Source organism: Antennarius striatus, chromosome 16 (assembly GCF_040054535.1).
Source record: "Antennarius striatus isolate MH-2024 chromosome 16, ASM4005453v1, whole genome shotgun sequence".
Classification (NCBI taxonomy): Eukaryota; Metazoa; Chordata; class Actinopteri; order Lophiiformes; family Antennariidae; genus Antennarius; species Antennarius striatus.
In genome coordinates, this window is record NC_090791.1 from 12,714,766 (window position 1) to 12,999,972 (window position 285,207).

Below are 285,207 nucleotides of genomic sequence, written 5' to 3' on the forward strand. Positions count from 1 at the left end.
TGGACTTCACTATATTCTACAAACACAAACCGCCACAACAGAAGACCGGGTCGCAATCCCAGTGGATTCACTTTAAAACAAGAGTTTAAGAGCATGAGCTAAACCAACTAGTTCATGAGTCAATTAATGGATAAAATTATTCTCCAATGAATGCAAATTTTTAAAAAAAACGTTCTCCGGTTCAGCAGTTCATTTATGACACTTGATATCTTACTTTAACATATTTTGACAATAAAAACTGAATTTTGTGGTTGTTTGCAAAACAATTTAAAAAGGATCTTTTACCTTAATATATTATAACACTTAACAAATGTGAAGATAAAGCACTTCAATAACTTTCAGCTACTGACCATTTGCGTTAATTACAACAGTAACACGCCTAATATTACACTGATTTGTATGTTTGTCCAGTTATAAAGCGTACTTAGGTTTTTTTTGTCTTTTCTGCGTTGATTTTAACTGTAATAAACTGTCAGCGCCCCATCTCAGCTGATTTTATTTCTAATTGTATTTAGACTTAGACACGATGAATGAAAAGCCTACAGGCCTAATTAAAAGCAAAAAAAGAACTACATTTCCCAGACTGCCCGCGTCACGACCAGCAGGCACCAGCAAAACAGCACGATAGCATATCCCTCCGCGTCCCTCTTCAAACAGAGCTGCGGAGTTCTTTAAGGGCCTTCCGCGACACACACCCCCTTATTAAAAACCCCATTTTCAATTTTACAGACTGTTGCGCAAAACGTCCTTTTTTTCCGGACACGGTGGATTCAAAGTATTTAAAACGAGCCAAATGACCGCCGTCACAGCGCCCCACGCCACCTCCACGCTCCGAACAGACTTCTCGTGTCGTCCGCCATTATAACAATGCGGCAGGCAGCATGGCAGAGGTGTGGGGAGAAAAGACGCAGCGGACGCGGCTCCAAAAACGCGAACTTGACAACACGGGAACACTTTAAAACTAAAACTACGTCGAATTAGGGCCATTTTAACAACACTTCCACATTTTGCGTAACCAGTAATCGATAACAGTGCGCCACAGACAGGAAACAAACGCCAGATCCGCTCATCAGTCAGAGCACAAGCATGGCCGCAGCACCCACAATAACTTCAGCTCGTTCGGAGCGAGATCACAAACCCCCACGGCGTGTGCGGCAAAAGTAGACCCTTCCTGATTAAAATGGCAGTCACACGCGACACCTTTACCCTTCTTATGCAAATCACGACCGGGTGTAAGTGACATCGGGGTTAATTTGAGGATAAAGAGAGATGCGCCTTGGAGCGGGGTAGCAGCGTGGTGCGCGCCGAACCACGTGGTTTGTTTGTTAGCCATAAAATACAACAATTTCGAAGTAAAACGTGCAAAATAACGTCACGTGGATGAAGTATGGAGCGAGTCGGAGCTTTAAGTCATCCAAACGCAATTTAATCTCTACGTTTGGTCGTAATTAATGCTACCAGCTCCCCGTGAGTGGGTCGTGCACACAATAACAGATCAAGCATGGTGCCTCAGCTCCGTGGATAAGTGCGTGTTCCCCAAACTGATGCCTAACAATAATTCTGCATATAACATGCTGGATGAGGTGCACATACCTACAAAGACCTCCGATCACTTCCTTCTCCGTTTTCCTGAAATGTTGCAAGGAGGGCACCTTCTGAGCTGGTACCATGAAATACTCCATGCTCGCCTCTCGCCAGTTTGCTCCCCCCCTTCAAAGAACACCGGTGACCGTATAATGAAAATAAAAATGGTAACGTTATAGAATGGAAATCCAGCGGTCCTTCAGAAAAAGATCAGAATCCCCTGGTGTGTGTAATGTAGTAGTTTCAGGCTGTTAGGAGTTGTAATGTTACGCGGCTTCCAGCTGATGGGGTTCCCTCGTTGTGTGTGTGGCGCTCTGCCTCTCTCTCCCTCCCCTCAGCTCTCTCTGCATGACCGTGTGTGTGTGTGTGTGTGTGTGTGTGTGTGTGTGTGTGTGTGTGTGTGTGTGTGTGTGTGTGTGTGTGTGTGCGCAGCTGATCGGATAGCTTTCAAGGCGGGAAACAGCTGGTAGGAGTCACACTGCACTACCGAAGCCTCCTTCCGCAGAGACGTGGGACTACATGTAAACAAAGACTATTTAGCGCAGAAATACACCGACAGGATGAAGCGCCAACGGAGCTGAAAATAAAAATCTGCTTCTAAGAGACCACAAAAACCGACAAAGAGCCTACTAAATAATTAATCACGTTGTAGAATTTTAGTTTTTTCCCCCCCTCCTCAGTCGGTAATTATCACAATTTTGTATAGCAATCAACATCTATTTGTCCCTTTTTAGATGCAGCGCCTTTATTTTTTAACTCACAGACGCACAAAAAAAAAAGCCCTTGAATGTAATTGATGTCACTGACGTCATCTCTAATAACAATCAAATGAATTTTATATTTGGGACGGATGAACTGGACAGGACCGCCAGAGCAGGTTACAGGGCGGATTCTCCGCAGCTGAGATAAGCGGACGGGACGCATCAGCTGACGGCTTGGCAGCAGCCGCACAGCAACAGCACCGGGGTGGGGGGTGGGGGGTGGGGGGGGTACGCAGCTGGGCTTTCGTGTTGTTTACGTGGGGGGTGAATCCACGACAGGACACAGTACAGCAACGCGATTCGGTGGACGCGTCGGCGCGCACGAAAGCCGCAGCTCCTGTTTGGAGGCTCCTGTCGGCCGTGATGTGTTTGTGAAACGTCTCTACCGCTGGTTCTCGCACTGTGGCCCCCCACCACCCGCCCTCCATGCGTTTTTATTTTTATATTTTTGAGAAACTACAGAACACTCGTAAACTTTATAGATTTTTAAAAATAGATTTTTTTCCACTTAAATTCAAATTGTCAAACACATCGTCGCAATTAATGACATTTGTAACCACAATAAAATAGAGATAAGTAAAACTATAAAAAATTATCCATACAGTGAATCATCACATGTGCCTTCTGTGTTTAACTACAAAATATCAAATATCTGATGATGAAGAAATTGGTAATAATAATAATAATAATAATAATAATAATAATAATAATAATAATAATAATAATAATAATAATAATAAAAGAGTTACATTTATTTCATATTTATGTTTATCGGACTGATAATTAATAATTAGTAATAACTCATTAATTGCAACGATTGTCAAATTATAACTTGACTTCCTAATCAGTTACCCAATTAAAATAATCAAAGTTCAGAGCACAAAATAATTGAAAGCGTATTTTTACTGCGCCGAATAATAATTCATTAATGATATAGAACAAAAACAGTCATAAAACCCCTGGCAAATAAAATAAATTAAACTTTAAAAGAGCCACATTATTATAGTTCTAGTATTATGGAGGCACTTTCAGTGGCCCTGTCACCGCACGCCATTTTCTATTAAAATCCCCATTACCCTACCTTCCAAAACGAATTAACAAAATAAAATACGGAACTGTTGGAATCCGAATCTGTTGGAAACTAACCGATTTCTGGCACATTGATGAATCTGGAAAGCATTTTTATATCTAATGGTTAAAGAACGACTGCTTTCCCTTTGAATTTAAATGTGAGGTTTAAATTCTCACTGTCTAATAAATTCTGCGAGGTCTTCAGTTTTAAATCAGGTGCCGGTGACTTTACGCCCTCTAGCGGTACAATGACGTTAAGACAGAAAATAGTTGAGCCATATTTCATGATAACATCTTGTGTTGAATTCACTAGTTAACTACTAACCTGTTATGTGCAAAACTTCAATGTACTTTATGTTAGCTACTCAATTTTTTTCCAGGTTTATATCTACACTCTTATCATGTGATTATTGAACACATCAGGAGTTGGAGAAGTAATGAAAACATTAAATAGTTCAGTTTTATAATTAATGGGTATTGATAAGTGTATGGATAAATGTAAAACAAACTAAACTTTGTTCCTTTATCAAATATTTTATAGAGGTACAAAATGTTTATGAAGTAAAGCCATGGTAATGTGTTTCAATCTGTCAATAAAACACCAGAAAATAGTCTAACTAGTCTGTAAGAATATCAATTTAATTACAATAGCATTTGAAGTCCAGCAAATAGTTAAAAACTTAAACATGTATAACGTGTCCCATACGAAAAACAGCGGATATCACATCTGACAAGTCAAAATACATCTGAATTTATTCTGACTGACAAACAGTAAACTATTCAACTACTGGCTTCAGGTTGTAGTGTTTGCTGTAGTTTTTCATAGAGAGAACCATTTTAAACAACATCTAAGAATGGTGTCTTGTCTTTTTTCCTCTTAAACATTATCTCCTTAAACTTATCAATCCTCCAGTCTGCTGTAGCGCATCGTTTAAAGCAGGGGTGTCAATCTCATTTTCACTGAGGGCCCCATCTGCATAATGTCTGTCCTGATAGGGCCAGATGTAACTAATAAATGTAACTAAATACAACTCAATGTAATGTAAAATAAATGTAATTATGCCTTAATGTTATGTAACTCTGAATGTATTACTTATTCAAGCTACAAACATTACAGTTACATAGAAGAAATATTTTTGCTTGTTTCTCTGTTATAACAAATACTTTTAATTTTTCAGTTAATGAAACCCACAGAACTCCCATCAATCAAAGATCAAGTTATCCAATTAAAAACAAAACAAAACTATAACATCAAACACAAGTTAGGACATTAACTTTGTTCAAAATTTTTTTTGGTCAAAGTTAAGATGGGCTTAGTTACTGCACTGTCGGAAATGTAGTTTTGGTCAAAGTACACTTTTGACCTATTTATTTTTAGTCACTCTGACCCTTTATGCTCTCGCGGGCCTCATAAAATGATGTGGCGGGCCACGTTTGGCCCCCGGGCCTTGAGTTTGACACATGTGGTTTAAACTGTATTTTATGATTACTTTATTAAGGGTACATAAACATTCATGTCTTGATCCATTATATGTCAGTGAAGTCAGATCCTTACAGTTACGTAACACTATAATCACTTTTTAAGCCTGTTGCTGCAGAACTGGAGGCCAACAAACTCTGGAGGAGAGCAGTGACAGAGAGGAGCGCTTTGCTTCTTGAAGGGATGTTGATGATGATGATGATGATGATGATGATGATGATGAGGATAAGGATGAGGATGAGGATGATGATGAGGATGAGGATGAGGATGATGGAGGAGAGCTGAGGCGGAGAGGGCCATGAGGACGGGGAGAGGAGGAAGAGCCTGGGAGTCGAGCCGGGGGCTGCCAATGGTGGAGGGGCGGAGCAGTAAGCATGCGCTGAGCTGGCAGACTCCGAGCTGGTCCTGACGGGCTGGCTGGGTTCAGGCGGCTGTCTGTGCGCGTCAGACGGTCGTGGAGGAGGAGACGACCCATCAACACTCAGCGCGTCCACGGCCGCTCAGAGGGAACTAAGCAGACGAGTCGCGGCACAACGCCGCGTAAAAAGAAGGCGAGCAGCCCCACCTCGGCATCTGGAAGAAGAAAGAAAAAAAGCACCGAAGAAGAAGGAGACCATCCCCCGCCACTATACCCCACACCCCTTCGCCATCCCTGCCCAACACTTCGTGCCATCCCTCTGGGCTTGAACTGCCCTCCCACCCCCGCCAGGAGAACCACGACCACCCGGAGGGAAACCCCCCGCTTGACCAGCGTTGCCTCTAAGCGATGCGCATTGAATTTAGGACAAAATCACCTCCGCGGTTTTTGATGCTCAACCAGTTGTCTTTTTTTTCCCTCCTCAGCTGGAACACTTCATCCTGCGTATCTTGGGTGTTTGCACTTTTTTTAATGGGTGATAAAATGCAGACTATGTCATCCCACGGCAACGGACGAGGCTGTCAGACCAATAATCTTTATTGAAACAACCATCTGTCATACGCGCCGCGTTAAAGCTTATGATTGATTTTTCCATGTTTAGAATTAATCCTGACAATGGCCTGGGAGCGCACCGCCTCTCCAGACCCTTAATCATATTTTTCAAGCCCTATCAGCTCCATATTTCCTCCTGATCGAAGGGAAAAAGCGACGGATCGACTAGGAGTCATTTGACACCGACGCCGCCTGAAGGCGCAGGACTTTGCGTGAGAAGTTTGCACCGGGAAGAAGGGGGGCCAAGTCGGAGATATCGCCGCCATATCCACTGTATTTTCCCCTGTAAGGTAAGTCGGGAACAATGCCAGGCTGCGTGTCGTTTCTGTAATGTTGTGTCTGCTGTCATGCGCGACGACGCGTTCTGTGCGCTCCGAAACCGATCGACGTGAGGAATCGCAGGAGTTCAACCCGGGTTGTGACCTAATTTCAGAGACTTTCCAGTTGTTTGATTTTTTATTCTGCAATCCGGACTCAATGTAATGTCACATTCACAGCCGGTCACGACGGTTTTACGCGGACACTCTCCTGGCAGCGCCTCTTCTTCCCCAGCATGGGAGCGACGCACTCCGCGCGTCTTCCTCTGTCTCGTTTGACCAAGAGAGGCAACATTTATTAAACGGTGTCACCCATCCAGCTGTTGTGTAAGACTATACAGTCCTCTGATGTTCTGTCACAACATCAGATAAAGAGTTCAACGTCTACAGACTGATGGTCGCTCAAGTAACTGATTTATTGGTAAATAAAAAAGAAGACCCAACCACCCAAGAAAGAGCTCATTTTAGTGTTGTTAGTGGATTTACTGCTGCTGCCTCTTGACATACTTCTCATTTTCATCTCGATTGGTTCTAACGTGCATGTAGAGGAGGGAGGAGGAGGGTAAGGATGAGCAGGGGCAGGGAGGCCAGGGTAAAAAAAGGGCTATTTTTCCTCCAATTAAGCAATTCCCCCGTCCCACAGCCTAATTGTGTGCGCGCTGGGACCCGGTTTGGGATGGACTTCTCTCCATTGGCTGTCTCCCACGGGTCCATTGTTCCAGAAGATGCCGGGGTAAAGAGCAAAGCCCTGCCAAGGCAGACCTAACAAGCCCTGTGTTGGGAGTGGAATAAGGCCTGATCATTAAAAAGCTTTAGGCCACAATGGGGGCCCAGGCACAATTGAGGGGTCGCGCTTGTGTTTGGGATCAGAGTTTGGCTGCGTTTTGAAGGTGGCTGTGAGGTGCTGTGTGTTCTGCGTGTGAGTGCGAGGGGAAACTGTCACACAGATATCACAGGAGAAGAGCGGAGGTTTGGCCGTGGGCCCACTGGAACTCCCTCAAAGTATGTGTGTGTGGGTGGATGGGGGGGGGGGGGGGGGGGTTGGACGAGGAGCAGCGAAAGAGGTCGCCACGGCTTTGTGCAGACGGAGGACTCTGACTCCCTCCTCTCCCCAACGTCTTCCAGGCCTCTGCTATTTAATCCATCAACCCCTCTGTGAACTGTGAGCACAGGTGCTCCTCACTTCCACCGCTCGCTCCCTGCATTGTTTATCCAATCAGCTGATGATCGGTTCAGCTGCAGGTCAGCCGTAACGTCCGTCTGTTGGGAAAACCGGAGCCAGACGGCTTTCGTCTGATTGGACTTGATGGTGTTTCAGGCGATACTCCTTTCAGGCAAGACTAAGGGAAAATACCCACCTTAGAGCCGGATGTCTGCTGGGGTCCCCTGTGGTGGCGTTACCCACCCAAAGGATGTGTGTGTGTGTGTGTATTTGTATGTGTGTGTGTGTATCGGGGGAGGGCTCTATCGCTGCATTTTTTTGTCATTCAGTCTCCATGATATAGGCCAGATGTAGATCCTCACACAGCTGCTCGGAGCAACAGCTTGCACAAAGATTCATTCTGAGTTGGACACCAGCTTGTTGCATCTGTTGCTATCAGTACACAACACGACCATGAAGGCTTCCCATTGTGCCAGGCTCTCCAAATCACGAGTGTGGCGTTCACGTCTCCTACCCAAGTTGTCAGTGCCACATGATTTTGCCTGAAACCATGGCTGTGTGACATCACTATCCTGAGGTCCTGCGCTGGGGTTTAGGGCGAGGCAGCTGCTTTACTGTGGAAAAGGTGGACTTAAATGGTATATTCCTGCGTCAGAGAGCAACCATGAAGCATGTGCTAGAGGGATGTGGGGAACCCACAGTTCATTTGTACTTACTGCCTTAAACCAGGCTCGTAAAAGCGTACCACATCGGATTTAAAGAGAATTGATTTTTATATTGTCAGCATTGCACCACAAAGAAATCAGCAAGAGAACTAAGTTGGACCACAGGAAGTTTTATTTTGGAACCAGCGTTATCACCATGTTGTAAGTGGGACAGGACTGCTACTACAAGTATTGGGGGGGGGGGGGGCTTCAAACTACCCCGGACATACAGTCAGAGCATTTTAATTGATATCACAGTAGGGTTTCGTAGCTTCTGGGGATTACGGTCAAGCTGAAAGGCAACTGAGCAGCAGGGAAGGAGGATTATAGCGTTCAGTGAATGAAGCAGCACACAGTGAAAACAAGACACCCGGTACACACTTTGATTTATCTTCACAGGGATAAGAACAGCTTTATTTTGGATTCCCATGTTAGATCCTCTCTGTTGTTTCACTGGAAACAAGAGTGAAACAACAGAGAGGATTAATTCTCGTCAGAGTTTTAATCAGGCTGTTGTGACTCGTCCATTAGGTTTACTCAGCAGATGAAACAAGGCAGCAATTCGAGCTGAGTTCCACATCCCAGGTCTGGACTTTTGATAGAACTTAAAAAAAGCCAGAGGAAATAAATCCTGAACTCTTGTGTCCTGAATGCATGACTGATCTTCCTCTGATGGTCAACTCTTCTTCAAGAACGTAAAATCTCACAAAACTTCTATTATCCCATGTCTGATGAACATTAGCTCCAGTAGTAACTCAACTAACATGGAGGATATCAGGTGAAGATTCACAAAATATTTACTCAGTCACCACGGATGGAATGCTTGGACACGAAGTCCAACAACTTTTTTTTTTTTCAACATAAGTTTACCTCGTCCTCAATTATTTGATTCCAGCAGCAGAAAGTAGAACCATGGTTGGGCCAAACTGTTGGAAGTTCTCCATGAGCACAGAGTGTTCAGACAGGTGACAATGTACCTAGATGTTATCAATCACATCAAGTTTTCTGATGAATGTTAGAGACTGTTCTGACAACGTCACACCTTCACAAATACATTTCTGTCAGTCTAGATGTTAATGTTGATGTGACTCAGCCGGAATGACCGCGTTTAGTGCGGGAGTAACAAACAGCCTGTTCTAAACCACTAAGAGCGGTTTGTCGTAGAAAGTCACTGTACAATTTTGAGTCCATTTTCCTTTTTATAACTGCATCGAAAGCTGTCTCTGTCATTTTGGAGCTGATGCTTATTGTGATCATTGGAGCCATATAAGTAGAAACCAAGTCAAATGATTTGCATTACTAATAATTGCCATGTGTGCGGCGGTGGAGGTGACACACTGCTACTCAGGATTTGCTGCAGACTGATCCGGCTCCGAGGAGCGACAGTCAGACCTGGATATATTATATTTAGAAACGAAAAAGCGGATATAAAGAGCTTGACTCACACCGACTTGCTCCCTGGCTGGTTGAGCTCACAGACCGTGCATTTTTCCCCGGTTAAACTGTAACCACTAATCACCTAACGTCCTCTTCGTTTCCTCCTGGAGCAAATCATTCCTGGGTCCCCAGGCGGAGTTGAAACGTGCCTTTAGGGAAAGTCTTTATGATCAACCCTTATTTTACAATCACCTGCATGGGACATCCCAGATTAGTGTGTCGTCGTTACTCTTTCTGTAAGAGGCTGTGCCTTTTTGTGAAGTTTAGGGGTCAGTTCCTGTGCTGCAAGTCTGCAGGCCTGCATTTCCAAAATAAACACAGACAACTCTGTGCCTCGCTCCAGCTATACCCCACCCTGCCTCCTCTCGCCAGCACTCCGTCTCTACTCAGGGTTTCTATCGTGAGAGAAATGCAGCGTGCAGAGACCTGCAGACAATATGCAGACCATGTCTGGGGCAGGGCACGTTAAAAGATAAAAAAAATATAGGAGTAAAGAGTGAGAGCAAACTTGAAAGAATGAGCAGTGTGAAGGAAATGTTGGAGGAAGGTGGTAGGTGCTTAAAAATAAGTCTCTTAGATTGTAAACCCCCAGCTGGAGCTTTCAGCAGGGGCTGGGTGGAAGTAGCTGTATGTTACACGCTCACAGCCATGCAGTTTACATCCACACTCAGCTGGTTTGTATTATTATTTACTGGCTTGGCAAACACCCTGGATTGTAAAGTAGCCTCAATAGCACTGCAGCAGATCAGCATGTTTGTGGTATGTATGTGTGATGGTTTGAAGAGAAAGAGAAGGAGCAGTTGCACAAGAGGGTCTGAGGGTGAGCGAGCATCATGTGGGCTAACATGCTAGGAAAGGGGGGGAAAGATGGTGGGGGGACTGATGTTTTCTTAAAGAAGGGAAAGAAGGAGAGATTGGAGAAGTATTTCTGAGACTCAAATAAGGCTCTCAAGTCTGGGCCTGGGCCTGCCTCCCTGTCTGGGCACATCCAGTCCTGTTAGCTCGCTTCCAGACTTAACCCCCCTCACCCCCCACCTCCCTCGCTCTTCCACTCCATCCCTGACTCCCTGGGACTCCATCTCCTCCTGGCTTTCACTTCAGCTCCCGTTCCCCTTTTTCCCTTCGTCCCTCCCAGGCGCTTTCATCTCCCATTTTCCATGAGCAACCAGCTCCACGAGTGACGCTCACATTATATAAGACGTTCTCCGTCTTATACATGGAGGAAAAGAGAGAGGGAGAGAAAAAAAAAGTTTGGTCTGTAAGTGTTTACTTTCTCTGTGGTGTTGTGGAGATGTTGCCAGCACTAATTCAGTTCATATGTTGTGTGGTTGGGTTTTTTTTCTTATGAGGGAGCCTCATGTAATTTGGAAATGTTTTAAGGTTGAGGTTACATAAAAAATTAAGACTCGTTCTGACCTTAAGTACTTCTATAGAATAGAGTCACTGTTTTTATTTCATTGCTTTCAGTGGCCACATTGAGTATTGACCAGTCTCTAACCTTATGGCCTCTCTCTCTTTTACTGCATCTAATTGATTACAGTGGTCTTGCTCCCTCTTTACTTGGGTCTCCATATCTGATGCCGTCCATAACGGAGAATTTGACCATTTCCTAAATGCCAGTATCGATTTTGGACGGAGTGTAAAGGCAGGAGCATCGTCTTGACCTTCACTGCTAATTGAGATCCTCTTTTTGACCGTCTTTACACTGTGTACAGTACAGACGCACCGCCTGATTGTGTTTGCACAGCATATTGTTTTAGCTGGTGAGAGGTTTTTCCCAACAGATCACAAACATCAGACATACCAACAAATGTAAATGAAGAGTTTAACCGCACTCCATTTTACAGCATTATGCTGAACTGTCTGTTGCCATCTCAGTCGCCCTCCATCTGTCCCTTTGCATCTATCTTTCTGCTCTCTTTTTTTTTTTCCTGTTCCTCTCTTATGGATGGAGCCGTGAAAGATAAAAGCTGCAGGGCGGAGCCTGTCACGTAGCTGAGCTCGGATACAGGAGTACAGAGAGAAAAGGCATGGGAGGGAGATGAAGGAAGGAAAAAGGGACAAGAGAAAGGACCGTAATATTGACCTTGTGTTATTGCCAGCCATGGAGGGAGGGAGGGAGGGGGAATGGGAGGGGGGGGGGGCACAGGGCGAGGGGGGTAACTCGGGGAAAACAGGGGATCCATGTGAGGAGGGAGAAACACAGAGCTGCCGTTAAATTGGCACGACCTCATAAGGAGCAGACAACACCAGCTTTGTGTCAATGTGAGATCACTGCTGAGGGAGGCACTAGGGCTGCAATAGTGGTATAGCAGACATTGGGGGGGGGGGGCACACCCAAATTTAAAGAAGCAGGAGCTCCTTCATCATCCCACAGTGTGCAGCATACATACTTTAGTACAACCAAAAATACACAACACAACACTTCACCCGCTAATCGCTCTCTGCTGTTTTGTGTTTCTTCCTCTTCCTGTTTTCGTCCTTTCATATGTTTTGGATGCGGGGGCCCCTGCCCTGCTCCCCCTGTCTGCACATAAACACACTGACACACACACACAAACACACACACACACACACACACACACACACACACACACACACACACACACACACACACACACACACACACACACACACACACACACACACACACACACACACGTAGCATGAACAGAGACGACCCCTGTCGGCTCTCTCCTGCAGGAGATGGGTCGATACACAGGTGTTCCTCCCCACCTCCCCCCGGGGCCTCTCCCGGGACAGGGAGGGGGTCCTTCAGGAATTTGCTTCTTCCCCACCACAGACATGTCAGCAACCCCCCACAGCGATAATGAGTGAACCCACCCCATGCTTTACCCCCCCAGCCTTCCAAAGACCGTGTTGCATAAAGTAGTTGTTGCTATCGTGTTACCTCTGCTATTGAGTAATAAGACTGGGTTCCCAGAGACTTCACTCTGCGCCATTGGCTGAGCGAGTTGCAAATGAAAGTGTCTGGGGTCAGCATGCAAAGGCAAGTGGGGTTTGTTTCTCATGCATGTGGTGCTATAATATTCCTGTCCAGGAAATGACTGTGAGACAGACGCACCCCTCCCAAAGCTGGAGTGGTACCACGGAGCTCTGAATTGGTCCCAGCCCCACAACATGTAGCCAGCACAGTGTGTAGTTTGTGTGTGTGTGTGTGTGTGTGTGTGTGTGTGTGTGTGTGTGTGTGTGTGTGTGTGGACGCTATAGGGCCTACATAGAGGGCTGTACACTGTCTGTTTGTGAGTCCTGGCTGATGTCTACCTCCATAGCTCCTTCCCAATTCACTGAAGTTGCCAGCCGGGGTGGGGGGGACATACACCCCCTGTCCTCTGCTTATCGACCCACCGTTTCCATACTCATGTCAGTCATTTTAATCTGCCCTCAGTTTGCTGTTAGCAGTAGGAGAGAGAGGGAGAGAAAGAAAGAGGGACTTCTGGACCTCCTCCCGATCCCTCTTACCCGGTGGCTCAGAAGTGTTGCTGGATTTTCACCAGTGAGGGAATATAACAGACATGTCTTTTTTAATTTGACTGCAGCTGCTTTGTACATTCCGTCATGTTTTTCAAGTTGTGGGGGGGCGCAGACTATGTCCTTGGTCTTGGGCAGAAATGGTTTTCCCCAAAGCGGGAAACCCTGTCCAGAGTTTTAAGGAGTGGCCTTTTGTTTGTGTGTCTGTGTGTGTGTGTGTGTGTGTGTGCACTGAGAGAACCTGGTATTTTAAAGAATTAGGCAGGTGCCAGTGCTTTGCATTCCTAAGCTGACCTTGTGCTCAGTCTGCTGCCTTCAGGGGAGGTCTGTCTCTGCATACAGGCGTAATGGGTGTAACATGTTTGCAACAGTCTTAAGTACTTTTCAACTCATACCGTTAAAGCTATAACATCTCTTTTATGCATCCTTAGTGTACTGCATTCAATAAGACCTCTCTTCCAGTGGATACCCATTATGAACACAGTGCTGACACATCATCTGCACTTCCCCAGCAAGGAAAGGTGGGGAAATGGTGTTAATTTAGAGACTGTTCTGACAACGTCACACCTTCACAAATACATTTCTGTCAGTCTAGATGTTAATGTTGATGTGACTCAGCCGGAATGACCGCGTTTAGTGCGGGAGTAACAAACAGCCATCACTTCCAGAACGGAGACCCCATCCAGCCAACCTCACAGCTGGTTGGTGGGCTGATGAGAAGACGAGGGCCTGAGATGTGGTGTCGTTTGGATTCAAACTCTAAAGTTCCTTCAGTCCCTTTAAGAAAAATGTCAATGAGCCAAATTACCCACGCGTTCATCACCATATGAGCACCAAACAAAACATGTTTGTCCCAAGCTTTATTGCACAAAGCTGTCAACTTTTATCGCTGTCTTTTTTTTCTTCAACCACCACCACCAGGCTCTAACAGTTGGACTGTTTTTCCTCCCTCTCACTTTGGCTTCAGTTTGTCTTTTCTTTCTTCTCCCCACCTCTCTTCTTTCCTCTCTTGTTGCTTTCCTACTGCGCCTGGTGGTGGTGACGCCCCTGCTTGGCTCGCAAGTCGACTCCATACCCTGTGATTGCGCTCAGGAGTTGGAGGATTGCATCACTGCCTGTAGGGAGAGGCCACAGGAATGGAGTGGAAAGTGGGGAGAAAACTGGAGAGAGAGACGAGGGGGCCGGTTAAGGAGAAGAAGAAGAGTTAGAGATGGCAAATGATGGAGATGAAGTCAAGAGGGAATAGTACTGAGGCAAATTGTGCATATTTGTGTTTGTATGGAAGTATGGAGAGAGAGAGAGAGAGAGAGAGAGAGAGAGAGAGAGAGAGAAGAGAGAGAGAGAGAGAGAGAGAGAGAGAGAGAGAGAGAGAGAGAGAGAGAGAGAGAGAGAGAGAGAGAGAGAGAGAGGAGGGCTGAGAGTTTGGACGGGATTGAAGGAGATCCAGCAGAGTTAGTGGGAGGTCAGAGCGAGCTGGGGAGGGGAAGTCGATCCAGTCAACTGAGTACACATACTTTTGCTCCTCTCCTCTCCCAGATGGAGGTAGGCCTCCTACTGAGCTCTTGGGTTCCTGCTGCCCTTTGCTGCACCATGAAACTGCTATGTTGTGAAATGCCCCACGTTATTGTAAGATTACTCACCACTCTTCAAAGCCCACAGTACCGTCGTGTGAAGAGCCTCAAGCATTAGCGTCGGGTAGGTTTACTGCTTAAACACTGTGAGTCACTGTCCCTGGAGGAATTATGTGTTCAGCGCTGATCCAGACACTACAATATGGATTAAAACCATTGTAGCTGATTAGAATCTTATGGAGCCCTCTTGATTTGGGGTTAGAGTAGGTGGGAGATAAACTAACCAGTGACTCAAAACACATGCTTCTGCACGTGGGACTGTAATTGTCACAGACCAGCTACTAGGAAGTCTAATGTAGTTAATCTATTGGGAGAAGTTTCCTAGATTCATTCCAGCATTCAGCTACCCTCACTCCCTACACCAAGGGTCAGTAATCAGCAGAGAGTGCTCCAAGGGAGGGGTTTTGATCAGGCACAGCTCAGTAGACCCAGAGGGTCTTCTGACTGTTGGGTCCTTCGGTTGCTAGCGTGCTGTGATAGATTGCTAATGTACATTGTACGCTACGTGCAGCAAGGATGAAGGTTAAGGTCAATACAATGTGCACACACAATGGGATTATAACTATGAGAGAAGTTAAGATGACTGTACAGAAAAGCACAGATTTAATGTTTCAGGATTGGCTCTATGAGGCTGGTGTGTCTACTTTGATTAGTGTGTGTTTTGGATGTTATTAAACACTGTTATTCAGCCACACACAGACAATTTGGAGACATTTGTCCACAGAAGCCTGTTTAACTTATGTATCTATGGATGTAAGAAATAAATGAGTTAAATACAGGGTTCCTCCTTCATCCTTTACAGCACTGTGATGAGTAATGTTCCCTGGGGATTAAATGGATGGACAGATGTTACGTCTGAAGCACTTTAGATGGAAAAGAAAAGGAATAAGTCCCTCATTCAACCTGGAAAGCCACAAGAGTCCTGAGGTATTAGCACAAGATGCACAGTCACAGCCAGATACTGCTGTTCAAAATCCATTAGCTAATTCTCCATTTGCCTTAGCATTCAGCAGATCAGCTGATATCAATGTCCAAGCAGAAAGCGTTCTGTGAGGTACCACGCTTGAAACACAACAGTATACCCCAGAGACAAATTAGAACTGTGTTCCTCATCATCGATGGTGTTGCGTCCGTGATGGGAGAAGAGAAAGTAACAACAGCAAATTGGAAAAGACAAGCAGAATCGCTATCTGTTATCCATCAGGATGTTATGTCATCCAGTCTTGCAAAAGAGTTTACAAAGATTTAGATGACTTTCCTTTTTGCATAACATTGCTGTGCAAACTGACATTTTTCAATTTATTTTTATTCTGAAAGGTTGATGCCTGTATTTCATACTCAGATTTGGAAAGAGAGGTGATTTCTTTTGAACAGACATGCATGTGACATTTGGAAGCAGTAATCCGTATTGGTGACACATTTGGCATCTACCTGTTCAGCATTTATCTCATCAGGGGAGGATGGCTGACTCACTGGATGTGTGATATGCATCCTTGAAATAGTTTGGATGGTTGCTTGTAATGCTTGACATCGTATTTGCACCATGGGGTACACTCTGACCCATTCCTATGAGATAGGAGATGAGGTAATGGTTTGCAGTTTAAACAGTATTGTTTAGTGAACTGATGACGTCTGCTCCTTTTACAAAATTGTGGTCATCAGGTCGGGTCAGAGGCCACTGTGTGATTTTATAATGACTGGGCGGTGATGGAGGAGCATGAACGAACTTGATTGATGGAGAGAGACGTCTCGAAGAGGACGGCAGTAAAACGACAGGCTGACAGCAAATGTGTCTTTGCTGTTGGAAAGACATGACCAGCCGATGAGAAAAGCTCAACTCAATCAATGGCTTCACATCGCACTGGAAGGAAGATGAAATTAAGCACAAAGAGAGATGTGAATAACAACGGTGTGACGACTAAGAGACAGCCTGAGTGTCTAACGGTTGAGCTTCCTGACTGAACTCAAACCTTCTTTTTGATCATTTAAAATGATGGTGGATGAAAACTTCCATCTAATAAAGCGGGTACCAGAATTCCCAGCAAAAGAATGAAAGTACAAATGTTTTTTTAGGAAGCGAAGGAAAGCTAATGTGACAAGTTTGAGCGTTAATGTTCAACCACAGAGATACTGCGTGGAGCGCATGCTCTTCCTTTCTCATCTCACTCTCCTCTGTGACAACAAACCACAAGTGCTCCCCGCCCTTCTCGTTTCGTGCCTCCCTCCCTCCCTGCTGGCACCTTCCCTCCCTGCCTGTCCTCTGCCTGGAATTCTTCAGTGTCTCTTGGCTGGAGGCCATTGGTGGCTCACTGAGAGGCTTCCTGTTGCGCTCTCTCTCTCTCTCTCTCTCTCTCTCTCTCTCTCTCTCTCTCTCTCTCTCTCTCTCTCTCTCTCTCTCTCTCTCTCTCTCTCTCTCTCTCTCTCTCTCTCTCTCTCTCTCTCTCTCTCTCTCTCTCTCTCTCTCTCTCTCTCTCTCTCTCTCTCTCTCTCTCTCTCTCTCTCTCTCTCTCTCTCTCTCTCTCTCTCTCTCTCTCTCTCTCTCTCTCTCTCTCTCTCTCTCTCTCTCTCCCTTTCCTTCAATCTTCATCTCCCTCATTTTTATGTCCTTTTTCATTCATTCCTTCCTTCGCTCTGGTCTCCCCGTTCTCCTGTGCTCTCCTCTCTTCTGCATTATCATTTCATTTCTTATGACCGCACTTTGTTTGATTTGCTGATTGGCACCAATCCTTGTTCTGAAGCCCTAAGAGGAGGAACATGGATGCGTGCGTGTCTCTGTTTGTCTTACAGCTGTTGTGAATCTAGCGGTCCTGTCTTTCTCCTCACTAGCCCTTCCCTAATGGTTCCAAGCATCCTGCTATTACATAATACTGTGTACAAGCCTCTGTCCTTTTTTTCATCAGCTGATGGTGAGTTCAGAGAGTGAGCGACGACACGTTGACACTAATTTATCTCTAGTAAATGTTGTGAATAGAGGAAATCAATTGTAGTTAATGCAATATACCCAAGGTACAGGAATAGGTGAGAGAGGAGTGATATAAGGAAAAATGGACTGAAGGAATTGGCAGAATGAACGCAAGGGAAAAACAAATGCAAAGAATGGAGGGATGAAGAGAATGAGGAAGAGAGAATGAGAGGCCCAGATGAGGAGGAGTGGAAATTGAGGTTTCCTGTCTGAGGAGGCGGCTGGCCGAGGAGGACAGTGGCGAGGGAAAAAGGCTCGATGCTGTGTGTGTTTGTGTGTTGGGTGCTCCATCGGGGCTAGGGGGTGGAGGGTGTATGCAGCGGCTGTGGTTCGTGTGTGTGTGTGTGTGTGTGTGTGTGTCAGTGGAGGTGGGGTCGTTTACCTTAGGAAACATCAGCAGTGACAGAAGAGAGAGGAGAAGTGACCATTCTTGGGCATGTTGTCTTGTGTTTCCATTAGAGATCTAAAACTTAAATGTCACACACACTGATAAGAACACGCTAACATATCACAACATCATCACTGAGACTGCCTTGACCTTAATGTGTTATGTTTTCCTCTGAATAACCTCACCTGACTCTGACAAGCATCCATGGAAATCAGGCTAATAAGGAAATTGCAAAAAGTAATGGCTGTGTTTTAAAATGTGCAAACTGCTTTGGCGTTCTGCGTGTCTGCTCCTAACATCTGTAACCTGACCCAGTTACAGATCTAAAGCCCAAATGTCAGGGGGTCACTGGTCACACCACACCCACCCCCCAGTCCTGACTGTCTCACCTGCTGGAGAGAAAACACCAGCAAGTCACAACATCATCAGTGTTGCGGCATCACCATAAGTAATGATAATAAAGGGTTAAAAACAGAGCTGTTTGCCCTGAGGTAATGAAAATACGCTACAGGTTCAACATGGTGGAAGTTATGAAGCTATTTCTTTTTTACTTTGAACATTGTCAGCTACACACACACACACACACACACACACACACACACACACACACACACACACACACACACACACACACACACACACACACACACACACACACACACACACACACACACACACCACAAAACTTGGTGTTAAACTGCAGTAGTGTGGTGGTAGTTCGGCATCACTCTTCATCAGAGCTGTTTCATAACGCTACTTTAAAGTCCTTTAGCTGATGACTACTACAACAACAACAACGACCCATCAATACCGTCGTTTGCTCTGCTACCCGTTCATTCTCTCTCTTTCCATCTGTATGAGTGAACAGTCAGAGAAGGCCTTGGGGAGAGGGTTTACCTCCTACAGACCACCTCCCAGGGTCACAGCAGGAGGTAGATTAAATTACAGCCAGCCTCAGAGGGGGGCGCGCACACACAGACACGCACACACACACACACACACACACACACACACACACACACACACACACACACACACACACACACACACACACACACACACACACACACACACACACACACACACACACACACACACACACACACACACACACACTTGAACCCATGTGCAAACATTCTCTCATTCTCCAAAACCTTGAACAAGAAACAAAATATTACACAATCTACTGTTGTACCCTCTAACTTAATGTACTGAACCAGCTCACCTCAGACTGGGTCAGACTGAACAGACTGAATCAAACTTTTCAGATTGGTTTAGATTGACTAAACTGAACTGAGCGTCATCAGGTTGGATCATGTTGACCAGGTTTAGATGAGTTTCTCAGACTGGATCAGGTTGATAGACTCAACGGACCACTTTGGATCCAGGTAAACATGAGTTGGTTGCAGGTCAGTGCTGATCCCTCTGGGTGTGGTCTTAGAGCAGTGAGGAGTTGAAACACGTGACCTTCCTTTGACCTGATGCCTCCCCGCACCTCCTCACCCCGACCCCGGCCTGTTGGCCCCAAACACACACCCACACCTCATCAAAGGGACTTGGGAGGTGTCCTCATGCAGTCGGGTGGATGTGGGAAAGGTTTATGCCGGGGGATAGTTGAGCGGGTTTACCAAAGAGGACACACACAGCTCTTTCTTTCAGGGCCTCTTTTCCTCCTCCACTTCCTCCTCCCTTCATCCTCACCCTGTCCATCCTCGCTCCGGCCCCTATGGTCATCTCTAGGCTCCTCTCTCTCCCTCGCTCTTTGCCGTTCCGTTGCTGTAGCCTGTGTTTACTCTGTTGGGGAGAGAGGGCCCAGAGAAGGGACAATACCTTCTTTCATGGAGACTGTCGACCCCACGGCTGAGCAAGGAAGTCTGCATGGGGGCCGGCCAACACCCCTTCCACAAACTTCACAGCCATCCGCCACAGAGCTTTATGCACACATTCACGTCACACATTGGTGCACACACACCACGTATCACTCTTACTCTTATAGGAGAATTTTCTCTTTGTCTTCCCCATGAATCCCATTGGCAGGATGTAAGCAAGATCTTACAGCTACAGTCCAATATCCACACAATGTGAGTCATTTCTGAGCTAGTCTCCCCTTTTTCTCCGTGAAGAAACAATCACGAGGGTGGGCTGAGGTGAAGTCCAGTGGTGGGGACAGATTCACTGGTGGATTCCTCTGGGAACACATTAGTGTGGTGGCAACTGACTTTTATTGTGCATATTGTATGTTTCTTATGATCAGCTGTGTTTCTTAGCAATACAACTGTTTCAGTTGAGTTTTGTTTGTGTTTATTTACCCCAAGTTTTTTGAGAACGTGTCCACAGGGAGGTGCAGACCGCTGCGAGTTCATCAAAACACACACACACTCCTCCAGTGGACCCTGCCTTATTCATCAGACGTGTTGGCCGACTTACCTTCATTTGGGTGTAGTCCCCGGCTGTCTCCAGTTTCCTCATACACAATTTATAAATCAGTCATCCGACTAATAAATCAGCAGAAAAGGCTCATATCCAAAACAGCATTCCTTACAAAGTCAAAGTGCAGTACCTGCAAAAGAAAATTATAAAAACTTTATTTGTTTTTCTACTATTAAGTACGAGCATAGAAAAATTGGAGACCACATTTTGCACATAACTTGTAGTTACTAGAGAAATTGCAAGAGAAATATGAATCACCCCAACTATACAACATATGATTAAGGTCTTTGTTTATAATTTTTTATGAGTGAAAAGACAACATATTTGATTTCAGTTAAAATAAACTACCAGCTGGCGCATTGATCACAAATGGGGCACGAGTATCAGCGTTCTAGAAGCTGGACAGAGTAGTTTTATAACGAGACCATGTTTTAGTGTTTATTTAAGGATGGATTAAAGATTGAAATATACATTTCATGTGGCTCTGGGCACGGCTGTTGTGGTGTGGACCATGTCAAGCTTTTCTTCCGTTCCATTTTCATAAATACAGTACTTCAGGAACGCTTTGAGGAGGTTATGTTTGGCACAAATGTTCGCTCTCACTCAAGGATGAATCGATCACATTGTTTGTGGTCAAAAGTCAAAGGTCACCGTGGCTTTGGAAACAGTTTTTATAAGTTTTTAAAAAGTTTTTATAAGTCTGGAATTTAGCCTCTGTCACAAATTTACAAAATATGACAAAACACGCACACACACACGCACGCACGCACGCACGCACGCACACACACACACACGTTCAATATGACTTTGAAGCCAGGAATGTGTGTCCTGTCTGTATGTCCTGCATGAATATCTGGAGAACCGTTCCACTGAGGCAGCAGCTGCATTGCTGGGCCCCAAACACACACACTGCTGGATTTGGAAAAGTTGTACATACAGTGTTAATAAACATGAAGTACACACGGTACCCATGGTGAGGGCGGGGCATCTGTGAAGCAGCATCATTCTTGTCATGGATGCCTCGCCAGCGCATCACGGAGCAGTGTGTGACTATGATAAGCATAATAAATCAGGAGTAAGGAATGAAACGAGGTGTTCTGTTGGTATCGATTCCTTATCAATCAGTACCGACAGTGAGACAAGAAGTTTTACTGTTGTAACTGCTTGCATAACAATTTCTATGAATTAAAGTTAATTCTCCAATTATTGTAAGTTTTTAAATGTCCCAGTAATAAAATTAATGACAATTTTGTTCATCAACTAATCAGATGATTATCATATTAATCAATTGTTTGATTAAAGTGTTGTCCAACAAACCCCACTGAAACTTAAAGTAATCAACACAAAGGGGAAATGCTCACATTTTATTAGCAGGATTTGCATTTGAAATTTAAAAGCAATAATTTGATTATGAAAATTTAATTGACTAATCATTTGGAGTCAACTGAAGTATTTACACTCATTTACACTCATGCTCAACTCGATGAATGAAACCATTTGGTGAGCTCAATGTGGCTGACAACGTTCTTCATTTTAGAGCAGAAATAAACAATGACATGAGACTGGCTTTTGTTTGCGTGGGAGTGGGATGGTGATGGGGTCCCGTTAACTAAATTGGAGAAGATGAAGTTTAGGACCCATTAAGGAGGTCTAGTAATGTTTGGCACGTGGGGTCGCTGCCTGAGAAGAACTTTTGTCTCTGGAGACGTCTGTCTGCTGTTCTCACAGTTAGACATGGAGGATCACATGATATGTTGTGCCAACTTGATTTATATTCAGGAGTAATATGGATCCAAGTGTTCCGTATCTGTTTCACATTGTATTTTTTTAGTGTGGATTATGATGCTGATGTGAGGCCAGGTTTCTGGATGAAGTAGGATTTGCAGAAAGGTTTAGCCCATTCCTCGTCTGTGCCTCCAGCGAGGGTTTGTGTTCAGTGAGAGTGGATGACGGATGATTTTTTGCTGTTTTAACCAAACAATGAAGCCAGAACTTTTGGAAGATTGTGGGAGAATAAGATGCTTTATATGTCACACACAATCATACGTAGTGCAATTCAGCAAACCCTTCTGAATTTGAGCCCAAGTTGGAAGTTGAGTATGTGGTTTAGGATCTGACAACTCTTACTACCATATCCATATTTGCCCACTTCTGATGATGGAGCCATGTTCTGCCATGTTCTGATGATGGAGCCCACACACACACACACACACACATGGTCAAACGATCACAGTTTGCTTTGTTCAGACCTGCCAATCAAGAAGTAATGATTGATTCCTTTGGTCTAAACCTAATATTTGGAATCATGTTTTATAGTCAGCAGTTTATGAATATCCTTTTTGGTGAATGCAATTTTAAAGATAATTGACATATTAGAGATATTTCAGCTATAAGTTGGTGACACGTTTCTACGCTTTGCTCCCGTTCTGTAACTCCATATTTACTGCCCCTCCCCAAATATTTATTTCAATCTCCCGGATCCAGATAAGGAGAGGGATGTGGAAACGACAAAAGAAGGTCATTTGTGTTCTGGTTGTGTAGTTCCACTGTGATCTGACAGCTGAAGTGACGATGTGTTTTTAATTGTGTTTGGTTGTGTTAACCTGACTAGCAGCATGTGGGCGTAGTTCTGCTAAACAGTCGTCGTGACTGATGGAACCTGCTGCTGTGGGATTTTCTTGCTGTTTTTATAAATCGTCTCTGACATTTGGACGTTGCGTCATTCTGAACGGCTCGTCGAAACGCGATGTGGGTCATGTGCTCGTGGCCTCCGGTCATAATCAGATCAAACCTAAAGGTTATCCATCCTAAAATGTTTCTCTGCATGCATGTGAGAAGCATAAATGTGGATTTTCTTTCAGCTGATAACTGATGTGATTAATGATTAACGTGAGGATTATTTTCATTCTTCATTCTTCTTCTTTTCAGCTTATGTTCCTTAAGTCCAAAAACCCAAAATCATAATTGACAGAAAGAGCAGTAAAATTTCAAGTTGAGACTTTTAGCATGAAATTTGATTGAAATAAAGAAATGTTATTTTAATTGACTGATTGATTCATTTTTGCCGGTGATCAAAAAGCGACGGCCGACTCTCATGTGACCATGTAAGCAGAGACGGTTTCTGAAATAGATGATTTCCAGACTTTTCCCTCTCCTGTTGAACACGTGTACTGAGTAGTTACTGTGTTGTGTGAAATCATCCAAACCAGTGACAACATGTAGGACTCTGTGTAACACACGGCTCTACGTATGTGCAACAGTGTGATGTCTGCAGCAACACGCTACACGCTACACCTGTGTTTGCTGGGCGATCACAGCTCAGGATCACAGCAGTGTGTGTGTGTGTGTGTGTGTGTGTATTTATCATCTCCATATCTATGACTGACTATTTGTACACCCTTGTTTCTTTGTGTGTGCATAAGATAGAGAGGGAGATAGAGCCGGTAAACCCAGGTGACCTTTCTGCCCCCCCTCCCAGACACAAGGGCTTTCTCATGTGGCCCCTGGCTCGTCGTTCTCAAGCCGCCATTCACTACCAACCACCGCTCCTCTAAGTGTGTGTGTGTGTGTGTGTGTGTGTGTGTGTGTGTGTATGTGTGTGGCTAGATGGAAATGCTGTGTCATAGATGTGTGTTGTCCTGGTGGAAGGAGCAGTGAACCTGAACACGTCGTATTGGCAGAGAGCTTGAATATAAACCAGCGCCGACCTGTGTGTGAACGGTCTGTGTGTGAACGGTCTGTGTGTGAACCGTCCTGTGTGTGAACCGCCTGTGTGTGAACCGTCTGTGTGTGAACCGTCTGTGTGTGAACCGTCTGTGTGTGAACCGTCTGTGTGTGAACCGCCTGTGTGTGAACCGTCTGTGTGTGAACCGTCCTGTGTGTGAACCGCCTGTGTGTGAACCGCCTGTGTGTGAACCGTCTGTGTGTGAACCATCTGTGTGTGAACCGTCTGTGTGTGAACCGTCTGTGTGTGTGAACCGTCTGTAGTTCACGTTGCTCACTGGAGCTGGACGGATCTCTGATGGAGCTAGATGGAGCGTCCTGCCCCCCCACCACCACCACCACCACCACCCTCAGGCTAGGTCAGGAGGTCGATGGTCTTTAGAGGAGGGGAGGGGCCGGAAAGAGTAGATGCAGCCGGACTTGAAGACCTAGGGGGGTCGTCGCCACTGCAGCTCAAAGGTGCACGGGGGTCCGAAGGTGCACACGTTTGAGGTGGAGGGGGCTAGGGGTAGGGGGTGTGTTGATGTGACTAGGTGCAAGGGCCAATGACTGGTCAAAGGAGGGCGACCATCTGGATTGGATTGTAGACATTCCTCAGGCAGAGTGTGTGAGTAAAGTGTCAGTGGGGGAGAAGAGGAGCGGGTCAGTGGGATGTCTGCGTGTGTTTGTTTTTCTTCTGCTCGCTCGGTGCTTCGGTTTGTGGTCAGTTTACCTTTTCTTTTAAAGCGTTTCTTGCTCTGTGGGGTTGTGGAATTTGAGACTCTCACAACGTTCACGTGGGAAATGGTCGCAGGTGTTCACCGTTTTTACACAGGAATGCAGGATTTCATACACGTGTGGTTCAATGAGAACCCAACTGGACCCCACCCCCACCCCCTGTGGTTGTTTATGCAGGTGGGAGGTCAGCGGTTGTGGCCATGCTGTCCTGGATGAGCCCCTGGACCTGAAGCTCCCTCGGCGGGCCAATGGGAAGGACAGAGGGGTACGCTCACCCCCCCTCACCCTGCTGAACCCCAAGCGGGCTCGCCAGCTCCGCATGGCTGACGACGGGCACCGAGCGGTCATAGAGCCCACCTCCCCCGCATCCCCACACACAGGTAGGTGACGTAGAACCAGACACGCCCTCCAAAGCTTTGCCTTGGGTTTAAATTCTGTTTTCCAGAACGATTATCAATATTGTTGCACCTCTTCCTCCCCCAGCTCAGATCGCCTAGTTTTGGGCTTAAATGAGCAAAAGTTGTGGATCACACGCGGTGCTTTACAAACCTGGTGTGGTCTGTCTGTCCGTCTGTCTTCTCAGGAGTACAGGTGGTACCTCATGCAATGACCGAACGGAAACCCCACCCCCCCAGCGGTGGACCTGAGCATGTCTCCTTCCTCCCGCCACACCCCCAGCTCTCCAGAAATTGTCCAACGGCAACTACGTCCCTTCGGGGGTGAGTACACCTGAGTGCTCACACCTGCACACACACGCACACACACACACACACACACACACACAACACCACACACACACACACACACACACACACACACACACACACACACACACACACACACACACACACACACACACACACACACACACACGCACACACACACACACACACACACACACACAGGTGTTCCAGACTTTGTCTTTGTTCGTCTCTGAGGTACTAAAAGATGGCCGACACTTCTCCGTGTGCTGATGGTATCTCAGCCTGCTGGGGTCAGCCTGGTGTGTGTGTGTGTGTGTGTGTGTGTGTGTGTGTGTGTGTGTGTGTGTGTGTGTGTGTAGCTCTTATCAAACACCTCTTGTGTCTCCAACAAGTGGCCCTGACTGTGCGAGCTGCACTACGTGGCCCCTGTGGAATGACGTGTGTAATGTGTCTGTGGGCATAATCAGATTTAAGGCGAGGTACAGCCATGAGGACCTCACGCCGCATTAATTCAATTCCCCCACAATTGAATTGAGACACGCTGGTTCAGCTGTCCCATGTCCCGATGTGTGTGTGTGTGTGTGTGTGTGTCTGTGTCTGTGTGTGTGTGTGTGTGTCTGTGTGCTGTCGGAGAACCCAATCCCGTCATCGGACACAACGTGCACTTTACTTATCCAAGGTGTAGGAAGCCCCCACCACCACCACCCCACCACAGTCACATGCTCACACATAGAAATAAGAGAGGGACGAGCTGCATACCCTTAGACACACGTGCCCCTCTCTCCCCACACACACACAAACACACACACACACACACACAGCATCTCACGGAGCAGCTCACATAAGTTTGGCGTGCAGAGGCAGGGCACAGCGCATGAGACTTAGTTTAATTTTATAAAATTTGTCACATATATTTTTTCTGACATAGCTGAGGATGACGCAATGGCTCGGCCGAGGGAAGGGGGCTACAACTCTCACACTTTGCGTGTGTGTTTGAGTTTTGGCCATGGGTTTCAGATTTTAAGTTTTTTAGCTGGTATGAAGAGTCAAACTTTTGAAAAAGGGCTCCAGAGTCGCAATTTTTAGGAAACGCCATTCTGGCGTTGTTGTGTAAACATGCTAAAAATCCTTTCTTGCAAGTTCCTGCAAGCTATGTGCATGTGCTCGCCTAACATAAAAAAAAAAGAGATTGTTCTACCTTAGCATATATATTCCAGCATTTTCAGTCATTTGTGGGATGCTTTCTGGAAACAGAGCCGCGTGAACGTAGAAGGATTTGAAACGTCTTCATCAAACACAGTCGAGCAAACAAACGTCTTCATCAAACACAGTCGAGCAAACGTGGCCTTTGTCTCATTTTCTAAATTGTGCTGTTCTCGCAGACTCCTCTGTGTTTGCTGCTAGTGTGTGACGGAGAGACGGTGCCGCACATCTTTGATCTCCAGCAGCGTTTCAGTGAATTCTGCAGCTCTCCTACAGAGCTCAGCGATGTCAGGAGGTTTTGTTCGCAGCAGGCGGGTTACAAGAGAAGTGGAGTGTTGGTGTTTCAACAGGAAGATGAATATCAGCCTTTACTCCTCTGACAGGAAGCAGTACTGTAGTGTGTAGTGTAGCAGTAGTGTTTCCTCCAGTGAGCCCATCAGAAGCTGGTGGTCACACAGATGCTATCAAACATCACCTGCTTCTCTAGAACCAGTAACATTTAAATAACATCAGAGCAAACTAATCTGGGAAGACATTTGTGCTTCTTTTCCTGTGTGTGTTAACCAGAATTCTCACATCTCACAGCCATTCCAGTTTTTTGTTCCAATCGGGGCCGGGGCGGGACTTCACCTGCCATCCTCCATGTTCATCGGCCATGCGAACGACAAGAGGGCGTCTCCTGACCTCTCAGCAGACGAACAACTAGCCTGTCACTGGAAGAAGGTAGGACCAGGAACCAGAACTAAACTGGACCGGGATCCCGAGAGCAAAAAAAAAAAAAAAAAGACATGTTGAATGTTCCCTCCCCTCCAGTGCCATCTGCTCTTTGACTCCCTGCAAGACCTGGTGGATCATGTCAATGACTTCCACGTCAAACCCGAAAAGGATTCTGGGTACTGCTGCCACTGGGAGGGCTGCGCTCGCAAAGGGAGGGGTTTCAATGCTAGGTGAGGGAAGTAAAGTAAATTAACAGTCCTTGTAACACAGTACAGATATTTTGTGTGTGTGTGTGTGTTCAGGAGGAATCTGTGATCATTTTGCTCATTTCTTGCCACTGCAGGTACAAGATGCTGATCCACATCCGCACCCACACCAACGAGAAGCCCCACCGATGCCCCACCTGCAACAAGAGCTTCTCACGTCTAGAGAACCTGAAGATACACAACCGCTCACACACAGGTCAGAGGGATACATAAGGCACACTGTCGGTTTTTGAGAGCATTAAAGGCTTTTAGGTGCGCCTTATAGCACGGAAAATACTGTCCATGTTATTTTGTCAAAGCTAAAGCCGTCATGTCTCCATGCTGCAGGTGAGAAACCTTACATTTGTCCGTATGAAGGCTGCAACAAGCGTTACTCTAACTCCAGCGACCGCTTCAAGCACACGCGCACTCACTACGTGGACAAGCCCTACTACTGCAAGATGGTGGGCTGCCTGAAGCGCTACACGGACCCCAGCTCGCTCCGCAAACACATCAAAGCCCACGGCCACTTTGTTGCTCCGGAGCACGGCCCCCCCGGCGGGGTGGGTTCTGGTCTGAAGGGGAATCATAGCGGGAGGCTCGCCAGCGAGCTGGGGAAGGATTCTGAGCTGTCTTACGTGAGCGCCGCTCACATCATCCTCCCAGGGGCCACGGCGGCACTCCTGGGCGGTCACGCTCTGCAAGGTTTGGGCGGTGCCCTGCCCCTGTCCCCCCTCAGTCCGCGGCCCCTGGACCTCAGCACGCTGGGCTGCCCCGGCTCCCCCCCAGGCAGGATGGGCCCCCTCCTGTCATTCAACGGCTCCCCGCTGGGCCTGGCCAAGACGTCCATGTTCTCCTCCGGGTTCCCTTCCTCGACCCTCCGCCTGCCGATGGTTCCTATGCTGGGGGGGTCGTCTGAGTGCAGGGCCCAGAGTCAGCAGCTCAAGAAAGGCCGGGGGGAAGAGGCCAAGAATGAGGTGACTGGGGGGGTGTTGAACCTCTCCACAGGAGGGTCCCATGATCCCATGTCTTGGGTTGTCATCCCCCCAGGCACTGTGGTGCTCAAGCCAGCTGTGGTCAATTGATACACACACACACACACACACACACACACACACACACACACACACACACACACACACACACACACACACACACACACACACACACACACACACACACATTCCAGAAGAGCTCAGGGGGGCGGGATGGGAGGGTAAATGCCATAATGAGGGTAGGGGTGGTCAAAGGGGGGTCGGGACTGGCTTGCACAATCAGATTTAAGCGAAGCATTTCAAAGAGAGGCTGGAGAAGGAGAAAAATACATGAAAGTCATCAAAATCCCCCAATCAGAAAAAGAATAAACGTCACCATGCCTCACAGGAAGTAAGTACATAACGCAAGCCTCTGGTATTGATGGGACACTAAACCCGGGGCCCAAGAACTCTTTTCAGGATTGCTCTGTATTTCTACCCCGAGGCCTGACGATGGGCTCATCCTCACGCTCTTATTTTGTACTTTATTCATTCCTTTTTTTGCTGGTTCTGTGGACTGGAGCCACAAACGGATCAGTCTTACTGCTCTGCGTTCCCGATTCTTTGATTAGTATTTAAATGACTGTACTTCATTGACAGTGGGCCTCCAGCCTCGCAGTGAGACAGACACACCATGAAACTGAATGACGCACTCACAGTTCAGGCAGACGTGCAGGCAGTAGTTTGATCCTCAACAGCTGATGTTTAAAGTTAAGACCTATTTTTCACAGGCCGCTGTGATGAATACGATTCAGACAGGCTTGCCATACCAAAGCAAGTGAACTCAAGAAACTGTCTCGGATTTTGGCTGCGACAACAACTCCGAGACAGTTCAATGAAACACACACACTTGATTGTGTCAACTGGTTGTAGTGTTAAAACCTCAAAAAACTGCTGCTAACCTCTCAGCTCCACCAGTGTTACATAAACTGGGAGAGAGCATGTTTTGACAATCTATTCCCATTTTTAGGGAAGGTGACCAACAGGAATGTGTGCCAGGCGTGCAGACTATGAGCAGACAATTGGTGTGAAATCACCGGGCAATGACCAATCGTTTCTCTCACTCATACACTTGAGATTTAAGGCGCTGGCGTGTCTGACTCTCCCCCCTCTGGCAGGACGCGATACGCAACATCTCATCTGCTGTTTTCAGAACTCGCACTGTTTGACTTTACTAGATTGTTCAGCTGCGTTCCCGTGATTGAATCAATGCGGCTGGTTAGTGGATGAAAGAACCACTGTGGTGGTGCACAGTAGCATCTTTTATTCTCAAGGCCGTCCAACCATCTATAAAAAGGTAGTCTTTCGGTTAAAGCCCGACACAGGCTTGTTGGTTTTTGTCGGTAGTTACAAAAAAAATAATCCTGTGCCAAAAATACCTGGAGAGGTAAACAGGGATGCATGTATTATGTCTGGGAGTGGGGGAGGGGTGATGCACCCAGTGCCACATACAGCTGACTGGGAAACCACACTGTTACAAACTGCCTCATTTTTCTGTCTAAAGGGGCACAAAAAAAAAAAAAAAAAAGACTCATTTTATTTCTGGGAAAAGTTTTCTCACGGTTCCATTAAGCAGTCGACAACATGCACTTACCACACACACTCTATTCCTTACATGTTTTATGAGCTATTAACTGCCAAGTCATGGTTCTTTAAAACCTAGTTTGCTTTTATTCCATTTTTTCTACAAGGGTCGGTTTAGTCCTTCCAGCTAATGCTTGTATAAAGTTGACTGGTGTGTCCACAGAGGATGAGCCGTGTCACACTAGGAACATTCCCTCCAGAGACTCTCTCCTCTCACCCCGTTTGCTTATGTTGGTGGTCTTCTCTATCACCCAGTCTTAGAAATAATCAGTTATTGATGTTTTGTATTGTTGTTTTTTTGTTTTGCCGTTGTTCAGACGAGACATTTTTTCTGATGTTGAAGTTGCTTCTTTTGTTCTGCGGCGGCTGATCTGCTCTCAGCTTTCTGCTGTCGAGGATGAGTCGTCTCACAGGTTGAGAAATTGAGAGGGAGTAGTTCGGGTTCCCAACCCACTGGTTTGGGATGAATCTGGAGGGGCCAATTCATTATAGCAGCAATATAAGAAAGAAATTCTATCTTCTTCTTTTTCTTTTTTTTTCACATTTTTCCTTCACGTTAACGGCATGGATTCAGTCTGAAATATCTCAGCAAATTCATTTCCAGGAAGTTTTTCTGGACAAGGAACCCAGAAAAAGAGCTGCAGAATAACATTTGTCTTAGCTGCATTTTGTTTTTAGTGATATTTAGCAAATTTTACTATGTTTAAAAGCAAAGGCGAGTTGACAAATCATATAAGCATATTTTTAGCATCGGCATGTTAGCATTTTGTTCAAACCATACCTGTTCTTGTTGCTTAGGGACAGCGTTACAGAGCTGCTGAACATCCAAGATCAGAAAAGTAGGAATTAATTCCAAATAAAAAATTAAACAAAATCCATTCTAAAATGCAACAAGTTATTCTTTGCTAAATTTCCAATCTTTCCACCAAGTTTGATGAAAATCCGTAGAGAAGTTTTTGCGCGATGCTGCCAGTCGTCAAACAAACTAATGTTGGTGGAAACACGACCTCCTTGGCGGGCAGCGCTGGGGAGGTGTAGGAGCAAAGAGAGGGAGGTCTGGCTGGATGAATAAATGAATGGACAGGGGATAGAGAGACATGGGGGGCGGGGGGCTCTAAATGCCATCAGAGTAAATGAGGCAGAGGATCGCTGTGCTGGGCAGCCGCCCTCCATCTGTGCATCTGGCCACCGACCCTTCTGACGGCTCCGTCTGCTCTGAAGTGGTGAAGCTGCCAATGTGGCAGTCATTCACAGACATTCCAGCCTCCACAAAACCAGGCCGCTGAACTCTCTCCGGACTCTGGTATGGTTTGTTTTTTTTAACATATTAAACCTATAAAGATCAAATCTCCACTTCTTGGCCACAAAGGTTGTGTTTTTTTTAATCCTCCATGTTTGAGGGTATGCTGTGTGTTGTGCTGCCCACAGACCAGAAATGAAGATGGTTACCTGTGTTCCTGAATCAGTAATTCTTAGTCATCATCATCTCAGACACCCCCCCCCCCTCCCCAGTGGTCTGTCTCCGGGTTCAGGCTTGTTGCTGGATAGAATCTCTTGTCGTGAGTGGACAATCCTGGCATGTGATGTCACCAGAAACAGATGTTAAGTAGGCTAGAAACCGTTTCCGTGGCAACAGTGAGACCCACAGATGCAGTGGCTCTCCTCCTCCTCCTCCTCTTCTTCGTCGGTCTGTCTCTCCTCTGCAGGTCGAAGCCAGGGACAGAGACTCATCACAGCGGCAGAAAGCTGAATACGACACAGATCCTAACAGGATCCACAAGTCCTCAATATTAAATAAGCTCTGTGACCCATTAACCCTTTGAGCTCAGTCTGTAATAACCTGCACTTTGGTACTCCTTATGGCGTGTTTAGATGCGGGGATGCTGCCTTTTCCTTTCTCCGTGTACAGCATTACTCCTCAGTCCTGTTGGGAAACAAAAACTATCGTACACACCACAGTTATTAAATTGACTCTTTCAAAAGTCTTATTTGTATTATAAAAGCGGTACTTGCTCCTGGATATTTTTTTTAGTAACACTCATGTCACGCTATGAAAAGTGGAACTGAAATCCAGGGCACAAAATTTGTGTTAGCTAGCTAGGTTAGTATCATCGTCAAGCGGTGCCATTGAGTGAAGTGCCACAGTGTTGCACAAAGGGTTAATGACAAGACTAAGGTCCCACAAAGGCCTGTTTCAAGTTGTTTTTTTGCACATTTGTGAGATTATGTCAGTATTTTAATTTTTCCAAGTGCCTTTTTATTATAGGTAAATATAGAAGTTATACACTATATGAAAAAAAAATTATGAAAATATATTTTTCCCGGCATCATGTTCTGTGGTTGAACATGCAGAATTTTAGAGTTGTAAAAGTCTCCAATTGGTACAACATAGCGGTGTTCTCCTGTTTTAGAGGAATTTTATTACGATATTGATAAAAATGTCAATGAAAAGAAAAAATGTTTAATAAACTTGTATTTGATACAACTTGTGTCTTCATTTCTGCACACAACAAAATGACAATATGAGAAAATAAATATGCATAAAGAAGGAGGTAAATATAAGGCTGCAATTCATCCGGATAAAAGCATCGCTCTAATCACAACCACAGAAAGACATTTCTGAGTGGATTTCAATAACTGCAAAGAACATTTTAAACATGCCTTTAAAAATCACCCAGGGTTCTTATTTTTGTAATTCCAATCTCAAACTGACATCCACCACCAAAAAATGGCACAAAGTCAAGGTTAAAGAAAAGGATTTTATTTGGTTAAAATTTACAGAGGATGGGGAGAGGAAAGTCAAGGACATCTTCACTAGAAACTTCATGTTTCTTCAATCGGCTGCTTTTCTTTTTGGTTCTGAATGTTCAGTTCTTTATCTAAACGCTCTTTAGCCCGCACCACCTGGACACAAACATAAAATCAGTCACAGCAGCATAACCAGGTTGAAAGAGTGGGTCCTCCTATACACGTCAATCACTAGTCACAACCTGAGTTCTAAATACGACCGAAAAAAGGTTTTAACTCTTAAGTCATCATTTTATAAGATACCTCTTGAGTCTTAAATGTCTCAAGTCATAAAAACTGAAAAACCTCCAATTCTCTGACATTTCAGACACAGACGTACACAAACAAAACTGTTACTGATCTTTTTGTCCTCAAGGACTTTGAAAACTGCATTAAACAAAGATGGTGACGCACACTGATGTGAGAAAGCAGTGGGTGATGACCTAATTAAATTATAGTCTGCAATTAAATTTAGCAATCAGGAAATAATTGTGACAGTCATTAGAATGCCAACTATAGATGTATCTAAAACAGCGCGCATGTGTGTGTGTGTGTGTGTGTGTGTGTGTGTGTGTGAGAAAGAGAATAATGATGAGAGCAGATGTGGAACAAGCCTAATTCAGCTCTAAGATTCTGTAAAAATATTTCCTCCATTAGCTTTTGCGATAAATGTATTATTTATCTAATTATTACATTTACAGTCATTTCAGAAATGAGCGTAATATCCTAATGTATCCATGATGTCTATTTTTTCATGTACAGAACATTCTGAAATTCAGTGAAGTTTTTCAAAAGTCTGAGAATCTGAAACGTGCGATTTGTGGCATTGTGAAAAAATATTTAATAATGACAGAACATAACACAACTCTGCACCTTGAGCTTTGCAGGACAATGAAGGTCACAACTCCTTACAGAAATCAACACATCAGAGTGACTCACTCTCCCCTATGAATAGTTAAACTGTCACTCATTATGTGTGAGCACTGATTATGTACCGGTAAAATCACTGGATACTGTTCAGTCGAGTCAAGTAAAACACTCTCACATCCATAGACACAGAATACTTACTTTAGATTGTAGGTAAAAGGAACCGCCCACTGACTTGTCGTTGACTTTAAAAAGATGCTCGTAGTTCTGAAAGAAATAAAAACTGTAATCATGAACCAGCATTTAATCCTCATTTTATTCAAGAGCAGCAAAGACACGCTGGCACATTTTCTCAGACATTGGATGAAGAAAGTTGTTGGTGAGGCTGATGACTGGTCAAAACTAATCACCTCCAAAGTCTGGGGCTGAATGTTGCTGATGTTTACTTACAGAGCTGTAAATTCTTGGATGTAGTGTTATACAGGAGTTTAGCCATTAATTAGTAAATACACAAGTAACCCTGATAATATTTTGCATAACATTCCCCTTTCAAACAGAGCGGAGAGTGTTTCATCCCTGAGTCTGCGTTAGCAAATCCCTTTGAAGCAATCTGTTTCTGCTAGTAGGGACTAATGAGGGCTTGGCTTACGGAAGTTAGTTAATAATAAAACAAATGTATGCAGTCAGAGCAATCTGGGCTTTTGCTCACGGAAGCAAAGGTTTGCTCAGTTTTCACTATAATATAAATTGGTTTTTTTACCAAGTTTTATAGACAAATCATTTCTTTATAAAACTTTAATAGAGAGGATGATGGTAGACTGGCGAGCAGCCACTTAGCGCCCATTGAGTACTGTAACTAGTGTGGGTTGATGCCTTGCTCAGGAACTGGCACCCTTCCAACTACCAGTTCACACTTTTCAAAAATTCCTTTTTGGTCTTGAACCGGCCCCCCTCTGGTCCCCCAAGCCAAGACCTCGTGAACGGAGCTACGGCTGCCCTGTAAATCTAAATGCTGTGTGAATTCACATCAAGACAAAGACCTTCTGGACTTCCTCAGGAGTCAGTGTGGACACGTTGAGGATCTGTTGCGCCTCCTGTAGACTCAGCCCAGAGATACTGGAGGCTGCTGCCGACTCCTTCCCTGAGCGGCCTCTGGCCTGCGCCGCAGCTTGACTTGCTGTGAGAGAAAACACAAAAAAATAACACATCAAGGAAAGAGACAACCAAGAAGTTACTTGTTTATTCCATAAAGAGCTGCAACCTGGGGTGGATAATATTATATAATCCTAGCAAATACATTTCTTTGAACCTAAACAAACAATTCTGAAATTAATAATTTATAAGAGTGTATTTCTTTTAATATAGTTAAATTATATTCATATCCAGTATGTGCACCATTATTTGACATCATGGGATTTCAAAAGCTCCAAAATCATTTGTTGACTTATATATGGGAGGTGTTTTGATTATTCTCTATATTGGCTGTACTAATAAGTCAGACGTTATTTTTGAGTAACCTTGACTGAGAATACACCAGCTTTATCCAGTTAATCTAACCCAAACCAGTAAAGAGACAAGAAGATTGTGGAGAAAGCGACATCTCTCAGAAAACCACCACTGGGGCATTGGGACTGGCACCTTGTCACTAGTATGGTGGAAGTGGGGCCGTCTGTCGGGCCAGTCGATGTTGTGTTTATGTGTCCAGCTTGAAGAAAAGACAGACATCCCAGTGGTGGAATAGCTAACAATGACCCCTGAACTAAATCTACTGAAAACCAGTGTTTGGTTCAATAACTGTGGCATCATGAATATGATGCCACATGTATATGATGATTATTTATAAATGCTGCTGCCTGTTTTTATACATCTTTACCAGAATCACAGAGTACAGCATTACTCTGTCCCTGTTGTCTCTGGTGTGAATAACACTATTTCTGTGTGGTGAAACTGGTGAAGTTCGAAGGATCGAGTCCCACCTGCATATTCTAGCCGAACAGCTCGAGCAAAGGCCCGCCCCACCACCTGCGCCCCCACCACGATCACCTGGACCAGGTACTTAGCCTGCAGAGACCAACCACAACACAACAATGCATTTAATACCTGAAGAACGAGACGCGCCATCACAAGCATCAAAGCAACAAGACGGAGTGAAGTCACGTGGTTTGGACTGTGACGTCACCAGACGGGACATTCTGTTAGCAGAATATCTTCGTTCCAGATGTTAAAACCTCGAGTCTTTTCCACCTCATCAGTTTAGAGATTAACTAACACACATCCATCCGTTTATTCCTGGATCAAACTGTTCACATGAAAGAGTAAGCACATTAATTTTGGAACTGCGATGAAAAGCTCGTAATGCTAATGCTAACACTAGCATGACGCCGCTCTGCCGCGCTAACAGCGGTGTGGAAACATGAACACACTCATTGTGACGGTCTTCTCACCATGTTACAGCAGAAAACGGTCCCTTTCACAGAGGTGGACTTCTGTTTTCACACATGTACATTAATGAAGGTCACTGGGGGGTCAAAGTTCAGGAAAACAACGTCACAGATTCAAGACGAACCCTTGTGGCGAGAAGCCTCACAACACTGACATCCTGTGGCAGGGAGGTCAAACTGCAGCCGCACTGACTCAAAGTCAGCGTTAAATTACTACTAACAAGAGATCCTATTGACTCTGATGCTAATACGGCACTTTATCATAATAAAGTTTATTTGTTGGAGGTCATGCATATTGATTTATTTTAATAGTTTTTTCCCCCCCAAGTTAGATATAGAGAAGACAGTCTAGAACTGCTTGACTGTAATCAAGGAGACTTAGAATTTATTTGTAAATTTATTTCATCAAACATTAAAGTATTTAATTTACTATAAACATTTAAACATTTAATTTGATTGTATTTTCTGTGGTCCTAATGGACCCATGTTGTCCTCCCCTGTATTCCTATTTATGAGCCATTCCTATAAATTGTGAGTAACTGCTGCAATGTCATAAATAAAGGACACATTGAACTTGGTTCAAAAGGTGTTTATTGGAAGACAGTTTTGAAAAAAATCCACAAAGTATTACTCAAGCAAGACAGCGAGAAACAACGCTTATAAAATGGAAGTTGTTTTTTTAAACACAACGGAAGGCAAGTTAATCAAATCCAAACATTACAAAGTGTGTGACATTTGAAAATCACAAGCACATATTACTGACCTCATACAAATACTGACAACATCTACCGTTCATGTGTATAACGTGATCACACTGTCACACCAACGTGACTATTTCAGATCATCACATGCTGTGAAAAAACTGTGATGGTCTATGCCTGGATTGTTGTTATTGACACCACTGTATCCCTGATTAGTAAATGACAAGATGCAAAGTAAATTAATACTGTACTATTGTCTAACACCATTATTACTAAGAGAAAAGAACTAAAGGTCATGATTAATAGTTCAAATGCCCAGTAAATAAAGTACAGTACAGAAACAATCATCTTGGAGTAAACAAAGGCCCCTCTGGTTGGATTTTAATGCACAACATTGACCTTTAACACCTACTTTTAAAACCATTACATTACCCCCTGTATAGAAAGCATTCAAAGCAAACTTGCACACATAATGTTTTACTGGCATCTCATTTGATCAGCGGCTGACAAAGTGAAGCTAATATTGTTATCATTGGAAATTCCAGTTCATGGCCAAACATGAACACGGGTGACCCTGAAGTGACCTCAGCATGGGTTTCACTGCTGCAGGCTTGAACATGTTACATAGTTATGTGTGTGTTTTATCTGACCAAACATTAAGACGAAGGTTTCCTTTATCTGACGCATGATGATCCCTTATTTAACATGATCATTAATTCAGTTTCAGACTTTACATCACTTTCGAAAGACACATTGTGCTCACATTACAGGCCGGAAAAAGGCAAAATAAGAAAAACCCAAAGCTGTGGTCCACTGTGGAGATAAATGCACACCGATAGCAACATTATGTAATGGCATCTCAATCAGTAAATAACGGACTGGTCATAAGAAGAGGCCATTATAATTATTATGGTCCAAACATGAGCACATATGATAAACATCATGTTTAAAACAGTCACCAGTGATCAATGTGATGGCGAACGGAGCAAAAAGCAGAAAAATAACTGCTTTGATTACCTGCTTTTTATTCATGTTGCCCTGACTTTGTTCTTTTTGACATTTACTGGATTTTGTTTTTGAAAATTCCTTTCTAACTTTCTAGTCTATTTCAATACACAGAAGTGACTACATCAGATTTATCCCAGAATTCCTTCTGTAACATCTCTGAGTGACGTGATGAACACCAGCTCGACACCCTGGCATCTGATTTTCTAAAAGATAGAGGAACAAACTGATATGAGAAGTTATAGTTATTTAAGTTTTCATCCATACATTTTACAGTATTGTTTGCATTTGCAGCAGGTTGAGATGTTTTGCTGATGAAGCTCAGAGGTCAGGTGGTTGGTGCCATCGCATGCAAAAATGGCATTTTGTCAACTGATCTGCTCTCTGCTGTTGGCACCATGATGGAGACACAGGTCGACGTTCCTTCTAGTCATCCTGGAGGACACAGATTATAAATTTGTGTTAAATCATACATGAAATTTCAGGTAGTCAATAAAAAAATCAAGGACTAAAAAACCTTCAGCTGGCCAGTTATCATTTATGTGGTAGATAAATGGATCTATTTTTAAAAAATCTATCAAATGTACTCTATAAATTGTGGTTCATGGTATGATAGAAGAGTTGATTTCCCAGTGAGACTGAATGAGGACAATCCATCGCAGATTTTTTAGAGCAGAGTCTCATTTACATCACACCGACTCACCCACTCATCTTCGTCGACCCCCTCGAAAGAATCCTGTGGCAATGGGTCATCCATGTTCCCCAACTTAGCCACCATGGCACTGAGAAGCTGAGACACACACACACGCACACACAGTTCACAGTAAAACAATCACTAAAAAAGTACTACATGTATGTGTGTATTTAACGTTGATAATATTTACTGCTGACATCTGAACAGGTGACAGAGTGTGGACAGAGCTCTTATGGGACACGATGACGGTACAATGCTTCACTGTGTTCTCACCTCTTCTTTCTTCTGCTCGTCCGTCTTCTCCTCCAGGTAAACAGATGAGGGCAGGTATTTCCTGACTGCAGCCTCTTTGGGGGCCTCACTCACTACACAGGACACACACAGCATCAGCAGCGATACCGATCTCTCCTGTCTGCACGTAGCAGACAGAAGCATTTCCATCAAGATTAGACAGGGTCACATGATGCAAAACCACTCAACCCCCATCATATATTAGATTTACTGGTAGTGTGTTCATCAGCTGTTTGCAGGAAACAACCCTAAAAGTATAATCTAAAAAGCTCAAAGTAACACAACTTGCAGATTCAGTGTGCATCTCTTTTTAGTATTAAGTCTTTTATTGCAATGAGCTGCTGCAAATGTGGTGCATAGCCAGATATCAGCTTCTGCTAGTGGCTCTTAGTGCATTTCTTATGGACAAAAGCCTGCAATTATGTTTAATTCCTGGGTTTACAGGCTGCTATGCCATCTTAAAACCCCACAGGATATTTTCTCTAGAGTTCAATTGGTGTGGTTCACGATATTGAATTGACAGTGGTCGCTTTTTTTGTGGTTTAGGTTCAGTTGGGCTGAACCTAAACCGCAAGTTTAGGCTCAGCCCTAAAGCGCAAGTTTAGGTTCCGTTTTTGGACAGAGTCCTCATGTAAAAAGTGGTACTACAAAGTTAATAAACAGTAAGTGTTGAATAAACTGTTAAGCCCGAGGTTGGGTCTGCACCTGGAGTCATGTCTTTTGGCTTCAGGCTGATCTTCTTGTGCTGCCCGTTGGAGCCAGACAGCCAGGCAGAGGCGTTCAGGGCTGGTTCCCAACAGACGGCCGTGTCTGGGAACACATCATCCTGGAAGAACTCTTTCTGCAGTCACACACAGGAAGTTACAGTGAGTGAGTTAAGTTACATCAATTGATCTTTTTTTTTTTTTTTTAGTAAAAACCATCATGAAGAAATTTGTCCACCATGTGAAGACGTTAGCCCACCTTGACCCTCGGCACACTGAAGGCCACTGGTTCTATGGTCACCTTGGTGAGCATTAGTCCCACAATGACCTCTACGTCACGCACAGTACACTCCGTCTTAGGCAGAAAGGCCAAACCCTGCAGACAGGAAACAACCAGGAAGATGACAGACAGCATCACAAGCTGCATCACATTTGTCCGTGTGAGTTTGAAGACTAATGATTCCACCAAGAAATGAAATTAATGTCCGGAAGAGAGATTCACCTTATATGGCTCAGGAGAGTTAAAACTGCTGCACTCAATAAAGTAAGGATCATCAGGGACAACCTCATAAATGTGCACTTTAGTATCACCCTGGAAAACAAAAAAAAATGTGTATAATTCATATTTTATAATAAAAAAAATAAATTAAAAAAAATATAATAATGGATTATAGTCAATTTTGGTTTAAATGTCAGCTTTAGGTTTACTTTTCCAGTGAGGACGAGCAGACTGGTGTCAGGGTCGTAAAAAGGGATGAGAGTGGAAGGGGAGACGCCCATTTGGATGTTGATAACGACTCCGGAAGACAGGGATTCAGCAGAGTACAGGTAGAGTCCTCTGTCACTGCGACTGAGGGACGACAGGTAAGACTCAGATGTGACTCGCTGACTCCTGATCTGATCACAGTAAACATCTGTCCAGGAGGGACAGTCCTCTGAACGCTGACACGAACACTCTTAATTTTGCATGCTTTGTGTTCGAAAAGTCTTCTCCGTGTTGATTACCTGTCGAATCCTGACACCAACAGGTACTTGCCCTCACACACCCACACAACACGAGCTCCCCTGTGGCCCTCGGGGCCTGGGCCCTCCTGGATGAACACAAGAACAAGTGTTTCAGTCACATATGAATAGTGCTTGAAGGGTTTATCTGAAGTGATTGATTTGCAGCCTCAAAGATGTCTCAACTAAAATTCCAGCAGAGTTAAGTGTTCTTTAATGGAGAATGGATATGAAGTCAAATTCCATCAGTTCTATTGGATCAGAAATACCTGCACTGGTTCTGTGGACCTGCGTGGGTCATAGATGCGAACTTTCCCATCTTTGCACACTGTAGCCAGCAGCCTGCCATCTGGGCTCCATGCCATTCCGAAGATCTGAACATAGAAGAGGAAGAAGAACATAAATGCCAACATTTGATGCATTCACCTACGTGTCAGCACACCAATGCCTACACTAATCCATAACCAAATGTCCAAACTGTTGTGAAAAAAGTCTGTATTTCATATTTGATTGTGAATTTTGAAAAATATGATCCGAGGCCCGGGGCGAAGGCTCCCACCTGGTCCTGGTGTCCAGTCAGGACTTTGACTTCATCTCCGCTGTCCAGGTTCCACAGCCTGACAGTGAGATCATAGGACGAGGACGTCAGCAGCCCACTAGCCAGAGGGTGGAACTTGATGGAGTAAATCTTCTCTGTATGGCCTGGGGAAATGGGGGGGGGGCAGCTGTCAATCAGCTTAGCTTTTAGCTTGTCGTAGCTATAATTAGATTCTCCTTTCTGAGGTGAAATCAGTGAGGTCGGTTCTTGCTCCCACCTTGTAAGATGAGCTCAGGCTCAGTCAGGGTCTCCGTCAGCCCACCTTCTGGTACCTGCCACACTCGGATCTTTGCGTCCTCCCCAGCTAACATGGACACAGACAGGCACACGTGTTGAATCACGCATCCAAATGCTCACAACTATCCAGCAGCACGTGTTCACTCACCCACAGCCAGCCTGTGTGGGTCGAAAGGGTCCCAGCAGAAGTCAGCCACGTTGACGGAGTTCTGGATGGTGGGCAGGGACGTGTCTGGAAGTCGACCGGGCTGCGAGCGCTGAAGGGACACACACACATACAAACGCTCAGCATGGAGAGCAGGTGCAGTTTTTCTGAATCCACGTCATAAACCCAACTGTCCGTGTCTGACATACCTCAAAGATGGCGATCTGCCCCCCAGAGATGGCGAGGGGCACCGCCATACGTTGGTGGTTGGCATCGAAGCCATCGCTCTCGCCTGGTGTTGTCAAGTTGAGGCCACGCAGGTTAGTAATGTGTGTGTCCCTGTGCATCACTGAACCATGGATGTGACGGAACTTGGAGATTGGCCCTGAATCAGAGAATCAGAAACACATAAAACATTTTTTAAAACAGGTTGAAACCATAATAAAGACGTCTCCTACTTCGTTGCGGTGTCAGCTTTTGCAGCTGTGTACTTTGTTCTTACCCAGCATGCTCTGGATGGCCTTGACAGCCTGGCTAGGACTGGGGCTGGGGAGGAAGCCTGAGGAGAGGCCGGAGGTGGATGAGGGCGAGCGTGACGGAGCGGCGCTGCTGTTGGGGGTGCTCAGGGGGCTGCTCGAGGTGGAGCAGCCGCACAGCTCCTGTAGGACAGAAGGATGGATGTTCACTGGCCACAGTTTAAGAACACCAAACCTTTACACCCCGATGTTATCGAAAGAAAATCAACTGGTGTCATCATCATCACATGATGAAAACATTCTTGTGTTTGTGTGTGTGTATCACCTCCTTCCTCCCTCCACTGGCCGCCTCCTTCTTTGGAGGTGACTGAGCCTTTGGTTTGGGCTGTTTTTCTGGGTTGAGGCTGACTTTCTCCACCTGAGAACAAACACAGCTCATGGGTGAAGCCATTTGTACAACGGAAACACAAGACACACTGGCTGAGGGTGGAGATGCTTCACCTGCTTGTTCCCCCCCTGCCACCACTCCTCAGCAGACATGGCTGGAGTTGTGCCCGCCGTATCGGGGTAAAGGTCGTCATGAAACTCCTGGCGTGAATTCTGGAAGACAAAGACAGCACAGGCTGAATTACATGCATGGGAACACCAAGCAAACACACACTCACTCACACACACACCTTCCGAGGGACTTGATAGCTGATCGGTATAATGTAGTTGTCTGTCATCTGAAGTATGTGCATCACTTCACAGGACATGACATCCATTGCCAGCTTGGGCACCATGGCAACGCCTCGTGTTGATGCGTCCGTCAAACAGTGGCTCACTTTAAAAATGTAAGGACAAAAATGATAAAACAGACACAAGCAGGGGCGACAGTAAAAATCTGACGAGATGGATCACCAAACTCTACCTTGGGAGAGGAAGGGTTCAGAGGTCGACACTTCAAAACAATCGATGCTGGTGTCTCCCTGTGGATAAGATTCACGAATGCTGCATTTCTAACAGAACTAGACTAGGATAAATATTTAATACTCAACAAATTTCTCAATGTTTTCACGTCAGAAATGTAGAACAGTGGGGTCTCACCATGCCAGCCAGTATGAGGAGACCAGTGTCGTCATCAAACAGAGGGATCAGCATCCTGAAGCTGATGGGAGAAAAAGAAAAAGAGACGCTCAAATTATCCTCAGCAGCAGTAAATTCATGCGTCACTAGGTGGCGCTATAGGCCCAATATTACAGCTGAAGCGCTCTGAACTGATGACCTGTGGTGTGTAGTTTGTTTTTTTACTGATGCAGGCAAGACAAACAGGAAAAAAAGTATATATTTGATGATACCAGAAACCTCCAGCATAGCAGCATCGCTCCTAAAAGCAACAGTCCCATGATAGTTTGACCCTCATTCCATCATTCCTTGATCATAAAATCTACCCCTAGATGTGTAGTTATTACTGATTTGATAGTAAATCAGTAAACTCTATTCCGTCAATGGATCCCAGGTCATGCTGCTGAACTTTGCCCTATAAATCTAAACATCACCAGATCGTCATCACAGCATCACATAATTTTCATCAAAGGATTAAAAAGATGAAACAACTCTACAAAATTCCCCCTGACAACAAAATTGATCTGTGAGGAATGGCGATAACATTTCTTGGGAAAGTAAATGAGCTTTTTAAGTCGATTCAAATGGAGACGCAGACACTGGTGGAAAATTTCACTCATCCTCTTCCTCCTTCATCCGGTAAGGTTTGTCCTCATCAATGCTGGGTTGTTTTCCAAATGGGAAAAAGGAAGAGGGATGGACAGCGGTAGCCGATCTGACCACTTTAACATAAGATAGGCTGGTTTGAGTGGAGAGACGGCCCCGCTGATTGGCTTATGATGATGACCTTGTATTATGGTACTACTCCAGAAGAATGCCACTCATGCCTCCACATCAACCGAGAATGACAGAAGGGTGATGTAATGCTCCAACTATGACAGTATAATGACAGACTCAGCGAAGGTATCTTTAGAAACTACCCAAAGTGTCACACAATCGTTGGTATCCTGTGTGCAGGCAGGAGCGACAGGACGACTGGATGTCAGTGGCATGCTTGTAGGAGATGCAGATTTCCATATTTCAACAACCAGCTTAGACAAATCCCCATCCCTTCAATCAGTGAGCCAGGAGTCTGTGGTTGTAACAGTACACATATTTTTGTTGCATTTTTTTTTTCCTGAATGAATTTTGGTGTTATTTTTCATTTTTGATAGTCTTTTTTTTCCCTCCTGGTGGTTTTTTGCCGCAAACTGCAAATTGGGGAGAAAACCAAACATCTGTCAAGACTGTGAAGACGCAACGGTTTTAGCTTGGCAAGATGACGCTGTCAGCTGAAATAATTATTTGCATCTGTTGGTATAAAGACTTTTTTTTTTGCTGATTGATCCAATTCACAGAAATACTGGTGCAAGAACAGACAGCACAGTCAAGACTAACACAAACGGAAGCATTTATTACTAAATACTATACAATACATATATTAATACTGACTATAATGTACATTGAGACATTAATAATTACTTAAGGCAGAAGGATAAATGGTTACAGCTGGATAGTGCGACTTAAATATAGTTCACAAACTAAATCTCATGAGAGCACTGCTGGGTTGGCAGTAAAAGAGTAGGTACAGAGTCAAAGAAATGATCAAATTATTATGTTCTGTTTCCATAATGATCAGCTGCCCCATTGGAGAACAAACGAAAAGATCCAGTTCATTAAGGACTTCATAATTTCGGTGTTGAATGTGGTTTCACCTTTTTTTTAAATCGTCACCATCAGTCTTTACCTCCTCCTCTCAGTCTACTTCCTTCCATCCCTACCCATGATGCCTGTGTGTTCCCACGTATCAGTCAGTCCACAGGGGACCCCCTAAACACCTCCATTCCCACAGCACTCACTGCGCCAGCCTCCTCCCTCTGCTCCTCTACAGCACCACCTCCTTATGCCCCCCAGTTACATTGTGCCTCTAATCCCATTTACTTCTCCACACTGCCGTTACTTTCTCTGTGGCCTTATCTCTGGTTTTCTCACAGTAAAACAGTCACTTAATATGAGTCCAGCTTTATCACTCATAATGGCCTCTGTTTACTATTGATTTCACGCTCCACCTCACCACCAGCCCATTTTCCCACACATACGGGCATGCGTGTGCATATTTACGCACAAGCACACATGCATACACAAGCTATTAACGCCGCTGAGTGATGTATGTGCACATGCATTTATGGGGGCGCGCAGTTACAGTCTTGCAGGGTAAATTGTGGGAGAGAACATAGCACAGTTCATCACGTTGGTCGATCCTGACAGTAAACTTTTACAGGCACATATTCACAGATGAGACGCTGTAAACACACGAACAGCACCAGACTCAGTCCAACGCAGTAATCCAGACGGTAAAGGTGAGGTGATTACAGGGTAAATATGCAGTAATTTAAAATACATTAATATACTGGGTTATTTTTTGAGAGAATGTTAAATATGAACAAACGGGGCAGTAGATTGAAGAGTCACTCTTATTGCACATTTTTCTGGCTCTTCCAGCAGAGTCACTCCCCCTGATGCAGTCTGTCCCTGGCGATCTGGTTAGGACGACCCCCCCCCCTCCAGGCTTATCTGCCATCGCTCTCTCACACAGACCCAAATACATCTCATAAAATGATCTTTTGCCATGACAGCAGCCTTCAGCACAAGCAGATATGACAGGTTTATTAAGATAATCTAACGTATGTTTGCGTGTTCGTGGATATTAGGAAGTTCCAGGTCGATTATGATTATGAGAATGTGTTGTCATTTATTAATGAAATGTAAATTAGTGGACTGAGTCACAGGGATCAAGATGAATGGATCCAGGGATGATAGACAAATGCGGAGTGCAGCGGACATGTGATGGAGCGACACAATCATCCCAGACATACTGTCAGAAGCAGGAAAAAAATCAACCATTTCAGGTATTATGATACCCTCATAATACAAATTGAAAAACATAAACAAATTGATTTTCAGAACAAAAAAAGTCCCTACAGATGAAGAATTTTGAGGAACTGCAGCAGTAATAGAATAATAGTAACCCATGAATTATATATATATATATATATATATATATATAAAACCTGCAAGGGTCTCCTTGCATTTATAAGAAAACAGCTTCTCAATAGCTGTACATTGTAGTGACCTCCATGCATGAAAGGTTTAAAAAGCTGTGCATGTGCCGGCAAGAAAAACAAAACATGTCTTCTTATGAAAAATGCACATACCAAGACAAACTCACTTGTGTGAACTCATAAAGACACAGCCAGATGTTCCGATAGCATCACACACACACACACACACACACACACACACACACACACACACACACACACACACCTACACACGTGTATTATACACAGAGGAAAGGTGGAGCTAATGAAATCAGCCTGCACAGGTATGAGGTTATGAGCTTGAGCTATGGCAGCTATGACCAGATGGGTATCAGTCAAAGGAGCCCTTCTCTGTGGGATGAGATCTTGCTCTTCAGCTCAGCTGAACTTCCAGCTGAAAGCAGGAATGAGGAAACATCTCAGGCTCCAACCAAACAGGTATGAGCTGCCAGCAGAGAGGCCGAAGCAGAAGGCCGTGTACCTCTGTTTCATTCAGGCTCACACAGGATCAAAATGAGCTCCGTAAAGATCTTTAACAACAACCTTCACAGACCACAGTCTGCATTTCATGGTTGTGCATGACTATTTCTACCCGGTCTATATATGACAACTATTGTATGTTATTTTCTACAACACACCCCTCTTCTGTAGCCATTCCTGTGGCCGCTCCTCTTTAGGTATTTTCCGTGTAAATTGATCTAATTACAGAGGATGCCACATGTCGTACATGCTGCAAAGCTTTCTGAGGTCATTATGTGATTTTTAACTACGGATCAAATTACCGCTCAGATTTGACAAGATTCCAGTGGAAAAAATAAACCTCAAATCCCAACCATTCTGACTGAACGTTCGACTGAAGGTGAGAGATACAAATCTCAGCCGTGGAGACTCTCCACAGTTTTGGAAACCAGTCATCATGGTCAAATTTGAGTCATAGTCAAAGTTTGAATCAAGCTGCGGTCTCACCACAGGTCTCACTCTTCGTTCTATTTTCATTTTCCCCTTTTCCTTTTAATCATTCCTTCTTCCTTTATCAGTCCCCTCGGTGATATCAACCCCATCGGTGGGAGTGAGCGAGGGCTGAGGCGGTATCTCCGAGGGTGAAGGGTCTGCTGACCTGTGAACTAGACCGTTTCGGTTTATCAGGCCTCCTGCCTCCACAGACTGCTGGTCTGCAGTGCATCCGTTTCTCCCAGGATGCCTCTGCTGTTCCTCTGGCAGGCTGGACTTCAACACTGAAACCGGAGCAGCTTTAAACATAAAATAATGTTTGGATTATCACACAAGGCAACTAGAGGCACGTTACGACGTACCCAACGGACATGCAGTTGGGAGCTTTGAGCCACTGATTTTAAAATTAAAGTGTTAAGAGGCCCCGGCTTTCCAATAAACATCCAGTTAGATTTCCTGTGTTCACATTGACACCATTTTGGGTTGGGATCAAAGACCACATTGCACATTCCTGATAACTTATTACATCCCGCTTCAAAGCGGTGACACCACTGTTTCTCTTGGAATCCAAATGTGTTGACAGGTATACGTGTAAATCTTGCAGTGATTATTTTATATTGTTTTGGAATCCATTTGTCAGACTGTGCCCGCAGACTTACTGTACTGAGATAAACACTGCTGTTATGCACCATCATGCTCATAGCGGTTACATGCTTATGTCCAGCAGGTGTGAGGTTTAGCTGGAGTACCATTTTAATTCAGTGTGTTAAAATGATATTTGCCAAATTATGCTGAATACAAATCAATAATTCATCAGGCAACTGTCAATATTTTGTGCAAATCCCCAAAAAGTTGAACTATTTCATTAGTGAAAATCTGCCTAATGCAGCAGATAGAAATGTTATCACTTAAATCCTAATTATAAGTCCTCTGTGGAACAGGAATGACGGAACAAAGCTTCATGGGAGTCTATCTAGAAACTCCAACAGTAAAATCAACTGGAAGCATCCATTAATTTCCAAGAACTTTCAAGACTTTCATATCTCCCAACAAAAGTGCAGATTCATAATTTGGTATGTTCATAAATTGCAGTATAAAATTAATCTGTGAAAATATGTGGTAACTAATCAGCTGTATCTCCCATTGAAATGTGTGACCATATGAGCGCATGAGATATTTCACTAATCACTGTCTGATGATGACGGTTCATATGACAAGCAGATTATCCGTGTGCTCCTATGATAACCCGATCCGCTCTCCATCTGTATTGACAGAACACACTCTTTCTGGCTTAGGGTTATTTCTCTTATGTGAACGAGTTAGACACGGCTAATGGTTTTATGCACACATACGCGGCGGGCCCATGGGTGTTCACATCATCCCCGCAATGGAAGGAGTGGTGCGGAATAATCCAGTGGTGATTAAATGGGATTCATAACAGAACAACACCGGACTTACAAAAACCATTTCCAGGATGGTAAATCCTAGCTTGGTTTCTGGCATCGTGCAATGAAATAAAAGACTATAAACGCTTTCCATCGGACATACAGTATGTGTGTGAATATTTCTTAAGATTGTGGAAAAGATTCTCTAAATAGCAAACAAATGGTTTGGCAGGGCTTTTCCCTTTAAACTTTAAAGCATAAATACCCACCTAAAAAAGACCAAAGGCAACCAAAAGCAAGCAAAACAAAACATCAGAGCTGATGAGCTTTGTCACCTTTGTAAACTCACAAAGTCAAAAATAGATAAAACCTTTCCACTCGTGCCGTCAGAGGGATCACATTTGCAACTTTGATTGTAATTTTTTTTAAAAATACAATTTTTGGCTCACAACCACTTGACTCATCATCATGCAACTCATTTGACTCAAATGAGAGGAACAACATTTCTGAACTGCTTCTCTGGCACCGGACGTGATCGTGTTCCTCTCTCACATTCACATCTGCTGAAGCCAAAACAAATGCATCTTGGTGGAGTTTATACCACTCATGTATTCTCATTCTAAGTAGCACGGCAAGTCAGAGGTCTGTTAAATATCTCCTCATTGCCTGGAAAATGAATTTCATTCTCAGTACAGAGATTCCTGATTCATTCTCAACTGTATTTACTAATTGGAGGAGCCTAAAGTGAACTCTGTAGTTTGTATCGCACGAGAATTAAATGAAAACAATTTTGCCACAGAAATATAAATGAATGATGAAAAGTATTGAGAAGTAAAACTACCCAAGTAATCTGACATGTTCATTCTAACAAGAACATGTTTTGATAACACTTTAAAATACCTTTTGCGTAAACTGGACAGAATATTTTCCTACCCAGATGGTTGAAAGAGTCTTTGAGGATTACGGTGAAGACAGCAATATGTGTTATTAAACATCATTCATAAAAAGCTAATCCCTACCCTGGTGGCTTGAAAGCAATGATAACACACAAAAGACACACACTGTGGATACTGTAGGCTCTTATGCCATCTTAAAAGCTCAAGGACAGCTCTGCTTGGGGTGGTCCTCAATGCTGCCTCTAAGTCAACATAAGTTCAAAGATCCTCTGCAGGTGTTTAAGTCAAGCTATTGAGCAACATACTTTCTCCACTATATTTCAATCATGACTTTGTAACCAGTGTGTGTGTGTTTAATCAATGTACCAGGTCTGCCTGCTTAGCTACTTTTAGTGTCCAGTTCATTAGAAGGGAATTAGATTTAACGTGCTATGTTCCTGACGAGGGAAGAAAAGCCAGGATTGTTGTTGGAGAGACCAGCTGTGGCCGTGTCTGAGTACCAGTGACAAGGATCTAAGAAAGCCTGCCAAGCTTGCTGCTCCCCCTGCTTCATCAGGCAACGTCTGCTGGCCCCGAACAGGACACACACACACACACACACACACACACACACACACACACACACACACACACACACACACACACACACACACACACACACACACACACACACACACACACACACACACTCAGGATTTAATTAAACTCACCAAATCCAGTGTCAACAGGTCTGCAGTGACCCCTCTGACACCCCCCAACTTCACATACGACCACATGCAAAGTTACCAAATGAAAAAAAAAAAAAAAAAAATGCAACCACTTCAGCCATAAATCCCTTTGTGTCCAATGGAAACACAAAGACGCCTCATTACCATTCCTGCTTGACATCAGCACAGCTCAATCTTCAGGCTAACACAAAGCATAGAAGAAGGTAGGCCCCATGGGAACAGCTGCATATAAAACTTTTGCAAAAAAAAATTCAATATTTATATATGTGACAAGATACCATTAAAAAAAGACACAAAACGGCCGCTGTATATAATGTTTACATGAAAGACCCAAATTGTCTTTATTTTTACAGGATGAGGCACACGAAGAGAAAACCAGCACTTTAACTATCCTAACAGTTGATTCCATAGATTATTCAGACAAATCTGTTTTCAAAATGACACAAGCCAGTCGAGACCTGTAAACATGTGGTAAACTAAACCGGTTAACCAGTCAGATCCTGGTTCAAAAAGAGTCTTGATGTCTAGCGCTGCTCTGTGGACTGGTTGGTCTGGAGGGCAGGTGAGGGTGGAGGATGGTCACAGTGAGACGTGGGTGGTCACGTCTCAGCAAGGGCGTGAAAGTATCACTGAGGAACATAAATCTTTTAAAAGCACACTATAGAAGGAAGACAGCCTTGCTGATACATAGCATTGTGTACCCCCAAACCCGAAGCAAATTTCTGTTTGTGTTTGCATCATAATGTATGAAACAAGGCTGGTTATTGCTTGTTGATGGCTGACTCCAGGAAGAGGTATGTTCCACATTAACCCTGTGGTTCGGCATCAAGGGCCCGGACTCGATGACCATTAAATGACCTGTCGGCGGGGGCCTGGGAACTGACTATCATCCCCGGATGCCTCAGACAACGGAAGAGAGAGGAAGCGTTGGTACAGAGGACACAAGAAGAAGAGGTCAGAGGTCATGACCGTAACGACACTCGGCTATCAGGTCACCGGAGGAAAGTCCGGTTCCCGTCATGGTTGCAGTTAAAATGCAAAATGCAGACGGAAGAACACGTGTTTCAGAGGAACTGAGAAAACAAATCTGTGAATATTTTTCTCCTCTGGCCAGCAGTTGATGGATTATTCTGAAATGTGCTTCAATAAGCAGAATTTCTTCGAATGATGAAATAAATTCAGGAAAAAGTTCAAATCAAAGAGTGTGGAGGTTTATTGAGTTTGACGGTACAGAAGACGTCAGAAAAAAAAATCTTTGTATGACTTTCACATTGAGTGAAAATGGAGGTGAGTGTTGTGTGACTTTTCCATTCAGTTTCCCCTTTCATTAATAAACTTCTGTCTCTCAAGGTTTCAGCAAGAGACAGTCTCCTTTCCGCCGCCAGAATTTGAGTCTTTTTCTTTCAACTAAACAACGCCAGGACAAGGTGGCAGATTCAGATATAATTCTAATAAAGAATAAATAAAGCTATTCAAAGAAGACTGCTGTATGTCAATAGATATTGGTTTTGCACATATTCTGGATCATTATCTCAACTAAGCCAACTTCAGCTTCTAGGGAATAAACCACCGAATAGATATGTCAGGCTCTGAATCATCTGTGGATATCGTGTTCTGCTTTTACTTGGCTTTGTTGAATCAGTCACTTCACATTGTGTATTGATTTGTCAAATGGAACAAATTAGAAATTATTTTAATCTTAGGTGCCAGTTTTTCCTTCTGTGGAAATGCCACCATTCCTCATTGTTCCCGATCTGCCATGCACAGACTGAGGCCCCTCAATAAAGCATGCTGCGAAAACACAACCCACCAAAATGATCCTGATGAGAGAATTATGGCCCTGTTAAAATCTTGTCCAACTAAACAGACTGTGGTACCTTGGTACCTCTCCAATGGCCAATCAGCTGCTGAAGACCAACAAGGCCAATGGTTTGGCTGATATCACATGATCCAGATGCTTCTTGATGAGTACTTTTGGCAAATACTGATTTTCAACCAAGGCTCCCTCAAATGATGGCCTTGCTTGATCCTCTACCAAAGCTGACATTGTATGATCCAAACCAATATCAGTCCATTCTTGTCCTAATGTTTCTGTGTGTGTGTGTGTGTGTGTGTGTGTGTGTGTGTGTGTGTGTGTGTGTGTGTGTGTGTCCTGCATGGACAGCCAAGACAGGATTATTGGAAATACTAGAAACATAAAACCCAGTAATTTATGGACAGAAAACATTACTGTTTAATATTATTTTTCCTTCAGCTCTGAGCAGAATGTGTGCAAACGAGTGAGAGGGTCAATTTGAGAGGGGGAGCGAAGAAAACAAAGAGTGAGCTATAAACTCTGCAAAAACTTCTTCAGACCTCCTTTTTTCCATGCCTGCTTGACTAGAGCTACAAAAACAATCTCAAGGCGTTCAACAGAGTGTCTTTCATTGATTGTCACTCACATGTTTAGACTCCATGGTGTCTTACAGTTGTGCTTTGTCAGAGTTACTTAACCGAGTCGATCAGTACTCCTGTCTACCAAGTCACGAGTCTCTAAAACAAGCCAATCGGACTCATCTATCAGCGACACACATACCTTGCCAGGTGTTACTATGTGTTAGAACTTGCTCGTTCTGGTCCATCAAAGATGCCTCATTATCATCCTGATCGCTTTTGTTTATCTCTCTTTTGACAAGGGCAGAAATTCCACTCTTGCCAGATGAATATCTTTCATCTGGAATATTTGGAAAATTAAAAAAAGGGGTTGTTTTGCTAGTGACAAATCTTAGGAGCAATCGCAGAACAGGGTTTGGTATGGCATTCATGGTTGAAAAAGTCATCCGATTAAAGTGTAATAAAAACATATTTAAAAATCTAAACACTATAAACAAGAGTGCACTCAAACAGCCCATACCTCTGTCAAGAAAATGTATGGATCTACACACATTTCTCATTTCTCAAGATCTTTCAATGAGGAAATATGTGTGAAATGTCATTGTCATAGCAAGAAGTAAAAAACCCTTTCTGCATCCATATTTTCATCTGTATTATCCTCGAAACATCATCACCTTTATCCTTTTTGAGTTACCCCGCTTAAAAACACAGACAGAATTTTAATCACATTAACTCCTCCAACTGTGTTTGGCAGAAGTAAAGATGTGCAGAATCTTACTTTCTGCCTGAGAAGTATCAGAACTTGGCTTCTCCATTCTCCGTTTGTCATGGGTGGACCAACTGCACACGCAAGTCTGTATTTTATTGTTGGTGGGTTCAACACAGCCACTCTAAATCATCTGTTTTAATGAGCGAATCCAGGATATGTACAGTGAAAACCAATAAAAACCTCACTAAACACAGAAGATTTACCAGAGCAGAGACTGAGCGAAAGAGAATAAAGGAAAGAGCCTGAACGAAATTGAGAGTTGTAAGAGATAAGATCACATTTGAGCAATAAATCACGAGAGATATGTGTGTCCTTGTGCATGTGTGTGTGTATGAGTGTGTGTGTGTATGAGTGTGTGTGTTATCACACAAAAGCTTTGAACTGTATCATGTTACAATTGGGAGAGTTATTGAACATAACAGAGAAAATAAGAGACGGTTACAGAGGATACCATTGCTTTAGCTCGATAGTCATGATGAGCTGACCCTGACATGGTCAGATTGACTCCCATTACTGCCTCTTCTTTGGTTGCCAACACTGGCATACAGGAGGCCTACCTGAATGAGGGGCCTATGCTGTACAAAGCTTAATATTCTAGACACACGACAAAACATTTGAATCAGAGAGTAAACAGTGAAGTTGTGGTCAAAAAGAAACAGGATCATTACAAAGATGAACAAACCCTTGGGGCGGCAGTGGCTGAGCGGTAGAGCAGATGTCTTGCAGACAGATCGCCCCAGCCATCGGTGGATCGACACCCGCTCCCACCATGATATCACCGGAATGTGAGCTGACGGTGGGATGTGTCAGCTCACCTCCCAGCCACTGCCGAGGCGCCCTTGAGCAAGGCGCCGTCCCCCCTACAAGCTGCTCAATTTGGGGCGCGTTCCGGAAGCTACTGGCCGTCACTCTTACTCCCAATGTGTCTAGTTTGTTGTGTGTGTATTAACTGCATGCTTACAGGCCCCCTTGTGTGCCGTTTTCAGGGGGCCTGTATACTGTTCAAAACTAACACAGAATGTATATACCTGAGTGACAAGGTAATTTCCCCTTGAGAGATTAATAAAGTGTACATCTTCTTCTTCCTTTTTGGGTTTAAGGGCCACCAGATCAACAATGTGCATGAATTTACAAGGTCCCAACTTAACCTTGGCAACTTCCACCGCTCATTGACAAGGCATCTTTGAGCTGTTTGCTCAACAGCAGAGATATGCTCCTTTAAAGGATGAAGCCAAACGTTGTTCATGTTACGCTCAGATGGGCTTTAACCTCAAAAACAGGGAGGAAAAAGACCAAAATGACAATTGCATTTAGCATTTAAAACAATAGTTGCACAATAATCGCATTTATTCTTTTTCTTTCTCTAATCAACTTCAATTTGACCTCTCCTTGATGTCAAGGCCAGCGTATCCATCTTTTCTAGCTATCAGTGCCATGTGCCAAAGCCAAAAGAAGGCTTGTTCTATGTGTGCATGAGGTTTGTTTTTATTTGACCTTGTTTATTTAAGTAGGGCAGGTCATTTCAGAGCCAAATTACACAATGACTGTCTGGCAAACCTCAATTCAGCTTTAGACAAATATATTATATCCTTACTGAAAAAAAACATGTCACAGTAAAAAAAAGAAAAGAAAAAAAAGAAAGAAATTCTGAATGTCTGTGCAGGACCAGCAAAACAACATTTGCAGCAAGATATGACCACAAATTCTCCATGATACTAAGGAAGAGACTGGCAGAGTTCAGAATTGTTGCCTAAGACAAAACCTGAAATACCAAACTTAAAATATGCAAATTACCCACCTGTCAGTGCTGGGTTTACCTGATGTGACCTGTGTCACATTGTTGTTACCATCTCGCTGTTAGGGTATGTAGAGCAGTCATAGTGAACATAGTGTTACTGAGCCGGACTTGCATGAAGACACTGGTATGTCGATGTTATTCAATACCTGGCATACCAGAGTGACAGTTTATCTGTTTATCTGTTTACTAAACTACAGTTTACTCTCTTATTCCTGTAAATTCAACTAAACTCTCAAACCTTACTTTGATGTTTAGTGATGAACCTCTTAAATCGCTCCTTTGTCTGTTGGGTTGAGTTTTTTTTAACAAGCAATTCTGTTTTCACTACAATAAATCTGATTCAGTTGTTGAGGAGGTGGATTATCTAAAACCGACTGGTTGGTTAATCTGGTATTTACTGGCACCATGACAGCCAGGTGCTCTTAAAATACTGTCACAAGTAGGCCAACATTAAACAGGACAGGTCTCAGCAGTGACCCCGTACTCTGTCCTCCCCACCCCATGCTGAGTTTGTGTGACTATCAGGAAAAGCGAGGGATGACATACAGAAAGGGTGGGTTGGGGTAGCTCCAAAAATGAAAATTTAATATGCAGCAGGCAGCGGTTATACCATTGCGGGCAGTGTGCCCCAAATAAATGAAAATAGCAAATCTTGCAGAGTCCAGTGAGAAGGGAGGTGGGGGGTAGGAATAGAGGAAATGAAAGGAGAGGAGAAGAAGGAGGCGCCAAGAGATAGTTGGTCTCAATGACTGAATGAATGACGACATTCAGGGATTTGCGTTCAGCTCCTCTGGTAGATGATTTAAATCTGATCTGAGTGCTTGACATTCGGGAGCCGTGTGCCAGCCTCTGTGGCCGACGGCAACAGCCGTCCTGCAAATATCCACTGAGACGTTTACAGCATGACAGCTTGCAGAAGTATCACTCCAGCCCGTCTGTGACGATCAGATGGTTACCCGATAAAAACTCCATGCATAATGCTGACTGGTCTCCACAGCTTTTTCTCACATCTGCTTTAATCCATTTAGTCATATTCTGCTTTAAATATGGATTAAGACTATTATGAATCAGCTTGACATCTAAAATTAAAAATCACAAGACTATGAATGTGCAAACATTCATTATCCAAATTTAACTGCTAAAATCAAAGGACGCCTCCTGAAAAAAGTCCATTTCAGCGAACTGAGTGCCCCAATGTTTGAAAGTAGTTGTAACGTCATAAAAGCCATCATGTGTAAGACGATGATTGAGATAGAGACATAACTGAATGTGTAAAAAATAATCTATTATAATGCGTCATTCTGCAAAATCAATAACATCACAGTGAAATCAAAGCAAGTAGGCAAATACATCTTCATGTGGAGGAGGAGAAATTAATATTAACATAAAATATTAAAGACGAGGTGGAGGAGAGATTGAAAGATAAAAAAAAGTTTAATAAAGTTCATGGGAAAATACCACTTTTGGTAACCCACTGAAGAAATGAGGAGGGGCAGGTCACCCACGCGCCCCCCTCCCTTCAACCTAACCTCTTCCACCCCTGGACAGATCATCTCCTCTCTGCACTCTTTCACCCTCTATCACTCTTATCAGTCATGGCGATAGCAGAAAGCCCTCAATTTTACCTCGAGAGACAGCGATAAAGCAGCCATAACTGCTCTATCCACAAATACTCGACACCACAGCTGACACAGCAGCCACACGCGCTTTAAAGGACTATGAGGGCTGTGGAAATACAAATCACAGAGCTGCTAAGGGAAATATGTTCTCAATCAGACTTGATAAAGTTGGAAAACCCATTATTATTATTATGTATGATGGATTCTTCATTCTCTTAACAATAAAATGTGCAGTAATGGCTTACTCAGCTTTGAGCGTGCGCTGGCCAGCTGTGCTGTCTGTCTCGGTCTGTCTCCTTAATGAGAAGTGCCATCTTGTGCAGTCATCAGAGTAGTGAACCTCAAAGTGAACTATCGCTCGACCCCTCTTGGTCTCTGTTTGCTTCTTGTGAGTAAAACAAACCCCAACGATCATTAAAGGCTCAGTGCAGAGATTCTTGAGGTCTTCTCTTGCTGTTCATTGGTACAACTAGCTGACATCAGATTGTTCAAATGAGGCCTAAATGCCATGACAATGTCCCCAGGAAAAGCTGCAATCTTCACGACAATAAAATAACAAAAAGTACAAAAACAAGACAATAAACAACAAGACAAACAAGCAGGAGAAATATTTCTAAAAATGACATCCAGTCTGTATTTCCCAAAGTGAGGTTCATAACCATAGCCTGTCGAATGCTAACTAATGGATGGTGAGAGAGGGCAAAATGGCATTGAGACTGAAGCCCTCTTCACCTCCAAAACTGAAACTGAACAGTTGCTTTGGGACACATCCTCCCCCATGAGCTGCTCCAATTTACCAGAGACCAACTAAAGAAGGTAAACAAGAGCATAAAATGTGGACGTGGTTTTTATGCTATTGTAATAACGATGCTTCCTCTAGAGCCGACAGATTTATAAGACCAATTATCTCACAGCCCATCCCACTTGTTCTCACACAAACAGACAACTTGAGTGCATTCATTTGTCTCAATGTCGGTCATATTTCTGTCTCATCCAGGTTCCCACAGATGCCTGGTTCATTAACAGGGTATGTTCCAGGATTCCATTCACAGGTTTAATCTTAGCTAATATTAGTTCCCACAGACAATCCCAAGGAAAGACAGCCTCAAGAAGAGGGCCCAGTTGTGTCTCATGGCAACTCACATATACCGCCGTCAGAGTGAGTTTATGTATGACGGGAAGATTTGTAGTCTGTTGGCCAATGGGTGGTGATGTGCATCTACACAAAACACACATCAACACAGACGCGAAAACATTCAGATATACTAAACAAGAAGAAGGAGCACACGCTAACCTCAGCTTCTGAAAGACAGTGGCTGAGAAGATAATAAGATGGGACTCAGAATGGGAATCAACCAGGAAAAAAAACCTGATGATCATTCCCAGGCTTTCCAAAGGAACATATGATCACTTAAACAACTCCCTCATCCTCCTGTGTTTGTGCTAATTGTGCTGATTATTGCAAAATATGACTAACTCCTACTCCGTTTGAGTGATGTTAAAACAACAGCCCACTGAGAAATAAATTACATAATCACACACCAAAGTCTTTTCTTTCCAACTCTGGATAATGTTTAGAGGTCCAAGAAACAGTCAAGTATCATAATTGTTCCACTCAGTTCAGTCCAAATCAGCATCCCACAGCAGTAATTGTTTTCCTCAAGTCGACCGCAGATTTTGTCACAGGGAAAAATTAATATATTTTACGTTAAAGTGTCTGGATTCATCCTTTAAATGTGCTACCCAGTTAACTTTTAGAGATCTGATGGACACTTTTGTTTTATTTTTTGGAGATGGAACAAAAATTAGCCCACTGACCTCAGTTGCTCAGAAGACATCATGTTTGTTGTTTTACTGGCAATGTGGCGAGTAATGGAGTAAGTGAAATGTCATTTTGTGGTGAAGTATTCTCCAACGCTTGATCTGTCTCTCTCCCTGGCTTCATATCACTGCTGCAGGGTTTGCTTCTGTGTCTGTTGTCTGCTACTATTTTTCAAGGAGTAAAGAAGCCACCACCACAGACATGCTGTAAACAAGAAAACACATACACTGAAACCAAGACACGCTTGTCTTTCTGAACAAATCCACGACGAAGGACACAAAGGGTATGATTGTGTGGTATAAATACAGCTGTATCTTCATGGTGGTCCGCTAGACTAGCATAAAATTGAGTTCACAGCAAAATTATTACCAACACAAACCCTTGGAGAATTTAAGAGTAATACATCCAAAATACAGTAATCCAGCTCAAAATAAATAGCAAGTGGAAATTTTATGTTTTTCTCAGACTACTGAAATGATGTTACCAGGATGCTTAAAAAACTAATCAAAAAGCACCTTCACTTTTACTTTTAAAAATATTTGTTTAAGCAGATAGTAACCGACAGTAATGACACCATAAATCACCTGTTTCTTAGCATTTTTAATTTGTGCATTTGTGGCAAGAACATGCCAAAAGTAAAAAAAGACAATTAGCTGAGGAGGTGCAGTTTGTGTCTCAATAACGGCAAAACATGACAGAGTGAAAGTTAAATTACTGAATCAATCATGAGTTACATGAAACACAAACAACAACTGAAGACTGAGACCCACAACCTGCACTTTGGATACACGGCTGAAGACTAGACAATTATGACCACTCGTCTTCAAGAAGATGAATGAATGAATGAATGAATGAATGAATGAATGAATGAATGAATGAATGAATACCGAGAGAGCAAAGAAAAGGGTTTTTTGGAATAATTTGGTTAAAGGAACTTTAACCAAATAAAATTTGGCAGAAGAAACCAATCAAATAAAATTTAGTAAAAGTTTCTTTCACCAAAAGAAGAAACTTAATTTGGTTAAACTTAATTTGGTTTCTTTAACCAAATAAAATTTGGTTAAACAGACTAACCAAATTAGTACATGAAAAAAATGAGTGCCTTGTGTTCTCAGTGTTTTCAACCGTTCTCCTATTTTAATAATTTTTTTTTCCACCTCTTGTTCTGGTAATGACATGCCAGTGGAGACTTGGCACCTGCAGAAATTGATGAACCACAATTACCTTGAACAATCATAACTGCAGCGGATTAGAAAAGTGCATTAACTTGTCAAATGTGACAGGATAAACACAGTTCAGTCTCTCGTCTCTTCTGCTTCCTGGACTGGAGAAGGAAACAGTTCAATTGCTTTGGAATAAAAAAAAGAAAAATGTTTGTACTACTGTGTGAAGTGAAAATAATAATTGGTCTTGTTTTATGGTGGATAAAATTTCAAGTGTAGTTCAAATTAATATACAGGTAGTCCTGAATATACTAACACAATTGGTTCCAAGACATTGTTCTTATGTTAAATTGTTCATAAGTTATTTATTAAATACCTGTATCAATCTATAATCGCCATTTGAGGTGACTTTAATGCTATTATTACTGCTAATACAAAAATACTATTCCCTAAGACTTACCAGAAACAATTACAGGACATAAAACCAACAGATAATAAAATAAAATAGAGATACAGTACATGCCTTTTCAAGTTTTGTTCTAGATTACATGTCAATAATAATAATCAAGTTTATTTCATTTCACCTGACTTAACATCTCTATGTCACAAATATTGGACTCTTAAAATCATTAGAAAAACATTAAATATCACATAAATAAGACTTAAAAAAATACTAAAATATGTGCGTATAGTTCCATTATCTATTAACATCACTCGTAATTCACACAATTGATTTGAAATGAGATTAGTCTACGTTAAGTTTTTCCTCTTTATAATTCAATCCTTGAGGAGAATGAGACAACACTTCAAGGAACTCTCAATCAAATTTTAAGCACAACCAACAGCAAGGTCCAGAGTCAGCTGTTGATGTTGACAATTTATTGTACTGTAACATGTAGCATGTACCTTACCTTTAGTGTGAAGGAGGATGAGGATGAGGAGGGAATTAGTGTTGGTGAGATGCAGAGTTGCCATCAGAGAGGTGGTCACCACTGTCACTATCATCACTATCCTTTGCTCTATGATCTATGATAAACAGTATTCAAGGTATGAAGCCTGATGCGCTGAGGTGCTCAGCGACAACATAGAAGAATAAGAGGGGGGAACAAGTGTTGGAGCTGTGTGAATGCAGGGGTGCTGCTCAGCAACGATTGTGGTGGAAAGGGGAACTACAGGACAATAGTCAGATATATGGCGGCAGCATTTGTTTGTATATCATAAGTCAAGTGTTCGTATGTTGAGGACTACATGTAAATTAAAAAACAAATTTTCTGCACATGAGATCTGCAGTGATGCACTCGGGATTTATAAATGTTAAGCAGCAATGCCTTGACATAAAGTTGAGCCACAAAATAAAAAGTGACCATAACTCATAATGGAGGAGAAAAATGACTCATGCAGTCAGAAATGAAGAAAATGTGAGAGCAGCCAAAATTGAGAAGGGATCAGGTCCTAACTAGGGTGGAGAAGAAGAACATCTGCTGGTTGTTGAAACACTTGGGCGAATAATAAAATCTAAAAGACGGTAAATGGTTTAAGTATTACCGCAAAGTAAATATATTTCTGGAAAAAAATTGGTAGCAAGAAGAAATCACTATCACCTCACAAGAAAGCATTTTGCCATGTGGCTTAATGCCTTAAGCTTTAAACCATTAGCAGGTTGGCGTTGACTCAAGAGCAAACCAGTGTTTTACTGGTTCCCCTGGGCAGTGTTATGGAGTGATCTGCATGCTGCCTCGCCACCTTTTACAGAGCCAGGGAGATTAAAAGCCTAAAGTGGTGACGGGACATGTAGTACGCGTGTTAAACTGTGATTTACAACACTAACCAAGTGCCTGCAACTGTCCTGTAACACATACCACAGCTCAGACCTTTCTGGTCACTTCAGAGAACATTATCTGACATGATGAAGTGTCGTAACGACTGACAGAGCTGAATGAAGCCTTGAACATGAAGAAAAGAATAATTCTCACTTTACAAGTTCATATTTGTTCAACTGAGAATATTTCTTGTTATCATCTGGTTTGTTTTGTTATATACAATCTAAATGGACAAGTAAAAAAAGCACCTCTGTCATTTAAAGGTCTGTATGATAAGGTAGTTTCTAGAATCACTTACGTGGACGAGTCGACACAAAAAACGCTTCAAATTGCCAGCTGCATCTCATCCTATATGAAAACTTACATCAAAATAGATCATTCTGTTTCTTGTAGTGTTATCGTTTAATTCCTTGTAATTATCTTCAAGAGTCATTTGAATAGTTTCAGTAAATTTTGTATTTTGGTCACTCCAAACCAATACCATCATCACTTCACATTTCATTTGGAAATTCTGAATTTTATGCTGGACTGAATTTTTATTTTTTTTGGACACAATTATTTATTTATTGCGGAAATAATATGTATCAACACACAGCTACATTGGCTTTTCTGAAGGTTTTCTAAAAGAAGGGTGAGATTGATTTCTTACCCTTTCTTTTAATTTCTCTGATGTGAAACTCAGTGGTGGCCAGGACTGAAGGGACACATCTGGACCCTGCAGGACATGCGTGAAATCATTTCTCTATTCCTGCAATTTACTGTAATGCCTTGCAGATGGTCCCATGCGTGTGTTACATGTATTAACTCCTATGGTAGGAGCAGAGGGAGACAGAGCATGAGGAGGAGAAGAGGAACAGGCCACAGACTCCATGGATACAGCTATCAGAAAGTAAACCGAGCAAAACACATACGCGTGGCTCTAGGAGTTGAACGGAAACATTCCTCGCCTGCAGGAACTCTGAAGGTGGTTTCGGGAGGCACGTGCTGCAGACTCAAGGCCAGAGGGAGACTATTTGTCATATTTTTGACCCGCTGAGAGCCTCTACGCCTTCAGCTCAAAGGAGGGTGACATCAAGAGAAATTTGGCCAGTTTTCCATGACTTTTCTTCCAATCTCTTATCAACACATGGAGAGAACAGAAGCAGTAAGTCAAACCAATATAAATAATAATGTAGTGCACACAAAAGGTTTCAGGGTTCTGGTTAATTCTGTGACATGTGACTAAAAGTACACATTGGTGGTGACACAGTTCCATGTGAGCTATCACCTTATTCTACTTTTTTTGGACTGGCTGCCAGCTGCCAACAGCGTGTTACTAGTTTTATAAACCATTCAATCACTTTTACTTATTGAAGATGTATCAGAATAAAAACAGAGCGTGTGCTTAAGTATACTGGACCAACCAAGCAACCCCCATGGTACAGTACTATTCATCAGCTGCTAGAAATAACCAAAAACAAGACAATGTAAGTTTCCATAACACAATAAAACAGATATTAAGAGTGTTTGTTTTATTATATGCAACTGTGAATGACAACAGACTCTCAAATTCTGTGCTCAACTCTTAATGACAAGCATCTCTGGAACTTTCAAGATCACTTTTTTTTTTTTTTTTGCTGAACGACCTGCTGCTCTGCCAAAAGCCGGCATCTGGCAGTCTTCCAAATGCATGCTCTTAGGAGACTTGAAACAGCAACATTCATTAAAAGCAGTTTTTTTTTTTTTTTGAGCACGGCCAGAAAAACAACTGTCGCATTCATTTATTCAAACTGTTCTCTTTTGAGTACTAATAGGATATTTTACCAGTAAAGGTACTGTATGGTAATTTTATTTTCAATTTTTATTAACTGGCTAGATGCTGGGAATTGTTTGTAAATATACAAAATATACCAAAAATGTACTTTTGAACATGTTAAATGTTTTTATTATAAGATAAGCTATTAACCAATCAGTGTTGTCAAAGTGTCCAAAAGGGTGAGGAGCTGAATAAAACGCGTACTAGTAGTTGGGAATAATGTGAAACCAAATGAAACAATCGTAAGCCTCCATGGGCAGTAAAGCAGTAGTTCAGTGTGTCCTCCATACGGGCCGTGCAGGTAAAAGTTAAGATGTAGAAGCAGCGCGTTAACAGCTCTGCTGTGAGCAGTGCGCTGCGCTGCGCTCCGCTGCGGTGCGTCTCGCCCCTCCCTCCTCTTCAACTCAGCAATAAAGCGCTTTCTGTCCAGGGAGTCGGCACTAGAGCGCATTCCATGACGCGGAGGTCGGTGTACCTCTCCAAGGATTTGAGGAAGAGCGTTTGCTAATAAGTTTAATGTGTTCACACAAACTTTTTCTACAGGTTGCGCACAAGAAAGGTACAAGAGCTGGAGTTAAATCTCCTTCGCTCAGTTTGGATAAAGACCGGAGCGAGACTGCACTCGCTATTTTACTTCTTCAAAGTTCAGGGTAAGAGTTTTCTGATTTCCTTAATAACATACCGACTCGAACCTTGTGCGTTTTCGGGATTGGAACGCTTAGGACGGGATTAAGAAATGCGTAAAGACTCGTGAACGGGGTTAACAAATGCCGCGCTTGGGCGGATTAAAAGCAGGAACACAATAACAACGGGATTGCGATGATAAACAAATGGTTTTTTTTTTTCCAGAACAAACCCCAAACTCATCGTAAAGTTTAGACCTCATTTAAAAAACCAAGGCGTCATTGACTTATGTAATAAATAGCGACTACTTCTTTAGTGAAACTCACTAAAATAAACGCTTTTGTTATTGTTACCAGTGAATTACTACTGCATCCAAAAAGAGTTCCGTGCTTTTCAAGTTCAGTGTGTGACTGAACACATCCATAGTTTTCCCTCAGGAAAAAGTTTAAATGTAATACAGTAAATATGTGTATTTGATGTGGGCGCCTCTAGTAGTTTACGTCATGGTAAGCGGAGTTGGTCTTTTATGAAACGCATTCATAAAACGCGACCGTGTGCGCCGGGAGAAGCGAGCCGCCGGGGAGGTAATGAGGTGGGCCGGTGTTGGACCGTAGGACGCCGCGCAGCGCGCATGGGCCGAGCCGAGCGTCTCGACCGCACCGAGCCCCGCTCACCGCAGCGGACAGCTGCTTCTGCACTTACAGGGATGGACGTCCTGCTAAAGAAAGGTTAACAGGACGCGAACGTTGAAGTGAGGATCAAATCCTAGTGTGTAGCTGTATTTTCAGCATCATTAAATACAAACCACATCATCGTGATGACATTTTTTGGACTGTGATTAACAAAGAGGAGAGTTGGATGAAATTATCAAGCATGCTGTCACCAACTCAGCGGACCTTTATTTCTCCAGCTGCTGTGGATAATATGCTGAGTTTGTGAGGACTATATTTTGTGGAGAAGCGTGGATGTCAGTCCTCAATTCATTTTACATTGTTTAGAAAACAAATGAAGCCACTAAATAGTCCTGCAGAGTAAATGTAAGCGTTTAATCGGTGGTCAAGTCTCACAACCTTGATTGTTGCCACACTTACAGAAAGGTAACCTATACTTTAAAGTTTAAACTGTACTTGGACTGCGATACGGACAAGTTCACAACCAGATTCTAAGTTTAACAACTAAAATCAGTTTTAGATGATGAGGAAAAGTTGCACCCAAAAACTCAAGACATCAGTTTCCATCACCTTGAGTATCACGCTAGAGGGATTAAGGTCAGTTTCCTGAAATCTGAGTGACCTGCTCCACCAATAAACTAACATCAAGTGACATCAACACATTTAGACCTGCTCCAAATTGTACAGTCACGTAGGCTCTAATATGTAATTTGTGTTCTCCAGACAATATCCTTTCAGCTTTACTGTCATTACGTCAGTGTCTGATTGTCTGACGAATCTACTCTAATATGGTCCCAAAGATATAGAGAACTTGTTTTCACTTTTAAATTACCATAATATCAACTTTCCAGCAACGCAAGTGTTTATAATAATTTAAGATATAGTTAAATGTAATACCTGTCGAAAACTATTTGAGAGAATCAAAAATCCTAAGATTGAAACTCTGTGATCAAAAAAGTAGCAAGAGTTAAATATTTATATGCTTTCGCCTCAGGTCTTTAAATACTGCAGTCAGATTAGTATCGTTTATATTGCTTCCCAAACATGCATAGAAAATCCCCTAATCTTTACTAGGGGCAAAACAGTCAATACTGTATAAACTCCTACAATGGCACTGCCATTAACCCCTACACCAGTTCACTGCTTGTTTCCATGCCATGTGTTTTTTTAATGGATGTCACTGCACTCTAGAAGTGACCGTATCATTGACAGTATATAATAATGGTGGCTGGTATATATTAAGCAACCAGACACAGCAAACAGCCACAGGAGGCCAATTATCCTTCACTAATGTGAAGAAATTTTAGGCTACTAAGCTGCAGATTGTAAAAATTAAAGGCCAAGAGAGCGGCTACTACTCCAGAGAGCGGCTACTACTCCAGAGAGCGGTTACTACTCCAGAGAGCGGTTACTACTCCAGCACAGTCATTTTTTCTTTGTGGAGTTGGTGCGACGCGGCTTTTACCTCCTGTGTTTCACTATCTCCACAGCAGACTCTCGTGTTTATGCAGTCACTTGTTGACACTGAGACACTCCTGCTGAGAGCCGTAGTGAAAAAAGTCGGAGTGGATATATGATGCACATAAGGATGAGGAGAGTGCTCTTGCTGCCTGCTTCCCCCTCGTGATGTAATATCAAAGCCACAGCTTGTCAAAACATTATTTGCGTAATATGTGTTGACAAGATGACGATAAAATGTGCAATGGTGTGTGATGTGTGAGCATTTAGTCAGGCACACATGCACACTGGGTGGATTATTCCTGCCCCACAGGACATTTCTTGCACTTCGATGTTGGTCTGTGGATGGAAAGTATGACTAAAGTGAAGGAGTTTCTCTGGTATAAAACCCAATTTAAACAATTAGGCTCAGGCCTTCTGTCATACCACACTGACAGCGATGCCAAACCCACACCTCCATTCCAGAATCTGGTTACCAACATCATCTCAGAGAATGCTTATTTTTTCTGAGAAAATCAAGACTGGCAATTCATTGTCTGCACCAAAGAGTTTGGGAAGAGAAGAGCACAGATTGCTAAATCTGGATTATCAACAGTTGTGGTTTTTTTTGGTCTGCAATATGGCTAAAAAAAAAGGTCTGGGAAACACCTTCCTTTAAACAACGATGCCTCTCACTTTCTTCAGACTTGCTCACAGCAGAGGCTTTTCACATAGTGCTTTATATGTCAGAGCTCCGTTTTTACGCCAATTAGAGGCAGAGCCTGACGGATCTCACCCTCTGCATCAGAGGGATTAGAGGGTTAAAAGTCAGGTGCTGTGGCGAGGAGGCCTCAGGAAGGGAGGAGAGGGGAGGTGGAGGTAGGAGATGAGGATGAGAGTGAGGCACTCACACAGCAGTCGTAGAGAAGGGTGTTGGAGGAGGTGTGTGAATGTCTGTGTTTGTTGTTACTCAGGGATATGTGAAAGTGAGGGCTCTTCACAATGAGGAAGAAGCCAGGACAAGAGACAGTTTAAGATGTACAAATGACCCAGGTGATGTCAACCTGTTTGAAGGCCCAGAGCAAGAGCAACTCTAACGCAGAGGCACCTTAAATAAGCTTCAAAGGCCCAGGCCTCACACATCAATGCTGACCCGGCGCTATGTGGAGGCAAACCCCAGCCTGAACGCCTGCCAAGCTAAATTGAAGAAGCGCTTGCCGACGCAGCCAAATGATGTGTTCTGAAGAACCACTTCAAAACCCTGCATACACACACACACACACACACAGACACACGAGTAAAGAGCGTCCCAGCTTGAGCTTGAACCCCAAATAACTACGATCCCCTGAGTCCACACACACACACACACACACACACACACACACACACACACACACACACACACACACACACACACACACACACACACACACACACACACAGTCATCAGCTTTTTACCAGCTTGTCCGTCTTCTAAAGCTTGTGAGCCTCTGGGTCACAGTAGCCATGAAAGCTTCGCATTAGATGAAACCCCTCTGAAATATCCCCCAGCTTCTGAAAGCAACTCATGGAGTTTCAGTGGAGCGACAGACAGATGGCGAATGACTGAGGAAAGAGGATGAGAGGGAGGATGCTCATCCCGAAAAGCCACCACAAATTGCTGCATTTCAGTGGGCACCCAAAAAAAGAGAAACAGCACTTAATCTAAGGTTGTAATTACCTCTTGTTTGCACTGTAATTAGGAAATAAGCCTTGAACCTGGTCTTGCTTTTGCACAGGGAAAGCAAAGTCTCTCACACAGACACACACACACTCTCACACACTTAAATCAAAGCAGAAGAAAGGAAGGCAGATTTCACTTTGAGATGAAGGTCAAATATTAAACCACTGAGATGAACATTAGCTGTTAACGTTTCACAGAGTATGGATTGAATGATAAGACAGCGGAGGGAATATTCTGAGGTGTGTAGTGACTGTGGGTTACTGTGTGTCCAATCATCAATAGGCCACCAAGTGTCTGAGGCCTTTCTTGTCACAGAAGGTGAGGATATTGACAGAGACTCTGGTAAAGGCATGTCACTCATTCAGGCCGTCACATACAGGCAGAGGTTCCTACTCAATGTCTATTTCTGTCACCATCACGATTACAGCTAGTGCCTGTATTTGAGAAAGAAAACTGGTGCATGTGTACGTGCAAATGCTGACATGTATCTGTATGCCAGCGGTTAATCAATCAAAATCAAAATCACTCAATGCTGAAATCAACAGCTGAGCAGGTATGACAGCGCCACAAGTCACAGCTTGTCAGCCGTACAGCAAAACATGACAATTTTATCTGTTTATTTCACAAATCCACAGCATGGTTTGGTTGTGAACCCATGTTTTGAGCTATAATTTGGACAAATTGTTGGCTGCTGTAGATGATGCCACTACAAAGTGATTCTAACATTAACACCAGACTTCTCCACTTTGTTCTTCTTTGGAAGAGATTAAATCATATGAGGGAAGAGAAGGAGTGATACTGAGAAAGAAAAGGAGAAACAGACAGGGCGACGGGTGAGGAGATATTTATGTTTAACAGATGAACACAGAGGGAAAGAAGAAAATTATAGTGGATGGAAAAGCTGAAAAGTATCAGTCTACTAAAAAAAGGGAATGATTGTATGGCAAAAACAGGTCCTTCAAAAGAGAATGAATATGAAAGTAAACAAATCATAGCCAAAAAAAGGAAAATCAGAGGGACAGGCAGGTTTAAAGGTACCACCAATGATTTGGCAGTATGCTGCCTGCACAAATTGAAGACCAGCATCTCATGTATAGATGTGGAGGCAGAAGCTGGACTAGGCAGTAATATTGTTTGACAGTTTCATTGTTCTTAAAAAGTGCTAAATTCAGCGAAGGAGCAGCACAGTGAGAATCATGATTTACATCTATTTTGAGCGTCTTGTTGCACTGAGCTCAAAATTTTCAGTATTGGACTGAGAGAAAGACAGTGAAGTCTGGGAGCTAACCAAGACCGGGTCGGTGTACCGAGTGGCACTAGTTATACACAAACAACACGGTCGGTCGGCATCAGTAACAGGGATGCATTGGTTTGAGTCAAATGTATGCAAATAACTCCAAAAACATACGCTGAGCTAACAGAAAAACATCCACAAAATCCTCTGTGCAGCAGCACAAAAAATCCCCACAGACAAACAGTTACAGAGTGCAGCAAAGGTCTTACATCATGTCAGCCAAAACCGAAACCCGGAATGTGACGAGTTATTTTCAGATGTAAACACTGCACTATAGGTGGGAGCGAACTTGCCAATGCCAAACGGCAAAGCAAGGATTCAGGTGTTACAAATGTGATTTGGTCATTCTGCTATCCACTTCTACATACTGTCTGAATCGGTGCACATGTATAAAAAATAGTGGCTTAATTCACAGCTAAGTGGAAACATACTGGAGTAGTGTGTCTGGTGTGTTCAGTGTGAGTAGGGGTACAGTTAACAGCATGTCTGTGCTACACAAATCGGACAGAAAACTAAACTGTTTTATGACCAGGCGCTGGCAAAAAGTTCTGTTGATTAGTCACTCTGGCTCTTGTCAAAAGTGGCTCATATTCATGGTTCCACAACAACATTAAGAATTAACATTAGATGTCTGTTACAGAAAGCAACAAACACAATTCAAAGCGACAAATACAAGGCACTGCAAATCATTCTGTGGTCATGGATAATGAGAAGCTAATTATTAACAACACTCAAAATAATGTCATCAGTTTGTGCTCAGCCGACTTTATCACATAAAATCAAAACTGGTCTGGGATTGAGAAAACGGAAAGCCACAGGGTCACATACAAAACACACACAAACCCCCCCCACCAAAAAAAACACACACCTGATCAAAACGCATCAAGGAAGTAAATCACTGAACATTACATTGGCGACCTTGGATGCGCTCCTCAGACAAAGCCTCTTACTCCAGGTGAGGAGAGTGAATCTCAACAAGTCTGGCAGATCGCGTCAGGAACTGGGCTGTAAACAATTTACGACATGCAGGTTTCAAAGCGGCGTGGGAGGGCTTAAGACAATACTCCACATGCTCAGAGATGCTTTCTGGCAGCGGACGATGGACTGATACCACAGGAGAAGGAGCTGACAGAGTGAAGAGTGCTCGGCCTGCATTCTTTCCCTCCTGCTCTGGTGTTCTGTGGCGCTGCTGCAAGGCCGACCAGCACTCAGCCCGCTCCTGCACACGGCTGGAATCCAACCAATTAACAGCAGAAAAACTTCCTGTTTGGCTTGTGTGCCATTAATAATTCATGACAGGGGTAGGAGTCCAAATGAGTGGAAAGAAGAAAAAAATATTTGCTAACAGATACAACATTCTATTTTTCAGAGAAAGGAGACCTTCAGCCATAAAGCGTGGAGAAAGCGGACAGGAGGAGGCTTCTTCTCTGGGTGAGTGACAAATAATATTGAGTCTTCCTTATTAGCCCTTTGTGTCATTTGAACAACATGTGTCCAGCTACCACTACGATGAGTAGGCTGTAATTATAATGTAAATCAAACAATTTAGATAGTGATAATAAGAGTTTTGTTTGGGGTAAGATAGATTACATCATCAAAGTTTGAACTTTGACGCGTGTCATAATGATACACCCTTTGAATATTTGAATCCAGAAACCCAAACCACATGTTTTTGGCGGTCCTTATTGTATTAACCGTAACACCCTGCTTCCTCAATGGGGTCCTTTCACACAAATCTGAGCCTCTTAGCCAAGACTGGCAGGAGAACAAGAGCCACTCTCTTAACACACACACTGCATTTAATGGATACAGTAAGGCTGTGTGGGGTTACATACAGGGGCTCATGGAAGAGAGTGAATGGAGGAAGTCACGGTCTTTAAGATTCCTGTTTGGATGTTGAAGTTATGGCATTGGTTGGAATTGTTGGTAAATGTAAGCGTTTGAGGCTTAAGATTTTTCCAAGATAAATATTTATGGTTAAAGAAGTAAATCAAGTAAATCTGATGTCCTAATACATTCAAAAAGGCAAGTAACAATCTTTATTTCTCAACAGTGATTTCATGATCCGAACATGTTGGCCAGATAAACCAACCAGCTTTAGTTTATTCTGTCTGACGCAAATTACACTGAATACATTTTATACATTCCCAGAGTGTTATCTGACAATCGTAAGCTCAGACTTGGAAGAGTCTACACCCACTGGAGTCTTCTCCATGAGTGGTGAAAGCTGTCAGACTGACCCTTTGCTCTCTCTTACGCCTCATTCTTGTGTTATGCTCTTTGGCAGTGAACTGTGACAGGGACGGTCAGGCTTCTAAACACAAACACATACACAGAGTAAGACTGTAGCTCCAGGCCTCTTGAGGCACACTGCTACCCTCGCTAACTGCAGCCTTATGGCCTCAGTTGGAGCAGCCCAATTCTCTGAAGGAAAAGCAAGAGAAAAAAGGCAGAGCGATGGCAGTCCAGTGTAATTCTTTCTGGGATGACCTTTGGGTGTAACGCATGCACAAATTTTTTTTAAAGTTGAGGAATTTGCACATGGTGTGTGTGCTTGTGGGCTCTAAATAATTGTAATGCATCAGTGACATCATACGCACTGCCTCATTGTCGGCGTCAACCATAGAGTTTCAGCATCTAACATGGAGACAGTACAATGGATTGCAACATATTTAATATCCTGTGATTTACTTTCTTTTTCCCTGAGTGTTTGACTTCACAAGGCTCCAAGGTGTGACTGTACCGATCACACATTCCGAAAATCTAATGTAAATGTAAAATCTGTAATGCAGATTTTCATTTTTCTAAAGTGAACTTAAAATTTATCACATCATCTTTATATTAATTTTCTTACTTTATATTTTATGTATATATTTTTATATACATTGATATTTTACACAGATTTTATTGCAATTGGCTCTTTGCATTTCCCTCTAATGTGACCCACAGCTATATATATAATTTGACATGGAAGTGTCAACCAGCGTGAATGTTACTCATTTATATCCTGATACAGTGGCTGACGTGTTTAATTGACAGTTAATAATGTTAATATTTCTACTCAAAAGCAAACATGGAAGGCTGCTTCATGTTGTTCTTACACACACACACACAAAGCTCAGGAATCCACTGTGCTCATTTAATAACATTTGACTGGATGTAAACAACAAAGCGACAAACTTTTTTTTTAAAACAACGTGTGATTCACTTCACAATAATAAAGCCCACCTCTCTCTTCTGTCTGCCAGGTCGCCTGTCTGTTTAGCATGCTTGGTAGCATTATTATCCCGTAGGGCACAGCTATACAGTTACAAATGTTGTACTATGTAGTTGAGGCATAAACCGGTGCTTCCTCATAGCCCCCTATTGACAGACCATAACCGGTGTTTTAATGTCTTCTTACTAAGGACATAAGTCTTGATCTTTTTTCTACCTTTTCCACTTTTAGGATTAAATGGACACGATCTGCTATTAGTAGATGTTTTTAATGGAACCGATTGTTAACTTTCCAGCAGTGCACTATGAGCTCAATTCATCAGCTCAGTATTATATTTGATATGAAGGTTACACAGGAGTCACTTGTTTATTCCTCCAGTTTTGTTTCCACCCCCCTCCACCTTAACCTTTTTCACCTTGCTTGTGTCTGGATGTGAGAAATCATCTGCTAATGTGCACCTGCTGCAGGCAAATTTTTGGGCTGATGGTCAGTGTTGATGTCTTAACAGACTGCTGCTGACTGACATCTTTATATGCGCTCAGACAAGACTGTGCTCACCTGTTCAATAGGTTGAGTATGCAAGGCGGCGTGCGCTGTCAGCTCACACTCCAGGTGGCGGTTTGATTCCCGCTCCCGCCCAGCCACCTGGAGTGTGAGGTGTCAACTCAACTCCCGAGCCCTGCCGAGGCGCCCATGAGCAAGGCGCTTTTTGCTCATTTGGGGCTCCATGTAGGAGCCAGCCGACACTCTACCTCCCATGACATGCTTACAGGCCCCCTTGTGTGTGTTTGTGTGTGTTACAGGGGCCTGTAAAATACTCATGTATATGCATGCGTTTGTTTGACGAAACTAGAGTGTGCTCTTAATTTCCCTTCGCAGATCACAATAATATAGATCATTAAAAAAAATAATTAAAACAAGTTATAATTCAGTATGTGACATGTGTAAGAGGCTATTTTAAAAGAAGAAGGGGAAAAAAAACACACAGGCACAGTTACACTGTAATGAAAAGGTCAACAATTTATTGTCTAGACATAGAAATTGGGCATCCAAGACCACTGAAAGGAGACGTGTCAATCAATGCTGGTGGGGGAGGTGTGCTGCTTGACTGCTGGTTTGGTAACTAGCCTCTTCAACACTGTCATTAAGTTTCACAATAAATTCCTTCGTCATATCCTAATCAGCACCAGTGATCTCTGTTTCCCATTAATCTTGTTGTGTGTGTTACTTGTCTCATTTTTTTTCTTTTCAAAAGCCCACAGGGCAGAGTGACTAGAAAAATCACAAACGGTAACTCATACAAAGGGAGGGGGCTGGGGGGCTGAAAAACAGGTAGCGCTGCATCATACCTGTCCTTTAAAGGAGGCTGCTGTATAGAAATAACTAAATAGGAAACTTCCACTTTCAGACGTATTGTATGTGCACAAACTTAATTAGGCAATATCACTGACAATCAAACATTTATATAACTTGTGCTCATCACATGGCCTCCTAAACATTTTATCAGTCTTCGTGAATAAGAACCAACAAATCACATATTGTCATTCTGAATCAGTTGCCATCTTCTCCCATCTGATTGAGCTGCCATAGTTCATGTTTTGTTCTTGTATATATCACAAAACAGGAAGTACTAAGCTAAATACAACTTCTTTTACTTAAATTCTCGTCACTGACACTTGATTGGACTGAAATGTGTGTTTGTCATACACTCTGACCTTGAACTGTCATGATTATGTTTACCTGTATTCGTTTGTACCTCTCTCAATTTCGATGTCAGCATTATAGCCATGAGCTTTCACGAGTTCTCCGACTTATACCTTGATAGCTACAAAGCTGCCGCTGTTAGACAGAATGTGAAGTATATGTGCCCGTATAAGATTCAAGTCATTCTCTTGCCAGCATGAACAAACCCGAGAGAGGAAAGAGACTTTGAAGGCGGAGCAGAGAGGGACAGCACGCCGACAAGACAGATGTCAGGAATACTTGTGTGATGAGTCAAGTATCAAGTGAGCTGTTGCACAGTGATTTTGTGGGTATGGTTGTGTGTTTCGACTTTTAATGTCAGGTTTTACAAAAATGCAGTTGGACTACAGTTACTAAATAGCAACATGATTTTGACAAGTAAATATGAGCAGGCAGGCAGACGGTTAAGTTGCAAGTGTTTCCTCATTGAGTTTGTACAATACTGTTTGTCTAACAAGGAGTCAGCAAGCCTCCCAGGAGCTTGACTCACATATCCCCTTGGATTGAGGTGAACGCAACAATGTGCTGTTACAACAAAGATTGAAAGCTGTCAGCATTCAGCATGGTTTGTCTCTTGATCTGTGATACAAAGAGGATAAGAATGGTAACTGTGCTTGACAATAGTCTAGTCAGCCAGTAATTACGGCTCTTTTTCTCATTGTACTCTGAGCTTGAGGGAGCTTTTATCAAATTGTCACTTTTATAATTCTAGCTGGGATGATGAACAACATTATTAAACCCTGACAAAGAGCCTCAGACGTTCATCGTCTGTGATGAGGTGGTAAACTAGCATTGCATTCATACTGTGAATGTCATGAGGGCAGTCAGTGTGTGCTTATCAGACCTGGCTTGTGGATGACTTATAAAACTGGTCCATCCGGACTCTTCCAACCACAAACTCTAATGCAACACAAACATATTCCAGTATCCGCTAGTGGCCAGGTTCTGTCAGGTATACACCGGTTAGTTAAGACTGTCAAAAAGAGACTTTTATCTGAAACCGGTTAGTTTTATTTGTCTCTATCAGGAATACAGACTGGAAAACAATGCCGCCAAGGTGAGTGAGCAATACAGTTCTGGAAGCAGGCCAGGTGAGTGATACTTGGATGTATTTACATAGTTGATGTGGTCCTTTTTCGCCTCACATGACCGTGAATACTATAGTGGTGTGGTTTGCTGCCGAGTCTGAGAGAGACAAAAAGTCAAAAAGAAGACGAGGGTGAAAAAGGGGAGTGACAGAGTGTAAGCAAACAGGAGAAACTTTGTGTTTCTACTCCAGTCAAATGTGACTGATTCAAGCCAGGCCAACAACAGACTCTGCAGCGTTGTAGAATTGTATATTTTACGTGTAAGAATAGTTGATGATGACCCAACTGATTTTTACACCATGCAAAAAATGACAAAATTCTATTTTTATGCGTGGGCTCATGCACAAAAGAATTGAGGAAAAAAATGAAAGCCCAAGCTGTCAGTGATGCTCCAACATCGTTTGAACATCTGTAATGTGAGAACTGAGACAGATGCCTTTGTGTGTGCCCTTATGAAAGAAAGGTGACTACGACCTCAATGACTATCTGTCCTGAGAGGTCACAGTGCCTGATGTGCGCTGATGATAGATGAGTGTCAGTGCTGAGATGCTTCTTGTGAAGCAAAACAAGAGGACACTGTGCTTTAGAGACACGGGAGAAAAGAAGAAAGTCAATCTGATCCCACGCATCCTGTGTCTCAAAGTCATGAGCTTCTATAGTGCAACCCATCATATACGTCAGTAATAAAACAGAAGTTAATAGTCCACCTTTACTTTTGGTACTCATACTGTCCTTCCTCTGTGCTTTACAGCTCAGACACCAGAGGTCCAGCTCTGACCTAGGCTTGCTGTCTGGCTGCACACTCCTGTCTGCTCCTGTTCTTCCCTTGCCTGCCTTCTCTTCTTGAAGCTACAGCATGCAGTTGGTTAGGTCTGGAGCTTTGGTGCAGGTTGCATCATTTACTTAGACACACTTGAGTTTCATGTTGCCTTGAAGGAGTAGAGAATACACCTGTTGTGGCGGCATGGACTGGGTAGCGTCAGGTGTACGTGTGTGTATATGTAACCCGAGCTGGGTGTGTGCTTGTGTCAAACAAGGCCTGTTACATGTGTTGCCTGGGCTAAGGTACAACAAAAGACACACAAGACTGAGCAGCAGTGGAAACACTAATCTAGAGTCGTACTCGTGACCTTGCGGAGTCGCTCTCTGCCTCGCTGCTCAATGGGCTTTGCTGTTCTTTGAACCGATGATATCTGTAACAACTTTTTAAAAAGCGTCTTTTTTGTGTTTTCTCAAAATCCCCTGCATCTCTCCTATAGTGCTGCAAATATCTACTGTTTTTCAGAGTTTTATGATTACACTACCCTCCCATTGACCCCTGGACATATTATGTTCTCTTTCATGTCCTACAGCTGGAGGCTCTAATGGTAATGCCTGACACTGTCCCTATAAGCAGGCTTGGTGAAAACCATAAATCCTAAGATGAAAAGGGCACCCTTTCACACCAATAACAAGGCTCTTTGCAACTCCTTTAGGATGCAAAATGCATGGAATGGAAGATGTGTAAGAAAAGTAAATCCTAAACAAGAAGTCGGTCCAGCAGGAACCTGTGTGTTAGCTGTGATTGTGTTTTGACATCGGTATGCATGGACAGAGGTTACACATAATGGATTTAGGTGTTGCAGAATCTTCTCTTGTGGTCAGGCTGACATCAGTTGGAAAGCTGTTTACTTGCACTGCCCTTTTTGCCCCTTCATACCACTACAAATCTGTGATAGTGTAAGTTAATGATGATTATTGGCAGTGATATACTGTACTGTAGTAGTAGTAGTAGTAGTAGCAGTGTGTTTCCATCTATTTGTCCCAGTTTCAAGATTGGATATTCCATGCACCCTCATGTCTCTCAGTTCTCTTGCAGTTTTTGTCATGTTGAGAGACAACCCCACTGAACTGTCTGTAAAAGGGTCCAGCTGTGGCAAGGACTGATAGTATAAAGGGATGGGGATGGGGAGTATACATTTGGAGTAGTCCTGTATCTTCCATCAGGGTCAGGAATGGGAAAGTAGCAAAAATAACCAGGAGAAAGGGAGACATGCGAAGGAGTCTGAGATCAGCATTCATCATCAGCATTTTTCATTCATATCATTTTCAATGCGTGTGAATTCTTGTCCCTGTACTACTGTAGTAAATTGACACGAGGAGCAGTGATAAGAGCATATTTTGATATAACACCCCAGTGCACACATTGATCTTGTGAAGTACTTCCAATCCCAATCAGTCATATCATGAAAATGCAAATTGACTTCCACACACACACACACGCACTTTTTTTTTTTAACCTCTTCTTGTACTCTTTATTGTGCCTCTTAGTTGGCCTTCAGCTCTGAAGATAAGGCCCCTTGACGCTTGGCCTGCTGGGAATTAATTGCCAAAACCCACTTCACCCTCTTAAAGCCAGACCTTATCTCCCCCCTCTAACTGGGAGCCCCTGCTGACAGAAACCTGCTTTTGTCTCACTGTTCCCCTACTTGTACTTTCCTTTCCATCTTGAAAAGAAAGAAAAACAAAACAAAATGGGAATTGAGAAGGAGAAAAAACTGTTTTTCAAATGTCCCTAATTTTTCTTTTCGAGTACCTGAGCATGTGTTTTACTTAGCATTGCATAAAGACAAATACTTTGATTTGAATCTACTCCTTATAATTTAACTCAACATATTCCTCAACAAACCGATCTTTCACTCACACAGAGATCACGGATCTATGAACAAGAATCAACAACGTGGCTCCCTGTATGGTGTCCTTGTTTTTCCAGTATGTGTGAATTTGATGACACAAATTTTTTTAAACCACCACATCCTAGTTTTTTTTAAAATGAGGATTGTAGGTGACATTATTGCTCATCTGATCCATCGTCTGTTTGAAAAGCCAGGACAGCTTGCTGTTAATCCATCAGTCCCAAGCCAAAGACGCAGAACTGTCAAACTCAGCTGCTGCCTGTCTCAGGAATGTCTGAACAGGGGGAGAGAAAAGGAAATTACAATTCAGGAGAGGAGAAGTAAGCCAAGAGGGAAATATGAATTGTTCCTTGATCAGGATCACAGGCCTGCCTCTCTCTGAGTTATGCACATGCATTCACTTCAAAATAGTGAAGCTATGTAAGCCCATGGTCGACATTGAATCCACATACTAGTGATGCGACGATTGTAATTTGTAACATCCTACTGATAAGGCATGCATTAAACAACTTATCCAGAAAAAAAGAGAGAAAGACACTAACACTATCTGTGATCTGGCAGCATTCACTGAGCGAAAACCACCCCCAGTCCACCTCCAACAATCTCTCCTCCTCTGGGTTATCAGATGTGCCTGGCCCAGTTTGGAATGAGGCACACTCAAATAAACATGCTGCCCCAGGGAGGTACGGCAGGATCGCCATGTTGAGTTTCTAAGAAAAATATTCCCAGTTTTATCTGCATAGCTCCTCTCATTCCTCTCTGCCTTCATGTTGTTGTATGTTCTGGCACTGACATATCATACCAGATTTTCTCCAAAACCGGGACCAAAACCATTGTTTGTTCTCAACAGAAGCAGTTACCATAAAGTGTGTTTGTGTATGCTCTAGGACGGCACGGTGATGCAGTGGGTAGCGCTGTCACCTCACAAAAAGACGGTTCCAAGTTTGAGTCCTGTTTCGTACAGAGTTTTGTATGTTCTCCCCGTGTCTTTGTGGGTTTTGTCTGAGTCCTCCGGTGTCTTCCTGTCTCCGAAAAACATGCAGTTTAGCTGAATCGGTCGGTTCCAAATTGTCCATAGGTTTGAGTGCATGAATGGTTGTCTTTCATGTGGTTCCACGATGCACTTGCAATGTGTTCAGAACATAACCCTGCCCCCTCATGCCCATAAGTCCACTGGAATAGGCTTCAGCAACCCCTGTAACCCGCATACGCGGTAAAAGTGGTAAGGATATGTATATGCTCTTTGACTCACTGTATCATGGCTTGAAGCTGATGGTATCATCCCACACACAGTGACAATGATCTGAACCTTAGATAACTTATATAAGGGGATCTGTTGTTTGAGTCCTCCTCATCACCTTCTTCTCCTGCTTATCTTTCCAAATCTGTTTTTATTTGTAAATCAGCATGCAGCATTGCATCCATGTGTTCCTTTTTTTCTTGCTCATATGCACCACCACCATCACTATTTCGCCAATAAAAGTTTTAACTCCAGTTATGATTCAGTTATGAAGATTACTGTAATTCAAACTGGTTCTAGCAGGAGCTGACTTAAAAATAAAAGATAAGGTAATCTTTCAGAGGAGATTACAGTTCAAGGGGGAACAGAATTGAAAGGGAAGGGAAATAATTGCCATAGCTGTGGTCTCATACGTTGATATGTTGCAACGGAAGGAAAATAGTCAACACATGGACATGTTGCCAACTCAAAATGAGAGGAGGATTAAGTACTACACAGACAGTCTTGGCAGTTATGGTCTTCGGGTTTATTCTTTGTCCAGTTACTTTTGTCCTTTCATGTACTGTGTTGACCCTCCACTAGAATGTTTTGTAAGGTTTGGCCATTAAATCACAGAAAATCATCTTTCTGATGATGTGTTATCTTCAGTGGCTGTACATTTTTTCTTTTGTAGTTTTGACAATGTAGAGCTTGTGTTGATTGGTGAAACTGCTCTCCCAGTTTAGAATGCAAAAAAGTAAATCGTCCACAGATGCAAGGCCGCATGCTGCATGGCAGATGTTTAGCCACACAAGAATTGACATGGTATGGTTATATGAAACTGGAGAAACCACAGCAGTGTTACTGGTGAATCATTCAAAGGATATACAGTATGTGAAGTTTTTGCAATTTCAATGACTTAGGAAATTTCGATTCACTTACGAAACAGAAAAAAAATGCGAAGTCACTATGTACTTTTTAAAATGCTGTTTGTCAGGCAATAGTGTCTCTCATAAACAAAGTGAGAACAATTAACAATGAGCCCACTCAAACCACAGTGTGTAGGATAGTGTGTGGCTATGAATTATCTGTAGTTTAATTACAGAAAGAAACAATGTTTTTTTTGTCATCTCACAGTACTATCAATTACACAGATCATTGCAGGGAAACAGGGCACTCCTTTTGCTTGAAAAGTGTAGCCAGGCGCCACTATATCAACTTCTTCCCCAGCAGACAACCTCTGGAGCCAGAGGTCATAACTATAGCCTTATTGTTTGAGAGAGCTTGCAACAAAAGACTGCCTTTGATCACCAAATAGAGTTGGTTAAACATTGATGATAATCTTAGTCTTTGAAACACCTTAAAGAAACAAACACCTAGTAAATAACTCACCTTGTATGGTCAACATTGGAAAATTTGTAATTAAATAAAAATTACCACTGTATTATATCATTTCTTGGTGCAACAGACGCATGCTCCATTTGTCCAGACATTGCAGATTATAATATGTCAACATTTACTTTATTTCTCTGAATGATTACTAAATGTCGGTATTTTCTCTTATTTTAGGCTGGGCATGGAGAGAAAAAGAGTCGACATCATGAAGGTCTCTGTCATTCAGCTGATGCCATTTGTGCTCTTCCTAATCCTGCCTGATGGCACCTTGTCCAGCAAGTGCCCAAGGGACTGTTCCTGTTCCACACCAGAATCGGTCTTATGTTACCAGAGACGCTCGTCTATCATTCCAAAGGGAGTACATCCATCCATAAAAAGCCTTTATCTCTTTTCTAATGGCATTGAGCGCTTGGCACAAGAGGACTTTGAAGGTCTGGAGAACCTAGAAATGCTGGACCTCAGTCAAAACAAACTGTCGGAACTTCCTGAAGGGGTGTTTCAACATTTGACTTCTTTGAGAAACCTGGATCTATCATCCAACCAGATCACCTACATTTCAGAGGAATGCTTCAAAGGTACAGCACTACTTGAACGCCTTTATTTGTATAGTAATCACATTGAGGCCATCCACCCTGCAGCCTTTAATAGCTTAGAACACCTACTGGAACTCAAACTTCAGGGTAACCAGCTGACATCCTTGCCTGCTCTCTCGATGCCTCAACTTCTGCTGCTGGACCTTCGCTTCAATGTTTTACCCACCTTGGGTCCTTCGGACCTCCAGACTCCAAATCTGGAGTCACTAAAATTGGGGGGAGTTGGGCTCAAAATCCTGAATAAGGAGCTCTTAGTTGGTCTAAAGAACCTTCATGAACTGGACATCTCAGGAAATCAACTTGAGTCCTTCCCATCAGTACTGAAGGAGACCCATGGGCTGATTCACCTCAGCCTGGCTGGAAACCCAATGGGTCCTCTTAAGGTCCAGGACTTTCAGAATCTTGGAGAGTTACAAGAACTGGATATTAGCAGCCTCAGTTTGCAGGGCCTCCCTGAAGAGTTCTCCCTGCTTTTACCCCAACTCAGAAAGCTCACAATAGCAGAGAACCCATTCAACTGCCTTTGCACCTTAGCATGGTTTCCAAGATGGCTGAGAGCCCAGAGCATCACCCTGGAGAGGACGGAGGAGACTCGCTGCCATTTCCCACCTTTCAATGCTGGAAAAGTATTGGAAAGACTGGAGCACAGGGATTTTGGTTGTCCTACTACAACTACAGTCACCACTCGTAGTGTCAGAACTACTACTACCCTGCCTGTTTCTGTCTCCACCATACCAAGCACTACTAAAGCTGGTCCAGTCTCCAGGGCTAGTGACAACCCCAAAGGAAAAGATGTTGACTATCCCCGGTTCCCTCCCCCTCCATCTCCCAGTAGCAGCAGTTCAGATCAAGACAAGGAGCAGCATTTTTGTCCCTCTAACACCTGTCTGAATGGGGGTACTTGCCATTTGGACCAGCATGGTCAGGTTGAGTGTACCTGCCCACATGGCATCTCTGGAATGTATTGTGAAATCCAATATCATCACCCACCTTCACCACCTGAAGATTCATTCCCTGTGGCAACTGTCACTGCACAAACACAAGACATCAGCTCACATCAAGCAACTGCAACCTCAATTTTGCTAGATCTCCACCGTTATGTTAAAATGCGTCCTTACATCCGTGGAATCCGCCTAACCTATCGCAATTTGTCTGGGCCAGACCGCAGACCGATTCAACTCAGCCTCCCAGCATCGTTCCCAGAGTACAGACTCAGAGGCTTGAAGCCCAACTCCACCTATACTGTATGTGCGAGTCCACTAGGTGCCCCTAATGGCATAGACAGGGTTTGCACAGAGGCCCAAACAACCACTGAAATCATCAGAGGCCATGGTGCACAGTTTGACGACCAGAAATTGACCACTATGCTTGTGCCTGCAATTGCCATTTTGCTACTGTTGGTACTGATAGCAATAGCAGTTGGAGTAGTTTGCTATTTACGCAGAAAAAGGGCCAAAGGCCACCTGGACCTAGATCGTGAGCCCTCACAGCTTGAGTTGGATGGAGTTAAGACTGGCTTGGAGAATGGAGCATTGCCTCAAAAACAACCTCAACTCATGATCCCTGAGCCTGCTGTTCAGAATGGCAATCTGGAATATGAGGTCTTGCTACTACAGGATCACTGTACATCAAATAACAATACATCTTTACATAAACCTTCTTATTTCTGACATCTGGGTTTACCATTGAAACATAAAAGAGGATTCTAATTCTTCTGCTCAGTTCCCTCACTGGTGAAATGCAAAGAGAAGCAACTGTTGCTGTGAAGAAGATTACAGAATCTACCAGCCAACCAGCAAAGGGGAAACTGAACATGTATTTAATACAATGTTCACTGTCTAAGTAGACATTAAACAAGTTCCTGAACTTTTGGTTGGACTTCAAAAAAGCGTGCCTCTGTTCCACTTACATGCTATGTCTTGTAAGAGTAATATTCATTCACGTTTTTGGGGCTACAAGCTCTTGTGTTACAATGCTGGACCTGATGGCAAATTGTCATTGGCTGAGACTGAGTTAGGGGACATGGTGAACCCATACTGTCCTTTTAACTTTTCATAAAGGGGGAGTGAATTGAAATCGGCGTGTTTTGCTTTGTCCCCTTCACAGCAATCCACCTAAATGGTATCATTTTTGCTGTGCATTATAACTCGTTGGGATCTGCCAAAAGGGATCACTTTTTGCTGTGAATGAGCTTTAAGACACCAAATGAAGTTACACAGACAAAAGATGACAAAACTTGTAGCTTTATATAGCCCTTCAACTCTTGTGATTTTGTATATTTTTATACCTGTCATAAAGCATTTTTTGTGTGACATTGTGACTGCTAACAGCCCTCCATACCCTTCAACCCCACCTCTTGAGACTAACAGACAAAACAGCAGATTAAAATCTTTGAAGATTAAAATTTGTTTGGTACAAGCAAAGACAATAAAAGAGCTTTGCCACACAATGTCAGACAGTCTAAGTAGATGTGAGTCTCGACAGACCCAAGACCAAATCCCCCCCTCTCGATTCTAAAGCCTCAGCCTTCTTTACAAAGAGAGAAGTCAAGCAGAATTACAAAAGGTACAGCAGGAAGCAGTTGACTGAACCTTTTCTGGTTCAGTGCTGCACAGTAATAATTAGGTTAGAGTTCTTCTGAAACACATGAACACAAATGTCTATGTGACAGCAAAAAGACAACATATTTATTATTTATATTCCGTGCAAAAGAAATTATTTTTCCCCTCAACCTCAGTTCACATACAGCATACAACAACAAGCAAGAGAACGGTGGTTGTGAAATATGTTTTCCTTGAGTATTACCAGGTTTCCACTTTTGCTCACTGGCACCTAACCAAACTATGGAGAAGCCAGAAACAGAGCATAGCAAATGTTTTAGCATTCATATTCTGTGGAGGATGACAGGACTTGCTTAGTGGGAGATCCGTTGTAAGGTAATTACTGCAGACATAGAGGAACATCCATCCCTATATGTAGACATGGAGCAGAGAAGGATTTGTGTGTGTGTGTGTGTATGTATGTGTGTGTGTGTAGGTGTGTGTAGGTGTGTGCGCGTGTGTGAGTGATAATGCAAGTGCATGTTCTGTCTTGTGCAAATACCTGCAGACATCAAGTTGCTATCACTTATTCCTTCTGCCTGCATGCGTTGGAGGACATGAAGCCCCAAACAACACTTAGAAGCAAGTACACCAAAGACGTGTGTATCTGATAAGTTTACGACCTACAGGATTCCTGGTGCACAATTAACAGTTTCATTCTAACAAAAACCCGTCAGAAACGACATGAAAAACAATCAAGCAATACAACTGGAAAGTTTGTCTGTATAATAGAATGCATTGAAGATCACGTATTTTCAATGTGGTTGTTAATTTTTCCCTGTTTATTTTGGGAAGTTTCTTGTTTGTTGTTTTATTAATTTTATGAACATATTTTTACAAGTCAAAAAATGATATCATCATTAAATGAATATCCAAATATATGATGCTCGAAGTTGTCTTTCTTGTATTTTCATCATTTTGCTTGTAAGATTGACAATCAAAGGTAGGATTGCTTTTGTTGTTAACTTACAATTCTTTTCAGGCTACACTCAAGAGCAAAGGGAATGATCAAACGAGGGGGAATCCACGAAAGAGAAAGGAACAAAGGACCAAGTGCAGGCAGAATTATAAGTCCTTGACTATGTACGCGAATTTTTGTGCAGATTAAATTCAATAGTGACACAAAGTAAAAAAATACAAGAAGATGGAACGAACAACAAAACTCAGACCACATAAAATGCCTGATGTCACTATTTCTCCATCCACACAGTTCCTCCTAAATTAAATTAATATGGTACAAAATCAGACTGTGTGAATGTTTATCAAAGGGATACTACTTCTACTCTTCAAAGATGAATTACATGAATCAAGATTTACTTTCTACACAACTAACCTTACTTTGTCTTGTGTGAATTATGTGCGTATGAAAATTTAATATTAAAAAAGGCTTAACAAACACTTAAAAATTATAATTAAATTTAAATCTTAAATACAGACTTCATTTAATTTGTTTTACAATTATTTGCTCATAAACTGAAGTTATAAACGTGACCTAATAATACAATAAATAAATAAATAAATAAATAAATCAGGGGTTCAATAACCTTTTATGGTGGGGAAGGGCGTGAATATGTGTAGAAACATTCTTGGCAACCCAAAAGTTGAAATATTTCACTCGAAACCACAAATTCCAACTTCCTAGTGGCACTAGAGGAAAGGTCACAGGAATTTTTAAAATGAGTAGGGTGACTACAGAAAACGCGATGGTTATCCATCTAACAGTTACTTGTCTGCACAAGAGTAAGGGACCAACACAAAGACAGATGCCCCTAAGATCATTTCAAGATGGTGCAATTAATGTACAAATGGTCTACTCAATTTGACACTTTACTGCTTTAAACAGTTCACTGCCCCCAAATATTTTACAAGTGTTGAATGTATTACAGTGAGGAAAAGGCCTTAGAATTCTCCATCTCCAACAGTAAACTGCTGGCAGAATGCAAATCAAGGCTATTAACAACCCTCTGTTCAAAGTTGTGAGTAAATTTAACCACTGTAGATGCCTCAGTGGCCTAAGCCTAACGGATAAGCATTGTTTGCAATCCCACACCATAAACAGGCTGACCACCCATGTGTTTTATAGGTAGGGTTCTGGTGGGGAGCTGATGCAGCATTCATGAAAACATGTACTTAAAAACAAATGCACAAACATAACTGCTCCGTAGCTGGGAGCTGTTTTGTAGGGTTCCATGCTAACACAAACACGTAAAACAGCACCATTCCATTCAGGCAGGCATTTTCAGCATTTCTTTGACCAAGGTGAGCAAACTTTCTGATAAATAACAGTACACCCCCTGAAGGTATAATAAACTCCAACTTATGTTTCCTTCCTCCACTGTTTATCTGAATTAGTGAAGGAACACAATCATAATGGAGTTGAATTTTTATTTTTACTTTTGGCAAACGTAGAAAAAAAGATACAGAGTACACTGGATTGGGTTTACTTGTGAGCTCATGCATGTTCAATGAAGGGACTTACAGCAAAGGAATGATAGGGTATGTGGATTTGATGATATCAAATAAGTAAAATAATAACACTGGCAGCTGAAAGAATACATGGATTTTTCTCAAGGGAAAACAAAGGTAGTGTGTGTTCATGTGTCTGCTTCTCTCCTTCCCTTCCATAAAACAGTCATTCTTTTCTTCCTCTAGCTTTAAGAGAAACCTGGTCCTTGGATGAGAGCCAAATTTGACGCTCGCCCTCAGTCTGTGCTGCTCAATGGCCCTATTGTAGTTTCAAGGGAGTTTTTTTTTACAATTATGAACCTGAAAAATTCCACACCAAATTACATCAGAGTAAATATTTTTTCACTTCTTGTCTCTTTTCCCTTCTTTCTTTTTGTTTCTAAACTCTCGGCTGCAGGGAAGGCAGCCAAAGATGATGTGTGAAACTGCAAGGAGAGCATTTTTTCTCCCCGCACTTCTTAATCATATACAGTATTTAATGGACTTGTCTTTTTCTCTGTTTTTTCCATCTTCCAAGAAGCCCTGCTTCCCAAATATAAGAGCTGACCTCCCACTAACCTCAAAACTTCTCCCTCACCCCAGCCAAGAACATTTTCAGTCAGCAGTCGGGGGCATAAAATCAACTCCACCAAAGTCATAACAGAAAACACTAAAGTCATCATTAACTACAAAAGTTGAATCATATCATCAAAATAGACATGATGCCAGCAGTAGAAAATGTTGACTGCTTTATTAAATATTTCTACCACCAAATATCTCCAAAAGTACTCTATGATGTTGCTTCAGGGTAATCAACAATGAAACAAATAACGGAAGTGAATGAGAGAGAGAGAGAGAGAGAGAGAGAGAGAGAGAGAGAGAGAGAGAGTGTGTGAGAGAGAGATATATAGCTGAGTCAAGAAAACACGTCACCACTTTGTTTTTAAACCTGGTCCTCTGGTTCCAGTTTTTGGCCCTCAGTTTGTTTCTCTACTGAACACACTCCAGGTCAGCCTCCCCAAATCCCACCTTCTCTCCTTTCAAATCGTTTTGAAGTACTAATAACAGACTAGGGGCGACGTCTCTCTGGTTTCCTTCATGCCATACAGCTTGCCTGCTTTTGCCAGCAGGTGGCCCAGATGCTGTTCTGACAAAAAGTGAGTGAAGGGGAAAATAAGAAGTGGGAGGGAAAAACTGGCAAAAAGAGGAAAAGTAGGAATTTTCCTTGGATTAGATCTTGGTAATATACACTCGCAGGCACACATGCAGTTCATTCTACATTCCTGGGTATGGTAGATTATTAGATATAAAAACAAATAGCCGTGCTTTCACTGGTGCAGATAGTTTCCTGTGACCTTGGCTTGTCTTTTTCAGTCACTGTCTCTCCTTACAGTAGAATTACACTTATTATTATTCAACATTTGGATGGTTCTGATGGGTAAGTAATGTATATTTTGACAGACTCTGGACTAATGTGGCGCAAATCCAGGTCTATTCCAGATCGGCCCCTGGCCAAAACAGAATTGACCAAAACCGGAAGGTAGGGTTGGGCAAGCTATGTATATATTTGGTCAAATGTGGTGTGCTGCATCCGATGCCTCTAGCACAGACATCTGTTGAGTGTTTAACATTGTCCAGCCCCCATGTTTACAGAGTAACCCGGACACAACTGAAACTCTACCACCTCATCCTATAGGCTGTGTCATGGTCAATTGTCTGCTTCAATTGTATCAATAATTGTAAATACTGTCCCTGTAAAAACATAAACCAATATAACAGTTGCAGCTTGTAGCTAAGAATCATTATTTCTGCCAAAAAGACTGTGTTTTCACTTGTGTCTGTGTATGCTGGATTGTTAGCAAGAGCACAGAAAAACTGCTGGTTAGATTCCCACAAAGCTTGGACAATGGCTCGGGCACTGGCCAAGACAGAACCCATTATGTTCTGGAGAAGATTTCGATAAAAGCGACAGATCCAGATCAACTTTCTTTAATATAGCACGAGTGTGTTTTCAACAGTGAAAGATATCATTAGACACTTAGCCTCTACTTCCCGGAGTTCAACTCACGTTTTCAGTAGAAAATACTCCTTGGTCAAAATCAAGATTAAAGATGATGTGGGGGCAGAACCTTAAACAGAATCTAACTTAAAGGCACTAATAGTCCATAGTGGATAAAATGAATTAAATTCTGAGTAAAAGCTGAAGAAAGACCAAAAACACGCGTCAAAACGAACTACAAGGAGGACAAAACAACTAAAAATGTGACAATCCAAACAATAGTGTAAAATGAGAAGGAGGGGATGGAAATAATTAAATGAAATTGAGTAGATTGAACAGAAGAGCATGTTCACCATCAGTCATGTACTCTTGAGTTACTGAGGCTGCAGTGAGTTTATGTGTAAGCATGCATATGACTAGGCACACATTCAATTTTTTAAAGCATTGAAGTGCAAACAAAACATAGCGTTAAAGTAGCCATGAGGACTCTGATGAGTGTGCAGAGGATTGAATGCCAGCTTGCCCTGAGCAAGGTTAATCAGCTCGCATGGCCTGGAAAGAAAACAGCTGTCCTAAGAGGTATTGTTGGTTTGAGCAGCTGTTCGTTTAGCTACTAGTTACAAACATCTGAAACAAGTGAGGGGCTCAGTTTTAAAACTCTGGTGAATTCCAGTGACCGTCACCAAAAAATAGTCCCACAAAAAGTGTTGGTATTGATGCAATGCTTTCTTTTGACTCCTCAACAAGACAAGTGACAGTAAAGGCGATCAGTCATTACTTCTGGTCTGCCTACAAGCCTCTGGTTACAGATATTTTTGTGAATTAAACAGTACGGTGGGTCAAAACAAAAAGGAAGATATCACTTTCCCATGAAGCCCATATTCAGCTGCACCTGCGACCGATGACAAAACAGATGAGGGCCAAAATCATCAACTTCATCCTCTGACAGAAAACAATGACTGGAGTTATTTGACGTAATTTTCCATTATTTTATCCTTGTCATTATCCACCATTTTATTTTAATAAAAAATAAGAAAGAAACCAGGCCGCAGTAAAAAACGGTGAAAAGAGCATTTGCACACACAGACACACACACCATGCACAGACATGTTGACACATCCACTGAACTTTGACAGATGGCTGCTTGTCCATCAATGCAATTGGCTTTTACTAAAGGTTTGAGACATAACTATATAAATAAGGCAATAAAACGTTCTTCTTTACAATGTGTATTTATAACCCTGATTTGAATAGAATAGTAGGATAAAATAAAAGACTAATAATGATGTTTTATAATCTAATAAAGTCACTGCAACAGCTAGAGCCTGCTCAACATATATGTTCATGTTTTATTTCATCTTACAAGATTGGCAAACCTTTGAGCAATATTCAATATACAACAAAATGACTGGAAAAAGCGTTAACAGATATAGTTACTTGTAATCACCTGCAAAAACCAGTGGGCATAAAGAGGTGGCTGAGTGCAGAGTGCTATTAAGTTTGTTTGTTTCCTGTATATTAATGTAATTGCAGTTTGCTGCCCACTGCTGTAAAATTGCATCTTAAATTAAGGCTGGAAGTTTAATGACAAAGACTAAACCCAAACTATTGCCTAAATCTTCCATCCCTGGAACTAAGACCACACACAATCTCATGTGCTTATAAATTTCTCCCTTTAACACCAGGAAACAGATCTAGCTAAAATAGTAGCCGGTTTTCAGGGAAACTACCGTCTACACTTGCCTTTCTTTCTTTTTATTAATTCAGTTTTGCCAAGAGTTATAAAGACATTTAAAAGTTAAATTCCTAGCTGCGTAAAAAACAAAACAGCAGGAGTGTAGCTTCCATAACTTCAAGAAAGCTCATTGACAGGGAGCAAGCCAGGCAAGGGTTTGGGGTCAAGCATCCAGTCGTATGATACATCCCTCTTAAGACTCCAGCACACATTCATCAAATGCTGCTGTGTACACATCCTGTGCTAACTTTCAAACTCTACTTGCATCATGACTGTGCTGTGTATACACATCTGCAGATTCCACATTGTTTGTTGCTGGAGCTCCTGTGTAATCTCACACTGAGCTGAGCTATGCTGTAACGTGGGTGGGCATTCCATGGGTATGGCCAAGTAAGGCAAAAAAACACATTTCCCTCAAATTAGCTCTACCAACACAAGCGCAAGTTGGTATACCTCATAGAAATATTACAACTGCAACCTTTGAGAAACAAAAACAGACACCAATGTGTGAAATACTATATGTTATACAGAGAGAATTTAATTATTCCTGCACTGTTGCTGAATGTTTATGTCTGGGTGTGCATTGAGGGGAAGGTGGCGACAGGCACGGATTACGTGCTGTAATCCTTTTCATCACAGTGGGTGCTCATGGTCTATCTGTGGTTGACAGACAACATGATTTACATAGATCTTTTACAGCGTGTTCAATGAAGTTTTAAAAGCTTTTATGAATCATCTTCATTAACAAATTCTGGAACAAGAACAAAAAAAAAGTTACACAGATCTGTATTACAGAAACCACTTGACAGACAAGTTTGCCTTAAGCTAACATGCGCATGTTTATGAACAGAGTGTGCTGTGCTATGTGTTCTGGCACAAAGGTTGACTTCCACAACCCGTATCAATCACACCAATTCCAGTTCCCCCAAACAGATACGCATCAAGCAGAACACAAGTGCTCACAGACAAGAATGTGAAGGCCATCTCAAACATCCTGCTGTCTGTGGGCTTAAGGTCATGTGACCTCTGACCTTTGCATTCGAACTCCTAACAGGAGTGGGTTGCCAGCTTTTGGCCAACAAACACCTGTTTGTTTCTAACTGCTAACAATGGAGGAAGGTGTGTGCTTTGGAGTGAGTCATTACACTCGAACACATAAATGTGGATCTGCTAATCCTGTCCGGAGGGAGGCTCTGGACAGTCACAAGTGTCTGGATGCTGATTAGCAGTGAGGTAGTAAATGACTAACAGACCAGGATAAGGCTCATTTTTTCAGGCTGTTGTCTGGTAATTAGGATTCTGGTTTACATATCCGGTCTAGTCAGGCCTCAACATGCAGACAGACCGAGACATGCAGTTGTCCTTTTATAGCTCTGTAATAGTCTTAAGTCTACTTTTTCTTTTTGTGCTTGAGGTATATTTCAACAAATCCATAAATGTAAATCCAGGACTGTTCATTGTCTCTAAAATATGTGTGACGGATTAAAAGTATTTAACAAACAAAAGAAAAATATCTAACACAAAAAAACTGAATGGCAACTTGATTCCTGGAAGTATAATTGGAAACAGAATGGTATTTATTAACAAGGATAAAAAATCCTGTTGACAATAGAGATGCCAAAGGGCCGACTGTATTTAGCTTTGTCAAAATATAATTACAGAGAAATGCCTAAGGCTGTCCCAGTGTCACATTTAATGTAATGCTGTACATCAAAAACTTTCAAAAATAAAGGCAATTAGTGCAAGAAACATCCAAAGAAGAAATAAAGGAAGAATACATCCCCACTTGGATGGCCAGGGTTTCAACAGGAGTGGTACATACAGTATATGTGAAAAAACGTCTAGAGGACTGTTTATGTAATATATGAGTCACCTAACTGTCATTCACGAATGTATATATCACAAATGTAGTTGTTAAGCCCTCAGGAAAGTGCTGTAGTTTTAAGACAACCATGTCACATTCAGTGTAGCAACTCAATCTTGCAGGTATTGGGTTTCATCCAATATAAACACCTTTGCTCACATCTACAGTAGCTGAACAATTGAGTAATTTATTCTAATTTCTGCCATTGATATTGGGGATCATATGGAGCATATTGAGTGTGTTTTCATCTGAGTAATTTCTTCACTTGAAAGTGGCCACCTCCAATGCTGCATCCATGTTTTTTTCACAAATTCATGGTATGTTTAACTGCTCTTGCATTTCTCTCAGCTGACATCACATAAATCAAATGCTTAAACCAGCTTAAATTTTTTGAAGGCAGAACCAACAAAAGTTTTCCGAAGTGGTCCAAGTCGGCTGCCACTCCAAAAACACAATAATATGGCTTCCATATAAAAAGTCAATGGACTAAATACGAACAGCACCGGTTTAGCAAAATGACCCAAGCTTTAAGTCGAGCAAGTTCACCTTTTTCTGATCAAGTCATACAAAAGATTTTTGGTGTATTCAGTAAATGATAAGCAGTAATTTATAGTACTGGTATACATAATTTGAGTGAAAACATACACAACCAGCAGTGCAGTCCTTTAAGTAGGGCCAAAGCTCTTAACTCTCACCCACATCCACAGCACACCACCGTCCGGCCCAGCTGCAGAGACAGATGCCAAAAACCACTTAGAACCCACAACTGTCCAAGGTTTGGTCAGGGTCGGAGCGGACATGTCTCCGTGTTTGAGAGAGAGGATCGTGTGCTGGACCGTGTGGTGCTATGGTCACTACAGTGCAGTAAGAAACTTGCCACCACACAAGACAAACATAAACAGGGACAACCACTGGACAGGCTGACGCCACGTGCCAGAGTGCGTGCCTGCCAGCCATCCCATGATGTGGCCATGGCGTCAGGGCATGGAGTCTGAACATACCCATAGGCACCCCAAGTCGACAGGTTCGCCAGAGTGGAAAGTCTGCATCAGCATAGTTAAGAGCCCACAGTGGATAGGTGGAGGCAGCGAATCACCAGACCCCCAAAACTAATGCAGCCATTGCTTCCCAAGCAACCACAAGCTAAATGTATCCTCCATGCACAGCAGAAAATAGCATAGCTGTGGGAGCGAAGGGGGTATAAAGACATAAAAGTAGAGGGCTGAGATGGAGGAGGGAAAAGTGATGAATGGAAGAAAATGAACTGGATTTATTACGGTGTGACCAAAAAGGGAAAACCAAGGAATACAATTTAGAAGAGATGAGGAATTAATAACAAGAGTAACTTAAGGTAGAAGACTTAGAAGGAAGGGCTGAAAGATGGATGGAGCGCCATCGAAAGAGAGTAGACGACAGCAGAAAGACATGAGGAAAAGAGAGGAGGCGGGTGGGGGTCCTCTACAGTTTAACCACCACATATTTTCCCTCGTAAGGGATGTAATTTATATAAACCCACTAAAAAGGTCAAAAGCAGAGCATGCGGTGCCATATCCCTCTCAGTAGCAACACACGGTTTTTCACTCTTTGTCTCGCTTTAGGTATGTTGCTACTTTGTTGATCTGTTTCCATCCAAGAACAACGATCTGTTACATCTATTCTACGCAACTCATCTTCAGTCACTACATCACTGTCTTCATTACTGTCACAACACAAAGATTTTCTCTTGAGAATGAAACATTAGTTTAAGAGTGGTAGAATAAGTGACATTGCTTCCAAGTCCAGGAAAAGAAACATGCGTACATGATGTATATTATTTTTCAGAAATATTTTATTATGGACTAGATTTTTCCTTGTTGCTCTTTAGGGAGTCTCTGCTGTTAGAGAGCTTTTTGCAATGTGCTGCAATAATGCCATTCCATTCAACTCTGATGCTCCCTGCAACTGGCTATGCTCAGGGAACAAAATACTTAACAATATACAGAACTTGAAGCATGTCCATGAATAAAAATAGCATTTAGGTGTCAATATTCAAAACAAGTGGTTACCGAATCCTCAAAATTGACCAAAACAAACAACTTTCCAGTATTAAAAGTGGAGCCCTAATCAATATGCAATTTCCTCATGTTTGAATATCCTGATGTCATCTCTTGTCAGACACAGTAACATGATAGGAAATAAAATTCAATACATTGGAAAAACAGCTTAGAAAGGAGATGGCTAAGAGAGAATAACATCAAACTTATAATATGTAATATTCCACAACAAAGGCAGAGACAATAAAGAAAACATTTGGGAAATGTGACCCCTTCCTCTACCCAAGTTAACGGAAGAGCAAAGTGTCTCTTCTGGGGGCTAGTAGGTTGGATGAGGGAAGGTATTCATCATTCTCTCTAATGTGTTGTTGTGAAATGTGCAGAGCTCAGAGACTTCAGAAGACATGAATGGACAGTAGTTAAGGAGCTGCAAGCGTGTTTCTCCCTCTCCCCTCTCCTTAAAGTTACTCTTTAACTCAGACTCCTCTTGGTCAACGGGACTCTCTCTGGTTCTAGATTGCTGCTTCATGCAGATATTGGATCTTGACCAACAGCTGTGGGTGTCCCATTACGCATTTTGTATATTATTGCGTATATGGTGGTGGTGGGAGGTGGCCTTTTGTTAATCAATGGCTGAAGCACAGAGTTTGTTGTGCAAAGTATGGACTTCAAAGCCGACAGAGGTGATGTGATTTGTAAATGTGGTCTATGTAAATAAAACTGACTTCAATGGTTAGCTTATAGCGTTCCAGTGGAGACAGACAGCCTGTCAGCTCACAGCTGTGGATCCCTGCAGTCTCACAGCATCAGTAGACTGTGGACTGACGATAATGGCCAGGATTTTAAAGAACAGTTAGAAACAATGCAGGCCACCTCACAGCACACGTGCATGAATTTCTATCGCTACTCATTCATTGGGTTTGTTTTTTTTCTTTCCAGCCCAGTGCTAATGAAAGGTTCACTATGCTAGAACACCACCCAGTTTGGTCAGAGTGAAAGACCCAGCATTTTTCCAGCTTTGTCCTTTTGGGCTCGAAGTAACTTTAAATAATTCCCTGCAACTGGGCCCCCTTCCTTTTCCTTAAGGTCGGTCTATTGGTCAGACAAATTTGTCTAAGGAGCTTTGTGAAGGAGTTGCTCTTTCACCCTTAATATTAGACTCAGGCTACACAGTGGGCATACAATTGGTGACCATTGGAATGGAAAAACAGTAGAATACAGTGAACGTGTAGGTGCCATAAAGAGACGGCACATCAATTATACAAGGTCTGTTTTGTGGGGGGAAAAAACAATTCTGGTTTGGAAGGAAAACGGAAATAAAAAGAGTGTACAGACAGGATATCTTTAGCCTAGTCAGTAGAATCAGTTTGTAAAACTTGAATTCTTGCAATTTTAAAGCTTCCTATCTTTATGAGTATTTCTTGCGAGAGTCATGAATGCGTGGCGAAAGAAAGAGACACAGGTACTCAGGTTGATGTCAGTCAACCTGTCAAGTCCCACTGAGTGATGATGAATGTTGTTTGGTGATGGTCTGTTTGTGTAGAGAAAGATAAATGAAGGGCAGATTGGTTCAGGCATGCATGTGTGTATGACCGCGTGGCATGAAGTGAATACAATGTGTGTGTGTGTGTGTGTGTGTGTGTGTGTGTGTGTGTGTGTCCTATGCAGTGTGATGACAGGAATGCAGCTCTCAACCTCATGTTTGGACAATGAAAGAGACACCTGTGCCCCCCATACCCTCAACACATACACACAGGCAAGAAAAAGCGCATTGGGACAGCGCCCCTATATTGTCCTCACCAATCATTCAAAAGATAATGGGTCAGGACAGGAACCCCTTTCTGGAGAGTTTCACAACTGGAGCAACGAGTCAGAAAATCCATAGCCTTTATCAGAGTCATTCTCTTCATCATTACTTAAGTCTGGTTCACCAGCGAACACTGGTAGTGTATCCTAACACTAAATCATAGAATTTGTTAATCTGAAATGGCAGATTAACATGATAAGTCTACCCAGAACAAGTAATACCTTGAATTTATTGTCAAACACTCATTTAATTCAAATATCTGTAAAAACTTCTATTTTCTTCATCTTTTGTGACAAGCACAAAAAGTACTGCACAAAAGACGACAAAGACACAATAGAAAGCTTATACTCCAAACTGAGAAGACCTTTACCTCCTGCAATTTAGCAATTCAACAACCCCTGCCCCACATAAGAGTCATACAATGGTTGACTGAATAATTGACTTAAATGAAATAATCGAAGCTGACTTCAAACTGAGAACATTGAACTGATTTTAGACCAGGAAAGTCCAAAGATTTCTTTGAGAGCAGAAAGACTCAGGACAAGTTGTTGTTCCCCGAGAGGTTCCTCCACATATTCTTCTCATGCCCTAAACTTCATTTGGAGAAAAAGGTTTTTTATTTGCCTTGTAATTTCTGCTTGTGCCACTCGATCTTGATACATACCATATTTTGTTGTTTTAACATTTCAAATGACACATGACAGATTTGCCTAACAGTTGAGTTGCTCAGATTTTGCTCTCTGCTGTCCATCTAGACAGCGATGTGCTCCATTGTGCACATGTGAAGTACATAAAAATGCTTCATTCAACACAGAGTTGCTCAAAACTGCATATAACAACCTCTGATGCACAAAGACAGTAGTGTCACAGTACGGCATCATGATCTTCCAGTCATAATTTATGTAGCAAAAAACACTAACACGCACACACACATGGAGAAATGGTGAGCAGCAGCATGCCTCGGCACTTCCCCATTAAACTAAGCGTGGCCTATTACTCCTGCTCACTGACATGGACATGTTTTCACAGTGTGGGTAGACAAATAGGGCCCACATGGGAAGTGACATCATCCAGGAGCACATGCGGCCCACCTGTGACTGACCAATAGGGGAGCCCCTCTGATACAGATTTCTCTTTTGTTTCAGTTTCAGGCAGCTGGCGTGGCAATGATGGGCTGATGACTGGTTTCTATCATTAAAATATGCTAATAAAAGAGAATACAATGCACAGAAGACCCGGCTACCCTGCTGTGTCTGTGATACAAAAGGAAAGGTCTGGTCTGGTTTCCCTTTTCACTAAAATGAGGGGAAAATGTGCTGGGATGGATGTGGATGAGTGCTGTGCTGATTTTCATGGGTGAATTATCTGTGACAAAAGTCACTGCCGGAGGAAGTAAGAGACTGTCGTTAGCATCACAACTAATTTTTGGATGACTTTGAAATCAACCTGTGATTGTTGTTTGAATGGCATGTACTCAAAGCAATATCTAAGGACAGATAGCTCAAGCATCTCTTTAGCAGGTGTGCCACGCTTTATAATGGATTCAGGATTCATGCTCTCATGTGATTCTGGAGGAGAAACCACAATGGAATTCTACATTAATTAATATTAAGGTACTATTGTGAAATAATTATTAATTTGGTGTGCAAAAATAGATGGATATTGGATTTCTGATCTCAAATGTCACAAACAAAATAGAGAAATAAGAAAGACGAATAACTGGACGGGTGAAAAGATTGATTACTTTTCTAACTGTCATCATCAATCATTCACACCAAATTAGGTGGTGATCAGTATCGGGTTGTGTGGCAGTACAGACAATTAAAAGAATTTCTTTCCGTCCAAAAACTCATTCTGAACAGCTACAGATTTCCAGCTCTTGAATTTGAAGCAACAAATCTTCCAGAGAGGGTTTCCATCTCCAAAAAGTCAATAAACTCTATTTGGTTCTGGAGGAAAGTGCAATGGACGGATGAGATAAGTCAACGTGGACAGAAAGATAATGCTGTAGGGATTGGTGTGGATGAAAAATGGAGCATCTCATGATCCACACAAGAAAGTTAAATAAGTCACATATGGGGTGTGAGCAGCAGCAGCACTGGAACAGATGTCAGCAAATGCATCGGAACTCAATGGACAAAGCCAAGTTTGCCTGAACTGTTTTGTCCTCTACAGGTAAAGAAGTAAGTTTGAAAAGAGCCAAAATATGAACATGGTTCACGTGGATGTCATTGATTTAGCTTAAAATACAAAACTAACATGTAAAATTTGAACAAAAACTTTTATGGATTGCTTTGGAGGCTTTAACCAATTTCATTCAAGTGGACTTTCATGTTTCCAAATCAATAGAGGTTAGAAATACAGTACCTAAAGTTTGTCATGTGTTATCATGGACTGTGTATTTCTGTCCCCTCGAGAAACCCCTTGTCTGTGTCTGTCAATGTGGCAGTTTCTCCATCAGTTTCTTTGTAGCTTCATTATTTTTTGCAAGCCTATGAGGTGTGTTACAATATGCTGCCAAACTGCAGCATTCCCAGAGGTACTGAAGGAGGCCAGGCCGTAGGGCCCGAATGGGTCGGGTGGGGGACAACGGAGATGATCTGCTAATGGGAAACACACTTTTCTCCATCGTTCAAATTGCTCTTTCCACCACAGCGGAGAGAGGTGGCAAGCCTCCAGGAGGTGACTGGTGTCCAAAAGTAAGGCATGATTTTAAAACGGGAGCTCTGCCATGCCACGGTTCCTGATTCTCATGAAAGAGGCAATCATGAGCCTTATAAAACAAACACATGTGTTGAAAGAGAGCTGGGAAGGAGGAATAGGGGCATAGTAAGAACAGATGAAATAAAAAGACAGCGAGATGCAGAGTGACAAATTAAATAGAGTGTAAAAGTAAAAGAACCTGAAAGCAACAAATTAAATCATCTTACTATGGGGCATTGAAATATGTAAAAATATTCAGGATAATTACATAACATTTTATTATATTATGCATGTATTGTGCATGAGCTGTTTTCAACATTGAAGAAATGCCTATGGCTCTCTTTTTTCTTTTTCATTTTGTGTACTCAGTCACATCTCAGATCTGCCTGCTTAAATAAAATATAAATAAGCCTTCTTCACATCTCTACCAAATGTTAAGTATCTGGTTGTCTACTCCTCAGACCAGGAGAAAAAGTATTGGAAAGGACTTGGAATGAGTTGGAAAAAGATTTATTGCCAGCAATTTTTTAATAAAAGGGAAAAAAGAAATTTTTCCAGATGTTTGAAAACCCATATCAGCAGCTGTAAGTGTAACTCTGCTGCTGTTTCTGCAAAAAAAAGAGAAAAAAAAGAAATTGAAGTCTGACACCGTTTCAGACTCCAGAATGGAGACAAATTAGAGAGAAATTCCAGAAAAAAAGCCATCCAGGGTTGAGTCATCTACGCAATTACTTTAACAGAATTAAGACATACTAAACTACCACCTAATGCACAGCAGCTTGACACATTCTCAGAAACTCTATTCCAAGCCATAAAAAAATAAAGGTGAACAGAAGAAGGGGGTGGGAAGGAAGGAAGGAGGTGGCTGAAAGTGGGAGGGGGAGATTTTTTCTATTTTTCCTTCTTTGGCGAGTTCACACAAAACGCACATACCTGTGGAATGAAATCAAAACCTTCTGTGAATTATATTAAACATACTCTGCCAAAAGCTCCACATACTTCCATATGTTTTTACCAGCTCTGAAAGGCTCCATTAAGCTGTGCTCTAAAATAAAATAAAAAAATTACAAAACTCAATTAGAATCCCAGACAACAGCATCTTCAAAAACAACTCCCTCCTTCCATTTCATGTGCAGGACAGGAGAGAAACAAGAAGACAGGAGAGGAACAGGATGGACGGATGGCGGCAGGCAGAAGGTGTCTGAAATAGATGGTCAGATAAAGATAAAGAAAGACTTTTGATTTTAAGAAGTTAGCATGGTCCATGAATAATAAGATGTTTACTCTGTTGGCTGTTCACATAGATTTAAAAAGAAACAGAAAACTTCTTCAATGAGGTGCTACGGAGTAAATAGAGGTTTGTGCTGCCATGAAAGTCTCCATAAAATGACAGTAAGAGCTCATAGAGAGATGATAAGCAAGGGGACTTCAAAACTCCCTCCTCCTCCTCCTCCTCCTCCTCCTCCTTCATACTCCTGCACTGATCAAACTCACCCTCTACTGAATCACAAACTGAAACCCCAAAAGATTAACAGATTCCAGACTCTCTGTTTCAACTGTCACCAAACGGAGTTCAGGTTCTTTGGCAGAACGTGTGCGGTCACATCTTTACCCTATATCATCCCCCAAGGCCATCCTGGAGTGGGGGATGTGGGAGTTGAACTGTCGTTTTGACCCTGAGGATCAACTGAATATCGTACAGTAGTCTTATCTTCCTCTTCGCCTTTAAAACTAATTTCTGAGGTGAGCATGAAGAAAAATGCTCGATTCTCTGTGAAGTTAAAAAACAACTGAAAAAGGTCAAACTGTCGTTCAAATATTTCTGTGGCTTTTTTTTTTTTCTGGGTTGGTTAGCGGTGCTGCAGCTGCACCTAATCCCCACAGGAAAGCCTTCATCTGGGACTGATTTTAGGCTGCCTGTGCTGGGATGGAATAAATGGTGGACTGTTCTGTAAAAAGCTGGTTCCCTTCTAGGGCACAGGCCTCTCAATCCATCTGATTAAAGGGAGTTTGGCTCAATTACACCCAATGACTGGGCCTTGCTCCCAGGCACTAGCCTGGCAGGAAAACACACAAGTTAATAGATGGCAGTTAATCGAGGGTGTGAGTATGTGCATCGCACCTGGGGCACTCCCATGCATCCACCGCAAAACCTCTCTGTCAGCTATCAGTGACGTCTGTCAGCACGGCTTGCCTCAGAGGGAGAATTCTTTGTGTAACCTGTGACTGGGTTTGAAAAACAGAGGGGTCGGCCCTCCAGGGACAGGCGTCCTCACCAGTTGTTAAGATGGATACTGGTAGGCATTGGCGCACATCCATTTTAATCAGCTTCATACAGGAAAAAAAAAAAGCAAAAGGTGCTGTACAGGAGGCCCCCCTTTAAAGAAAAGTTATAGAAGATACGTGTGTGTGTGTGTGTGTGTGTGTGTGTGTGTGTGTGTGTGTGTGTGTGTGTGTGTGTGTGTGTGTTGGACAAAGTGTCCATTCACATGCTTGAGGAAAAAGTAGTGCATTGGAAGTGACTGTTTGCAGCTTTCCTTACAAGCTGGACCCTGAGGGAACCTGTAGTCAGCTTTACGCACAATTTAGAGAAGGAGTACGGACACACATCATCAAGACAAGCCTGCTGTATGAAGTGAGTCTAAGTGAAGCAAATCTGTGTGTGTGTTGCTGCTTAAGTGGGGAGTGTGGGTAATTATGGTGATGACTCAAAATGTTCTTATATTGGGAGTCATCATGGTAATTATCCATCCACGAAGCTTGTTGATATTGTATCCACAAAGTTTGGAAGCTGCATCTGGCATGGAGGTCAAATTCAACTGATTATTATAGTTCTTATTTATGTAAAGAGAGAGAGAGAGAGAGAGAGAGAGAGAGAGAGAGAGAGAGAGAGAGCGAGAGAGAGAGAGAGAGAGAGAGCGAGAGAGAGAGAGAGAGCGAGAGAGCGAGAGAGCGAGAGAAAAACAGAGGTCCACACTGTTTTTCAAAGTCAGATTTGCAGCATGTATGGAAAAATGGGTATGCAGTAATAGATACCTCTGCACAGTTAAAAACACCCCTCTCAGAAACATCCACCTCCATCCCTCAAGTTTTAAGTCTCCATTTCAACCCCAACCAAAAAATAAACATTTCCCTCCATTAAACTCCTTCCAAATTATATTCTGCCCACAACCCCATCTCACTGGCTCACGCTCCTAGGCCTCTTTGTGTTGTGACACTCCAAAGAAAACAGTCCTACTGAATGTTGTGGACGAGCACAGCTAAACCTGATATACGCCAACTTGCTACTCCAATTACACACCATGTTTACCACGGACCTTTTAATTAAAAACAGGCAAGAAAAGAACAAATCCATCTTCATGCACCTCAATGCTGAGATGACAGGGAGGAAATGCCCTGCTGTGAATATTTGACTTTGAGTGCCTACAGTAGTCTATTGTACGATTAAAACTCATTTCAGTCCTTAACGCACTGAGACGAGTCTTCATTTTGTCTTTTTCATAACTGCTTCTTCATACATGAGTAACAGGCACTGAGGCAATGCAGAACTACAACCAAATTGTCCACAAAAAACCCATCATGATAATAAATATGGAAACGGGACTTAAAGCCCTGAGGACAAAAGCAAATGAGGATAACCTCACACAGAAGGTACCATGCTGAATGACAGCAGAATGAAGGGCCTGGGCTTAAAAAAACAGTACTAGACAGTGAGATATTGGATAGAAAGTGGTTACTGTGAGTGGAAGGGGATTGACACAAACCTCTATCCCCTGATTGTGCTATAAAATAATGGTTAAAAAAAGATAAAGCAAGAACAATAAATAAAAGGTTCTTATATGGTCATTACTGTGAAACAAGCTAGTCATTTCTGTTATCAGTGTTTGTGATTGTAAACTATGTCTAGAAGCTTTTAAGATTCAAAAAGTGTTTGGCCAATGTTTAGATGGATGTGATATGAATGTGATTATTTTTCCATCCACTTTAACTCCTGAAACCTTGCTTGTTTCTGATATTATTCTGGTTGCTTCCCACTCTGGAGATTAAATTGGAGCCAAGAATGGAACCTCTGTCTGTAACAGTCAAAAATCCATATTGGGACTTGGTGCAAAACAAAAGATGGGAAGGACAGAAAAAGTATTGTGGGGAGAGATGAGATGATGAAATGTAGATGTGAGAAATGAAACATAAAATGAAAAACCAAAACAGTTGTAAAGGAGTTTTTAATCTGATCTCTCACTTTAATATCAGGGCTGGTCTGCAGGCATTCAAATGGGACATCGCCTGATACATCTCTAACACACCATCATATGACAGTGTGACTTCAACAAATTATTTAATGCAGGGCATTCTGCAAATGAGTCAGGACACACTAAATCAATAAGGTTCAATGACATATAACAGCAAACCGAAATTAATTTACTGGCTGTTCCCAAATTCAACACTAAATTAATAAAAATGAATCCCACATGAAGTCTTTTGCCAGTAAATTAAAAACGTATGGATATAATCTGAAAGAAGCTAAGAAACCAGAAACTCCACAGAAGATCCGATAGTTAATGGAAATTAACATATGGTACTTTCATTGTCTTCAAGCTGCATCATCCTCGCATCCTCACCACAAAACAGCAGCTACAGACTCTCAGTAAACTTTGACATTCCTCAGTCTATGCGCCACAAAGACAAACCCCTAATAAAACCTACTAATTCACACTGGCTTCTGTGGTTTTGTGCTAACACCATGTGCTCAGTTTGCAATAAATATGGTTTGTGGGGATTTTTAAATAAAACTATGTGGCTTCAGATATCCTCTATTTTCACGAGGAGTACGCTGCCACCAACCAAGAAGGAGGATTCCAAAGATGCTCTGAGACAGACAACCATCTGTCTCACTCAAATGGAGGAGGAAGTGGCGGAAATGGAGATGAGTGGTGAGCTGGAGGGCAGAGGGAGGAGAGTGTGTGTGGAGGTTGTAATTTGGGACCCTGTTGTGTCAACTCCAAGATGTCTCACTCATATACAGATTCCAACAGGATGAGAAAACAATGGTATTCCTGCAAATATTTTACAATAAAGATAAAGATGACTTTTATTTGTCCAACAGTGTGGAAATTTGCTCGATTGTGGCAGCAGAGAAGAGGGGGTTCACACTTACACATCTCAATAAAATATTTCACAGAATGCATTTATTCCACTACAATGTGGTGAATCAACTGAAACTGTGTCATCTACTGTACTTTGGAGTGACTTGGCTTATACTATAAGATATACGGGCTGAACCTGAAAAAGGAATCGTCACTCCCACCCTGTCTGTTCCCTTTCCTCCTCCATCTATCATTCTTGCCGTCTCTTTCGCTTAGCCATGCTTGTGAGCTCCCTCTGGTCTTCAGCAGCCTTGTTTGGAAAAATAAACCGAATCACTATCAAAGGTCAGAAGCAGAAAGCGACAAGTGGTGGAACTGAAGGGAGAAATGCCAATGTGTCTGCTTCTGCTGCCTGATCCGTTACACTGCTTATGGGCAGAGGGACAAAGAGCACATGAACATTTCACACTCCTGTCTCCATTGAGAGAAAGGATAGGAGTCTCTGTGTAAGGCCCTGACCCAGCAGGAATGTGGGAGGACACTGTCGGAATCTGTCCATCCAGTTATTCCTGCACAAGGAAGCTTCACAGTATGCAGAAGGCCCTCCATAAATTCCTCCACGTATGTAAATACCACATGTCAATATCCACATACCACACATATGAAAAGCATGTTGAGTAAGACAAATCACACTCGCACCCAGTCACTCTTTGTACGAGAAGTCAACTCAGAATTGAGTTTTAAGGCCAGTATAATGAAGATATTTTGGAGAAGCAGATACACGATCAATCGGCTGATTCCAATCGGTGAGATCAATGTTACACGAACACAACAGACAGTATGCAGATAACTTCACTGCAATGCAATAATAAACACACAATGACCAACAGCCTCTTCATGATCAGAATGTATGACGGAAGCAGTCTTATGTAGTATCATTGTTATTAAAGTACAGCAAAGAAACTCATGTGGAAACCATTACTAGTCTCCATCCAAAACTATGGCATGTGTGTCATGACAGTGTCAGTCATGAGGGACACAGACGCAGTACTCACCCACTGGAAGCACTGAGTGACACCGAACTGACCGAAGAGCTCAGCTTCCTGCTGTCCCAAAGCCTCAACTCTCGACTTCGCACCTACACACACACACGCACACACATGCGCACCCACACACACCATGAGGTTAGTTGGCATAAACGCAGTTAAACGAGATATGGCAAATATAGTAATGTTGGACCAATAGTTTACACACATTTTAATGTGTGTGCTTTAAATTTTAAAGCTTTTTGTTCAGGAATTCTCTTCCTGTTGAGCTATCAGTTATGGATGTGGCTATGCACAATTTATACCATCTTCTTAGAGGCATATAAAATACGTTGTATAGATGAGTACAAGTACAAGATGAAGGTAAACTGCATTTCATTCTATTATTAAAATTTTGCTCCAGAGACAGTGATTATACCGCTGAACCTGAGCACTTTAAATGTCATTAAGTAAATACTGCAGGGTTTTAGCAAATAACATTTTAGTGTAAACCAGTAAATCTGTTTATAATAATAAAAACACTATCATCTGAGGAGCCACACCATTCTAAATATTTGCATTATTTCAAAAATGTTAATTAATTTAATTTGCAAATACCATTTCATTTGAATTGTTCATATTTAACTGAATACTGGCACAAAGACATTGCCAATAGCAACATGAGATCAAAGTAACCACAACGTAGCCCAAACTAAAGCTATGAACATATAACAAGTAACTGTTTCATTAAAAAATAATACTAGACATAATAGCTTTGAATAAGCTTCTAACCATATCAAACCCAGTGGTGAGTAAAAAGTTGTCTTTGGCCCAAAGGATCCTTGAATCCTTGTTGTTCTGAAGGCCTTTGGTACTCTGGAATAAACAATGGACAATTGTTAGACAGGAAACAACACAAACATCTGACTGAATTCTTCTTCTCTCAAGTCTATGTCTAAAAATAACCCTGAGGTATAGTTCAAGGTAACGAAGCAGGTGATGATTGGATGAACTGAAAGGAAGAGCAAAATGACAGAAGGGAAGGACAGAAGATGGGCAAGACTATTCCTGCGTGCCTGACAGATCCTCCTAGTAGAACAGAGTCAGACTTGTCCCATGAAAGGACTATTTGTTATAGTTTACGCAGCAGACAAGGTCACTTCTGCCCTGAGTGCAGCTTAGATTACCAAATTGCGACACTGTGTCTGTGTGCATCTTCACAGTATTGCATTTGTTACCCTGTCTCCATGGGGAATGCATCCAAACACTGCCAGGCTAGATCGGATGGGTGTCGCTCAGAGGTAAATAACTTGTGTTTTAAGATGTAACAGCTAAAAACACCTGAGTGTTGAAATGGGAGAATGTGCCTATTCGTAAAGACAACATGTAAGAGTTGATATAGACACAGGTGGAAGGGGCACTATAGTAGTTTTGCACACATGGAATCAAGCCACAGAAATTAGGAGCATGGGGACAAAAGAAGGGAAATGATGTACTGGACAAGGGGTGGGCAGAGTTCTAAAATTTGACTGGTGCAGCAAAGCAAGGATTATAGAAAACACTATTTTACTACAGAATTTACTTAATGAAATTAATTATATAGTTTAATAAAGTTTGGCGGGCCGGATTACAAAGCCCAGCGGGCCGTAAATGGCCTGCGGGCCGTAGTTTGCCCACACCTGCCCTAGGCAATAGTAACCTGGGCTTTAAGGCATCCTAATATTAAACTGTTCTAAGGTCATCTGTCAAGTTCTAACTACTTGTAATGTCTGACTGGTTCAATCAGAGTCCCTTTGTATCTGTTCTAATACTAAAATTACACCAAGCTTTCCCATAAGGCTTGAGATCAGTGATGAAGTGTCCATGCAACAGGAGTCTTAAGCGGCTGAGCCTACTGTGTCTCATCAAATTACTGTTGTCATTTTTATGACTGTACTCACCCTGAGGAGCATGGCTGGAGGAGGACAGAGTGTTATTTCCTAAGGCTCTATATTCCGAACCTCTCTACAGCAGCATTATGATGAGGCTCAGACGAGTACCTGCATCAGCTTACTGTAGGACAATGTTTAAGCCCAGCAGGTCCAACTGAAGCCAACAATGGGACAAATAAGGATAACCAAAGAAATATTAAACCCACACGATTCACATATGCGGGCCTTATCAATCCTAAATTTAATCCCATTTTGCTCCACATTTCATGTGCTCAACATGACGGTCTATGAATAGTTTGCTGAGAGAAAAAAATGTAGGGCCTCTTCAGACTGAAGAAAGCATCACTTGTTAATTTTAGCAAATCCTCTTCAAAGAAAACGTGCATATACCAATACCAGTTTGGAGTCTAATTGCACCTAATATGACTTTACAGTAGCATAACATTACCTTAGTTTTAGAGGTGTCACTTGGTGGAGTTGTGAACTCTGGAGTCAGGCTAGCTGGGCTAACTGTTTGCCCAGCTAGCCAACCACTATGGTTTTCACTTTATAGATTCATAGCTACACACTAACATGTCAGTGATAAGAACATTCTCAATCAACTTTTAGAAAGAAATCTTACTATTCCTAATGCTATGCCAGGCTAAATACCACACATATCCCTTTCCTGGCTACATAGTGACAAATGGATATAAACGTCTAAATTCTGAGTTGCCAGGTTTGAAGATTATTTTCTGAAATATTTGACTAATGCCAAGACTCTTGTGTTGGAGCCTTTCCCTGCAGTGAAGGAGAGTTTCACCAGTCATCTATATACGAGTATACAAAACACTTAGATGAATCTAAATGTAATATTCTCAACTTTGAGAGGACTTCATAGTGTTGCATACATTGGGAGAACACACCAAGTCAAGTCAAATTTTCGAAAAGGAAATTCTCAAATGTGAACTTGTGACCCCCTCTCAAAGGTGATGTATCTCTTTTCAATACAGTACAGATGTTTTCTAACATTTTCTGTACTCATAAATAGCTCCGTCCACTAAAAGGTATTACAGTGCACTCCAGTGAATTGGCTCTCAAGCCTGTTTCAGAAGTTACAGTACAGAACGCACTGACAGAGTTGATAATAAGTCCTGGATTGAATAAACACTTAAATCGTGACTCAAGATCATTTTTCAGCTTAAAGTCAGCTGGTTTGCTTCATGCATGTAACTGAACTCATATTTGACTTGGTAAGTCCTTACAAGTGAGTCGGTTGAGAAATTTCCAAGATGCATGCAAGAGGTTCAGAGTAAACCAAGACCTCCAAAAAGCAATAGATCACAAAGGAGTCATGCAAGGCGAATGGCTAAAGGCAGCATGATATAAACAGATACAGAATTCATTGCTATTGGACTGTTCATTACAACTGGCTAATTTCCTTCCAGGGGCAAGACAATGCAGCAGTGGTACCATGACCAAAGTAGGAACGAGTTTAGCTCTGCTTATTTTAATCTACTCAGGGTCTGATTCATACTTCTGGCTCGCAGGAGGAGATTTTAATTGTGTTCACATGCAAGAATCAGCATGACAATGTCAAACTTTTTGCCATATTCTGTCACGCTGATCTATTGGCGAGTGTGTGACGAGTGTGTCAGAGTGACTTTTGTCCAGACGCATTAATGTAGTGAATTAGAGTTAAGAAAAGACACCTTAAGGCCGATGTGAGTCATGCAGAAAGAATTGGCTGCACAGAAAGAAAGGGTCATCACGCAAAAAATGTCTGTGGCTGCAACGTCCTGTAAGGCAATCAAATATAGGCGAATGCCCATTCTTAGTACAGTATATTATTTAATAATTAACTTTTATTTAATTGTTAACATCATTGAATCCAGATTCTACTTACTGGTTCTCACGTTACGTTACATTTTGCCTAGTGGTGGCATGCAGCGCCTATGGTTTTTACCTCACAGGTTAGATCGGTCTTTTGTGACACTCAAAAATGGGGTTTTATTTTTTCTTGAAAAAGAAATGTCAAACTGTGTAAAGGACGATGCACTACTAATGACTTAGCACCTCCATATACACTACAAATCAGCAAATATATAGTGTTTGATGCACTGGACCGACCTCGTTACAATCCTTTAAGTGAAGTTTACAAATGGATTTTCATTTCACAAATATTCACTGGCATTACAGGTGAAAGCCGAGAGCAACAGTCAACAGTGGGATTCTAGGAAGCATAGCCATCTGCACAAAATTTTAAAGAATCCATCCAATCAATAAAGAGATTGAAATTGAAAAACATCGAATAAATAGTGCATTCTATCAAACAAATAACTATACCTCATATATCACCATATTATTAACTGCCTCTGGAGCAGACGGGCTTCATTTTGCCAAAACAATATCCCTAAGGCCTGAACTTGGCTACCTGATCCAACAGCCCCAGAGCTGAAGGAAAATAGTGGACCGGACTGACCCACAGCTGACACCTGATGTCATCTGTCATCCGGATGCAAACGCACATGCAGCTATAAGTTCTTTGATGAAGATGTCATCAGAGGTTTGGCGGCTGGAATGACACATCTGCAATCCAGAGTTTTGAGTGTGGGGCAGGACCTCAGCTCACCTTTTCACAATAAATAGTGTTTCAGCTTCAGGAAGCATAATACAGCCGCCAGAGAGCTATGTTACTACTAACACCACAGGGCAGCCAGAGGACATGACATCTGGATCTGCTGTGCGTGAATAAATGTTGCCAAACAGTATTTCTCCTCTGCAGTCATAAATTTAATTAAAATCACGTTCACCTAAACCCCCCTCCTTATGATTGAATTTGCTACGAATCGATCCTGACATATTTGAAACAACGAGAAAAGGGCATGGGGCATGGCAAGAAAAGGAAAAAAACAAGATAAATGTTTTCCTTAGCAGCCTAACAAAGGATCCAAATGGATGGAAGTCAAACAGAAGGACAGAGTGAAAAATAGTATCAGTTCGTGACTGGACAGGATATGTGAAGGAGGAAGAAAGAATCAGTTACACTTGCTTGAATGACTGGCTTACAAAAACAGAGAAAGTAGAGGAAATAACATCATATCTGGCAAAGGGACCTTATCAATACAAGTGTCTGGATCAAGATATGGGAATATATCTTTCTGCTACTGATCTCAATTTAATAACCATGAAGAATGCAGGTTAAAGAAGAATGAGAACAAAAGGATGAAAGTGATGCTGACCCTGATAACAATTAGCATCATCAAAAAGAGAACAGCTGGGGCGTACACTATGGCTAAACATTTCAGACAGATTTGTGTACAGTCAGTAGTCTGCCAATCTTACAGTTTTATTTAAACTCCTCCAAGTATAAATAAATTCGTATCACTTCATCTTTTTCTGTCTTTTTCCCCCCAGACATTTAACTCCTCAGCCCACCTGTGCCAGTCAAGGACAAACACAAGGATGAATATGATTGCATGGACATATGGGAGCTATTACTATCTCAGCATCTCCCTGTCTCTCTCACTCACTCTTTTTAATGTGTATTTCACTTTTTTCCATCAAGTCCCGAGTGCCAGTGGTGCAGAAAGTAACTGAAATGAATGAAGTGGTCTGGAAAATGGAGTGTAATGTTCCACATAGATTATGCTGTATTTGTTTTCAGCGGATAATTGTCTATAATACATGCCCACTCATTTGTAATTACAAATAAAGCTGTAGAGTTTTGTTTGCTGTATAAAATAAAAGAAGTATCAGGCAGCCTGAGAATGCGGAGAGTAATAGTGAGTTGCACCTAACGGTGGAAAAGTGCAGGAATACACCTGAGGATTTAATCATGCATCCACAGTCTGTTAGCATAGCTTCCTATGTGTTAACAGGTGGAAATAGCTAACCTGGCAATGTCCCCACAGCAAAATCCACCTGCCAGCGCCATGAAACCAGACATGTCACTGCTGAGTGTAAGAGACAACACCATACACACCGAGCTAGAGCAGCTCCTCCCTCACTTACCCCTGTCTTTGTTCTATTCCCACAGCATGATTCTTTTCCTTGGATTTTCCCTCCTTTAATCAATAACCGTTGCAACTTTCATCACCCCTGAATAAGACTCCCTCTTCTCAAGTCAAGGCAAATATTGCTTTTACTCTATCCAGTTCTTTTTTCACGGCCCATTAAAATCAGGTTTTCAGTCTGGATTCACTGTTGTCTGTGTGACTTAGACCGAAGAGAAGCAAGCAACAATAGAACTTGGATAAAAACATCCACTTCATTCCTTTTCCTCTGCCTCCTACAATCAATCTTACACTTAACTCTTCAAAAAAGTTCAGAAGTCATTTTGACACTTGCTCCTTTCTCTCCCTTCATTAAAATTAATGTGCAAGGTCATGAGTGAGGCAGGAAAAGGATGAAGAAATGACAACACAGAAAAAAATCAATAATGCAGCTGCAGTAGCATAAATATCAGAAGCAAAAGATTTTGAACTCAGTGAACAGGACAGTTATTTATTATATTTAATTTCCCAAATCTTCTTTGCTACCAAAATAAAAATACATAAAAAAGGAATTAATTGTAGTCTGACTTGTGCTGACTATACCTCCTGGACTGTTACTGCCATCACCCTTTCCACATCTGCCTTGCTTGCAGTCATTCTAACAAAAAGACAGTGACCAGAGCTACGAGGTCTGCTCTCCAGACATCAGGTAAAACCTGCATCCTCAGGACAGGAGCAAGTGATAGGGAATTGGACTGATTCCCAGTTAAATACACATCCAGCAAGAATGGAATATTCAGTCACCTTTTCCCTCAGCCAGCAGTTTGTAAGTTTTAGTTTCCCATCCATGCGGTCTTTCTCCTGGCAGTAACAGGAGCAAGCATGGACAGATAGATGTCAGACTCAGAGATAGATTGAGAGACAAATATTGCATGAAAGGGAACAATCCACCTTAAGTTTAATGCAGAAGACACATCCATCTTGTGGGATAAAGGGGGATTTTCTCAATTTCATCCTACACACTCCTAAAAACACTATAGTACATGTCTTGACATGATACACTTTATATTTATTTTATTATCAGGTGGTAAGTGAAATGCTGTCAGGAGAGTTGTTGCTGTTTAATCCTTGGCTTCAGAAAAATGAAATCATGACAGAGGGAAGTGAAAACTGTATGAAAAAGCAATATCAGTTTCTTTCAAATGCCCCGTTTTGCTGGAAGGGTCTCAAAACCTTCCCTGTAATATCAAGATGAACAAGAGAATAAGACTGGAAAAGCAGCAAATGTTTACATGTGAAAAGCCAATATTTGGATTTTTTTTTGCGCTAATCAACTATCAAAAGATTTGTCTATTCTTTTCTGTCAATCAACTAATCATATCAACTGTAACCCTAAAAACCTTCAAGGATGTCTGTAGCAATATTCCAGATTTCTGGCAGACAGGGGAGCTGGCTCAGCGTCTGTGGGTCACAGAAGACTTTTTGAGAGACTGATCGCTGCAGACTGCCTACCACAAAGACGTCATCCAGCGTTTTAAGAGAGTAGGAAAAAAATGTTGGCCCTTGGAGTCATTCTACCCCATGGAAAAATAAATCAAGGGGGAAGAGGAAGAGGTAGATGGAAAATGGTGTTTAACAAGAGTTCGGTTCACTTTTGGATAGTGAATGATGGGAGTAAAAAGAAACGGAATGTCTTTTTGTTCACAAGGAAAACGCAAAAAGAACTGTAGCATAAATGAAAAGGATATTCAGGGCTAGATAGAGCATAACATGCATGGTTTTACCACTTAACAGCTAAAGGTGCATGCAGGAAAAACAGAATTTTTATCTCTAAATGCTGTGGTATCTGCTGTATAGAAGGCCTAGCTTTATAGGACAGTTTGACGTCCGCCGTTGTTGCGGTAATTTGTTAGCTACAGCCTGATAGTTCATTAACATTTAATTTTATGCACTTCACAGATCACTTTAAAAAAAGAAGCTACAATTGAGGAAATCATAAGATTTTGTATTTTTAATGTGTCAGGCCATAATGATCCAACTTGGTGAGACGCACTGTCCAGTAAATCCTGAGGAATCTGAGAGGGCAGGTGTAAAATCCATTACCCAGCCTGAGCCACTGCAGGTGGTTTTTCATCCACTCATAAAAACTCATTTAATACATATTGCCAAAGTAACTTTTATTTATTTTGCTACCTTGAATGACTGCAGACTCAAAGCGGGTGAGTCTTAATAATACCAACAACAAAAAAACCCCCAGATGCTTATATGATGATGTAAATATCTAGTAATAGGAAATAATTTTGGAACCCCATTGTATTGACTAATAAATATCAGACACATGAATCATACACCCAGAAGTCAGAAAAGGTTTTGCAAACTCAGCTCTGCATCCTCCTCAGTGATTCTAAAACTGGGTTTGGAGTGCAGACTTACTTTGTGACTTTTGGTCTGGGCTGGGCCAACAAATCAATTTAACTGGCCTGTTAAGTAAAACGAAACACAGAAGTGGTAAGAAGGCTGTGTTTATTGAGCCACGGTGCTAATTGGGCCGTGTGGCTGTAGCTGAGAGTTCCAGGCAGCCCACAGTGCCAGCTCAGGCTGTGGTCACCCCTCTCTAGGACTGAAGGGACAACAGATTGGACAAAATAACACCACATTGTGGGGGGAACTGGCACCAACTGCATTGCATCTACTGGCAGAGATTTCCCTCTGGTAAAACTACCCAAGGTCACATAGTCTTCAATAAGAGCTAACTTGTCCCTGGAATTAGCATGATTGAGTGGAACAGTTTTGCTCCAAAAGAAGCACCAGAAAGCCAGAGAAGATTTCAAGCTCCTGCATTGTGATCAAGATGTTTGATGGCTGTTGAGGTTGAGGCTCAAGTAATAAATTTACCACAGATGTAATTAGTGGCTCAATATTTTAAATCCAGAGATCCGTGTAGTAGAAAACATAGGGCACTATTGATCCCAATGACGACAGCAAGAACTCTGCCAACTGAGGCGATGAGAACCTGCAGACCAGACCTGCACCCGAAAAACAAAGCAGTGATTCTTTGGGAGGGTTTGTCAGGATGACAGGGCGTGTTACCCGGAGCAGGAGCTACAATCGTACAGCTAGTCAGGCACCATAAAGCCCCTCAATCCCTGTAGCCTAGCCCAGCCCTCCTCTGTCTGCTGTCCTGTATGGCTCTTTCATAGCTGCCATGGAAACAGCTGGTTGGAAGCACTCCCTCTCTGAAACCACATCATAGAGGCTTCACATCTTCAAAGTATCCCCACACGATTGGAGAGAATCTTGAATGGGCCACAATGAGCTTCGCTCGGGAGGCACATGTGTTTACAGCATGATCATGTCATTTGTGTATAATCACTTAACTGGTTTCCTTGTGAAGTAAAGGGTTAGGGTTAGTAAAAGTCACAAATGTGTCAGTATTTTATGTTTCCTTTTCTGTAATCAGAGCATGATAATGTAGCCTTGCTGCGTCAACTTCAAAAACTTGAGAAATCCTTTGTCTCATATAAAACATTTTCAACAAAAAGCTTGAAAAATATGTATTCTTTTAATTATAAAGACAGTGTAATAGACATCCATGAGCAATGGGGCCAGTTGTGTAACATGTTAGCCAATGCTGGGATTTGGTGTGCAGGTTGACCCGACCCCCAGCAGAGACTGTAACTTTCTTACTGGAAACTTTCTTCTTCCCTTTGCTTCTGCTTTTAAACCACAAAAGATTACTTCTAGGTCATAAAATCCAAGGTTGACTTACAAGAATTTCCATTAATAATGATCTTGACTGACTGTTGAATCTATTTGTGTAATTTTGGTCAGTTAATCAAGATTTTTTATTCTGCAAAGTAGTAATGGTGGTATGTTTAAATTAAAATTCTCTCCTTCACCAAGAATTTGTGGCTTCATATCATCAGGTTCCAGTAAAACCTCACGTTGCTGCTATTCAACTTGGTTCTGCTCTAATCTCTCATAATATAATCGTCTGTTTTTACAATAAATGACTTCGACAGACTAGATTCAACAACCATATGTTAGAACATTGGATGAAAACTGAAGAGGTCTGTTCATATTCCTGCTAATACCAGCAGACTTGAAATAATGGAAACTCTTATGAATACAATTATTCGACAAATACCAGCTGCTACATATACAATAAATAACAGTAATTACATTCAGGCTGAATCTGACGTGCCATCGTGTATTACAACTTGGCTTTATAGTCGAGAAAATAAAAACACAAGTGTGCTGTTAACAAGGAGCAAGTTGGATGCACATGTCGGTTTCTTGTTGTAGAGCACTGTCTTCTCTGAGTTGGAGGTTGATGCCAGAACAATGCAGGATGTCTGCCTTCAAACTCTAACCTTTCAAAATAAAGCACCACTGTCTAACCACCTGTTTGATAAAACTTTTACATCGCAAAAACACGGGTTTTGAAATGCACTGCCTAACCAAGATACAGTAACTAAAATAGCATCTGCTTCTGGTCATGCTAAGTTCATCTAGCAGAACCGAGACTGCTGCGCTTCACTCCCCCCTCAGGCAAATCTGCCGTTGGTCTCAGCAATGTCTGAGGCCTTGCTCTCACACTCATCCTTCAAAATACTGATAAGAATGTAGACATCAGAGTTGGGGCACTGCCAGGTTTAAATGGATCTGTAACGGGCAGATTTCAGTTTTATTAAGGATTAATGAGCTCTACTCGTACATTACTATTGTGAAAAAAAAACCCCAACTCAAAACAGACAAAACTTTTTAATTTTATTTCTGCATGAAACTCAAGTATTTCTAAATCATTAGATAAATTAAAAAATTGAATTGTCTTATATAGACACACATTATTCCGGCTATCTAGGAATACAGGCTTTTGTAGCTACAGCAACAGTACAGTACATCGTCACATGAAGCTTCAGGCTAAACTCAAAATCTGAATTGCACAATACGTAATGCCTACACTGGTGAATGTAGGCATTACACATGTTATTTTTGGAGCCCATGTACTCCCATTTTTTTTAACCCTACCGCAATCCCTCGTGTTGGCAGGTCGACAACAACAATGACTAAACACTGATGGAAATTTTCCAATAACCCAACATGGAGGACTCAACCAGGAAGCATGGTTCAATCAGGAAACAAGACTGATTCATTCATTATTATTATGGCAGGGGGAAAGAGGAGGATTCATCACATCCTCACCTCCACCTTGGAGGTTCTGTTTTGACATGTGTTTGTCACTCTGAGTGGGATTCCACAAAAATTACTTCATTCATTTTTTAGAAATTGCTGTTGCAAAGTTGGTCATGTGATAGAAAAACCTAAAGAATTTTGGGGGGCACAGCCAAGATTACTTTTTTTCAATTTATTTAAATTGGTACATTGCCATATCTTCTAAATTCTCACCGAATTTCAGGAAAATCTGTCAAATAGTTGTTGTTTTTTTTATCCTGCAAACAGAAAAACTAATGTTGGTAGAAACATTACCTCACTGGCTGAGGTAGACAGTCCCAGGATGCAACAGGAGAAACAGCTAATTATCACCTATTTTTGGCTCCAGGTGTCACCCACATGTGCACATAGTGCCTTAAATAGTGGAAACCAAGAGTCCCAGAGCAGTCAGAGCTCTAATGAGGCCCCGACTCACAAAAAACACACACATGTAAATAAAGAGCGCCCTCGCTGCCAGCTGGGACCCACTCTTACACCTTTCCTTAAAACAAAGAAAAATGGGAGCCAAAAATTGTAAATACAGGTAATCTAGAGCATTTAATAACTCTCTAAACTTTCAAATTTATTCCCCTAAATCCTTCCTTTCTACATGAACCTCTTGACCTCCCTCAGGCCCCACCGCAAGCTTTCTCCAGCAACCACACTGATGAACATTCATCACTATCCCTCTATTTATACCTAGACACACAAAGTGAAATTCAAAGACAACAACAAAGCAAACCAAAGGCAAGATTATCTTAATTTAGTGCAGAAATAAGAACACAGCGCAGTTAGATCATAAAAACATATTGGTGCATCAATCATACTTGGGACAGACTCCATCCAGATTTTATGCCACTGTTTAGAAAAACTGTCCAGTTCAGCACAAAGCATGTTCCCTCATTAGGACCAGATTGCCTCAACCATGATTAACACTGGCAGTTGGATGACGAGCAACATGGGGAGTTGAATGATTGAGAAAGAAGAGAAGACCGACAGAAGGGGGTGCACGTGTCATCTGGAATGAGTTAAGCACTTGCCTACCAGTTCCTGAACCCAACAGGGTCCGATGGAGAAAGGACCAGGCATGAGGCACCGTACACGGTGGTGCCTGTGAACGCAGGTGAGTAAACTGAGACACGCTGCAGGGATGAGTCTATAAAGCTACAGAGATGAGCTAACATGAGACGTGAATAAAAACAAGATACAGCATCAAGGGTCAAAGGTCAAATGAAGCTCTGTCTTACAACAGATGACACAAATGTGCACTATTATCAGCCACAAGGTCACAGTTCACAGGGATTACACCCCTCACATTGGGACTGACCTACTAATTGGTAGCTTGACCTTACATAATTAAAGACATATTTCCTGCCAGGTGTATTTCATCTTTAGTGATACTTATAGGGTGTACTATGGTGTTACTAAAAAGAAAGCGACAACAAAACATTTAGAAATTTGTATATTATATTTAATCTTGCTTTCCTCTGTTAAAATGAGTGCTTCACGCATCGCAGAGGCAGGTGAAGATAAGAAGAATAAGTCACTACATGTAGAGAGGAATATCCCTTCGGAGTCAGATTTACATTGGTTTCAAAGGCAAGAAATAAACGATGTACGGTAATTAATTCTGAAATTAAACTCTGAAAAGGAGTTAAGTTTTCTAAATGTGTTCATGTTTCAGTGGATTTCGTTTATTGGCTATTAAGATGAATTGGTTCTTAAACACAGAAGCCGTTTTGGCTCAGTTGTTCATCCTATTACACATCGTTTAATTTGGAATCTGGAGCTCGGCGTTGAGTTCGGAGTGACAGGTTCTTGGAAGGAGCTGTTGCTGTGTGTAGACATTGTGTTTCACATTTCACAATGACGACACAAATCCCTATGGTGTTAGTCTAACACTCTCTAAACTCTAAACAAGTTTCAGGTTGTGGGAAGTATCCTAACGTCATTTACTGGTGAGCATTGACACTGAGTAAGAAATAAATTGTTGCTGCATTAGAATAAAAAACATTGCTGGGAACCAGAAAATTTTTCACATGAAGCACATTTTATAAAAGCCGTGAAGGATAAAAGTATCTTTGAGCCTTCTCACATCAAACTGTGGACTAAATCTGAGAGACATATTTAAACTAGTTACTATTTTCACCGTGGAACAATCTCTGCTCACCATTTCAACTAAATCATTCATCATTTAATCTAAGAAACATCAATAACCAGTTATTTGGCTTATAGTCGAATTTTAGTTAAGTGCCATAAGGTTCAAGGCGGACATATCTCACTTGAATCTAAATCATTACTTTCAGTACCTCTAAATTAACACACACAGTGAGATAGCAGAATATTATCCTTAAATCCTAAACTAAGACATTTTAAGTCCAATACACTGTAAATAAATTTCAGTGTAAAATAAATTATATATATCTGCTCATTATTACAGGGAAATGTTTTCTAGTACAACGAGGTACAAACACCAACTTAAGGTTGTCATTCTGAGTGTGTGTCCTGTCTGGCTCTCTGTTTGGATGAACCCGTCAACCAAACCACTGCAATACTCAGTTTCATTGCGTCTCTGAGACGATAGGCTTTTCAATTTGTAAGATCTCAGAAACACGGACAACACACATAATGTATATAAAAGAAATTACGCCTGATAATAAATCCAAATACGGACAAACATTAACTCCTACCGGGGGGGCAGTCTGTGTAATATAAGCATGATATAAAAGATGATAGAACAGCCCGCTCTAAGCCACCTATAGCAGTGAGACCGCTATGCTTTTCCTCTGCCCTGCCCAGCATTCCCTCCTCAAGTCCAAACCCATTCCATCTTGAGGTCCTCTCTAATTTCACCAAAACCAGCAGGAGCCTGACCTGAAAAAGAGGAATCTGGCCCCCAAGTTCAGTAAACTATTCCCTTTTTCTGTATCCCTCCTCCTCCAGCGACCACAGATCGACAGCTCCATGGCCAGCACAGGCCTGAAACTATGAAGGGTATTTTCAGCACTGTAATTTGAAGAATACAGGGTATACACAAAGACACATATTCATACTCATATACAGAATAATGTACGCAGCAAACTCACAGACAGTCAGGATGGATCAAATGTCAGGTAAAAACCGCTGACACATGACAATTCTTCCTCTAGCTGGGTCTTAAAGAAATTGGTCTTTAATCACACAAAGACATTTATGTCTCTCCACAATGTGAGGGCACAAAACTTGGAGTGAGGAGCCTCTAATTGATGTAATGTCTCAGCACCTGGAATGGACTGTGCTACCAGACCCTCTCCCATGAGGTTCCTCTCGAAATGTTCTTCAGTACTTATCTCAGCCCTTCTAACAGTTCCAGAAATGTCGTGTCTGAGGCACACTTCCCTGACAGGAGTCAGCCCTTGTGGGTGTAAAACTGATCTGAACAGATAACAGCAAGCTTCTTTTCCAGGTTTCAATGTACAGTGCACAACAGCAGCACCAACAATTGCATTGTGTATTTTTCCTTTCACCAAGACAAAATGACACAGGACAGAAATCGTCACAAAGACACAGCTTTACATCCATGAAACTCTAAAAACAAGGTAATTATGAAGACAAAACAACAGGAAGGAAAGATAGCCATGAGTGTATTTATAATATACAGTGTAATAATTATTTTTTTGGATGTATCATTTACCACTTTGCTATCCTTTCATTTACACCTAGGATATTACTTTATGCTTCAATTTACTTTTCACTTACAAGTAAAAAAATACAAAAATGACAAGTAAAACAAGGCAATCAGACAATGCAACATCCCGTGACACCCCTGAATTCAAAATTTCTACACTGAATTACATTCAGTGATAAATTTGAAAGAACTCTTTGCTTTTATTGTTCACTGGGTTAATTACAATAACAATGTTGGTTTTTCATGTAGGGTTGATTTTCATATACTTCATAACTTTTAATAACGATCAGTGTTTCTTGACTACATTTGGCAGCACGATCGGTCAATTTCATCAAACATTGCATCAAACAGTCCTTTCTATGGGAACACACACGCAGCCTGAAGCAGAAAGCCTAGATTAACAAACAAAATTGACAATCATCATCTTGATACTCATAAATGGGATTTTAGTTTAATTCAAGCAAAAAGCCTGGCTATGTCAAACTTGCTTTGTTGCATACCCCCCAGGTGTTCCAACAGATACTTAAGTGCAAATACCAGCCATTGTATTCTGTGACACCTGAATTTACGGTTTAAATTTTAATCCTTTTACAAATGACAGAACTGGCAGACAGTGTGAGACTACCAGTTTTGGTGTGAACAAAATGCTCATTTTGAGATACAAAGGATAAAAATGCTTTAAAACAGAATTGTTGACTGCAGTAAGTCTAACTCCAGAGGATCTGGCCTGTTGAACTTCATCAGCGATGGATGAAGATGGGGTATGTAGAGTTTATAATAACAGCAGTGTGTTTACAAAGGTGAGTAAACCTCAAAATGTGTCAATTCAATTTGGTAATTTTCACAGAAAGTCAAGAAATATAATGTTCAAAAAATAGCAGCACTGATATCGTTATTTACAAACTCATAAATGTACTGTATAAATCAAAAAATGCTTGAAGATTCCATTTTCCTGAGAATCATAAACTAATATTTAGTTGCATCACCACAGGTTCTGACAACTGCTTCACATCTGTGGTGCATGCCCAACTTCTGGCACCAGTCAACATGCATTGGAGTCCAGGACAATTGTACTGCATACCACAATTCCTTTGCTGTTCATGAGGCAAACCCAGGAACTGCATTTTTGATGTGAGCTGACAGGTTTTCCACGGGATTAAGGTCCGGGGTTTGTGCTGTCAACTTCATTGAATTGTTTTCCTGGATCCATGAATTTGCTCACTTGCTGGTCTGTTGGGGTTATTGTCTTGTTGAAACACCCACTCCAAAGGCATTCCTCTTTACCATACGGCAACATGACTACTTTCAATATTCTGATGGACTCAAACTGATCCATGATCCCTGGTATGCGATAAATAGGACCAACACCATAGTCTGAGAAACATCCCTATATCATGATGCGATAGCACCACTATGCTTCACCGTCGTCACTGTGTGCTGCGGCTTGAATTCAGTGTTTGCAGGTTATTTGATGGCCTATAGACCTAAAAAGAACAATCTGACTCATCATTCCACAAAATAAGGCACCATTTCTTTTAAGGAAGCATGTCTTTTTTTTTTAACAATGAGACTTTGCGGGGGCTTCTTGCTGGTAGCTTGGCTTCACATAGACGTTGTCTGACGGTTACAGCTCTCACAAACAACCTTAGGTCTCCCGTGATCCTCCTGGAGCTGATCACAGTCTGAGTCTTAATCAAAGACACTCCTCTTCTGACTAATACCTTGAATGACTCATCTTACTGTTTTGCAAAGACAACTGCACAGCCAGCATATTATAAGCTTCAGTTGCCTTGATGTTTAAATAAGGGCCACCTGTTTAACATCTTTTTTTTCACATTATCAGTGACATTAGTGGACATGGACTCAGTTTCATAGAATCGGTAGCATGCATTTCATGCCTGTTGGGACTTTTAGTTTTCTATACTTTTACTAAACCTTTTAGAAACTTACTTGCCGTGTAGAAGTTGAAATTTTAACAAAAACAGTGATTGAAAGCCATTACTGAATTTAGAACACAACTGTATGTATGGCATTCCACAGAGGACAAGCATGGATAAAGCAACATCTGATTGGAACCCACCGTTTGGCTTCAAGTCTGAAGTCTGACAGTTAATATCTGTCAGAGTGAAGCTCTGCTCTCTCCAAAGACTCTCAATTAGGACCTCTGGAGAATCATGAAAATAATACAACAAATTTTAGAACCAAAAAGAGGGGAGCGACTGCCTCATAACTTTGATTGTGGTTTAAATTTCTTTAGTGTGAGTTGATAAAGCCATGTGCAAAGGAGTGCTCAAGTTTTTTTTAGATCATTAACATTATAGATTTGTTGTGGATATGGTCAAAAGTGTCACCCCTGGTCTAATAGCAGATGAAGACTGAGAATGACAAAAGGGAGAAAAAAGTGGCTTGGAATTGTACACCACAGAATACAAACTACAGCCAATGTATATGAAAATGTATATGCAATAGCTGAATTTAGATTGTTTAACCATGAGAACAAACATCTAGAGTTTAAAGACATCCAAAACTTTTGCTGTGACAACATCCCTTCTTTCTAAATCTAATCATCTGTTCCACCAAATTTTCCATCTGGTTTCATGGTAATCCTTCAAGTAGTTGTGTAATTGACCAAACTTATTGTACAACATTCAGAAAGTGAAGGAAATAAATCCTGACACTGACGCATTCTCCAAAGTTACTCCAAAGTTTAGTGGGTTATTCCTTCCACATGTCCAACATCAATCAAAATTCATCAGGCTGTTTATATGATAGACAGATTCTCTAAACTCATAATGTGAAGGGGAAAAAATCCTATTCAGTATATCTTTAATGGTTTTTCCCAACTGTACAACAAACGTTCTATTCGGGTTGAATAAGAGTCCACTGGGTAGATTTTTCTATCAACCAGACAAACAAACTGACATGATCACTTCACCTCCTGAGCAGCAGTAACACAACACTAAACAGCTTTATTTGGCTTGTCATTCAGTGTGGCTAAAAACACATCTCTTAACAACACTGAGGCGGCAGCCACACACACGGTACGTCTCATGTACTACTGAAGGCCAAACCGGTAACATCCTGTCATGATCATCTGCTTTAAAGTCAATATTTTTTGTTGGAGTGATGAGTAAACCTAAGTATAGACAGAAGAATTATATGTAATTCTATACAGATTTTTTCTTTGTGATCAGCTCCAACTTCTAGTTCATAATGGATGAATTATTCTAACTCAAGATAACATACTAGTGAGACAAATCAACAATATCTCAACAACAAAGCCTGGTCTAAGTTTAAAGATGGCTAAGAAGATGGCAGAGGATATGGAGGAAGTGAAAAAAATCACTTAACTATATGTCACAGGAGTTGATGTAGTTAATTGAGGAAGTGCGACAACTGAAGGATACAATCAAGGAAAAGGACTAGAAGATTGAAGAACTACAAAAAAGAGTGGATGACTTGGAGCAGTATACACGGATGGAAGACTTGCTGATAACTGGTTTGGTGACAAGACATCGCACCTATGCCAGGACTACAGCAGAAGAAAAATATTGTGAAAAACTTTAACTGACCAAAAATTTAAGAGTGGATTATTGCTGACAGATATAATTGATCATTTGCCAGTTTTTGTCATATTTGAATTAAATTTAAAGATAGAGAAAGGAGAAGTTTATAAGTTACAGAGAATAAGACATCCTAATGCAATGGAAGCTTTTAAGGCAGCACTCAGTGACCATGACTGGAGTAAGGCTTATGTGGAAGACACTAATGACTCATATAACCTATTTCTTGACACATTTATGTCAATTTATGATTATTATTGTCCAATTAAGAAAATTTAAGTGAAACCCAAAAGCAGACAGAATAAATGGATGACAAGTGGACTGGAAAAATCATGCAGAAAAAAAAATGCTATATAAAAAATTCATTCATTTTCCAACAGCACAAAACGAAAGAAAGTACAAACAATATAGAAACAAACTGACATCAATTATAAGAGAACAGAGACAGAATTACTACAGTCTGCTACTCCAAAGGTTTAAAACAAATATTAGGGCAACTTGGTCAGTCATTAAGGAAGTGATTGACCAACACAACCCTAAACATACCTTAAAACAAATAACAAATAAAGGTAATCAGTGATGCAAATGAAATTGCCAATGAATTTATTGATTTTTTTGTTAATGTAGGCCCAAGTCTAGCAAGGCAAATACCACAATCACAGGTTGCAAATGAAAATCTTGCCATTGACAAGAATCAAAATTCCATGTATCTTGGGCCAGTGTGGGAGAGTGATGTGCTAGAGGTAGTAAGAAAATGTAAGAGCAAGAAATCTACAGACAGTAATAATATAGATATTTCAATGATTAAACAGGTGATCCACTCTGTAGTTAAGCCTCTCACATACATTTGTAACAGTTCTTTTAAAAATGGAATATTTCCTGATAAAATGAAGCTGGCTAAAGTCCTTCCAATCTATAAAGATGGGGACAAACAACAAGTAAATAACTTTAGGCCGGTTTCTTTACTAGATCAATTTTCAAAAATATTAGAAAAAGTGTTCATCATCAACTAGACAGTTTTTTGGAAAAACATAACATTTTGTGTGATCAACAGCATGGATTCCGCAACAATAGATCATTGTTGCGGAACATATTGACACATTCTCAATAATGGATTTTACTGACAATGTATCAAAGAACAAAGAAAACCCAATTGGAATTTTTATTGATTTACGTAAAGCGTTCGTTACCATTGACCATGATTTACTTTTACAGAAATGCCGCTGCTATGGGATCAGAGGACTTGTAAATTGTTGGTTGAAAAGTTATTTAAAAAACAGACATCAGTATGTGGAACTCAATGGAATAGCATCACAACCGAAAAAAAACACCTGTGGAATACCCCAAGGCTCTGTCTTGGGGCCTAAATTATTCATTCTGTATCTAAATGACATATGCAAAGTTTCAGAAATTTTAAAACTGGTAATTTTTGCAGATGATACTAATATGCATTGCTCAAGACCGGATATTTCTCAGTTAATTTCACGAGTCAGAGCTGATAAAATTTTAAAAAATGGTTTCATTTAAAGAAGTTATTTTTAAATGAGAAAAAGACCAAATTCATGATTTTTGCATATAGCAAGTCAGGCACAGAGGTCAAATTAATTTGGAATGGGATTGAAATTGAAAGGGTTTATGAAACAAGGTTTCTGGGAGTGATCATAGATCATCAGATCTGCTAGAAGCAACATATACAGTATATCAGGAATAAATTAACAAAGACACTTGGTATATTGTATAAAACTAAATACATATTGAATAAGAAATGTCTGCACATAAAGTATTCATTATTTGCGCTTCCATATCTTTCCTACTGCTGTGAAATCTGGGGAAACACGTGTAAAACATATATAGATCCTCTAATTAAATTACAAAAAAGGTCAATAAGACTAATTAATAAAGTAGGGTTTAATGATCATACTGAACTTTTCATAGAATCAAATCTATTGAAATTTGTAGATATTATAGAGTTAAATATGTTAAAAATTGTTCTCCGAATTGTAAAGAAGGACATTCCTTTAACTATTCAATTCTTTTTCAAACTAAAAGGAAATATGAACAACCAAAATAAATATCATTCATTCATTCATACCAACAGAACAATGTATGGCAAAAGTACTGTGTTACCAATGCTGCTTCAGTGACACGTGTATCCATAGCACAATGTACTAATTAATGGTATCAAAGCCCTTTTCATTGTAAAACCATGAAGTATATCAAGTATAATATTTGTACTTTAATTTTTTGATAAATGCAGAAAATTCTTTTTTTTTTTTTAGTACCTGAAAGAGATAAGCTAAGAACATACTTCACAAAATTTGGGAAGCTGAATGTTTTGCAATGCATCAGATCTTATACAATCCACATTTATCCTGTGTAAAGCTCAAGTTTGCAGTGCAACAGTAAGCAAGTGAATCAAACGGTTAAAGTAAGAATAAAACTGAGTCACCGTTAACGTTAATATTGTAGTTAATAAGTTCTCAAAAAAACGGTAAGAGTTTATCTTAAGCACATAGGACTGGACGGATTCCAAAATGCTTTAGGCAGCGATGGCTAAACAATTAATGTTAAACCAGTGATGATTGAGATCACACTGAGAACTTTTCAGTTATTTACAATTGGTTTAAAGTGAAATTATTGATTAAAAAAAACAAAACAATACACAGACTTAAAACCCAATATACTGTATATACTGCTACTGGCAAGTAGCAGCATCTTCACTGCTACTTCCTGTTTTGAAAATATATTCCGTCACTGTTTTTCTTCAATGCTTTTCACTTGTTGTCATCAGAAGGCGTCTGAGAAGACTTGTTTTGTCGCTATTGGTTATACAGTATTCATATTTACACCATTAGCATTTGACAGTCGGTACTTCTAGTTTGACAGCTTCCTCTTCTCAAGTTCTGCCAAGTTCTACACTGCCTTCTGGGTTGCTTTCCATGAATTTGCAAAGTAAAATGCTGCGAGTATTCTCATTGGCCCTTTAGCAAAACGTGCTAAAGTTATTTGGTTTGACTGTTGGAACTGAGGAAAATACTTTGCAAAATTGACTGAACAATTTTCAATGGCATACAAAAATAAGGGGGTGCACGGTGGTGCATTAGGTAGCATAACAAGAACATTAAATTCCTTTATGGAGTTTGTATGTTCTCCCCGTGTGTGGGTGGGCTTCTTCAGAGTTCTCTAGTTTAGGTGAATTGGTCACTCCAAACTGTCTGGAGATGTTAGACCTGTAACTTCCCCAAAATGTTCTGATTGAGACGATTCACAGAATTTATCAATTTGAATTAAAATTGGGTGAAAGCTGTTATCTGTGTTTAGGACTTGTTTGATATTTTTATAATTGCTCACCAATGTCATCTATCTAGTAAAGTCAAAAAGACTTAGGCTTAGCTGGAATGTCTTACCACCATATTCCCACCCAGAAACAAGGCAGTCAGAGACTGCAACATCCTGCAACTTACCTTGACTTACTTTCAGGGTAGGTCAGGGTACCCTGAAAGTAGTACCTGACTAGTGCAGACTAGTGCATATGGAGTAGGGCCAGTCTCAATAAGGCATAGATCAAAGCTATGGCATAAGTAGATCAAAGCACTAGCTTTGATCTACCGTCTTATTCACACTGGGCCTCCCCCTTGTCTTGTCTATCTTATCTGGTTTCTGAGTGTACAAAAGTTGAAATTTCACTTTGACCTAGTTTTCTCAAGGTCAAGATCATCATCTTATTTTCATCCCCTTTGCCTCCTGAGTAATGCGGTTTATGTCTCATCTTTCGAAGATATATGTTGGACAAACGAACGAATGGACGAACCCTGACAATTCCAATACATCACTGCTTTGAAGCGGGATGTAACAACTGGGGTCTGGGGTCACAGAGGCTGGTTAATGGTGCAGCAGTGGGAGCAGGGCTCTACTATTAAATATATTTGGGACCACCGATGCGACTAGGGAAAAAAATCTGGTGTGCCTTTTTTTTCCACTTCTCTCTCGCTCTTTCTCCCTATATATATAGTGCAGGGGTCACCAAATGGCGGACTGCGGTCCGGATGGTTCTTTCCGGACCCATGACCACTCCGTGATAAATTCACAAGAGTAGATTTTCTTGGCGCATTTTTACTTGTAGTTCGTGGCTACAGACGGCGGGCGCTGCTCCTCCAGTTAATCCGGTAATAGCTCCACTCAGTTCAGCCAATCAGATCGTTTGTCTACCCTGCGCTGTCAGTGCACCAGGAAGTGAAACAGCTCGCTACCGCTGTGAGTTTACCGCTACAGTGGAGCACAGAAGAAGGGAGACAGCATATCGCTCCAAACGAAGAGAGGTTAACGAGGAAACCCGCTGGTTAACAATGAGTGGACGAAATTTATGTTTGTTCCTCCGTCAGGCAGTTCAAAATCAATTTTACCTCATATGGTCTGAACACGTAACATGAATGAATGAAGCGCCACTATGAAACAAAGCACAGATCTTTTGCGCAGAATTATCCCCTGAAGGACCGCGGTCCTGCCAGGAAACAATGAGAGCGCAGCTGCAGCTGCTCTCCTGGGCGAGGGAGAGAGGCATGCAGAACGGAGAGGGACTGAGCGGTTTCTATCGCTCAGTCACTGCCTTGCTTTTGGGTGGGTGCTCCTAAAGTCTTTGCTGGGGCTACTAACTTCTAAATTTGGGAGCACCAGTGCTACCAAGAAAAAAAGTTAATTTCGAGCCCTAAGTGGGAGCTGCTGAAAAATATATAGAGTATATAAATGGGTCCAGCACATGGTTTGCATACACTTAACCTTTGATAGACTAACATTAGCTATTTGTTAATTTCCCAGAACTTGTATGACGAATTCAAAATGACAAGAACTGGCTTTTAATTGACCTTTATGCATCAAAACGCATCTTTCCAGCAATTTATTTCTCCCCCACCTATAACTTAAACACTGACACACCTGATGTAAACATATGGGCTCAAACAGTGAAGAGGGGCTGGTCAACTCGCTTCAAAGTAATTAGGCAAACACACACATGCATTCCCCTTGCACTGTGTGTTGCTAAAGCATACAGATCTAAACGTACCACATTTTGATGCTCCCCAACCCTCCTCAATGATATCACATACCTCAGCAAAAGTGTGACTTTCAGTCAGGATGTCAAACATTCATGAAGCACTGCTGAACAAAAGCCTTGAACCTTCTTTCTAAATTTCAAACTGGGCGATGTGCCTTGCAGGTATTTCCTTGTATAATATTTAATCTGCTGCAGCATGTTTTTGCAGGATTCTTCCTATTTACAAATGAGACAGCCTGTGGCCTGAGGCAGACCAAGCATCCCAAACACCCAGGGAGGTCCACCAGAAAAAAAAAGTATGAGAAAATTTCCTCTAGACAACACATGTCAACCCCCAAGCTCCATCTTCTCTTCACAAACAAATTCTCTGCCATTCAGCATCTTCACTGCTACAGGTTGTGGTAGATTCTTGTTGGAGGAGACTAGGTTGTCACTGAAGGACACATTTAAAAGGGAGTGGTTGATGGTCACCGTGGTTTGGTGTCGCATGGGTACCCATGAGAAGAGGAGAACAGGGCCTGCAATTTGTCTGAACACATCCATAAATCAATAACGGTGGGAGTGCTCAGTGGCTAACGGGCCACTTTCTGCCGGAAGTAACTGGGTTAGTGTCAACATGTTTCCCAGTGAGTCACAAACACAATGACAGCAGAGCAACAAGGCAATATCGTACTGTACACCCTTCACATGAAGGGCTTTCACACAGACTCAAGACAGCAGGGTAGAAGGTCATGACTGAAAATCCAAGAAACTGATAGAGGCAGTGAAAAGAAAAGATGGCTGACGATTTGGACAATACATGTGTTTTACATGCAGTTTGTGTTATTTTTGTGTATTCATTTGTCCTGCCGTACTTTGATTTGTCACTACTTAACAACAGGAGCAGCAACAGGCTTGTATTGAACTGCAATACTTTATTATTGTCAAGGGAGGCCTGAGCAAAGCAGACATCTGATCTGACTTTCAGCAGAAAAGAAATCCACTGCCAAGCTGCTGTCAGCCTGACTGACCTGACTGTTCATTCTTCAGTTTCATTTAGCTTTATGTGTGTGATGATTGTCATGATAAGTGGTGAGCCATTTCCTAACTTAATCTTTTCAAACAAGACCCTTTAATACTCTTTTATGTTAAGGGGCAAGTCAAAAAGCGATGGGCAGTTCAAAATGAGGGGTAGCGTTAAATAATGGAGTTGAGATTGTGTGTTTTTTTTGGGATTCTTACCTGAACAGGTGCCAGCTGGGCTCTGGGATCAAACACACGCAGCATTTTGTCCTAGACAAGAGAAAATAAAAGGCAAACTTTACTGTCAGATGAAAAGAAAGATGAAATATCTGGCATTATATCCTAAACTCAAATGTTTTGCAAAACAGTTGAGACCATTTGTTAATTAGCTGGTACGTTGTTCTCTCAGTCCACAACTTCAGTTAAAAAAAAAAGGAAATTCAGAAATAAAACCTATGAGGGTTGTGGTATAAATATGTACAGAACAGGCAATAGGGGTGAAATATGGACCTCAGATATACTCAAAATTGAAGTTTGTCACAGACAGGAAGAAATTAAAAGTCTGATTCATCAGCAGTTTGATATAAGCCAACAAAGATAGCTGAAATATTAAAACTACATATTAAATCCATGAATGTGTGGTTCGTGTAAGGAGTGACGATTTAATCCAGTGTGACGTGAAGGGTCCGTTTTCAGCAGAGCGGTGACACCCCCCCCCCCCAGCGGCCTCCTGCCAGCCCTGAGATGTATTCAGCACCAATCAGAGAAGCCAATCAAAGAGGCTCTTGCGTGATTGAGAGGAAATGGGTCCTAATGGGATCAGGCTGTGGCCGGGACACGCGTTTACACAGCCATGTCACTCAATACGGGTGTGTGACTGATCACAGGAGACACACGCGGCTGATAGCAGGTAATAATAATGAGGGTTTAGACTAAACCATGCTCACACGGCACACATGAATGTCAAAGCGAATCAAGAGGCCGAGATTGACACACTCAAGCATCTGTGTGTGCACACACACCCTCCTTCATGCGCAGCATAAGCACTTTTATCCTGTCACGCCTGTCTGTCTGTCTTCCCCTCGCCCACCCTGAATATGGAGCCAAGGCTACATCATCAGGCCCCGGTGACCTCGGCCTCAGCCAAAAGATGAAGGAGCAAGAACAAGTCACACTCTTCCAAACCACACAACGTATGAACATCTTGTACTGCCCCATAAAACAATAATGAAAAAATGTGACAGAAACCATCCAAATCCAAAGAAAAATCAGTTTTCTAATAGGTATGAGAAAAAGAAGCATCACATGCTCATATGAATGAACATAAAACTAGTCGGTTACATAGTTACAATGAATTTAAATCAATAAATTAGTTAACTGCTGTTCAAACGTGCATTTAACACAGAAAATACCAAGGATGCATTTAAATCAGAAGGAACTTATTAACTCAAGTTATCCTTCTAAATCATTGCGGCTCCTGTTAATGGTACATCTGAGAAAAAGTTTCCACAATCAAGAAAAATAAATAAATGTCTAAAATTTCCAAAATATCAGAGGGCAACACTTCAGTAGATAGAAGGTGATGCCCCTCCAAGCCTAAAATTAGCATATATTTGGTTTGTAACCATGGAACCTAAAAAATACAAACACCTAGAGTTCCTGAATAGCAACAACAACGCAACTTAGCTGTTGTGTGCAGAAAACCTCAAGACAAAACCTGAAATGAAATCTGAGTGAAGTGAAGCAAATGAAAAGTGAGAGTGAGACAGATGAGTTCCTACATGCCCCCCCCACCCCGATTTTTATTCTGGAGGAGGCTTCTAACCAAACACACACACACACACACACACACACACACAGTACATAAATAAAAACACACATTTGACTTATTAGGCCAGTCCCTAACATACCAACATATGTATTGTTGTGCAAACATGGCAGAAATTATCCGACAGTGCAAACACAAACACGAGGGGTCACTTGCGCACAGATGTGTCCACCCAGTTACCACACACACACACACACACAGATATGTAAACACACTCAGACAAAACCCCAGACAAACACAGACACAGAATCCACATCTCATAAACACACAGACAGAGGACCAGGATGTGTGTGTGTGTGTGTGTGTGTGTGTGTGTGTGTGTGTGTGTGTGTGTGTGTGTGTGTGTGTGTGTGTGTGTGTGTGTGTGTGTCTGTGTGTCTGTGTGTCTGTGTGTCTGTGTGTGTGTGTGCGTGTGTGGACAGCAGCTGTTTAATCAAAGCAGCGGAGGTTCTTTCTCCAGCTGCTGGTAATGGGTTTTCTCTGCTGCACACAACTTTCACATTTATGCAAACACACACAGACACCGGGAATCCATCCCTTTTCCTCCGCCCATCAACAAACACACTGCGCGACCAAATCTCCTGTTCTGTCTCCCACGGTTACCAGCATCACAGCCTGCACTGACTGGCACTTTGAGGACGTCTGACTCGTGCCTCTCACGACACACACGGTGCTGTAATATTCACAGCCTGTGAATCCAGCGGTACCTGGACACACACACCAGTCTGTCCAGCCCATCATCTGGATTAACACAAGCTTTCCTTCCTCTCTGCTGCCAAACCAGCAGAACAGCCCTCCCTAAAACTGAATGGCGTCTGTCTCTTCTCCCAATCTGGCAAAAGTATATATATAGTCTTTAGTGTGGTGTTCTACCCTTCGTCCTCCCCCCTGTTCCATACCTCAGTGTTTACCAATGTGAGAGCAAAGACGATTGGACCCACATGTTGACGGGCCCTATTTGCTTTAATAAGTTGAATTAGAAAGATTGAAGGGGGCCTTCTGGGTTAAATAACACCAGAGACCCGGAGGGCAAGACCTTCTGAGGCCCCCCGGCTCTGATCTAAGCTTGCACAACCCCCCCCCCCCGCTCCGTTCCAAACCTACCCTCTTCAAGGTGCCTTGTTCTTTCACTGGTAGGCTTGGTAGTTCTGGTGAGGATGATTATGGCATCAAGGTACATGTCAGGTTTGGGACGCAGCCTGTGATGGCCAGAGCAATTTGTTCCTTGTCATAGGAAAGACAAACAACGTGTCTTCGACTGACAACCGTAAGTATGCCGTATGCACATGTGGTCAATCTCTGCGTTTAACTCAGGCATAAGTAAGCTTATAATGCAGTATATAAAGTAAACACTGGGGCCCTCTGACTCATTCTTACATAAATCCTCTTTTGTTTACTTACGAAACGGATGCAAATCCGAGGAGGAATTCAATGTGATGCAACATCTGAGTATAAAAATGTGCAAAAATGATGTTAACGCCCACAAATAAAGTAAATTCATGACAGTTTCACTTGGACTCATAAAACCCTTGACTCATAAACCCATACCACCTCCTGTCTTCCTTCTCCTACATAAAATATTAATGACCTAATGGAAAGATCTTCAAGCTGTGCAATTATTTCAAGATGACAATAATCAGAACAATGCCATATGGACGGATAAACGCGTGGAGACTTTCTTCTTACAGTTTGCCTCTGAATGCTTCATAACTAGTGTTCATCTTGGACTAGTGCACAAGGGCTTAAAGTGGCATATGAGCGCGTGTGCTTTGAAAACAGAGCAAAAAATCTCTCATAAAGTTATCCTTCACACAAAGCACCATGCTCTTGTTAGTGCCCTAATTATTAAGTTAATACAGTTTGCAGTCGTAGGCAGTAAATCTTCAAAGACTTCTTATCAAAAGCTGCCAAGTTTTCTGTCTTTACTATTTTTATTATCGTATTAAAACAAACTAGCTACTAGCTTTTATGTCACATGACTGTCCAAGTTTAAGCTAACGCCGAATTAAATGTGAGATCTGATCAGCACCATTTTTTTAATTCGGTGTTTAATTGATTAAACACTAAGTAAATAAAGAGCAGCTTGTCAGAGGGTGAAGTATGACGCACTGAATATAAGCCACTAGTGACATCTAGTGGACACATACTGCCACTGCAGTCATCTGATGCAAGTTCACACAGGAGGAGTGCTGTCAGAACTATCAGGAGATTAAAACTAAATAATATAACTCACTTCAAAATCAAAAGGCGGGGCCTAGCCAATCACTGGGGGTTATGTGTGGTGCAGTGCAAGTTGTTGTTACCTTGCAGGAGGAAGCCAGCAGGGAACCGTCCCGTTTCCAGCTCAGACTCTGCAGGTGGTCACTGTGCTGCTCCAGAACTGCAAATACACATCATTCAGAGGAAGCACAATGTTCATATTACAGAAGGATACATTGAAAAGCTGGAAAGTGAGGAAACATAATGCTGCCCAGCATGAACACAGAGTGATGGTATGCACACAGCTGAGAGGGAAAACACGACAGAAAAAACATCTATGAGGTCACTGCTGGAAAAAATGCAGGGAAGAGATGAAGCCGTATATCAGGCACATGAAATTCAAGAAATACAAAATAAAATAAGGACGATTTACATAAAAGGATGGATCATACTTCCTTATGGTTTCAGCATATGAGAGAAGTTACGATTATGAGACACAGTCGGCTGCAGTCAGTGCCATAAGTGAGCACAGCACAGCTTCAATTGCTCAGTTTCACTATTACACCAAACAGATGACAAAATGAGGGATGCATGTGTTAAGACACACACACACACACACACACACACACACACACACACACACACACACACACACACACACACACACACACAAAGGTATCTGACATAAAACACACACTCATTCAAATACACAATTTTAGTCTAGCAGATATGGTTCCTCAGTCAAATAAGAAGGAGGAAGGGTGATGAAAGCCAGAGTATGGGGGGGGGGGGGCACAGCGCATGAAAAAGGTCTGATCAGCAGTGAGCAGCAGCAGCCAGGCCAGCTGTCATGGGATTCAGGGGGAGGGAGGGGGAGCAGTGTTTGTGTGTGGGGGGGTGGGGGGTGAGGCCAGAGGATAGTGACTACATCCTGAGGCCAGTCCAGTGAGACTGGGACCAGGATTGTAAACCAAAACATTACCTCTGCTGCTCCGGCACATAGACAGAGCCACAGGGCTGTAAAACGTAGGCAGTGTCAGTCAGACAGTCCCCGATGAAAAAAAAGAAACCAGCCACCTCCCTGCACTCCAATTATAAAGGTCCATGTTGCACAAAGAAACAAAAACAGGCCACAACAAAAACTTAAGACTAACTGACGGAGACTGAAATGTTAATGTAACAGACAGTGCATGATGTACGACAAAGACAGCAAAATTAATTTGAGCAGAGGTTTGTGTTTTAATTAACTGACAACATAGAAAACGTGTGTGTGTGCGCACATATGATGCTAGTATCTGCAGCTGTAGCTACCTGCTAGTGGTGCATCCTGACGGCTGACGTCCCAAATCAAAGGGGAGTTGGTGGTGCCCACAGCCAGCAAGTCAGAAGAAGTGGGGTGAAAAAGTACCAGCTCCACCCGACCGTGATCTGGATGCAGCGTCTGCTCCGGACTGCTGGACTCTTGCAGCTCTGGATCGCACAAACGCCAGAGCTTGACCTGCAGAAAACCACAGAATGGAATATCAAAGAAGTGAATAGCACAGTCAGATACCCTCTAACCCAAATTATAACCAACAATTTGCATCCTCCTATCCATCCACCATGGAAATAGTCCTCTAACCTCAGAACATTTCTGCCCTCTTTAAGAGGTTCGAGTTGGATGGAGATACCACTTCACATTATTAAGGGTTTGGGAGCAGAAAAAAAATAAAACTGAATTCATTAATTTATTTTATTAACATAAAAACAGTCCCACAACACTTTCCTTTTTACTTGCATTGCTCCACCTAGCTTGTAAAAAAAATACATCCTTCAAGCAAAGGATGAAACAAATGGATATAAATCATGGTCACAGCAGTCCAAGAACTTACATCCAAGTATACAACAATAATATTTATTTAAATGGAGGAGGATCAAAAGACCAGATGGTGGGAAAAAGAAAAAGAAAATCTGACTCACAGTCTCATCCGCAGAACAAGTTGCCAGTAAACGTTCATCAAAAGGAGAGAAGTCCATATCAGTCACCAGATCTAAGAGAGGAGGAAAAGCACATGGAAAACAAATTAAATTATGGTCATGCAGAGGAAGAAGGACGAGGATGATGACTGAGATGTCCTGACAGACAGATACGTAAAACCTACCTGAATGGCAGGAGAACTGAGAGACCGTCCATTGACCATCTGAACCAGGCTTGACTGAGGTCAGGCCCAGCACTCCTCCACCTGCAAACAAACACAGAATGTTATTGACCATACTCTGAGAGACAACACTAAACTTTTCCTCAGCTTTAAAAAGTCTCCCCAGATCACAAAGAATCTCTGGCTTCACAACTGGACAGATTACAGCATCTTCTAAACAACAAAAAACTGACTAGATGACAGACACTTGCACAGACAGGTCTTTGGACTGAAAAGCAGACCCTTCTATGCACATTGAGCAGATAGGTTGAGGCCTACCAGCTTGTTCGGCGTTGAAAACCACCAGCTTGGAGCTGGCTTTGATATGGTTTCCCTGGCAAGAGAAGGATCCAGCTCGGACATTGTTGATCCATCCCTGGATTTAAAAGACACAGAAAGCCAAAATTGAGGGATGAAAATGAAAAAAGTGTGACGATGCACATAAATAACACATCCAATTCCTCCTCCCCGAGGACCCTCACTGATTTGCATATCAGAAAGTAGAATTAAAATCCAAAAGAAAACACCGTTTCTGTTTCACATTATCGAGGATCTCATGTTAAAACTTTGCTGATACAGTTAAAAGGGTAAAGATCCGGTTGAGTGAACAAACGCATCGAGTGCCCCTGAATGAACAGACTGCTCAGGAAGTGGATGAGCTCTGTGCATTGCACAGCAGATGACTCTTACTACCTCTTTCATAACATCAGCTTGCACAAAGGACAAAGTGTTATTAAAACAGGCTCCAACAGCAATCAAACTTTAAGGCACTAACCATTACACCCGGTCAATAGAGGGCATTTTAATGCCCAAGCCTGCTCTGCAGAGCAAAGACAAGATCTGCTCTGGTTGTATGTCAAACTACCTTCAGAAGTATCCAATCCAAAACTGACTTCATCTGGTTCAGCCACATATAAAGATGTACACGATTCTTGAGATTCTATCTCTAACTACCGGTAGATCAAAGTAATACTCATCCATTTTAGTGTTATTTTGCCTGTAACAAAGGTCTTTAACTCATAAAAGCAGTGGGTGTATTCCTATCTGTGTTCATTGAATCAAATTCCAAGAGAACTGATGTGGCAGGAGCGTACTTTTCTGCATTGAGAAAATCAAATGGCATGTCTTAATCTATAAAAATTTAAATTGAGTTTAAATGAATTTACCTGGAGAATTTCAATTTGTACTCATGATTATAAAGATTCTTGACACAAGACACTTTGCTCAGATGATTATGGAAGCCCTCCACTGAGATAAGAGCTGACCACAGACGTGTGTTCACATGGAAAAGTCAAACTGTTCCTAAAGTCTTAGGGGAAAATGTCCTGACCATCTTCTCTCTTGTAGATTTGACATGACAGCTCTGGTCACGTGGTCTCAACACTGGAATAGCCTCGATCACAAACACTCTTGTTGTTTGAGGATCGTCCACTGTCTCTGTGCATGCCTGGCATTTTCCTGTCTGAGTTAAAACACGAATTACATAATCCACCCCAGCAAGGCTGCAGGCGCCGCAGCTTGAACGAAATGGATCCAAGGGACGAGACACACGGCATACATTCAGTATCTGCAAAATACACCGATCCCGCCCGGACATGCTTCCCCGTGCAAATCACAGGACGTCAATGAGAGAGAAGCACCGTGATAGCAATATAATTAATGGCTTTTATGAATACTAATTTCTCTTGGCTGTCATGTTAAATCTGTGCAATTTCAATCTAACATCAAGATTACGGTAAAATATTTATCACTGCTAAGAGAAAAGTCACTTCGTAGTAGAATCATGATGGTGGGTGTCATGACAAGTCCTGAACAGGCTAGCAGTCATATGCTGCCACACTGCTCGTAATCTCGCTGGTGTGTATTTCAGGTGAGTACTACACTGTAGGTTCGGATTTTGTGTCAGTCTTGCTCGCAGTGCTCAGCAGCCTTCCAGATGCAGGAAGTTCAACATCCCCTGCAGGCAGGCGTTCCCCCCAAAACACCACCTCAGCAGCACAGCCAACGGCCAGTGCTAATGTTAGCTAAGAAAACTTACTCTGCTCACTTATGCTAATGAACTACTCACATCTTTCTTGGCAATTTTCGGAGTGGTGTTTTTGAATTTTGACGTCTTGAAGCGATTCATCTCTGCCCTCTCAGATTGACTGCCGTGCCTTCCGGGTGTTTCCGTCGAGCTGGTTGGACCTGGACAGAGGGCTCCTTCCACAGCTGACAGCCTCGCGGTGTCCACTCGCTTTGTGCTTCAGAGCCCGCCGATTGGGCGGAGTTCGCTCTCCTTTTGAGATCGAGACCATACACTGCTCTGTCACATGCTACCCATAAAGATAAGCGTTCTTTTTGTTGTAATGCTCATTTGCACAGATGAACTGGTGGTATTTTAATATATTTTAGTGTTCAATATACAATTTTATCCACAATTAGATTTAATTAACTTAGAAAATTTGTGGAGAGTCTATGAAAAGAAAGCGTCAGATTTCCGCTATGTTTCCAGCTTGTTTTATTGCGGAGGGTACCATCTTGGCTCAAATCTTTGTAGTGACGTAACGTCTGTTCTGGGCATGCGCACTGTGTCCTGTACCAGTACACGAGAGAATGATGGCGTCCGCGGTAGTTCGGCTTTCCTCACGCTGGATTACAGTCGTCGTGTGCTCTGGACAACTTGGGGCCGCCGGTACCATTGCGTGCGGTCGCCATGGAGGTGTGCGCAGTTTCTCTACACGAAAAGCGCAGAAGCTGGGAGGGAACCAGATGTGGGGAGGCACAGGGACAGCGTTGACATTGAGAGGGTTGTCAGGTGAGTGCTGCGCGAACCTTGTGCTTTTGGCCTAGCCGAAGCTAAGCTAGGCTAAAATTGTTTTCATTCTTAGCTAACTTAAGTGACGTAGGGTAAGACAACTAAATTAAATTGGATCGAGGACGTAAACATCTAAGGTAAGGTGAGCTACTTTTACTAATTCTGTTTAAAAAGTAGCGCTTAGGTGATGCAATCGGTTTAATAACTTTGGTTCATACAAAGTTCAGATTGTCAGGTCGTGGGTCACTGTCGTCCTCTGACTCGATGTCTCGCCAACCCGGAAAGCAAACAACATTATTATACGTTTAATTCAAGTGTAAACATAAATATTTATTTATTCAATCTTCTCGTCCATCATGATGACAAACAGCTGCTTAACTTCTCGTAAATATCTGTCATGTTTCTCTGACGTAAACCAGTAATATTTTACAACACCTTTGTGGTGACTTACACATTTAAATGAAAATCAGTCAAATATTAGATTGGTCTCCTGTTACTCTTTTTATTTTATTGTGTAATTTATTATACAAGTTTTATTGGATTATAATTGAATGTTCTTCAGCAGTTTTCCTGACATGTGAGTTTTGGTTTTGTTTTGTTTACTTTTTGTTGTTGTTGTTGTTGGCTTGTCTTTTGCCTGATACCAAACAGAATTCACAACTAATTATTTTACTCCATTTCCATCTTCCATCAGTCAGTTTAGTAGATTAAACAGACGTGAAGCCAGAAAAATTGGTATTATCAAGAAAGTAGACCAAAGAATATACGTCTTTCATTAGTTTTTAATGTTAATGCGTGTGTGTGTGTGTGTGTGTGTGTGTGTGTGTGTGTGTGTGTGTGTGTGTGTGTGTGCTGTGCAGTGTATACAACACAAGAACTTTACAAAAATATTACTGTATTCCAGATCAGCATTAAACAATATTTTCCTCAAAAAATTGATGTAGTGTAAATTGTGTGTTCCGGGTTTGATCATCACAAACTGTCACTGGATTTTATGTTTATTCAATCTCACCACCTCCCCTCAAAGCCAGAGACCCCAATAATTGTGTTTGTTCTCCTCCCGCTTCTTCTGTACACACGACTACCATACCCAACTTCAAGACACCTCAATTGTGAAGTTCCTGAGCAATAATGCCATTATCTTACAAATTTTAAAAACCAATGAGAAATCATCTGTGCAGTAAATTAATAGCCTTGCGGTGTGGAGCACAGATATCGTTTAATGTTTAGCATCAGCTAAACATTAAAGATCATCAAAGACATCTGAATGTTTTCTCTGGAGCTGTGACGAACATTAACAGATTTAGATTTTTTTAAATGGAAAAAACAGCCAGCCCTGGTCCCTCTACCCCGGTGATGAAGAACTGAAGAGTGGCTGTACTTTTCAAGAATTTTTTGGAAAACAGTATTCTTGAGTCAAGATCTTATTGACTTCAACAGAGAAATGACAGAAAGCACTCTGACTTTAATGTGTTTTCTGTGTCATTTTTTCACCGTTTTCCCCCATAGTCATAACCCATAACTCCATACACCTCACATATCACCATTCTCCAGCCTTTGTTAATTAGCGGTCTTTACTCAACCTGTTCCTTTGCTTTTCAGGTATCAAACCACCCCATTCTCTCTGCACGCTCTTCTTTCACACAAGTTCCCCGTCCAACAGGAAGGAGGACTTCTACCAGATCCTCGGCGTGTCTCGCACAGCAACCCAGAAAGAGATCAAGAAAGCTTACTACCAGGTCTGTGTGTTCCCTACAAATTAAACTGGGTCTTCAACAGTCACAAAAGCTGACAGTCTGCCTATTTCCTATACCTCAGATGGCCAAAAAGTACCACCCTGACACCAACAAAAATGACCCACAAGCCAAGGAAAAATTTGCTCAGCTGGCTGAAGCTTATGAGGTATATTTTCAGTCTTTATTCAGGCTTTCACATGGCATATCTACTGTATATTTTACCTCATGTCTTTCTCATTTCTACGAATTCAAACAATCTATTTAAAATTACTGCCTTTTAAACTTGCTGTGTGCTTCATGTAGGTATTGAGTGACGAGGGTAAGAGGAAGCAGTACGATACCTACGGCTCAGCAGATTTTGACGCTGGTCAGACCGGCGGTGGGCAACAGTACTGGAGCGGACAAACCACTAACGTGGACCCAGAGGAGCTCTTCCGAAAGATCTTTGGGGAATTCTCAGCAGGCCGTGGTGGCTTTGGAGACTTCAGTACCATATTTGAACAGCCACAGGAGGTCAGTGGAGTACTACAGGAGTGAAAGCCAAGTAGCGCAATTGAATTCAGCTTTTCAGAGATTCTTTTTAATTGATATGTTCTCCATATTGATGATCCTAAAACCTAACTGCACTGGCGTGTAAACGCAATGTTGTAATTTATAATAATAAGCATGAAAGTATGAAAAGCAAACAGATACAATTTAATTCAGTTCTATCGATCAGGATATTTTCCCCAAAAGTAGGGTGTATGAAACAGCATAAAATCTGAGAATATATTTCAGTGCAAATTATATCAACATGTATTTAAAATATATATTATACTTTCCAAACATAAACTTAAAGCAACTGAGAGCCTTCAAAGGCACATAATTAATAACTATGTGAGCTTGTAGTGCCATATTGTGGACAAGTTAATATTCACCCTTAATGTTTCTCAACATGTTAAATGACAGAATTCACAGTGATTGTCAATTTTCTATTATACTGCAGTACAGTGTGAGCGCAGCATACTAGTCAAAAATGTATTTTTGCTCCTCCATCCAGCAACACCTCTCCACTATAAGTGACTGGCAGTACAAATTGAATCCCTCATTGACCGGGTCATTGTTCAGTGTACACAACTAGTTAACTAATTGTACCTGAAGTCCTTCTCTTTTTTTTGTACAGTACACCATGGACCTGACGTTTACTCAGGCTGCGAAGGGCGTCAACAAAGAGATTTCAGTTAACATAAATGCAACCTGTCAAACCTGCAATGGTAAAGGCTACAAGCCGGGCTCTAAGGCTCAGCACTGCCACTTCTGCAACGGCACTGGCATGGTAGGAACTGCAGCTTTCATTGCCTTCAAAGTGTGTGTTCTGTGTTTGCTGCATCAACACACACACGTATCGTCCTCCCTGTAGGAGACGATAAACACGGGTCCGTTTGTGATGCGGTCCACGTGTCGTCACTGTGGAGGCAAAGGCTCAGTCATCTCCAACCCCTGTGTCTCCTGCCGTGGGAGGGGAGAAACTAAACAGAAGAAGACGGTGATGGTTCCTGTGCCTGCAGGTCAGTCTCACTTATATGCCTGTTCCTACTGTAAAGTACCTGTAGATACCTGAGGGGCATTTTTATCATCATGATGAACAAGTTTGATCATCACCCAGCAATGTGTCTGACAAACAAATACCATCTACTCTGGAGATTAATCTGTTATTTGACTCAGACTATTTCTGGCTTAATTATCATAATAATTTTTATATTAATGTGGGATTGTTAAAATATTCCAGTATTACAAGTTAGTCTTATACTGATGTGTAGTGAAATCTGTGGTTAAAGTTTTCTTACCCTAGAAGAAAAACCTAAATCTTTAAAGCACACCATGCTCCCGCCCATCTTTCAGGAAGGACAGTTTTATACTTAATCTGTTGATGTTTGCGCTTGAAAAATGTACTTGATGTGTCTTTTCACTTTAAGGTGTGGAAGATGGTCAGACAGTTAGAATGCCTGTTGGCAAGAAGGAGATCTTCATCACATTTAGGGTGAGTCTCTACATCAGCATCGACTGGAAACAAAAAAAACCCAGGGAAGAAATAAACATGTTTACATTCAGCAAACAAGTTTCTTGAATGGAAGAAATAAACTGGGAATGTGAGGAGGCAGCATACGATCTGAAATTATCTGCTCATGGAACAAGATTACTTTACTTCCCCAGAAAAATTAAGATAAACTGGTTCCAGTCTAGAAATAATTACTAAGAAAATAGAACTGTTAAGTCTAATAAGTCTCTGGCATACTGCTTTTCAGAACAATTTAATATTGTTTGTGATTGATTGTGATGTGTTCTGAGTTGATCTGCAGGTCCAAAAAAGTCCAGTATTTAGAAGGGATGGTGCAGACATCCATTCTGACCTTTTCATCTCCGTGGCACAAGCCATCCTGGGCGGCACAGCCAAGTCGCAAGGCCTTTACGAAACTCTAAACTTATCAGTAAGTAGAGAGGTTCATTCTCTTCAGTTCTGATACATTCAGTGAAACAAATGATGAGATCGTTCTTGGCTCCAGATCCCTGCAGGCGTCCAGACCGACCAGAGGATTCGTATGGCCGGAAAGGGAATCGCTCGAGTCAGTGGCTATGGCTACGGAGACCATTATGTCCATGTCAAAGTAAAAATACCCAAGTAAGACTCCATGGAGACACACCACCCTGTTAGACTGGATGTCTTTGGAAAAAAATACAGCTTCACACCAGTTTTTACACCAGAAGAGTCTATAAGATTTTTTTGTGTTAAATTCAAGATGTTTTTTCTGTGTAGGACACTGACCGACAGACAAAAAGAACTTCTTCTGAGCTATGCAGAGGATGAGATTGATGTGGAGGGGACGGTGAACGGCATCACTGTGACTGCCACCGGTAAGAGGACAGACTTCCCACTGACTGATCCTGTTGTTTCCCAATATTAACTTCTCTGACAGATGGTTTTAGGCAAGGATGTGATAGTCTCAAGCTAGGACAGTGGTTCTCAAATAGTGGGGTTGAAACACGTGTGACTCTGTGGAACGTGAAAGCTGAAACTACCGTTTGCATTTTCGTAGTTGCACTTGAATAACGTGTAATTGCACATCCACTACAGTAGGTGTCAGTGGGGCTTTCACGTCTAATGAGCCATTAACTCTTAATTATTTGAGCATGTGAAGGGAGGATTAGCTCGTCTACTATAGTGTGAGAGCTTTAACACACACACACACACACCAAGAGCATAAGTGGTGGAGCTTCAAACTAAGGGGGTTTAACGGGAAAAAAATTGAGAAGCACTGAGCTAGGCTGATGCAGTGTCAATTTCTATCCAGGTGGGGGCAGCAGAGGTAACCCTGAGGCAGGGCAAAGCGAGCATAAGGAAGAATATGTTAAACAAGAGGGGGGCATCTTGTCCAAAATCAAGAGGCTGTTCAGTTCTTCTTGACAGTCACGAACCAGGTTGGGCTAATACATCACACAGTATTTTAGATAACGTGATTAACTGGTCTCTGGCTGTCCCAAAAAAACACTGATGCCTACATGTTTGTGTTGAGCTGGATGTTTTCCTCATCTCAGATTATCTTTGGCATCTACTCTACTTTTTTAAGTTGGGGCTGCATTTCTGCCTCCATATAATCAAACTTTTCTTTTTTCTGTCTGCAGGTAAAAAGTCATCCTGGAACTGACAAGCTTCTTGTGCAGGTCAGACTGCAGGAGGGGGAGGTCATCATAAAGCAAGAACAGCCGCATTCAAAAAGGACAGACGGTTGAGGAGTACTGGGTGTTGGAGGAGGCAGACAGAGTTTATCGATGGATCATGATGGACCTGACAGTCCAGCCTTGCAGTGGTTAAACAGAACCCGCTCACCAGAGGACATCCCATTGCACCAGTCACTTCTAAAAATTCCATTGAGAACATTTGGGAATCAAATACTTACTCTTTCTCATAGCAGCCACTATTGTTGGTTTTCTGTTGACCAACAGAAGAAAAACATCACCGTGAAAATATTATCTTTGTGATGAAAAAGTAATTTATTGTATTTACAGAGACAGTTACAGTAAAATTGTTATATGGGGTTAAATGAACCTCTTGTCTATAATTCTTTTTGTATGCTTTGGTTTTACTTTCATGAGTTCCTCTCTGTGCTGTTGGTCCAATCAGGCCAAACATCACCAGATGATGCACGTACTCCTCCCTCTGGGTTTAGGGGTGTGTTTGTTTGATTGAGGGCTAAACTGAAAAGACCCGACTCCTCAGATGTGGAAACAGATGACCGAATTCTCTCTCTGAAACTTTTTGCATTACAAGTTCCCCTGAGTTCTTAATCTTCACAGCGTTTGTGTGTAGAGAACAGATCATACGGTTGCATAACCATGTGGTAGAAGAGACATCTGGTACATGTGTTGCAGTAGAAACCCTGAAGTAATGGCAATCCAAATGCATTGACTTGTTACAGGTCTTGGCATATTTACAATATTAACATGCAACCTGATCCAATAAAGTCATGAATTTAAAAAAAAATTGCAGAGATATTGTATTACATATATTTGTTTTATCTGTTAAATGTACCTGCTTGCTAAAATACATGTTCTGTAGAAATAATTTGTCTTTTAGCCCTGAGACAACCAGTACTCGGTGCTTTGAGATGAATGCTAACTTAAGCATGCTAGCCAGTTTGCAATTGGATGCTAAAATTAAGATGGCATGTACGACATTCACCAATTTCTTCTATCATGGTAACGTGATAAAATACAGACATGAATACAGCTAAGGCTACTGAGAAATTTTTTACCTTAAACTTTTTACCTTAAAATTTGATCAGCGCACAAGACCAAAAGACGGTATCTCTACAGTCATAATGAGATGTCTGGGAAGGAAAACGACTGCCTGAACTAGTGTGTGTTAATCAGATGTCAGATACATGTTGAGAAATGAAACAACAAAGTCAACCTCCTGGTGAGTCAGAGGTTCTCTGGTGTCTTTTTACGCTTCTTCCCTTGAGTACCATTAACAAAAATTAGTCTGGATTCAGGCTGCAGACTGACCAATTCAAATGGAGGGAATGTCAAACCTTAAGGTACATCCCTGTGGCTACAACTGTTGAAGTAGTATTTACAACGATGAATAGATGTACTTTATTGATCCTGAACTTGGAAATTCTGGGTCGAGACTGCCTCCACTAGCAGTCATTTAAATAATTTAAGTACACATGAATCATTTATTTCTTTTCATTAAAACACCAGCCCAGAAATTAATCATCTATTTCGGCAAAAGCAGGAAAACATTTTATTCCATTATACACAGTAAAACCATTACTTGGACTTGTTTTGACTCATACAATGAGTATTCTATCCAGTCACTCACTAATAAAGCTTTGTCTACGTACACAAAGGGATTAATAGCAGTTTGTGGAAACGGGAAAAAAAACAGCTCATACTTGCCACTCACTTTAAGGTTTAATCCTGAGATTGAATTAAGTCTGTTCAAATTGTCCAGAAATACTGACGTTTTTTGACACACAAAAGTAACAACACATTGACATTAACCGCAGGACATTAACAGTAGAGGACAGCATGGCAGTCTATGGAACCTTCATATGCACAGAAATGTATTGCCATCTCAGACGACACTCAAAACAGGAAAAAAAAATAACTTGTCAAGTATGTGATCAAACAAGCGCACTAAAACTTCTGTCATGAATGACTTTCTATTTCAAAAACACCATGTCCATTCATTTATTGATGTTTTGTGCAAACAGCAGATGAACCTGCTCGACATGCAGTTCTTTCCTTTGGTACAAACCCAAAGAAAAAAACAAAAACCGTTTAGAAAGACAAAGCAAAGTCATTAAGATGTAAATACTTTCAGAATAAATATTGAACTTCAATCACAGCATCTATTATAAAGCAGTGGGAACATCATGAAAATGATTACTGATGCATGTCATCAAGCCCACAATGAACTGACAGGAGCGGAGCAGCCAATGGACTGGTGAGTACCTAAGTCAGCCACAACAATAGCTTCTGTTTTCTTACTAGTTTCCTTAAAGAAAAGAGCTGCTCTCACTTCTGTTAGCAGCTCTGTCCTAATAGAGGACTCTGTCATCATGGAGACTTTGGCTCTGCATTTCAACAGACATATGTATTTTTTTTCAATACAGTATGTCACAATTATTATACATAATTAGAAAACAGTGAAATAATCTAACTGAGTATGCATCAGATGAGATTCATATACCCACTCAGTCCACTAGCATCTGAAAGATGTTCATTATTTATACCCTGGTCAAGTGTAGGAGTGCTATGAGTACACACTAAAAACACTGCAGAAACTGTTCAGCACGTGTTTGAAACATGAGCTGTAAAATATATTTAAAGCAGAGCAGTATTTTGTGTTTTCAATAATGTACAGAAAAAAATTGAAATAAAATGTTTTTCACTTTTGGCATTATTACTCATACATTACTTCCTGTCTCCTGTCAAATTAGCATCTTTTGCAGCTAAAATGCAAAGGCCTCATTAAAACATAGTATTCTGACCAGCAAAATCCTGTCATGGTATCGATGCAGAACATGTGCATAGTGTGTTTTAGCTTACAGGGAATTTACTTTTAACAACTATTAATCATCATTCAATAGTTTATATCTGCATAAGCAATTTGATTTTCTATATGGACATCTTATGTTAGCCACCAAGTTCTGACAATCTGTCAGTTTCATTCAATGGTGGAATAAAATGTCATTCTTCATGACTGGAACTTCCATGACAAAAATTAAAAAAAAAAAAAGTCTTGGAACATGACCAAAGACACTCAGAAACATCACCAGATGATGGAGGCTCAATGACTATGAGGTAGGAGGAAAAACTCTGACAGGGTTGGGTGGAACTGATACCTTGATGGTCCTATACAATGTCAGAAGTCCATTTACGAAACACATCCAAGTTAATTTTAATGTTAAAGGTAATGTTACATAAATTTGGAGCTGTTTAGAAAGTTTATCCACAACCATGGTAACGCCCATGGTTTTTTGGGGATGTTCTAGTCTCCTTATTGTCTTTCTCTCGGTTCTCCTTACGCTTTTCCATAGCAGGAGGTTGTCACGGCAACAACTGAATCACATCAGATACCATGCAGCTAATCCTGCAAGAGCAGCAAACCAAGTAGCAAACAAGACCTGTCCTGTTGGGTGTCGGAGGAGGGCCATGGCGAGCTGAGAGATGTACGCAGTTCCACCCGATGCCGCTGACACAAGAAAGGACAAGGAGAGCACAAACAGGTCAATCACAGCAGCTGCAGAGACATCTGCCGTTCATCTTTACATTGACTGATAATTAAATGAAACAAATCTGTAGCAAATATCATTTATTTGTTCAAGATTTTCAAGTTTAAGTTTTAATCTTAACAATGATGACATCATCAAACTATAAGTCCACAATACAAATTAAACGTTTATGATATGACTGAACTTATATAATGTATTCTCTTGCATGGGATATGTATATTTCTGCTGCTAGGAAAAGGAACAGAGAAAACAAGAGTAACTGCAAGCAAAAGAGGAAGGAAGCAGGAAGAGGAAGCATTTCCGAATCTTTAAAAGAACCTCATCATTAGGGATTTAATCTCATTTAACTATTAGTTACAAAAGCACAACACTCAGACAGAGAGGTATCCAGTCATACCCATTTTGGCAGCATAATAGGGACACTTGCTGATGTCCCCACCCACAGCTCCATGGACAGACATCCCGGCATCCAAAACATCCTCCTGGATGGTTTTTCCAACCTCTTCCAACTCTGCAAACACCTGCCAGCACAAACATACAGCATGTAAGGATATCAAGCTTCACATATAATTAAAGGAAAAGTTATTCATTCCTACAGACAAGGAAGCTGTGGATAAAACTACCTGGCTCTCTGCTTTTGATTTTCTTAATATCTGTACAAAGTGAATACTTGTGGAAAAAAAGACAGGCATGACCATCAATCAGTAATTATCCAAAATAAAAAATGTGACTGATCGTCTTTATCACTGGATTATTCATTACTGTTGCAGTAACTGACCTGTATAACAGCTGAAGTAAATGTAATATTTCAATAATTTTTTCCACATTGTTTTGTACTTTGACTGTTACTTCTTGATTACAGTAAGTCATTTTCCTTGTGCTTCTTTGTATTTAGCAACAAATTTCTTTAGTTTTTAGCGTCACCAACAGTTTTTCTCTTGAGGTTCTTCTGTTAAAATGAACGGTTTCACCACCAAAGACCAGATCATCAACTAATTTTTCCACACATAGATTATATTTCTTTTTCTCTGTCTCTCAGTCTCCATTCCTTCCCGTTACTGCTTACCTCCATATTGAACTGGAATGCTTTGATAGACTCTTCCACCAGCTGCTTCTTCACGTCCATGTCTAGCTCCAGCTCATTCATACGACTCCGGTACAGCTGCTTGAATGCCTTGGAACTATGGATGGCATCAAACTGATAGAATTCCAGGCCTTCTCCTGTGGGCGGAAGCTTCATGGCTCTCTGAGCCACCTTCTTCAGCACCTGGCCCCCGGAGAGGTCCCCCATGTAGCGGGTGTAGGCGTGAGCCACCAGCAGCACTGGGTTCTCCTGCCCCACTTGATGAATACGGTCCACATATCGCTGAGTGGCAACAGAGCAGCTGACATGAATCTGCCAATCAGGGCCGTAAAAGTATTCAAGGTCGCGGGCGAGGGCCTCATGGCGGTGCAGCTCTGTAGGGAAATACAAAGGTGCAAAGTGCGGGTGGTCTTTGTTCCTTTCAATCTCCTCCTCCATGGCAGCGTAAGTATAGTAGAGTGCCACAGCACCAAGCTGGCAAAGCAAGAGAGCAATGTGAGTGAAAAATTCTGCTCATTTCCTTTTTGTATTATTTACTTCTTTTCTTTTTATTAAAATGTTTGTTCCATTTCAGTTTTTATCGTCTTTGTTTCTAAGTGTTTTTTCTCCCAACCAACCTTGAAGAGCTCTTTGTGGATTCGTCCCCTGAGGAAATCTTTCACAAATTGGGTGTTCTCAGCTTTTTCATGAACCTCTTTGGTCCCTACTGCTAGCATCTCTGACAGATCCTCAGGCCTGGTGGGAGAAAAGATGAAAATATAGTGTATTACGTTTGTTTTGACAGGATCCACATTTACCATTACTTTTTAAAGTTATTTCGTGGGCACTCACCTGAGGATGTCTTCCTTTTCCTCATACAGAGGCTTCTCCCCATTGGACACATTCCCTAATGTTTCCATCATGTCTGGCAGCAGCAGCAGCAATATGCCACAATCTGCTAGTAAGTTCACCCTAAATTTAGTGAAAGACACCCTTTACAGTAGAATATATGGCAACAGTCATGTATTAGTTTCACTGCACACATACAGACATCATTACTATGACCTATTCTACACTATTTGGTCAAATTTTAGGAATGTTGTTCTGTATTTTAAACATGGTGTACATGTGTCTATAGGTCAGGTTTGCAATAATTAGCAACATACAAGGTTTAGTAATGCTCAAATGATTTTTGTTAGTACTACTGAGTTTCTGAACACAGAATTAGGGAAACATGTACAACAGTTTTACCCAAATAACCCACACTACCACCTACCCTGATGAAACTGGCTACTATTGGGACGATAATCTGCCTGAAAGCCACAGCTGAGGCAACATGGCTAGGATTGTTTTATTGGCATGCTACGGGTGGCCTGAAGCTCTGCGATGACCAGTGATGAGCATTGATATGAGTTGATATGAGGCTATGGGTTCAGTTGAGTATGAAAGTGGAACAGTGTGAAGATCCTCCACAGACTTAACAGCAACTCCTGACAGCTCTGACATGACAGTGGACTGACACTCCACAGGACGACACCGTTCAGAGGTGGTGGTGGTACCTGTCCCTGAGAGGGATTACTGCTGTAATCACCCTGATGGGGGACAGACTGCTGACTGATTACAGAGACTGTTCTCTGGTTGTTTTCATTTAAAAATTTAGAGCACTGTTTTTGTTACACTGCTTTATTTTAATTATTTTTTTGCACTATTTTAATCAATATAAAGAAACAATTAGTTAGGGAATTTGAACTTAGTTAATAAGAAACAAATTGCAGGTTTTCATTTTCATTTAACACAGAAGCCAGGTTCATAAAACTGCTTTTCAGGCAAAATAACAAACAACAATGTCAAGCCACAAAGTTACTTGTTGTTTGACTTGTTGTTCGTCTATGCCAGTGCAGCAGTGTGATAAACAAAAATGAAAACAAATCAGGACAGATAGACCTTTCATCCTACGACTGATTACATGTTAGAAGTAGTGAATGTTGAACCTAATCTGGAATAAACACAACTGTCCATTTTTGTTAGAAACATATTCAGCAAAGGAGGGCTTTTAGTAACGCATCCGGTACGTCCTTTCTTGATTTTCTTTTCAACTTCTATGTAAATCTTCAGCTACTTCGACGTTCTAGCAAATGTATTACTGTACAGTATTGACAAAAAGGCAGCAAAGGCCTATTCTGGGCAAGGGGAGCTGATATCACCCTACTTCTAGACGATGAGCAACGGAGAGGTTCTTTCTACCAGTGAATTCAGCTTCTGAAAAGTCTTTGACCTTATTTACTGTGTGAGGAAGTGTGAGTCAGAACTGATGCAGTCAGCAGGGCTGGAACCAGGCTAGCTTACAACCTGATGGACACAGCTGAACAAAGGGCCTTCTAGTGTTGACGAGCAACCACAAAGAGCAACTCACGGGTTTCACTCGACAGTAAATACCAAACTAGCTAACTGTCCGAGATGCCACGTTGAGTGATAACATGTTGAGCTCAGTTCATTTAAATTTAATCCCAGCTTTAACACAAACAAATGTTTTGCTGGTTGACCCCACGGTGACGTCACGTATCTGACAAAGGACAACATCCAGACAACTTTATCAGATGACACGGACTAGTTAGCATTTCAGCAAGCTAACAAACTTTAGCTTGACATGCGTCACAATATCACGATAGAGTACAATAGTTTATGCTCACGGCAAATTTATATCATCACGTTGGAGCGTTTTGGTGTCATAATGACATAACAAACCTTCAATCCGCGGCGCCGCGACGAAACCCGGCCAAAAAACACAACCTGGAGGGCAGGGTGCTAAATCAAAGCCCTCACCGCTTTCCACGGAATGACATACTACTGTTGAGGCATGTCCCGCCCTATGCCGCCTTCGATTGGCTTGAGATGGCTCCTCTGTATTTTGGGATATTAATCGGACCTATAGGGGTGGTGATTGGTTAATATCGCAGAGGAACATTTGTACAGTCCAATCAGAGTCGGACTACGGTGGGCTATGGCGTCACCATAGTAAGACTTGCAAATTTGTATCCGGAACTGAGCTGTTCATATACGTAAGAGTGGTTGTTTTCTTCTTCTACGTTTTATTGGCGCTTGGTAAGCAACTTTTGAGTCGTATACCGCCTGTATCTGGAAGGAAGTGTTCGTCAGGATGGTTACATAATTTCTATTTCTATTTCTATGCTTTCTTGCAACTGCACTCTTAAACATTATTAAGAAAATAACCTAGTACACACGAATATTGAAATATTCCATAATGTTTATTTTTATGTGGTGTCCTTTTATTTCAAGAATGAAAGAGACAATGACAGTCAGTGAGATCAAAATTGATACTAAAGACAATCTCTGCACTATATCCTGTATAGTGCAGAGATTATTGTAATGTGTTGAGTTCAGTCCCCAACATTAATTTTTAGAATATCTCCCATCTGACTTCTATCTCTCCAACTACACTGAAAGTTTTAATAGTGACAGCCATTATTTCCACTTTCCATTCTTGTTGTCAGAAAATGATCCAATGTGTGAATGGTGGTAAAACCACTTCAGGGAGGCCTAGACTGCATCCTATGTGGATGGTAAGTAGTGACAAAGACCACCACCCCATTTAGACAGAGTTGTTCCAGTTCAACATAGTTTCTCTCACTTGTCTCACATCAATTTTCCTTTTATAAAATGAGGACACAAAGGTGTGTCTTGGATAAGAGGTGAAACATCTGGCAGCTGTCTAGTTAACCTCTTGGGATTACAATGACCCGAATGACTGAGAAGGTGCACAAGAATTTCTGAATTTGATCATGTTGGCTGCATTTGCATTAATTTCTGAAATTGCAGTAGTGAGCCCTCTCAGTCATCATACATGTTCCATGTGCATATTATGTGGGTTAGAGTCCAGTCCGTTGATCGCACATACAGCATGTTTGACATTTTAGGATTTCTATTATTTGGAAGTCAAAGTCTGCAGCCACCTTCAGAGTTGATCCCTGCTGTCAGTTGGTTCACAGAATTAGTGTGGGAGACCTGGCAGTCCAAGCACCAGTGCCTTGATTAAACATTGACTCTCTTTTTAATAATAATGCAAACAAATAAATAAATCAAATTAATTAACTTAAAAGAAATTGCATGCACCACATGTTTAATAGCCAGACACAACAGAAATAACAAATTGAGTAGAGAGGAGAGTAGAGTATATCTTTTTTCTATCTCTTAAGGAGGTTCCGTCAGGGAAATTAATTTCTCCATCACACACAGCACATTAAGTACGCAAAACACAGAAAAAACATACAGAAAGCACCAGCACATAGAAAGTACTACAACAACAAATAGAAAGAGTAATAAATAACCCATCAAGAATATAGAAATAGAAAACCATAAATAGGCATAGAAATAAAAAATAAACAGGCCTGGTTAAGTATGGGTATAGTGAAATGTCTATAGTGTTTGTAATGTTTTTGCTGTATTGTCTGTGTCATCCCTCAGCTCTCGTGTGGACATTCTTCTTCTTCAGCTCCCCCAGAGTGGAGTGGAGCGGTTTAATGGCTCGGGGGATGAAGGAGTTCTTCAGTCTGTTTGTCCTGCATGTTGGGAGGCGCAGCCTTTGGCTGCTCAGGCTTCTCAGGTTGTTGGTAACGGTGTGCAGAGGGTGGGTGACATTGTCCATGATGTCCAGCAGATTGTCCAATGTTCTCTTCTCTGCCACCATTGCCAGAGGGTCCAGCTTCATCCCAACCACCGAGCTGGCCTGCCTGATCGGCTTCTCCAGCCTGGAGAGATCCGCCTTGGTCACGCTCCCTCCACAACACACCACAGTGAACGACAGGATGCTGGCCACCACAGACTGATAGAACATCCAAAGGAGCTTCCTGCAGACGTTGAATGCCCTCAGCCTCCTCAGAATGTACATTCTATTCTATGCTTTCTTGTACAGCTGCCTCATGTTGCTGGTCCAGTCCAGCTTGTTGTCCAGCCACAGCCCAAGATATTTACAGGTCTGCACAATCTCCACCTCCTCCTTTCCTATCAGAACTGGTCTAGGTTGGGGTCTGTCCCTCCTGAAGTCAATGACCAGCTCTTTAGTTTTGGAGGTGTTGAGCTGCAGACTGTTGCTGTGACACCAGTCAACAAAGTCCTTCACCAGGCATCTATACTCCTCCTCCTCATTGTCCCTGATACATCCCACGATAGCAGTGTCATCTGCGTACTTCTGGATGTGACACAGTTCTGAGTTGTAGCAGAAGTCCGCAGTGTACAGGGAGAACAGATGGGCCACTTTGCTGCTGTGGAGGGGGGAAGGAGGCCATGGGATAGGGTTAAGGCTGGTGAGCTGCTGCTGAGGTCGTGAGGGTGGAGGGTGATAGGGGGTGCGGCGGGGAGGCCTGGTTGAACCTATTGAACAAGTCGTTCAGGTCGTTGGCTCTCTGCACCCCACCCCCCTCTGTTCTGGTCCTGGCTTTGTGTCCAGTGATCTTTCTCACACCTTCCCAGACGTTCCTCATGCTGCTGGTGCTCAGCTGCTGCTCCACCTTCTTCCTGTATACGTCCTTGGCCTCCTTTACGCAGCGTCTAACCTCTCTCTGTGCTTCTCTCATCTCCTCCTCATCCTTGATGTTAAGTCATGAACAATTCCCCATGAAGCTGAATGCCAAAGTAAACTGGTCCTACATTCATCAGTCCATAGCTGGCTCTCTGTAAATTCCAACCTGTAGTTTACACAGTTCATTCATGCACATTGCTAGGTCCAAGCCTAAATTAAATTGGTCTTTTTTTTCCAGAAATATGATTTGGTCCCCAGAAGAAGGCATGGTTTGTAAGGCGTCCAACGCTATCAGCTGCTTAGAGATTCACAGATTCTTATTATTTTGCATGAATTTGTCTTTTGCTTGTTAGACATAAGACAATAAATCAAGGAAAGATTGACATGAAAATGTTGTTTATTTTGATTTTAGGTGACAATGGATTTGAAGTTACATTTTATTTCTATTTACTATTATGTTAAAAAAAAACCTCCTACGTCTAAGTATAATCTATAAAATCAAACAGACTGACACAAATGCATTAATATATATTGCAGTCACATTTTTGTACTACAAAATACCACATATAAAAACAAGTGTTTTATATATTTTTTAATCTAATTAATGCAAATTTTTAAGTTTATGCTCACTGGTGAATGGCATTTAAATATTCCCTCTTGCCATTTAAAGGGGTCCTATTATGAAAAACACATTTTTTCAGGTCTCTACATATACATAGTGGTCCTCCTTAACCAGACCAAATCCTAGAATCTAGAAAACAAATGCTTCCTGAATGAATGGATATATTAAAAAAAGAAAAATCTACAGCGGATACGCTCAAATTTGTAATAGTTCAATTTGTGACACAACAAATTGAATGATTGATAGAGTAAATTGACCTATCCTGAGTTATATTTGATTGTCCACCTGGATACATAGTGTAGATAGAGGCAGCTCAGAGAGGGGATGCTGATAGAGAGAGCTCAGAGCCACGCCCCATTAACACAGAGCATTTCAAAACAGATGTGATTTTAATCATAGTCAATCAAAGATATTGAGGACTATGGATCACTTTGGGGCAAAACATTTCAAATACAGCGTAGTTGGACACCTGGCAGCTGAATGACATGCACTAAAAAAAACCAAAAACCATTATATGGGAACCTTAAAACAAAGTAACAGACGAAACTGATGTTCAGACTTGAAAATGTAGACTTCATAGCCTGTTATGCTCTGTGTGGGGCTGAGTAGAATCATATTTGTGCAGTTCTTGCAAAGGTAATTAAAAATCCATGCCACTGTTCTCTTCCTTAGTGACGACTGACGGCACACAGCTCATGAGCTGAAGGGGCGAGGGTGAAGCCAACAGCTGGTGTCAGATCCAGTTCATCCTCTGTAACTCCAGGTGGAGGAGTAAAACGGAATCGCTGGAGTAGGGAGGTGAAGAAGAGAAAGAGCTCCATCTTAGCCAGACCTTCTCCCAGACAGACCCTGCGACCTATGAACCAAGAGTTTTACAAATTGTTTAGCTGGATCCTGTTTAATTTCTTGACAACTCGAACTTTAAAATTGTTGTACCTCCAGAGAAGGGCATGAAAGCATCTCTCTTGGTAAATTTACCCTCCTTATCCAGGAAGTGTGAAGGGTTGAAAGTGTTTGGGCTCTCCCATTCACTCTCATCATACAGGACAGAGGTGAGAAGAGGGAGCACAGTCGTTCCCTATCAGGCAACAAAGAGGCTATTTGTCTTATATCTAGTAAACAAAATTTGGGGAAATGGATGTATTCATAGATTTTTCTCTGTGGAATTGCTGAAAGCGATGCGAACAATCAAACCTCTTTGATATAGTATCCCTGAAAGGTGACGTCTCGAGTGGTTTTGTGAGGAAGAGCCATGGGGACAATGTTGGCGAGTCTTTGTGTCTCGTGGATTACAGCGTCAGTGTAGGGCATGTTTTTCCTGTCTTCCACACAGAGCTGACGGTCTCCTAACACCCTACTCAGCTCCTCCTGGACCTGGTCTATCAACAGAGAAATGGTGATATCATATTATTTGTGCCCTTATGCTAGCAAGGCAAGCATCTACAGCAATGCCAGCAGCTTTAGCAGCCATGACTATGTGCTGAGCTTCCTTTTTTTTTGTTATTAAATACCTTAACTTACCCACCATGAGTCTCTTGGCACATTTATTACTTTTGTCCTTCAATGTAAAATTTGCAATGGCAACCAGAACTATGATGTAAATTCACAAGTGTCATCTCTGTCCTTGCCTTGAATATGTGGATATTTGGCCATAAACAGTAAACCCCATCTCAGTGTAGCTGCTGTGGTATCGGTACCGGCACCAAACAGGTTGGAGACTGAATATAACAAGTTTTTCTCATTGTACTGAGTCTCCATCTCGCAAGAACCCTTTGAGAAAGAACACCATAGCTCAGTTTGTTTTGTTATAACTTGGGCTGAACATCATTATGAAAAATTTCTATTAATGTTGCATGAAAATATAAAAGATCAAATAATTTACCTCGTCTTTCTGCTTTCTGATCAGAAAACAGTCCACGAAGCCTCTGCATAGTTCAGGGTTCAGTGTCTCTTTCAGAGTCGTAATTAAATGTTTGCTATTACTTATAAATACCTCCCGATTTTTCAACACTAGCTGTCGGTTTTTAATCCAGCAGAAGAGCCTGGGGAACATGTTGTAAAGCTGTGATGGAAAAGAAAAAAAACAGCAAAGATTTATGAAGACAATATTCTCTGGGGATTTTAAAGTTTGTGCAGAATAAATGTATGAAATGTATTCAGGAAGACCTAATCATCAGCATCCTCAATTACATGTTTGTTTCTAACGTACATATTTACAGAGACAACATTTAACAATGTACTGAAATAATGTGATGATGATGATGTCAAATTAAACTGTTGTCATGAATATTACGTATTTCAGCATGGATGCAGCTAATATTAGCATAAAGCTCAGCAAGGTAGCTGAGCATCCAGCCGTTGGAGCTCCTGTTCAGTTGTCAGAAGGTCAGACAACATGAAGCTAAATGCAAAATTGAAATCAAGGACCAGAAGTAATTTTTTCCATCAGTATTTTTTTTAACTCAATCTATAACAAGGCTGTCAGAAACTGCAACGTCCCGCGGCTTACCCTGACCTACTTTCAGAGTAGAACAGAGTACCCTGAAAGTAGTGTCTGACTAGTGCATTAGTGCATATGGAGAAGGCCAGTATGAGTAAGACCCTAGATCAAAGCTATGGGGGTGTCAGTAGCTCAGTCCATTAGGTGTGCATAGCATGCATAGCTAGTGCATAGCGTTGACCTTTCAGGGTAGGTCAAAGCTATGCACTAGCTTTGACCATAGTTCTAGTGCATAGGTAGATTAAAGCAGTGGTCCCCAACCTTTTTTGTGCCACGGACAGGTTTCATCTAAGGCAATATTTCACGGACCAGCCTTCATTTGCTCTATAATCGTTAATGACGCCAGGACAGCTGTAGTCTAATAATAAATCATCCGCAGTGGTTTTATGTGAAATGCAGACATCAAGAGACAATAAACAAACAAATGCAGCTTCGCAAGGACAGGAGTTTGGAAATGGAAACAGGGTTTGCGATACTTTTTGGGTGATCTCAGGATAATCTGCTTTGATTTTAATCCAGTACACTGGACCGGTGGTGGGCGCTTAATTTAGGGGTAACCTGTCACGTGACCGAGACCGGTCAAGCTTGACAGACGTCACTTTTCAAAATAAAACATCTTTCCGACTCCGAAATAAATTAAACGGAAGTAATGTAAATCACTTTTTAATTCTGTGCGGCCCGATACCAAATGACCCACGGACCGGTAGCGGTCCGCGGCCCGGGGGTCGGGGACCACTGGATTAAAGCACTAGATTTTGATCTATGGTCTTACTCTCTCGTCTTTCTAGCTTATCCGGTTCCTGAGTGTAGAAAAGTTTAAATTTGACCTTGACCTAGTTTTCTGAAGGTCAAGGGCATCGTCTCATTTTCATCCCCTTTGCTACCCCAGTAATGTGCTTTTTCTTTCATCTTACTATCTCTGCGAAGATATTTGGTGGACATACTAATGGACGAACAAACGGACGACCGGACGAACACACGAACACTGACAATCATAATGCATCACCACTTTGAAGCAGGATGTAATAACATTGAAAGCTGTACATAAAATCTCTTTCCTATATCATCAGTGTTTTTTTAAATGAATGGAACTGCATTCTGATATCCCTTATCCACTGTGTGACAGGGGATATTTACTGAACGAGCTCATTCTGTTCTGCGCTGCTACGTTTGAGAGGTGTTAATCAGAGGTGTCAGATGTAGGTGTTAAGTGACTCGCCTATAGAGAGTGGATGAATAGTTGTCGAGGATTATGTTTCCAACCCAAATAAATTATTCTGTAGGAGCTTTAAACAATACAACTTTTGTAAAATAATGTTCTGCCATTACTCTTTAATTCACGGTATTATATAACACTGCCATCTGCCAACCAGTTAAAAATTTCTTTTTGTGTTTAAACTAATGTCATCTTAAAACATACTTATCTGTTAATCTGTTTTCAATACTTTGCAGTTTGTATAAGTGCAATGGCTGAGAATAAAATGATTGTGGATATAGCCTATTATTTGAATCACCTGCATTGATGTAGGGATTTATTTTATGAACAATGGGGCTTACGAACATAAAGAGAGGATTAAAGGTCTGCAGTGTCACCATCTTTATACAGCACTCTTTGTTAGGTCCTGTAATGAATACTATACAGAACTGTTTTGTTTCCAAACCTATGGCAGTTATCATCAGGAGTACATCTGTACATTCTTCTAGCTGTCATACAGAGTGTGATGGCAGGATATGCAAGGAAGACAAGATGGTGTGACATTATCACACATTTCTCCCATTATATTAAACATCAAACATCTGTTATCATTGTCAGAAAAAAGCAAGTCACATCAAATCTGTCATGCTCAGAGATTTGGCATTGGGAGGTTCAATCTCATGTCAAAATGAGTAAGCAGAGACAACTTATTGGTTTGGTTCCAAATAAATACAAAACACAAACAGCTTCAAGTAGGGATGGGTTCAACAGACTGTCATCACACCTGACACTTCCTGCATTCCTTTGCCTTTTTTTTTTCTGTCTTTGCAAATATTTACAGTGAGGAGCATAAGTATTTACACCCCCTGCGATTTTGTAAGTTCTCCCACTTAGAAAATAGGGAGAGGCCTGAAATGTTTATCATAGATGCATTTCCACTGTTAGACACATAATCTAAAATTTTTTTTTTAAAAATCCGGAAATCACACCATATGATTTCTCAATGATTTATTTGTATGTTATAGGGGTTCATAAGTATTTGCACTCTTGAGAAAATCAGTGCTACTATTTAGTGCATTCTTGAGAAAATCAGTGCTACTATTTAGTGCAGAAAACTTCTTTACAATTACAGAGGTCAAACATTTCCTGTTGTTCTTCACCAGGTTTGCACATATGGCAACAGGGATTTTGACCCACTCCTCCACACAAATCTTCTCTACATCAGTCAGGTTTCGGGGCTGGGCTGAGCAACACGATGTTTCAGCTCCCTCCAAAGATTCTCTATGGGATTTAGGTCTGGAGACTGGCTAGGCCACTCCAGAACCTTGATATGCTTCTTACGCTGCCACTCCTTGGCCATCCTGGTTGTGTGCTTCGGATCATCGCCATGTTGGAAGATCCAGCCACAACTCATCTCCAATGTTCTGACTGAGGGAAGGAGGTTGTTGTTCAAAATCTGACAATATATGACCCCATCCGTCCTCTGCTTAATACAGTAAAGTCTTCCCATCCCTTTTGCTGAAGGGGAAAGGATGACTGCATGTTGTTTCCACCCCGTACTTCACAGTAGGGATGGTGTTCTTGGGATTGTACTCATTCATCTCTTTTCTCCACATACCACGAGTGGAGTTTACACCAAAAAGTTCCATTTTGGTCTCATCTGACCACATGACTTTCTCCCATGACTCCCCTGGTTCATTCAAATAGTCCCTGGCAAACTTTAGACGGGCCCTCACATGTGCTGACTTCAACAGGGGAACCTTCTGTGCAACGCATGATTTTAAACCATTACACCGTAATGTTCTACCGACAGTAGCCCTTCAAACTGTGCTTCCAGCTCTCTTCAGGTCGTTGACCAGCTCCCGCCGTGTAGTTCTGGGCTGATTCTTCACTTTTCTCATCATGAGTGATGCCCCACGAGGAGAGATCTTACATGGAGCCCCAGTCCGAGGTAGATTAGCAGTCATGTTTAACCTTTTCCATTTTCTAACAATGGCTGCAACAGTTGATTTATTCTAACCAAGCCGCTTCCCAAATGGCCCATAGACCTTTCCATTTTTTTTTTTAGATTATGTCTCTAAAAGTTGAAATGCGACTAAGATGAACATTTCAGACCTCTACCTATTTTCTAAGTGTCAGAACTTGCAAAAATCACAGGGGGTGTAAATACTTCTGCTCCTCACTGTATGTCTAACTATAAATGATTGAGATTACTGATTGTTAATTAAGTAGTTGAGAAAAGGTAGGGTTAAATAAGCTTATGCTTCACCTCAATCCTTTTTGGACATGTGGGAGTCATTGCGTTGACTATTGTTATTGTTGTTCTGTCTACTTCAAATGCTCTTATTTGTTTTTCTGTTCAGTGTATTTTGTTGTTTTACTTGCACATGCACAAAATTTTAAAAAAACATTGCCTAAATTATTGTAGTGTGCAATTTAAGAAACATACCTGGATTTGTGCAGATCCAACTAGTCGTATGTTCTCATTGGCTTTTTTCACCATTTCTATAAAGAGTTGATCATTGTATTCAAATCTGCTTCCATATACAATGGAGGAGATGATATTTGATGTTGCATAATTGACCGGAAGTGCTGTTTCAAAGGGTTTCCCTGTGAAGTTGTAGCATGAACAAATTGATACGTAAGACTGAGAGGGAACAAGAAAAGTCCAGTTATGTATCTCGGGACATGGACATGAATGAATGTAAAACATGAATAATAATGAATGCACAGCATGTTTCTGTGAGTCAATAATGTCATTCAGACTTGTTTGCTTTTTTATGAATTATCTTTTCCTTTAACTCCTGACCTTTGTGATCGTCAAACATTTGAATCAAGTGGCAGCATTCCTCCAAGATTTTATCCTCTGCCATTCTTTTGCCCATCCCAAAGTCTCTCAGGGTGGTGAGGGCAAAACGTCTCATCTCTCTCCAAGTTTCTCCATTTGTGAACAGAATCCCTATTAAACATGAGACGCAAGTGAAAATGTATATTATTGTACACGTCTCTAGTCATCAGTGATTCACTGAAAAAATACCTAGAATACGAAAGACTTAACACACAAAAAAAGCAATTTTGTTTTCAATGGACATACCATGACCTTGTGTTATATCTTGAAATATAGGGGCAATGTCTCGATCACCAAACTCCTCTGCGTTGTTGACAAGAGCTTCCTTGACTGTCTTGGATCCTGCCAAGACGACAACTTTATTTGGTCCTAAGTAAACCGTAAATACGGATCCATATGTCTTTGAGAGCTGTAAACAAAAAGTTGAAAATGTGTGACATTTATGCAAATAAATCTTTTTGATAAATTCTAAGATATTATGGAAAAACGGAGCAAGACTCACCTCAAACAGAGTTTTGTAGGGTCTCTTGAGATCAAGCTGTAATAGGTTGCCAAGCAAGGGAAGAGGTCTCGGTCCCGGGGGCTCCTTTACTCCTTTCTGGGAGATGTAGTTACTGGAAACCACATAAAGAACGAGCAGCAACACAACAGCCCCCAGTAGAGTGGTGGAACTGGATGAAAGGAACAGAACAAAATTCTCGAAAAAAGACATTTGTTCTGCTGTTGTCTGTTCCCCTCTGGCTGAGCTTTGGTCCTGAATCCAAACGCTTGTTATGCTCAGACTACACAATGCATTTACAGTATGAGTGTAAAGTTATAGGCCCCTCCCAGTCCCTCTTGGCTGTCATGAGAGAGTGTCAAATCTCGAAGGTGATGCAAAAGTGTCAGTTAAAGGACTCAGACCTGTTTTCACAAGATTTGATCTACTTTGTTGACAAGTTAAGGCACAGTTATTTATAAAGAATCACGACAGTGCCCCATGGAATGTATCTTGTCATACCGGTCCTTAATATCCAGTCTACTCTAGTTGTCAGTCTGTGAAGACAAAGACGAGGGGTTTGCTGCAAACTTAACATAAGTTGGATTTTTAAAAAAATCTTTACTAATGAGGTTCTACAGTACACTCCTCCTTGTCTGCATCCGTGAGAAGTAAAGGATAGATTTCCCACATTTTGGTGTAATGACAATATATGGACCAGGAGAACAACATATTTCTTGAAGATCAGTTTGAAGGAGTGCGTGCAGGAATTTTTAAACTTGCCATTAACATTCCAAAACAAGGCATTTTTACTGTAAATATCATAGGGAAGGGTAGAGCATTGGTAAGGCAAGCTGAACAGATTATTAAGACCTAAGGGTACTTTAGATATGCATTTAGAGATTTGTTTTATTTAACCCTACTTTTAAGATGTTTAAAAAAATTTAGTTTACAAGAAAAAAGTCCTAACCTTTGCTTACTTACATTTCATGTTAGTACTCAACCCTCCCATTATCTTGGGGTTAAAATGACCCACCATTGCATCAAACCAACTTCTATTTAACTTTTACATTTATTTTGATTATTTTTGAGGAGGAGGCAGTTAGAAACAAGAAACTGCAGTCACAGACTGCAACATCCCGCGACACCCCTGAATTCAAAATTTTACCCTGATGTACTACTCCCCAATGCCTATGGAGTTGGAACCTAGTTGGATGCCTCATAAACAGAAGAGAAGAAGGCTCATGGAACACCTTGGAAAGGCACTTGTAAGTCCACTCATTAGAAGAAGGGAGCTTCTCCCCTGCCCATAAGAATCTGTACCAGTTGTGAAAGCGGTTCAAAGTCGAGCCAAGGATCTAGGTGTAGGAGTCAGCCACTGCCAAAGCTGGGGTGAGTAAGAAAAAGAAGTGTCAGATGTGACCATTAAAAGAATGATAAAACGCAAACTGCTGCAGGTGTAAGAAATGTATCAATGAAGGCCATTATTAAGAATGCTTCATTTTAGCACAATGGTCTTATATAATTTTAGCACAAACATTTATTTATTTATTTATTTATTTATTTATTTATTTATTTATTTATTTATTTATTTATTTATTTATTTATTTATTATTCCTATCCTCTGGTGCCGTGAATATCTTGACGTTCATACTTTGCTGTGGTACTCTCTTTATAACTTTGTTTTGGAACTGCACTGCATGTGGAATTCTAACATGCCATAGTCATGTGGTACATGTTATAACTTGTCAGTCAGTTGTAGGAGTTGAAAAATGAACCTGTATTTTGTCCACTGTAGGAAATGACAAGTGTTACTGGAATAGCATGGGGCCATGTTTGCACTGTAACTATGTCAGTAAATAAATCTATGGATCCTGCTGATGTCTATACCTTTGCTTTGTCTGTCCTGCGATAAATTATGTAAATAAAAAAAAAAGGAATAGGTTGACAATCATAACAAAGAAATGTTAGCCCATGTCTCTGAGGGGAAAGTTTAAGTGATGTCCTGAGCCTTTGAATGTTGTACTGAGTGTTCTGTCATCTGCCACCTGCCATTCTGTCAGTGTAGAGCACTGAATAGCTAATGTTTAAGGATTTGTTCTGTCATAGGGCCTTCATAAGCCTTTATAAGCCTGCACTGCACAGCACAGTAGATTAATAAACATCCTTCATTAAAGCATGGAGGCTCCCTAATGATCAATGAGTAAACATAAAGGTTCATGCATAAAGGTTATGCCTTGTAATTATCCAAAAACTAGTAGAGTAACTGAAAGGCTGCTCGTCACTCGCCAACAGGCAACGTGACGAGTACGTAACCAAATCACCTGAGCTGTATTCAATAAAGAAAATCAATTTCATGTTACTATTTAGCTGGTGGTGTGCTCTTAGGTCTTGAGTGCTGATAGACAAGGAGTCACTGAAATGAAAGGAGATTCCACGTCTCAGGTGTGTAAAACGTCTATATTGTCATGGAGGAGACTGACAACTCACTGAATACTGATGGCCCAGAAGATGTCTGTGTAGGTTCTCAGTCATCCCGGTCATGGTTATCCAAAAGCTGTTTAAGTCGATCCACTGGATGTTAAGAAATTTCTTGAAGACGTTTTGTCTCTCATGCAAGAGACTTCTTCAGAATAAATGAGAATGTGCATCAGGTACACCAAACCACCTCAGGCTCGTTGTGAAAACAATGATTTTCCAACATTTGAAGGACTACAGTGATACACAACACAATATGACTAAGAAAAAGGTGAAGTGACATTTGCAATATTAATTTTTTAATCAGTCATTTTTGGAGCATAGCCACAAATTCCATGCAAACATCACTAAACTATTTAGTGAATTTACCAGTGATTAGTAAATTCACCTTTTATATTGTTTTTTATACATATATTTTGTGTAACTTGGAAAGATGTTTTCAATTTTAGTATGAATGTGCATAGTATAAACACAAAACAATACTCAGGAAACATCTGTCACATACGGATTCATCTGTTAGCACATATGTGGAGAATAGAGAGAGTAGAGTAGGACTTTATTCATCCCATCCCTTCAGGAAGTTCCATCAGGGAAATTAATTAATGTAGTCCTACATCAAAAATTAAGACAAAGCCTATTCATCAAAACAAATATCTCTTGTGTTCCTTTCAGAAAACTGGTGCCTGAAGGTTTAAGGGTGACTTCTCATAAGAAATTAAACCATGGGAGCTCATCCCAGCAGGCACTGTCTGAGAGGTAGTGTACACCCTGGACAGGTCACTGTTTCATCACAGGACACCAGACAACATCCATGGAGAATCAAACAATGGTTCACACTCACATTTTACATCTACTTTATACCTAATATTTTTGGATTGTTTGAGAAAGCCAGAGTACCTGGAGGGAACCTTGGACGACAACAAAAATATCCAATGACTGAATTCAGATGTTCTTACTCTGAGCTGCCAGTGCTAACCACTGTATTGCTAACCTCAGACAAAAACTTGGCTAAAACAGTCAATAACATAAAATATTCATCAATTTTGTAATTACTAATTAGACTATTCTGCAAATTTACAGTCAAGAGCATTTTACTTTGTTTATTTTCTTTTGAAAAGGTGAAATGGGGCAGAGTTGGATGAGGACGTAATGTAATGGACAACCCATTATTTTCAAGAAGTCATGATTTGTGCTTCCAGGAAATTAGGTCTAAAGAAGCACAAACAAAACACAGATTCATTGCATCCTCTCTACATGCTTTTGGGGTATTTTGATAATTATAAATAATAATTTAATGATTTTCCTGTTGTTTTCTATCCAGTGCTTTTCATGATTTATGTCGATTTTGACTTATGTTGGTTTCAGTGTGACTGTGTAGCATAATGTATTGTGTGTATCTGTGTGTAGGTGTACAGAGTAGTGGGAGACTGTCTGTGGGATCTTAACGCCTGACTGTAACGTAGCAGCCGGCTGCAATGTCAGATGCTTAGTTGGCGGAGCAGATGAGAGCAATCCCTACTCTGATTTGTGACAGAAGGCTGGTGATTCAATGCGCACAAAATTGTTATTGCAGGTTGTCAGCCCCATGCATGTGACAGGAAAATGATGTGGTTACTAATCCCATAATTGGGTTCCATCTACAGCCGTTTAATGACTCTGATACGAGAGAACTTGTTTTTTTTAATTGAGCATGGACGCATCATGCGATTTGATGAACGCATGGTACCAAAACATGTCAACATGGTTCTTGTCATGAGTCGAACAACAAACAGATTTTCTAAATCTCAAAAGTGGTACAACATCGAATCCTTTTATTTTTTTCCCCAAAAAATATTCAGTGTTTAAGGGATATCCTCCTCTCGTACCGGACATGGATCATACTGAATACACTTAGGGAAAACCACATTACACTCAAGTTTGCAAGTTTGTATTTAATGCTATGTCAAGGCAACGTGAACGTGCAGCGTCTTCTCGCGAGAAGTGAGTCAGGACAGAATCTACTTCTCGCGTCGATTCTCGCGAGAAGTGAGTCAGGCGTAGAAGTAGATTGTTAGATATATTTTTTGGTCTTTTCAGGCAACTTTAGCAACAGCAAACAAGTGGCATATTTATATATCGACAATATTATAGCAATACATTCTTAATATTGGTTCACATTAATTTCAATAAGTAATAAAGCTTCACCAGCACTTCCGGATCCGCTAAATTCGTTTTCGCGCGGCACACCGAACCTTTTTAAATTAAACATGTCAACCGATGACGCCATCCTACTTTATCAAAAGTAGGTTTTCTTAAAACATATGTCAACGTTAAGTGTTTAAAGTGATATTTAATACTTAATAAGGTTGTCAGGTGTTGTCAAGGCAGTAACCACAGCGCGACTCAGACATGTCACTGCTCCATGCGGTACAAGAAGCGATCAAATCGTGCAGAACGGAACAAACCAGGATCAATGGAAGAATTCAGCTCTACAGAGAGATCCTACAGACCCTGTAAGTAGCTACCGGACGTCATGTTTTAACATCGGTACTCATGTCGTCACTTGTGTTCATTTGTCGAATGAAGTAAAGTCAAATAACTTCCCCTCCAGGGGATCGATAGTTATTTTCATTTCATATATATGTCTTATAAACGACGAAGTGATGAGCTGCAACTATGTAATACATACTTGCATGAAAAATTTACTAATAGAGGCAGTGTTTGTTTCCTTTGTAGAACCGTGTTCGTCCGAACAGGAGATAGCGCGTTCTGAGCGATGGCCCAAAGTCACAGAACAAGTCACTGGTTACGATACATGTGTCGAAAACCTACATCTATTATTATGTGGTGTCTGATAATTTGTCAATTATTCCCTTCTTTCATTGGCTGGCGCTGTGGCTTAGTTGGTTAAAGCGCCTGTCTAGTAAACAGGAGATCCTGGGTTCGAATCCCAGCAGTGCCTTTTGGTCCCATCACCAAGAGTCAAGCACAATTAATTGTAATATTGTATGTAACGCTCGGTCACAAATACAACGAGCTCATATTCGTGACTCGAGTATATATTTCGCATACGATGTGAACATTTATGTAAATAAAGGTTAATAATAATCCATTTTTCAACACAATAAATTTTCGTCACAATAAATGAAATGAACTTAAATGATCCCCGGAGGAAAACTATTTGTCCACTCTAGTGTTAGTCAAGTCTGTTAGTCACATGCATAGTATACTTTGTACAGGCCCATGACGAACACACACACACACACACACACACACACACACACACACACACACACACACACACACACACACACACACACACACACACACACACACACACACACACACACACAAAAGGGGCCTGTAAGCATGCAGATGAGAAGTAGAGCTGTGGGCAGTTCCTTCGTGGTGCACCCCAATGAGCAACTTATAAAGGGGACGGTGCCTTGGCAGCACTCAGTAGGTGAAGTAGCACCTCTCCACTGCCAGTTACATGTATAAATGTCCATATTAAAAAAAATAACTCCATAAATCAATATTGCTCTCTCTGTCTATTCTTTGTCTCTCTCCATGCATATACACAGAATATGCATACATATAAATATATGTGACATCACATGATGTATTTTCCCACAGATCACATAACATTGAGGAATCAGAATCTGCTGATGACAGTGCTACAGGTAATAGTATGATGCTTTTTTTCACAGTAAAAATACACACTGTAATAAAGCTATAGTTGTGTATTGTATTTGTCAGTGACGTCAGTCAGACCAAAAATTGTTAATTAACCTTGTGACCGGAGACTTGTGACCCCAGCTCCGAGCACCCACGTCAATGGAGGTGGAGAACATGGGCCACTCTAACTCATTGTTCGCAATCTCCAGCGTGATCTGGGAGTTAAAAAACTTGGAGTTTCAACAAACATTCCCAACAGACCCTTAGAACACGTTTGGGCCTATTGAGTCTGTTCGCCCCCTACCCTTCCAGCGGATCCAGCTCACCACCAGGTGACAGCCCTGCCCCTCTCTTCACCTGAGTGTCCAAGACACACAGTCGGAGATCTGATGATACGACAACAAAGTTGATCATTGACCTTCGGCCTAAGGTGTCCTGGTGCCATGTGCACTGATAGACATCCCTGTGCTTGAACAAGAAGTTTATTCAAAACAAACTGTGACTAGCACAGAAGTCCAATAACAGAACACCTCTTGGGGAGGGCATTCATCCCGGTCTCCCTTTTCCAGGTCTCACTGTCATTGCCCATGTGAGCATTGAAATCCCCAAGAAGAACAATGCATGATGATCTTATATCTTTAAAGATAACTCAAGGTTATACAGTAAAGCAATACAGTTTTAACTAGATGTTTGAATGCTAATCTCTTTAGGCACAGATACCTCACCAGGGGAGAAAGAAGATATAGAACTGCTTGAACGAGCCCTGAAGAAAGCCCTTCATGTGCGTACGGGTAAAAAACTTTCTAAAAAGGACAAAGACAAACAATCTGTCCCTCCAAAGGCACCAGGCACTTCAGTTGTCACATCCAAAGACAGAATACATGCCCCTGCAGATAAAGACAGTCAAAACACTGCCAAGTTTAACAGAAAAGAGCACAAAAGACCTGGTGTCTCAGTGACCTCCACACTGGGTTCAAAGTCAGTCGTATATAATCCTGGGCAGTGTAAAACCACAGTTATTAGAAACATATTTCCAAGCTGTCTCGCCTCCTCAAGTGGGATTTTATATCACCAGGCAGCAAGGAAATCACAACAGTCGATCTCAACTCCTGACTGTCTTGATCTGGATCAGTTACACGTCTCAACCTTCCATGCTAAAAGGAAGACTATGAGAAGGGATGACCTTGGTAAAGCTACAGCTAGCTCCGTACCTTCTTCAAATAGCACCACTCCTGTTTTACATACGAGGGAATCTGGAGCTCACCATTTACATCAACAGAACAGGTATGTATCTACAGAACTGAACAATTAAGACTTTTTTCCTGTACTGTTCTAATCATTCTGTTGGCCTATGTTTCATGGCAGGAACGTTTTTGCTCAAACATCAAAATGGAAATCTCTATTGATAAAGCAAAACAGGTGCCCAAAATTTAAACTTGATTTCACACAACTTATTGCACAGAGACTGTTTGGACGCTAAGTTACTTTTGCCCTATTATATTTAGGCTGTGGGACAAAGTGGCTGCTCTACAAAGGAATCCTGTTCCTGAAAGGAATCATTTCATGGAGAGAATAAGAGATATGGTATCCTCCCTTTTCAGCAAAGCTTAACAAAACATTTTCCACGTCGTGTAATCTTTGGAAATATACTGTAGCGTCATAGAAGTGTGATATTCAGCACATCAAGCATGTCACTGTCTCTCTGACCAATCTAGTTCCCAAAGGATTGGCCATGTGGTAGCCCGGACCAGACCAGGGCTCTGGTTAACAGTCTGACTAACCAAGGACATGACCTCACAAAGCGCTTCCAGGCAAAGGAGATTCCAGCCAAACAGAGTTCAGAATCTGACACACTTCTGGGTAAAAGCTTGGACAGCATTACTTTAAAACACACAAACTCAAATGAACCAATGAAACGATGTCAAAAGAGGGCAACAACATACTTGTTTTCTGAAAAATGTTTACTCTGATACTGTATGTCAGAAAGGAGCATTTTCCTTAAAAAGCTAATAACCCCAAAATGAGCATGTACAACATTGACAAGAAATCGACTAAATGGAAAATTGTAATTGAATTACACTTCACTCTCTCTTATGCAAGTTATGCAAATAATGTTGCTTTTAATACAGGATGTGAGCCACTTGAATTGTTGCAGATGAGAGCGGCAGAGCTCCGGAAATTTACAGGTCAAGTTAAACAAGGTAGGAAATAATCTTGTTTCCCTGCAACACAATCGTGTGTTTCCTTTGAGCAACACCTGGTTTTGATTATATATGACAAAGCGTTCAAACAAAAGCAGCAGCAATTTTAAGATAATTTATTATAGAATGTAGGTCTGTAAAGTAAAAATGACACCAAGGATGACATCATGATGAAATTATCTGATTGCTTAGGTTATGTGTGAGTGTAAGAGCACCTATACCATGTAACATGGTTTTATTTCCATCTCCTTTCTAAGAGGAATTATTATAGAGCTGAGTGGAGTGAGACTTTCCATTCACACCACAAGTGACCCTATCCCCTTCAGGGAAGGGGTTTTGTTTTTGTTTACCAGTTCTAGCTCCAGTTCAACACTGGCATGTTGCTAACGCCAGGAGGAATTTGTAGTAATTTCCAAAAGGCTATAGTTTTGTGATCCTGTTCATCCAATCTAGTATCTTACATCCACTATTCACCAAGTGTTCAGAGCGCTTTGAAAAAATCATGATGAAATATTTATAAATAAATGTCAACCAATATGATGGTTGGCACACATACAGAGACAGACATTACAGTGGCTTCATGTGCTATTGCTATAGTCATAGACTATAGAACTATCTAGTTTCTCTGGGTACTCCTCTGTTTTTATGTGATGGTGGCATCTTAAAGCAGTCTACCCTGATGTGGCAACGTTCAGGCCTAGCTATTTAAAGCTGGGGCAGCAGAGCAGGAAACTGTTTGCCCTCTTCTAAAAATAACTATTTTCCATCAGAGTGGGATACATGGGATCAATGGAGGCCAGAGGGAGGCTGTCTTTGTCCCAGTGGGCCAAATATTGTGTGGGGAGATGGCATGGTTGCACCCCTGCCCCCAACTATAACCTACACAATGGAAGCAGACCTTAGAGAGCTTGAGAATCTGAGGATGAGGGTGGCGCTGCTGCAGCAGGAGGTGTGCCTAGAGGAGGTAAGATTGTATGCTTTGCACTCCACGTAAAGTAATAGTACGTCAAATACCTGATTGTATCAACTGTTGACTGTCTCTGTGATCGACTGACCCTCTTCTGTTTGACAGGCTCTGTTTGACACCCTGTCCCCCCAACTTTCCTCTATAGTCCCCGGGCCTGAATGCCCCGATGTCAGCATGCTGAGAGATGTATATTCCCTGCTGGGTGAGGGAGGGCAGCGTTTCCCTGCCATTGTTCTGGACTCTTAACCTGACTGACTACAGAGCGGATGATTCTGCTCAACCAGTTTATAATGTATTGAAGTGCTGATCATTCTAGTGTAATTATACTGTATATAACACAAACCCCAGATCACTGTTAGTAGAGTTTAAACAATGTCTTTAAATCAGAGTGTCAAATGTAAATATTTAAGAATCTAGAGAGGGATTTGCAGTGTGCTGTGGCTATTCATACAATAACGTCATTATTTGAGTTGTTTTTTTTTTACTGTTTTCATGGATATTACTTCTGAATATGAATTACAATTCAATTACAATTTTGCTGCTGTTCAATCAAAATCAATTTATATCCAGAAACAATTTTTTTGTGAAACAATAACCTCATTTATGGGCGGCACTTTGGCGCAGTGGGTAACGCTGTCACCGCACAACAAGTTGGTTCCAGGTTCGAGTCCTGTTCTGTGTGGAGTTTGCATGTTCTCCCTGTGTCTGCGTGGGTTCTCTCCAGGTTCTCCGGCTTCCTCCCATTTCCAAAAACATGCACTTCAGGTTAATTGGCCGTTCCCAAATTGTCCGTAGGAGTGAGTGTGCGCGTGGTTGTCTGTCTTTGTGTGTGGCTCCGCGGCGCACTGGCGTCGTGCCCGCAGTTTCCCCCGCCAGCAGTTACAGTGGAAGAAAATAAATGAACCTCATTTATAGACATTACTCAGACTGTAGTGGGGCTTGTGAAAGTTTATTTGAAATATTTTCAAAATATCCATAATTTGTGTTTTGCAGTTGACACCACCACAAGTGTTGACAAATAAGTATATTGTTGTTGACAAATAGATTTCATACATTGAGGTATACATACATCGTTAACCGCTTCATCCGCTGTAGTGGGTCGGGTGGGGGCTGGATCCTATCTCAACTGCTTGAGGGCGTGAGGCGGGGGAAACTCCGGGCACGACGCCAGTTCATGGAGCCACACAGAGACAGACAAACACACAGTCATACACTATGGTGAATTTGCGGCCAGCCAATTAACCTGAAGCGTCTGTGTTTTGGTGGTGGGAGGAAGCCGGAGAACGCGGAGAGAATCCAACCAGACACGGGGAGCACATGCAATCTCCGCACAGAGCGGGACTCGAACCTGGAGCCACCTCGCTTTGCGGCGTCAGCGCTACCCACTGCGCTGTCGCCGCAGTGGGTAGCGCTGTGCTTCTGTGCTGCCCTCAAATAGATATCATTTGGATATTTGTAATTCCACTCAATAGTGTCATAAATGTTCCAATTGCTCAGGTTTATTTATGTTACTGTTCTATTTTTCAAGATGAAGTGTCATTTAATTTTAAATTTTGTTGTTTGACTGTGCTTCTGCACTTAAATATGCAATGAAAGAAGTCTGTCGTAAAACTCTTCCAATATACCAGCAGGTGTCACTCAAGTCACAGAAGTGATGCTAGAATGTGTAGCTGATTTTTAAATTACAATACAGTAATTCAGTGCTTACTTCGACCTGTGACAGAGGCTTACACTAGTCAAGGGTTTCTGTTGTGTGGGCTGCATGACTGTTGGCCTACTGGTTTCAGTGATGTAACAAAACAATTGGACATTTTAATTCTGTCTTCCACTGAAAGCATTAGGGACACTATTATATCAGAACCAACCTTCATGTATTCCATTTTTTTCCTACTGTCTGGCACGTCAGTGTTTCAGGGGAACTTAGTGTGAATGATTTTGCTCATTAGCTATGAGAAGCACCTGCAGTGTCCTCTACCAGCCTTTTTGCATATGAGGTGTTTGGTTGAATAATGGATATATCTCTATGTATCTGCCTCCTGGGAAAACGGCTATGTTTTTGCCAGGCAAAAATCTGATGTGAGGGCGTATTTCAGATGCAGGAGGGCTTGGAAAGGGTGGCGATGCCCGTGCCCACGGATGACGTGTAGATGGCGCGGGCTGTACCAGACTGGGCGACAGGTGGCGCTGGGTTCACACAGCAGGATGTGGGTGTACCTGCTGTACCAACTCTCATGTGCATACAAAACACTGGGATTTATTTACCCAGCCAAAGGCTCAAAGGGCCTGGCTCTCCGCATGCTTCAAGGTGGAAATAGCATGTTTCCCTCAGGAGGGGAATATTTTAGCTTCACATATTTGCCATCCATATACAACAGAAGCAGCTTACATCAGATACCCACTCACAAATATTTTTCAGCTCTCCTCTGCCGAAGCATCAGAAGTGTCTCACCACCCATGGATTGCAGCCAAGTCTATTGTACAGGACTGTGCTCTAACATGCTACAGGCTTATGGTCCAACCATATTCCCTTCAATCAGCACACCGTATGTGAAGGGATTACATGAGGCTGTGAAGCCCCATGAAGATCATGTCAACAGGTACCAAAATGAGCCTATATGCTCTCCTGTAACCTGCGACTACTGTCTGGATCTGGCAGTCCCCAGGAGCTCTCAGTCTTGCCACCATGGCCTAACCGTTACCCACATCTTGCATCTTTGTCTCAGTTTTCTTAGGCTTGTTTTTTGTCCAACAATGGCGGATCCAAGGCAATTATACATTCTGTGGAAGAAGCTTTGTTTTCTTTCCCACGCTTCACATACTCTCACACGGAATTCAAGTCCTTTCTTTGTCGCTCACATTTTGTCCAACTTGTTCCTTTTTTTCACCCTTTCCATTTTGACTTGTTTTAGCTTTAGTCTACTGCAGACCTGCATTTCAAGTACAAATCCACAGAAACCAAATCATGCAACCAAGAATCCACTTTTCTCCTTCAAATGCCCATTACTATTCAACACCTCCCTGTGTGCTCATCCCCTCACCAACACATTCCCCGCTTCTCCTCTTACTCCTGTTTTGTCTTACTACTGCCTTGATGCCAACAGCAGAGATCATTAGGTCATCAATTACCTTGAATTGTTTTATTTATCCCTCCATTCGCCCACTCTAAAATGGCTCCTTTTCTCAAGCTTTGAGAGAAAGGCATTGCTGGCTTTCTATCTGTAAAGCGCTTTGAAATGTCTTCAGATGTGATTAAGCGCTATATAAATAAAAGTTGATTGATTGATTGAAGTTTTTCTACTGTGGCAAATTAGGCTGTGTCCTACTCAAAAAGCATATTTTCCACTGAGAGGCATGTAAGGATTTTATATGAAAATGTTAGGTATTTCTTAATTAAGTAACTCTGAGCAAGATTTGTTCAAATTTTATAACTCATTAGAACCTAATGTTTTGCTAAATTTTTTGTTAAATGCATATCAAGATCCTAACTGTTTTAATCATATTTCATGATTTATTAGATGCTTAACTTATCATGTGCTATTTTTTAAAGATTTTGGTCAAGTTTAAGTGGATTATTTATTCGAATTTAAGTGAGATAAAGTTTTTTCTTTGTGATGTAGGTTTTATGTAGATGTGTAAACTTCAATTCCAAATCCATTCAGCAACAATTGGACATAATCAATATTAAGTTCATAGTTCATTTACAGGAACCGAAAAGGAAAAAACAAGATAACATGTTGCCATAGTAAATTCAGTGTGCCTGGAGATAAAAACAGACACTGGTACAAACATGATTAGCTTTTCAGATGTGGAGGAGTGAGATAAGCTTGTTCAGGCAAATAAAACTGTCTGGATTGATTTTGTTTTTCATGGCACCAGAGCATACTGAAGGATGAACTACTACTAGGCTGACTTTCATTCAGAAAGTACTACCTCCTACAGTGTGAGTGGGTGGCAAAAAGGGTGTAAGGAGCTCCTGTGTGTAATGATTATCCATCCTCATTAGCATATTTGCACTTTTATTAACAAAGCACTATGTATATAAAGTCCCCTTACATCCGCTTAGGTCAGTGTCATCAGGTGCTTGCATGCGTATGACAGGAGGAATGTGTGGGAGGTTTGCAGGATTTATGTTGCCTGTTGATGCCTACACAGGACTTAGTGGGTTGCAATGGGAAAACCATCACTGTATAATTGCCATATGGAGATGACACATTTTCATTATTGCGGTACAAGGTGAGATTACACGTCACTAATATATAAAAGCATTATCCCAATTTGAGATGATAAGGAATTCCCTTTCCTCCACTGTTTTTCATTCAGCATCAGGCTTCTGTATTCCCCAGGGGAGGCTCTTGTGCTGCAGGGAAACAAAAAGGGGAGAAAAGAAAAGACTGCAATTGTGAGGGAGTGATGGGGAGATGAAAAAAAGAGGGAGCAGTCAACTCATCTCCCCTCCCCCTTCCTGTGCTCCCTCAACCCCTCTCCTTGCTTCAGAGTTTGACGTCACATAAAAGGAGACCAATCAAGTCTTGGACACCCCATTTTTCTTCCTTTGCTCCTCCTCTTTCCATGGTCCTATATATATCTCCCGCTACTACATTCAGAAGTGTACAATGTGCTGCCAGACAGCCAGCAGGCAGTCTACAAAGAAAAAGCAAGAGAGCGACGGAAAGAAAGGGGAAGAGTGAGTGGAATTCAGTTCAGACAGAGAAGCCTTCATCTGATGTGCTCCAGCCATTCCTACGCCGGTCATTTTTCTGATCTCTGCCTTTCTCTATTTCTGTCTGTTTACCCAGACTACAGTTGACTCTAAAACAGGATAAGAAGGATCCAACGCTACTGCTTGGTTTCAATATCCATCAAGATGGGCTGTACGATGGGCCACCTGGCTTGTCAAAACCAGCCCGAGAACAACTCGGGACAGGAGGCTCAGTCCCTGGAGGCTGGTGGTGCCAAAGTGCCTGAGGTTCTCTCCTCTCTGGACCGTTTGTCTCAGGCCACCGGGGGCATGGAGAAGTCCTGGTACCGATGCATTTTTCCATTTGGAATAATCTCTTTGGTGATCGGCGTAGCGGGGACAGGTGTGACCTACACTTACAACGACTTGCCTCAGACTAAAGTGGTGTCAGTGGTGCTGCTTGTCACGGGTCTTTTGCTTTTGATGGTGGCCATCGCCTGTTGGAGTGTACACAAGAGAAAGAGAAAGAAAAAGAAAGAGGGAGGGTCATGTAACTCTGAACAGTGTCCCTTGTGAAGTTTGTGGGGGGAAAATAGTAATGTGACCTCAAAAGTGGTGAAATACCTCAGACTGGGAACACTGTGGTTGACTAAAGAAGTCACCACTTCACTTCCTCCCAGTGCCAAATACCCTATATTCTTTATCAGAGAGTTTTTCTGAGATTTTTCTGGAGAGAGCTTGGACTGAGATGTCACAGAGAGTAGAAGGAAGTATAGACAAGACATTGGGATCTGTATATAAAGTCTGGTCCCTTCGGGATTAGTGTAGAGATGTCTGATGTCTAATATGCTCTTCTTTTGCCAGACAACAGGTGTCCAATGTCAAAACTGCCTTCAAGGATTTTATGCATATGCAACATGTTCTGCGGGCATATTTGCATACAGTGTTACATGGGCCTCATTTTCTGCACTCACCTACACACCATGAGCTTGTGCAGACATCTAACTTGCTATGTAGAGTTGCTGCTGGCGTCATGCGAAACGTCAGAGACAGCATTCCTCCTGACAGGACAGGTGACCCTCCAAGAGACCAGAAGTGGGCCAAAGACAGCAACTTGATACCCAGTCAAAAGATCAGCTCACTCGCGTCAGCAGCCAGCGTCATTCACTCGTCCTGTGACACCGCAGCAATGTGTTGGGGGCTTTTTTTACGCAATGGGAGAGGGGAATTTGAGGCCAACATGATCTTGTTGGCATCTATGTGAATCTTGAAGCAGAGAGGGCAGAGGACCTGCTGGGCAAGTGGGAGATGTTTGTTCTCTCAAGACTCTGATTAGGCCTTGGACCTTACCATTAAGGAACAAAGATTTGCACATTTGACTGCCCATGCCATGTAAGAGACCTCTAGGTAAAGCTACATCGTCGGAAAGACCTTTTATAGCTTCTGCATCACATTACAAATGAATGGGCCACTGACTTGTTGCCGTCCTGTCTATACGCAAGCATTTATGCCTAGTTGAGTGTCTTTGTGTGACACCTCAACTTCACAGGCCAAGATTATTGAAGGACACTGACCAACGGGACGTACAGGGACACTTTCAACAAACCTGCTCGCTTTCAGCCCCTCATGTTAGGCGCCTTGAGCAAGTCCTCATAAAAAAAGACTTTGTTGCATTCCCATTTCCATCCAAAGCTGGAAATTCCTCCCCTTTTTCTCTCCCTCTTTACCCTAACAGCAATCTCCTCATCCCACCCCCATACTCCTCCCCACCCTTCATACCCAGTTGCTGACTTGATGCCACACCAGAGCAGTGTGTACAGCCTTTTGATATATATTAAGACATATCCACATAAATGTAAGCTGCAATCTTCATAGACATTTGACTTTAACTCTCTGTACCAAAGAAAGTCAATTATTTTCTGTCTTATGGTGTAAATAACTTTGAATGATCCTTTTGTTTATCCGAAAATAGAATAATAGGTTGCTAGTGAGTTGAGAATGTTTGACATTTGGGTTTCCTTTTACTGTTTCTCTCGGATGAGATTGTGTATTTTCTCACACACAAGTCATTTTATGCTTGTCTTAAATATTTCAGTTTCTGTCACTGAATGTAAAATGGGATGCAAAACAATTCACGTGGTAAAAAAGTGGCCTGTATATAAAGGAGTGTAGAATCCACAGAGAGGACTGTGTCCTAGTTCTCCTTTACCCTTGGCAACCATCATTGATCACTTTTGTATTGATTGTGGCTATCAGATTAGTGACGCTTACTTTGTAAAATGCGTCTATGCATTTAGAGGTAGCAGTTAACATACAATACCAAAGACTCCTAAAGACCAGCTTGCCACTTGCCAGGCTACATCTGTCTGCTTCAACAGAAATGCAATTTATCAACCCTAACCCTTGCCCTTTCACACACTTTATTTGATGTGCAGTGTATATTTAGCTGTTCTACTGCATGAGGGCTACCAGTTAAAGTTTTAAACCAAGGGTAAAAGAAGGAATTAGGATGAAATGGTGAAGAACAAGCAGAAGTCAATCTTTTTTTGTCTGGAGTGGGGAGCCATCCCTGCAGATTATGATCAGTTCCCCCAAACAACTGCACTGCACTTGATACTGATATTATAGGTAGTGGCAGCCAAGGTAACCGAAGACGTATTCACTAAAACCTTTTCAACTAAAAAATAGGCCCGAAGCATCAGTATTATAATAGATCAGTTATTAATATCATTACTATAATTACAACAGTCATGCTTTGATGCAATTTCCACATGCATAGTGCACAATTAGTACGTTATATGTTGTAGTTGCATAAGTTGTACTTGCTTATTTTAAACTATATTGTATAAGTTTGTTGTCAATAACAATGAAGGCTGGTGACCACTTTGATTGTCAGAGGTGTTAAGTAATTTCCCTTCTGCTTTATGAAAGTCTAAAGAGTGAATCTACTTGCTACAAGGGAAACACTGTATGTGACCACCCAGCTATCTGACACTCCCATGAATGACACAAAAAAATGTTTTAATCGTAGGCCTTCTATTATTTGGTGCTTTATGCAACTGTTTTATATTCCTATTGTGTATTTGTACTTCTGTGCACATTTTAATAGTTGTAATAAATAAATGTTACCTGGCCATTCTGATTTGTGGTGATATAGTCTGATGTTAGATGAGAGACTTCCCGGTATTTATGTAATATAACTTCGTATTTCTTTGGTTCTGGAGGCAATAAGAAATCTAGAAATCTGTGGCACATTTACCTTTGGTAGTTAAGAAAACAGTGTAACAAAATAAATGACACACTTACTGGGAAAACAATAAAGATGCAAACCAGCCACATAGGGAGAAAGTAATTCAGCATGCCATGAACACTCAGGCCTTTGGCAGAACCAGCTATTTCTCTAGAAATAAGAAATTAGAATGAACACATTTCATGATTTGTCATTCAGTGGTAATTTGGCCTGGAAACTTCTGTGGGTGGGGAGGGAACAGTATTTAGGTCTGAATAATGTGTGTTGAGGCCATCAGGGGGAAATTGCAGATGGTGTGGAAGTGGACAGTTGAATTGCTAGGGTCAGCACAGATTACAGGAAACCAGATGGGAGCATCTCATCCGCCTCTCAATCTCCAGGACTTGGCTTCAAACCCAAGTATTCAGTGCTATTTGACTTTTATCATACTTTGAATTATACAAAACTGACATCAGTTTGAAATGCAAAGCCAAGACAAAGCAGCAGAGAGGACAGCATGACACTATGAAGTTTGGATTTGAGCCACACTGGAGTCTCATGACTTGATGTTTTATTCAATTCCGGATCAACAGCGTCTGTACAAGAGTTTCTGTGTGTACAATCTGTAGTCATCTGCTGCTAGTTTGGAATCATACTGTAAAATTGGGATGGAGATGCATCTGCTTCAGATATAATGGCAGCTTAATTTTGAGACAGGTGAAAAAAAGAAAAACCCATATGCCTGGCAAGAGAGGCAAGTCAGAAGACTGGCAAAATTATGCTACAAAACATTGTAATAGAAACAAATGTGTTGAGAATCCTTGGGATTCAATCCAACTTGAGAGAACTTGAATAATATAACATTGGCATGTGCACTGAACACTGATTATATTTGATCATTTCCAGATGAGCATGAATTGCTGACATCTACTTTTATCTCCAGTGACTCACTCCCAAATTTATTCCCGTATTTTGTATTTCATTTCTTGCCTCAATGTCTATTTCTACCTCAAATGGCATTTCATTGCATCTGGGCTTTCTTCTCTATATTTTATAATTTTATACAATGCTTCATCAGCAAAGCCCTCCGTAACAAAATTGCTCAGCTGTGAATTATTTGCTTTCCTTGGGAGCAGCATCTTTATAACAAAACAATTTTCTTTATAATTATTCAAATAAATAATTGACGCTTAGGGATGAAAAAATTATGGACTCGGACCACAATAGTTTCATAAGTGCACTCTGCAGTGTTTTATGGCCATAATTATTTTCAAATGAGGTTAAATGCACTAACAAATTGCTCTACCCTAGCCATTAATGGTCACTTTAGGTTTTACTGAGAAAACGGCTCAGATGGGCTGGAGTTTCTATGGAAACAATGACTGCATCCAATTGAGGATGTCAAAGTCCCTGCCTCTTATGAGATCATTCAGCTTGAGGATAATTAGATCACACAACACCTCCAGTATGAAATGCAGAAGACTTACAGTCTTTGAAGAATCCAAGATTTTTTTAAAAATGGAAGAATTTTTGTCTTTATACGGCGTCATGCTTCGTTTATAGAAAAATGTCAAACAAAAAAATCACAAAGAACATCTTGCATTATTTGTGTAATGCTTTTAGGGTGTGTATTAATTCATATACAATGTTTTTCCTTTGAATTTTAAAAATATTTTTCTAATCTTCTCTGGAGTGGCAGAGGTTTTAGGTAGTGGGTAATGTGCAGCTCAGTAGTGAAATGAAAATGAGTAGATAATTACTTCAGCTCCTTTCCTCCACACTCTTCAAAAAGCAGCAATCAACAGGACACCATTCACAAGAGTAGCCATGGGATCCAACACAATGGTCATAGTTACCTTGCCAATCCTGCTCTAATCAACCGGCAGAATCAAACTGTTATTTGCGTCACTGCTCAATCACATACAGTACATATTGATAAACTACATTCTCAGAGCATTTATCTGGGTGTGTCTTTGTGTTGTGTGAAAAGAGAAGACAAATGATAATGTGATCTCTTGATTCTCATTGTGCTCCATTTAAGTAAACACATTATTCATGTTTGCATGTTCTGCTCTTGGAATTTAAAAACGAATAACACTTATAACACTTAAATATTTAAGTTTACTTTGGACTTCTTTAGATGCAACTATGACTCAATACACAATTGAATATACAGTACCTCTTTCGGCAACTGATCCTGTGTATTACTCTGCATATTCCCTCCATTTGGCATAAAATAAAAATTGCTTTTATATGATAACCTGATACATATGAAATGGGTGATATTAAGAGTTTGACAAGCAGTCACATGTACGGAATGGTATTGAAGGTTTCATGAGAAAAGCTTATCAAAATTGATCAAATTAAAGAAATTAAATTAAAGTTTACATACATTTACATACTAAGATTATAACTAATATAATCAATGTTTTTACAATTAAGCTAAAGGAAACAAATGGTCTTGATTGAGTACATTATCCCGTGCTTTGTCTGAGAATAGAATAGAATAGAATAGAATAGAATGGAATGGAATGGAATGGAATTGAATTGAATTGAATTGAATTGAATTGAATGCCATCTACTGAATGCAGTAGATAGATAAAAAACAAACAAACAAATACAGCGTACTTGGATGTCGGAAGCTGTGCAGTGAGGGTGCTCTTTTTTGACTTCTCGAGCACCTTCAACACCATCCAGCCCCGGCTCCTGCAGGAGAAACTGTCATCCACGGCTGTGGACCCCTATCTCGTGAGTTGGATCATGGACTATATAACAGACAGACCCCAGTACGTCCGTGTGGGGAGCTGTCTGTCATCAGTGGTGACCAGCAGCACAGGGGCCCCGCAGGGAACGGTACTCTCCCCCCTTCTCTTCACCCTCTACACGACAGACTTCCAACACAACTCGGATACGTGCCACATGCAGAAGTTCTCAGACGACACTGCAATCATGGCATGTATCAGGGAGGGTGATGAGAGGGAGTACAGGACAGTGGTGACGGACTTTGTGGGGTGGTGTCAGCAAAATGAGCTTCAGCTAAACATCTCCAAGACCAAGGAGATGGTGCTGGATTTCCGGCGGGCACCCCCCTCCCCACAGCCAGTAGTCATGGGTGGTAAGGAGGGGGAGGTAGTGGGGACTTGCAGCTGGACAGCAGACTGGACTGGTCGCACAGCCTGGACTGTGTACACAAGAAAGGTCCGAGTAGGATGTACTTCCTCAAGAGATTGGCCTCCTTCAACATCAGCTCTGATCTGCTCAGACTCTTTTACCAGTCCATAGTGTCCAGTGTGCTGTCCTACGCCATTGTGTGTTGGGGTGGTGGTGCCAGGAAACGGGACACCGAGCGCCTAGACAGGCTCATCAGGAGGGCTGGTTCTGTGATCGGTCAGAAACTGGACTCTGTACAGACTGTCCTAGAGAGGAGGACTATGTCCAAGTTTAGATCGATCCTGGGTAACACCTCCCCCCTGCACACCACCTTCGCCCAGCAAGGTGGTGTGCAGCAAAGGAGCTCCTTCAGTGGCAGACTGCTGTCACCAAGCTCCTCCACCGAGAGACTCAGGACCTCCTTTGTGCCTCGTGCCATCAGGGGGCACAACCACTCTCTCAGAAGGAGGAGAGCCGAAGCCGCAGGGTCATCAAGGTCAGCCGAGAAGGGATAAACTAGGGGGGCCTGGGAGGCACTGTAGATATACTGTGGGATACTTTGTGGGGGTCCTTAGTGTCAGTTTACAGCTCGGTTCATCCACGTGTTCTGATCCTACATCGTCTACATCTAATGCATCTTTCATGTTCCTATGCTTCCTTTTTATGTTAGGTTCTTCTGTTTTTCTGTTGTTATAATTATGTCATTATGTTAATTATGTAATTTATGCAATGTACTTTGTCTGTGCCAGTCACTGTCATGTGTATTTGTGTGTTTATGTCTATCTATCTATCTATCTATCTATCTATCTATCTATCTATCTATCTATCTATCTATCTATCTATCTATCTATCTATCTATCTATCTATCTATCTATCTATCTATCTATCTATCCATCTATCCATCTATCCATACATCCATACATCCATACATCCATACATCCATCATTTGTAAACATCTACACTTAAGGAATCAAAAGAATTGTTAGCAGTTTAATGAATAAATTTACTGTAATTAAAAACGTAACAAGCTGATGACACACACGTCAAGGGGAGACGGTATCGATTTCAGAGAACATCCCCTCAAGAAAGACGAGACATGTACTGTAGTTTCACCATAGCTGCCCCGGCGTTACGCCTGTCTCTTTAAACGCAGTACCTTTAAACAACATTGTCTCTTCAACTACAATTCCCACAATCAACAGCACTATATCCTGGGTCGTAGGCGTGCTTTATATTCAGGTCAACCAATCATATACATTTTTTGACGAGCGCGTACTTCGAAATGGCGATACGTCGTCCAATGATATCCAGGCGTGTCACGATTTATAAAATCGGGTCAATCGTTTCTCCCCTTCTTAGATCTGACCAATAATATGCTACTATCTAGGAGGTAGGCGTTACCCTTTATGACCAATTAGATTGAATAGAGAGTTTAAACCTTGTGCGCGGGCGGTCCTAAAGTCGCTTTGGGGTGGGCCCAGCTAATCATATCGCATGCTTGAATTCGAATGAAGGCAAGAACTCAAAAGTTGTTAGATATTATTCAACTAATGCAGTTCATCAGAGGCTGTGAGCAGTGTTATAACGCTACTGGTTATAACACTCCCTGGTAAAACAGTCATTACATGACGTTACATTTGTACCACAGTATTGTCGTGACGTTTAAATTGCTGCTGAGTGCCGAAGCTTTTCAAAGTATCGCTGTTAGAGGAGAGGAGAAATCACTTCATCTGCAATGAAAGCGGGCAGTAAGTAACCTGTTTAAATTATAACTCTTATAACATTCGTTACGTGTATGTTTCTACGTAAGTGCTGTCTTTGTGAACGCGACTTTAATGTATAAATAGTCATTTCACCGGCATTGGTAACTTCATGGACGTCAACGCGCCAGCACGATCCCACCCTTGAATACTTCTTGAAAATTACTGTAGTTTAAAATACTTGTTAGATTAAAATTTAAAGATATCGAGCCGGATAATGTTTGCAACTGCAATAATTGAAAATAAACATCAATGTCAGGTTTTATAAAGCGTTCCTTGTAACGGGACGGTAGTTGCGTTTAAACCTCAGGAGGGAAATTTCGGCGCCTCCTTGGGCTGGCTTCCCCCAGTTACATACTCAAAATAATCCAAACTCCCAGTACTTATTATACGTTATTATATACTGCTTCATACGTATTTTAGTATCTATTTTACCAAACTTTCACAAATTATAGACATTTTCTCGTCAATTTTACCTTGAACAGAGTTTTGCCTACCACTCGGATGTGTTTTACGGTAGGCGTTTTGAATGTGGAGCCACCTGAACGCACCAGACAAACCAACCAGAAGGGGCCAGGGTCCTGTGTTCATTCCAGTGCAACTATTTGTTTTACATCAATGTGAGAATTAGTTTTTTCAGCCCCACCTTAAGATGTGACATACTTTTTAGTGAGTAATGTTTAAGTGGGGTTTACTTCACACAATTATACCCAATATGAGAACCAATGCATGGGGCTCTTCTTTAAATTTGTGAGTTGCGTGAGATTTAACATGCTGTTTTTTCCCTGCAGTAATCCACTGTCGATGTTCAAAATGCTACACAGTTCCAGTGCGGAAGAGGGTCCGTAAGCGAAGTCCAGCCCTGAACTTGCTGTCTCTACCTGAGGAGGTCCTTCTCTGTGTGGTCCACTGCCTCTCTGCTGAGGACCTGCTTTCTGTCAGAGCAGTGAGTACATTTTTATTCTGGCCTCATGTGTCCATGGACTTTGATCTGTCAGAATCTGTTTTTAATTTGAAGAACTAATTTTCATGCGTTTTCGTTCTAGGTTAACTCCCAACTGCGGGATCTTATTGATAACCACTCTAGTATATGGGCCCGGATCAGTTTCAGGGACAAGTGGCCTTGCCCAAACTCCTTATGGCTATTTGAAAGGTACAGGAACATCTGTCACCAACCTAAATTTCAAATATATTGTCCTCTTTTGTATGGGTATTTATTGACCTTGAATCTTTTTCTTCTTTCAGAGCTGCTGAAAAGGGCAACTTTGAAGCTGCTGTGAAGCTAGGGATTGCTTATTTGTACAATGAAGGACGTAAGTTAAAGTCCACAGCTCAGTGAACCTTTTATTGGGTTTCATAACTTTTCATCATTTACTGATGTTGGTTGGTTCTGTATTAATTAGTACTCTATTAATGCTTTATAAGTATTCATGATGTCATGTTGATTAAATGGCTCTGAGAGATGATTTGTTTACCGCTCTTCATCTTGTGCTTTGTGTCTTTCCACCAGCGTTGCTGGGTGATGAGGGGCGAGCAGATTTATGCGGTCGCAAGGCTTCCCATTTCTTCAGCCTGGCAGAGAGCCTCAGCTGTCCCCATGCGGATCCCTTCATCTGGGTGTTCATCCGTCCACCGTGGTCACCCACCGGCAGCTGCTGCAAGGCTGTAGTGTTTGACCATCTCAAGGCTGAGTGTGACAATGTGGTAGGTATTTACTGTGCCATTTCATGGTAGGCGAATGAAATCATTGCTAACTTTTCCTGGTACTTGATGTAAATGCTCTAGAAAAATCAGACAGATTCCTTCCTTCAAAACATTTAAATCAGATTCTAATATCAATTGCAACGGAGCTTTTCATTCTTTGTACTCTGTGGCTGACGAGGAAACAATCCATCCTTTTGTCAGCACAGAACAAATAAAGCTCTAAACAAGGTAAAGAAAAAAAACTGGCATGGCTTAAGTTAACAAAAAATATAACACTGCATTTCCAACCATCAGTAATGTCTTAGAATCGGACGGGTTTTGAGCAGGATGCTGCATGAATTTAAAAGGACTTATTTAAGTGTCAACTTATTTTTCTCTTTTTTATCTTCAGGAGAAGAGAGGGCCCCTATTGCATTGTTTGGCCAGAGTTTTGCAGCTGTTTGATGTGAGTGTGCAAATGGGGCTGACAGATTGGAGGCTAACAGAAAATGATCAAACCACACCAAGACACACACATTGTGTAGCTGACTGGCGCCACCCACCAGTTAAAGAGCATTACCCTTTCTGACTTGTCTGATTGGTTATTGATGGACCAGATGGGATTTGTGTTGTTTTCTGCTCTTCATAGAACAGGTGTCAGGTGGTCAGGTGGCCCTGACCTGCTTTATGTAACAGTATGACAAATTACAAATTTTGCACAGCATTCGGTGGTGTTGTTAGATGTTCAGGTTATAACAAGCATTCATGCATAGATAAGACAATACTGATTTTTTGTGTCCTTGGAAAGATCTGTCATTTAAAGGTCTGTTATCTAACCCAGGTTTCTTCTTTCCAGGATGGAGAGCGATGTTCTGAAGCTATATCTTTGCTCAAACAGTCTTCGGAGGCTGGTTGTCTGAAGAGCTCCTACATGTTGTGGGAGCACAAACGAAAAGCAGCTGTGAGTCTCAGTCTCATTCAGTTATTCCTGGTTGTGTTAAATGTATTGTTTGGGCAGTGCAGTCTCCCTGCACACTTGTTCACAGTACAATGAAAATGCATTCAATCTTATTTAAAAAAGGAAAAACAAGCCTACTGAGAACCAACTACATGGAAAGTTTAATTGTGTGTCCATAAATGTCTTTTGTGATGACAGCAGCTGAATAATGTGGATGTGTGTTTTCAGATGGCAGATCCAGGCAGGTACCTCCAGTGCATCCGAACCCTCAGGGACTATGCTTGCAAAGGATCCTGGGAGGCTCAGGTGACTCATTGAAGGACACTGAAGCAGAAGTTGAAGTGCTCCTGTGTATTTAAAAGTCTTCTAATGGCCTTATTTGATCATCAACATCTATTTTATCTTCTCAGTTGTTCACTGTGATAATAGAAAAGCCAAATATTTTTCTGTTTTACGACATTTCGGTCTGTTATGTTGCAGTTTCGTTTTCATTTCCCACCCGCTGTTTTCCTGCTTTAAAGCAGGATTATTCGGTGTCTTCAGTTATCTTAAAGAGCATTGCCTAAGCATCATCGCTGAATCATACAAACCAAATCCCTTTAGAGCACAAGTGAATCACATCAGCAAACTGCTGTATTTCATGCAATTCTCTGGTCTTTCCTTCAGCTCTCCTTGGCCAAAGTGTGCAGCAGTGGGAATCCACTTGGTTTGGAATCCAAAGCCTGCTCTGACTTGGTATCTCAGCTGTTTTGGTCCTCTAACTCTGCATCGGGACGCTGCACTCAGGGCATCCTCACGCGAGGCATCAAGGACACAATGAGGTAGACCGTACTTACATGACTGCAGACTGTTGGTGTTACCTTTTTATTTTTAGAATAAGGATGATGTATTTTAAAGTCGTTGCAACATAGCAGATGAAATGAACCACCATAACAAGTCTGTCAGTAAAACGCTTCTCTGAGAATCAACTGAACCCTTTCCCCTGAACTTAAAATACATGCATTCAACCAGATTTTAAGTTCTAATTCAGTCACATTGACAGATTTGCAAGATGAGAGTATGTCTTCTTGTTTGGGGTTGTTACATGTAATTCACTGGGTTTTTTATTCTAGATCACTATGGTTGGGCTTGGGCAAACAGGCTCACGTGCCATGTCCGGCCCGTTAGGATTCATAGTCCGGCCAGCCAAACTTTTTTATACAATCAATTTTACTAAATAAATGTGGTTGCTTTTCTGCCTGTTAAAGGCCAAAACCTTTTATCAAGTGGTTTTTACATGTCTGTTTTACAAGACTGCGGCCCACTAGTCAAAATGTTTGCCCTCACCTGGTTTATGTCCTGTGTATCATTCCTGTCTCTTTATGCCACATCAGGTACATTCTGGTGGACTGGCTTGTGGAGGTGACCACCATGAAGGACTTCTCTAGCCTAACTTTGCATGTGACTGTGGGCTGTGTGGACCGCTACCTCGCTTGCCGCTCTGTCCCCAAGGCTCGTCTCCAGTTATTGGGAATCGCTTGTATGGTAGTTTGTACACGGTGAGGATGGACGCTTCCCTATCTTCTGAAATATTTGTTTTCTGCTGAAAGTAAATGTGATAATATACTTATGGTGAAGTTCTTATGTCAGGACAATACTGTTTGAGGTTGAAGGGTTTTGTGATTAAAATATTTTGTACTTGGAAAGTCATGATGATTCTTTTCTTTTCAGTTACATCAGTAAAGAGATCTTGACCATACGTGAGGCTGTTTGGCTTACAGACAACACTTACAAATATGAAGACCTGGTTCGAATGATGGGAGAGGTCGTATCTGTACTGGAAGGAAAGATCAGGGTGAGGACATCAGTTGTCCCTTCTGTTTAGATAGGTAGATAGATGGATAGATAGATACTTTAATAATCCTGGAAGAAATTGCACATATCCACTGTTTACCAAAATGTTTAGCACATATCATACTCTTTAGCAAAATATTCATGCTAGAGAACAATTTCTGTGTGACATTTAACTTCATTTCTTCTCAGAGCCCCACGCTACTTGACTACGGGGAGGTTCTGCTGTCTCTGCTCCCTTTGGAGAGGAGGACCACGCACCTATTCAGCTACATCTGTGAACTGTCTCTGCTCTACTCTGATCTTGCCACACCACCACCTGCCAGAATGGCTTGCGCAGCACTACTGCTCACACGAGCAATGCATCATTATGGTAACAATATTCGCTGACGCACAGACGTAAAATACGGCCCACTTGAAAAGAGTCATCATGTCACTCACGTCTAATTCAAATGATCATGTTTAAACAAAAGGGATTTACAGTCTGTCCCTTTGCAGCTCCCCTCTGGCCCAGCCAGTTGATCGACTACACGGGTTTCTCCAAGCAAGACCTTGTCTCCCATTCGGTGCTGCTCTATGTCAAGTGGTAAGCTTTACACTGGGTGCATGTCGCATTGGTAGTCAAGCCATTAATTCCCCTCCTTCAGTTCTATGAGGTCACTTTAGTCAGACCTTTGTGATTCCACACAACAGAGCCACTCAAACCATCTCTTTGCCATTAGTTAAGTAAAGCTAATGGCTGTGATGACACGGGTGCTAATAAAAATTGTATGACCTTGGCAGAAAGAAGGTTACAGATGTTTCATCAATCCTCAAAGTCACTTCATTCGTTTTGACTCCCGCAGGGTAAATTTTTCCTTGTGAAGAATGGGAACATTTCAAAAATATAAAGTATAAAGCAAACCCTTTCATTTGAGGTTAGCAAGTGTAATTGATTCTGATTGGGAGATGGCGTTACATTGAAGAAGAAAAGTTCCTGCTGAACCTTATTACCACCCAGAATTAACATCTTTTATAGACTGAAAAGCTTAGCATACTGAAATGAGGCGAACTCCAATGTTATTTGTGGACCTAGCAGGATGTCTTTTTGTTGTAAAAAGCAGGTCCATTAGCTGTATTGTGAGAATATAAAGCTTCTGAAGTGCCTGTGCTCTCATACAGTCTGTCCAGTACACTCAAAGGCCCACTGTTCTGTTGGCTAAGGGGAATTTCTAAGCCCTTTTTTGATTATGTGCTTCTTGCAGCATATATATTTCTTTGTGAATATACTGTAGATGAATGTGTCGAGATTGCAAAGTTTGGAGCATGAGCCTTTCAAACACTACAAATAAAGACACGGCACCTCATCAGTTTACATTTGAAGACCCTATGTGCTTCAAATAAAGATACTTTTTTTGAATAGTTTAAATTGAATATTTTTTGAAGATGAGGGGTGACATAATCTATTATAAAATATAATTTTATTAGAGTAGTTATTTCTCTCTCAGTTCTAATCTTGCATTGCCATCATGTCAAGAACCTGGTCTCAGTGTGTGACATCACTGGCCAGGCCATTATTCACCTCATCTTTCGTTAAGTTAATGACATCAGCACCGTCTGACAGCCGCAGGCTTGATCGCACAGCATCCTCCGAACAGGCTCAGCTGCTTCAAAGCTGCCTTGAAAAAAGAGGACAGCAGAAAAATAATGTGACAATGTTCCTGTGTAGTGTGACTGAATGTTCAAAATGAAGCAGGAAATCAAATATAATCATTACAAAAGAGGTGCAACCCCCCACCTTCCACTGAAATGTTGAAGCTAACACTAGAAAAACATAATGGACAACACATGAAATAAGCAGGACGATCCATACCTTAGGAAAACAATGGGTCTGCTAATGGGTCTCTGTGCTCGAATATGGTGTAAAAAAATCAAACAGTGTTGTTGATGAAATTATCTCTACTAAATTCCATCTTTGAAAGGCTGTACTCTGGAAGATTCTGATTTGTTAACAGAAATGGGCTCACACCGGGTCTCAATGCTCCACATTAATTCATCGATGATGTGCCGGGTGTTTTCAACAGCCTCATGTGGCCACACTGATGGATTGTTTATGCCTGGTGATCATGAATGGATGTCAACTGAGACTTTAAAACAAGAGTTCCCCAAACTGGGATGCAAAGTCATAAAGACTCGAAAAAGGGTCTGGACAGTAAATATGGGGGGTGGGTGTGTATAAGTCAGTGACTCATGGAGTCTGAGTCACAGCTACGTGCCTCAGGGTGAGTCACTTAGATCACTGAACATCGCATTGTAATTTTCAAATGGATGAGTAATGAGATTTCTCTGCAAGTTGATTAGAAAGATTCAGCAAGAAAATTAGATAACTCAGTTCTTTTTTCTTTTTAAGGCTTTATTTAACCTTAATCCCTCACCCTTTTTTTCCTCTTAGTTTCAGTCAAGATGTTCCCAAAGATTACAGGCATGTGTCTCTTACTGGTGTAAAGCAAAGGTTTGAAGATGAGGCCTACTATCACATCAGCAAAGAAAAGGTATTTGATTGGTTTTCATTACGTTCTATTCTATATACAGGATGAATGATCTGTCCTGTGTTAAACCTGTGCATGTAGTAACCGATTTTATTTTATGGCTTCCATAAGGTCATTGACTTTAAAGAGCTGTGCCAGATCTTGGAGATTCCTGAAGTGGAGCCTGAGATGGAGCCTCCCAGCCCCACTGGTCAAGCGGCAGACATCCACACCTTCCTGGCTTCTCCGTCTAGTAACAGTAAGAGGTGAGACGGTTAGCAAAACTAAAGTCCCCCATTAAGACACAATATGACTGGGAAAGCTTTTAAAGGAAACAAATAGCTTGAAGAAATGTTAAAACATAAAAGGAGTTTTTTTGCAGTCTGCATTCTCAAAATAAGACTCTGGATTTCATTAAAATAAAGGATGATAATATTTATTGTGGGACTAACATCCTGAATTGACCTTTATTAGACAAATGTTCATGTTTTTGTGTCCAACACATTAGCCCAATGTCCCAGATTTTACAAGCCGCTTATTCACTCTTCTTTACAAACAGCACTTTACTGCCATTTTTGAATATTCTATATTATAGTGTTGCACATTGACAGAAGATAGTTAAAGCTACAGCATGTGACACTATTTCTATCACTATTTTAGTTATAACAGTGACAGGTTTCACATATCACAATGTTTTTATTAACAGATGCAGCATATAGAACCAATATAACTGAGTATAAAGGAGGCTCAAGAAATAAGATTATGAGAAAGGGCTCTGACAGCAAAAAGATCAGCACTTCATTGCTCTCCTTGATCATTTATCAGCTCTCGTGAGCCTCCTGTCCACAATGACGAACGGATGTGTGAGAACCATGTTGTGACAGTGTTTGTGCCATCTGCAAAAAATTTTTCAGCGATTTCTTGTAACTATGCTTTTCCACTCTCTCCTCAGGAGACGCAATGATGCTCTGCAGGCCCACAGGGAAAGCTTTGTTGCCACGCCTACTGTAGAGCTGTCCAATCAGGAAGAGATGCTAGTTGGGGACATCCTGGATTGGAGCCTGGACACTTCCTGTTCTGGTTATGAGGGGGACCAGGAGGAAGGGAGCGAGGGAGAGAAAGATGGGGATGGTGAGTGTTGAAAGGCTCAGCACTTTTATTCCACTTGGATATCTAATGGTCTCACAGGTGTACTGTGTGTGTGTATATATATATATATACACAGACACAGTATTCATGAGTCAGACTTCCAGAATTACATTATCTCACTAGAGATGATTCAGCAGTTGCAATTTCCAGCATAATAAACCAGAGCACACATAAAGGTTTCCATATTAAGCAGCTTCACATTTGTAGACAAATGAGTATGGATGTCTGCGTGGAGTCTGTTGGGCTCTGTAGTTCGTGCAAACTACAGCACAAGTGAGTCTCTGTTGTAAACTCTGACATCTGTCCTTCTTTTAGCTTCTATGGCATCCATTAAACTGGACTCGCTGACTGAAGCCGAAAAGCTGAAGCACTGCAGAGCCCTGTCCAGCGACGAAGACAGTTTCTGTGAAACAGAAGGGGGTGTAAACAAGAATGACCAAGGCCAGGAACATCTTTCCTCCTCTTCTGGGTACTTTTCTGTTCAGAGTATCAGCCCTTCATCCACATGTTCCTCCTCCTCCCCCCTCATACCTTGCACATTCAAGACCTTTACAACGTCTGAGCATACAGCCTCCACCAAAGCCCAACCAGGTTTCCACCTTTTGGTGCCCGTGCAGAGGCCCCGGGGCACCTCCAGCAAACAAGTGAAGAGGAAGAACACGGCAGCTCATAGCGGAGGGGAGGCAGAAGAGGAGGAAGATGAGTATCCTGCCAATGCAGGGTTTCTGAGTTTGTAGAAAATGGTTGTTCAACTGGTCTCATGTTTAACAGACCAGTCGCTCAGATGTTATCCTCTAGCACTTTGTTCTCAATGCTGTTCGCCACTCCTGCCAGTCTTTGCTGGTTCATATATTGCCAAAAGATCAAGAGACTTTGACCTTCAGGACAAGTAAGGGAAAATAACTTTGAATTACCTGGTATAAACATGCCCTGTGTTGCATTTCATTTACACGTTTACAGGCATGGGGCAATAAAATACCTCCCGGAAACTTTCCTCAGGGCCCTGGTACAACAATTTATTTTTTATAATCTACAACAACCTATCTCAGTCTAAACTAATTTGGAAAAGGTTTCATGTACAGTAATTTAGATCATATTGTGGATAAACCTTAATGTTGATGTTGTGCTATTATGGTTGTTGTTGTTTTTATCCCTGTTTCTGAAATGCACTGTCTGTACAAGAGTCATCTTGTTTTTGGTGAATCATCAATGGTTCAAGATGGTCATCTAGCTGATGGAAATGTCTCCCTTTAAAGCATAAAAATATGATTGTATGAGCTCCACTCCTTAGTTCTATGTGTATTTGTTGAAGGTGGTGGTGTAGTGTTGCATTTGTGTTTTTCAGGGAGGAAAAAACCAGAGCTGTGAAATTAGTCTTTTGCTAGTATACATGATCTTGAAACGTGTGCCTGTACATCAGCGGTGCTGTCAATGTGTTAGATGAGCTTAGAGCACACTAATCTAATCAGAAACGACACATAGATGACATAGATGCTAAGCATTGAGATATCAACAAATTATATGAACAACAGAACATACGAATAATGGAATTAACAAAAAAATCGTCAGCTGAATAATTTTACAAGCCTCTGCTGATCACACAGATAATGACTTTGGTGCTTTCCGGACATTAATTCACCTCAAATTGAGAACTAAAAGCAACATTGTCCTCTGATCAGAGTTACATCTAGCACTTTTATAAAAATAAAAGTGCAATTCAGTGACTTTTAAGCAATTTTATGCTTGAACAATCAGTGTCGAAGTGTTCTTGAATGTGGTTTTCCTTCTTAGAATGAAAGAAAAGTAGACAAACTAAATTGTTACTTTTTGGTGTCTTTATTTGAACTACATTCCTTATTCAGCACACTGACTGAGGTCTAGATGATTGTGACTGATTGTACATTTTAAACTGTTACGCTGAACTGGTTAATTCCTGTGTTTATATAAATGTACATAGTATTATATGTATTACTTGGGTAAGACAAAGAATGTGTCTCTACTTGAATTGTTCTGCTTCATTCCAAAAAGCCAGTTTTCATTGTGTATTCTCCAGTACAGTGTGTTTTGAATATACGTGTGATGTAAATATGTGTGTATTTGTATCAAGATCAAATAAAACAAAAAATACAATGTTCCTTTTATATGCCTTTGTCATGACACAAATGCAGTGAATTTGTAATAGATGTTTTTTTTTTTTAGATTTATTGCTCATTCGTTACTAATTAATTGAAACTACTGTAGATAGTCTGGGCTGATGGTAGTATAATTCTCTTCCCAACTAAACAGTTCTTGAAACAGATGAGAATCGCAAGAAAATTAAAGACAAAAATGTTTCTCCGGGAAAATAGGGTTACCTGAAGCATATCTAGATAGTATGTGTGTTTTGGTTTGGACATTTAAAATAAAGGTTGTATCCAAGAAATCAAACCATACAAGTCAGAATTTCTAGCAGTGTGTGTGTTTTAGTTTGGACTGATGCCGATTGATAATTCTGTAAACTCGGGAGTTTGAAAGATTAAGGTTTATCATAGACTACAAGACTACAATTACAGCTGATTCAATTGCATTGTAGGAAATATGGGATTCAGCTATTTAAAAACTCGAAAAAAATTACATTTTCACTATAGTCACGAAGGTTGCTGCAAGGATTCTTATTTAAATGCATCTTCTGCAGGTACTGAACTGACAGAGCACACCTTTAACGCGAAATAAAAGAAAAAAATCATTAACATCAAGTGACTTGTAGACACTGATTATTGAAATTCTAATGTAGTTTGTAGTTAAATGTTTAATTCAATCGTTCATTAAAAACACGTGGTACCCGTGCGTCTTCTGATTAAATGAATGAAATAATGACAAACGTGGCCGTGTGCACACCGCTGTTAGGACAAAATATCGTAGCAAATAACACTAATCAATTAAAAAATAAAATTCATAATAATGGTAAAACTTGATGTTAGATGTTGAAATCACGTGATACGGTGCTCCAGTCAGATCACGTGACTCGTTTTGTTGACGGTCGTCACTGCGTGTCTTACTGTGAATTCGTGCTTCTCAAGCAAACTGGTGCTATGTAATCGGTTCTGTAGCAGCAGCGAGTCGACAGGGAGCAGACACCATCACCGCCGGTTATGCCAACCAATCCCCCGGAGTTGACGAAGGAAGAAGCACCGCAGTGATGTTATCGTTATCGTCTTAGGACACAAAGGTGGACTCGGTTTCACCTCAAACAGGAAGAGGGATCACATCCCGTGGAGTTTATATGCCGACGCCAGCTGTTAGTTGAGGTAAATTGTTATAATCATGTCATAAAACCCTGTTATGTTATCCACATGAAAGCTTTTAACGTTTAATGCTATATGGAATTTAATAGGGTTGGTGATTCAGCATATTGTAATTTGAAAATACCCATCTTTGTGTAATTTTCTTCATTAGTATTCTTCAGAACCCGTAGGGATTGACGAGCAGGTGTGTTGTCCAATCAGAACGTCTCATGTACTGTAGTGGACCAATCAGACGGGACCAATGCTTTTTACAGTTTAATGGGAAGAAGGTCAAGATTAAGAGGCTTGTTTACGATTATTAGTATTATTTTTAAACTAGAACGTATTATAGGATAGAACTGGTTGTGTGTTTTGTGTAGAAAATGAGGTCTTCTGAATTCATTCGCAACGATAATAGAATAACTGAGCCCTGATACATCGCGAAAGGGACGGAGCTACTCGAAGATGCAGGACACGAGTGTAGATCCACGCAGTCCTGGGTTGATCTCTGATTAGATTACGTGAAACTGGACACCAGTGTCGCTCACACGCTGCTGTGTCTGTAATGTTACGTGACAACATTCTGAAATTAAAATCTCATGATCGTAATCTTGTTTGTGGTCGCCCCAGCTTTTTTTTTTTTTTAAATTGGATTTGAATGCTTCAGCTCATATTCCAGTGGTCTCTGCTCGTTTCTACCTTCATTATGCTTTCATAGTACCAGTTCCTCTTTGTCCTTTATCTTGTGATTAATTCTACCAATCGTTTTGAGAAAAACACAAATATATGTGTGTGGAAACTTTCATCCATATTTTTTCTGTAAGAGTCACTCAGTTTATGTCACAGAGAAACTAAAACTGCTTCTCTTTTTGTGTTTTAAGACACCCAACAAGGCTGACTGGACTCTGTCCTGTCTGGTGTTCACAATGGCCATCGTGCAACAGTTTCGACTGCTGGTGTGGAAAAATTACCTTCAGCAGGTGAGTTGGTGGGAGAAGAACATACACCCAGCACTATGTATTGAAACTGGTTAGTATTGAAATTCAGTGCTGATATTGAAATGCCAGATTATAGCTGCATTCATACAGCAGAAGCCAGAATGTTAGTATTCGTGAAGTTCTAAACTCAAGAGGAATCAAAAGTAGTCTGACTGTAAACTGCCCCGTTTGTTTTCTACAAGTTATGACGCTACCTGTTACAAAATCCCCGAGATAGTCATCCTACGGTTGACGTTTACTCCTGGCTCACACTGTTTAGTTCACGTATACAGTTTATCTAAGAAAGAATTTGTACATTAAACAGTGATATGAACAGTATTGTGCATAATTGTGGTCATAAATATGTGTTGCAACTAATCAGAAATGGAATGGGCTATCTGCTGTACAGCAGGCATACTGTGACGGCATTTCCCCAGCATTTTATCCACTTGCTGCTGTTCCAGTTATTATTTGAGAACAGATGACATTAAGCTGGAAGCAATACTGATCCTTGTGGTTTTTCTTTTCCATCTTGCTGAAGGACCCAGACACAAAATGCATGTTGATCACGTAAACTGCGATAGATTTTGACATTTCTCTCAGAGGTGTTAATATTTTAATGCAGTTATGTTAATGCTTTGACAGAGCAGATTTTTAGCAGAGACCCTGTATTTCTGGGCCATCGTTTTGTTTTGTTTTTCCAATCTTTAAAATGTTTTTTGATATTTTGTTAGAGTCCAGTTTTTGATTGTTATCACTTGGTTTGCTCTTGCTCTTGCATGAAGTCTCATATGAGCAAAATGAACTAGGTGGGGAAAACATCTGTTTTTCATATTGTTAATCCCTTTTATAAATACGTTACAGTAATACAAGATTTGATTCAAATCCTCTGTGGTAACTTGTTTTTTTTAGATAGCTAGACAGATAGACAGACAGGCAGACAGACAGATAGGTACTTTTTTAATAGTGAAGGAAAGTATTTTAATAATATGCTTGAATAAAATGTTTGCTAACATTCATGTTCATGCGAGGTCATTATTGTAAATGAGAAGTTGTTCTCAATTGACCTGATCTTGGTAAAATAAAAATTAAATAAATCAAATAATTTTCTTCGTATCATGGTAATCCTCAAACGATGAAATTCAAAGCATTTGAATTTCTTTGTATGGTCTGAATTAAAAGCTTCACCTTCATCCAGGAGGCTTCCTGTCTTCCTCAGCTCCAGAACAGATGAAGCCTCTTGGATGAGAGGTCAAATGTCTTCAGATTTCAAGAAGTTCAGTTTCTTTTATTTAAGGTTTCCTCATTAAACACAATTATGTCAAAATAATCAATAAGATGAATGATTTCTAGGTTCTACCCTGTTTCTACTGGTAGTGCTTGAGACTTTTACTCCAGTTTAATTTTAAGCCTTCTTGGGCCGTCATCTGTATATGACCTTTGACCCCAAACGCTCTTAGATATTTAGGTCAATATACAACAAGATTATGAGTCGATGCACAGATTTAAACACAACAGTACTCAACTATATTGAAAAACATTTTGAAACCGGTGACAAACGGGGAGAATGTATCTCCTCTGTCTGTAATTATTCCTCCCAGTGATCATCTTGGTTGAGTGTTGAAAAATAAATGTCTGTCCAAGGAACTTTGTACGTAACAGAAGAAGACGATGCATACATATGATTTATTCCAAATTATCTGTGAAATTCTCTCTCTCTCTCTCTTTGATATCAGAATTGTGTGAAAAGAGTAAAACGATGCCCTGATCCACTATTGAAGAAACAATAGTACTTGGCATTGTCATAGTATGTTAAGACTGAAACTTCATTGTGTTAGTTTTCATTTTGTGTCCATTATTCATTTATTACTGCATTTGACTGGAAATTGAAGGCACATCTTCATTTTCACAGAGAATTTTTTGCGATAATGAATATGTTGTCAACCATAGCATACTTTGAGTCTCATTATGTTCTCTGTTTCTACTCTTCCCTGACCTTCCTTCAAAAGCTAGAATGTCTTGAACTTATGGTTTTTTCTTGTCTCTTTGCTGTCTAGAAACGTCAAATCTTGGTGACTCTGGTGGAAATACTCCTACCTCTGCTCTTCTCTGGCATCCTCATTGTGCTACGTCAGAAGGTGCCTTTTAAGGACTTCCCAAATACCACGTTCTATGAGAGCTTCACCGTCGACAGTGTACCCAACATGTTTTCTGGGTTAAAGCTGGCCTACGTGCCCGGTAACTCCACTGCGGTGCATAAGCTGGCAGATCGTGTGAAGTCCAGCCTGACACTCGACTCAGGTTGGTAGAGATTTAACACAAAATGTATGACGGGTTCTTTACAACATTGGTTTATTAAAAATGATTGATGTGGACCAATTATGTCTTAGGAGTTAAATCTGCTGAAAAACTACTTCCGTTGTAAAGTTGTCATGCCAACTGTGAAGCAAATTCCTGATCCTTGGCAACAGTTGCAATGCAGGACAGAGCTGGGAATACAGGTTCTACAAGAAACTGTCCTCCAGAGAGCAAACAGGCCACACCCTGCTCCTGTGTGTGTGTGTGTGTGTGTGTGTGTGTGTGTGTGTGTGTGTGTGTGTGTGTGTGTCTGTGTGTGCGTGTGCGTGTGCGTGTGTCTGTGTGTGAGCTGGCTAACTTAAAAGGTAGAGGTGTGTGATGTGAATCCTCTACAGTAATATATTCATTAATATTTAAACGGTGCTAGAGCTGATGTTATCAAGATTGTCCCACTTGCTGCGGAAACAAGTCAAAACACACGTTCTGAGTCAGTACATTCAATGGCTTGTGTTGTCCAGTACAAGAGACTTCTGTTCATGCGGAGTGAGAATGATCGCGGTGTATTTGCATAATCGCCATCCCAACAGAAAAAAAAAAAAAGTAGCAGGAAACAAGATACAAACACCAGCAGGCTTTTCATCCACATAGTTTAGACCTGGTGTGCAGAAGAAATGGTGGATTGAGATTTAAAAAACGGCTTTAAAAAAATGGTTAATTGCAGTTAAAACATGACAACACAATCAAATTGTTCCACCGTCTCCATGCAAATCACTACACAGAATATGACCGATATGAAATCCGCCGAGAGTCAGCGATCCACGACTGACCTAAACCGGGAGAAGCACCAGCAGGAAAACACTCTGAAAACTGTTGGGCAGCAGAAGCAACAGAGGGCAAGATGTCACGAAACACATGCACGCACACACACACACACACACACACACACACACACACACACACACACACACACACACACACACACACACACACACACACACACACACACACACACACACACACACACACACACACACACACACACACACACACACACACACACACACACACACACGGTTCTTCAGTGTTTTAAGTTTGAGTAGATTTTGACCTGAAACCTGACCATGCCATTGGTATGGATGCTAGGCAGACACTATTATCCAGCTGATTTTATTTTAAATTAACTATTGATGTAAAGCGATTTAAAAAAACCCAACACATTATGTAATTATCATTGTGGACAAAATACAGAGACTATTGATGTGTTATTTTTGGGTACCATCCACACCATGAAGTTGTTTCAGGTCTGTAGAGTTCAGTTCTTTGGGGACCTCACCGTGTTAGGACTCTTATAGCAGCAGTGTGAGGCTGACATTATTAACCATCGGATAAACACATCTATGCTTTGCCGGCTGTGCTACACACAACCTAGTTCAAACATGAATGAAAAATTTAGCTGGTTTGAGCATTTGTGGTGAATGATCAAGACCACCCAAGTGTCACCCTTCCACATGATCACAAACTGACTTTTTGGGGACGTCTATGTTCTTGGAGAATAATAAATTGTAGTTTAAATGCGTTTCAAATTTATATTGAATGAACATAATTGAATTTCAAATGCTCATTTACCTTTACGGGATAGTTAGATGTGGATAATATTTACGTCATTTTGCCAAATTTATGGATAACACCTACAGTGATCAAAGAAAAATGACACAGTAAAATCCACCACATTCACAACGTAACAAAATGGAGGTCATTTTCCAATTTGAACATCTCTAAAGTTTAAAAATTTTGAGGTTATAAAAAATAATTGCAGGTAGCTGAAACTGTACCTGAAACTGTTTGGGGTTTGTTTTTACAACCTACTGAGCTACTTCCTGAAGAAAAGCACCACTAGTCAAACGTCTTGTATATTTAACAAATATGATCCCAAACTAAAGGTTACGCTTTAGGCTGTCACGAGACTGTTGCTTTAGGAGTTGTGACTTTGGGGAACTGAACTTCTGTGGTGGAGGTTTGGGTTCTCTGAGTGTTGCGAAAGTGTTTGTATTATTTCTCGTGGTGGATTGGGAAACATTAGCATATGATCATCACAAATGATATCAAGTGAGACTTTTTATCTTTGAGCATCTCCATAGGCATTTTTCTTATCAAATATGTATTTAATAAATAATGGCAATAATCATTTCCCAGCATTATCTTTGAATCGTAGTACTCATGGGTTATCTTCTATGTTTAGCTAATTGTTTTTAATCCAATATTGAGCTAATTATTTGAGCTTTGGAACTTTTGAACCAAAACTTGTAGCTTATGATTTTAAATATTTATCTTAGCTATCTTATCTTAAACAAATTTGGTTCGTCCTGACTGAATGTTATTCCTCTGCTGTTTGGCTCTCATCCTAAATTACCGGATCTATTTTCTGTAGTCCTTGACTCCTCTTGTATCCGAGGGCACAGTCCAAGGGAAAGTAGTCAGTTATGGAACCACATCCTATAGCTTTTCAGCTAACTGACCAAACAGCACAAGATGTCTGTAGAGATTCCCAGTCATCCAGATCATGGTAGATCTATGTTGAATTAAGTCAACTGGAGTTGTTGTACAAAATTGAAGACATTTTGCCATCGTCACCTAAGAATTTAGCAGTTTACCTCTACAAGCTTCTCCTATAAATCCAGTTGAGTTTTAAACATTGTATTCTCAATAATATCTCAATATTTTAAAATGTTTTATACTTTTTTTTTCCTGAACATAACTTTTTAGATACATAACTTTTTTTTTTTTTTACACATGAATTGAAATCTGATGCCATCTTTTTATTTTAACCTGCCTGTATCTGTAACATGCTTGAATCAAAGGGTTAATAGCTTTCACATAGCTTTTAAGGTACTAATAATTTAGTTGGTTTTCAAACAAGGCAGCTTACATGTGACCAATAGATGTAGTGCATGAATAAACCATACGGTCAGACACCTGTCTGCCCTCGACCCTTGTCCCTCTGTGTTCTCTGTGAGTCTCCATTCACAGGCCAACCTTATGAAACTGGCCCAGATGTTAACCTTGGTTGCTGTGTGTAAAACTTACCTCCTTTATCAGACTTGGAATACCTTCATGCGTGCCTGATTAACAGAATAAAAGACCTACTTTTTTATCAGACTTGAAAATAAGACCAATGTCTATTGTTGTCTTTCTCTCTCTTTCAGACAGTTTCATTTGTGCTTTCTCGTTTTTTATCACGCAGAATTATAGGCATTATTACTTCTCTTATGTGGTCCGGCGTCATATGTGTTTCTCTTTTTATGCCATCTCATATCTGAGTGGGGTTATTCGCTTGTCCTCTGAATATATGACCCGATGTATCAGTGGTATTGGACCCAGAAATCAGGATACTGACAGTATCTTGAGAACTAAGTAACCAAGGTTGAGGGATGAGATTGGAATGAAAACAGACTTTAGTGAGATGCATACCACTCCACAGCTAATGTAATGTTCTGTGTGTGTGTGTTTGTGTGTGTGTGTGTGTGTGTGTGTGTGTGCGTGCGCGCGCGCGCGCTCTCTTTCCAGTGTATGATTTTGAGACAGAGGAGCAGTTGGAGAACTTTGTGAGAAATGACCCTCTTTCGTCACAGCTGCTGGCTGCTGTGGTGTTCGAGCAACCCCTCAGCCTCAGCGATGGATCTCTGCCTTTGAAAGTAAAAGACCACACACACACACACACACACACACACACACACACACACACACACACACACACACACACACACACACACACACACACACACACACACACACACACACACACACACACACATACACAATCATCACAGATGGAGGAGCTGCCATGATTAATCAATGAACCAAGGAGTTGATTGGAACTTTGGCCAACTTTTTTTTTGTATAATCAGTTGCTTCAGTCATTTTTGAAAGAAAAACTATTCAACATTTGCTGCTTTCAGCTTCTTGGGTTTGTGGATTGTGGTAAGGAATGATGTTCCCTCTGGGTTCTGAATAGTGAGTAGAATTGATTGATAATGATTTTTTTTACAGTCCAAATTATTAAATGTGATGTACATCAATATTTTCTCCCAAAGATTATAGTTCTTGTTCCCTTTAATTATGGCACACCGTCCTGGTTCTTACGTCCTCCAAAGATTCCTGTCAGCAGAATTATGCAGAACCTACCTAGCGGTTGAATTTGCATATTTACAATTTTCACAATGAACCGACCCTAGCATGTTCTAAAGGTGATAACAGTTTGGTAATGATCTGAATCAGGATGGAGAATGATTTTTTTTTTAATCCTCTGTGCTCTCTGAGAGTTTTATCATTTCTTTTGTCTTTTCATGTACAGGTGAGCTACCATCTGCGCTTCTCGTTCAGCCCACGCAACGCTCCCATCAAGGAGAAGACGGAGCTGAACCTGAACAGTGACCTGGACTGGCACACACACAGCCTCTTTCCTCTGGTTCAAATACCAGGACCGAGGGAGCAGTATTACAAGGAAGGGGGCACGCCCGGTGAGACCGCCGACCACTTTCTGTTCGACCCTTACTGTCTCTTTCTTCAACAGTTTGTCACCTCAGATGCTTTGATATTCATTCATTCATTCATTCATTCATTCATTCATTCATTCATTCATTCATTCATCAATGGTGTGAGGCAGGGAATAGGCTAAATTTGGGACTGGTTGTCAAACTCAAGCGATGTAATGATGAATGGTGGAATGTGTTGTTGCCCAGCAGGCAATGATCGTGCTTTCCTGAATGATGAGTGTTATTATAATGGAGAGAAAGGTACATTCCCAAAGACATGCCAGCGTAATGTAACTGACATGGTGTTAGGCACACAAGAAAATGTATTTTCAAACCCTCTCTTGCGTTATAACTCTTGACTGTAGCTCTAATTTGGTTCCTTAAAGCCTGTAATCCATTTTAACTTTGGTTTTTGTCTCAGAAACCTTCCATTTTTTTAAGGATTTGGACCCAGATCAATGCTGATTTATGGGTGGTATTGACATGTTATCTTTTGTATTAATGTCTTTTCTTTTTGAAGGTTATTACAGAGAGGCATTCCTGGCTGTACAGCACGCGGTGAACTTAGCCATCATGCGCTCCTACAACGACACTGCAGCCTCTTCTCTGCTGCCGCGGATCAGAGTGCTCCTGTCACGGTTTCCTTACCCCCCTTTTTTATACGACGTCTTCATCCTGGCAATCCAGAACCAACTGCCCTTATTACTGGTGCTCAGCTTTACCTACACCTCCCTCAACATCGTACGAGCGGTGGTGCAGGAGAAGGAGAGGAAGCTCAAGGTGTGTTTGTGTGTTGGTGTTTTATGGGTTGGAACAAAAATAGATAAGCAGATTCTTCATAACCTTTGTTTCCTGTGCATTTCAGGAGTACATGAGAATGATGGGTCTCAGCAACTGGCTCCACTGGAGCGCCTGGTTCCTCATGTTCTTCCTCTTCCTCTCCATTTCAGTCTTTTTTGTCACTCTGCTCCTCTGTATTCAGGTCAGTTTACAGTCATTGTTACATGAGTCGCATTCCAGTCCAAAATGCCTTTCCTGCTTGTTCAAACAGTGTCTTAGATAAGTAGAGATACACGCTGTGTATAGTAGTGTTTTTGGTGGAATGTGTTACTAACATATGTAAATACATACTTATACATATATGCATATGTATACAATTTTCAGTTTATTTTCTTCTTTCCAGGCATGTTATTACAACAGATTTTACTTTCATCATTGTAGAAACATCAGCAACATCACCCGAAAAGAAAAAAAAGGGTTGACGGGTAGAAGCCATTGGCTTGTGAAGTTCCCGTCCCCCTAAATCAACAACATCTCTCTCATTACAGCACATTGTCAATTAATACATACTTTGCATGTCACAAATCAAATTCAATTATTTTATTCTGATACGCTGTTGTTTTGATCCATCCATTTAGTCCAATAGGCGTGCTTCTTTGCTCACCTAGTCATAACATCTTGCAAGTGCCCAATTTCTGCACAGAGGTTGTAGTGACATTTGTTTCACAGAATTAACAACATGAAGTTTATCTCGCCAAAACAGTGCAGTCCTTTAACCATCATTTGCGTCAGAAATATAACCTTGCAAAATCTTGTTTTTAAATGCTTTTTTAAAGGCAGTTAGAGTTAATGCGTTAATGCGTTCCAGGAATCACACGCAATCAATGAACTCCGCGATAGAGCAACGAACTATTTATCTTATTATTTACAGTAATTTAAATGTTTATGACCCTCCCCATACTGATATTAAACCACCGTCTACCTGTATTACCTTTTCCCACACTCTTATCGACTGTTTAAAACACTTTTGTGTCTCACGGAAGTCCGAGACTCACGGAATGGAGCGCACTTCCGGATGCCGTCAGCCAATAGAATGCTTGTACGGTATCATGTGACTGCCTACCAAAAATCCACGATGAGGTGAAGTTGCGAGCGTTGATGCATGAATGTGCGAGGACGCACTTTATATCTATGTATACATATATGTAAATATACTGTACAAATAAAAGGTAGCTTTAGATTTACTTTGTGTGAAAATATCCAGCTAAGCTGTAGCTCCAAGCAATTCTTCATCACAAACAAAAACATGCAGACACACACACACACACACACACACACACACACACACACACACACACACACACACACACACACACACACACACACACACACACACACACACACACACACACACACACACACACACACACACAAAAGGGGCTTGTTAACAAGCAGGTGATGGGTTAGAGCGGTGGGCAGCTCCTTTCTGCTGCACCCCAATAATCAACTTGCTCAGGGGCACCTTGGCAGTGCTCAGGAGGTGAATTGGCACCTGTCTCACACTATAAACATTTTGTCAACATGGGCCTTGAACCGACCACCCTCCGGTCCCCAGCCTAAGACCTGGTGGACAGCCTCAGCCAAGAGGAAAGGCTGGAAAACTGAATTTAGCTGTAAAGGAAATGGAGATAGGAAGCAAAGCATAACTATGTCAGTGTACAGTAATATGTACTCCATAATAATAACATGTTTGTCTTTATTGAGTGTAGTTTAGTTGTGATAGTCACCCTCTAGAAGTGCAGGTGTTGATTATTGGTTTTCAGACCATAGTTGTGCCTCAGCATGTTGTAACTCTCTATTCTCTGCCTGTTATTTTTAGGTGAGCCCTAACGGAGCGGTGCTGACCTACAGCGACCCCACGCTGGTCTTTGTTTTCCTGCTTGTCTTCACCATCACCACCATCAGCTTCAGTTTCATGATCAGTACCTTCTTCTCTCGTGGTACGTTTCTGATCGACACTGCTGTATCGTAATCAGCCTCTTGCTTTGTGATCTCAGACGTACGTACTGTATATCAAAGTGTCTGCCTTTAGTTTTACTTCCTCTTACCTAGTCCGAAGCATAAAAGCAGCAGTTAAAGGTACATCACCTACAAGAACATGTTAAAACTGTTTAAAAGGTTTTTGTTGTGTGGTATCTTTTAAACAGAATTGTCTCATTTTTTTGAGAATACTGTGTTAATGGTGTGGGTGTGCTACTGCCCCCCTCTGGTGGTAGGACTCCAGGTGCAGGATAAACAAGGGAAAAACATGTTTTGTGACAAAATGAGGATCTTATGTATCAGTTGATTAAAAAATGAATTAATGACTGTTTGAATAGTTGAAAGTCGAAGCATATCCTGAGAACACAAACATTTTACTGTCTGGTTCTGCCACAAATTTCCTGTTTAGTTCATTGTAAGGAACATTTCAATGATAATGGGAGCCGTCATAATTAAACAGATCAATCGTGTGTCGATTTTCATCTTGTAAATCTAACTAATCAAGTGAGCATTACAGAATGGGTATCATCAAGACCCAAACAGTTTTAGTGTATTCCTTTGTTGTGAGAAGGAGGTGTCTTTTTTTAAGGAGTTGCCCTGCTCTTTTCATCTGCCTGCCTTCTTGATTATTTCACAGCCTGGTCTGTGTTTGTCCCATAGATACTCACTCATCTCTCATTTGTCCTCCTTCATCGCCCTCTGAACAACACTCAGACCTTTTTATTCAATCATTGAAATGGGTTTTAGAGTAAAAACATTTCTCAATTTTGTCTCTTGTTGGGTCTGAAAAAGCTTCTCATGTTGAAACAAATGTCTTTTTTAGCTGTGACAACATTTACAGTTAAATGGGCTGTAAGAGCTGCTTTCTGTATATTTGTAACATCTGAAATGATTTAAGGCTCTGTACTTTTTTCTTTTGTTCAGCATCCCCTCCACTTCTCATTCTTGTTCTTCCGTTTAACTCCAGCAAACGTGGCAGCAGCGGCTGGTGGCTTCATCTATTTCATGAGCTACTTGCCTTATTTGTTCCTGTGGCCACGCTACGACATTCTGAGCCACAGCCAGAAAGTATTGTCCTGTCTCATTTCCAACGTGGCCATGGCCATGGGATCTCAACTTATTGGAATGTTTGAAGGCAAAGGTGAAACTTCAGATCTTGGTCATGAGAGCAATGATCAGTGTTTCTGTTCTTTTCCTTGCACAGGCTTTAAAATGATTTTCTTAATCTGCTCCCTGTCCACCCTGGTAGGTACGGGAATTCAGTGGTCGAATATTTTTAGCCCTGTGACGGTGGATGATGACTTCTCATTAGCTCAAGTGTTGGCCCTGCTGCTGTTTGACGCTGTGCTGTATGGGCTGGTGGCCTGGTATGTGGAGGCGGTGTTTCCTGGGGAGTACGGAGTGCCTCTACCATCTTATTTCTTTCTATTGGTAGGATTCACAGCTGCCCCTTAAGACACACACACACACACACACACACACACACACACACACACACACACACACACACACACACACACACACACACACACACACACACACACACACACACACACACACACACACACACACACACACACACACACACACACACACACACACACACACACAGTAATATTTTGCAGTAATATTTAAAAAACGAAATTAAATGAAATGAAATTTCCCAGTTGGGAAAGTACATTTGTCTGTTCCTTACCTCAGTTCTCTTACTTGCAGCCTTCATACTGGTGCAGCAGTCCTCGCGTGGCTTTGTTGAGCGAGAAAGAGGATGAGGAGGATGCAGAAAAGGCCCTGAAAGGGGAGTTTATAGAGGAAGAACCAAGTGGACTTGTCTCCGGGGTCAAGATCAAACACCTCGCCAAGGTGAGAAGCAAAAATGGACACAATGAGCTTTTTGGGTCTCCTGTCGTCTTCCTGTAAAGATGTTCGGACGGGGTAAAATTAGACATTTTGCAGATCGGAATCACGTCTCATTCATATGTGGAAATAAATCTGATGTGAATCAGATTTGTGTAATTACACCTTTATCCATGTGGACATACGAGATATTTGGTGAGTGTTGCAATAAGGGCTCTCCTCTTTCTCTTCTGGCTTAACATGAGACCAGGATTTTGCTCAACTCTAAAATTTCTTTGGAAGGCAGTAATTTTAAATAGTTAGCCAAATGAGTTCTTTGTAAAAAGCACTGCTTTCATTTCTAGCCTTTTGTGGGTCAAAGCTGTCTGTCAATATGCCTGCAGGATGTTTCCCTTAGTGCTAACCTTTACAAATGCAGATGATGTTTATGGATGGATGTAAGAAAATGGTAAAAAACAAGAACAAAAAAATCGAATATAGGCAACAAATCCGAATTGGGTATCTGGACCTGTACTGTACAAAAAAACAGCTAAGGTGGAGTAAGGTTAATGAAGGTTACTCTGTGTCACACGTTTATTGCTGCATGTTAATATTCTGGGCTGTTGTATTTTACAGGAGTTCAGTGTAGGCAAAAAGACGCGGCACGCTGTGAGGGACCTGACGCTGAACATGTTCGAGGGGCAGATTACGGTGCTGCTGGGACACAATGGCGCTGGGAAGACCACCACCCTGTCTATGCTGACAGGTGAGCAGCTTGAACACACAAGCACACACACCACACACGGACACTTTGCAAACAGTCTTAACTCAAAAAATTCAATCTGTTCTTGCGGTTGTAGGGTTGTTTCCCCCCACCAGTGGCAGGGCCTACATCAATGGTTTCGACATCTGTCAGGACATGGCTCTGATCCGCCGTAGTCTGGGACTCTGTCCTCAGCACGATGTGCTGTTTGATAACCTGACAGTCAGGGAGCACCTGCTCTTCTACGCACAGGTACTCACTCACGCAGTGTGTACGTCTCTGTGTAGACCTGGGTTCATGGCTTTACTTCAGGTTTTGATGTGCTTGATATCCAGCTGAAAGGTTACTCCAAAGAAAAGATTCCAGATGAGGTGGATCGGATTATCCGTATCCTGAACCTTGAAGACAAGCGTAAAGCTCGCTCCAAGACCCTCTCTGGTGGCATGAAGAGAAAACTCTCTATTGGCATTGCCCTTATTGGAGACTGCAAGGTACAGAATGTCTCAGCCATTGCTCCGTGTCCTATTTGTTCCATACATGCTTTGTGTTAACATCATCAAATCTAACCTCTAAAATCTGTCTATCCCAGGTTGTGATGTTAGATGAGCCCACATCAGGTATGGACCCATCGGCTCGACGGGCCACCTGGGATCTCCTGCAAGGGGAGAAACACGGCCGCACCATCCTGCTCACCACACACTTCATGGATGAGGCCGACCTCCTCGGCGACCGCATTGCCATCATGGCGGGAGGAGAGCTGCAGTGCTGCGGGTCTCCTCTGTTCCTTAAGAACAAGTATGGTGAGTGGAGAATGGACCAGTACGAGGCTTTGACAGTAAAATGTAAGTCGTCCAGAATATACCCATGGCCCTGTCTGCTCAATAGGTGCTGGTTACCACATGGTGATTGTGAAGGATGCGCTTTGTAACGTGTCTGAGATCACCCGCCTCGTCCACATGTATGTTCCTAATGCCACACTGGAGAGTAGCGCTGGGGCGGAGCTGTCGTACATCTTGCCCAAAGAAAGCACCAATAGGTGAGTCATTCAGGTCTTTGTAATAAAGTGGTGTCAAGGAAGGAGAGAGACCGTCGATCAGATGCAGCTGAAGGAGTATATTTACCACATTAATGCTCCATGTCGATGTCTTTTTCAATCTTGATGCTCGTTGTTCTGTCAGGTTTGAGCTGCTGTTTGCTGAGCTGGAGATGAACAGAGAGAAGCTGGGCATCGCCAGCTACGGAGCTTCTGTGACCACAATGGAGGAGGTGTTCCTCAGGTAGGCTACATGTTACATAGTGTGTGAGGTTTCAAGTCTTAATTCTCATGGAGTTTCAATTTTGCACAGATTTAAGGCAGCATACTGATAGAAATATATGTCGAAGTTAGGATATTTCACTACAAAGTGTTCTGTGTACTATTACAACTTAAAAGAATGAATTACTTTCAGTTTGTTTGCATTGACATCAGCGCTACGTCTCATATATCTCTTCTCATTTACATCTCAGCTGCCTGCTGTTTACTGAACCGTTATTTCTGCTTCTTTCTTGGGCTGTGATGATGACCTAAAGATAGCTACCACAAACTTCACATGCAACTATTAATAATTGTAGCTGCCAGCACTTTTCATCCTCATTATTATAAGACATACTAAGTGTTCATCAATGTTTTCTGTCCAGAAATGTTGTCTTCAAACATCAAACACAGCACCAAGAAAAGCTGTTTGAAGATTTTGCTAATTTTTAGCAAAAGTAGAAGAGAGAAAGTTATTGCTGCAGTGTTATTTTTATTCTAAGCTTTAATAACTGATGGTCATTTCTAGATATCTAAATCCTCTGGTCCTGATGTATTGGTATTGTAAGTTTTAATGAAGTAGATGTGTTCCCATTAGTTTGTATGTTTATAAGGACCTATGAAATGTTGGTGTGCATCAGATTAAAAGGAATTATGCCAGTTTAAATTTTTTCACTTTCTTGACTACTGACAGGACTTTTATTTTTACAACAGTTCAGTCTCAATTCATCATGCATGAACTACCAGATGGATTTTGATGTAGTTGAAACTTGGTGAAACACTTTTCCCACCAGTTTTTCAATATTGAGACAGGGCTTTTAACATATTACCTTGAAAATGGAAAACTATGCACTCTCTACGGTGCCCTTTGTGTTTTTTTCCCCTCCATTTGTCCAATTTTGTTATCCCATTCCACAGATAAAAGGTCTAAAATAGACGATGTAAGAACCTCATAAAGGAAGAATATATATGATAATATGAGGGTGTCTAATATAGTTGGATCTGCGGCTCTGTGGAAGCGCCTCCATGAGGTGGATTCACCATTAACTTAATTGTAAGGGCCTGAAATAGCCTGATTCGTGAGCAGCCCTGTCTTTCTTCACGGAGCTGCTCAAAGGAGACAAAATGGGATTTCAGTCTTGTCATCAAAAGTACACTATGTACTGTACTGCCAACTTAGTTTTTCAGTTTGCAGATATTTTTCTTCCTGGAATGACATTTTAAGAACTTCAGGATTTGTTTTGGGTTTTTTTGCTTTACCCCAATTTCAGCAACATCTGAAATTCAGCAAAACAACATTTTGCTGTATCTGTTTGTGCCTGTATTCAGTAACACGATGGATCGACCCTTTATGATTGATTTGTGTGTCCAGAGTTGGAAAGCTGGTGGATTCTAGTTTGGACATCGAAGCGATCCAGCTGCCAGCTCTGCAGTACCAACACGAGCGGCGATCCCATGACTGGACCGCAGATGATTCCAGCAGTATGAGCGGCATGACCGACGTGACGGACTTTACCGACAGCGGCACACTCATCTCAGAGGATTGCTCCAACATCAAGCTGAACACCGGGGTGAGATCCCAGGAGGAAACATCAAGGTTGTTGCCTTTTTTCTTTATGTAGTTGTTACTGCTCACAATTTTTTGTATTCCTTTCCTCTCCCTTTTCAGGTCAGACTGCAGCTGCAGCAGTTCTATGCCATGTTCCTGAAGAGGGCGCTGTACAGTTGGAGAAACTGGAAGGTGATGGTGGCTCAGTTCCTGGTGCCTTTAATCTTCACAGTGGTGGCCTTAGTCGTTGCACGCACCCTTCCTAGCGACAAGAGCAGTCCGTACCTGAGGCTGGCGCTAAAGCGTTACGGTCCCACTAAGGTCCCCGTGGCTCTGCAACACACAACGGGGCCCCTGGCCGCTGCGCTGGCAGATGCATACAGTTCACAGCTGCCTGCCCAGCTGGGCCAGGTAGTCAGCGTCCCGGGTAAGATCACCGACGGACTCCAGGACGTGGCTTTGCTTGCTAGTAGGCTTAATCTTTACTGACCTGTCGTTCCTGTTTCTCCTGCTTCCCGACAGACTTCACAGATTACGTCCTGACACAGGCGGAGGAAGAAGGCGGTAGTTTTAACGAGCGCTGTGTGGTCGGTGCTACTTTCCTTGGCAGCAGCAGTCAGTTTGCAGAAGCAACAGCTTACTTCAACAACGAGGGCTACCATACACCTGCCACAGCGCTCATGTTGGTGGACAATGCCCTGTTCAAGTTTATAGCAGGGCCAAACGCTTCCATCGAGACGGGCAATTACCCCATGCCACGCAACATGTCTGAAATGGCCTGGAGTCAGCTCACACAGTGAGTTTAATGTCAAGGTTTGGTGAACAGTCTGCAGTCACACTGAATGCGACGTGAATGCATCGTGATACGTAAAGTGTTCTCATGGGATCTTTGCTTCACTCATCCTAGTGAGATGTGGGGGGTTTTTTTTTGTAAAACATATCAGCGATGTTGACGTGTGACTGATTTCTAGAAGCTGGTATCTGTAACTTAATTCTCCTCTGATCAGTCATGACTGGAAATGTTGAATATGCCCCTCTCCATTCACCTATTTTTGTGTTACTCCAATTATACTAAGAGACTTAATATATTCAAGTACACACATAATGTTGCTACTTTACAGGAAAGGTTGGCTTTTAAAGTCATTAAGTGTAATATCACCGTCAGTAACAATTCTTTCTGATTTATTGTGGTTTACAATAAGTCCTCGTCTCTCCAAGTCCCCAAATCTTCCTCTTATAATTAACCTCTTTTTTTCCCTCCCTTTCTGCTCATTATTTCCCTCCCTCTGTAGGGGAAAGACTGGCTTTGCCATTGCCATCAACCTGATGTACGGTATGGCCTCGCTGTCGAGCACCTTTGCTCTGCTGCTTGTAACAGAGTCCACCATCAAGTCCAAGCATGTGCAGCAGGTCAGCGGCGTCTACCTGACTAACTTCTGGTTTTCTGCCCTTCTGTGGGACCTGGTCAACTTCCTGCTGCCCTGCCTCCTCATGCTGGTCAGTATGACTTCTAATATGACTTATTAGGGGGAGAATACGGTATGGATTGAATTAATGGTCGTGTTTTACCGTCTCTCTAGGTGGTATTCCAGTCATTTGGGGTCAAGGCCTTCACAGACGACAACCACCTGGTCGATGTGTTGTTGCTGTTCCTGCTGTACGGCTGGGCTGTTGTGCCTCTTATGTATTTGCTCAGTTTCCTCTTCTCTTCTGCTGCCACTGCCTACACCCGCCTCACCATCTTCAACATGATCTCTGGAACAGCTACATTTCTAGCTGTCACCATCATGACCATCCCAGGTGAAAAAGGAGATGCAGACTACGGTCATTTTAGGACTGTTCCACATTTTTAAATAGCTGTTGACAAGGAAAACACTCCACATGGTTGTTTTCAAACTAGCCCTGGTCAATCTACGTTCTTGCATAGATTTCTAGGGGTTATATGTTGGTTACTTGTTGCTCATTCACTGCAATCAGGAAATAGTAGGGAAAAAACACACCACCATAGTCCTATAATATATGAATATGTAAATTCCTTAAAAATGCTTTCCTGGTTTTAATCTCCTCCAGGGAGGGAATGTTTTGCTGCCATCTGAGACGTGATTGATGTCCAAAGGAACAACACTTTAGGTTTTGTTGGTGATCTGGAACTAGAATGATTAGGGGCTGTTCCAACACTTCTGTTTCTATCTTTATGGGTTTAACTAAGATGTGAATCACTGATGGACATGTGGTTTGAATAGAAGACAGTGAAATAATGATGTCTTTTCTTATGAATTCCTTCTCCAGAGTTGCAGCTGCAGCATCTATCACACCTACTGGATAAGGTGTTCCTGATCTTTCCTAACTACTGCCTGGGCATGTCCTTCAGCCAGTTTTACCAAAACTATGAATTCCTCTCATTTTGCCCGACCAGTATACTCAGCAAAGCAGCGTGCAAGTACCTCAGTAAGTACTGCCTGGATGGAGCCTCAGAGGGCAGATGTCATTTAAATCGTGATGAATATTCAATCATGACATAAAAAAAAGTTGTGTGTCCATTTAACTGTATTTAATTTAACTTCTTTAACTTCATTTTTTACTGTTTTTTTCTCTAAACCATTACTTCTTGTCCTGATATGATGTAACACAGATCATTTGTTTTTGTGCTTCCAGACATAACGTACCAGAATGACTACTTCTCCATGTCGGAACCTGGCGTGGGACGTTTCCTCGTGGCCTTCTCAGTGCAGGGTGTCGTCTTCATTATTCTCCTGTTTGTCATTGAGCTGCAGTTTGTCCACACGCTGCGCCGACTCCTGGCCTCTCTGGGCAGCAGACGCAAACATGTCAGTGAAATTTGAGAGCAGTCAACACAGCAGCGTTAAACCTACACCCGTGGATGTGCATCCCTGTGGCAGTGGGTCAACAGCCCCACTGTTTGTGGTTGATTTCCTTTCTATTATGCTTCTATATGTGCATTAGATTCCTCTAGTAGAAGGTGCAGCCCTGCTTCCAGAGGATAGGGATGTGGCCGAAGAGAGGAAGAAGGTCCTGGAATGTCAGCCTGCAGTAGAGTCTATGATCGGTAGCCCCCTCATCCTGAAGGAGCTCAGCAAAGTAAGGAGCACAGGGATTGAATTCATTGTGTCTGAAGGGTTTGGAGTCTCAATGAATAAGTAAGAGTCTGTGTGAGATGTAAGGATACACACTGATGTTATCTTTCCCTCTCAGATCTATAACAGCGGGGAGCCTCTTCTGGCTGTGGACAGGATCTGTCTGGCCGTAGGAAAAGGAGAGTGTTTCGGCCTCCTGGGTTTCAACGGAGCTGGCAAGACGACAACCTTTAAGATGCTGACAGGTGATGAGAGTGTCACCTCTGGAGACGCCTACATCGATGGATACAGCATCTTGAGGGACATTAAGAAGGTGGGTGCAGGAGGTGAAGGGAAAGGACATTCAACACAAAACCGAAAGATAAATTGTTTTCAGTAGTTCAACGTTTGGATGTTAGTTCAGGACGTCTTCAGTGCAGAGCTGCGAGCTTTTCAAAAGCACAAAATCTGAAACGAGAATTCGTCTCTGGGTCGCAGGTGCAGCAGCGCATCGGCTACTGCCCTCAGTTTGATGCCGTGTTGGATCACATGACAGGAAGGGAAACTCTGAGTATGTATGCCAGGCTCAGAGGGATTCCAGAGAAGTACGTGTCAGGTTGTGTGGAGAACGTCTTGAGGTCTCTGCTGCTGGAGCCTCATGCTGATAAGCTGGTCCGCAGCTACAGGTGAGTGGACTGAAACACAACAGCGCTCTTCCTAACTGATCGTATTTGTGATAATAACGCTTCACCATACATGTATGCAGTGGGGGTAACAAGCGGAAGCTGAGCGCAGGCATGGCTCTGATAGGTGGGCCTCCAGTCATCTTCTTGGATGAGCCTTCCACTGGGATGGACCCTGTTGCCAGGAGGCTGCTGTGGGACGCTGTTACGCGCACAAGGGAGTCTGGGAAGGCCATAATAATCACTTCTCATAGGTGAGCTTCATAGTACATGTTGGGTACTGGATATGACAGGAGGAAATCTCTTCCAGCATTATGCTCTCTTCCTCCTCCTACAGACTTACCACTGATACCCAAGTTACAGCTGTGTTTATCACTTTGCAGAACAGCATTCCAAAAAAATCTGTGTCTTATCTAGACGGCTTTGACAGGAGCAGACTTGTCTTGTCCCATTGGGTCAGACCATGGAGCTCTTGTTTAAATTTAGGCCTTAATAGAAACAAGTGCTTCTGAACAAAAGCTGGCATTTCGGCCTGGTTTGGTAAATAGTCTTATATAAAAGACACATGTTCCAAAAAGTTTATTATTTTCAAAAAAAGCTGATTATGTTATAATTATTTTGTGTTGTATGCATTGAGCTGTTCCACCTGTTTTTGATTTGGTTAATTTAAAAACCTGGTAATTTATTTGCCAATAAATCACTTATACAATCGGGTTTAAATAATATTTATCATAAGTAGAATTAGTGTCGGCCATTTGTCTCCAAAAAACACTTCCTTTAGATTATTGTCGATGAAGTAGACCACACGGTCAAAGCTTGTCAAATAACAATCACTGACTAAACTGTACATTCATGATTCTTCCTTCCTACTGATCCAAACAAACAAAAAGTTAAGGAGCCAATAATGAATTGGAAAAGTACAAGTTCTGTTTAAAACATTTTCAGATGTGGGTCGATAGTGTCAGTCATACAACTTAGTTTCTAAAATTCTGTGATTACCTACTTTAATGCACTTGAAAAAAAAAACTATAAGATGTGTACATTTTGTCCCTGTCTCCTTGATATGTCCTCACCAGTATGGAGGAGTGTGAGGCCCTGTGCACTAGGCTAGCAGTGATGGTCAACGGTCAGTTCAAGTGCCTCGGGAGTCCTCAGCACCTGAAGAGCAAGTTTGGCAGCGGCTACACGCTGCTGGCTAAAGTCAACGCTGAGGCTGAGCTGGAGGTCAGCGACCTGCAGCTATTTAAAGACTTCATTGAAAGTACATTTCCAGGTCAGAGTCTCAAGTCTTAAAATTTACAGTCAAAACTATAAATATTAATAGTCACTATTAATATTACAGTATATAAAATATTAACATTAATTTAAACAGAGAATCTAACTGTGAGACCTTTTTTCCACCCCAGGGAGTCAACTAAAGGATGAGCACCAGGGAATGGTGCACTATCATCTGACTGACAAAACACTTACCTGGGCCCAGGTAACTGATTTTATTCTCTAGCACACTAGCCACACTCTAGCCTGTCTGTCTGTGTTAGAGCTCCACCTAGTGGACAAACTAGTGCGCTTTATTGTAAATATTCTAAGTGATTTAGATCAGAGGTGAGTTCTCTTCTCAATTTTTGTTATTTGTAAATCTTGTTTAAATGTTTTATTGTTAAAGAAATGAGGATTGCAAAAGTAGGCGGTCTTAGATTGAAAAGGAAATGCACTGCCATTTTTTTTGTCATCACCATGGCAGAAGTAAAGTTTATTTATTCATAATTTTGATTAAAGATATGGCTTTAACACTAGAGCTGTCCTCTTGTTTGATTCCGGTCTGTTCTCCGCTCCATTGTAGGTGTTTGGTACTCTAGAGGCAGCCAAAGACAAGTACCACATTGGGGACTACTGTGTGAGCCAAATATCACTGGAACAGGTATTCCTCAGCTTCGCCCAGTTCCAGCACTGCAAAGACAACGGGAGGAAGTAGAATGAGCAAGGAGTTCCACGGGAGTTCCAATCCGTCCACTTATTGTTGGTTCTGTGCTGTGTGTTTGCATATGTGTGTGTGTGTGTGTGTGTGTCTACTGTACAATGGAACTGAGTACAAGGACTTGCCTTGGTTAGACAGCAGATATGTCCCCAGGTTGGAGCAGAATATGTTGATCTAACACACACACACACACACACACACACACACACACACACACACACACACACACACACACACACACACACACACACACACACACACACACACACACACACACACACACACACACACACACACACACACACACACACACCCAACACATGGGACCAGTTGCTGAGTATCCAGTAACATGCCTGTCTCCTGCTGCTTCATTGTCAGTGTGTCTTTTTTGGGTGAGTTATGCCTTTGTTGTCGTCGTGTTGAGATGAAAAAGTAGACACGAGGAGAATTACTTGTTGATTCTACCAAGAAAGGAAGCGAGCTCCAAACTGTTTTAGAGAAGTCAAAGACAATGATACGATCACTACTATCGAGTGTGTGATGGGGTTGGTGTGTGTGTGTGCTTTGTCTGGTTATTTTATTTTATTACTGGATTGTGTTTCCAAGACGTTTTTGCTTTTGTCATGATCAGAGAATGAACCACTCCATTTTTTGCACTCGTGAAACAGTCGTACACCTTTTGCGCCTTATCTAACTAATAATGGTCCATGTTTCTTTATATTGCTTTGAAGAAAAACGCCTATTCATGTTATTGCCCAGTGTAAATAATGAGATTTTTCATGGTACTAAAAATCATTTACTCACTCAGACCACAGCAGAACATTTAGTCATTTTGAAGACTGTTTTTGGTGCAGTAATGAATGAATGCATGCTTAGAACAGGATTTACAGAATGCATGATACCGAGAGAGCAGAGAGCTTCTAGCCTTCATAGCAAAATGGCCCTTATCACTGATTAATTCACAGAAGACAATATAAGCCTCCAGATAAGTCCTGTGGGCCAACTGATCTGTTTTATTTGTCAATCAGGATATGGCATCAGTGTGTTTTCATGTGGAAATTCCATGATTGTAGTTTTATGTGTGGCAATGGAACAGAATTCCTCCTGACTAAATGAAACAGTGGTGTGAGGGTTCTTGAACCTTGAAAGCAAGAAATGTTTGTGCAGCAGATAAACATTTACTGGTGTCTCACCTTTATGTTAGTGCTGCTCCTTCATTGAACACCAGGAATGCAATAAAATCACTTTGCGATGGTATGAATAGTCAAACATGAATTAATACCTCGTGCACAAACAGATGCCTTCTTCTGAGGAACAACAATCGGTGCATTACTTATTCCTCAGTCCTCGAATCGTTCAGGATGTGCCCAATGAGGCTTTTTCTCCAAGCTTTGTTTAAAAAGAGACATTTATTCTATAGGAACATTTCAGATTACATTTGAACTATCCAGGGAAAATAATTCCCCCATTTTGTGAATAAAGATATTCTACTCCTATTCCTTATAAATTCACTTGACAACAAGAAAGATGAATGGTTTTGCTGTCTCATATAAAAGGAAGAAATACCCACAGCAGTCAGATTCATTAGACTGACAGCACTCCGTCACCAAATGTGTGTTAGAAAAGAAGAACTGACATTCCTGAAAAACACAGATGTATGACTTTTAATTTTGAACTGGTTTAATCTCTTAATTTTGACTTTTGTTACATTTTTTTGTGTGTTTGCACAATTTCTGTCTCATTACAGGACACGTATGAGCTGAATCATTTGCAATGTTAGATGTGTAGTTTAAGGAACAATGAAATGTTTTGCACTGCTGATACGAAAGGATTGAGTTTTGCTGAAATACAGTGTCTTGTATTTAAAAAAGGGAATTTATGTCATTCTAATTGTGTACCGTCTTCTCCATGACACTGATGTTGTCAACTATAAATGTGTTGCTATTCTTTTTAAATTAAATAATGCTCTATGCAAATGGAAAAGGAACAGAGCCTTATCTCATTTTTTACATCTGTACCAATAAAAATGTGGGCATGCCATGCCTTGTCATTGTACTCAGTGTACACGCACACACACACACACACACACACACACACACACACGCGCGCGCAAACCCTCACACAATGAGATGCTTGTACATATGAAACAGGAACTGTACACAGGCTCCAAGCTGACATGTGTAATTATCTTGTATAATTATCGTGTAATTATCTTGTTATTCAGGTGTCACAGAGTGCCGCATATTCTAGTGTCTGTCCTGATAATAATGAGATACACCTAAACCATTCTAGAAATTTTAAACAGGGACCCAACATTTTGCTTTAAGATTTTTATTTGAGTTTGAAACCTACCTTCTAGTTTCATAAGTACTGTCGATGGTGAGATGTTTTTTGGCATTTAGTTTGAGAAACTGATATGAATAAATATTAATCTAAACATATTTTTAAAAAGTGTAATTTACATGTGTTCTGTGACTTAATGCCACTGTGGGAGTGGTTTTCTGATCTAGCCTAGAATGTCTAGATTGTGTCCATAACATTTTGAGGCATGTAATCCTACTCTCTCTCTGCTGTATTTTCTGTCACCTCAAAATATATGACAAAGGTTGTAACCAGAATAAATTATACTCATGATAAAACAAACAAACAATCATTTTAAACAAATTATTGTTCAGACTTGTTAGTTGTTGTTTTTTGTGATGGTCAAACATGCTGTGTGAGCAATATCTGAGTGTATTTAATCATACAAAGGTAGAGGAAATATAGTTCAGATATTTAATATCGGAGGCAATCAAAGTCACACAGTTATCCAAAAATCAAACAACAAAAGATTCATGTCAGCCATGAACAGGGGGAACCGGTTTGATTCACACGTAGACAAGTAGTAGGCAGGTCTTAAAGGAAGAATCAATGTAGAGCAAACGAAGAACAGGCACAGAAACAGTTGTTGATGAATAAAAACCCCCCAATAAATAACGGGAATAAAAAGACATGACATGGCAAATTAATCTCCCAAAATGTCCCGCAAACAACAGAGAAAAAAACAAAAACAATGACATGCATGTCATCCAGGTGACCGTGTTTAGAGCAGCAAATTTGCGGACTTATCGATGTGCTCATTCATACAGTACACGGTTCTCAGATAAGTTGATCTGAATAGTTCTTGTGTATTCACTGGGTTCTATGAGGTTTGGAGGGAACAGAAATGAAGTAATAAACCTGGAGAATTGATGAGTCAAGATGTTTGCCTTGTGTGAAATAATGTGTGAGGGCAGGGTCACTGGAGACACATAAACCTGTAAACGTCATGAAAATAATTCTTGCAGGTCCTCGTGATCACTGAGCAACACCTGAGCAGAGCAAAGGGGAGGGAGGGGAGAAGAGAACCAGCACAGAACATACATTCGTAACAAAATGCAGTTTAAAGCACACACAAAATTACATCTGTACTTTCTTTATGCACTTTATGCTGATTGTATCATTTATTTTGTTGTATTTATTTGCTGGTCCGTAAACTTATTGTCTGACGTTAAACTGGTTCTTGGTGCAACAAAAGGTTGGGGACCACTGCATGAAAGAATTTTCTAAACCTGCTTGAAATGACATCTTTTTTTTTAGAAGCACTTGCTTAAAAGCAGTTGGTGTGAAATAAGGATGTGATGCATGTATTCTGCAAGCAGGTGGCGCAAATCAGCAAGGAGCTCCAGAAAAACACAATACTGTACCTGTACAGTAGTTCATTTTTTATTGCGTGTCAAGATAAAATGTATAACACGCAGAGGAGGAGTTATTTGGAAGCTGTGATCTTTTGAAAAGGTGCAAAGGTGAATTTTTATTCCTGAAAGCAGCCAGTTTCCAGGTGATCATGTTTGACAATCTCCAGTCTTCCACCTCATTTTACCTGCTAGTGGCTGTGGTCCTGCTGGTCGTGCACATCTCTTACTCCATGTTCCGTTCCAAAGAAAGTTCAAGAGAGCCTCCAGGACCTAAACCTCTCCCCCTGCTTGGTAACTTGCTTCAGATGGATCTCAAGAGACTCGACATCTCCCTTCTAAAAGTGAGAATTTGATTTATCTGAAATAATATTTGCATTGTGTAAAGAAAAATGAAATTTATTTATTTTCCAGGTTGTATCACTTCCCCATGCAGTAAATTGGCTTTCAAATCTCAGACTGCGAATCTCAAACATACCTGTCTCCATCTTTTCAGCTGTCCAAAACATACGGATCAGTGTTCACCGTCTACTTTGGTCTAAAGAAGGTGGTCGTGCTTGCAGGATACAAGACAGTCAAACAGGCTCTGGTCAGTCATGCTGAAGAGTTTGGAGAAAGAGACATCACTCCTTTATTCCATGACCTCAACAAAGGATATGGTGAGGAAACATTACAGGACATTCTTTTCCACAATTTGTTTTTGTGTAATCTAAAAAAAAACAACCCCTTTGCTTCCAGGTGTGATTTTTAGCAATGGCGACACATGGAAAGAAATGAGACGTTTTGCTCTGTCGACACTGAGGGATTTTGGGATGGGAAAAAGTCTTACCGAAGAAAGTATCATTGAGGAATGTCACCAACTCATTAAAAATTTTGAACAATATCAAGGTAATGTTTCCACAATCCCACTCGAAAGCAGCTTCCCTCAAATGTTTCATACTTTCCTTCTAACTCATGTTGATCATTCTTTTTCTCAGGAAAAGCCTTCAACAACAGTCAGATTGTGGCTTATGCTGCCTCAAATATAATATCAGCACTTGTGTTTGGAAAAAGATTTGAATACACAGATCCAGTCTTCCGAACTATGGTCGAACGAGACCGTGAGACCATCCACCTGGTAGGGTCTGTTTCCATCCAGGTAATTCTTAAAAAATATAATGATTAAAAACATTCTTTGTTTTTAACTAAAAAATTACATTTTTTAAATCATTAAACCATTTTTTAAGTCACATTTTTACTAGTACATATGTGAAAAATGACATAAGGTTCTGTTCCTGTTCCATTTCAAACTTTTTTTATTTCATTTCATAGGCCTTCAGCGTCTCATATTCTCAAAATCATGTTGGTTTACTGAGTACAAAAGGGATTTTAGAGGATGGATGCTGTTTAAATTAATTACAGGCAAATATTTATTATTTTTGTCTTTGTTTTTATAATTTTCCAAAGATAGGTAAACTAAGTCTGGAATGATATTTTTTAGTATCTGTACTAACAGACATGGATCAAGGTTGAATCTTAAGCAACTTGACTTCTGTTTAGAGTATGAAGCCTTTTAGTTTTCATCCAAGATGTTTCCTCAGCTCCAACTGGTGTGGAATATCAGACATTGAAACTCTTCCAAGATGACTTAAATATTAACAATCATTAAGATCACATGTCAACAGGTAATTCAAAAGCACTATCATGAATTAATGATTTCTGTAGTCATTGACATTATTTTACAAAATAATCCTATTTCAAATGCAGCACTCCTACACTTTTACAATTTTTTTTTTCATGTTCAGCTATGAATGATTAAAAATGTCTCCAGATGACATTAACAATTCCATTGAATAATGTCAAATAATTAATTTGGAACAAAATGAATATGTTTCTTCATGACTCACTATCGCTCTGTTACTTTCTATGATAATGTAGTGTTGCTTTGTACTCTTTCAGATGTACAACATGCTTCCTTGGCTGGGCCCTTTTATTAAGAACCGGAAAAATATGGTGAAGAATGTAACAGATAACAAGGAGGAATTAAAACAAATCATAGCAGATCGGAGGAAGAACCTGAACTCTGAGACGTGTAGATGTTTAATTGATTCATTCTTGATGTACAAATTAAATCTGGAGGTGAGATGCTTCGACTCTAGTTAATCTTCTTCAAAGCTGATCATACAAAACAACAATCATTTACTACATTTCTTTTTTAGGAGTCTAAAATCAAGGATTCACAATACCATGATGAGAACCTGGCCAATACTTTACTAAATCTGTTTGCTGCTGGAACTGACACCACAGCAAACACACTTCGGTGGTGTCTGGTTCTCATGGCAAAATACCCTCATGTACAAGGTGAGACAGCAGGATGCTTATCTGAGCAAGCAAATCGCATCAGGGCTTTGGGGTAAAGTAGAACTGCAGTTTTATCAGATAGAATTCCATTTTCACCTGCATCTAGACCAGGTCCAGGAGGAGCTGAGCAGAGTGATTGGAAGCCGTCAGGTTCGAGTGGAGGACAGGAAGTACCTGCCCTACACTGATGCTGTCATCCACGAGTCACAGAGATTTGCCAACATTGTCCCCATGAGTCTTCCTCACAGAACCAGCCAAGACGTCACCTTCCAGGGATACTTCATCAAAAAGGCAAGATACCCCTCTTAGTACAAATCGACACAATTTTTTTTGTTCAATAAGTTTCTGTGAAAAAGGAAAGAAGCAATTTGGATTTACATCTAATACCCCAAATCTATTTGTTCCCTGTCCTCCAGGGGACAACTGTTTTTCCTCTACTTACATCTGTCCTGTTTGATGAGAGTGAGTGGGAGAACCCATTCACTTTCAACCCTTCACACTTCCTGGATAGGGAGGGTAAATTTATCAGAAGAGATGCCTTCTTGCCATTTTCTGCAGGTACAAGAGCTTTATTAGATGAGATTTTAATTAAGGATGAGATCCAGTTCGTTTTGTGACAAGTCCTTGTCCTTGCAGGTCGTAGGGTCTGTCTTGGGGAGAGTCTGGCTAGAATGGAAATCTTTCTCTTCTTCACCTCCCTCCTCCAGCGATTTCATTTCTCTCCTCCACCTGGAGTTACCGAGGATGAATTGGATCTGACACCAGTTGTAAGTGTAACGGTCTCCCCTTCTCCTCATGAGCTGTGTGCTGTCAGTCGACACTGACAGAGAACTGCTATAACTCCTTGTTTGTGACTTAATATCACTGTGGGAGTGGTTTTCCGATTTTTGGCCTACACTCCTCATATTTTGCCCGTAACACTTTGCCTCATGTAATCCCCCACTCTCCCTCTGCTGTATTTTCAATCACCTCAAAAACACAATATATAATAATAAAAACCAATGTCTTAAATAAATGTTGACATGTGTTCAGACTTGTGTGCTTTTTTGTGATGATCAAACATGATATCCGAGCAATAACTCAGTGTTACATAGATAGATAGATAGATAGATAGATAGATAGATAGATAGATAGATAGATAGATAGATAGATAGATAGATAGATAGATAGATAGATAGATAGATAGATAGATAGATAGATAGATAGATAGATAGATAGATAGATAGATAGATAGATAGATAGATAGATAGATAGATAGATAGATACTTTAATAATCCCAGAGGAAATTGCGCATATCCACTGCTCAGCCAAACACCAGGAAAAAACAAAAACTAAACAGGACATACCACAAGACATACACTACACTAACAGACACATGTTGCATTAACAGTACATATACTAAAAAAATTAAAATATAAACAGTATAAAATTAAAATATAAACAGTATTAAATTAAATTAAATTAAATCCAAATCCATTTAACCGCGTGCTGACCTCGCCACCCCCCCCCCCCGCTCACTGCACCCCCTGATGGCACGGGGCACGAAGGAGGACCTCAGCCTCTCTGTGGAGGCGCTGTGTGACAGCAATCTGCTGCTGAAGGTGCTCCTCTGCTGGGAGAAGGTGGTGTGTAGGGGGTGCCTGGTGTTGTTCATGATGGCCCTGAATCTAGACATGGTCCTGCTCCCTAGAACTGTCTCCACAGAGTCCAGGCTCAGCCCGACCACTGAGCCCGCTCTGCGGATGAGTCTGTTAAGAAGGTCCATATCCCCACCACCCCAACACACAATGGCGTATGACAGCACACTGGAGACTACGGACTGATGGAACATGACAAGGAGCTTAGGACAGATGTTGAAGGAGGCCAGCCTCCTTAGGAAGTACATCCTGCTCTGCCCCTTCTTGTACACACAGTCTGAGTTGAGTGACCAGTCCAGTCTGCTGTCTAGCTGCAGTCCCAGGTACATAAACATACAAACAACTGCCGTGAGAGAAGGAGAAAGTATAATTCAGGTTTATCAAAGGCAATACTGGTCACACAGTGATCCAAAACAAAACAAAACAAAAAAAGACAACAAAAGATTCATGTCAGAGTCAGACAGCAGAGCAATGAACAGGAGGAACCGGTTTGATTCACTTGCTTCACACGTAGATAAGAAGATGGGTTGTCTTATATGACGAATGAATGTAGACCAGAGAAAAAACATGCGCAAAAACTGTTTTTACTTGAAGTGAAAACAGAAGGTGAAACACATGTAATCCCAGAGTGAGGTTACAGAGAGAAGAGATCAAGAAGGTGGAGGATTTTAAGTACTTAGGGTCAACAGTCCAGAGCAATGGAGAGTGTGGAAAAGAGGTGAAGAAGCGTATACAGGCAGGATGGAATGGGTGGAGAAAAGTGTCAGGTGTGATGTGTGATAGAAGAGTTTCAGCTAAAATGAAAGGAAAGGTGTACAAAACTGTGGTGAGACCAGTGATGTTGTTTGGTCTAGACACAGTGTCACTGAGGAAAAGACAGGAGACAGAGCTGGAGGTAGCAGAGATGAAGATGCTGAGGTTCTCTCTGGGAGTGACCAGGATGGATAGGATCAGGAATGAGTACATCAGAGGGACAGCACATGTTAGAGGTTTTGGAGATAAAGTCAGAGAGGCCAGACTGAGATGGTTTGGACATGTCCAGAGGAGAGATAGTGAATATATTGGTAGAAGGATGCTGAGTTTTCCTCTAGGAAACTAGAGGAAAAGGATGCTGAGTCTTCCTCTAGGCCTCCTGCCAGGCAGGAGGCCTAGAGGAAGACCAAAGAGGAGGTTTATGGATGTAGTGAAAGAGGACATGAAGGTAGTTGGTGTGAGAGAAGAGGATGCAGAAGACAGGGTTAAATGGAGGCAACTGACTCGCTGTGGCGACCCCTGAAGGGAACAGCCGAAAAGAAAAGAAGAAGAGAAAATTACTCCCCCCTAGCAGAGCCAAGATGGTGGCAACATGCTTGGCAACGTTATATGTGACTGAGTTGATGTTGCTGACGATAGGTCTGAGGGGGCCCCTTCATTTTGAATTTTGGGGATGCCAAATATGCATGGGATGGCTTCCCCAGGGTACAAGCGATTGTATAGCAGGCGGTTTATAGTTTTGTCTTTCTGTTGCTTCTGTTAGCAGTCCACAACCTTCTTTTTGTAGCTACTGGTTTGGTCGTCCTTAAGGATCTCATAAGTGCTGCTTTCACTGAGTAGAGACATTACCTTGCTGTGGTAAACTGATATGTTCAATCTATGAGAATGTGGGAAAGGGTAATGCAGATATAAGGTGGTTTAGTATCAGTATGGGGAGGGTTCATAAACATTTAAATTACCGTAAACAACAAGTTTTTTGCTATATCACTGAATTTCGTTTTTTGACCTGGAAAACTGAGAACCTACACAGCCATCTGCTCAATGTGAAGCAGAAGCACTTTTGCTTTAACAACAAGATGGCTAAAAATGCCTGGAGAATTGTTACTGCCAATATGGTTTTAGCGACTTGCATATGTAAACACAAACATGACTTCCCAGCACTTTTCGTGGCAGGCAATATTAAAATTGAAAAGTCCGGTTACAGTCATGCACACGAAAATGCCTACCTAGGGCTTTCAAAAAAACTAGTTTTTGTCACGGAGATATGCGTTGTCGCATGGACGATAGAACCCTAGTTTTTCCTAGGGTTCTATCGTCCATAGGACCCTGCTACGTCATTAGGGACGTTCAAACCACTGATCACAGTAGAACTTCACTACTTCACTATAACTGGCCTGTCGAGTTCAAAGCGGGCTTCAGAGCCTCCGTGTTAGAGGTAGCATCGCTTATCACAACTGTAAATACATGTGGTCAGTTTGATCATTAATGGCAGTGTTTTAGCAGCAGTCCCACCACTCTATTGGGGGCTGTTGTGTTGCTGCTTCTTCTGTATGTGATTTCCAGTAACTACATCTCCCAGAAAAGGGGGAAGGAGCCCCCGGGACCGAGACCTCTTCCCTTGCTTGGCAGCCTATTGCAGCTTGATCTCAAGACACCTCACAAAACTCTGTTTGAGTTGAGTCTTGCTCTGTATTTCCATAACATCTTTGAATTTATCTGAATGTGCTAATTGCATAAGTGTCAAATATACTCAACTTTATTTGTTTACAGCTCTCAAAGACATACGGATCCATATTTACGGTTTACTTTGGACCAAATAAAGTTGTAGTCTTGGCAGGATCCAAGACAGTCAAGGAAGCTCTTGTCAACAATGCAGAGGAGTTTGGTGATCAGGACATTACCCCTATATTTCATGACATGACAAAAGACCATGGTATGTTCTTCATTGTAAGGCATTGCACAAATTTACATAATGTCACATTTACATAGTGTAACTGTCGAACATAAACTAACACTACAGAAAATGTTGTGTTTGGCATCTGTTTCATACAATAGTTGTTTTTACCTGTTTCATTATTGAAGAATCAAATTGTGTAAAATAGAGTATACAACAATCTGTTAATCACAAACTCCACATGTAATTAAAAATAGCTTTTTAAACAGAACAAATTATCACCTTTTGTAGATCAATCCTTATTTAAAATTATTTGATGCCTGTTCCACATTTCATCAAAAATGTGTACATATTTTAACAATACTGTAAAAACTTCTAAGGCCATGTCCACACATAGCCAGATGTTTTTAAAGATGCTAATTTTTTCTTACGGATAGTTCTATCATCCACACGAAAACGGACATCTCTGTGACAAAAACGAAGCTTTTGAAAATGCCAGGTATGTATTTTTGTGTTGATGGCTGAGTTTTTGATCTTGAAACTTCTTGCCTGCGACAAAAATTGCTGTGACGTCATATGTGTGTGATCCATGTTTACTTATACAAACAGAATGGACGTCATTAAAACCGTATTTATAGTAACAGTTCTCCAGGCGTTTTTAGCCATCTTGTTGTTGAAGCTAAAGTGCTGCTGTTTCACAGGGAGAACAGACGAAGGTCGGCTATTTTCCGACAGATACACGTTCCATGTTGAAGACATGTTGACAGACATGTTTGACACTTGAATATTTGTGCTGGGGTTTTTTTTTGAGTCACAAAGTCTATATATTACAGTAATCCCTCGCTTATTCGCACTTTAAGATGAAGCGTGAAGAAAGACCCTCCCTCAAAATAATGATATGCTCATTACACATACAGTAAAATGCATATATAAATGTAGTTCTTAGACAAATTGAACTGAATAGTTCTTGCGTATTCACTGGGCTCTATGAGGTTTGGAGGTAACAGAAAAAAAATAATGAACCTGGAGATGAGGTAAATGTTCATTAATCGACCAACTGAGTGATAAATTACCAAATGATTTGAGTACTTCAAAGTAGATTTAATTCATTCATTGATTACAACACAAATTGACCATTTATTGTCAAGTGATGAAGCCTGAACGGATGGGTGAAACAAAACTGGTGGAGATGAAAATGCATTATATTTGAAGGAGTGGTACTAGTGGATTTGAACTAAATCTTAAGTAATATGTAGTGATTGTCTTATTTTTGCAACACTTGCAATTTCATCACCTCCGGTTTTATACATAAAATTAATGCTCCCACCCCATATTTAAAAGATTAATGATATTCATGTGGTGCCACCCACAGAAAAAAACAATGACTATAAAATGAACGATTCTTATTTGCTTCAATATCAGATCTATTCTTAACCCCAAACAAAATGTATTCTACAAGACTATTGTATGAAATAACATTGGTTGCAAAGCATTAATGTAGTCTAATGTATGGCACTAGTCTCTTAAACACTAACTTCAAAGGTTTGGATTCACTTTCCCACTGTCACACAAGCCATTAATCTGCCATACTCCTGTTCTCTTCCTTAGTGACGACTGACGGCACACAGCTCATGAGCTGAAGGGGCGAGGGTGAAGCCAACAGCTGGTGTCAGATCCAGTTCATCCTCTGTAACTCCAGGTGGAGGAGTAAAACGGAATCGCTGGAGGAGGGAGGTGAAGAAGAGAAAGAGCTCCATCTTAGCCAGACCTTCTCCCAGACAGACCCTGCGACCTATGAACCAAGAGTTTTACAAATTGTTTAGCTGGATCCTGTTTAATTTCTTGACAACTCGAACTTTAAAATTGTTGTACCTCCAGAGAAGGGCATGAAAGCATCTCTCCTGGTAAATTTACCCTCCTTATCCAGGAAGTGTGAAGGGTTGAAAGTGTTTGGGCTCTCCCATTCACTCTCATCATACAGGACAGAGGTGAGAAGAGGGAGCACAGTCGTTCCCTATCATTCATCAAAGGGCATATTAGTCTTACTTTTCCTAAGTGGAATATAAATCTGACATGAACAATCAAACCTTTTTGATGAAGTATCCCTGGAAGGTGACGTCTTGGGCGGTTTTGTGAGGAATAGCCATGGGGACAACGCTGGCAAATCTTTGTGTCTCGTGTATTACAGCGTCAGTGTAGGGCATGTTTTTCCTGTCATCCACACAGACCTGACGGTCTCCTAAAACCCTGCTCAGCTCCTCCTGGACCTGGTCTGTCAACAGACAGATTTTAAATGGGGAAATGTTATTTGACTTACAAGTTGATTTATGAACTCATTCCCGAAACAGATTAAATTGTATCTCGAAGTACTAATGTATGTACATTTTTTGTCATTTCCTGAGTTTATTCTAGTGACCTGCACTGAATGGAATCAGCCAGGGATGCGTAGTACGGACAGTAGCTGCTGACAGCAGCTGCCAGGCTCAAACATGCTCAAACATTTCTGATCTAGCGGCTTTAGTAGCTGTGCTTGTCCTTTCAGGTATTATAAGTATTCATTATACTGGTGACATATTGAATACAATATGTATTGTTCAGTTATACAAAATGCTCTACATGCCAAACAAATGTCACCATTGATTTTTTTTTTGAGGTCTTCATCCAGTTGTATGTGTTCTAGTTTTTCAGCTCAATATGTCACCTCAGATTTTAAATGAAAGGGTGGCTGTTCTTACGTGTTTGTTTTAGTCCTGGCCTAAGACAAACATCTGCCTGCCTGCCTGTCTGAGTGAAAGTATAATTATTTCCATTGTTTGTCAGATATCTAAGGACAATCAGAGGTGAAAATAAATAAGTGTCATCTCTGTCCTTGCCTTGTACATGTGGATATTTGGCCATAAGCAGCAAAGTCCATCTCACTGTAGCTGCAGTGGTATCAGCACCAGCTCCAAACAGGTTGGTGACTGAATAAATCAAGTTGCTCTCATTATACTGGGTCTCCATCATGCAGGAGTCCTAAGAGAAAAAACTTCCAAGTCATTCTTAAATCGATATGGCTGTTGATGTAGCAGATGAAAACGTAAAGATTGAAGGTCTTACTTCTTCTTTCTGCTTCCTCAACAGAAAACAGTCAACAAGTCCTCTACATTGATGAGGGTTTAGTGTTTCCTTCAGATTATCAATTAAATGTTTGACATCCATGACAGCCATATCCCTATTTTTTAAAATCAGCTGCCGGTTTTTAACCCAATAGAACATCCTGGGAAACATATTGTAAAGCTGTGAAACAAAAAAGGTAAAGTAATAAAGAAGAATTGACATGGCCCTATTGACACTGCAATTGTCTTCCATTCCATCAGACATTTGGTGACAATATGAACAAAGCAATGCAATGATGAGTTTAAAATAAATCATTATCAAAGAACAATTTCCTGCAGATTAGGTTTCTAAATATTGAATTCATTCATTAACTTGGTTGCAGGGTGGGTGGTACAGTAACGCTGTCGCCTCATAGCAAAAAGGTTTGATTCCTTTGTGTGTGGAGTTTCTATGTTCTCCCTGTGTCTGCATAGATTCTCTCTGGGTTCTCCAGCTTCCTCCCGACTCCAAAAAACACAATTTAGGTGGATTGGTCATGTCAAATTGTCTGTTGGTGTGAGTGTGTGGCCGAGTGGTTGTTTGTCTTTTGTGTGGTCCACAATGCGCTGGCATCATGGCCGGCGTATAGTTGGCTGGGATAAGCTCCAGCAACCCCTGTGACACGCCAAATTGAAGAAGCAGATGAAGACGAGACGATTACGGTCGTCTCCTCTACAAGAAAATGGATGGGTGAATGGATGGTTGCAGGGGGACTGGAGCCTATCACAGCTGACTCTGGGAAGGAGGTGGCGTACACCTTGGACAAGACTTTAGTTTGATTTTCTGCCATTAAACTGTTTCTCCTGCTGGCTTTGGTTTTGAACATGATTTGTGAAAATCAATTGCAGTCCAGAAACCATGTATCTTAGATATCGCCTTCTGAAACAATCTCTAAAAATGCATGTTTAAAATAAAATATTACAACATAGTATATGAATATAATCCTATGGGATTTTTCCATTCTCATTAATAAATTAATTTTGCCCTAAATTCTGTACACATAGTTCAAATTTGACACCATAAACCATTCAGCTGTTATTTTTTAAACAAAACCAACTCAAAAAGCAACTCAAGAAGCCTACCTGGATTTCAACAGAACCACTCAGCCGTATGCTCTCGTTGGCTCTGCTCACCAGGTTTTGATAGCATGCGTCATTGTATTCAAATCTGCATCCATAGATAATGGAGGAGATGACATTGGATACTGCGTAATGAATGGAATGTGCTGTATCCATTGGTTTTCCTGTAAATTAGCAGCCCAAACTTAATTTCTTAAACTAGAAACATAAGATGAAAGTGTTGCTTGATAATTTCACTCAGCGTGACTCATTTCTCATCTTTTAATAACCATCACCACTTTAACTCCTGACCTTTGTGATCTTCAAACATTTGGATCAAGTGGCAGCATTCCTCCAAGATTTTATCCTCTGCTACTCTTTTGCCCATCCCAAAGTCTCTCAAGGTGGTGAGGGCAAAACGTCTCATCTCTCTCCATGTTTCTCCATTTGTGAACAGAATCCCTATTAAAAAAAAGTGAAGAAAAAAATACAAGCTTGTGCCCAAAAAATTGGAGCTGCTATGTAAACTTTTAAAAAAAACAGAAAGACCTGAACAGTTGAGAATTTATAGAAATCATTATTTACAGGACATACAGTATGTTTTAAAGGGTCAGACTCTGAACACTTCTATGCATTGAAACTATAGGGGTGCCGATTGTGCAAATATTGTGCAAACATTGTGCAAACCTTGTGCAAATATGTGCAATGGCTTGCAATGAAGAACATACCATGACCTTTTGTTATGTCGTGAAATATAGGGGTAATGTCCCGATCACCAAACTCCTCTGCATTGTTGACAAGAGCTTCCTTAACTGTCTTGGATCCTGCCAAGACTACAACTTTATTTGGTCCAAAGTAAACCGTAAATATGGATCCATATGTTTTTGAGAGCTGTAAACAAATAAAAAGTTGAATTTATGTGACACTTAAGCAATTAGCACACTCAGATAAATTCTAAGATGTTATGGAAATACAGAGCAAGACTCACCTCAAACAGAGTTTTGTGGGGTCTCTTGAGATCAAGCTGCAATAGGTTGCCAAGCAAGGGAAGAGGTCTCGGTCCCGGGGGCTCCTTCCCTCTTTTCTGGGAGATGTAGTTACTGGAAATCTCATAAAGAACAAGCAGCAACACAACAGCCCCCAGTAGAGTGGTGGGACTGGATGAAAGGAACAAAACAAAATTCTCCAAAAGAGACATTTGTTCTACTGTTGTCAAAGTGAAGTTGATTGATGTGATGTTTTCTCCTTCTCCACTCCAGTGAGCTCCCTCTCTCTCTCTCTCTGCCTCTGTCTCTCTCTCTCTCTCTCTCTCTCTCTCTCTCTCCTTCTGGGTGTGTGTGTGTGTGTGTGTGTGTGTGTGTGTGTGTGTGTGTGTGTGTGTGTGTGTGTGTGTGTGTGTGTGTGTGTGTGTATGTAATTACTGGAGTAACTTCAGGTGTGCAGGGACTGAGCTGCAGTTGCAATCTATCAACACTCACCTCAACTATAAGAACCCGGCTTCAACCTCCATTCCCTGCTGGTTGTAGAGTCAAGTCAGTCTATGTCTATGTGGGCACCCTCTGCTGGCAGGGTGGATGTACTGCAGTCACACCATGATGGATGACCCCAGAAAGCAGCGCTTTGATGTTTGCTATAATATACAGTCAGTCATCTTCTAACCCGCTAACGCAGGTCGAGGGGGAGCCGGTGCCTATCCCGGCAGGCTCAGGGCGTGAGACGGGGGACACTCCGGGCACGAAGCCAGTGTACCGCGGAGCCACATAGAAACAAACAATCACTCACACACACACTCACTCCTACGGTCAATTCGGGACCAGCCAATCAACCTGAAGCGCATGCTTTTGGAGGTGGGAGGAAGCCGGAGAACCCGGAGAGAACCCACGCAGACACGGGGAGAGCATGCGAACTCCGCACAGAGCAGGACTCGAACCCGGGTCCGCCGTGTTGTGAGGCGGCAGCGCTAACCACTGCGCCCCCCCTATATAATATACAAGAAATAAAATTTCTGAATAAAACCTAATTTCATGTGTTTTTTTCTTGCTCTAATTTCCTCTCATGTATAATTTATCTACATTGTATATTCTTCCTCCTAGTCTTAATCCTTCTTCTCTTCCTGTTTGTATGCCTGAATGCTGCTGCAGCATACGAATTTTCCAGTTTGGGATCATTAAAGTATCTGTCCGTCCATCCATCCATCTATCCATATGGATTCAACTCTCCCATTGCCCTATTTACCCTATAGACCTTTCTTGGGCTAATTCAGGCACTGGACTGAATATTCACATATCACTTTCAGGTTGGCATTCTTGGGATCATCATCAATCATCCTGAAAGGACGTCATGGATGATGATTAGAAAGTCAAGTATCTCGAGTGCTCAGTCTAAGTGGATGACTGAAACCCGGTCTGAAATCAGCATCCAGTCCTGTCCTTCATGTTGTCCAAACAGTACTTTCTCTGTTTGCCTCCTCTTTGCTTCCCCTTTGACAAAGCGGTATGTCTTGTGTTGTGTCCAGACCAAGTTAACTTAGTTTTACTGTACGGTGTATCTGAGACTTATGTGCAAAAATAAAATCCCAAACGACCAAAAGAGGCACTGCAATTTTGTTTTCTTCCTCCAACCTGTCATACTTTTTTGTTTGTTTTTTTCACCTCTCTCTGATTCAATTGTTTTTTACTTCAAGTACATTTCCTGTTTCTGTACAAGTTCTTACCCGACTTCATTTTGTCATTCACTTTTCCCCTCCTTTAAACGTCTCCCATCTTCATGTTTCTATGTGATAAAACCGGTTCCTCCTGTACGTGGCTCTGCTGGCTGACATGAATCTTTTGTTTTGGATTTTTGGATGACTTTGACCTTACATGTCTATTTTAGACTGCTCTCTTGTTTTGGTATCAAAGTGCGAACATATGCCACCATTTGTTTAATATGACAAAATATTTGTTTTTTAACATAAGTACAATTAATTCTGTTTACAACAAGGTTTTTATTATCAGGAATGCATATTTCCATACATTAATAATATATTTGGAAGTTGTAGAAAATGGAGAGGGTGGGGGGTTATATGAGGTAAAGTGTTATTGTCACAATCTGAGGAGTGTAGGCAAAAATCAAAAACACTCCCACAGTGGCATTAAGCCACAGAACAAGTAGGTATAGCAGTTCTGTCAGTGTCGACTGACAGCACACAGCTCATGAGGAGAAGGGCAGAATGTAAAACCTGCAACTGGTGTCAGATCCAATTCATCCTCAGTAACTCCAGGTGGAGGAGAGAAATGAAATCGCTGGAGGAGGGAGGTGAGGAAGAGAAAGATTTCCATTCTAGCCAGACTCTCCCCAAGACAGACCCTACGACCTGCAAGGACAAGGACTTGACACAAAACGAACTGGATCTTATACTTTATGAAAATCTAATATCATGAAATTGCTGTACCTGCAGAAAATGGCAAGAAGGCATCTCTTCTGATAAATTTACCCTCCTTATCCAGGAAGTGTGAAGGGTTGAAAGTGTTTGGGCTCTCCCACTCACTCTCATCAAACAGGACAGATGTAAGTAGAGGAAGAATAGGAGTCCCCTGGAGGACAAGGAACAATGTTGGTTGTACATATATTTTTAAAGTCTTGGAATGATATTACTTGTCAGTTTGACAGAAAAACATACGCTCAAAATATTTAGCTATCAACTGCGGTTGCCATGTGCAACTTGCCTTTTTGAGAAAGTATCCCTGGAAGGTGATATCTTGGGTAGTTCTGTGACAAGCAATAAGAGGAGCAATGTTGGCAAATCTCTGTGACTCATGGATGACAGCGTCAGTGTAGGGCAGGTACTTCCTGTCCTCCACTCGAACCTGACGGCTTCCAATCACTCTGCTCAGCTCCTCTTGGACCTGATCTAGATGCAGGTGAAAATGGAAATCAATGTGATAGAACTGCAATACCCCAAAGTCCTGGTGCAATTGGCTTGCTCAGATAAGCATCCTGCTGTCTCACCTTGTACATGAGGGTATTTTGCCATGAAAAGCAGACACCACCCAAGTGTGTTTGCTGTGGTGTCAGTTCCACCAGCAAACAGATTCATCACACTATAGATCAGGTTTTCATCATGATATTGTGAGTCCCTGATTTCAGACTCCTTAAAAAATAAATGTACAACCTTAATGTTTTGTATGAACAGCTTGTGTGTGTGTTTGTGTGTGTGTGTGTGTGTGTGTGTGTGTGTGTGCATGTGTGTGTGTGTATATGTGTGTACACAGTACAGTACCTTAATACAGTACCTTAGTTGGACATCCGACAGCTGTGTACAATTGGTTAAAAAGACGGAGCGTCTCACCTCCAGTTTTAATTTATGCGTCAGGAACGAGTCAATGAAACATCGACACAACTCAGGGTTCAGGCTTTCCTTCCGATCTGCTATGATATGTTTCAATTCCTCTTTGTTTTCGTCAACATTCTTCATCATATGTCTCCAGTTCTTAATCAAAGGGCCCAGCCAAGGAAGCATGTTGTGTATCTGAAAGATTACAAAGCAAAAGCTTCATTATTGTAGAAAGTATAGTGGTGAGTCCTGAAGTACTGACTCCCTAACAATAGCTGAACCCAGTGGTCCCTAACGTTTTTTGCCTCATGGACTGGTATAATGTCAGCAAATACTTTTACGGAATGTCCCCTAAGGGCTGGTGGATAAATACAAAAAAATAAAATGACTCAACCAGCATAAAAAGTGTTTTTTTTTCTAAATATAATAATAAATTGAATTATTTTTCCAGTGATAATAAACACAACAATGTAAAATATATCTTCAATGAATAAGCCATGCTGTACCTGGACGGAAGCAGATCCTATCAGGTGCATTGTCTCACGATCTCGTTCAACCATAGTTTGGAAGACTGGATCCGTGTATTCAAATCTTTTTCCAAACACAAGTGCTGATATTATATTTGAAGCAGCATAAGCTAAAATATGGCTGTTGTTGAAGGCTTTTCCTGAGAAAAAGAATGATCAACATGAGTTAGACGGAAAGTACAAAGAATTTGAGGGAAAATGGATTTGTATAGATAATCTTACCTTGATCCATCCATCTATTTCTTACCTTGATGTTGTTCAAAATTTTTAATGAGTTGGTGACATTCCTCAATGATACTTTCTTCAGTAAGACTTTTTCCCATCCCAAAATCTCTCAGTGTCGACAGAGCAAAACGTCTCATTTCTTTCCATCTGTTGCCATTAGAAAACACTATGCCTGGAAACAAAAGATGTTGGCTTTAGATGAGAAGGTAAAAGAAGTTACTATAAATGTTTCCTCACCATATCCTTTGTTGAGGTCATGGAATAAAGGAGTGATGTCTCTTTCTCCAAACTCTTCAGCATGACTGACCAGAGCCTGTTTGAATGTCTTGTATCCTGCAAGCACGACCACCTTCTTTAGACCAAAGTAGACGGTGAACACTGATCCGTATGTTTTGGACAGCTGAAAAGATGGAGAGAGGTATGTTTGAGACTCACTGTATGAAATCAATTCAGCAGTCTGAAAGCATTTCTGTGGCAGAAATAACAATTCACGTACACACACGCACGCACGCACGCACGCACGCACACGCACACACACACACACACACACACACACACACACTTCTCACATTTAGAAGAGAGATGTCAAGTCTTTTGAGATCCAACTGAAGCAAGTTTCCAAACAGGGGGAGAGCTTTTGGTCCTGGAGGTTCTCTCTGTTGTTTGGAACTGAAGCTGCAGTATAAAAGTTGCACGACCAGCAGAATCACGACCACCAGCAGAGAGACTGAGGTGAGGGACTGGAACAGATCTTCAGTCATGATCATCTGGAAGTTGATCCCTTTGAGGTGTATAAAACTTTTGTCCTCACATGCCCCGCTGTGAAATGCAGCACTAACTGTCGGTTGTTTGAACAGCTCTGTTCTGTGTGTGTATGCCTACCTCAGTTAACCTGCTGTCTTTTAAACACTCTCAGTGCTATCTGCTCTTAAAGTTACAGACATTAAATTGAGACGAGGGCGGACTGAGCTGCAGAGTGACGACAGCTTCCTGGTTACTCCTCCACACTAGACTCTAGCCCTGTCTCAAGATTTGCTTTAAGCTTGAGAGAATGCATGGCAATAGGCTGTGAGACAAAATGATTGACCCCATAACCTCCAATGTGACCTCCACTACTCTTTGAATTGTGCCTAAGATATGAGGGTAAACTGAATTTTGGATAACTTAGAAGGAAATGTCAGAGGTCATTGTTTAAACATCATAATATGGTAAAATCTTACGGCGATCAACTGAGAAGGGTTTGGTCATCTGTAAAGTACGATTCTCTGTAGGAATGAGGTGGTGAGAGACTGGCAGTTGTTACTGTGGCTCATGGTGAAATAGCAGATGGTGAAACTGGTGGTGGAGACATGATATGAGAAAGCATATGAAGTTTTAGACTGATTTATTCTGTTACAGGACCGGGGAGATTAACTGACCATTTGGCCTGAGCAGATGCCCCTGATGAAATAAAACATTTACAGGAGATGCATGATGTCTTTTTCTGAGGTTTCTGTTAAATTTGTAGAACCATAGCACCTAAAAAAATGAGTGAAGATGATGATGAGCTGAAAGCATAAAGGCATGTCACAAATGGATTTGATGCACTGGAGAAGCAGGGAACAAACAAGTACACAGGATCCAAATTCGTGCAAACAACTTGTGAGTTTAGGTAATTCTGGCAGAAGCAGTCTGGACATGCAAGGATTGAAGGCATAAGAAAAGAGCTGACAAACAACCAAGTACACAGGACGACTACTGGGTTTAACAAACAATTCAATAGACACTGAGTGGTAGAACAGGACTTCATTACAGTGGAGGACAGATGTAAATGCTGAGATGATTGCAGGTGGTCAGCTGTCAGGGAAATTCTTACTGCTAAAATGAGAGTTGCTAACTCTCTGAAGAATAATGAATCACAGACATGGTGTGATCGTTTCTCTTTAACACACACTGGTATGTAGAGCAGAGCATTCCAAAAGCGTTACTCTGATAATTGTAACACTATCTGATCTTATGTAGTGATTCAAACACATCGCACTAACGGGCTGACAGGCTGAAACATGTAGGGGCAAGATACAATACAAAAACAAATCAATCGAGACGGTAAATTTCTGAAAGATGCGTTAATAAATCAGATTCATTTGCTTACAATTTAAGAAATCATTTACACATATCTAAAAAAAAAGGTTTTTTTTGTGTGTGTTGTGTTGTATATCAAGCTTAACGAGGTTAGACAAGAAGCTCAGATGAGGTGCACTAATTTTCAGACTAAGAACATACCTTAAGGCTTTGTCATGAATGCTCTGGAGTCTTCAAAAATGTAGCCGCAAGAGGACACAAGCCAGTGTCTTATTGTGCCGGTCCCAAGCCCGGATAAATACAGAGGGTTGCGTCAGGAAGGGCATTCGGCGTAAAACTTTTGCCAAATCAAAGATGCAAATCAAACCTATGACTTCCATACCGGATCGGTCGAGGCCCGGGTTAACAACGACCGCCATCGGCGCTGTTGACTTACAGGGTGCCGATGGAAATTGGATTACTGTTGGTCAAAGAAGGAGAGGAGGAAAGTGCGTTCGCTCGAAGAAAGAGAAGAGGAACACCAAGAGTATAGGACTGAGAGTAGGGACGTTGAATGTTGGAACAATGACAGGAAAAGGTAGAGAGTTGGTTGACATGATGCAGAGAAGGAAGGTAGACATACTGTGTGTACAGGAGACCAGGTGGAAAGGTAGCAAGGCTAGAAGTTTAGGAGCAGGGTTCAAGTTGTTCTATCATGGTATAGATGGGAAGAGAAATGGAGTAGGAGTTATCTTGAAGGAGGAGTTTGTTAGGAATATCCTGGGGGTAAAAAGAGTGTCGGATAGAGTGATGAGTCTGAAGCTAGAAATAGAAGGTGTGTTGTTCAATGTTGTTAGCGGGTATGCTCCACAGGTAGGGTGTGAGCTGGAGGAGAATGAGAAATTCTGGTCGGACTTTGATGAAGTGATGCAGAGCATACCTAGAAGTGAGAGAGTTGTCATTGGAGCAGACTTCAATGGACATGTTAGTGCAGGAAACAGAGGTGATGAGGATGTGATGGGCAGGTTTGGTATCCAGGAGAGGAACGCAGAAGGACAGGCTCTGGGTGGTCAGGAGGTGCTTCCAGATGACTGGACAACTACAGCTAATGTGATCAGGGAGACAGGTAGGAGAGTACTTGGTGCGTCATCTGGAAGGAAAGTAGATAAGGAGACTTGGTGGTGGAATGAGGAGGTACAGGAGTGTATACAGAGAAAGAGGTTAGCCAAGAGGAAGTGGGACACTGAGAGGACTGAGGAGAGTAGACAGGAGTACAGGGAGATGCAGCGTAAGGTGAAGGTAGAGGTAGCAAAGACCAAACAAGAAGCTTATGATGACTTGTATGCTAGGTTGGACAGTAAGGAGGGAGAGACTGATCTATACCGGTTGGCAAGGCAGAGAGATAGAGATGGGAAGGACGTGCAGCAGGTTAGGGTGATTAAGGATAGGGATGGAAGTCTATTGACAGGAAGTCTATTGACAGAGTACTTTGAAGAGTTGATGAACGTGGAAAATGAGAGAGAACAAAGACTAGAAGAGGTGACTGTTGTGGACCAGGATGTAGCAAAGATTAGTCAGGATGAAGTGAGGAGGGCATTGAAGAGGATGAAGAGTGGAAAGGCAGTCGGTCCTGATGATATACCTGTAGAGGTATGGAAGTGTCTAGGAGAGGTGGCAGTAGAGTTTCTGACTGGGTTGTTCAACAGGATCTTAGATAGTGAGAAGATGCCTGAGGAATGGAGGAGAAGTGTGCTGGTGCCCATTTTTGAGAACAAGGGAGATGTGCAGAGTTGTGGAAACTACAGCGGAATACAATAAAGCTGATGAGCCATACAAGGAAGTTGTGGGAAAGAGTAGCGGAAGCTAGACTAAGGGCAGAAGTGAGTATTTGTGAGCATCAGTACAGTTTCATTCCAAAAAAAAGTACTACAGATGTAGTATTTGCTTTGAGGATGTTGATAGAGAAGAACAGAGAAGGCCAAAAGGAGCTGCATTGTGTTTTTGTAGATCTGGAGAAAGCTTATGACAGGGTGCCCATAGAGGAACTGTGGTATTGTATGAGGAAATCTGGAGTGGCAGAGAAGTATGTTAGAGCAGTGCAGGACATGTATGAGGACTGTAAGACAGTGGTGAGGTGTGCTGTAGGTGTGACAGAGGAGTTCAAGGTGGAGGTGGGACTGCATCAGGGATCAGCTCTGAGCCCCTTCTTGTTCGCTATGGTGATGGTCAGGCTGACAGACGAGGTTAGACAGGAATCACCATGGACTATGATGTTTGCAGATGACATTGTGATCTGTAGTGAGAGCAGGGAACAGGTGGAGGAGAAGCTAGAGAGGTGGAGGTTTGTCCTGGAAAGCCGCAGTAAGACAGAGTACATGTGTGTGAATGAGAGGGACCCAAGTGGAAGAGGGAGGTTACAGGGAGAAGAGATCAAGAAGGTGGAGGATTTTAACTACTTATGCTCAACAGTCCAGAGCAATAGAGAGTGTGGAAAAGAGGTGAAGAAGCGTGTACAGGCAGGATGGAACGGGTGGAGGAAAGTGTCCGGTGTGATGTGTGATAGAAGAGTTTCAGCTAAAATGAAAGGAAAGGTGTACAAAACTGTGGTGAGTCCAGCGATGTTGTTTGGTCTAGAGACAGTGTCACTGAGGAAAAGACAGGAGACAGAGCTGGAGGTAGCAGAGATGAAGATGCTGAGGTTCTCTCTGGGAGTGACCAGGAAGGATAGGATCAGGAATGAGTACATCAGAGGGACAGCACATGTTAGAGGTTTTGGAGATAAAGTCAGAGAGGCCAGACTGAGATGGTTTGGACATGTCCAAAGGAGAGATAGTGAATATATTGGTAGAAGGATGCTGAGTTTTGAACTGCCAGGCAGGAGGCCTAGAGGAAGACCAAAGAGGAGGTTTATGGATGTAATGAGGGAAGACATGAAGGTAGTTGGTGTGAGAGAAGAGGATTCAAAGGACAGGGCTAGATGGAGGAAATTGATTCGCTGTGGCGACCCCTGAAGGGAAAAGCCGAAAGGAAAAGAAGAAGCAGCAGCTCTGGAGTCTCCAAATATTTTCTGAAAATGCAAAAAGGTAGTTTGAACGGTGGAAGGGGTCTGTCGGTGTGTTTGTGCCTCTTCAAAGATAGATCTGCACACATTCAGTATCTAAAAGACATGCCTGTTACATGCAAACTTATTGGTCTGGATCTAGATGAAACTCATGTATGGTGGATATTACAGGTATGTCACTGTGTAAAGTTTGTCTACACGTTATCCATGATGTTAGAATCAATAGTCTTGTAACAACCTCATCCAGATCCAGAGGATGATAAGATCGTCACCAAAATCCTCGTAAGAATTTGGTGACGAGCCGATGGTGATGGTTACATAAGTTAATAGAGTAGGCTTTTAGTATCGCTCATCAAAGCATGTGGGAAGATTATTATAATAAAGCTTTGACAAATTAAATCCATATTTCATTTCATTTACACCTACTCATGAAACTCAAGTATGTTCAGTCTAAAACAACAGACTGAAGTATTATTTCTACTGTTTCAGTCAGACTCTGAAATAATTCAGTAAATCTGACACAAAGCACAATGGAAAAGAGTTCAGGTGACGTGCACAAGTCTGGTTGGAGGTGGGAAAGAAACAGGACCTGAACATAACTACTACTGCACATACCTGTGATTTGTAGACGTCTGCATAAAAAGTGATCATTTAATGCCTTAAAATGGATTGTGACAGTTGTACAGATGAAAATATTTTGTCAAAGGGAGTGGTTGCTTAATCAAGACCAGCCTATGGTTACAAACTTCTAGATGAGACGCTGCTCAGGTTGCTGGAATGAAATGAAACACCTTGGTTTAGAGTTTAGTCTGTTTTGTGTTAATTGTTTCAAGTTCCTTTGCAAGGTTTTGTCCTTACATTTCCTGTCTCTTTCAGCGTTATGTGGAGTTAATGATGTCATTCTATTTATTTATAATGAGAATAATGTGCTCTGTTTGCAAACTTTTATTGTAAGAAACCTTTTGATAGTTCAATAGCATATTTTGTGTTTTAAAGCAACCAGAAAACCCACTCCCACATAGGGACTGAACTATACTTAAGGAATGTGAACACTCTTTGTCAGTAGCGACAGATTCCTGTTTGGAGTTCTGTTTGAGTTGTTTTGCAAATTATTAACAATGATTTTGGTGTTTTCTGGGTCCTGCATGTTTGTATCAGTCTTTTGTTATGTTTACCTGAATATCACACACATTTTCTTGTGGATGAGGCTACAGCTGCTTGTCGTCATAGGCATGCATGTTTTTGTAGGAGAGAGCGGGTGAATCCATGCATATACGAGAAGAACATACAACTCCACAAAGAAAGGAATCAAACCCGGTATCCTCATACTGTGAGGCAACAGTGCTACCCACTGCACCACCATATCGCCATCACACAGACATGTGACTCTTACTCATTCTATGGATACCAGGTCATAATTATTGAATGTGAAGCAACTGGACAATGAACATTCAGTCCCTCTGAGATGACACTCAGTGCAGACAGTCATTTGCAAAGACATGCTGTGCTGATATGTTCATTCACTGTTTGAACTTTGACTTTTGCTTTAGTCAGTAAACTGATTACATTTTTAGACCAGCTGTTTCTACAAGTTCTCATTTTATGGGTACTATCATATAGAAAACTTAATAGTGCCCTCTACAGACTGTGTTAGAATGGTGTTTTGCTCCTATGTGTTTTGATGTAAGTATATCATAGATTGGCCAGTTAACCTGATTCTGTGATGAGATGATGGCCAGAGAATGTTTGGAAAATCTGTCTGATATCACAGCAATTTATTGTTCCATCAGGCATTGATTTATGAATATTTAAATAGTGAAGTAAGGTGACGGCTGAACCTGAAAAACATATTGTGAGCGAGATGATATTCAAGTACATTTCCTGTTTCTGTGCAAGTTCTTACCTTCTTCATTTTCATCATTCACCTCTCCCCTCCTTTAAAGGTCTCCCATCTTCATGTTTCTATGTGAATCAAACCGGTTCCTCTTGTTCATGGCTGTGTCAGCTGACATGAATCGTTTGTTTTGGATTTTTGGATGACATTGACCTTAACTGCCTACTTTATACTGCTATCTGGTTTTGATAATTGCACAATGACAACTGTTACATTGCTCACACATCATCTTTGACCGCCACAAAAAAGCACACCACATTTGAAAGTCTGAACATGTCCCCTTTTGTTTAGTACAACCAAACACTTGTTTTTTAACGTACTTATAATTTATTCTGTTTACAACCGAGGTTTTTATCATCAGTAATGCATATTTCCATACATTAATCATATATTTGGAGGTTGTAGAAAGGTAGGAGAAAGGGGGTGGGGATTACATGAGGTAAGGTATTATGGTCATGATCTAATGTAGTGTAAATGTAGGCAAAAGACAGAAACACTCCCACAGTGTCATTAAGTTACAGAAGTTATAGCAGTCCTCTGTCAGTGTCGACTGACAGCACACAGCTCATGAGGAGAAGGGCAGAATGTTAAACCTGCAACTGGTGTCAGATCCAGTTCATCCTCGGTAACTCCAGGTGGAGGAGAGAAATGAAATCGCTGGAGGAGGGAGGTGAAGAAGAGAAAGATTTCCATTCTAGCCAGACTCTCCCCAAGACAGGCCCTATGACCTGCAAGGACAAGGACTTGTGACAAAACAAACTGGATCTTATCCTTTATCAAAATCTAATCATGTGGTTGTACCTGCAGAAAATGGCAAGAAGGCATCTCTTCTGATAAATTTACCCTCCTTATCCAGGAAGTGTGAAGGGTTGAAAGTGTTTGGGCTCTCCCACTCACTCTCATCAAACAGGACAGATGTAAGTAGAGGAAGAATAGGAGTCCCCTGGAGGACAAGAAACAATGTGGGTTGTACATATATTTTTAAAGCTTTGGAATGATATTATTCGTCAGTGTAACAGCCTAATATTTTGAGCTTATGTTTTTTCTATCAACTATGATTGCCATGGGCAACTTGCCTTTTTGAGAAAGTATCCCTGGAAGGTGATATCTCGGGTAGTTCTGCGATAAATAAGAGGAGCAATGTTGGCAAATCTCTGTGACTCATGGATGACAGCGTCAGTGTAGGGCAGGTACTTCCTGTCCTCCACTCGAACCTGACGGCTTCCAATCACTCTGCTCAGCTCCTCCTGGACCTGATCTAGATGCAGGTGAAAACGGAATTCAGTGTGATAAAACTGCAGTGCTACGTTACCCCAAACACCTGGTGCGATTTGCTTGCTCAGATAAGCATCCTGCTGTCTCACCTTGTACATGAGGGTACTTTGCCATGAAAAGCAGACACCACCCAAGTGTGTTTGCTGTGGTGTCAGTTCCAGCAGCAAACAGATTCATCACACTATAGATCAGGTTTTCATCATGATATTGTGAATCCTTGATTTCAGACTCCTTAAAAATAAATGTAGTATATGATTAATGTTTTGTATGAACAGCCTGCATACCTGTATATGTGTGTGTGTGTGTGTATAGAGTATATATATAAATTAATGGCGCAGACACAGAAACAGCCTGTTCTCAGTTGAGCTCATTTGAGCAAATTTTAGGCAGCTGAAATTCAGGTCCATGGATCAGTTTGAGGTAATACATTTCAAATACAGTCTACATTAGTTGGACATCCGACAGCTGTGTGCAATTTGTTAAAAAGACGGAGCGTCTCACCTCCAGTTTTAATTTATACATCAGGAACGAGTCAATGAAACATCGACACAACTCAGGGTTCAGACTTTCCTTCCGATCTGCTATGATATGTTTTAATTGCCGTTTGTTTTTGGCAACATTCTTCATCATATCTCTCCAGTTCTTAATCAAAGGGCCCAGCCAAGGAAGCATGTTGTGTATCTGAAAGAGTACAAAGCAACGGCTTCATTATCTTAGAAAGTAACGATGGTGAGTCCTGAAGTGTTGAGTCCCTGCTGCCCTCATTTAACAATGCTTTAACCCAGTGGTACCCTAACTTTTTTTTGCCTGATGGAATGGTATGATGTCAGCAAGTATTTTTACGGACCATCCTTTAAGGGCTAGCAGATAAATACAAAAATAAAATGACTCAACCAGCGTAAAAAGTTTTTTTTTTATACAATAACAAATTGAATTGTTGTTCCAGTGATAATACAGTACACACAACAATATAAAATGTATCTTCAATGAACAAATCACTGCTGTACCTGAACAGAAGCAGACCCCATCAAGTGTAAGTTCTCACGATCTCGTTCAACCATCTTTTGGAGGACTGGATCAGTGTATTCAAATCTTTTTCCAAAGACAAGTGTTGATATTATATTTGAAGCAGCATAAGCTAAAATCTGACTGTTGTTGAAGGCTTTTCCTGAGAAAAAGAATGATCAACATGAGTTAGAAAGTATGAAGCATTTGAGGGACAATGGATTTGTATAGATAATCTTACCTTGATCCATCCATCTATTTCTTACCTTGATATTGTTCAAAAATTTTAATGAGTTGGTGACATTCCTCAATGATACTTTCTTCAGTAAGACTTTTTCCCATCCCAAAATCTCTCAGTGTCGACAGAGCAAAACGTCTCATTTCTTTCCATGTGTTGCCATTAGAAAACACTATGCCTGGAAACAAAAGATGTTGGCTTTAGATGAGAAGGTAAAAGAAGTTACTATAAATGTTTCCTCACCATATCCTTTGTTGAGGTCATGGAATAAAGGAGTGATGTCTCTTTCTCCAAACTCTTCAGCATGACCGACCAGAGCCTGTTTGACTGTCTGGTATCCTGCAAGCACGACCACCTTCTTTAGACCAAAGTAGACGGTGAACACTGATCCGTATGTTTTGGACAGCTGAAAAGATGGAGAGAGGTATGTTTGACACCAACCGTTTGAAATTACCGTAATTCAGCAGTCTGAAAGCATCACTGTGCCAGAAATATTACACACAGACACACACACACACACACACACACACACACACACACACACTTCTCACATTTAGAAGAGAGATGTCAATTCTTTTCAGATCCAACTGAAGCAAGTTTCCAAGCAAGGGGAGAGCTTTTGGTCCTGGAGGTTCTCTCTGTTGTTTGAAACGGAAATATAAGTACAAAAGCTGCACGACCAGCAGAACCACGACCACCAGCAGAGAGACTGAGGTGAGGGACTGGAACAGATCTTCAGTCATGATGTATAAAACTTTTGTCCTCACATGCTCCTCTGTGAAATGCAGCACTAACTAGGTTGTTGACGCATCCCTGTTCTGTGTGTGTATGCTGACCTCAGTTAACCTGCTGTCTTTTAAACACTCTCAGTGCTATCTGCTCTTAAAGTTACAGACATTAAATTGAGACGAGGGCGGACTGAGCTGCAGAGTGACGACAGCTTCCTGGTTACTCCTCCACACCAGACTCCAGCCCTGTCTCAAGATTTTCTGCCAACAGAGGAGGCTGCTGTGCTTTAAGCTTGAGAGAATGCATGGCAAGAATGGCTGTGAGACAAAATGATTGACCCGATGACCTCCAATGTGACCTCCACTACTCTTTGAATTGTGTGTAAGATTTGAAGGTAAACTGAATTTTGGATAACTTGAAAAGGAAATGTCAGAGGTCATGGTTTAAACATCATATAATATGATGAAATCTTACTGCGATCAACTTAGATGGGTTTGGTCATCTGTATTGTAAGATTCTCTGTAGGAATGAGGTGGTGAAAGACTGGCAGTTGTTACTGTGGCTCATGGTGAAATAGCAGATGGTGAAACTGGTGGTGGAGACATGATATGAGAAAGCGTATGAAGTTTTAGACTGATGTATTGTTACAGGACCGAGGAGATAAACTGACCATTTGGCCTGAGCAGATACCCCTGATGAAATAAAACATTTACAGGAGATGCATGATGTCTGTTTTTCAGGTTACTGCCTTCATGATAGTAAAAGTTGTTCTGTTAAATTTCTAGAACAATAGCACCATTCTAGAATGAGTAAAGATGATGAGCTGAAAGCATAAAGGCAGGTCCCACATGGATTTGATGCACTGGAGAGGCAGGGAACAAGTACACAGGATTCAAACTTGTGCAAACAACTTGTGAGTTTAAGTAATTCTCTGGCACATAGCAGAAGCAGTCTGGACATGCATGGATCGAAGGCAGAAGAGAGGAGCTGACAAACAACCAAATAAACAGGATGACTACTGGGTTTAACAAACAATTCAATAGACACTGAGTGGTAGAACAGGACTTCTTTACAGTGGAGGACAGATGTAAATGCTGAGATGATTGCAGGTGGTCAGCTGTCAGGGAAATTCTTCCTGCTAAAACGAGAGTTGCTAATTCTCTGAAGAATTATGATTTACGAACATGGTGTGATCACATGTTTTTCTTCAACATACTGGTATGTAGAGCATATCATTCCGAGAGTGTTACTCTGACAATTGTAACAACATCTGATCTCATGTATTTAAACACATCCCACTAACGGGGGCTGACATGCAGAAACATGGAGGGGCAAGATAAAATACAAAAACAAAACAAGGTAAATTTCTGAAAGATGAAACAAACCAGATTCATTTGCTTACAATTTAAGAAATCACTTACACATACCCAAAAAACCCCCAATGTTTTTGTGTGTTGTATACATTAAACATAGAGATTAGAAATTCAGATGAAGTTCATTAATTTCGAATGAAGAGCATACATACCTTGCTTCGTACCCTATTGTGTTTTAACAGTGTCAGGAGAAGGAAGAGGGTGTCAGTCAAAATGTCTTTAGTGTCCTAGTGATTTTGTTGGAAAAAGCTTTTGCTAATAAAAATAAAAGCTTTGTCATGGATGCTCTGGAGTCTCCAAATACTTTGATGTAAAAAGGTAGTTTGAGCAGTGGAAGGGGTCTGTCGGTATGTTTGTGCCTCTTCAAAAGGTAGATCTGCAGACATTCAGTATCTAAAAGACATGCCTGGTACATGCAAACTCATTGGTCTGGATCCAGATGAAACCGGTTCGGTGGATGTTACAGGCATCTCACGGTGTAGTTTGTCTTGACATTACCCATGATGTTAGAATCAATCTTCTTGTAACGATCTCATCCAGATCCAGTGGGTTGTAAGATTGTCACCAAAATCCTCGTATCCCCACCTATATATTTGAATAAGCTCACTTAAAACTCTGTCACGCTGTCACCAACTCCACCCACTACCTGTCAATCAAGCGCCCAACCAATCAGATAGATACCAGGCCCGGAGGAAATTGTACATATCCACTGCTCAGGCATTACATAGCGAATACTGGAAAAATGCCAGGAGAAAAAGAAAGACTGACATCACAGGACATACCACAAGACATATACTACGCTCACAGATACATGCAGCACTAACAGGACTTATATACTAAACTATAACTAAAATATAAACAGTATTAAATTAAAATATAAACAGTATAAAATTAAAATCTGTTCAACCACGTCAAAGAAATAAGTTATTTTGGTGGCGACAACAAGGAGAATATGTCTGGTAAAAAAAAAAAAAAAGACATTGGAGATGATGATTGCTATTATAAACTTTATTAATGACACACTTAAAAACAAAGCGTTACACAAATTAAATCAAGCTTAAACATGTGACGTGTTGACAGTCACACCATGCTGCCATAATTGACAGTCTGTTTAAAGAGATAAGTTTGAGATGATTTAAAAGGTGTTCCAGAGGTCATATGTTATATGTCAAATATTCAAGAGAATATCATGTCCAGATTGAGTAAAACAGATTTAAGGCTTGGAATCTCCTTAAAATGCCAGATTAAAGCAGTTCTCCAGATATTTTAGTAACAGGGAATGTGAGTAATATTTCTAGTGTTGGAGATTCTATTGGAAACAGCTTTGGTCATATTGTAACTACCATCACAGCAGAATACAGCTGGGTATTTACATTAAAGAATAAAACTGCCTATGATTATGCTGTCAGTTGCCTTGTCGAACTGCAGCACGGTATGGAGATAGAGCATCTATAAACTAACCCCTGCTATTGTTAGGAAGGGAGGGTGGACTCTGAGTTAAGGAGTTTGGTGACAATGTTTGGCTTGCTTGGATTTGTGATTGCAGCTCAGTTCATTTGGTGAAGATATAACTTTTGAACCCATATCAGTATTTACCATGCAGAATAGGACAGAACAGAGTTTATATTGGCTGGCAAAAACAGCAGACTATGCTCTTTGTGATATCCGATTATTTAAATGTAAGAAACAAATATCAAATTTCCAGTTTTTTCATGACAAGTTCATGAGATTGAGACAAAAAAGAAACCCTAAAGCAATGCTTGAAACACAGGCCAGTTGCATAATGAACAATTGAGGAGCAACAAAGCATTTTACAAAAATAGAGCCAATGAAAACAAAAGACAATGAGGTAAATATGTTAACGTGACACACCCTCTTTCTTGCATGTTCAGGCTGTCTTTTTTAAACCGTTTTCCTGTGCAATCTCTCACCAGGCATAAACAGATGTAGCAGCCATTTGTAACATCTCCGACTTTCACCCACACTTGTTTTTGTTCTATATTAGGTCACGTAAGAATGTGTGTAGTCTGCAGCCTTGTACTGCTTAATGAGCTTGGGATGTGATCAAATTCAGACTGATAGCAGAACAGATGCAGCGGAGAAAAGAAATACTGACTGCATTGATGTGCAAGTGTAATAACCTGATATATATCAGTTATATTTATATTTTTTCCCTGTTATTAATGCTTGATTACTATTCAGTTGTCACGGTTACATTCAAATTAAGATAAATAAGGTTTAAATGTTGGAAGATTATTATAATAAAGCTTTGAAAAATTGCATCCTTGGGTCATATTTCATTTTTTTCCATCACCCCGCTATTTACACCTTCTCATGGAACTCATGCTCAGTCTAAAAAAAAAAACAGACTGCAATGAAGTATTATTTCTACCGTTTCAGTCAGACTAAGAATTACTTCAATATATCTGAAAAAAAGCACAATGGAAAATAGAGTTCAGGTGACGTGCACATGACAGTCTGGTTGAAGGTGGGAAAGAAACAGGACCTGAACATTACTACTGCACGTACCTGTGATTTGCATAGCTGTCTGCATATCAAGTGATCATTTAATGCCTTGAAATGGATTGTGTGACTGTTGTACAGATGAAAATATTTTGACAAAGGGAGTGGTTGCTTAATGAAGACCAGCATGCGATTACAAACTTCTAGAAGAGACACTGCTCAGGTTGCCGAGATGAAATGAAATGCCATGGTTTAGAGTTTAGTCTGTTTTGCATTAATTGTTTCAAGTTCTTTTGCCAGGTTTTGTCTTTACATTTCCTGTCTTTCGGTGTTACATGGAATTAATGTCATTTTATTTGTTTATAATGAGAATAATGTGCTCTGTTTGCAAACAATCAAGGACAGTGACGTCACCCGGTATGGTGCAACCAGGGCCCCACCCTGGAGCCAAGCCAGGGGTTGGGGTTCGTATGCTAGTGCCTGGAGGCCAGGCCGGGCTCAGCCCGAAAGGACGACGTGGGCCCGCCGAGGAAACCGTAGGGGACGGAGGCAGTGTGGATTGGGTGGCACTCGTCAGCATGGTGCTCGACGGTCCAATCCCCCAGACAAAGAGTCTAGCTCTAGGCACATGGATGTTTGCAAACTTTTATTGCCAGAAACCTTTCCATAGTTGGATAACATATTTTGTGTTTTAAAGCAACCAGAAAACCCACTCCCACCAAGGAACTGAACAATACTTAAGGAATATGAACACTCTTGTCAGTAGCGACTGACAGCACACAGCTCATGAGGAGGAGGATAGAGTGTAGGACCTATGACTGGTGTCAGATCCAGTTCATCCTCTGACACTCCCGGGGGAGGAGTGAGTCGGAATTGCTGAAGGAGGGAGGTGAAGAAGAGGAAGATCTCCATTTTTGCCAGACTCTCTCCAAGACAAACTCTACGACCTGCAAGGAAAAGACTTGTCAAAAAATAAACTATTATATACTCATAATTTAAAATGTAATATGATGAAGTTGATGTACCTGCAGAAAATGCCAAGAATGCATCTTTTCTGATGAATTTACCATCCTTATCTAAGAAGCGTGAAGGGTTGAAAGTGAATGGGTTTTCCCACTCACTCTCATCATACAGGACAGATGTAAGTAGAGGAAAAACACTTGTCCCCTGGAAGATAAGGAAAAAAGTGGGCCATATCATTATCATCATCACTTTTGTAACTTTTCAATTATGAACATTTTAATCCTAATAAAGCGCCTTTCATTTATGTGAATGTAGGGTGTTCGTTTTCACAGGAGGGGGGGGGGGTAGCCATGCTTTGTCCAGATAAAAAGGAATGTAATGTAATTTACAGGTAGTCAGTTTTTATTGATTTGACTAACATTTCATCAACCTAATTATTTTACACACACAAGTGGATATTTAAAACAGTGGTTATGAAAAAATACAGCACTGCATTGAGTGGGGTACGACTATGGGCAACTGACCTTTTTGATAAAATAACCCTGGAAGGTGACGTCTTGGCTGGTTCTGTGAGAGATTGCCATGGGGATAATATTGGCGAATCTGTGTATCTCATGGAGAACAGCGTCAGTGTAAGGCAGGTACTTCCTGTCCCACACTCGTACCTGACGCTGTCCTACCACCCTCCCCAGCTCTGCTTGCACTTGATCTAGATGCAGGTCAAAATGGAATTAAATATGACAAAAATGCAGTTACCTTCACTGAAATCTTTGTGAAAACTGGTCACACAAACAATATATTCTTGCTTTTTCACCTTGTATATGAGGAAATTTTGCCATGAGAAGAAGAGCCCACTTAAGTTTAGTTTCTGGCGTGATAGTTCCAGCCTGGAACAGATTCCTCACAAAATAGACCAGGCTTTCATCACTATATAGTGACTGAACACTGTCAGATTCCTAGGAGAAAATAAAGAGAAAGGTTAATGATTTTGATGAGCTTTGGAAAGACTTCGCTTGAGTTGGGACACTTCACCTCCAGCTTAGACCGATGAATCAGGAAAGCATCAACAATACATCTGGTTTTCTCGGGGTTCAGAGTCTCCTTCAGATCGGCTATGATACGATTAGAATCCTCTCTGTTTTTCTCAGCAGTGTTCAGTAAATTGCTCCGGTTCTTAATAAAAGGACCCAGCCAGGGAATCATGTTGTACAGCTGTAATGGAGCACAGTACAAACAGTTTAATTATTGCAGGATTTTGCATATAATTTTTGTGTGAGCTATGAAATCTCAGGCCCCTGGTGCCTCCATTAAACATTATTTAAAGTCAATAAAATGCACACATTTAAAGTCAATAAAATGCACAATCTGTTCAGCTGATATCAAATGAGTTACTCAAAAGCCACTTTGTCATGCTGGCTGGACTTAAGTTCACTAAATAGAAGTTGCAGTTACAAGATCAACAGCAGGACACTAGGAACCAGAGGGAAAGATGCCACAAATATCATGAAAAAAAAGATCATGCAGGGGTTCTACAAAACAAACCAAAAAACGAAGGCACTCATCATGGTAGCACAAGAACAGGCCCTGAACACAAGTGCCCTAGTGGCCAGGTCTACCAGTGTAAATCAGACCCATGCAGTGTGCAGGCTGTGTAAAGACACCCACGGTCCGGTACATAGAAGTAATATAAAACTCTAGCTCAGTGTACTGTATGTGGAAATGCACAACTGAGTGATTGGAATAGTGTACAGGAATATCTGTACCCGGTATGGGCTAGAATAAACTAAAAGTGATTGAGAACAGCAGTGCCCAGATGCTACAGACTAATCAACCAGACAGAGTGGTGGTGGACAGAGAGCAGGAAAAAGAATAGATGAGGCGATACAAGCTGTCAGCAACAGGAAGGAAGCAACTGGAAGAAAGAACATGAAAAAGGCGAGAACTGGAATAACTGGAAGGTCAAAGCTAATATGGTCCCCGCGGCATTGAATGTATTTAAGGGCTACTAAATGTTCAATACATTGGGATGGTTAAGGTTTTACCAAATAATTAGTCAAATACAGTGTACAACAATATTCAATTATCATTCTGTACCTGAATAGAAGAAGACTTAAGATAAGTGATGCTCTGATAGTCTCGATCCACGTACGTCTGTAAGACTGGATCTGTGTATTCAAACCTTCTCCCAAGGGTGAGAGCTGACATAATATTTAGAGCAGCGCTAGTCATCAGCCGTCTGTTGTCAAAGGCTTGACCTGAGAAAAGGAATGATGGTTAGAAAGTCTAAAGCATCTGAGCAACAGTGCTTTAGTATAGATAAATGTACCTTTGTATTGCTGAAAACTTTGAATGAGGTGCTGACATTCCTCAATGATTCTTTCTTCGGTAAAATTTTTGCTTTCAAAATCTCTTAGAGTGGACATTGCCAAATGCTTCATTTCTTTCCACATCTCACCATTGCTAAAAACTATACCTGGAAATAATTGGTTGGCAGGTTAGCAATTTTTTTTTAAAAAGAAATGTTTTTTTGTTTTTTTTTACCATATCCTTTGTTGATGTCATCAAATATATGAGAGACACTTCTTTCTCCGAACTCCGCATCATGATCGACCAGAGCCTCTTTGACTGTCTTGTATCCTGCAAGCACGACCACTTTTTTTGTTCCAAAGTAGACGGTGAACACTGATCCATATTTTTTGGACAGCTTAAAAGTCAGAGGAAGGTACATTTGAGACTTGAGGTTAAAGAGGAGAAGCGCAACTTACTGAAAAATATTGAAACAGTCTTAAAAAGGCAAGTGATACAACAAACAAAATGCCATCCGTTTGTAATCTATTAAAGTAATGAATAGCATCGCTCAATACAAAAACACATTCCTCACATTTAGAAGAGAGATGTGGAGTCTTTTGAAATCCAACTGAAACAAGTTTCCAAACAGAGGCAGAGGTGTTGGTCCTGGAGGCTCTCTTCCATTTTGTTTGGAGCTGAAGCTGGAGTAAACCAGATGCAGGCCCAGCAGGGCCCCAGCACCCACCAGCAGAGAGACTGGGGTGAGGGACTGGAACACATCTTCAAACATGACGACTTGGAAGCTGATGGCGTTCAGAAAAACAAATGCTCACGATGAGATCATGCTCCATAGTGAAAGACAACACTGCTTGCTGGTTGTTCAATCACACTGGATGAGTTTGTAAACAACAGCCCCACCTTCTTTGTTTTTCCAAAAGCGCACTGGTCACCAGATCTGTGGAAATTATTCCAAGTATTAACAAAATGCTTTCATCCGTCCCAGCTGCCCAACGGCTCTCTACGAAGCAGTTTTGCTTCTTCCCACAGACAAATCTTAATACGACAAGAAAACAACGAAACAAGTTTGACTGTGTGTAATCTGACACCAAAAATCCACGGGGAGTGTGCTATTTACCATCTGAGGCCTGAGGGAGTGATGAACCATCCCTGAAATACTCCTACCTCTGACTCATGTTTTGGTTATAGGTGTGGCAAATTCTGGCAAAGGCCGTTGCTCTCATTACAAACCCTTTTATTTTTATCTAGAAAAGTCCATCCATCCATTGTTTAGACCCGCTTCTTCCTCTGTCGCGGGGTGCTGGAGCGTACCCCAGCTGAATGGAGGCATCAGGAAGGGTACACTCCGGGCGCGTCGCCAGTGCACCGCAGAGCAACACGTAAACAGACAAAGTATCTCAGTAAAATAATAAGTGATAATAACATCAAAACCCTCATCCACATTATTGTTCAACCTCAGTTTTAGACATATTATACAGCATTGTAGAGTTCTGATTCTTAATGATCAACAATAGTTTTTATGTTTGGCCTTTTTCTGATTTACATTCTCGCAGTCGTCATGAACCCTGTGCCACCAACCACACCCATACCTCCTGCTCATGCTTCAGCTTGTTTAACATTTAATCTGCCAAGTGTCAGCTAGACTCAGCCTACCTTTCCCTTGCCAATCACCGATAGTCTCCTATAAAGTATCAGATTACTTTAGTTTTGGTTTTGACTCTGCTTTTGGGTGCAATCCCTACACAAAAATACAAGAGCACTTATCAAAATTAATTTCCAATATAGATTAGGATAGTACACAAAACTCATACTGGCTGGCAAAAGTTGCATAGCCCATATCATTATGTTTGCTTGTGTAAATGCATTGGATTAAGAGTTTCCTTTTATTGCAGTTCTTGTTGGAGAGCAGGGAGGGAAGATAACTGCTAACAAAGCACAACAGCAACCTTTCAAGAGTTTATTGCAGTGGTGAACGTGAAAAATTTGGCAAAAAGGGTCTATGCAGCATTAGTTCTGAAATTATAGAGGTCTCTACAATAATATAATCCTGACGTGAATGTCTTCATTAAGTAATCAGTCCAGAAAGTCCACCGACACTCATACAAAGGTTTTAGGATAGTTGTTATCAAGTCAGTAATTTAGATCAGCTTTCTTCGATCTTGCCACGAGTCTGTTCATATACTGTAAAAGAGGCAGTGGTTAGAACATATGTACAATAAAAAGCAAGGGGTACAATGACATCCAAACCCCTAATCAGGATGTACACTTGTTGGAACAATTAAATGGCCACAAACGCATCTACTTACACAAACAAATAACACTGTCCTTGTTTTTCACATAAGGGTCTAAACACAGCACACAAACAGCACCAACAGTCCTTCTGACCCCGACAAAGGCACAAAGTTAAAATATAGAGATCACAGCCAATGAGCATTCAGAGCTCTTCTGCAGAGTTAAGTTGTCATATTTTTAGGAGACCCCGCTGCTGTACCCTCATGAACTTTTTAATTGCGGAACTTCTTCAGTAAGCTTTGCATCTTCAGTGATCAAATGGTAAACAAACAGCAAAAGTTACTAAATAACAAACCATAGTTACCTCGACAATACTGATTGCTCTTACATCTACTCTTTAACACATTTCCACAGACTTTCATATAAAGGGTCACCTTTTCACATTAGTCATTAACACCTACTGTGCGTGAGAGAGCGAGGGCGAGATTAATTTCCCACTTGGCATTAATACTGTACACATGGATCTTATGATTTAAAACGCCATCTAGTGGCATTCTAAACCATTACACTAGAGATTTGGTCAATCAGTGCTGTTGGTAAATTGAGAAGTTCAATAATCTTTACTAAACTGTAAAAGGATTAATGGAATATCACGACTTGACTTTGTCTAATATCCTGATGAAATCATGCTTTAAGAATCCCATATTCGCAAATGCTGATAAATAAGACAAGTATTTAAAGGAAATGTTACTCGCAAATTCAATGTACATTCTTTGCCAGAAGGCGGCTGTACGTAACCAGAAGAAACAATCATATCGTCAGAATGAATGCGTGAACGAATGTGATATCAAAAGGTCTTAATTGAAATAAGAGTGTTCAATTTACAATTTTCAGTCTTGCAACAAAATCTTTTACATATTTTATTGCGTGCCTGTGACCATCAACTTGTCAATTTTTATTATAAATTCCTATCGTGAGCCGGATTAGTGGAGATCCTGACAGTATAGAACAGGCCACTGTGCCGGAGCGGTAGAGACCGCTCCGTCCATCTCCGCTCCGCGGTCCGCTCTCCCTCGCCCAGGACAGCGGCCGCAGAAGTGCTGTCATTGTTCCCCGGAAGGACCGCGGTCCTGCTCAGACTGTTTCACACACATTCTCCGGCAGATCCACACTCACGTATCCTCATCGTACACTGTCGCGGTAGTGCGTTCGAGGGTGCACACTTGGCGCCTACGCGTTTCCCCACATCCACACAGGGACTGTACGAGACGCTTACCTGCTGATACTGCGTTGGTCCGCCTCTGGTTCAAGGGCCAAACCAAAGCACTACCTGGGTGTGGTATAAATAACACACTTTGGCGCGCAATTAGGCCAGAATAGTAACTGGACTGATCCATTTTGTGTATTTTTGGGTTGTTTCCTATTTTGTGGGTTTTTGATAATTGTTTAACCAGCCATATGATGGGCATTTATGTTTTATTCTTTTCTGGTATATTTGTACAGCAGGGTTAGAATAATTTCTAACTTTATAATAATAATAATAATAATAATAATAATAATAATAACTGTTTCCGTTATATCATACCAGATACTGTAAAAAACACCCCATGTAATTATTGTTGGTCCGCCAGGGGAAGGGCATCAGGATATATAAAGGGAGCATTTCTGCTTTATTGGGGTGTGAGAATTGGAGTTGGAGCTGGAATTATTGAGCATTGTGCATGGTGGCTATTACTAGGTTAAGTTTTTTCTGTATATACAGAAGGAAGATAGAGGGCATGAGCCCCACCAGAAGTGCCATCCCATGTTGAGTCACCACTACCCTCCCTGTTACTATGGTTCCCCGATCCCCGACGAGGGACCATTCTCCCTACCCTGTGCTGAAGTACTATCCTGTGTTGAAAGGGGTGCACTAAAAGTCTGGAGTGAAGCCCAGCGCTGTCCAGACTCCTCCAGACATCACAGAGGAAATATAGGTAGAAGGGAACCAAAAAGCTGACACTTTAAGTGTTAGGTGTTAAATATTTATGGCAGACACATTTTGAGAAATCCAGATAATTTCTTGGTAAATGTCTATTCTTCAGGTGATTTGGTTACTAATTTATCCAGGCTTTGTCTAAACATACGAAGTGACGTCCTTCACTGTCATTAACGTCCTGGCCCCCGTTAACAACATAGAACTGTTGGGTGGGAGTGTTCCATACATAACCACACAGCATCAATTGCTCACACTTGCTCTTCTACCCCAACTGAGAAAAAAAAAAAGTTTGTTTTTTTAATCACACAGGGCAATATGTCAAATAAAGATCAATAATACTTTACCTCCATGGCTGTCCTGTCTTGCACTCCATGCATGTAAATGTATGGTGCACTCCACCACAGTTCATACAGAATCTGATTTTCTTATTCCTTAAGCAGCATCAGACTTCTGTTTCCATCTACCTCACTGTGCTGCTTCAATACCATCCTGCAGACGATAAGCTGCCATTTATCCACAACAGCAAAACAGCCATCCTGAGTCCCACGACTCATTCCTATGAGTTACATAGATGACAGGATATAAATTACAGAACATAGTTACTAGATGTGTTTGTGTGAAGTTTACCTCCACAAGTTAGTGAAACTAAGCCAATTAGTGAAGTTAACTTTAGTTATGTCTGTTTACATAGAAAGCTCTGTCAGGTATTCCCTTGAGGAGTTTAAGTTTTATTTTCCTCTGGCACATTACTATGCAGAGGCGAGACGTGATGTAAGGTCAGATATTGTTAAATGAAATATGTGGAGTAGTGTGAGCTTTTCTTTAGCAAATTAACGTGTGGAATAATAAGTACTAAAATTACAGAACTTATCTGTGACTAATTGGCTATAATTTATGTCATACCTTCACTTGTGAATTGTGCTGTATACTTTTTCATTAATTAAAGTGTGTGCATAAAAAAGCAAGGAATTTTGTAAGATAAACAGCAGAGCTGGGTATTTTGGTAGCAACCATAAAAATTTGCCAAATCTTCTCTGCAAATGTCAGTTCTTTATTGATATCAACCATTGCTTGGTGATATTTGATAGATTAGATGAAGTCTGAAGAAATAAAACATATTGGCAATTTATTCACATTGGGTGTATTGTAGCAAGTTGGGTATAAAAATTTTATTTATTGATTATTAAAGTGAAAGAATTTGAGATTGCTAAGTTTAATAATTCTGCAGTGTATCGATTAGCTGGACTAACATAGGATCAATTTGGTTGCACTTAAGATTCATAGTTCTGAATATGAATCTTTATTAAACAACTTACCATTTAATTAAAATTAACAGTTCACAACAACAATGTGCACATATGCCACTATAAGTGTGTATGTGCACGTGGTATGTGTGTGTGTACATGGTGTGTGAGAGAGCGTGAGAGGACAATTGGAGTCGGAGCAAGAAGGAGACTTTATCATGAGACGCACTGATCTGTGGGTGTATGACATCAAAAACACACATTAAAAAAAACAATCATTAACACAGCATACAATAATCGATCCAACAATAACGCTAATGATTTGTTTTGCCCAGATGTACTTTTCAGAGGTTGCCAATTACAACATTGTTCCATCCTTTTAACATCCTGGTCCTTCTGGTTGTGGGTCCTGATGGCTTGTGTTGTTGTGGTAACTAGATGCTAGCTAGTCCATTGCAGGCATCCTGGCAATACTGCTTGGGTGGCAGCGATACCAATGTGGCTGGATGGGGCACCAAGAGTTTGTCAGAGGAGGTTCCAGACTGTGGAGATGTAGCATAACCACTGGTTGTAAAATTTCATCTCAATGCAGTATTCAGCACAGTATTATCCACATCATATAGACTTTGACCCTGTGTTCCAAGCACCATAGATAGAATCTGGACTCATCATGGAGCATAATGTTCCTCCATATGTTCTGGGTCCAGTGCAGTCCAGTTTTACTGCTGATGAACGGCAGTCATCCTCCTGGCAGCCCCATGAGATGAGAGGTTGGCTGCAGGCAGATAGCAGTCATCGTCCTACAAACCTTGACTACAAATCTGTTGAAGACTGTCCAAGGTTCTGAAGGCCCGACAAGATGAGGAAACATCTTCCTAGGATGTTCACTTTGTGGCTTGTTCCAGACATTCCCTGTTATATGGTACTAGGACTTAAAAATGCTATAACTTGGTTTTGCAAAACATTGACTTGAACTTGCCGCATCACGTAGGCCCCATCCAGATCAGTCAACAATGGTATGCGTTCTTGGAGCAGAGCCCATGCTCACAGTTGCTGACAATCAGATGCCAATCAGGCCTGACTGTCAGTGCTTGGGGGCACCAGAAGCTCAAAATTGTCAATGGCAACAGCAAAGAAAAGCTTTTCAGCATGACAGCAAAGATTTGTCAAATTTTTCATTGGTGGAACCCACACTTTGAACTCTGCTGCTCATCCAAAAAATACCCTCATTCATCTTCGGGTGTTTTATATATGATGAGCTCTCAGCTGTAAGCTCAGCCCCCACTATCTGGTCGGAGGCCCAGACAGAATACACAAGTCTAAGCTGTGCCCCCCCCCCACACACACAGTTACCTGGTGTTTCAGGTGTCAACCACATTTGTGAATCAATTGTAGCATGCCAGGCACCTCTGGCTAGCAGTGACTTGGCAGTTCAACAGTCAACATTTTGTTGAAATAGCGCTACAGTACACGCATGTAGAATGGGCCCTTGGCACGGTTACAATTCCAAACAATATTTTACAAATACATGTAAACAAAAATAATAGTTAAAAAAGATGTAGCCGCCATGAAGTACTATTTTGACTAACACGTTAATCTCCAGCACAAATTAGGTTGGCAAGATCACAAACCTCACCAACAAACTCGAGGCGCTCCTGAAGTACCGTATAGAGTGACTTTACTTAGGAACTCCTTAAAATCAGTTTAAATAAATTTGATGGATAATTACAGTAGTAGTACAGTATACAGAAGTTTCATCAGGAAAAATCCCGTTTCTATCCACTAGAGGAAGCTCTCCGACAATAAGGCCTTGGGTTCTGGGCCTATGTTTTCGCTCATCCACGTCAGACAGAGGGTGTGATGAAGGGACCCAGTTGTCATAGTGGATTTAGTATCAAATGAATGTGGAAACCTTGTGTGTCAACTGATACCATATGTGGTATATTTGACCCATTTTGTCCAACCCTGATAAAAATCACAGCGCAGCTGTTCTTTCGGATTCTGCTTTGGAGATCATGGATTTATATGGCTTCAATAAAACACTCACTGGACAAAATGGACTTCAGCTGCTGTTTGGTAAGTAATAACATGTTTCTACACATGTTCCTGCTGGAACATTAGAAGAACAAAACCAAAACGAAACAGGGTTTTTTGTTGTTTGTTCTGAGAGAAAGTGATGATGGGTATGTTGGCCTTGTAGTGGGTCCTCCTGGTTTAAGAGGGTTATGTCTCTTATTACTTCAATTGTTTACCTGTGTATTAAACCACGTGCATGTTTTTGGGCATCACCGTTCCGTATAAATCTGAGTCTTTCCTTTTGGATTTTGGATGATTACAAGATGCTGTTTGCTTCTTTTTGAAAGACCTCCTGTTTTGACTCAACCTGTAAGTCTGAGAACTGATAAAATACCTGAGCTTCACCTTCTCTGTGTGTCATGTCTGCAGTTTGGTCCTCTACTTAGAATTGCTTTCATAAGGGTGACCTTACACACCCGCAAAACACACATACAGTGGGGGGAAAAAAAGCATTTAGTCAGCCACCAATTGTGCACGTTCTCCCACTTAAAAAGATCAGAGAGGCCTGTAATTGTCATCATAGGTATACCTCAACTATGAGAGACAGAATGACAAAAAAAAATCCAGAAAAATCACATTGTCTGATTTTTAAAGAACTTATTTGCAAATTATGGTGGAAAATAAGTATTTGGTCAATAACAAAAGTTCATCTCAATACTTTGTTATCTACCTTTTGTTGGCAATGACAGAGGTCACACATTTTCTGTAAGTCTTCAAAAGATTTTCACACAGTGTTGCTGGCATTTCAGCCCATTCCTTCATGCAGATCTCCTCTAAAGCAGTGATGTTTTGGGGCTGTCGTTGGGCAACACAGACTTTCAACTCCCTCCAAAGATTTTCTATGGGGTTGAGATCTGGAGACTGGCTAGGCCACTCCAGGACCTTGAAATGCTTCTTGCAAAGCCAATGATCCCAAGCACACTGCCCGGGCAGTGTGCTTGGGATCATTGTCATGCTGAAAGACCCAGCCACGTTTCATCGTCATTGCCCTCGCTAATGGTAGGAGGTTTTCACTCAAAATCTCACGATATATGGCCCCATTCATACTTTCCTTCACACGGATCAGTCATCCTGGTCCCTTTTCAGGAAAACAGCCCTAAAGCATGATGTTTCCACCCCCATGCTTCACAGTAGGTATGGTGTTATTTGGATGCAATTCAGTATTCTTTCTCCTCCAAACATGAGGAGTTGTGTTACTACCAAAAAGTTCTATTTTGGTTTCATCTGACCATAGGACATTCTCCCAGTCCTCTTCTGGATCACCCAAGTGCTCTCTAGAAAACTTCAGACAGGCTTGGATGTGTACTGCCTTAAGCAGGGGGACACGTCTGGCACTGCAGGATTTGAGTCCCTGGCGGCGTAGTGTGTTACTGTTAGTAGCCTTTTTTAACTTTGGTCCCAGCTCTCTGCAGGTCATTCACTAGGTCCCCCTGTGTGGTTCTGGGATTTTTGCTCACCATTCTTGTGGTTATTTTGACCCCACAGGGTGAGATCTTGCGTGGAACCCAAGATCGAGGGAGATTATCAGTGGTCTTGTATGTCTTCCATTTTCTAATATTTGCTCCCACAGTTGATTTCTTCACACTAAGCTGCTTGCCTATTGCAGATTCACTCTTCCCAGCAATTTTGTTTCTGGCATCCTTTGACAGCTCTTTGGTCTTGGACATTGTGGAGTTTGGAGTGTGACTGTTTGAGGTTGTGGACAGGTGTATTTTATACTGCGATTGAGGAGACAGAGGAGCCTCTAAAAGAAGAAGTTACAGCTCTGTGAGAGCCAGAAATCTTGCTTGTTTGTAGGTGACCAAATTCTTATTTTCCACCATAATTTGCAAATAAATTCTTTAAAGATCAAACAATGTGAATTCCTGGATTTTCTTTTTTTCTCATTCTGTCTTGCGTAGTTGAGGTATACCTATGATGACAATTACAGGCCTCTCTCATCTTTTTAAGTGGGAGAACGTGCACAATCACAATTGGTGGCTGACTAACCCCCCCCCCCCACTGTACATGTACTGTGGATCACTCGCTCTGTGTATCCTGATCATCAGGTAATCAACACAACACATTCACATGGGTTACCTTTTGTACAATGAAATGTGTGTTGCTTTTTATCAAGTGTATATTTGGCTTGGCTGTTATCAGTAAAGCATATCTTAAATCACATATGTTATGTTTTGAAACAGGCAGGTTTGCAAACAACACTCAAGGGGCTACGGAACATTGTGACTGGCGACTGACAGCACACAGCTCATGAGGAAGGGGGGTGAGTGATATGCCTGCAACTGGTGTCAGATCCAGTTCATCCACTGACACTCCAGGTGGAGGAGAAAAATTAAAGTGCTGGAGGAGGGAGGTGAAGAAGAGAAAGAGCTCCGTTCTAGCCAGACTCTCTCCAAGACAGACCCTACGACCTGCAAGGACAAGGATTTGTCACAAAACAAACTGGATTATCCTTTATTAAAATCTAATCTAAAAAAATTGTACCTGCAGAAAATGGCAAGAAGGCGTCTCTTCTGACAAATTTACCCTCCTTATCCAAGAAGTGTGAAGGGTAGAAAGTGAATGGGCTCTCCCACTCACTCTCATCAAACAAAACAGATGTAAGTAGAGGAATGACTGCTGTCCCCTGGAGGACAAGGAAAACATAGATTGAATTGTCATGCATAAAACCCAAAGGACTTCTTTGTATTTTCACAGAACATATCGAACAAAAACAAATGTGTTATTTTGGATTGCATTGAACAACTGACCTTTTTGATAAAGTATCCCTGGAAGGTGACGTCTTGGCTGGTTCTGTGTGGAACTGCTATAGGTGAAATGCTGGCGAATCTTTGTGATTCATGGATGACAGCATCAGTGTAGGGCAGGTACTTCCTGTCCTCCACTCGAACCTGACGGCTTCCAATCACTCTGCTCAGCTCCTCCTGGACCTGGTCTAGATGTAGGTGAAAATGGAATTCTATCTGATAAAACTGCAGAAGTGATTTAACCCAAACTTCTTGTGAGAACTATTCACACAAACAATAATTTACATTTGGCTTTTCACCTTGTACATGAGGGTATTTTGCCATGAAAAGCAGACACCACCGAAGTGTGTTTGCTGTGGTGTCAGTTCCAGCCGCAAACAGATTTATCACACTATGGATCAGGTTCTCATCATTATATTGTGAATCCTTGATTTCAGACTCCTAGTATAAAAAAAATAAATGTAGTAAATGATTAACGTCTTGTATGATCATCTTTGAAGAAAATTAACTGGAGTCGGGACGTCTCACCTCCAGTTTTAATTTATGCGTCAGGAATGAATCAATGAAACATCTCGACATCTCAGAGTTCAGACTCTCCTTCAGCTTTCCTATGATGTGTTTTAAATCCTCTTTGTTTTTCTGAATATTCTTCATTAAATCCCTCCAGTTCTTAAGAAAAGGGCCCAGCCAAGGAAACATGTTGTATATCTGAAAGAGTGCAAAGCAACAGCTTCATTATTGTAGGATTCAGCATGACAACTGCCTTCATTTAAAAACTGCCATGTCCAAATCTTTGTTAATTACAAAATGTAATATCAGTATTCACAATACATTAAAATAAAGTGTAAATATGGTGAGACGTATGATGATGAAGTCAAGATCGGGACAAAGAAGGGTCTCACAGCTGCAAGCAGTTTGGAGGAACCATTAAAGATTAAGATATATTTTATTGATTCCCATAGAGAAATTATTAGCACACTCAAGATCACACTTGTTAGTTTGATTGCATGCATATTATTGTGTACAGGCCCGTACACACCCTGAACCGTAGCTTGACTGGATACCCCACAGCAGTGGGACAGGTCCACACAGGTTGAAGCACAATAGCATTTTGATAGTGTTTGTCAAATGGACAGATCATCAGAAAGTCAAAGATAGCCAAGGTCAGACACGATCTGCTGAGGTTGTCCATTTCCAAAGAAACGGAAATGACGATATTAAAGCAAGAACAACTTCCAAGACCCCACCCTCAATTTTACAACATTTTACAGCAGTGTTATAGAAGGCTTTTCTACCCATGAGTACAAACAGGCAAAACAATCCTACTAAGGTTTGAAGTCAGCTTTTGAGCTACCCTGCAACACCAGTACTCTATAATATCATTCAGAACATGGGGTTAGAACCCACTTTTTTGAACAAATCCATTGAGGAGTCAGCCTTGTTGGGTCAAGAGACAAAGCCAAGATGGATCAAAAAAAGAGCATGTAACCTGTTTGAAGTCAAAGGCACATTTCGTGTTGCTACCCACTCAAACACAGCATGAAGGCCAAGGGATGCTTGTGACCCTGAGATCCCTGCTGATGATACAGAAGAGTTCCTAACAATGCAAATGGTCTAAACAGTTGCTTTCAAGGAATCAATGTCTGAAAAGTACCTCCTGCAATGTTTGCTTTCCGCAAAGTTCAACAAAAATGTTGTTATTCTACAGGAAAATTTCAACAATAAAAAAGAATGATGATTGAGTTCTGCAGTTAATTTAACCTTCAGAGTTAATATCTCTTTCATTATTTGAAAAGAAACTTTTTAAGAAAATCCTACTAAGCTAATATTTTCTTGAATTAAGTATGAACAACAACCTTTCCCAAGATGTTCCTGTTTTTGAAGAAGCTTGTTAGAAATGGATTCATGAAATAGTCAGAACGTGGAAGAACTTTAAACTAAAATATATTTCTTATATTACCAAGCTGGAAGCAGATCCTAGCAGAACGATGTTCTCACGGTTTCTTTCCACCATAGCACGGAAGACAGGATCTGTGTATTCAAATCTTCTTCCAAACACCAGCACAGACATAATATTTGCAGAAGCGTAAGTCATCATCTGAAGGTTGTTGAAGGCTTTGCCTGAGAGAAAAAGAATAGCGGACATAAGTCAGAGGTGCTACATGCTGGTAGGTGATCTTTCAATGCATTCCAAATAAGGAGTTTTGGAAAGTGTTTGACATTTGCTGATTGAAGGCAAGAGTCCAACAAAGTTGTGTACTTTTGATTATATTATGGCATGACTTTACGGGATAATGTCAAACTGACCCTCAGCAAGAGCCGAAGAGAAAACTACATCTATGTGGTTTATGAGACATTACTAATTCTAACACGAGTCCAAAATCCATTGGATGTTTGTTAACCGAGAGATAACAGCAACGACCAAAGGTGGATACACAAGTTATTTATTTGTCTCTGCTACTTGGCTGCTCTGCAGATCAAGACAGCTTTGGTATCATTAGTATAAAGGTTTGATTCTTTGTTCAGAGACTTCACTGTTTACCTTTACGTAACACATGAAATCTACCTAAACTGTAAAGCATCTGAGGGACAGCACATTAATAGAGATAGTTACCTCGATGTTGTTCAAAATTTTTAATGAGTTGGTGACATTCCTCAATGATTCTCTCTTCGATAAGACTTTTTCCCATCCCAAAATCTCTCAGTGTTGACAGAGCAAAACGTCTCATTTCTTTCCATCTGTTGCCATTGGTGAACGCTATGCCTGGAAACAGAATATGTTCGTTTAGATAATGACAAATTCAAATTATTAAAGAAATCCTCAAGTGTTTCCTCACCATATCCATTGTTGAAGTCACGGAATAAAGGAGTGATGTCTCTTTCTCCAAACTCTTCAGCATGACAGACCAGAGCCTGTTTGACTGTCTTGTATCCTGCAAGCACGACCACCTTCTTTAGACCAAAGTAGACGGTGAACACTGATCCATATGTGTTAGACAGCTGAAAAGATGGAGACAGGTATGTTTGAGACTCACTGTATGAAATTACAAAAGCAATTTACTGACAGGACCTGTACTGAAAGTGACTGAAATGTCAGTGCAAAAGGAAGTATCATAATCAGCAAAATAAATAGTTATCAATTCAACCACAAGAATTCATGACACCTCTTAAGACAGAAAAATTCTCACATTTGGAAGAGAGATGTGGAGTCTTTTGAAATCCAACTGAAACAAGTTTCCAATCAGGGGGAGAGGTTTAGGTCCTGGAGGCTCTCTTCTGTTTTGTTTGGAGCTGAAGCTGGAGTAAACCAGATGCAGGCCCAGCAGGACCCCAACACCCACCAGCAGAGAGACTGGGGTGAGGGACTGGAACACATCTTCAATCATGATGACCTGGAAGCTGATGGTGCTCAGGAATACAAACATGCGAGGTGAACAGCTGTCCTCACAGTGAAATCATGTTTCACAGTGAAACAACTTGTCTCTGCAGAGAAGCTGGCATCAGTTCACCTTTCTGGGTGTGTTGTAGACCGTAGTTCACCTTTTTTTAAACCCGCACAGTGATCTGATGAATCTCAGGAAATGTAAGTGTTCACGCAATGAAACGCCTTCCTCTTATCATCTCACTCCACCTCCTGAGGGTGTGATAGAACATGAATCACATATATTTGAGGTTGTTTTTTTTTAACTGAATGATAAAATTTGAGTACAGTGAACACAAATAAAACTATTATTTCTTAAAGTTAATTAATCTACAGAACCAACTGCCCACGCCATCAAAGTGCAAAAAAAAAGGATTCCCTTCAATTGAAAATGTACTAAAATAAACCAAATGACTAAAACAATTAACAAAATCAGCGTGCATTGCTGTACAAATGTGCATCACATTACACATTAATTTTATTAAAATATTTTTTTTCTCATTCTCTAGGAAGAACACGGAGCAACGCATCGAGAATAAAAGCCCCTAAAAACTAGCATGCCCTCTATTGGAATAACTGAATGTTACACAGCAATACTGTACATGAAGAAAAAAGGCACAAATATTGATATAAAATGAACATTTGTTATAAAATCAGATTTACGTTTATCTCTGATCCAGGGAGAACACATTTTCTCCTTTTTTCCTGCAAAAACCTTCAGTAGAGACGGCGCTACCAGTTCAGCAAGAATGCTGTAAAATTGTCATATTTCATATTTTCATAAGTCAGTTTCTAAAATCTGTTTGTTCATCTCATTAAACCCCCTGGCAAATGAGCTTATGCAACCAAATTTCCAATAATACAATTTTCCATGAGTGTACTATTGTAAAGACAAACTGTTAGATCTGAATAACTCATGTGGAATTAATTTACATAAAGCCAGATCTAGTTCAGATATGTACAAATGTGTGTTTTTACGTTAAGTGTGGATGTATCCTATTGTCTTTACAGCTTTATGTTGCTGCCTTAGAGTTATCAAGTTCCACCTCATCCACTGAAATAATCACTACTCAAATATTTACCAAAGGAGCAAGCCCTGCAAAGTCCGGCTTGGCTTTTTTTTTTTTTTTTTTATTTAAGAAAAGGACACACGTCATGGACTAACCCTGTGGATCAAACAAGAATAGTTTTTTTATTTGGCAAACTGTGATACTGAATACCACGTAAGGCACTTTGACAGGCAATTAAACCCAGCAGAACAGTGAAACTGAAACTTTACTACAGTAAAGAAAAAGCAAAGGGAAGAGCAGGACAAAAAAGCACTCAAACAATTCTCATGGATCATGATGCACATTGATCAAAAAGATGAAGTAACATATTTACTCTATTATCACTGACTTCCTGAACTAAGACTATACCAGAAACTACTAAACATGAGTCTAAAACTCACTAAAAACATACTCGATAAAGGCACATTAGATTTCAAGAGGTAGCTGTTATACATTTGGCCTCTTAAATACTTCAGAATCTGCAGCATGGATTTAAAACAATCGATCAGATGTTGACTGTGCCAAAGAAATTAAACGTTTTTCAGTGCTTGAAAGCCATTCTCAGTGGTTGATTGGGACAAAAAACAACATTACAGTAGTTTCAATGGGAACATTTTTGGTGAACCCACTAAATAAATAATGGGTTTGTTCTGTTGAGAAATCTGTATTTGACACAACATTGCAGTTGTTGAAGTGCTCTATGTAACTATGAGAGTAAATAAAATACTTTCCAATGCTTAAGATAAGAATTGTTCAGCTTAATGAAAAATCAAATCCCACTTTAAAAAATAAACAACCAAACAAAAAATTGGCACTTACACATCAAAGTCAGATATTCTAACAATCTTTCACTAAACCATGAAATTAAAATAAAACACATCACAACTCCCCGCCCAAAAAACATACCATGTCAACACCTTCTGCAAGAAGAAAGGGGAGTGCAGAGAACAGTCAGTTGCAATGAAACCAGTGGCACACATCTTTATTTAAAAAGAAACTTCGCGTTGGATTCATAGGTTTAAATGTCAGTCCTTCAGTAAGTTGGAGGCTGGTACTCTCCTGGCTGCTCCTGGCCCTGGGAGAAAGGAGACTGCTGGTAGCCTGCTGGGGTGCTGCTCGCGTACTGACCAGTTGGGTATGGGCTGGTGTGGTCATTGGCAGGGTCCCTATACTCCTGGTCAAACGCACTTACACCTTGGCGATACCGTGCAAATGCAAAGTAGGAAAGCAGTCCCTGTGGACAGAGGTCTGAATCAGTAAGTGGAGCTTTTGCAAGGAGCCATGTAAATTTTTAAAATCTCTGTTGGTGTGTGACTATGTTACTGAGGTGCTCACCCAGGTGATGACCGAGAAGAAGGAAAAAGCCACAACAGCTCGGGGAGCATCACGAACAAGAACTAAATCTTCAGGCGTTTTGGACCACAGATTGGCCAAGACACAGAAGCAGATGAACCACAGGAGAGTCCATACCGCTGTGTCAAAGCAGAGACGTCAGGATTATGGTAAAATACGATTACAATATTAATTTCAGTTAGATGCCATGTCCAGTTGTTAAACACAGTTTCTTTGTTCTAGGATGAGCAGTACAGAGTGAAATCTGCATCTCACCTGAGAAGACTAAATCTCCTGTAACAATGCATTTCCTCTCCTTGGCACTGCTAATCCTTGGGAAATAGGCATCCAGTACGAGGAAGACAACACAAGCCAAGAAGGAGAGGACTCCAACTCCAATTCCGTAGCTGCATGCACTGTCCACACCATTGAACATGCACTCGATCGTCCCTTCTTTAGGTACATTGACATAGCCTTCTGCGACGATGGTTGCAAACACAACAATGGCAAATATCTGCAAAGAAGGTAGATACAAATTTAATGGGGATGGTGGGAATATTAATCACTGGGCAGTGTGATTAATGTCAGATGAAGGAATAAAAAAAGTCTCAGGTTAGTCCATACAAATAGAGCTGTGGCAAATAACTGGTTAAGTTTTGATTTGGAACCTTTATGAACATCTGGTTGGAAAAAGATGACTTATATCATCTGTTAGTCATGATTGCTCATCAATACACGCTGGCAGCTAACTACCAGCTTTCAACCAAGCTAATATCATCTGGTTCCAACTTCCCAAATGTTATGTATAAAAGTACCTGTGTTTTAAAAACCAGTTCTGTACTGTAAAACGCTGCTTTCTAAAGCACTTTTTATTTTCCATTTGGTTTGTTGACTTTCTTTGATTCAACATTTTTTTATTTGTACATAACTCAGTGCTTTTGAGGAGTTTACTATGAATAAAATCAACAGTTTTGTTTGACCAGACCATTCTTAGTCTATCTGGCCTGTAATGTCTGGCGGCTGAAAACTGGGATGAGTTCTGCTGCGCAACAGATGACGCTGGGGTTTTCCCTGGTATTTTCTCATACAGAACGCAAAAGATAAAATCAAAAGGAGACGAACAATAACTTTTCTACATCTCAAAACAACGCAACCGAGGAAAAAACAACCAGCGCAAAGTGGAACGCTTCCAACCAGTGTGACCACACATCACAGGACATGCTAGCTATAATTAGCTGGCATCATCCAGTGCTTCAGAAAACACCGGGTTTTTACTTAATGTAACATTAATTTAAAATATCATCCTGACAAACAGATGATGTGCAGCGATGCAACACCAGACAGCTGACAAGCAACACAGCTGATGGATTTCTATCGACCCTGATTGCTCACATCTGTTTAAAAGAACATCAACAACTTGACAACTGGCTAGCTGATGCTAACGTTTCCGTGTTGTCACTCACCCAACTCAGGCAGCGCAAAATAGTCTGAGGTTGTTTAAGAAAACCCGGAAAGTCAAAAGCACCGCCAGCGAAGGAGGCACCGTAAGCACCGCTCTGCATTTTTTTTTTTTTAACCAAAGACAAACTCTTTCAAGTAGTTAAAGATATGACAGAAAAGCCTTCCTGTGAAGACTCAGGAAAGTGACTTGTCAGTTTCCTAAAAAGACCGCCCCTGCTGTGAGGCGTTCAAGGCACCCTCTAAAGCTACGGAAACACCGGTGGGAGAAAAAGAGCGAGCGTTTCAATGGAAAATAAAAAAATTAAAAAATTCTGAAAATACATTTAATGCGTTTGACTCTTGTAACTGTAAAAGGAAATAATTTCTTTGGAAAACTTCATTCAGAAAAAAAAAATGCAATAGTTGATGCACAGGTTTATCTATCCATCCATCTATTCATTTGTCTATCCATCACCGTGAAGACCTTAATGTCTCGTTCACAGCCGCTTTTCTGTTGCTGGAGCCAATCCCAGCTGGCTACGGCCAAGGGGCGGGGTAAACCCCGGAAGCCTAGCGAGCGCATGGCATCTCATGATCGCAACACAACAGACACAACCACACACGCATACATACGTCATACATTGAAGCGGTCTGTTCAGCTAAACTACCCACGCAGGCCAGAAAAGATACGAACTTCTTACAAAACGCGCTCGAACCCGGAAAACAGAAATTGAGCCCAGCTGAGTTGAGTCTGAGCAATTACAGCAAACTTTATGAATTTATCAAAGCGCAACATAATAGGAAGGACAGCAACAAAAAAAAAAAAACTAAAAAAAAAGCAAGCTAGTAAATAAATAAAATAATTAATAAGGCAACTTGTAAGTGAATGCAGTGTGGATGTAGTCGGTTAACGTCAATTTAATGATTGAATTACATTTCGGTATTGTATAACATGGGTATAATAGTTTATGTGATCGAAGCTTTTGATCACTTGGGAATTTTGACAGGAAAAATGTTCTGTGCTCCTATAAACACACAACAACAACAACAACAAAATTAACATGTTGAGTTAAGGCTTTTAACGTGTGTTTGAACATATATTTTGTTTAACTTGTATTTTGGTTTCCGTTGCATTGTCTTGTTTCGATTTAAACTAGCTTGTTAAATTTGTACATGGTTGAATATATAATTATTATATGAGCCTTTGTCTATGACGCCTCACATTCTGCTGTCACATCATGTGACGATTTGTGAAATACTCGAATGTTTTTATCAAACAGCTTTGATTTGGATGTCATTCATTTTCAGTTCCTCACTCTAAGGGGAGCTAATATTAGTGCCTTTAATTTGACACACAAGCAACAAGGTGAGGTTTTCGTTATTAAGAAACTTTAAAATCGGTGCAATCTAACTCTGTGTCACACATTCGTGGGAACTGACCTCCTGAAATACCCCTGATTATTTTCTGAAGTGAAATCTATGCATTATTTTTGAAATATCAAGGAAAATAAGAGAAAAAAAAAGTCTGTCAAAGTTTAACAATTTTTAGTCACAGATTCACCTAACAGACTAAGATTGCTATGACATGCATTGTCTCATTGTCGTACAATGTTCATCAGTTGTACTGTGTATCATATTTGAACATTCTTTTAATGGTTCCTCAGAGTCTATGACTAAACTTTCTGGCCTCCAGAAAGCCTAGAGGGGCTAATAGATGACCACTCATGCTATTTGTCATTTTTTGACGCAATTGTGTTGGTCACACTAACAATTTACATGGAAGAATAATAAGCATTGTATCTCTTAATGACAGTGCTGCATGCACAAAGTTTACGGTTCAAGGTGTACGAGTAAATTCCACAGCCTCAGACACACATCATACCATTCAGAAGTACTGAACATTTTTCTACGTATTTTTAACACAACATTCAAATATATGTTTACAGGATCAGATAAAACACATTAGAATCGTGTGAATGGGTTACAGGCCCAGTCTATATGCTACTGTCAGATTAACGTTCCTTTAAACCACAGTGCCAAACAATACATAAAACAGTTTATATATGACTTATTATTTCTTGAATGTTCATCATCTTTGAGTGGAAAATATACATTTAAAAAAAACAACAACCCCAAACTGCTTCATAAGCACAAGCCATGAAATATATTTAAACAGCTTCCCTGGTTTCATGATTTTTAGGTGACAGTGATATTGCTTCTTTTTCAGTCGTAATTTGGTTACGCTTAGGTGCCAAACTTACTTGTTTATGTATCAAATGTACTAGGTTCATCCAAAAAAGTGTTTGGTTACTTGTATGGAACAAATATATATGCCATATTTATGAACGACAAGTCAACAACAATTACTTCAAGACTTTTCATGCCTGGGGAAAAAATGACTGGAATCATGCAGTTTGTTAGTTTCTTGACAACAAGGTTAAAGATGCACCGTAGGCAAAGCAAACCACCAAGCCATTGAACTTTGTTTCTTTGTACAATGTAATTTCACCCATCAAAATTACTTCTGTCCATCCTTATTGATTGACAGCGCTTCTGTAAAGTGCTCTGTAATGTCAGCAATGTCGGCTTCGTTTATTTCATGCTTCATCTAAGAAAATCTTAATGTAAGCTACGATGTTTATGTTCCTGACATTACAATGATTTCTGACCCCGAACTCATCTTTGCTTTGAAAAAGAACACAATAGTTATTCTAAATTATGAAGATCTATGAGTTTTGTCACTGAACTAATTTCTTCAACCTGTTGAAGTAGATCCCAGGTTTTCCACAACTTGGAGGAAAAGAAGGAAATGGCTTAAGTAACATTTCAGACAGAGCAGAACAGGCTGGTCCTTACAATCTGGGAGGAGATGTGGAAATGAGTTGTTTGCCTAAAGGTAAGCTTACAGCTGTACATTTTAACAGGGAGAAAATTATGTCTGCTTCTCCTATGCAGTTGACTGAATAGTTTCAGAGCAGGAGGAGGAGGGGGTTCTTGCTAAACCTCCTTCGTGATACCCATGCTGGAAGATGCTCAATTGTTCATTGTTCACTTGAATGATTAAATAATTAATGAAAGTTTTTAGATTAGATTAGATTAAATTAGATTGGATCTACTTTAATAATCCCAAACTGGGAAATTCACACATTTTGTGTCAAACATTTTGTAATTGTTTGAAACAAAAATGTGCCTGTTCACTAATATGTAGCTTAGAAACTGATATGCTTTTTAACATATGTCATTCACTGGGACATTATAGACAAGAGGGTGAAAATGCTGTAACCATAAAGTCTAAAAAACAAAGGTTAGTGGTATCTCTAACTCAAGAGTGTTGTTTTCTTCTATTGACAAAAATATTGAATATTGTAGCTGACATACGAGTACTAAGGTACATTACTTTGTCTGGTTTAATACTGTACGTCTAATGTTAATGTGAAATTATGTGGTGCATGTTTTATATGGTGACTTGGGTCTATTTTCTGTTTGAGCAGATTATTCTATGTTTTGTTTATTTGGGGACATGAGCAGTATATTAAACATATTTTATTTGAGGGGAAAGAAAGAATACTGTATAGAAAAAGCTAAAATTATTTCACTGGCAGAAGAAAAAAATAGAAACAGAGCTTCATAAAGAGCACATGTCAGTCAGTTTGGTAGAAGACAAATTGTAAAAATAACATCATAGTAGCTTAATATACATTTCTGAGTGTTTAAGTGTGTGTGTGTGTGTGTGTGTGTGTGTGTGTGTGTGTGTGTGTGTGTGTGTGTGTGTGTGTGTGTGTGTGTGTGCACGCGTGCGGGTGTGTTTGTTTGCTTTAATTACATACATTAAAAAATGCAACTGGTGAGAACAGACTTTAAACCTGGTGCTTTGCTGCACACAGTGGAATGCCATTTATCAAAAGAATTTTGAAATCTAAGCCATGTCAGATATTCTAGCATATCCTGGCTTCAACATCTTGGCTGGACAAGTTGGGTGACTTGTTGCAACATATTGACAAACTGTAAATATAAGACCGCACTCCCCAGCAGATAATGCTGGTCTACTTAGAATCACAGCTTGGTAAACATCTGTAAATAATCACCTCTGGTACGTATGAAGCTGTCTTTATTGCATGTCTCATATAAGAAAATCTTACTGTAAATTAATCATGTTTAAGTTCTTGGGACTGCACATGAATCTTTTGACTACTGACCCTCAACTTTTCTTTCCTCCAGGTAACATGGAAAAGGCACCTTTCAACAAAAGAGTGTATATCCGTCTCCCAAAAAAATACATGTCTGCTTTTGCTGAAAAATATGAACTGGTAAATGATATCTCTAATATTCACAGGGGCCACCATGTGTTATATTTCAAACCTGATGTACAATGTTCATTTAATCTCATGCTTTCTTATCACTGAACAGGATCATGGACTATTTATACTAGAGCTGAATCCCTATATAAATGAAGGATATATACGAGCTTACTTTAGACATTGGGGCAACGTCACATGGTGTAAGGTAAAAACAGAAAAACTACTTAATCTCTCATTAAATAGGCTGTAAAATGTTACAATAAACTCTATATCTGAAACATTTTTATCACTTAAATGCTTTACCTGTTGCATTGGATCCCAGGTTTTCTACATTGCAAGAGAAAATCAATCAGTGGCTTTTGTGGCGTTCTCTACAGCAGATGAAGCAGACAGAGCAGAATGGGCCGGTCCCCATGACATCGGAGGCCCTGTGGAAGTGAAACGAGTTGTTAGCCCAAAGGTAAGACTTGCCACTCTCGGAGTCCTCCTAACAGATAGAACAACAAAAAATATTTCCTTAAAAAAAATCTCTATAGTGTAATAGTATTTAATTCTCAAGGTGTGTTTTGCTGACTGTTTCTTCATCAGCAATTTCAACTGTGTTTCAGGTGGAGGGGGATATGCAGGACACAGTCACAGCAGTCGTGAGTGGACCGCGGCGTCACATGGGCCTGGGCTACATACTGGAAGACCCTCAGTGGTTGGATGAGCAATTGGAAATTTAAACAAGTACTGTTCAACTATTTGTTTAGGTCTCAAATGATAAAAACATTTTTACATGGATTTAGATGTTCTGGACTAACATGGCTCTTAAGAATATATGCCACTTTAGGGTGCAGGGTGATAATGCTGTAACCTGGGAGACTAAAACTCATGTGCATAAAAAGGCCTATATCAAAACTGGTATCAGAGCACAAGATGCTACACAAAAACAGTATGGTTTATGAAATTACAAAGCATTATGTTGAAAATAACAATATTTTTTTTCAATTACTTTATTGAAATTACATGTGATGAGAAAGTCCTGAAATCAGACAGACTCTTCGTGAGGAAATGTTCTAAGTGATGAATGACTATGAAAATGGTGGATTGAATGCTTTATTTTTTAACTCTTAACAATATGGTACTTTTAAAATTAACTGGGCCAACCAATGTCATATTCAGATTTTTTTAAACACATATAAATTTCCAGCAGCACCTAAAGAATATGTAATAGTATTTGATGCTATAAAGGGTGTAAAAATGTTATTCAGAAGTGTTGATCCTAATGTACTGCCTGGTCCTTTCACCAATTCTGTTGAAACTGTAATAGGAAAAATCTGTTTCACTCATTCCAAAAAAGTGATAAGAATTCATGTTTTTATTTCAAAAAGAATATTCATATGTTCCACACTTTGTTTCATTCTTTTTGTAAATGAGATCACCTGGGAGAAATTATGGACATTTCCTTCCCAAAATGTTTTTGTGACAACTAAAGTGAAAGAAATTTCTTTAAAAATGTATGTTAATATTATTCTGCAAACCACTACATGAAAAAAAAATGAGGAGACATAAATAGTTTTGGCAAAGTTTTGTATCCATAAATGTAAATCTAATAAGTAAATGACTGCAGTCAAACATTTTTATAATGATATTTTGGCATAATTAGAACTAATTAGTAGTTATTTGAACAAAAAAAGCTTCAAAAACTTTATATACAGTATCTTTATGACACACAAATTATTTGAATGTATCTAAGGTTGTTGCATATTACCTCCTGGCAATTGTTACATAATCATTGTAGACTCTTTGTTAATAAAATCATTTAAATAAAAATTCCATGTTCATTACTGCTGGAAATCTTAATGATAGCAGAGTTGATCTCATTTGTGATTGGTGCTATTATCTAGAACCAGGAATACAGAAAGATTAATGGTTCTGAAATAATAATTGGCGAGTTTATCTAAGCTCCATGTTTCTGGAGGTGGGAGGAAGCCGGAAAACCCAGAAAAAACCCACACAGACACAGGGAGAACATACAAACTCCTCACAGAAAGGCACCAAGAGGAATTAAACAACAGGCCTTCTTGCTGTGAGGCTATCACCTGTGTAACTGTCAGCTCAAGAGACTTTTATAATTATTTTGGGACTTCAATGTGGATTCATTCTATTTTATGAGGAGTTTATTAACTGATACGTTTTCATTTTTTGATGTAACTTTTATAGTACCCATTTCTCCTTCATTAATTTGTATATCTCTGTCTGCTTTCTTATAAATTGATTATTATGTACAGTGAAAGCAACATAAAACCAATGTTAAATTCTTTGTAGGCTATGTTGACATTGTAAACATTTTATTGAACAGTAAAACTTACTGTGATAAATATATAGCGACAGTAGTTGAACATAAATCTTGTTGCTTTCAGGTATAGTAGTTCAACAAATGTATGAATTCATACATTTCTTGAAGTACTATACCTAAAAGCAACAAGATTTTTATTTTGTATTGTATTTTATTCCATTGTATTATTAATGAATGAATGAATGAATGAATGAATGAATGAATGAATGGATGGATGCGTGTTGTATGGTATTTTCGACGCCCCACATCACTGTGAAAGAGCAATTATTTATTCTTTTTAGGATTAACACACACACGCCCAATAGTGATGGGATGAGGCGGCAGTGGGGCGGCAGTGGCTCAGTGGTAAAGCGGGCGGTAGAGCAGGTCGTCCTATGATTTGAGATCGGCGGTTCGATTCCCGCTCCCGCCCCCCCAAAAATACCCGGAGGTGAGCTAACAGTGGGAGGTGTCAGCTCATCTCCGGAGCACTGCCGAGGCACCCTTGAGCAAGGTGCCGTCCCCTTTACAAATTGCTCATTTGAGGCGCACCAAGAAGGAGCTGCCTGCCACTCTACCTCCCCTGCATGCCTACAGGCCCCTTTGTGTGTGTGTGTGATACAGGGGCCTGTACTCACATATATGTATGCATGCATTTGTAATCAGTAGCTAGAGTGTGCTCTCTTAATTTCCCTTCGGGGATCAAACCAGTATATAAAATTAAATTTAAAAAAAATGAAGTGATTGCGCCCTGAGAGTGGTTTGGGGTGGTCCAGTTCCTTGCTCAAGGGAAACTTGGCAGAGGCCAAGTAATTAACTATTCCAGCCACCAGTCCACACTCTGTAGTCTGCACACCGCCGAATCCACTCAAAAGAAGGATTTTTGTTCCTATTTATTTGACCTCCTTTTTTAATGATAGGAAATCATGTGGAACTAGTGTTCATTCATGTAATAAATTGATATAATTTAAGTGAATTTGTTTAAGAAACAGTTATAATGCCTGCAGTCAATCGACTGACGATGACCCAAACTCTGGGACTGGACAAAATCCATTGTTTTGTTTACCCTTCATTGAGGGCGGTGCTGTGACGTCACAGACTGGTGACCAATCCCTTCACAGGACGTCAAGCTTCTCACTCAGCCTCAAAAACATGGCGGAAGCGGACTCAGAGCCTTGTCTCAAAAAGGTAGCTGTACAAGTATTACCGCCTCAATAACGCTCGTTGAAATCAACAGCTTTATTGCTGCTTCACTAAATAACATTTATTTGCTGTGAGGCGACAGCAGCGCACGCTGCTCTGACGTTTCACCGGAAGTGTTCTGTTATTTCCCGGGCTAACGTGAAGAACTGACCGAGTCCGTTCATTTGAAAGTTGTCAGGAGGAGTCTGTTCGATTTACTTGATCCAGTGGCGTTTAGGTCTGCCGGGAACTTTACACCCGATTTGTCTGTCAGATAATTAAACTACACGTATCTGACACCAGTTATCCACTAATGCTGACACTGAATCAATAAGTATCCAAAACCAGTTTATTCTCAGGACACAAAATATACATTTCTACATGTTTGACCTCCAGTGAAGTATGTAGAAGTGATCACTCTGAGACGCTAAAATCTGCGTTATAATATAGCACAAAATGTAAAGGTAAAAAAAACACACATTTCAATTATGTATTCTAATTTCTAACCAGGCTAATGTAAGTGAAATGTCTTAGTAAAAAAAAAACAAACAACAGTTTTAACTAATCCAGGCTAATCCAGGATACTCTTGCAAGAGTCCTAATCTACATCAAGAAGTAGTTTCTTAATTTTTTATCCAGAACGCTCAGATCATGAGGAAAAGGTTTGTTTCCAGTTTCCAGAATCAGAACCAGTCAAACTGAAGCTGTCTTCACGTTTGATCCTCGACTGTAGAACCAGTCTGTATCTGAGATCTCAAAACTGTCAACTAATGTCAGACAAAGGCGACGCTCTGAAAATGTTGTTTTTTGAGATTTGTCGAATGCACGATGATGATGTTGTTCTCTGTTCTCACTCGTTGAAGGAGACTGTAAGCAAGCTTTTGGCAAATTTCTTTAAGGAGGACAAAACCAGATGTGAGTTGTGTGACATCATTTTTTTCCTAGTAGTTTGTGTTTTGTTTGTGATCGTAGACCAAATACGTGTCACTCTGTTACAGTAAGTGGAGACGCTGTGCTGCTCATGGCAGAAATGCTCAAAATATTCATCCAAGGTAAGAAGTTTTGTTGGATACAGACATAATCAGATTGCTTGATGATGAATCTCTTCATATTTTGCACTATTTATCCAGAGGCTGCTGTGAGATCACAAAAACAAGCTGAGGCTGAGGACTGTCAACAAGTGGATATCGAGCACTTTGAAAAGATCTTACCACAGTTGGTATGTAGATCAATAAATTCATGCTTGACGTAAAACCCATTAATGATGATAATACAGTGCAAATGTGTTTCAGTGTTTGTCGTTACAGAAGAAGGTTATGTCCATTCTTAACTTTGAGGTTTCATTTAAGTCAGCAGCTTTTTTAACTTCTCTACAAATAAAAAACTTTTCAGTTTTTTATGTTAAAAAACAATATAAAATGTTGAATAAATTTGGTTCCACTTCACGATTGTGTCTCACATGTTGTTGATTCTTGAAAGATATTTTCAGTTTGTTAACTTTTAAGTTTGAAGCCTGAAATGTGGCAAAATGTCAAAAAGTTCTTTGGGGGGGCCAATACTTATGCAAGGCACTGTATATTCCAGTGTGTTGGAGGTGGAATCATTGAGCAAAAGATAGATATAAGAAATAATTTAATTTCTGGAGGCATTCTGACTTTCTTGTGCATAAATAACCTCTTGTACAAAGTTTAATTTCAAATCACAGTCACTGTCTTTTTCTTCTTGTTTTTTTTTTTTGATGCAGCTTTTGGACTTCTAACATCATTATACCACAAGATGGAGCCACAGTTTTGCTCATCTGCCCAGTTTTGACTTCACCTTCCACTTCACATGTTTAGTTTGTTGGCTTGTTTGACTTCTGTATAATTGCCATTTCATAAATACTTCAATGTTTGATTACAATATGATTCTCCCTCTATATTTTTTTTGGTTTTTACTTTAAGTGGAAAGAAGGAGTGCTCTCCACATGCCCCCTCTGCCATCACCAGTAAGGCCCACCTGTGCTCCTCCTTGCAACAACAGGTGCTTCCAGCGTGCTCCGTGGCGCCCTTCATCAAAGCCTCCTGGAGCAGTTGGAAGCAATTAGAGTAATAAGGGGAGCAGCCAGTCCCTTAGATGATGACAAGTGCCAGGAAAAAAGGAGTACCCCCTCCGGCCACTTTGAAGTTCCCTTTTGCTGTCCTGCGATGTTTAGTTAGAGGTGGGGGGAAGGGCAAAGGGGAACTCTGGCACAGGGGGAAAGTTGAATGGGAGTGTGTGTGCATGAATGTGTGCGTGTGTTAGCAAAACACGGCCCATAGACCACACGCATAGATATTCTGTTTGAAAGGAAACATAACAAAACACATTGGAACATGGTCCAAGAAGAGCAGGGTGTAATTCTGAAGGTAAATAAACAAAAGAGGCGAGTAGTAGAGGTGCTTTCTCTCCTTTCATCACAGCAGAGGGGGACGCTGGGCCTGCGAGGGAGAGGCTAATGTGGGGTTTTTCTAACCTATGTGTCTGTGATGGTTTTCCAGCCGCGGTGAAGTTGACCAAAGTGTCTTCACTGTGAGTCAGTATAGCTGCACAACACCTCACACTATTTATTTGTGTGGCTCTCGGGTGACTCACTGTGTTTACAAATGTTGCTCACATACAGCTGGAAGCAGCCGAGGTTTGAGTCCAGGATCACATTGACTTTCAACGACACAACACCTGGAATTTGACCCAACACCTTTTTATTGGAGCTCAGACTGGCTTTGTGCTTCCCAAGAGTAACATCCCCAGCAGGTCCTCAGGAGAAGACGTGTTTGAGCCATCTTTGGTGTGGTGGTGCATGAGGATTTAAAATGTGGGGGAAAAAATTGTGATGTAAATAATAGGCTGGGTTAATAATAATAATAATAATAATAATAATCCCCGTAGGGAAATTACTATTTCCCACTCTAGTCACATGTCTACAAGGCCCCTATAAGCATGCAGATAATGGGAGTTAGAGAGTGGTGGGAGCTCTTGTGTGGGGCACACAAAATGAGCAACATGTTAGGGGATAATGCCTTGCTTAAGGGCAGCTGAGCAATATTCAGAAGGTGTTCTGGTCTTGAACCGGCCACCCTCCAGTCCCCAACCCCAATACCGGGTGGCCGGACCGACTGCTGCCCCCTAATTCAAGTAACTGCAGCATCTAGTCCAGCTCCACAGTGCCTCCACATCCACCAGTGGCGCAAGCATAAAAAAACACTACAGAGAGTTTCATTACCACATGTCAAACCAAATAATCTTGCTAAAACAAAAAGATGATTTCAAATATAATATTTACATGGTGAAAAAATCAGTAAAAGGAGCAGTTTTTGATTAATAGTGATAATGAAGTGCCTTTACTGAAATTTAAAAGAGCTGAAATGGATCCTCTCCAATTGTAAATCCTTTCAGTCGAAATAAAAATACTCAATTGGATCCGTTACAGACTTTTCCACCAATATGAGCTGTCTCTGGCAAAATAGTGCACTACTGTACAACTTTTTCTCCTTATGCATCTTAGTGGAACAAATTACATCTGAAGGCAGTATTGTTAAACATACGAAAGCAGTTAGGACAAGAATGGGGAGGGGCATTGAGAGTAATGAGTTAAAGCTTTTCTTGATCATACATTAAAGGCAGGGAGTGTCGACAGTCAGTCCAGACGCTTTGGAGAAGCTCCGCAGTGAGAAGCTTTACCAGGAGACAGACTGATCTGTCTCCAGCCTTTGTAGACAGCACTACACATGGAATAAGATCCTCATCATGGCCAGAAGATATCCTGCCTGATTGTAGCAGTTGATATCAGTATTATTTTGTGAGCGCCAGATTTGATTTGGTTAACTTTACAATCTGCGAATGACCTTGTTTTTTTAATCTGTGTTATTGTATTGTGTTAGGAACAAGCGTGACTGCCTTCAGACAGTTTGGACCAGTGGTTATTGTTTAAAAATAAAACTGTCATGAAATAAATCTAAAGATCGGCCCCTTTGAAGATTCAGGATAACACGTTCCTCTGTGGGATTACAGTGTATTTTTAGAGAAATACAAATACAAGGCTGTTAAATCTGCACAAGTCTGATAAGGCTGTGTGGTAACAGTAAACTGGGTCTGGGCTGGATTCGTCTGTGGGTCTTCAGAGTTCCTTTGAGAGAACGTTAGGATTGTATCAAATTTCTGTCCATAATTCCCCACTAACTTGTCTATGTTCCTGTTAGAATGACACAGATTCTCTCCTTCTTCCAACTTTCTGTCATCTCAAAGCTCTTTTCTTCTGAGGCCCAAACTAGGGTCCCGTCTATGACAAACACACCCATTTCTCTGGCTGCTGGCCTGTCTGGAATGACTGTAATAGCATCCAAGCAGGCAAAATGTTAAGTGTACATCAAATACATCAATGTTTGAGCACTTACATGCAGAAAGCATTCCCCTTTTATCAGGAATAGGCACATAAAATACATTTACTGTTCCATGTACATTCTTAATAGAGGGATGCTTTAAATAATATTTTTTTAATCTGGATAAAACAAGGTGTTGACTTGAAGTCTTAAAAAGATAAATAAATTTGACAGTCATCCACACTCCAAAAATTCTTGCAAAGGACGTAGATGACAGGAAAACATCCACAGGTGTCTCTTTAATTCATTTTATTTCCATTTCATTTACACTTGTCTGTGGGTATAGACATTTGCGATGACATGCGTCTGCTCTCTGTTTGTGTGCATGTATGCGCTTGCATGCATGCTGTGTTTGATCTAGGGCTGCGACACATTAGTGCTCAGGAGACAAGAGGCCCTTGTGGCCCCCTCATGGGCATGGAGCTATCTAACCATATTGGAATGCTGCAGGGGACACAGTGGAGACCAATTCCGCACGCAACTCACATACATGAGAAGTTACAAACACACAAACAGCCCTGTGAAAAAAAGGAAGAAAAAAAGGCACAAACAGAACATGTTTGCAGGCGTTTTTGGTACGTTTACGTTTCACGCAAAGCTTGCATGTGTCTGCGGAGAATGTAAATAATGAGACAGCGTCTCTGTTGACTGTATACGTGTATGACATGCAGGTTTCCTGGAGGCCCCCGCTCCTCTCTGAAGGGTCTGGGGTCCTTGGGCTAATCTCGGTTAAAGAGCCGCAGAACCCATGCTGGGGATGAATAGAACATACCTAGCAGTTTGAGCAACTTGTGCCATGTGCCGGGATCACTCCTAACTGGTTGTGGCTCTTGGCCGTTAGTCCGAAGCTGAAGATGGTCTGCTGCTGTGCTCTGTGTATCGGCTGGGGCTTTGGTAGCCACAGGGGGCGGAAAGGATTCTTCCGGAACCATTGATGTGGATGATAAGGTCAAAGACCTTGGCATGCAGCTGAAGAGGGAAAGGGAGCAAGAGAGATGTACAATTAGACCAGTCGCTGGGTTATTTCTGGAGCCCTTTACTACAACCTTAACAAAATTACCCCCCTCCTCCAGCCAAAGCCCCTTTTGCTCTCCGCCTCCATGCTCTCAGCGCTGGCCTACATGGTCAGAGCACAGGCAGTAACAACAGAGTAATCCCCTTACATAACACTGCACAAACCCAATGAAACAAGATCATTCAATTAATTTTGGGAGAGTCTAAAAATATAAAAAAGCAGTACGGTCAAGTGACGTCAAAAGGGGTGTGTGTGTGTGTGTGTGTGTAAGTGTGTGTGTGTGTGTGGGGGGGGGGACTCGGACAGCAAATAAGACGACCAGACCGAAGGTCAGCAGAGCATTCTATTTTTAGGTCCCATCAAAGCAAGTGTAAAAATAGTCCAGCACTAACCCTTCCAAAATCCATCAGTCACGCTTAGAGATGCTGTGAACCTGAAGGTCATGCGTTCGGAATGATTAAACGGCGAATGTTTGATGATAGTTAGAAAGGAGGGAGTAATGACTGAAAACTCTTTAGCTGGTGGCAGGTGGCACAGTGTGAGTTTGTCCCACTTTAGAGTTGTTGAAGGACTTCATGAGCACATGTGAAGCACTCAGTGACAGGTTAATCATACTCAAATTAATAAACCCCTTTTTATCATGCAGACAATGGCAGTGAAAGCAGCATACATACTTTAGTGCTTTTTTTTTTTTTTTAGCAACCACTCAGTTTTTCACCAAATTGTCTCTCTTGTAAGTTTGGACAGAAAACAAACTCCTCACTTAGTGTAAGTAAGAGTTAAGGGGTCAAACAAGTCTGTCTAAAGTTCCCAACACAAGTCCAGAGGCCAGCATATTGACTGTCCTCGCAGTGGTCAGGGGCGCCGGAACTCTAAATTAGTTAACAGGACAGCTTTCATGTAGACAAGGGCTCATGTCGGTTTGCAGGAGAGGTCAGGATGTAAGGGCAGGAGGTCAGGATGCAGTGTTGGTCTTTGACTTTAACAGCTTCCTGTCAGCTGCGTCGTGCAAATCTGAA

The 285,207-nt window shown here is 41.2% G+C and overlaps 19 protein-coding genes, 1 long non-coding RNA gene and 1 other non-coding gene across 31 annotated transcripts in view; 11 read left to right on the forward strand and 10 right to left on the reverse strand.

Moving 5' to 3' along the window:
- Positions 1-1,965, reverse strand: part of tfap4 (transcription factor AP-4 (activating enhancer binding protein 4)) — an 8,428-nt gene extending 6,463 nt beyond the window's left edge. The window contains exon 1 of one of the 4 annotated variants that reach the window (XM_068337831.1): positions 1,598-1,965. Coding sequence is in view for 2 of the 4 variants with exons in the window: in XM_068337827.1 (XP_068193928.1) it covers positions 1,594-1,682 (89 nt within the window). In the remaining 2 variants the exon portion in view is untranslated. The other 3 variants (XM_068337827.1, XM_068337829.1, XM_068337828.1) reach the window with 3 other exon arrangements.
- Positions 1,966-24,483: 22,518 nt separating this feature from the next.
- On the forward strand, positions 24,484-28,891 carry glis2b (GLIS family zinc finger 2b). The gene is given in 10 exon segments (XM_068336343.1): positions 24,484-24,589; positions 24,646-24,754; positions 25,007-25,209; positions 25,413-25,444; positions 25,446-25,517; positions 25,519-25,548; positions 27,304-27,459; positions 27,550-27,683; positions 27,797-27,915; positions 28,047-28,891. Coding segments are annotated over 10 exon segments (1,698 nt in total). The 3' UTR covers positions 28,784-28,891.
- A 4,157-nt stretch (positions 28,892-33,048) lies between these two features.
- LOC137609086 (mitochondrial import inner membrane translocase subunit TIM16-like) lies at positions 33,049-137,405 on the reverse strand. 3 transcript variants are annotated; one of them, XM_068335835.1, is made up of 31 exons: positions 137,215-137,404; positions 135,426-135,522; positions 135,111-135,191; positions 134,929-134,999; positions 134,281-134,467; positions 133,074-133,150; positions 129,162-129,212; positions 105,334-105,417; positions 104,572-104,654; positions 43,351-43,411; positions 43,175-43,232; positions 42,942-43,087; positions 42,766-42,864; positions 42,590-42,682; positions 42,291-42,447; positions 41,998-42,173; positions 41,792-41,900; positions 41,624-41,710; positions 41,368-41,510; positions 41,078-41,182; positions 40,812-40,897; positions 40,515-40,656; positions 40,309-40,398; positions 40,066-40,182; positions 39,808-39,943; positions 39,085-39,176; positions 38,821-38,907; positions 35,947-36,031; positions 35,011-35,147; positions 34,172-34,237; positions 33,049-33,220 (listed from the first exon to the last, which is right to left on the reverse strand). In XM_068335835.1, the coding sequence occupies exons 1-31, from the start codon at positions 137,272-137,274 to the stop codon at positions 33,140-33,142; spliced, it is 3,144 nt and encodes a 1,047-aa protein (XP_068191936.1). In that variant the 5' UTR covers positions 137,275-137,404; the 3' UTR covers positions 33,049-33,139. The 3 variants fall into 3 exon arrangements, with proteins under 3 accessions (XP_068191936.1, XP_068191935.1, XP_068191934.1); XM_068335833.1 differs by lacking the exons at positions 33,049-33,220; positions 34,172-34,237; positions 35,011-35,147; positions 35,947-36,031 and adding an exon at positions 36,992-38,552 and having other exon boundaries at positions 137,215-137,405; XM_068335834.1 differs by lacking the exons at positions 38,821-38,907; positions 39,085-39,176; positions 39,808-39,943; ... (22 more) ...; positions 135,426-135,522; positions 137,215-137,404 and adding an exon at positions 36,415-36,505 and having other exon boundaries at positions 33,060-33,220.
- vasnb (vasorin b) lies at positions 64,018-84,723 on the forward strand. Its single transcript, XM_068335837.1, has 3 exons — positions 64,018-64,217; positions 70,686-70,747; positions 80,828-84,723. Exon 3 carries the CDS (start codon positions 80,835-80,837, stop codon positions 82,914-82,916), a length of 2,082 nt encoding a protein of 693 aa, XP_068191938.1. The 5' UTR covers positions 64,018-64,217; positions 70,686-70,747; positions 80,828-80,834; the 3' UTR covers positions 82,917-84,723.
- Positions 137,406-137,716: 311 nt separating the features above from the next.
- Positions 137,717-144,172, forward strand: dnaja3a (DnaJ heat shock protein family (Hsp40) member A3a). 3 transcript variants are annotated; one of them, XM_068335852.1, is made up of 12 exons: positions 137,717-137,943; positions 139,546-139,682; positions 139,762-139,845; positions 139,983-140,192; positions 140,842-140,994; positions 141,079-141,226; positions 141,635-141,699; positions 142,019-142,147; positions 142,223-142,338; positions 142,474-142,571; positions 143,009-143,135; positions 143,340-144,172. In XM_068335852.1, exons 1-11 carry the CDS (start codon positions 137,742-137,744, stop codon positions 143,119-143,121), a joined length of 1,455 nt encoding a protein of 484 aa, XP_068191953.1. In that variant the 5' UTR covers positions 137,717-137,741; the 3' UTR covers positions 143,122-143,135; positions 143,340-144,172. The 3 variants fall into 3 exon arrangements, with proteins under 3 accessions (XP_068191953.1, XP_068191955.1, XP_068191954.1); XM_068335854.1 differs by lacking the exon at positions 143,009-143,135 and having other exon boundaries at positions 143,340-144,166; XM_068335853.1 differs by lacking the exon at positions 143,340-144,172 and having other exon boundaries at positions 143,009-143,137.
- Positions 144,173-144,930: 758 nt separating this feature from the next.
- Positions 144,931-150,879, reverse strand: hmox2b (heme oxygenase 2b). The gene is made up of 6 exons (XM_068335855.1): positions 150,768-150,879; positions 148,875-148,994; positions 148,661-148,778; positions 148,026-148,517; positions 147,357-147,480; positions 144,931-146,919 (listed from the first exon to the last, which is right to left on the reverse strand). The coding sequence occupies exons 2-6, from the start codon at positions 148,943-148,945 to the stop codon at positions 146,792-146,794; spliced, it is 933 nt and encodes a 310-aa protein (XP_068191956.1). The 5' UTR covers positions 148,946-148,994; positions 150,768-150,879; the 3' UTR covers positions 144,931-146,791.
- A 3,156-nt stretch (positions 150,880-154,035) lies between these two features.
- Positions 154,036-161,491, reverse strand: LOC137609091 (cytochrome P450 2K1-like). Its single transcript, XM_068335842.1, has 9 exons — positions 161,226-161,491; positions 160,970-161,132; positions 160,685-160,834; positions 160,325-160,485; positions 156,063-156,242; positions 155,809-155,950; positions 155,375-155,559; positions 155,117-155,258; positions 154,036-155,036 (listed from the first exon to the last, which is right to left on the reverse strand). Exons 1-9 carry the CDS (start codon positions 161,433-161,435, stop codon positions 154,849-154,851), a joined length of 1,521 nt encoding a protein of 506 aa, XP_068191943.1. The 5' UTR covers positions 161,436-161,491; the 3' UTR covers positions 154,036-154,848.
- Positions 161,492-165,727: 4,236 nt separating this feature from the next.
- On the forward strand, positions 165,728-171,233 carry LOC137610040 (tubulin epsilon and delta complex protein 2). The gene is made up of 9 exons (XM_068337462.1): positions 165,728-166,171; positions 167,295-167,341; positions 168,047-168,620; positions 168,702-168,755; positions 168,842-168,920; positions 169,052-169,196; positions 169,466-169,537; positions 170,308-170,501; positions 170,610-171,233. The coding sequence occupies exons 1-9, from the start codon at positions 166,068-166,070 to the stop codon at positions 170,748-170,750; spliced, it is 1,410 nt and encodes a 469-aa protein (XP_068193563.1). The 5' UTR covers positions 165,728-166,067; the 3' UTR covers positions 170,751-171,233.
- trnat-agu (transfer RNA threonine (anticodon AGU)) lies at positions 166,547-166,620 on the forward strand. The gene has a single exon. It is a non-coding gene; the product is annotated as a tRNA-Thr (tRNA).
- Positions 171,234-183,081: 11,848 nt separating the features above from the next.
- ccnf (cyclin F) lies at positions 183,082-193,516 on the forward strand. The gene is made up of 17 exons (XM_068335839.1): positions 183,082-183,309; positions 184,113-184,267; positions 184,368-184,474; positions 184,567-184,634; positions 184,832-185,025; positions 185,417-185,470; positions 185,861-185,965; positions 186,191-186,268; positions 186,629-186,783; positions 187,336-187,500; positions 187,673-187,796; positions 187,985-188,165; positions 188,291-188,378; positions 190,224-190,323; positions 190,432-190,565; positions 191,252-191,430; positions 191,764-193,516. The coding sequence occupies exons 1-17, from the start codon at positions 183,297-183,299 to the stop codon at positions 192,183-192,185; spliced, it is 2,322 nt and encodes a 773-aa protein (XP_068191940.1). The 5' UTR covers positions 183,082-183,296; the 3' UTR covers positions 192,186-193,516.
- A 956-nt stretch (positions 193,517-194,472) lies between these two features.
- On the forward strand, positions 194,473-218,496 carry abca3b (ATP-binding cassette, sub-family A (ABC1), member 3b). Its single transcript, XM_068335838.1, has 31 exons — positions 194,473-194,735; positions 195,593-195,691; positions 197,746-197,989; positions 201,551-201,678; positions 202,338-202,503; positions 203,039-203,298; positions 203,384-203,500; positions 205,178-205,298; positions 206,306-206,479; positions 206,588-206,769; positions 207,055-207,201; positions 207,811-207,940; positions 208,035-208,189; positions 208,273-208,428; positions 208,527-208,737; positions 208,823-208,973; positions 209,116-209,214; positions 210,601-210,799; positions 210,898-211,204; positions 211,300-211,573; positions 212,070-212,274; positions 212,358-212,577; positions 213,067-213,225; positions 213,433-213,605; positions 213,742-213,876; positions 213,991-214,185; positions 214,350-214,537; positions 214,618-214,788; positions 215,611-215,807; positions 215,941-216,014; positions 216,375-218,496. Exons 2-31 carry the CDS (start codon positions 195,638-195,640, stop codon positions 216,504-216,506), a joined length of 5,124 nt encoding a protein of 1,707 aa, XP_068191939.1. The 5' UTR covers positions 194,473-194,735; positions 195,593-195,637; the 3' UTR covers positions 216,507-218,496.
- A 1,719-nt stretch (positions 218,497-220,215) lies between these two features.
- LOC137609096 (cytochrome P450 2K1-like) lies at positions 220,216-223,560 on the forward strand. 2 transcript variants are annotated; one of them, XM_068335849.1, is made up of 9 exons: positions 220,216-220,566; positions 220,719-220,881; positions 220,961-221,110; positions 221,200-221,339; positions 222,161-222,340; positions 222,421-222,562; positions 222,669-222,853; positions 222,979-223,120; positions 223,199-223,560. In XM_068335849.1, the coding sequence occupies exons 1-9, from the start codon at positions 220,375-220,377 to the stop codon at positions 223,384-223,386; spliced, it is 1,482 nt and encodes a 493-aa protein (XP_068191950.1). In that variant the 5' UTR covers positions 220,216-220,374; the 3' UTR covers positions 223,387-223,560. The 2 variants fall into 2 exon arrangements, with proteins under 2 accessions (XP_068191950.1, XP_068191948.1); XM_068335847.1 differs by having other exon boundaries at positions 220,219-220,566; positions 221,200-221,360.
- Positions 223,561-228,025: 4,465 nt separating this feature from the next.
- LOC137609092 (cytochrome P450 2K1-like) lies at positions 228,026-232,240 on the reverse strand. The gene is made up of 9 exons (XM_068335843.1): positions 232,031-232,240; positions 231,771-231,933; positions 231,355-231,504; positions 231,067-231,227; positions 229,946-230,125; positions 229,720-229,861; positions 228,934-229,118; positions 228,719-228,860; positions 228,026-228,638 (listed from the first exon to the last, which is right to left on the reverse strand). The coding sequence occupies exons 1-9, from the start codon at positions 232,238-232,240 to the stop codon at positions 228,451-228,453; spliced, it is 1,521 nt and encodes a 506-aa protein (XP_068191944.1). The 3' UTR covers positions 228,026-228,450.
- A 1,775-nt stretch (positions 232,241-234,015) lies between these two features.
- LOC137609093 (cytochrome P450 2K1-like) lies at positions 234,016-237,011 on the reverse strand. 2 transcript variants are annotated; one of them, XM_068335844.1, is made up of 9 exons: positions 236,679-237,011; positions 236,347-236,509; positions 236,132-236,281; positions 235,864-236,024; positions 235,373-235,552; positions 235,033-235,174; positions 234,750-234,934; positions 234,476-234,617; positions 234,016-234,397 (listed from the first exon to the last, which is right to left on the reverse strand). In XM_068335844.1, the coding sequence occupies exons 1-9, from the start codon at positions 236,874-236,876 to the stop codon at positions 234,210-234,212; spliced, it is 1,509 nt and encodes a 502-aa protein (XP_068191945.1). In that variant the 5' UTR covers positions 236,877-237,011; the 3' UTR covers positions 234,016-234,209. The 2 variants fall into 2 exon arrangements, with proteins under 2 accessions (XP_068191945.1, XP_068191946.1); XM_068335845.1 differs by lacking the exon at positions 236,679-237,011 and adding an exon at positions 236,545-236,560 and having other exon boundaries at positions 236,347-236,442.
- Positions 237,012-243,397: 6,386 nt separating this feature from the next.
- Positions 243,398-246,492, reverse strand: LOC137609097 (cytochrome P450 2K1-like). Of its 2 annotated transcripts, none has more exons than XM_068335851.1 (9): positions 246,174-246,492; positions 245,866-246,028; positions 245,651-245,800; positions 245,387-245,547; positions 244,881-245,060; positions 244,469-244,610; positions 244,181-244,362; positions 243,948-244,047; positions 243,398-243,832 (listed from the first exon to the last, which is right to left on the reverse strand). In XM_068335851.1, exons 1-9 carry the CDS (start codon positions 246,363-246,365, stop codon positions 243,645-243,647), a joined length of 1,458 nt encoding a protein of 485 aa, XP_068191952.1. In that variant the 5' UTR covers positions 246,366-246,492; the 3' UTR covers positions 243,398-243,644. The 2 variants fall into 2 exon arrangements, with proteins under 2 accessions (XP_068191952.1, XP_068191951.1); XM_068335850.1 differs by having other exon boundaries at positions 243,906-244,047; positions 246,174-246,491.
- A 2,225-nt stretch (positions 246,493-248,717) lies between these two features.
- On the reverse strand, positions 248,718-256,266 carry LOC137609095 (cytochrome P450 2K1-like). Its single transcript, XM_068335846.1, has 10 exons — positions 254,358-256,266; positions 254,032-254,242; positions 253,692-253,854; positions 253,477-253,623; positions 253,245-253,405; positions 252,183-252,362; positions 251,965-252,106; positions 251,675-251,859; positions 251,213-251,354; positions 248,718-251,134 (listed from the first exon to the last, which is right to left on the reverse strand). The coding sequence occupies exons 2-10, from the start codon at positions 254,227-254,229 to the stop codon at positions 250,947-250,949; spliced, it is 1,506 nt and encodes a 501-aa protein (XP_068191947.1). The 5' UTR covers positions 254,230-254,242; positions 254,358-256,266; the 3' UTR covers positions 248,718-250,946.
- Positions 256,267-259,010: 2,744 nt separating this feature from the next.
- LOC137609102 (uncharacterized) lies at positions 259,011-268,208 on the forward strand. Its single transcript, XR_011038295.1, has 6 exons — positions 259,011-260,987; positions 262,938-263,035; positions 263,171-263,250; positions 266,632-266,752; positions 266,980-267,164; positions 267,665-268,208. It is a non-coding gene; the product is annotated as an uncharacterized lncRNA (long non-coding RNA).
- Positions 262,941-267,502, reverse strand: LOC137609090 (cytochrome P450 2K1-like). The gene is made up of 9 exons (XM_068335841.1): positions 266,923-267,502; positions 266,572-266,734; positions 266,349-266,498; positions 265,695-265,855; positions 264,263-264,442; positions 264,034-264,175; positions 263,738-263,922; positions 263,472-263,613; positions 262,941-263,398 (listed from the first exon to the last, which is right to left on the reverse strand). The coding sequence occupies exons 1-9, from the start codon at positions 267,157-267,159 to the stop codon at positions 263,190-263,192; spliced, it is 1,569 nt and encodes a 522-aa protein (XP_068191942.1). The 5' UTR covers positions 267,160-267,502; the 3' UTR covers positions 262,941-263,189.
- Positions 268,209-268,316: 108 nt separating the features above from the next.
- On the reverse strand, positions 268,317-271,224 carry syngr2a (synaptogyrin 2a). Its single transcript, XM_068335856.1, has 4 exons — positions 271,000-271,224; positions 269,813-270,050; positions 269,540-269,676; positions 268,317-269,438 (listed from the first exon to the last, which is right to left on the reverse strand). Exons 1-4 carry the CDS (start codon positions 271,096-271,098, stop codon positions 269,238-269,240), a joined length of 675 nt encoding a protein of 224 aa, XP_068191957.1. The 5' UTR covers positions 271,099-271,224; the 3' UTR covers positions 268,317-269,237.
- A 3,975-nt stretch (positions 271,225-275,199) lies between these two features.
- On the forward strand, positions 275,200-276,353 carry LOC137610378 (uncharacterized). The gene is made up of 4 exons (XM_068337990.1): positions 275,200-275,283; positions 275,384-275,479; positions 275,597-275,734; positions 275,883-276,353. Exons 1-4 carry the CDS (start codon positions 275,200-275,202, stop codon positions 275,997-275,999), a joined length of 435 nt encoding a protein of 144 aa, XP_068194091.1. The 3' UTR covers positions 276,000-276,353.
- Positions 276,354-278,700: 2,347 nt separating this feature from the next.
- On the forward strand, positions 278,701-281,167 carry cenpx (centromere protein X). The gene is made up of 5 exons (XM_068337643.1): positions 278,701-278,782; positions 279,640-279,691; positions 279,775-279,828; positions 279,907-279,995; positions 280,521-281,167. Exons 1-5 carry the CDS (start codon positions 278,747-278,749, stop codon positions 280,533-280,535), a joined length of 246 nt encoding a protein of 81 aa, XP_068193744.1. The 5' UTR covers positions 278,701-278,746; the 3' UTR covers positions 280,536-281,167.
- Positions 281,168-285,207: the final 4,040 nt, after the last annotated feature.

Excerpts from the sequence above, each read along its gene's own strand:
- vasnb (XM_068335837.1), top strand. The coding sequence starts at position 80,835 with ATGGAGAGAAAAAGAGTCGACATCATGAAGGTCTCTGTCATTCAGCTG.
- LOC137609086 (XM_068335835.1), bottom strand. The coding sequence starts at position 137,274 with ATGAATCGCTTCAAGACGTCAAAATTCAAAAACACCACTCCGAAAATT. Across the intron at positions 104,655-105,333 it reads TCACCACTGGGTTTGATATG|GTGCGAAGTCGAGAGTTGAG; the intron begins GTTAGAAGCTTA and ends GTGTGTGTGTAG. Across the intron at positions 43,412-104,571 it reads TCACTCAGTGCTTCCAGTGG|CTTCAGGATGCTGATCCCTC; the intron begins GTGAGTACTGCG and ends TTCTCCCATCAG.
- dnaja3a (XM_068335852.1), top strand. The coding sequence starts at position 137,742 with ATGATGGCGTCCGCGGTAGTTCGGCTTTCCTCACGCTGGATTACAGTC. Across the intron at positions 141,700-142,018 it reads AGATCTTCATCACATTTAGG|GTCCAAAAAAGTCCAGTATT; the intron begins GTGAGTCTCTAC and ends GTTGATCTGCAG. Across the intron at positions 142,148-142,222 it reads ACGAAACTCTAAACTTATCA|ATCCCTGCAGGCGTCCAGAC; the intron begins GTAAGTAGAGAG and ends TCTTGGCTCCAG.
- hmox2b (XM_068335855.1), bottom strand. The coding sequence starts at position 148,945 with ATGATGGAAACATTAGGGAATGTGTCCAATGGGGAGAAGCCTCTGTAT. Across the intron at positions 148,518-148,660 it reads TCCACAAAGAGCTCTTCAAG|CTTGGTGCTGTGGCACTCTA; the intron begins GTTGGTTGGGAG and ends TTGCTTTGCCAG. Across the intron at positions 146,920-147,356 it reads CTATTATGCTGCCAAAATGG|CGGCATCGGGTGGAACTGCG; the intron begins GTATGACTGGAT and ends TTCTTGTGTCAG.
- LOC137609091 (XM_068335842.1), bottom strand. The coding sequence starts at position 161,435 with ATGTCTTTTTTCGAGAATTTTGTTCTGTTCCTTTCATCCAGTTCCACC. Across the intron at positions 160,835-160,969 it reads AGATATAACACAAGGTCATG|GGATTCTGTTCACAAATGGA; the intron begins GTATGTCCATTG and ends CATGTTTAATAG. Across the intron at positions 155,037-155,116 it reads TTTCATGCCCTTCTCTGGAG|GTCGCAGGGTCTGTCTGGGA; the intron begins GTACAACAATTT and ends CTTGGTTCATAG.
- LOC137610040 (XM_068337462.1), top strand. The coding sequence starts at position 166,068 with ATGTCACTGCTCCATGCGGTACAAGAAGCGATCAAATCGTGCAGAACG. Across the intron at positions 167,342-168,046 it reads TGCTGATGACAGTGCTACAG|GCACAGATACCTCACCAGGG; the intron begins GTAATAGTATGA and ends TAATCTCTTTAG. Across the intron at positions 168,756-168,841 it reads CTATTGATAAAGCAAAACAG|GCTGTGGGACAAAGTGGCTG; the intron begins GTGCCCAAAATT and ends TATTATATTTAG.
- ccnf (XM_068335839.1), top strand. Across the intron at positions 185,471-185,860 it reads GAGTTTTGCAGCTGTTTGAT|GATGGAGAGCGATGTTCTGA; the intron begins GTGAGTGTGCAA and ends TCTTCTTTCCAG. Across the intron at positions 186,269-186,628 it reads AAGGATCCTGGGAGGCTCAG|CTCTCCTTGGCCAAAGTGTG; the intron begins GTGACTCATTGA and ends TCTTTCCTTCAG.
- abca3b (XM_068335838.1), top strand. The coding sequence starts at position 195,638 with ATGGCCATCGTGCAACAGTTTCGACTGCTGGTGTGGAAAAATTACCTT. Across the intron at positions 214,538-214,617 it reads AAGCTGGTCCGCAGCTACAG|TGGGGGTAACAAGCGGAAGC; the intron begins GTGAGTGGACTG and ends ACATGTATGCAG. Across the intron at positions 216,015-216,374 it reads AAACACTTACCTGGGCCCAG|GTGTTTGGTACTCTAGAGGC; the intron begins GTAACTGATTTT and ends GCTCCATTGTAG.
- LOC137609096 (XM_068335847.1), top strand. The coding sequence starts at position 220,375 with ATGTTTGACAATCTCCAGTCTTCCACCTCATTTTACCTGCTAGTGGCT. Across the intron at positions 221,111-221,199 it reads AAATTTTGAACAATATCAAG|GAAAAGCCTTCAACAACAGT; the intron begins GTAATGTTTCCA and ends TCTTTTTCTCAG. Across the intron at positions 221,361-222,160 it reads TAGGGTCTGTTTCCATCCAG|ATGTACAACATGCTTCCTTG; the intron begins GTAATTCTTAAA and ends GTACTCTTTCAG.
- LOC137609092 (XM_068335843.1), bottom strand. The coding sequence starts at position 232,240 with ATGTCTCTTTTGGAGAATTTTGTTTTGTTCCTTTCATCCAGTCCCACC. Across the intron at positions 231,934-232,030 it reads CCCACAAAACTCTGTTTGAG|CTCTCAAAAACATATGGATC; the intron begins GTGAGTCTTGCT and ends ATTTGTTTACAG. Across the intron at positions 229,862-229,945 it reads TGAGGAAGCAGAAAGAAGAA|GACTCCTGCATGATGGAGAC; the intron begins GTAAGACCTTCA and ends TTTTTCTCTTAG.
- LOC137609093 (XM_068335844.1), bottom strand. The coding sequence starts at position 236,876 with ATGATCATGACTGAAGATCTGTTCCAGTCCCTCACCTCAGTCTCTCTG. Across the intron at positions 236,025-236,131 it reads AAATTTTGAACAACATCAAG|GAAAAGCCTTCAACAACAGC; the intron begins GTAAGAAATAGA and ends TCTTTTTCTCAG. Across the intron at positions 234,618-234,749 it reads AGGGATACTTTCTCAAAAAG|GGGACTCCTATTCTTCCTCT; the intron begins GCAAGTTGCACA and ends CTTGTCCTCCAG.
- LOC137609097 (XM_068335850.1), bottom strand. The coding sequence starts at position 246,365 with ATGACTGAAGATCTGTTCCAGTCCCTCACCTCAGTCTCTCTGCTGGTG. Across the intron at positions 245,061-245,386 it reads TGGGGTCTGCTTCTGTTCAG|ATACACAACATGCTTCCTTG; the intron begins GTACAGCAGTGA and ends GTACTCTTTCAG. Across the intron at positions 243,833-243,905 it reads CTTCTTGCCATTTTCTGCAG|GTCATAGGGCCTGTCTTGGG; the intron begins GTACAACCACAT and ends TTGTCCTTGCAG.
- LOC137609095 (XM_068335846.1), bottom strand. The coding sequence starts at position 254,229 with ATGTTTGAAGATGTGTTCCAGTCCCTCACCCCAGTCTCTCTGCTGGTG. Across the intron at positions 253,855-254,031 it reads TCCACATCTCTCTTCTAAAT|CTGTCCAAAAAATATGGATC; the intron begins GTGAGGAATGTG and ends CTGACTTTTAAG. Across the intron at positions 251,860-251,964 it reads AAAATTTCCTCATATACAAG|ATCAAGTGCAAGCAGAGCTG; the intron begins GTGAAAAAGCAA and ends ACCTGCATCTAG.
- LOC137609090 (XM_068335841.1), bottom strand. The coding sequence starts at position 267,159 with ATGTTTGTATTCCTGAGCACCATCAGCTTCCAGGTCATCATGATTGAA. Across the intron at positions 266,499-266,571 it reads TGACTTCAACAATGGATATG|GCATAGCGTTCACCAATGGC; the intron begins GTGAGGAAACAC and ends TTCTGTTTCCAG. Across the intron at positions 263,614-263,737 it reads AGGGATACTTTATCAAAAAG|GGGACAGCAGTCATTCCTCT; the intron begins GTCAGTTGTTCA and ends CTTGTCCTCCAG.
- syngr2a (XM_068335856.1), bottom strand. The coding sequence starts at position 271,098 with ATGCAGAGCGGTGCTTACGGTGCCTCCTTCGCTGGCGGTGCTTTTGAC. Across the intron at positions 270,051-270,999 it reads TTTTGCGCTGCCTGAGTTGG|ATATTTGCCATTGTTGTGTT; the intron begins GTGAGTGACAAC and ends CCTTCTTTGCAG. Across the intron at positions 269,677-269,812 it reads AGGAGATTTAGTCTTCTCAG|CGGTATGGACTCTCCTGTGG; the intron begins GTGAGATGCAGA and ends GCTTTGACACAG.
- LOC137610378 (XM_068337990.1), top strand. The coding sequence starts at position 275,200 with ATGGAAAAGGCACCTTTCAACAAAAGAGTGTATATCCGTCTCCCAAAA. Across the intron at positions 275,480-275,596 it reads GCAACGTCACATGGTGTAAG|GTTTTCTACATTGCAAGAGA; the intron begins GTAAAAACAGAA and ends ATTGGATCCCAG. Across the intron at positions 275,735-275,882 it reads AACGAGTTGTTAGCCCAAAG|GTGGAGGGGGATATGCAGGA; the intron begins GTAAGACTTGCC and ends ACTGTGTTTCAG.
- cenpx (XM_068337643.1), top strand. The coding sequence starts at position 278,747 with ATGGCGGAAGCGGACTCAGAGCCTTGTCTCAAAAAG. Across the intron at positions 278,783-279,639 it reads CAGAGCCTTGTCTCAAAAAG|GAGACTGTAAGCAAGCTTTT; the intron begins GTAGCTGTACAA and ends CACTCGTTGAAG. Across the intron at positions 279,692-279,774 it reads TAAGGAGGACAAAACCAGAT|TAAGTGGAGACGCTGTGCTG; the intron begins GTGAGTTGTGTG and ends ACTCTGTTACAG.